The 288,358-nt window shown below is 34.9% G+C and overlaps 3 protein-coding genes across 6 annotated transcripts; 1 reads left to right on the forward strand and 2 right to left on the reverse strand.

Moving 5' to 3' along the window:
* Positions 1-1,163: 1,163 nt before the first annotated feature.
* TBCK (TBC1 domain containing kinase) lies at positions 1,164-166,175 on the reverse strand. Of its 4 annotated transcripts, XR_013999264.1 has the most exons (27): positions 165,877-166,174; positions 158,922-159,142; positions 150,780-150,852; positions 129,540-129,654; positions 127,983-128,056; positions 119,653-119,794; positions 115,845-115,905; positions 114,638-114,699; positions 114,196-114,257; positions 113,105-113,253; positions 111,886-112,024; positions 110,906-111,005; positions 108,762-108,811; positions 108,463-108,592; positions 107,379-107,477; positions 105,419-105,481; positions 104,809-104,935; positions 103,378-103,428; positions 101,751-101,834; positions 93,726-93,811; positions 80,248-80,284; positions 79,097-79,258; positions 60,398-60,570; positions 32,077-32,252; positions 24,958-25,117; positions 2,727-3,199; positions 1,172-2,287 (listed from the first exon to the last, which is right to left on the reverse strand). XR_013999264.1 is itself a non-coding variant. In XM_081143832.1 (26 exons), exons 2-26 carry the CDS (start codon positions 159,112-159,114, stop codon positions 3,089-3,091), a joined length of 2,679 nt encoding a protein of 892 aa, XP_080999958.1. In that variant the 5' UTR covers positions 159,115-159,142; positions 165,877-166,175; the 3' UTR covers positions 1,164-3,088. The 4 variants fall into 4 exon arrangements, 3 of the variants coding, with proteins under 3 accessions (XP_080999958.1, XP_080999959.1, XP_080999960.1); XM_081143832.1 differs by having other exon boundaries at positions 1,164-3,199; positions 165,877-166,175; XM_081143833.1 differs by lacking the exons at positions 150,780-150,852; positions 158,922-159,142; positions 165,877-166,174 and adding an exon at positions 144,621-144,701 and having other exon boundaries at positions 1,164-3,199.
* On the forward strand, positions 166,158-195,169 carry AIMP1 (aminoacyl tRNA synthetase complex interacting multifunctional protein 1). The gene is made up of 7 exons (XM_081143863.1): positions 166,158-166,489; positions 174,255-174,388; positions 175,857-175,970; positions 177,852-178,019; positions 181,337-181,548; positions 185,446-185,614; positions 193,694-195,169. Coding segments are annotated over exons 1-7 (966 nt in total). The 5' UTR covers positions 166,158-166,487; the 3' UTR covers positions 193,861-195,169.
* Positions 195,170-203,623: 8,454 nt separating this feature from the next.
* Positions 203,624-215,387, reverse strand: GIMD1 (GIMAP family P-loop NTPase domain containing 1; the record flags this gene model as incomplete). The annotated part of the gene is made up of 3 exons (XM_081141082.1): positions 215,354-215,387; positions 213,520-213,914; positions 203,624-203,884 (listed from the first exon to the last, which is right to left on the reverse strand). The coding sequence occupies exons 2-3, from the start codon at positions 213,910-213,912 to the stop codon at positions 203,624-203,626; spliced, it is 654 nt and encodes a 217-aa protein (XP_080997208.1). The 5' UTR covers positions 213,913-213,914; positions 215,354-215,387.
* Positions 215,388-288,358: the final 72,971 nt, after the last annotated feature.

Consider the following 288,358-nt stretch of genomic DNA (forward strand, 5'->3'; position numbering starts at 1 on the left):
TTCTGTGTTTTGGAAAAGGGATGCAACTAGCTTAGCTTACCCTGTTGTTCGAAGTTATCTGTTCCAGCTTCTAGGATCATAACATTTTAGAGATGGGTGTACATTAGAGATCCTTTCTTCACTCAGTGGATTGAGATTTTAATTATCTTCATCAGGTACCAGAGAAGTTCGGTACTTGAAAAAATTACCTGGTTGTTTTAAATTTTTTTCCATTCATAGAGATCCTAAAATCCCTAAGCTAGAGATTCTATTCAATCCAATTTTACATTTATCAAGCTTCTCCAGTGCCGTGGATTGCTGAAGATAACAAGAAATATAAATTATGGTCTCTGACCTTAAAGGAGCTCATTTTAATATTGGGCCCAAATGTGAACAGATAATTGCAAAATGATGTAATAAGTCTGTTATTACAAGTATAAATGAAATGCTTTGATAGATTTGAGGTTCTTAACGCAGCACGGGGAAGTCAGAGACTGGAGGAGATGCTACTGATGTTGGATTATGAAGAATTTGTGTGTGTGTGTGTGTGTGTCTACAGGGTCAGAGGTAGTGGTCATAAGGGCATTCTAAGCAGAAGGCAGAGACTGCTGATGCCAGAAGAAAACATTGCTGATAGTGATAGTGCAGAATAACATAATGACAAGGACCTCTATAAATCATGGCGTATATAGGTTTAACTCAATAAATAGCTGTTGAGGTCAACTTTGTTGAAACCTCTGTCATCAAATAACATGCTCTGCATGTGCACCTAGCAGTGACTGTATGCTATTTCTGATTTTACTGTTGAGAATATTAAATGTTATTCATAATTTGAATGTTTAATAACCTTGCATTTTTTCAAAAGCCTACATGTATCAAGTTTTAAGAAAGATCAAATGCAAAATTGTGATGAAGGCTAGCTACTATCTTCTCACACAGCTGTCCTCAGGACACTCAGGTCTTTATCCTGTCCCACTGCCCACAGCCACATTCAATCCAAACCGCCCTCCACCCTCCTCTGCTTTCCCAGTAGGGCTACGTTGGCACTCACTCTTTCTAATGAGCGCCAGCGCTGCGCTATGACTGGGAAGCCAGAGAAGTCATCAGCGGCTGCAGGAAAGGGTAGGAGGACTCGCCGCTTCCCTAACCAGGGGAGATGACGGTCCAACAAAGATGTCAGAGAAACTGTGGCAACATTGTTTTCTCATTTATTCTCACAATTTTCTTTGCATATTACGTAGGGGATCACAGAATAATGTAATTATTGATTATGTTAGCGTCTTGCACAGTAGGTATTAAAACATATTTGGTGAATTACTATAATTGAGAAAAACAAACAAAAGGATGTGGCCCATAGGACAACTTGATACCCATATGCAAGAATAAAGTTGGATACACATCAAATTCTATATACAAAAATTAAATCAAAGACCTTGGGAGGGGTGAGGGGGAATGACTGCTAACAGATACAGGATTTCTTTTTTGGGGTGATGAACGTGTTTTGGAATTAGAGTGATGATTGCACAGTTCTGTGAACATATGAAAAAACACTAAATTATACATTTTAAAAGGTGAATTTTATGGTATGTAAATTATATCTCAATAAAAAAAATAGATGCAAAAACCCAAAACAAGCACCAATAATAAAACCATAGCCCAGAAAGTTGAATTGAGGCTCTTATTAAAATGTTCTGCCTAAGTAGTCCTAAGACTGACAAGGAATATAAGTTAAAGATGAAAGAACGTGTTTTAGTTAAAATAAAATTGAAAATAGTCAAAGATGTACTCTGTATCAATAATTCTAAGATGCACATTTTTAAAATGGGATGCATCTTATAATTGATGTTGTGCCACAGTTTATTTGGCTGCATTTTTTCCTTCATGGTAAATAAAATTGTGATATTTATGATTCAGTGTAGTACTTAATTTTTAGAATAATGTGGCAGAGGCTGCTAGCTGTCCTTCAATATGTGTTCTCCTCTTATCACTCATTTTTTTTTTTTCTTTTAAGCTGGGTAAATGGCCACCCAGCCAAAGACTATATTCCTGGTTTCCCAATAGCTGGGGGTGGCCACATGTCTCAATTCTGGCCAGTGGTATGTAAGCAGAAGTAATATGTGCAACTTCTGGTTTTTGCCCTCAGAGAAGCAGCACGTCGTAACTTTTCTTTCACCTTTCTTCCTTTCTTCTTTCTCCTCTCATTTCTTTCCTTCCTTCCTTCCCAACTCCCTCCTCCTTCATTCCTTCCTCCTGAATTGCAGCTGTGATGGCGAGAGTTGAGCAGCCATCTTGATCCATGAGGAAAAAGCTACATGTTGGGGGTGGTAAAGCAATGAGAAAAGACACCTGAGTTCTTGGTGAAAATGAAACAAATACACTAGCCCTACACTGACTAAGTGAGAGAGAAATAAAGTTCTACTTTGTCTACGTCACTCTTATTTTGGATTTCTCCGCTACAGAAGCTGAATAAATATTCTATCTAATATGAATGGTTTCACACTTTCATTTTTCTGGAAGTAGACTATTATTACTTTCTTCAATGGGATAAATTTTTCTCCCTCTAAACAGGTACACACACACACGCACACACGCACACACACGCACACACACAGAACTTGTCTGGGCCAAAAATGAGTTACCAAATATAGCACTTACTTATAAGGAATGCATTATGAAAAGCCTTTCACTTCTCATTATCATGGAACATTGAGTTCAGCCCACATTCACTCTATATTTCTAAATAATACCTTTGCTAGGACTGTTCAGCGTGACGGAAGACAGCTTTTTCAGTGCAAGTGAGATTTCTTGATAATGCTAAATCTGCCTTGTCAGCTGAATTCCTCTGGCTTTGTGTCACAATGTGCTAAAAATACATGATAGGATTTCACTGTTAAGAAAATTCTTTCAGCAATACATGTACAGTCAAGTTTGTTGCCTGGGTAGTTGAACATTTGGGTCTGGAGATTTTTTAAAAAAGTCTCATGACAGAATTCATGACAGAAATGTGACACTCTGGAAGCCTAGTTCTCTTAGGATGGCAAGGCTGTGAAGAGCTGCGCTGTTGGAGCTGATGGCCCTCTGTCCTTCTGACAGTCATCCTCTTGGCTCTTCATATCTGAGGAGATGGGACAGTGAGGAGGCCTGTTGGCTTGATCTTATTAATGCCACCATCTAGAATACAGATTCTTGGATATTTCATCTTCACAAGATGTGCTGCAAACTGAAAGAAAGAAAAAAAAGAGGCCAATTTTATAGAGGACATACAAAATTTGTATTCATCCAATCCTATTTTCCTCAAAAGTATCAAAACTAATGATACTGTTGCTATCACTGTGGTAGCACTAATTTGGTTTTAAATTACTCATGTTGACAACTTCTTTATGCTATGAAATAAATGTGTCTCTTTAGTTCCCATTTAAACTTGTTTGAATAGGCAGTAAACATAGGCATAAACAATTCAAGCAGCATAAAAGGGTATAGAGTGAGAAGTAAACTTCTCCCACCTCTGTCCTCAGTCTTCCTCTCAAGATCTCGAGAAGTCATTAATATTCCTATTTTTCATGTATGCTTTTAACAATAGTCAAAACATTCTCAAATCTACATTGAACATTTTTTCAATCCTCACCCAAGGACATGTTTTTATTAATTTTTAGAGAGACAGGAAGGGGAGAGAGAGAGAGAGAGGAAGAGAGAGACAGAAACTTCGATTGGTTGCCTCCTGTCTCCCATAGATGCCCCAACCAGGGATCGAACCCACAACCTAGGTATGTGCCCTGAGAATCGAACCCACAACCTTTTGGTGTACGGGATGACGTTCTAACCTGCTGAGCCACCTGGGCAGGACTATATTGAACAACTTTTGATATTACTGTCAACTTGTTAGTTATTATAATCCCATGCACAATAACCCAGAGAGGGTGGCCTGTAAACTGGTTGTAATATGTTTTTGGAGCAACCACAATAAACAGTTTGAGACCATAAGGTTAGAATGAATTTGTAGGGCTGATCCAAGAAGTCTTCTAGATGTCTAGCAAAAAGGACTTTGAAGTTATCAAGACATACACGTCTCCCTGACCTGGCCTGTGTCTACCTATCCAGGATCACTGATTACCTTTCTCCATTCCTTGTACCTTTGGTTGTGCAGGTTACCCTTTGTTGGGAACAGGCTCTATTTCCCATCAGCTCCTGGCCCCCCTTTATTTGCTCCCCAAAAACATCCCCCCCATCTGCGTAATTCCTTGGCTATTTGTGTCCTCACGTTCCTTTCAATTACTTCATCATAACCTGATCTCAGATCTTTCCAGAAATACAACCACTATCTGCTCACAGTGCTATTGCTTCTTGGGAGTATTTGAAACTTAATTGTTGGTAAAAATCTCAAGCCAGTAGTTTAGACTTCATGGTTCCAAAGCATGAGCTGAGCGGTTTGGTGAAGATAAGTCCAAGACCTCACCCCAGAGATTCTGCTGTATTGATCTGGGGCTCAGGCATGTGGTGTTTGTTTTAAGGAAATACCACTAGATGATTCTGAAGCAGGTATAGCCCATGGACAGTATTTTGAAAAACACTATCTTAAACCAAAAGGATAAAGGTATCAGTATGTAGGTGGAATAGATACTGCTGGACTGGGATCTCAGCAGTCTTCAAAACAACTCGCATAAGTGGATCTCAATACTGCGGACCCCATTGATCTCTATCTTTCTCACAGTGCCTGCAGAGATTCATACGGCTGTTCACATCTCAGATCCTACACTCTTTAGAGCCACAGAGAGAATCCTTAATGGTAATTAATGTTGGAGAGAAACAATGCACCTGTATTTCAAAAGGTACCAAGTGATGTCCAGCGCGAGCGCGAGCTGATCTTCCCGTATTTCTCTGAGCCCCGTCCGTAACGGGGGCCGAGTCGGCCAGCCGAGCCACGTGCCGCAGCGCGGTCTCTGCTGCCACGGGGCTGTCGGATCCTCTCGCTTCCCTCTCCCACACGCGGCAAAACAAGCACCCTTTAGGCCGGAATTCTAAGGTAAACAAACCATCTCTCCAAAGGCCTTGTGGATAAGCAGTCGTAGTGTTCAGTGCTTTCAAAACACCGCAGAGCAAGGAAGGGCTTCCTGCACATTTCGCTAATCTCCCTCAAACTATGCTGTGGAGCTGGGAAGAGTCCCCACTGTTACTGTGAGGAGGGACAGAGCGGCGAGGCTGCCGTGGAACCGGAACGCGGCAAAGGCAAAGCTGGCAGCACAGGGCACTTGGGAACAAGCAGGGTGCTGCAGTGTGGAGGTCTGAGAAAGGCAGACACCGAGCAGAAGGACGTAAGAAAAGTTCAGGTGCCTTGAAAAAAAGCAAGGTTGTGCGTAAGTAGAGAAAGAGAACAGATGCTGAGTTTTCAGGTGAAAATTACAAGTTCTGCTCCTCCGATCCCCTGCTTGTGGTCCCATTGACCCGTGTTACATACATCATTTCTTTTCCACTATCATGGAAACAGCTCCTCCTCTCCACCTACCTATTCATTTGTTCATTCATTTATCAACCATTTCACTGAGCGCCTACTAAGCACCAGGTGCTGTTCCAGTGTTTGCAGAACTTGTGGGTCAGTAGGGGAAGGAGTAACGAGCAACACCAGGGGGTCTGAATGGCTATTACCAAAGCTGCACAGGGAGCTGAACTGAGCAGGAATTAGGACAGATATTCCCACTCTCCATCCACTTTCATCATTGACACCTGAAGGGAATGGGGACCTAGGTGTGGCCAGGTGCATTGTTCGGGTCGCGTTCTCTGTGGCTATAGCTTGACAGGCCTGGGAGGAAGAAAGGGCTGTGAATGCACAGGGGTGGTTCCCACCTTGTGGAAAAGCCATGTTGTTCATGGAAAGATGTGGCGGGACAGAGGGGAATTCAGGCTTTCGTCATCTTTTGCTCTCTGTCTGGCCGGGCCTTAGCAGCTTCAGGGAGTAAACATACAGGGTGCTGGACCTGGCTGGTTAGGGTCCTAGTGTAGACTGCAAGCTGCAGCTTTGGGAGAGGCCTGGTGTCAAATGGAAATGACAAACCTAGACGTTCTGAGCAATACTCCTGGTGGAAGTGGCAGGATATCGCATTGGACCAGTGGTTATGGAGTCATCAGAATCTTCAGGGTGCTTTTAGTAAGCAGTGATACTCAGGCCCTCTCCAGACAAGTAATAAATAGAGTTTCTTAGGATGGAGCTCCAGGTTTTTGTTTGTTTGTTTGTTTGTTTAAAGCCTGCCATAGGATTCTATTGTGTAGCCAGAATTGAAAATCATTTTATTAGATAATGGGATTCATTTGCTGGTCAGGTATATCTGGGACCTCAAACTGCAATTTTTACAGGTACAGTCTTGTGTGGACAGTAAGTTACTTTGCACTAAAGAGGCTAACGTATTCATAGGGCTGGAATTGGTTAGACCAATCCTAGGTGGGGAGAATGGGGTTCCTCAAATGGCACAAATGAGACAGGTGGCAACATCCCATGTGGAGTTGGCAGGATCTGGTGTTTGCTGGCATAGCATTTGGGGACTCACAGATTGCAGGGGCACTGCAAGTCTGTGGGCTGTACTCCCATGTGGAGAGGGTAAACTCTTGCATTTCTGTCACTCCTCTGGTTAGTGGGCTGTGGGGGTGGTATTCATTGCTAGGGCTGGGGTTGGCATACCTCCAAATGGCACTGTCTGGAAGTGGCTGGCTACCATGGTGCCACTCCATCTGCTTTCTCTCTTTATCTTGCATCTTAGCTTGGCTAAGAGGCTGGCATGTTGCCCAGAGGAAGTCAAGTTCTGCGGCAGGGGGAGAATGAGTGAGGGAAGGGATTTTTGACTTGCCACGGAGTAGTGCAGGTTAACTAAGGCTAAGAACTGAGAAGCTGAGAATAGGAGAGGTCTGAGAGGAGCACACTGGGTGTCCTAGGACACGGGTTTTGGTAGAAGCAGGAAGTTAAGAAAATCGGGCTTCTGCAAGATTCTGCAAGGAGCACACTGCAGGACAGTTAATTTTCTTGATGTGAAACTTTGGCCTTGTGAGTTTTAAGATCACATTGGAGACTGAACAACTGGCATGAGTGGGCTAACACCCTGGTGGAGCTCAATCTAAGAAGGCTTTTTCTCTCTTCCATTTTATTTGGCCACTCTTTTCCCCCCAAATAATGCTAAATTTTGGGTATGAAAATATGCATCACTTGTGGTTGGGCATGAAACTGAATAAGGGAACCGGCAATTATCCTGTAAAGAGCAGCTGTAGTGATTTCATCTTTTTGGTTTTATGGATGTGAGGCTGATGCTATATTAGTCTATGTGTCCTCCTGACCCTCTGGAATACTAAAAATATGTGTACATTTACTATTTCTCACACTGTGTGGTTGGGGCTAGGTTGATACCTTATGCAAATCATGTATCTATTTCTAAGAGTTGGCCAGCCAACTCCGATAAACATATTTGAGATAAGAGACAGACTATGGGGTGATTTCTCCATCTAAAGTACAGTGTGACCTTGAGTTAATATAACTCAAATGCTGTCTTGTCCTGACTTAAGAGATTTAAGAGATTTCTGGGGTCATTAATAAAGGTCTTGATCATCTGAACTGCCCATCTCAGGGATTCCAATTAGAAACATAAGCGCTATGGCAAAGATCAGTAGGAAAGAGGAAGGGATGATTTATCTAATACTCTAGTGATCTCTTCCTTCAATTATATAATCAAGTACAATTTTGTGGGTTTTTTTAAGAGTACTACATAAGTTTATTTTTTTTAAATAAACTACATAAAGGAGCCCCTCTGTGCTATTGGTGGAAAAGTAAACTGGTTCAGCCACTGGCGGTTGCTCAAAAAATTAAAAATAGCCCTAGCCAGCTTGGCTCAGTGGTTAGAGTGTCGGCCCGTGCACAGAAAGGTTGCAGGTCCGATTCCCGGTCAAGGGTAAGTACCTGGGTGGCAGGTTCAATCCCTGGGCCTGGTCGGGGCGTGTGTAGGAGGCAACCAATTGATGTGACTCACATCTATGTTTCTCTCTCTCTCCCCTTTCCCTCCCTCCCTTGTACTCTCTCTAAAAATCAATGAAAAAAATATCCTCAGGTGAGGATTAACAAAAAGAAATAAAAAATAGAGCTACCATATGATCCAGCAATCCTACTTCGGGTAACTATCCAAAGGAAATAAATCTGGATCTCATAGGGGTACCTGCACTCCAATGTTCACTGTGTTCATAATTGCCAACATAGGGAAACAACCGAAGTGTCCACTGATGGATAACGGAAAAAGAAAATGTAATACACACATATGCACCACACACAATGGAATATTACCATGCACCACACACAATGGAATATTACCAACTTAAAAAAAGAAATCCTGCCATTTTTCACAACATGGGTAAACCTGGAAGACGTGATGCTAAGTGAAATAAGCCAGACACATAAAGACAAATGCTGCATGATTTCACTAATATGTGGAATCAAATATAGTCCAACTCACAGAAGTGAGTAGAATGGTGCCAGGATCAAGAGGGCAGGGAGAGGAGATGGGTAGAGTTGCTGCGCGTGCACTGAAAGGTTCAGGTCCGATTCCCAGTCAAGGGCAAGTACCTGGGTGGCAGGTTCAATCCCTGGGCCTGGGCGGGGCGTGTGCGGGAGGCAGCCGATCGATGTGTCTCACATCTATGTTGGTCAAAGGGTACAAATTTCAGTTGTTCAGGATGAAAAAGTTCTGGAGACCTAATGTAAAGTTCTGGTGACTACACTTATTATGTACAGCAAGTATAAGAATATTGTATTGTATACTTGAAATTTGTTAAGAAAAAAGGAAAGAAAATGGTAACTGTGAGGTGATGAATATGTTAATTAGCTTGATTGTGGTGATCATTACATAATATATACATATATCAAAAAAAAGTTGTACACCTTGAATATATACAATTCCTAAGTGTCAATTATACCTCATTAACACTGAAAAGAATACTCTATAAGGTGTGAAACCAGTTTTATAGTAATAAAACAGTGGCTGCCTTACTTTCTTATTTCACTCACAGAAGTTAAACCAGCAGCAGGGCTAAACCAAGAAGGTGAACACAAGGTCAGAAATCATCTTACACACTACTGTGGACACTTGTGACAAGTAAGGAGCAGAACAGGTAATTCCAGGAAGTTATATACTGGAAATGGTTAATTATGTGATAATAAAAAAATGGGAGTTTATAAAACAGCCATTATGTGGTCCAGGCTTTCAACCCATGTTTATTTTAAGGATAGCTATTCTAATGGTGCCTGGGATAGTCAGAATCCATGCTATGGTGTATCTATAGTCTGCTATTCTTGGAACCAATCTTTGAGATTAGGTAATTTGATAGTGTTAAGATATTATCTTAAAATTTTAAAAATAGTTTGTTATATAAAGGAATATATAAATAATTGTAGTGCACTAATTCAATGTGTTCTCTTGTTTTAATTTTCTGTTGCCTATAGTTTCCATCTCCATTTCATCTCTCCCCGGTCTCTTTAATTATTTATTAAGAAAAATATAAAAAATATATAAAAACACAGGCAATTAGGTGCTAGCACTGCATGTGCTGTGCATATTCTGATTTTATTAAAATAAAAAAGTTGCCTGTCTGGGCATGGCTCAGCGGTTGAGCATCGACCTAGGATCCAGGCGATCGGGGTTCGATTCCCGGTCCAGGCACATGCCCGGGTTGCGGGCTCGATCAATGACTCTCTCATCGTTGATGTTTGTATCTCTCCCTCTCCTTTCCTCTCTCTGAAATCAATAAAGATTATTTAAAAATAAATAAATAAAATAAAATAAAAAGTTGAACTGCACAGTCAAAGAAACCAGACAAGGATGGTAACTAATACCCAGTTTCAATAATTATAAAACACAGCCAATTAATTTATTTCCTTTATTCCTCCCACCACTCCTCTCAGTCACACTTATTGTTTTGATGTAAACCCCATATATCATTTAATACATAAATATGTCTTTGAAACAGACTTTAAAAATATATCCACAGTACCATTATCACACCTAGAAAAAATTAACAATAAACCCTTAATATAATTAAATATTCAGTAAGTGTTCACATTTCCAATTACTTCACAAATATCTATTCATTCACTGATTATCCACTTATTTATATTTACAATCTGTTTATCTGCATCAGGATCCAAACAAGGTCCACACACTGTGATTAATCAATGTCTTTTAAGTCTCCTTTAATCTATAGGCTTGTGCTCTCTCTGTTTATTTCTTTGCAGGAAGCCTATTCCCTCTCAAACCCATTCCAATCAGACATTTGTCTCCATCACTCCCCCAAAATACACGTATAAAGCTCCACTATGTCACTTTGCCAAATAAAATTTTAAGACTGAATGTGAATCTGACTTGACCCATCAGCATCATCTGACACATTTGACCATACTCTTCCCTTTTCAGAACTCTCTTCCCTCAGGCTTCCATTGCCACTCTCTCCTACTTCTGCCTCTCTCGCTGGTCTTTCCTCTCCTTTGGTGGATTTTCCTTACCTTTCTGACTTCTGCCCCATGATGTCTTCTGACTTTTTCTTTTCTCTCTCTACATTCACTCCCTAAGTGATTTACTCTAGTCCCATCTATACATTGGTGACTTTAAATTTATGGCTTTTGCCTCTTCCTTGAATTCTATGCTCATGAATCTATCTGCTTCCTCAATATCTCCCCTTAGATATCAAATAAGCTTCTTAAACGTAACAGTTTCAAAAGAGAACACTTGATTCCTACCCTGTCTCTACCGCCAAACCTCTCCTGAAGTCTTCCCCATCACCTTTTACTCAGGAAATGGCAACTCCATTCTTCCAGTTGTTTAGGCAATAAACCTGGATTTCTTTTTTACTCTACTAATGTATCATATCCTTTCTAACTTTCAAAACATACTTAGAATCTGATCACTTCTCACCACCTCTGCTACTGCCATACTAGTCCAAGCGACCATTATTTCTTACCTAGATTACTCCACGTATTATCCTAACTGGTCTCTCCTGCTTTCCATCCTTGCCTCAGTTCACCAGGTCATATAACCTCTCTTTTCAAAGCACTTCGGCAGCCTCTCATTTTATTGAGAATAAAATGTGAAGATTTTACCATGGTCTTACATAATTTGCAAATCTGCAAATCCCTCCCCTACTCTCAATCTCTCTAATCTCATCTCCTAGTCTACGCTACCATCACCTCTTACTTAGATTACTGCAAAAACTTCTTGTCTGATTGCTTCTGTCCTTGAGCCCCTACCGTATTTCTCTACATGGCAACTAGAGGATTCTCTTAAAATAAAAGTCAGATGATATAAAGCTTGTTATTTCCCATATTCTAGTAGCTTTTTCCATCTCACTCAGAATAAGGGCTTCTCTGATGACCTTATACATAAAATAAACTCTTTCCCCCATCCTACCATCCTACCTTATTTTCCACTTCAGCATTTATAACTGCTAGATATGTGTGTTTATTGGTCACCTCTCCCAATATTTCATAAGCTCCATGAGAGTAAGAACTTTAACTTACTACTGTTTCTACAATGCCAACAACAGTGCCCAATACATACTATTTGCTGAATAACTGATTAATTCATCCAACAAATAGTTTTTGAGCATTTACTGTGTGGCAGGCACTAGGCATTGGTTAAGCTGCCCTACTGCCACTGGAGGAGGTAGAAAGGATTTTAAGGCAAATGATAAGGAAACTACCTGATTGCTTTTGGTAAAAGTCAAATGATATTTTCTTTTGTCCCTTACTAATGCCTTCACTTGACTCTTCTGTGAGTTGAAAGAGTTATGATGATTTTAAAAAATGGTGTCTTCTGCCCTGGCTGGTGTGGCAGGTTTGATCCCTGGCCCCTGGTCAGGGCACGTGTGGGTGGCAACCTTAATTGATGTGTCCCTCTCGCCTCTCTCTCTCCCCCTCTCCCTCCCTCCCTTTCTTTCTCTCTCTCTCCCCCCCTTCCTCCCAACCTTCCACTCTCTCTAAAAATCAGTGGGAAAAATGTCCTCGTGTGAGGATTCACAACAACAAAATGATGTCTTTTAAAAGTCCTCTATACAAAAACACACGTATACAAAAAAGTATTGATGATGAAGTTTATAAATATAGAAGTAATCAAATAAGAAGAATACAGGTGGTAACTTCAATGAGGAAGTCCGCAGAGCAGCGAGATGAGCGACAACGTGCTCAGCTCATTCCCACAGCTGAGGGACTGAAGGGGCGGCCCTGCAAGTCCCACTGGCTACTCTTGGGTTCCACGCCTACTTCTCAGCCTCTGTTCTCTCAGTGAGCTTGGCAATTTTTAGCAGTATGGGGACCACTCAGGAGGTATGTGAAAAAAAGGTAAGTTAATATTTTCATGTGCAATTAGAAATATTTCTCCTTTGCTTCTTTTATTTCACTCTGTTATGTGTAATTCTAACAAATCTCATGAGAATTAAAGAAAAGTAAGAGGTTTTAAAACTTTTAAAATGTATTTATGCAATAGAAATGGCCAGAAAAATAAATATTTCTCAAAGGCACATGCTGGCTCAGCATAAGTGAATACAACTTCTATCCATCTTTTGCTTTGTTGATGTCCCAACAGCAGAATTTTTTCCTCACGTCAAAATAGTGTTTTCCTTTCCTTCCTTTTCCATTTTCCTTTGATCTCTTGTTTTCTCTGTCGATCTTCTCTACCCTTCACTTGCACTAAAGCAAATTTTTCTTATTTATTAGCTAGGTTATTATGGAGACAATGGATTTTTATAATTTATTGAAACAAATATGTTATATTTTTTAATGGTTTTTCACCAATCTCTTCTTGAGGCTGTCATCTGGAATTTGTCTTCCTTTCAGGAACAATACATTTATAAGCTTTTAAATTTCATTATAAGAAAGACCCTCCATTTTTTTTGTATTATATGATACTAAGTGTTTATTTCATAAGTGAAGGATTCTATATATACACATCTAGTCTTAACTCTCCTTTGAATTCTAGTCTGAACCTCTAAATGCCTGACGGACATTAGCACTTCAGACTCAGAATGTCCAAAATTCATCGCATTCCCTACAAATTTACTTTCTTTTCCTTATCTCTGTTAGAGGTATCAGCCACATCCCCCAAATCCCAACCTGGAACCCTTTAGGGTATTTTTGATTTTTTTAAACCTCAGCCGAGGATATGTTTTTATTGCTTTTAGAGAGAGAGGAAGAAAGAGAGAAACATCGATGTGAGAGGGAAACATTGATCAGCTGCCTCCTGCACACGCCCCAACTGGGGACTGAACCCAAACCTGGATATGTGCCCCAACCGGAATTGAACCTGCAGCCTTTTTGATGCCTGGGATGCCGCTCCAACCAACTGGGCCACCTGGCCGGGGCTATTTTTGATTTTATTGTTTTTAAAGAAACAACCTCTTGTGGCTCCATGTTCAACAGGCACAATGCTGTGTCGGTTATCTGTGATTTGTCTAGGTCCATTCCTGCTTTCCATTCCTCGGCTCCTACTCCATTTTAGACCCTAATTACTCTTGAACTACTTAAGTGGCTCTTGGCTTTTAGTTTTTCCCTTTCCAGCTTACCTCCCAATTTGCTGCCTACACGGTAACATTCTAAAGGACCCTCAGGAGAGCCTGAGGCCCCAGTCCCTGTTGTATACAGATGTTTTCCTTATTAGGGCTATTGTCTTTGAGCAAGGTGAGTCAAGACCTGTGGATGCCTTCCAAGGAATAGCTTGCTTATCTACAGTCAGAAAGTACAATATGTGGTACCTAAAAGCTCTTACTGAAAGTTTCTGTAAGAGAAATTCTTTATTTTAGACTTATATTTGCCTATTCCTTATATAAATGCATGCACTTATTTATCTTTAAATGAGTGGTTAATGAGAAGGTTGTCCTTTAGTGTCAAATAAGGTTAGAGAAGGTGGTCATGGGATGTGATCAATAATAAAGCAGTGAGGCCATTTCCCCAAGCTCCTTTTGAAAGTTGCAGAGCTTGGTTATTGGTCCCAGACAAACCCCCTCTGTTGTCTTTTCCCTGAAGCCACCTGAGTTTGCTAACACTGAGAGCTTAGAAACGATTTTGATAGTGGGAAACTGCAAGCTTGTGACAGAAGGTCAACGTAAAGGTAGTATCTGGGAAGAACCTGGCATCGAGATAGACTGGAAATATAGGGAGAGTGAAATTCTTAAACTGGTCTCTAGTTTTTGGTGTTTTAAATTTTCTATTTTACTGTGATCAAGGGCAAAAGGGAGAGAAGACACTTTAAAAGTAATTTTCCAAATGACTTTCTAAAATAAAGCTGATTGTGTCACTTTCCTTCTTAGAAACCTCTAATAGCTCCCCGCTGCTAAACTGTAAACTCCTTAGCACTGCATTCAAGGCCAACTATAACCTGACTCTCCACCTATCTGGAAACAGCCTTATCTGCAGCTACAATGTTCCTCAAAGAAGCCCTTGCTTTCCAATCAGCCTGTGCTAGTTCCTTAGCCTGAGTGTTTCCTCCTCACTTTGGCCCTTGTCCCAACATTTCCCTTATTGAAATTCTACCTGTAATTCAAAGTTTAGGTCTCTCATCACCTTCTTTCTCTATGAAGCTTTAGGAATCCCTCATTTAACTGGAAGAAATTTCTTCCTCAATAATTTTCTATAACTTGAATTAATTATAAATAGCGAATGTCACATCCTGCTTTGAGTTTTAATCAGTTGCATACATGTCTTATTAATTAGATGGAAAGTTTTCTGAGGGCAAGGGCCTATGTCCTCATTTCTGTTTCCTCATAACAGTTTCCACCACGTAGGCACTTAGTGTTTGTTGTCTTGAATTTAACAGTTGATATTAGTATTTTTTTTTTTTGCCTTCCTCTTTTTACCAATTTCTGCAAATGCATAGTTGACAGCAAACTATTTTCAAGTGTTTATTCATTAACTTAGTCATGAATTTAGACATCAAATATTTATTGAGTGCTTACTATTTGAAGGGCACTATTTTAGGGGCTGGGACACAACAATGAATACAATACAATCCCTGTTCTTAGTGAGCTTGGTGTTTAGTTGGAGATGCAAATGAGTGGACAGGCAATTACAATGCCATTTGATGAATAACACACAGAACCATCACATGGCTGTGCAAACTGTGCTTTGCATGAGAGAACCTGGAAAAGGGGTAAGTGCAGCATGAAATGTAGCCCATCCTCTCTCCAAGCATTGTGTCCTTACATGGAGCTGTGGCCTCCTAAAGGAAGGATGGGTTTTTATCTAATGTACAAAGGAGCTCTATATATGACAGTGGTCCCAATGACACTATAAGAGTAAGTAAAAGATCTGCTATGAGCACTTGGGAAGGGTACTTGGTCCCAGACCTGAGGAGTTAAGAAAGAGTTCCAGAAGAAATGCTCTGTAAATAGCTTTTCAACACAAACAGGAGTTACCCAGATGAACAGAAGTGGGAAGAATGCTCCAAATAGAGAGAAGTACAAAAAAGCTATATATAGGGAATTGTAAGTAGTTTATTATGGCTGGAATCTAAGAGGGTGAGGGAAGCAGTGAGGGGTGAGCCTGGAAAACAAAGCAGAATCCGGATCAGGAAGAGCCCAGAAACCATGATTAGGGTTTGAGTTTTATTTTGGAGGCAATGGGAAGTCAGAGGCATTTTGACAATGATTAGATTTACATTTTAAAATGTTCGTTCTTGTCATAGGGAGCAATTGGAGGAAGGAAGGGGAGTTCAGGCAGGGACAATGTAAAGCTGCAGCAAGTCAGGTGAGATCCTGGTGACTTGGGTGAAGACAGTTGGGTGGAGGGAATGAGAGAATTTCAGACTTAACTAACAGGGTGAGAAGACAAACAATAATTTTCCATACCATTTGTTGCCACTAGCCAAGAAGGTGTGAGAATTCACTATTTCAAATCAAACAGCCTGGGTGAAATGAAGGAAAGTGCAGGAACTTTGTAGTTAGCACAGGTTTGATCAGGGCCCTGTCACTGGTTGACTGTGGGTAAGTCACTTAACCTTTGGGCCTTAGTTTCTTCACCTGTTAAATGTGCAGTAATAGTACACTTGAATGGTACACTTAAAACATTTTTGGGAGGACTAAATTAGATATAATATGTTTAAGTGCTTGACTCAGAGTAAATACTTGCTGAAAATTAGTTTCCTTCTTTCTGTCCCCCAATCAATTCTTGAATAGAAAAGCCATTGACAAAACCTTGCAATTGTACAGATTCAAACTTAAGAGGCAGATTTTTCTGCAAAGGGGACAAATCAGTGTTCATGTGAACTGTTTCTAATGGAATAGTAATTTATATGTGACTTCTACCATTTACTGAATCACATATACTTTTGGCAATCGGATGAAAGCTATAGATCTGTTCCCTCTCAATAAAAGGCAAATATGTACAATAGTACACATAATTTCAATTAGTTCAAAGACCTTCTAAAACTCATGATGGACTCTGGGTTAAAAAAGTTTTCCTTTATACTAATTCATTTCATTTTAAAATTTGTGATAGTTGACTGTGACCTATTGTTTATGCATATGGCAGCTGGAATCTTCCCGTAGATTTACAAATTAGTGGTTAACAATAGCTTATACTGTCAAACAGTCCTCCCAGGAATGGCTACTTTGAAATATTTTGAAGTTCACATTAAAAAAATAAGAGAAAACATTTTTAGATATGACACAATTTGTTTGAAAACAGTTCTTATTCTAATAAAAAAAGTGAACTGGCTCATATTAGAGGATAGGCCTCTTCTGATAAAATTCCATTGTCTAATACCACCATGTATCAGGAGCTTTAAAGAGTCTCCTGTACATTTTCCTTTGATCTGCGATATTTGGGACTAGAATTCCAGCAACAATCATTCATTAACTTGTATACACGAGACAACAGAGAATAGTAAACTCATACCACACCCAAGACACCAGTCATATTCCATACAGTATACTATGCTCTGAAAAGAATGTATACGATAAAAACTCAGACTCAAAATGGTTACGGCTATGATGGATCACAGCCAAGTTCCAACCTCTGTAAGGTCAAGTGGGAGGGCGACTATGGTTAGTTTTTCTTCAGCCACAAACATTCCTGTGGCTGTGATTAATGAAATGGTGGGTTGTGCCGGGCAGGGTGGGTATGTAGAATGACACATAATGAGACAAAATAACTTTCATCCTATGATGGGTCATGAATATAGGTGCCAGAGAGCACAGGATTCAGATGATGACTTGGCAGTTTTTCCAGGGAATTGGAAATGAGCTCCCTCTGTCTTTTTAAAAACTGCTCATACACAAAATAAATCTAATAAACATGTTAAAAAACAGACAACCAAAGTCTGGATTAGATGTTTGAAAGTCCCCTTTACTACAACTCCTACCTTGCTTTTTATTCACATAACTTTTGAAAACTGATGAGAATAGGGACTCGAAAGGACAGGTTTTATTTTAGTTCGTGGGTTTTTTAAAAGCTGTCCTCCATCACTTAACAAATGCAGGTATCTAGGAGAATTTTTACTGTTAAGCCTCATTTGATGTCTAGTATGCTCAAATTGCATTAGCATGTAAAATGTTTCCTTATAATCTGACATAAACCCACAGACCAAAACATTTGCTGACAAGACAAGGAAAAAGTCAGGAAGAAAGCCAAGTTTAACCACAGTCAGTGATTATAGGTCTAACAAGACCGAGAAAGAATTCCTTGCATATTTGGAACTCATAATGGAGATTCACTTCCCATGCTTTATCAAAATGCTGAAGGTACAGTTATAAAGACGCCTAGTATGTTTTTTTTGACAGGTAAAAGATCTCACACAAAGTGGCTTAAACATATCATATTAATCTGAAGAACTAGGTAGATACTATCTGGAGCCAGAGAAGCTTACTATAGAGAAAACATATATGCTTGACTGGTTTAAAGTGTTTTCAGAGTCACTTGGTCCCCTTTGAGCACATACTGGAGTAGGATGATGTCCGATGCCTGAGACCAAAGGCCAGAGGAAGAGAGGAAGGAGACAGGGCTAGAGAAAGAAAAAGTGACTGGCAGTAGGTAAGGGCTGTCAGTGATCATCACAATATCATAAGGCTTGGTTAGCTTGGTTAAGGGATTCAGGAAGTAACGGGGTGGGAAGAGAGGGTGGGAGCCGCATATTACTAAGTACAAATAACATCCAACCTAAAAGCCAAAGACCAAATAACCTTGGCCTCTAGGGGAGTGTAAATGAACACAATTGGACTATCATCTTATTTTTAAAAACAGCTTCAATGGCAGGCTTTACTTATTATAAATCTGATTATTTTCAGTTGAAAAGGATGCCACATTTTTTTTTTAACGGTACTAGAATTTAATACTTACAAGGGTGTGCTATAGTTTTTATAAAAAAAATCTTTATTGTTGAGAGTATTACAAATGTCTCCCTGTTTCTCCCCCCACCCTGCCAAGACTTGTTAGTCTGTTCCATGTTTTCATGCCTCTGGTCATATTTTACTCAAATTTAATCCTTACATGACACATGTAGAAAGCACCAGCCACTCACGCTGTTTAGTCACAGAATCTCCACAAAAACTGTCTTTTGTCTAAGTTTTTGAATCAAACGTTAATCAGAAATATGTTTTGTTCTATTTTTTTTATTTTTTGGGGGGCATTCCTTTGTTTTATTTTCAAGGAAAGAATAATGGCACACATGACTTATTACTTGCCATTGGCTTTTATGTTCAGATGAATATTTCTTTTGATGACAAAAAAGTACTGATTTAATGCCAAGAATATAACATTTTAAGGGTAAAATCAGCTGTTTCCTAATATGTTCCAAAGGATTGACAAGACAAACAATAGCATGGAAGAAATCTTAGTGGTCAGAAAAGCACAAAACATAATCTTAGATAGAGAGCAGTTATTTTTAAAGTCTTGTGAGTTTCTGTGACTAACAGCAATATGATGTTTACAGTTTTTCTCACTAAAAGTAGAGAAACACCAATTGGAGTTTCATTCTGATCTGGTCCACACTGCCAGTCATTTTCCAGTTTGAGACCTATCACTAGATCTAGAGATGGATCCCACTGGGGAGAAAACAATAGCCCAATAACACATTAAAGCATGCTGTCGTGCTACGTCGTCATTCTTGCTAAACACCGCAATTTACTTCTAGGAAAGAGGTGATGCATGATGGTGTTTTGTCAAGCTGAGATATATGAGACTTTGACCTTAGGTTGGAAGTAGGGTAGTGGGAGTAATAGTTGTTAGGAGTATCAAAACAAACCACACATTTCCCCTAGATAATATTTGATTAATGTTAAAAGTAAAAATGTCCTTTAAATCTGAGTAATTGGCTCAAGGAACCCCTTCCTGTGGGTTCATTTAATCCATTATATGGATAGTGGACTATGTCTGCCTCTCCCATTGATGTGACTAGTTATTACCTTACTTCTCAGATTTATATACTTGCTCTCTGAGATTAATTCAGCACATTTCAGTTTTGCAAGAGGTATCTTTTATGGGGCTTTCTGTACATATCTTATTGGCATGTTTTCCCTCTATGCCCAGGGAATCTAATGCTGATTTAGCAATCGAAGATAGTTTGTCATGTGAGTTTTAAAAAGATGATTGTCTGCAATGAGGCAAGAGTGAAACCTTGCCATGTTTTTCATTTAAAATGTGACATAAAGATTGAATTGACTTTACCGTTGTTATGACACAGAGGTCTTTCTACACCCAGCAGCCCTAACAGATGCAGTCTATATTTGTTTGCCTTGTCAAATTAAACTTGGCCATACAACAGCAAGGATCAGCACAAAATGTGATCCACCCTTGGAGCAGCAGTATACATTTCAGTCTCAGGACTCCACCTCACTTGCTTGGGACTATCTGACTTTCCTTGATGCTGACATAACTTTGTTCATAAAATATCTGAATATGCTTGATTATATAACACACTGCTTTATTTAACCTGTTGGGTAGTGTGATTAAAGCGACAGGTGACCTTTAGTAGGATTTAATTCTGGCATGGAGAAGAATCTACATGGGACCCTAATTAAACTAAGATCTTTGTATTCCTCCTTTTTTGCCCTCTTCTGGAGAAAAACAATGTTTTCTCTTGATAAGAAATGGCAGATTCTAAAGGTTTCCTGATATATTTAATGTGGAAGCTAGGCCAAATATAGACTTATGAAGTGGTAATTATAAAGAGACCATCTCATAGAAATAAATTACTCATCAATTGTAATTACAGGAGATAGCTAATGAATACATAATTAAAATGGTTTCATTTATCTTTTGATTATAGTCATTCAGGTACATGAATAAGCGGTATTTCTCAGATTTGTTTTGTCTTCTACGTGATTTTAGACAACATATTCAATACATCTGGTCATTGTAGAGCAATTCCTTCACATTTGTATCACAAAGCACACTGGTCCTAATTTGTATGTCAAATGGGTGATTTTAATAACCTCATATACTAGACAAGTCGTTCATTCCTTCTTGCAGCTATTCAATGATATTTTTGCTACTTGTTAAATTCAATATTGAGAGCGTTTTCTTTTGTTGAGTTATACTATAATTTCTTTAATATTTTCTTTGTTGGATTTTCAGTCTAGCTCTTTTATCATGTCTTCACAAAAGATGTAAAACTAGAAAAATTACAATCAGTGCCTACTGTGTGCAAACAAAAAATTCCCAAATCCAAATATGAGTTTGACATGAAATCATAAACATTTGCAAAGATAATTTGTAACTATGCTGACTAGAACTGGCACCTCTGCTCCTTCCACAGCATTCAACTGGGGCTCCTTTAGTCTTCTCAAAGCTAGACTCTGCCTGCTGCCGGCTGCAGCACACTGATTTTAACTAAGAAGAAAAGCTGCTACTTGTTTGGAAATCACTGCCTTTTTGTTTGTTTGGTTTTGCTTTTAAAAAAAATACCCACAGAGAAAAAAGTTGAACCTGATCAGAACAGCTCTAATAAAAGATTTTCCACTACTGTTTGACCAAAAATTGTAAGTCTGAGATGAACTGGAGACAGCTTGGTGGCCTGAACACATCAAATCCTAGTATTTTTTTTCTCTCTTTACATTGAGGTACAACACATACAACATAGAATTTACCACTTTAACAATTTTTAGGTATACAAGTCAGTGGCATTAAGTACAACCATCACCACTAATTATTTTCAAAATTTATCATCCCATTAAGAAACTCTGTACCCACTAAGCAAAACTCACATGCTGCCCTCCCCCAGCCCCTAGTAGCACTAACTCACTTTCTGTTCCCATGAATTTGCCTAGTCTAGATATTTTCTATAAGTGGAATCACAGAATATTTGCCCTTTGTGTTTAGCTTACTTCAAGTTAGAATAACGTTTTCAAGGTTCATCCAGGTTGCAGCATATATCAGAACTTCATTCCTTTTTATGGCCAAATAATACAATGTTTGGCAAGTAGGTTTACAGTTGTTCATATGAAAAATAATGCAATAGTTAATACATAATAATACAAGAATAAACTGTGTAATGTACTCACAACTGTAAACCTACTTTTGCCCCACCCTGTATATGGTATGTACTTGCGATATTTTGCTTATTTATTCACCTGTGTCCACCTTTCAACTATGGTAAATAATGCTGCTATGAACAATGGTGTAAAAGTATCTGTTTGCGCTCTTGTGTTCAATTTTTTGGGGTATTTACCTAGCAGTGAAATTGCTGGAATATGATAATTCTGTGCTTGCATTTTGAAGGAATTGACAAACTGTTAATCTATTTTCTATAGAGGTTGCATCATTTCACACTCCCCCCAGCCATGCACAGGGAAGGGGGGCAGTTATAATTTCTCTACATCCTTGCCAACACGTGGGTGTGAAGTGGTATCTCAATGTGGTTCTGATTTGCATTTCCCTAATGACTAATGATGTTAAGTATCTTTTCATGTGCTTTTTGGCCATTTGTGTATCTTCTTCAGAGAAATGTCTAAAATGTGTAAATATATGCCCATTTTAAAATGTGTTGTCTTTCTGCTGTTGAGTTGTAGGAGTTGTAAGTGAATAGATATATAACTGATCTTTGTGTGTTGATTTGTATTCTGATATTAAATGCTTATCAGTTATATATTTTACAAATATTTTCTCCCACTTTGTGGGTGACAAGGATTGCTGGCCACCACCAGAAGTTAGAAACAGTCTAATAAAGATTGCAACCAGAGTCACAGAGGGCTCATGGTCCTACTGACACCTTGATTTCAGACTTAGAGCCTCCAGAACTATGAGACAATAAATTTCTGTTGTTTTAAGTTTGTGTTATCTTTTACCACAGTCCTGAGAAATTAACACATGTTCCAATTTTTATACCTTTTATTTCTTTTTCTTGCCTAATTGCTTTGGTTAGAATTAACACCAATCCTCTTCAAACTCTTCCAACAAACTTAAGAGGCAGGAACACTTCATAACTCATGCTATGAGGCCAGCATTATGGTTATATCAGAACCAGACACAGACACAAGTAAGCTACAGACAAATACTCCTGATGAATATTGATGCAAAAATCTTCAACAAAATACTAGCAGTCTGAACTTAGGAGCATATTAAATGGATTATACACCAAGACTAAGTGGAATTTACGCTAGGAATGCAAGGGTAGTTAAACATCTGAAAATCATTCAATATAATATACCACATTCATTCAAAGAAGGGAACAAAAACTCATAATCATCTCAACTGATGCCAAAAAGGCATCTGACAAAATTCAGCACCACTCCTTGATCAAAACATTCAAAAAACCAAGAAGAGAAAAAAAACTTTCCTCCACATGACAAAAGCTATATATGAAAAAGTCTGAATAACAATACTCAATGGAGACAAGCTGAAAGTTTTCCCCCTAAGATCAGGAACAGGGCAAGGATGCCTGCTTTTGCAACTTTTATGCAACATTGTATAGTTTCTACTTATTGCTGATGCTTCTGTAGATAGAAGAACGGGATATGAGAGCTGCCTACTCTGCCATTTTGCTGATGTTACTCTCAAACTCTAGAACTTTTATACTATCATCATACATAAAATAGTACTTAAAATTCACACATATGCAAATAGTAGTACTGGAAAATAAAATTATTATTTAACAAGGCACATCAAAATAATTTAGATCCCATGGCTTTAGTTCTAAGATGTTTTCATTTACTTAAAATTGCACATTAGTTATTAACTATACTGACTTTCTCTGAAATGAGTGTATTTAGATTGATCCCTGTCAGATACTAGACATAGTCATATAAAAGAGGGGTGAGAGACTTACGACTTATAATTAAGTCAATGAAACTTCATCATCCAGGATGACCTTCACTTAGTGTCAAAACCCAATGTTACCATTAGCCCTGTACTTGTGAGACAAAAACGGTTTATGACTAAAAATATTAAAGTTCTCATCTGATTACATTTCCAGTGATCACATTTCTAGATTATTCTGTTTATATAGACATAAAGGAACAGACATATTAGAGGGGAATATCTCCACTGCTAATTTCTTTGAGGAGGAAATTTTTCTAAGTATATTACTAACCTTTCTTTTTTTTTTTTTTTAAATATATCTTTATTGATTTCAGAGAGAGGAAAGGAGAGGGAGAGAGAGAGACAGAAACATCAATGATGAGAGTCATTGATCGAGCCCACAACCCGGGAATGTGCCCTGACCCGGAATCGAACCCCGACTGCCTAGATCCTAGGTCGACGCTCAATCGCTGAACCACGACCGGCCGGGCTACTAACCTTTCTTTTTGTCCCTCTATTTACTGTGCCCTGGGAAGTGAAGTGATTGGTAAATCTGGGAAGGCTCAGTCCTGCCCTCCTTTCTCTTGGGAATAAGCTGCCTGCAGGGAGAAAACCACCTCTACTGCTTTTCCAGGAGCAGATTCTTCCTTCCCTTTTGAAAAAGGGCCTGTTCTGGGTCATGTTGCCTATGCCTACATATGTTCTCTAGTTCTGGAGGCTTTGTGAGGAAGCCCATTTGGCTCTCATACTAAATTATATTCTCTGACTTGTCTTTTATAAAGGTTTTTTTTTCTTTTGGATTACCACCCAAAATCAAATCACCCTCTGTCACCATGTATTTGACCCCCTTTACCCTTTACTAGCACCATGTAATATACAATGACGTAGTATGATAGAATTGTACACATGAAACCTATATAATTTTATTAACCAATGTCACCTCAATAAATTAATTAAAAAAATGAAGGCAGCCCGGCTGGGCGTGGCTCAGCGGTTGAGCGTTGACCTAGGATCCAGGCAATCGGGGTTCGATTCCCGGTCAGGGCACATGCCCGGGTTGCGGGCTCCATCCCCAATGACTCTCTCATCATTGGTGTTTCTATCTCTTTCTCCCCCTGCTGCCCTCTCTCTGAAATCAATAAAGATATATAAAAAATAAAAATAAAAAAAAAAAGAAGGTGATATCTATGACCTTCATATTCCTTGCTCTAATTTTCAATTTGCTTAGAACATAGCCGGGAAGAGGAAAGTCGTTTTATTGTTTCATGTACTCCTCCTATCTAAACTTGATATCCTTCCTGAATTCTCTATCATCAAAAAGCTTTGAGCCTATATAGTGCACAAAACCCCAAATCCAACAAAGTCCATCATGAGCTTTCAGAATCTCTAATCAAGCCCCTATGTTTCTGTCCAATGAAAGGAATTGAAGTTACTTCTTTGCAATTTCAGAAAGCAGTTTTTTTTTTGTTTTTTTTTTAAAAGAACACCTTAGGCTATTAGGCTATCATTTGGATCTCTCTAAACTTATTATTGAACCCGATGCTGCACACTGAGGAAGAAAGCTTGAATCCTTTTACTGGAAAAACGTAGACAAACTCTTCTATGTAAGAATATAGGTAGACCTTCAAAGTTCATTTGATATGTGACCAACTCCTGAAGAAACAAACTTTTAGACAATCTATTCTAGTAGTCAGGTAAATAATAACTCATCATTATGCACGTATGACATTTCTGAGTACACTTACCTCTGCTGTGTGCTTTGCCAAATTCCCCACGATGACAATGACCTTCCCTTTGAAGCTTTGGAGCATAGCAGTGTGAGGGCCCTGGGTCAGCTCCCCTTCTGCGGTGAATGCAGCGCTGAATGGAATGTTGATGCTGCCTGAAATGTGACCCCGAATAAAACTGAGAGGGAAAGTTTAAGGAAAACATTTATTTGTGTGCAGACTTGAGTTTGAGAGAGAGGTAATTGATTTCCGGGAGATGTTAATGTTAAAATCAAACACAAACAGAGACCAGAACTGAAAATTCCCTGAGCAGACAAAACCAGTTTAGTTGTACAAGTAAAGCTTAGTTTAGCCTATTTTCCAAGATAAGCGAGGCTGATTGACCTGAATCACTTCTTGCTTATGCCTCTGAAAATCATAAGTGAAACTTAAATTGTTCCCCTAATTGATATGAAGTAACCACTAACCAATTCCCTTTTATTTAAGAAAATCCTAATACTCTGACCAATAGACAGTCTCTGCCTCCATACTGTATAAGCTACTTTCTAACAATATGCCTCTGAGCCTCATTTGATGTTTTGGTTTGAGTGCTTTAGTTTGCAAACTGTCTTTTTGGTGTGTGCACAATAAACTGTTACTAATTACTACTTTGGTGATTCATTGGCTTTATTTATGAACTTCTGACAGTTCTAAACATCTTCCATGCTCACTTGAGTATTTTATCTAAATGAAATAAGGCACCTTTAAGGAAAAAAGAAGTTAAATGTGAAAGTATAATGGAACAGATAAAGAAAGATGACTGGACAAAGATGTAAAGAATTTCCTTATTAAATGAAGGACTGAGAAAGTGGACAGGAGGCAGCAAATCAACAGCAATCGCAGGGGCCGCATAATAATCATGCCTTTAAGTTCATTACTACTCCTATGATTATTTTGAAGCTCTGAAAGTAATACAGCCAAGTAGATATTCTCAGATATAATTTGATACTGCAAACGCCTATCTACTTTGGGCAAGCGACTGCTAAGTGGAACTCTATTTAAAAATTGTTAGAGGTCAACAGCACTGGTTGGAAACGCTTCTGTTGTAGGTTTATTTCTCCAGTAAATTTAGCTGATATTTCCACTCTTTAATTTATGGTCTCTAAAGGAAGTGCTGTTTATTATATTTGCATTTTAGAAGGGTTCTGATGGTTTCATTGACTGTAACTTTTAATTTTGGAATGAAAAGCATATATTAGCTTAAAATATTTAGAAATATCTTAAGTTCTTAAAGAAAAAAATATATGACCTCTCCAAGTAATTAAAAAGTACAATTAAAAAGATGATTATTCATATAGAGCAAGACTTTCTTAAATATTATTATTTATCAAATAACTATGCAAATAAAAAAATAACAACTGTAAAAACTGGTCTAAAGGGAGACATATATGATGTTTTGATAGGACATATCCATTTGAGGAGGACCGGGAAGGTTTTCACTGAGAAAGTAAGTGATGGCTGAGTTAAAATTTGAAGAATTAATCAAAGTTAATTAGGTGAAGGGATGGAATGAAGACAGGAGAAATCTGAGGCTCCTATTCTCAAGAATGATGGTGCAGGATGACCATACATTTTACATTTAAAATTTTTTAGTCAGCTGCTTCTTCCACTTTTCTTTAGAGAAGAGCATTTTGCACTAATAAAGGACTATAAAAAGTTCTGAGAATGAAAAGAGAGATAGAATAAACATTAGCATCTCAGTGTACATTGTTTTAGAGTCTCCTAGAATGGACACAGAATTTATGATCATGGGTAGATCTTCCTTGGATTTCATCAGCACTAGTTTCTCAAATGTTAACAATTATTCAATATTCTCAACTTCAGTTTTCATGACCAGTAATGACTTTGTTCTCAGCATGTAATTACTCTGATAATACTTTTATTTTCAGTAAGAACATACCTTAAAATAAAAATTTTTGATACCACAAAGAACCTAACAACTCAAATATTCTCCGTAAATGTATATGCACCTGCCAGTCTGAATCAGTTGCAACAAAGTTTTTGTTTATCAAACAACCCTTATCAACTGTGAACACTTTTTTTTTGTTTGTTAGTGTTTTTATAGTAGCAAAAGCAATACAAACCTATCTTGGTCAAATACTGTAGCAGACATGTTTGAGCTGCCTGCCCACCCCCCACTTTCTTGCTGAAAGGGCCTCAAACACTGACTCTGATGAAAGGGGGAGCCTCGGCTGTCATGCTTGTATCAGATGATCCTGCCACAGTCATGACTGACAGCATAGGAGGGGGAGGAAGGGTGACGGGATATCTGATGCAGGCCGGTCAATCAGGTTCTCTCCTTTGAAAATCAAACAACCAAGTGTATGTGTTTTTCAAATAAAAAAATTAAGCCTGAGATTGACTGAAGCTTTAACAGAATTTCAGGTGATGGGGTTCAGAACATGCTACCCCCAAATATAGCACCTTGGCTTACTGAATATTTTAAACAGAAGAAATTTGAGAAACATGTGCAGAAAGGACTTTCTGACCTTCCCCTGACTCAGGTCATAAAACCTGCAACTGAGAAGTGCCTTTCCTATCCCAGAGGATAGGAACATCCTTGTCACAGGGTGGAGGGACACAGAGAACCTGAACGCACTGGCCTTGTTCAGTTTCCCCTAGCTCACCACACGTGGCTCAGGCCCCTTTTGCCCTATCACATTTTCCCAGGACTCTCCACACTTCATCAAACCTAACATAAAACCGCTCAGATTTAACCACTTCTTCAGGTCTTCACTTCCTTGTGACAGCTCCCATGTCACGTTAAAGTTATATTAAACACATCTGTACACTTTGCTCTTGTTAATTTGTCTTCTGTTATAGGGGCCCCAACCAGGAACTTAGAAGAGGACAGGAAAAAGATTTTCCTCCCCTACATATAAAGGAAAGGTCAGGGGGTAGTAAGACTGTCCTTTAAGTTCACTGGTAGACAGCAGCTTATTTTGCTGAAGGAGAAAATTGCCTTCATCCGTTCATAAACAATAGTTTCAATTATTTTACATAGGTAAAAAAGATGAGATGAAATTTAATTTTAGACATTTAACCTCCTGGGAGCGTAAATTAGAAAAGCAAAATTTTCACCTTTATGAAAATGTAAGAATTCTCTTAGACAAAGTTTTCCTGTGTAAAAATATATAAAAGCAAAACAGATCTTTCCTTCCCCACACGGGGAAGAAAAAGGTGTTATAGAGTTCCTTCTTTTTTTCTTCTACTGTATAATGCTACATTTTGTTGGCAAGGGAGATATAAAATTATTTTAAAAATATGCTAGTATTAAATATCTATTCATTATTTAAACAGAGAGGTAAAGTCACAGAGTTTAATTGCAAAGATTTACCCTGGTCAGAATTAAGAGTTAGCCTATAAAAATATTTCCTTTAAAAAATATTATGAGGATTTCATCAGGCTTTAATTTGTTAAGTTTTAAAACATCAGCATCTTGGTGAATGACAGTTTTGGGGAAAATTTAATACAGTTTGTGAATGGATTAAATATTACAAGTTGTCATTACATAGGAAAAAAACATTTCTAACTTGCTTCCTCCCTCACAGTATTCCAACTTTGCTTTCCAGAATTTAAAATGCTTCAGTTTTCCTTGAATCTGTGGCTGTGTCTGGTAAGATTTGTTCACCTGGGATTAGGTGCCCTATATATTCAGGCACTGAGAGTAATAGCTGTTTGTGTGTAAGATCCGAAGGAATGTGTATAGCATCTGATCACATGGTTTTGAATCAATACATGTCTCATTCAGTCATTAATTTATATTAATTCATTTGCCTCAATCTTGTTTGTGCTTAACAGCCCTATGCAGAGACCAAACAGACACTTGCATAAAGCTGAGGAGCATGAACTTGGATCTACCAATTGCCACTTATATGGTCTTGGGCATGTTGCTTAGCCTTGTTAAACCTCAGATTCTTTGTCAGTAAAATAGAGATATTAACAGTATCTACACTGTAGGGCTAGCACCATGCTTGGCACAGTGGGAGCTTAATGATAGCTATAATTAGAAGTCAATTCAGGTAAGGCATAATATTGTACCATACAAATTTGCATTTTATTAAAAAATCTTAAGCCAACAGCATAAATCCCTAATTGTGGATTGTCAGAAATTAGTGATTATAGGTATCAAGGAATTAATGGCATGATAGTAACTCTAAAATCACACTGCAGAGATTTCTGACCATACCACACATTCTCTAGGCTTCAGTGATTTTATCGCCTCTGACTTCATCTATTTCCTCACTGGTCTTGATGCTTCAAAATAGCCAAGCATGTTCATGCGCCAGGGTCTTTGCTCTCGCTTCTTCTGCCTGGAATGCTCCTCCCCTCTCATTTATAGCCTGCCTCTTTACATCATTCAGCTCAGCTGAAATACCACCTTTCCTCACAGGCTTTCTTTGAGTACTTTATAAAGCTACCATTCTCTGTCCTTTGCCTTGCTTTATTTTTATGTATAGCACTTATTGCTATTAAAGATCATACAATTGATATATTTATCTGTCTCCCCAATTAAAATGTAGTTTCCATGACAGCAAGGAATTTGTCATTTTGTTCACCAACAAATCATCAAAATCTAGTGCGCTAACTACGGATTAGCACATACTAAGACAGCCAGGAAATAGCTGCTGAATGAATGAATGTTAGGTTAGATGAATGCTTCTAGCTCTAAATTTTGATTCCCCTGACTTCTTGTAAGTACTGTCTTGCATTTGGGTTTAAAGGAAGAAAGGCCTCAGGATGCAAAAGGGTTGACATATTGCCAACCATCTCTTTCTGTTATAACTTTGAAGGGTACAGGTAAGAGAGTGTGGTGCACTGTGTCTGGCATCCTGCTTTTTTCCTTATATCAATATTTTCTGGGTACCTTCTAAGTGCCAATCTGGTGCTGGGACTACAAAGATTAAAAGGACGTGAACCCTATCCCTTCCTTGCTTCTTTTAAAGAGAAATCACTTCCTTGCTGATGTGCTGTTTGTACCATTCATTTGGCACTTAATACATATTGTTTTCACTGTTCATTTACTTTCCAGATAAAATATTTTAATGTTTCACATTCTTCATACTAAAAGCAATCTAGTGAATAAGAACTATTTATACCTTCTTCTGAAAAAATTAGCACTGTAGAGAGTAATATTTATTGGTGGCTATTAATGATGATACCATCTAAGGAAATCAAATATCACATTCTAACATATTAACTTGAATCACTAAATTTACAAATCTCTTCATTACTAGGTACAACTTTCCCCCTGTCTCTAATTCCTTGAGAATAGAATTTAAGATTAATGGAGTAAGAAAGAAATATTACTTATTTCCTCATAATATAATCTGTTGGTATGCAATGTAAGAGATTGTGAGAGGTCTATGAGTTTTCCAGCCTTGGAAGGCCATTGGTAGGCAGTTTAGATCCCTCAGTCAAAGGGGGCCTTAGAACCCACAGCTCTCCACTCTTCACGGTGTTTTGTTTTTGTTTTTTTAAATCTTCACCCAAGGATATTTTTTCCATTGCTTTTCAGAGAGAGTGGAAGTGGGGGAGAGAGAGAGAGGGAGAGATACTGATGTAAGAGAGAACATTGATTGGTTGCCTCCCGTGCCCTGACCGGGGCCGGGGATCAAGCCTGCAACCGAGGTACATGCCCTTGGCCAGAATTGAACCTGGGACGCTTCAGTCTGTGGGCCGATGCTCCAACCACTGAGCCAAATAGGCTAGGGCTTCACTGTGTTCTTGATACTAGACAAGACCAAATGATAACTAATGACTCTTGCAAAAGAGTTTAAGCTTGTGGATTCTTTCAAAGGACTATGATTGATACACAAGTACCAACATTTGGCATTTAGAGGTAGAAAAGAAGTAGGTATGTGGTAAAATAAGTGGATACCAGAGAGAAAAAGTTAGCAGTGTTGTGAGGATAAATGGCCCAACTTTAAGAATACTTGGTTTTAAAGCAGGCTTTCGAAAGGGGGTTTAAAAAATGTCACAAGTTGGTCCTTTGGGAGGGCCATGAAAGATAGGTGACTTTATTTTCTTCATTCCCTTGGACCTACCCTCCTCTAAAATCCACTCGCCTACTCTGCTAAGGAACTTACAACATCCCTGAAGGCCTAACAACTGGGGACATGAACATTTATACTCTCTCCAAATTCAGGTGTCTCACAGTTTAGGGATAAAAGATAGTAACTTTTCACAAAGAGATGGGGATATATCATTTGAATTAGTGACCTCTCAAATTGTATTCTCAGTGATCAAAGATTCTGTGAATTGCCTCAGGAGTTCTGTAAATGTATGGTCTGAATTTCATTTCACAAATTGTGATTAAAAATATGCACATGAAAATTTACATGGCAATTTTAGCATATAAGAAAAACCACCAACTTGCTAACCTTCGCTTACCTAGTATCCTCATTTATAGTTAGTAAATTCTATAAATGTTAACTTATGAAGGAAATTAATTATAAAAAGTCTTCATTTATAGTTTATATATTGAGTTTCAAAGAAAAACTTTACTTTAAAAGGGAGTTGCTCTGTTCAAAAATAAGTTTGAAAATCTAACAGATGATGCAAAAATACAGAGAAAGATTGAACTGTTACTATTTTGTACTTGTTTATAGTTTAATTTCAGGCAAAATCACCAGAAATTATGGCATATTTAATGTCAGCGGAAAATACTTTAACATGTTCTCTATAAGCCAATATTTTGAAAATTATAATAAATATAAGTTTAATGTTGAGATCTGGCAAAGTCTCTCTGGTCTATGGCAGACCAGGTAAGTACTTCTCATCTTTGCTGAACTTTTATCTAGAATAGGGGAATTCAAATCCCCCAAGGACAGCAATGTACACCAGAGAAACACAAAAACCAAGAAAAAATCCCCAACATTCTGGTTTTGTTTGGAAAACATTTTAAGGTTTCTGGTATGTAATATTATCTTATAAAACATTATGCAAGTCTATTCTGGCATCCGTTTTGAGATTTACTTAGCTATTTGAATTCAGAGGAATTTCAGACATGTTCATTGTTTTTACCACATGCCCTGTAAATGGAAACAATATAAATAAGGCAGGACCATCCTTTAAAGTTGCATTTGAAAAGGATACTCTTCACTATTCCGGATGTCAACTACCAGGAGCTTCGGTTTGCTGGACTTTGTCTTCTTGGTGGGTGTTTTGAAGTGGCCTGTCACTGTGAGCTCACACAAGTCAATCAGGTCCTCTGCTGAAATCCGGGGTGAAACTTCTGACTTTAGGTCATTTAATGGGATAGATTCTCTTGACTGTAAGAAATGCACAAATAACACAAATATTGAGAATATCACAGAGAGACAAATTATTGCCAGTAAAAATATCTTTGGGCTCTTCATATCAATCACTATAGCCTATGAAAGAACAGGAAACTATCTTACAGTCTACTGTGTAACTGTATTACTTACTATGGAGGTTTACTTTTTTATTAGTAACACACATAGGAAAACATTACTCTTTTGCCTACTAAAAGCTTAGTTCAAGTGTGATAGAAAAGAGATGAGAAAGATTTTTCCTTATGAGAGTACTGTGTATCTTTAAAAGCAGCTCTTTTAAGCACATTCACTTTTCTTTTAGTATAATTACTGTTGTTATGCATTGCATTAATTACAGCCCTGGTAATATGAGAAATTGCATTGCGACTCAGTATACATACCAAAGAAACTAGTTCTAATATATGTATTGGACTTTTATAACCTAATTTATATTATATATGAATGGTTGAGTGAAAATTAGATCATCAGAGATGAATGATGTTTTCTTGGATAGTAAACTAAGTTGACAATTGTGGACAAAAAAGGCACCGCATACAAAACCTGACGATCACAGGGGAGGCCTGCATGGTGGGCCCTACAAACTCAGAGACCTAAAGTAACCACATAGGATGGTCAAAACATAAAAAGTCCTAACTAAAAGTGACTCATGCTGGGTAGTCATGTGTTAGGCCAGTATCTTCCTTGAGAAAGGTCAGCCTTTACCTTAACTGATCCTGTCTATTTCTTTTTGCATACCTTTGGAATGTCAGTGTAATCTCCCCTTCTCCAGACCCCTCAGGGTACAATCTCCAGAGCAGGAGGCCATGGGACCCCTCACTGTTATTTTGTTCTGCGGCATACCATCTCTATGTGCTGCACATGTTAACTATCCTGTACCCACCAATGTAAAGTATTTGTCTCTGTTTTACTCTTTATCCAACCTTACAGATTTCCCAGCTTTGCTTTCTCCCACCTCCCTAACCGACCACCAACGAATTTCATGTAACCCTTCTTAGGCCGCCTCCTTTGATTCTAATGTATAAAATATGGTGCAAAACTGCCATTCTCTCAATCAGCTGAGATTTTACGTCTCAACAATTGTTGTCAACTGGCTCAAATGAACTCATAAAAATTCTTTACAGGTTTAAAAATTCTTTACAGGTTTGGATGTTTCCTATGTCGAGACATGTATCTTAAATTGTGAAGGAGGTAAAATCAGACTCCAGACTTATCAAACCAGTTCAATGGTCTAATGCAGTGATTTTCAACCTTTTTCATCTCATGGCTCACTTAATCTAAATACTAAAATTCTGTGGCACACATACACAAATATATTTTTTGCCAATCTGGTAAAAAAAAAAAAAAATAGGTACAATTTTAATTCATTCATACTGGATGGCTATTGTTCTATTGGCTGTTGTCTTTTATTTATTTATTTATTTATTGACAATCTAAGGAAAAAGTCAGTAACCCTGACTAAATAGTCAGGTATTGCATGTTTTAAATATTCTTGTGTTACACCAGTGGCACATGAGTTGAAAATCGCTGGTCTAATGTGTCTGTTATATGGCCCAAGACTGATTCAGACTAAGGGCTAGTTACAATTTTTCTCCATGTTCCTTAGCAGGGAGAAAGGTCTCCCCCATAAAAAACAATGTAATACTACTCAACTGAGTTCAACATAAATTTATTGAGCACTAGTACTCACTCTTGAAAACTTATTTAATGTAACTTAAGATTTTAAAATCTTTCAAAACTCACTTAATTGAAAACATGGGGATTCAAAAAAGAACTGTATTTATATACTTAATATGTTTTCAAAATTGAGTCTAATTATTATCTCATTTACACATTTTGTCTCTGAATTCCACTGTGGGATTTCACATTTAGAATGTTCAATTTAGAATTTCTAGGCAGGAGAGAATAAAGCATATGAAACAATTTTGAAAAAGAATTATTTTCAATTGGAGTTTGAATGTCGGCTCTCATCCCTTGGGTTGCCTATATCATAAATTCTTTAGTGGTAAACTACTTGTTCTCTCACTTCATTACATTTAAATAGAAATGGAAATTGCTAAGCTTTCTGGGTTTTTGGCTTTTAATAAAAAATAGTCATTAGGAATTTTAATGTTTTAATACTAGGAATTAAACATTCTGAAATTAAAAGGGCTTCAGAAAGATTAAACAGCTTTAAAATCAGCAAGCCATACAATCAATGCTTCCATCTCCTTTTTCATTAGATTGCCATCTCTATAGGTATTTTTCCCAGACTTCACACAAAGCCATACATTTATGAAGATAAAATAAAGAATTTTTGATTACCCAAGTTCTGCTTTTAGTCATTTAGTGATGAATATGGCATTTCAAACACAGGTTTTATTTGAATGAAAGGTGCACCTTGGCTGATGAAGGATTTGACCAAAGTATTCTCTATGAAGAACTGACTGATTTAAAAAAGATTTGACCTTGGCATTGGTTTCAATCAAAAGCATCATATATGAAGACTTTTTCAAAGGAAAGAGCAATTGCTATGTAAAAATGGTAAGGACAGAAGGAGGGAAGAATCACTGACAAATCCATAGATGTCCAAATTTTTAGCTATGTGTATCAGTAAAGAAATTTAACATAATGCATACAAGTTTCCCTGAAAATTAATTTTAGATTAGTAAATTGTATTTAGGATAAATTATACTACTTTGCTTTAAGATGTATAAGAAAATATTAGCCCAGCCAGGTGTGGCTCAGTGGTTGAGCACTGACCATGATCCGGGAGATCGCGGTTCAATTCCGGGTCAGGGCATGTGCTGGAGTTGCAGGTTCAATCCCCAGTCGGGGGCATGCAGGAGGCAGCTGATCAATGACTCTCATCATTGATGTTTCAACTCTCTCTCCCTCTCCCTTCTTCTCTCTGAAATCAATAAAGATATATTAAAAAAAAGAAAAGAATATTAAAAATACAGAATGTTGCCCTGTCCAGTACGGCTCAGTTGATCGGAGCATTGTCCCATACACTGAAAGGCTGAGAGTTCTATTCCTGGTCAGGGCACATACCTAGGTCTCGGGTTCGATCCCTGGTTGGGGATATATGGGAAGGCAACCAATCGATGTTTCTCCCTCACATTGATGTTTCTCTCTCTCTCTGTCTGAGTCTCTCTCTCCCTTCCCTTCTCTCTAAAATCAATAAGCATGTCCTCAGATGAGAATTTAAAAAAAAGAATGTAGTTTTTTCTTTTATTAGACAGTCTTATATGCAGTTTTACTATTCATTGTATAATTTCCACTTACAGGCATAAAAATAAAACTTCCTTTGTACAATTTTTGTCTCATTTAGTATCACAGATATTGGTACTGTCCTGTGTGAGGATGATTTCAAATTTATGGGACTTTGCTTATAAACAATGTAGAAGAATTTAGGATAACTATACAGCAACCCTAGAAACATCTATTAATTATCAGTTCTGTCCAAGAACCTGTATATACAATGCATATTAAGTGCAGTTGCCCAAATATTAGAAATCAGTTTGTCTGAATAAAAAAAAATCATCTTTCAGCACAGTGGGTTCTCTAAATGGCTATCTAGATATATTAGCGATACTACTAACCAAATAAGCACATTTTGGTAATAAGACAGGCCTTTTTGCTGTGTCCATTAAACTTTTGGGAGAATGACTCTGTCATGATTGCTAAGAGTCTGAAATTGTAGACTTTTAATGACAGTATACCTGCATACACTTACGTTGCATATGCAGTCAGCAACCATAAGGGTAGAACTGTATACACTTGTGTTTCATATGTAAAAGCTCCTAAATAACTACAGAGGCATTTAAACATGAGAATGCAGGGCTGGCATCCAGAACTTTTTTCCATATTTTCTGCCATGGGTCCTGGGACTCACTTCAACCTAGTTACCCAAGATGGAAATCTAGAACATCACTGACTCTTCATATTTCCTTATTCCTGTTCCCATCTAACATGTCCCCAAGTTCCACCAAAGTACCTCTTGAATCTATTCCAACTCATAGCCCTATCTCAGGGCTTCATTGTCTCTTGCATGGACTACAGAAGTTGTCTACCTCTCTCTTCTTCCCTTTTTTCTCTGCTTCCCTCTTTACCAAAAGTCATCCCTTCTAATCCATCTTCCCAATGCCATTTGAGTTAAAAATAATTGATCATGTAACTTTTTCTTTTGTTTGTTTTAAATATGTCTTTATTGATTTCAGAGAGAGAAAGGGGAGGGAGGGGGAGATAGAAACATCAAAGATGAGAGTCATTGATCAACTGCCTCCTGCACGCCCTCTCCTGGGAATCGAGCCCACAACCCAGGCATGTGCCCTGAGCGGGAATGGAACCTCGATGTCCTGCATCGTAGGTAGATGCTCAATCACTGAGCCACGCTGGCCGGGCTCATGTAACTTTTATAATTAAAAACATCTCAATGGCTTCTAGACAATGAGATAATTAAATCCAAATTCCACAGTATAGTACATAAATCCCTTTATGAAGTCATCTCTGTCTATAGTAGACAGGAGACCATAGGCTCTAGGCTTAGGAGTCAGATACCTGGACCCAAATTTGGGCCAGTTATCAGTATGTGACTTTGGGTATTATATTTAACCTCTCTACACAATTTCTTCACCTACATAAAGTATTTTAGAATGATGTCTCACACACTGTAGGAGTTCAACAAATATTTGCTATGTTTTACGTTTCCTTACCCCTCATTACTTTGAATTTTATGCTCAGCATTAGCAGACTATTGCCTTTTCATACCACTGCAACTTTGTACACACTGTTTCCTCTGCTTGGAATGCCACACCTTGTCCATCTAATGAACCCTGCTCACCTTTCAAGCATCAGCTCACACATTACTCTCTCTGTGAAGAGAGCCTTTACTTTTAACTCCTGATAGACTAATTCAGTTTCTCTTCTGTGTCCCCACAGGTATCTGGTGAACATGTTTATCATAACAGGATTATTCACTTCCCATTAGACTGAAAGCGCCTCAAGGATAGGGAAAATGGGTTTTACTCCTATTTCTTTCCCAGGACCCAGCATATTACCTGACATGTAAAAGGTATTAAAATATATTTGTTGAATATAAATAAATAATATTTATAAATTTTTTATTACTTTTCCTCTGTATTATAGTGCTATGGGATATGTATATATTCCCAAACAATATGTATATACTTCCAACATAGTAATTATTATATTTGTAACATATTGTCTGTTTCCACTTGAGTTACAATATCCTTGAATGCAGGTTCCATGTCTTTTCATATATTTATCTCTAAGAGCTAGCACAAGGTATGGCACAAAGAAACTCAAAAGCTATTTAAATAAATGAGTAAATAAAATAAAATCAGCGAATGAGGGAATCAAATGTGATTAAGTAATGCTACAGAGTAGAATCTATTCTCATGTCTGGATTATTAGATGAAGACTTCTGGGATGGCAAATCATCACATTGTCTCTAGCCTGTAGGCACTGTGACGGTTAATCGAGAACACTAAACTCTGTATCTTCCTCAATAATTTCTCACAGCCATCTTCCTTTTCCTTACCTGAAAGACTGAAAAGGACAGTTGCTACTATTATTCAACATTTGCAAAATGTACTCTAATTAATTGAAAGGAGTTAGGTGAATATTAAAAAAGCAAAAAATAAACACAGGAACAAACCATCCTTAGGAAAATAGGCAAAACAATTTGGTGATAATAAAAATATTAATAAAGGGTAACATAGGTCACAGGTACACACTATGAGAATTCAGGGAAAGGAAGAAGCACAATATGGGCAGAGTACTTAGCAAACTACTAGAGTAAGTGGAACTTGAGACAGGAAAAATCAGTAGGGTTTAGAAAAGTAGAAAAGAGAAGAGTGTGAATAAGTGGGTAATTGTAAGAGTTCTAAAGTGTAAATGAGCAAGGAAACATTCTGCAAAAATTTATTGAGTACCTATTAGGAACTAGGCATCATACTTGGGATACAGTAATGAACAAAACAAAGATACTTGTTCCTGTAGATCTCACAGTCAGTGGGTGTGAGAAAGCTGATGAAGAGACTAGTCTTACTGAGCAGAGAGTCTGTCCCAGGAATCAGAGGGAAACAGCACTGGATAGGTAGAGGGGACAGATCATGAGGGTTCTGAAAGACATGGAGGTTTGAGGATACAAGAAACAGAGAAGTACTGCAGGATTTTTGGAGGACTGTGTTACATGTTTGCAGTAGTATCTTAGAAATAATACTTTGGCTATATTCTGAAGGAAGAAATAGAGATGGGAAAATTGAGCGGGAGAAAGACTTGTTAGAAAGTGAATTTTATCAGGATCTAGATTAAGTGACAACAGTGAAAATGGAAAGCTTTGTTCTATTTATTGTCCTCTTTTTTCCTTCAATCTTTCCCTTTCCACTATTTTTCCTTGGCTTACAAATACATCCACTATTTTCCTATCCACAGTGAAAAATAAATTAAAACACTAAATAGTAAATAATAAAAGTTCTTTCCAAGGGGTGGGTCTTTCTGCAGCTACTATCCCTCTATTTCTCATCTCTACTTTGTTCTTCCCACTCACTCCTGGATCACTGCAACCTGGTTTCTGTCATGATATAGTAGTGGGTCATTGTCTAGGAGGAAGTGGAGAATTTGGGAACACTTCTTTGAAAAGGTAACATTTGAGTTGAGAATAAAAGAATGAGTAGGAGTTTGCCAAGTAAAGATCTGGGGGTTTTCATTGAATATTACTCTCTGGGAAGCAATAATATCAAACACACTGGAAAGGTGTTTTGATTCTACTTCGAGGGCTTTAGTATGCTGAATAAAGCCTCTCTCTTTTAAAATCCTTTCATATTTTTCAATTCACCCTGACCGGTTTCTCAGGTTTATAGCCCTTGACCCATACTGATACTGGTCTCTTCCAGTGAGCCATGAACGCCTTGGAAACAGGCACTAGGACTTGTTTGTCTAGACACTTCACCTGCCTAGCAGAGAGCCTAGAGCTCAGCAGCGCATCAGTAAAATTGGGTGTATTCATGAAAGGGGAAAGGAAGCAAAAAAGACCTGAAAGGCACTATAAGAAAACAGAAGATAAAGGATAGGGTTGAGTAAATGGTGGCTCTTATGCTTTGAACATGGATGATTTGGGAAAAAGAAGACAGTAACAGTGACAGACAGTAGATAGGGGAAGACAAGTTCAGAGTTAGATATATAAAATTGAGGTTGCATAAGGTCTACCAAATTGAAGTGTTGAGAATGTAGCTAGAGACAGAAACTGGTGTTTGGGAGAAGTCATGGCTAGCGGATCATGTTTTTGGAATTATCAGCATAGACACTGAAGTTTAAGTTATGAGAAAGAAAGAGTAAACAATTTGAAGAAAAAGGAAAAATGGCAAGAAGAAACCCTAATTTTAGCAGGCATATCTATATATTGTGACCGGCTTTTGGGAATGGCACAGGCAGACATTAACTATCATCTCAAAGGAATTTTAACAACGAAAAACTACCTTCAAAAATTACCAATCTACAAAGATGTAGGTATCCATATATTTAAAACAATAAGTTGTTTCAGTGGTATTTAGGTGTTTTTATTTCTCCCTCTTGTTTTTAGAGGAAACGGAGAGGGTGCTATTTCTGATTTAGAAATATAGCATCTGAAATGGAGTTGGAAATAAAACCGTCATGCTCTGGGAGCTGCATAATGTAGCTCTCACACTAGAGAGATATTTTTTCCCTCAAATAAGAGAGAGAGATAATATACATGAATATGAAACACAAAGAACAGTGGAGATAAAAGTTTTTTCCGTGATTATGGATTTTATGCTAAAATCTTCACAGGTGTGCCCCTAAAAATTGTGTGTAACCTAAATTTCTGTAAAGAGAGTAAGTTTCCCTTTGAGATACAATAACATTTTGGAGATATTTCATCTCTCTAGCCTTCAATTATCTCATGTATAAAAGGAAGGGGTAGGGGTAGATATCTTATGTTTTCATTAGCTCTAGAATTCTACGACCTTATTTCTGATTGATTTTTCCACTGGTAACAGGTCCCAAAATCCTTGCTTACCTGCAGGGACAAAAATCAGAAACCTGTACATAATACTTAACATCACCAGAGGAGTTTCTACTGAAGGGATTCAGGAGCAATTCAAATTCTGAGGCTCAGCAAAGTGTTGTTTGTAGAGCACGGCATGCTTATGTAAACTTAGATTAATAAGAACTTAGGCATTTCAAGACAAGTAGCTGGGAAATATTTCATAGTTTAAATTGGTTGAAGTGAGAGCAGAAGAGGTAGCGGTTACAGTAAGTGAATCACTCTTTTAAATCAATCAAAACACAGTGAATTTCTTGGTGTTTTAAATTTAACTAAAAATTATTTAACTTTGGCTGGTAAATTTTCAATGAAGTTTCACTGCTCTTCAAGTCTAGTCATTTTTTTTTCTTCTAACTCCTTCCCAAAACCACAGGATTGCCCATTCTATGAATTCTTGTGATATTTCCACTCAATGGCTAGGATAGGCCTTAAATATAACTGTGGCTTAACCTAAAAGTTTGGCAGTTTCTGATAGGAATGATGCTCTCCGCATAAAGAGCCTAGATTTAGAGCTGGTTCCAAAAACTGACACATAATTAAAAAACAAAGCTCAGGAGTCATGGCTCATCTTAACTTCCTACTGAATATTAGAACAATGTGTTGAAAGACATTAAATAAAACTCTTAAGAAATCAGAATGCATGTTACTTTCATAACAGGAGGAAATTTCTCTCTTAAGACAAAAAAAACAACAAAACATTACAAACTATCTAAGTGGAATATAAAGAAATCCACCATTACCACTGTTATTTAACACTGTTATGGAGAATTGGGTGAAGCAATTAATAATAGAAAGATATAAAATGTATAAAATTGGAAAAGAGGAAACATTATCAATAATTTGCAGATGATATGTAACTGGAAAGTCTGAATCAGCTGGAAAACTATTACAAACAATGAGAGAAAAAGAATGTGGCTGGTAAATGACGATGATGATAGTGATCATGAAAACTTACAGTGTCCAGCAGGCGCCAGCAGTGCCCTACATACATTAACTATTTAATTCTCTCAATAATCCTATGAAGTATTTAATGTTATTATCTCCATTTTATGGACAACAAGGAAACTGATGACATAGCTGATGTGACAGGGCTGAGATTCAAAAAATCACATTTGCATTCTCAATCACTACACCAAACTTCTTGTAAAATCAACAGTCTTTCTATACGTTAAAAAACTAAAAAATAAAATAAAATATCCCAATAATAATAGCAACAGAAAGGCTAAAATATGAATAATATTAACAAGAAACATGCAAGAAAACTATAAAATGCCACTGAGGAACTTCAAAAGATGATGAATAAGTAGAAAGACATACCCTTTTTTTGAAAAAAATAAAACAATGTCATATGTCCATTTTCCCTACTTATATATAAATCTAATTCAATCACAATATATATACCAAAATGATCTTTTCCCCAGGGGAAGAAGGAAAAAGACATTCTACAATTCATGTAAAAACACAGTGCCAAATGTGTGATATTACTTTAATAACCTCTTGGTACTGGAAAGGAAATAAACTGAAAGAAATAAATATAAATGAAAAAAGAATTCAGAAATGAATATAAATACATGTGGGAATCTAATTTATCATAAGGGGTATTTAGAACCAATGGAAAACATTTAGTTTATTAAAGAAAACAAACATTTTATTAATCTTAAACTAATTCAAATATCTATTTGACAAGTATAAAAGTTTTAAATCTATTAACTAAGTCTATATGACTCAACTACTCTTTGCTAAGTGTTTGTTTTACTTAATTTCTGTAGGTTTTCTGAACTATAATCTATAATTCATACTGATATAATTTGGAAGGATTCCAGTTTAACAAGGCTTTTTTATTTGCTCATTTTGACTTTGGAGGAAATGAAGAAAGAAATAATCTTTAGCAATGATTCCCTGGAAGATGTGAGACTGCTGCAGATAAAAGCTGTCTTTTCATTTTTCATTATACACCTTTGTTTGTTAAATCTTGTGTTAGCACAGTACAAGTCAGGTTAACAATTTGAAATTTTAGTAGTAGGTTTATTTCTCACTTAACATTTTTTATTTATTTACTTTGCATATTTTATAGGATACCTTGGGAGAAGGGCTGGAATAAACAGGACATTTATACCCTGGGATTGTGAAAGTCATTAGACTGCTGACTCCTGTATATATCAATTATGTCTGCTGTTGCTAGCCTTTCTGTAGAATTGTGCCAGAATCCATTTCTTTTTAAATGCCATGGAATGTCATTGGTACATGAACTGTACTTTGAGGCTGCAAAAGGAAGTTTTCAGTGCAAGGCCCCAGATATTCATTAGAAGTTGGAATTATCCTATCTGTGCCCATCACTCTTCATGAAGAAAATATATTCTATAGACTTACTGGTGGAAAAACATTGCTAGAGGAGCTGTCTCACATCAATAGTGAATTAAATTGGGCTGCAAAGGAATAAAAAATGTCACAATGTAACAGCTGCAATGTAGATATGCTAATGCCGGGTCAAAGCGTCCTCTGAGGTCTGCAGGGAAGTGTGAGCTGCCTCAGATCAGTGCAGCTGCTAGCTTGGGCCAGTCCTAAATAGGATATTCTATGGAATATCATGACGATTATTATTTTCACCAAAGATGACAATAATATTTATTTTCTTCTTTTGTGTTTCCCATCAAGAACTTCATGCCCAACATCCTCCTACCCCAAACTTCTAAACATCTCTTTTCCTTCCCAGGACAACACCCCTTCTGCTCCCCCCCCCCCCCCCCCCGAAAGATCTTCCTCAATACAATACTCAAGAAATTTTCTAGTGCTCATTCAGTCATAATTCTATTTTTGGGCATTTTTTTCTGCCCTTGTTTACAGGGCACTGTTCCATTCAGAACAGACTTGTGCACAACTGAAATGTCCACATTCAGAAAAGTGGCATTTACTAATTTGATGAGTTAGGATGAGAAGACCTCAGAGATTGCTATAACTCAGAGGAAGAAAACATTTTTAATATGCAACTATGAAATTTACCAGGATAACTTTACCAAAAAAAAAAAGGGATAATAGTAAATGTTTAAAAATACAGTGACATGGTATTTAACATATAAATGTTTCAAGTTTCATGCAATTGCAGTTAAATAATTAGATTTTTTAAATGAGGAAAATATGAAGGGTCACTGAGGAAAAGCAATGATAACCATGTATCACTAATTTACAGTTTCTTGACCTAGAAATAAAGAATGACCCTTGAGCCCGGCAGAGCGTGGCTAAGCTGTTGAGCATCGACCTAGGATCCAGGCGATAGGGGTTCAATTCTCGGTCAGGGCACATGCCCGGCTTGTGGACTCGATCAATGACTCTCATCGTTGATGTTTCTATCTCTCTCTCTCCCTCTCCTTTCCTATCTCTGAAATCAATAAAGATATATTTTTTAAAAAAAGTCCTTATTAATATGTTTCAGAATGTATGCATGTAACCATATCATCATACCATGTTAATAAATGAAAAATTAAAAAAAAAAAAAAAAAGAATGACCCTTGAGTTATTTTGGTTATTTTATTTATTTTTAATTGTTTCATTCTACAAAGAATTTGAAATTTTGGTCTAGTTTATCATTTCAAACAATCTAAAACATGTTTTTATCCCTTCCTGATACAATATTTCCATCTGCCAAATAGTTTTCTGGTGTGTTGAATTAAATTATAACTCAAGTTTGGAACTTATATACTGCGGAAAAGAAAGTTTATATAAAATGATGACAATTTCACTAACTCTAGACTTGAAAGGCTGTTTTAGACAACATTTGAAACTGGAAAATGAACATCATGGTGCTCATGGGGGTAAGGCTGGGCATTGCTGATTTTCCTGAATTGAAGAATGTTCCCAACCACCTTTCTTCAAGTACCCTCAGTTAGCAAGATACTGTGACAAGATGCAGTCCACACTACTATGAAATGAGGCTCTCTGTAACTATAAAGTCTTAACAAATTAAATTATCAAATGCTTGAGAAGGTGCTCAATAAATGTTTGCTGAATGAATAAAACTTATTCAAAATTCTCTTAAAATGGTGGGAAAAAAAGTAAAACTAAAGACTTTAAAAAAAAAATCATTATCCTTCTTCTGTTTTTCTTAATCCCTACTAACATTTCTCTGGCTTCTTTACATTTCTTCTCTTGAAGCAAAATTGTTCATATTATTACGTTTTCAGGAGGGAGAACAGTTTGTCACTTTCAGTTACTGATGCTTTACATGTTATATGAAAACTTTGTTTATACTCATATGTACTCATATATTAACACCCTGTACTTATTACTGAGATCACTATATTCATTCTGAGTTGATTTAACTGGGTTGCCTTTTACTGATTTCAAGAGAGAAAACATCATAAAGTGTAGTAGGAAACTTAAGTCTTTGAGTTCTGGGTGAATTTCTCACTCTAATTTATTTCCACATGAATAGCTTTTGAAATACTCATGTTATAGGTCAGTACCTCTGACTGCAGAACAAGGAGGGGTGGGGGAGCCAGGAAGAGAGAGGTTTATAAGAGGGCTTGTCCTTGGCAGTAAAAACAAAAGGAGAGGCTCAGAGAGCCTGCAGGCTGAGCTTGCTGAGTTGTGAAACAGGTGGTTGTTTTGGTTCATGAAAGGGAAGTTAACTTGCCAAAAAAGGCTAGCCATAAATAACTATAAAACAAGTAGATTAGTATAAAATATATACAAAGAATCAATACAAAAATAAGATAAGCATAAATATGAATGTCTTATCATTGAGCCCCTCCCCCATGAATAAACATTTGTTTAGCAAAGTCATGAGAAAATTGTAAGCACATATGTTATGAATTGCCCTAGGACCTTAGTAAAAACATAGATTCCATGAGTCAACCCTCAGAGATTGATTTAGTAGATATGGGATGTTTGTGGATCTTCAAACATGCATTTTTAACAAGTATTATAGAACATCTTGAAGACCATCTTTCAGATACATTGTCTTATAGGAAATAGAACTTTAAGAGGCAAAGGAGGATTCTCACCTCCAGCCATCAGAAATTCCGTGGCTCCGCCAGCACCTTGATTTTGAACTTTTAACCTCCAGAAATATGAAGCAATGAAACTTCTGTTGTTTTAAGTAAAAAAATTTTTAAAAAGATTATGTTAGTTACAGTCTGAAGAATGGATTAGAGAGGAAGAAGGGATGGATGCAGGAAACTGTTGTAGGAAAGCAGGTAAGAGATGATGATGAACTTGACTAAAATGACGGCATCAGAGATAACAGTAGGGAGATTCATGAAAAGGGCTTTTTGATTGATTGAATATGGAAGGAGAAGCAGGAGCCAAGATAAATCGAGAGACTGACTGAAGTTGGGAAAGGATAATGGTGATTATTGACAGAGGGAATGCTGAAGGAGCGGTGGCTTTAAGGGGAAAAGAAAATAAGTTCAGTTTTGGACACGCTGAAGTGGAGGTCGCTTGTGTTGAGTAGGCACTGGCTACATGGGTTTCCCAGAGCTAACAGGAGAGGCCAGAGCTGGAGTTAATAAAAGGCGCCGTGGCAAATGCACGAGGTGAGTACGTAGGGCTGTCTGGGATCTGCCTTGTGAGAGCACAGAAGGCGGCCTACACACAACCCCGAGGATACTATATGTAATGACATGGACAGACAGATGAAGACAGTGACAGTACTGAGTGGCGGTAACAGAAGAAAGGAAATCGGGGTGTACCACAATCCCCGGAAAAGTGATGTTCGAAAAAGAGAAAACAGTTAACTGTTCTGAAGGTTCCAGAGAGACCAACTGGAAACACAGTTGAAAAGAATCATATGTGACTTTTGTCAGGAGAATGGAGAAAGTAGAATATAAAGTGAGGTGAGCATAAAAATAAGGTGTTTTTGTTTGTTCATTTGTTGCGTTCAGTTTTATATCCTACATATGAGTGAAATCAGGTGGTTCTTAACTTTTTCTGACTTATTTCACTTAGCATGAAATCTGTATAATCTTATTAACCAATGTCACCCTAATAAATTTTTAAAAAAGAAAAAGTCAAAGCTGCAACCTCGTTAGTGGATGATGCTGGAGAAAAATTACTTTTTCAATAAAGTTTATTCTAAGATAAAAAAATAAAATAAGGTGCCCTAGAGGGTAGGTGCTCTGTGTGTATGTGTACACATAATAGAATAATTTAGTCATGTAAATGTAGACCTATTGCAGAATGGTGATATGCTCTGTCTTTAGATTCACGTGTAATTGAGACAATGTGATATTCTTGCAATCATTTATTCCTTCTTCACAGATATAGGGATATTTGTCACCAACAATTTGTCTGGGGAGTTTAATGCAACTTTCAGGTGTGAATAGCTAACTAATAATTAGATAATCTGGTAACCTCATTTTCATGCAAAAAGGATGAAAATATAATGACAGGCTATTATAAATAATAAATAGAAGACAAGTTATATGTAAAGAAAACAATTGGCTAAATTATTAAACACTAAAGAATAACAAGTAGTATAAGTTTCAAAAGAACGAAGCATATTTCTTTTAAACTTCATTTTCCTTAATATAATGTTAAGAGATATAGCTTTCCCACATACTTTTAAACCAGCAGGTCCTTGATGAAGTGTCTGATTCTGACAGACTACTCAACACAGGCTGTTTGCTTCCTTAACTTGAGAAACAGGTTACCACTAGCTCTACTCAGGTTGGAAGAGTTCTCTCTTTGACTAACAGAAATAAACCCTGACTTAGCTTAGCGACAGGTCAACGATATTCTCCTCTGAGGATCAGCTCTGCTTCGAAATGACTGTTCATAGCAATATTCCCTTTTTAACATTAGATGGACTTCAGAAATCTTGATGGTGTGTTGTCCCCTCAACCAGCCAAGGTAATTTCTGCCAAAGACTCAGTTTCCACTAAGACTGTTCTTCTCAGTATTTGGGCTCATAATTAATTGAAATACAGGACACTAAAATCAATGTAAGTTCTTTTGATCACCTTTTCCTCTCTCTTCCTTCAGCTACTTAAGTAGCCTCATTTTATATATGGAGTCATACATTTTCCCCCATGATATTTACTATAGAGTGGAATATATTTATACAACTGCTAAACTCACTTAAATAAAATGTAAGAAAAATTAGGTACAACTTGCACTTACAATATGGTGATACCACTAATAAGAAAGGACCTCTGGTAGGCTTAGACTGTAAAACTCAAGAAAGGTAAATTCAAAGATGATTACATGCATGATTAGAGTAACTACATTAAGCTATTTAAAATATAACTTCAGGTCTGTGTATTTAAGAACTCCTTTATTTTAATTACAGTTGCTCAGCTTCTTTCAATGCTTTAAGTACTTAATATTCAAAGTCACGAGCTGAGTGTTATCATAAAATCTTGGCCCTTGCATACTTAATACACCAGAACATTAACAGTAGAACTCCATAGTGTTGCAAGTTCCCTCGTTTGCAGAGGAAATGTGACCTAGTCCAGTGAATGGGCTCTTTACCAAAGCACAGTATAGTATGCACAGGAAAGAGTAAGTAAAACAAAATCAGATGAATATGCATGATTACTTTAATATTCTCTAAATCTTTAATTAGAGTGGTGTTGAGATTGCTCATGGTGATGAAAAACAAATGCTTGATCCCCTTTACTTATATAAATCCTATCTATCTTTCAAAAGCTAGTTGAAGTAAAAACCTTTACAAAGACAATAAATATCTTGTACCTATAAGGCATTATAAAAGTGATAAGAGAAATATCTATTTTAGCTGTATCCTATAGGTTCTGATGTGTAGTGTTCTCATATTATTTTCTAGATATTATAGAAATTTTATTTGGAATTTTCAAAGGAAAATATTTTCCTTTTCTGAAGAGTTAAAAAAGAGGGCATTTATTTTACTTTTACTACTTCTAATTTGATTAAATAATGATCTGAGAAATATTGCATTATGTCCTCTTTTTAATATTTGTTTTGTGAAGCTCCATCATCACTTGAAAAGGTTTATATCTGAGTACAGATGTATAACAATATCTTAAAAATAACATCTGCCCAAGAAGTATTTTACACATAGAGCAACGGTAATATCTTTTCACCACATGTAGGTGGTAGTATTATGAAGACTTAATAAGAACAGAAGGACTGAATTGGTTCTGTAAAGACTGCTAAATGATTATAAGATGTTTTGAATCTCAAAATAAAAATGTAACACTATAGCAAAGGTACAATGGAGTAACTTTCTGTTATAATACTATGTACTCTCAAAAACAGTCTAAATCTGACAAAAAGCTTATGTAACCAAACAGAAAACAGCACATTTAATAATAAAAATGTCCTCTGGAAAACCACAGGCACCCACATTCACAACAGTTCGATTGGGTTCAAAGACCTTATGTCTCCAACATACTTTTTCTTTAGTATGTCTATAAATTTCCTGAAATTGAAAATTACACATGTAATTCTATTGCTACTAAAGCTAAAGCTGAGACTGAATCAGTAGCAGTTAATTTGTCAATAATTCAGTGGTGTTGATAAGGAACTGCCAGGCATCTCACCTGAAGAATTCTAAGAATTTCTCTCCTTTTCACAAATCTAATGGTCACAGAATTAAGTTATAACGCCCAGTCCCCTTCTAATAGTTCCACTTAATGTTTAAACATGTATCTAAGTAAACAGGAATATATATATTTAAATGAACACAGCAGAACCTTGGTAAATAATCTCAGAATGAGAACAAGGAAAAACACCACTCAGCTTGGCTTAACCATGCTTCACTCTCACTTTGGTATACATCTGCACGTATGGACATACTGAAAATAAAGGCTAAAGAATAACTAAAGAATGAAGTTTGCTCTTTTAAAATGTAGATTGACAGGAAGAAGTTGGTAAAAGATACTGAAGATTACACAGATTATCCATATGCCCTAGGGAGACTTTGGTGGTGAGAGACAGAGGTTTTGTTACAAATTGAAAATTACTTTGTACTTCTACCAGCAGAGAAAATAATTGAAATTAACTTTCATAGCTTGTATCACAAAAATTACCCCCAGTTTAGAAAATTATTAATCTAATGCTAAGTATGTTTTTTCCCCAACATTAATGTTCCCTTGAGTGTGTGACTTTTTCCATTCCTCTCCCCATCCCAATTATCTTATAGTCTAAGCTAATTTTCAACATAACACATGTCGCTGATCCATCTATTCTCAACCTAGTGGTTTATTTACTTAACTAGGAATTCTTTGCCACATATAACCAGCAACAGTTTATTAGTGAAGATGGTTGCCACCTGTACAGAGAACAAAACAAAACGTAAAGTACCAGGGTCAGCCTAAGTTATTGGGTAACTAATTTATTGACTCCTAGTTTATCCTGCAATCAACTATTATGTTTAAGACTATAGAAACTTCTTCTTATTGCTGACAAATTTTGTTCACTATCATTTTAAGAGGTGATACCTTGCGCCATTAAAAATTTGATTGCTTTTTGTGATCAAAAAAGCAATTGTCTTCTATTGCTCTCCATGAAGAAAATCCTCTGCTTCCACTGAACATGTTCAAGATGATAAATTTCCAAATGATTTCCTGAATTCTCTTTCATATATTATAAATTTAGCAGTACTTTGAATATGTAGTAAAATAAATAAAAAGTTCCATGGAGAAATGGAATCAGCTGCTGTTTGTTTCTTCTTGAATCAAGTATTTAACAATGCTTTCTTTCTTCCACTGTTAAAAAAGTAAATTCTCTAAAGACTATCTATCTGTATTTTATTAGTAGGCCTATATACAGAGTATATAAAATATATTCTAAAGTAAAATAAAAATTTCTTTTAGATTTCATTTCAGATTATGTTTGTCTAATACCTTTTTCTCCCACTATGCATATAATTCAATGTTGATATTACATATGCTTAATCCTTTGTATGTTTATGTTGACATTTAAAATGTGAAAAATATATTATGCAAAAAATAATTTTTTATGTTATTTGGCATTATTTTATAGTTTAAAATAAAAAAAAATACAATATTATGTAACAGTATATTGCCATGTGGCTAACTCAGCTGATTGTTCCAGAGTCTAATTTGTAAACGCAACTTTTGATAGGATGTTTAGAATTCTTAATGAACTCCTTAAGATGTCAGTCTAGGAATTTGTTTGCCTTTCTCCTTTAAACTTGAACTATAAGAGAAAAATTTATGTTTTACTCAAGCAAGTCAAGTTCTTTTGATATCTTATCACTAAATCCAACTACCCCTATTTTCTTATGCTGGCTTTTTTTCAGCTTACTTTTGGACTAAGGGTAGGTGCTAAGAATACATTATACACATTATGGAAAACAATTTTAAATGATACTGTTTTCTATCAAACTTCTTTATTTTACTTACCTTCTATAGGGCTGACCACTTTTATCCTATATTTAGCTACAAGGATTTCCAGTCTTTGTCTTTTACTAAAATTGTATCTGCTCTAGTGCCCTAAAGTTCCAGATTGCTTAAGGAGAGATCATTTGATGCTGATATTACAATATACACAATAAAGAAAATAGATGCAAGGCTAAACTTTTTATTCTTGAATCATCTATTGCGCTGAATAACTTTAGGAGATGGTGTTTAGCTCTCCTTTAGATGTACATCCTACTCTCAACATAATCTGTGAGCAAAACATAACTGTCTTCCCTTCTACCTTACTGTAAAAACATTTCAATTTATTTAAGAGCAGGAATGTAGGCGATTGCATGAGTATAGCAAACATGTGCATTAGGAAAATAGAAGAAAATTACAAAAAATGCTTAAAAATCTATGACTGTAGTAAATGTAGTGCAAGATATGATGTATATTGATGTACACATTTCATGAATACAAGGGAAAAACACAACATTTACGTGACTGATAAAATGACAATTTAAAAGTTATATCATCTGAATTTCCTCAACTCTAAAATGGGGGTAAAAATACTTTAAAAATTTGTTTAGGGACAAATAAAATCATGTAGCTGAGTACCTGAAAATTATTTTAAACTATCCAGACTATAGAAGGCAGTGGTGCTATTATAGAGATAAAACTCTGTAGACTGGCATTTATATTAGGCTTTTGGAAGCTAGTCCAACTTAAAGTATACAAATAACTTCTAAAGACTGTATCTATAGTAAACTCATATTTAATCCACATGAAAAGTATAGCTGTAAACTGAGGATAATTCAATTACTGTTTTGCTTACTTTATGACAGTATACTCAAGCAGTTAACATTATATAAATAAAATAAAATTTACTTTATTTAATAAAATTCCAGGCTAGTGTTCATAATCAAGAACTGAGTAATTCTTGCTTATTCACAGTGTACATGTAACTTATACCAGTCCTCAAAACATTAATAGGGTGATTATACTGTAACAAAGAAACATATTAAAGAATTCCAGTGTTTACCACAGTCTTTTCCAAAATATATTCAGTTTAAAAAATCCATTTCATTGTATTCATCAGTGATACAACTGTATGTGTGTGTGTGTATTATAATTAATAAGCAGTGGTAGGACTGTGAAGCAGAGTCTTAGCTATTTAAGGAAAAGGAGATGGGAAAGATATTGGCACTAGATAAAATAATTCTCTTGGCAATTCTTTAGTCCTTTCAAGATCAAAATAGGATTAAAACTAAGACATAAAGGTCAAAGCGAAACCTTAAACTAAAATTACTGAGGTAAAACTGCCAGAAAGATTCCTTCTTGGAGGGCCAGCCTCCCTCTCCCTTACTCCCGGTACTGTCCGTAGTGATTTCTAACGTAAAGGGACAGTAATAAAGCCAGCACAGCTGAGGGGGGTAGAAGAGACCAGCGCATCTCTTCTTTTGTACAAAGTCTCTAGATACAAAAGACTGTCATAAAATTTTTGGGTAGTTTTCAAAGTTGATACATTTAACCTTTAGCTACTAAAAAAGGAATAATGATTATTACCATTTTTGAGTGCTTATTATGTATCAGACACTGAATTAAGTGCTTTACATATGTCATTCTTAAAACAACCCTGCAAGGTAGGAATTAGGATAATTAGGCTCACTTTTACAAACGGAAATTGGTTACATAAATTATTCAAGATGATAAAACCAAAATGGAGTAGTGCTGAAATTTGAAACCAAGTCCACCTAATTCAAAGCTCATGCTTTTTCTATTTCTGCTTCAGGGAATAAATATGATAGATGCACGTATAAAGTTAACCAAACTTTTCTTCTCGTAGTTTTCGAACTTCCATCCTACCAGTCACAGAGTGCAGTTTATGTTTCAATTTACAAAAGCCATTTTTATCTATTATAGAACCTGGCATAGAATATATAATATATAAATCTAAATTGTGATTAACCTAAATTTAATGAATATACTTTTATAGGGCATGCATGAATTCATTTTTTCATATCTACTTTCTATTATACCAATATTTAAATCTGAAACAGAAGACTTCAAATAAACAGTGTTAGGAGGAAAAAGGCGGACAAAATTTCAGATAAAATGTAAAAAAAGTAAAAATATTTTGTGTAAAGAATTATAAGAATATAAAAATTGGACAACTAAGTACTTTAACATAGGATTTTGATAAAAATAAGCATAGTAATTAAATGGATATTAAAAAAATCCATAAACATAAAAATTTACTCAAGAAGAATAGATAATCAAATATCTCTCTGATTAAAAGACATTGGACACAGATAATTTTATAGATAAGTTTTACTCTATAAGAAACAGATCATTCCTTTTATACAAACTGATTACACAACAGAAAAAGGGAGAAAAATATAATTTTATGATCAAAGACTGACAAGGACAGGGGAAAAGAAAATTATAGATTTATCTCATCTATCAACATAGATGAAAAAATTCAATACCAGAAATACTAGCAAATCAAATACAGTCAGTATTTTTTCTTCTAGTAACCTAGTAGAGTTTATCTCAGGAATGTAAGGACCATTTGATATCAAAAACTTTAATAATGTAATATATTACCAAAGAAGGAAAAAGATGATCCTAATCAATCCTTATCAAAGGAATAAGCATTTGATAAAATTTTAAAAAAACCATTTACGATAAACACTCTTAGTAATAAAGAAACAGAAGGGACATTCATTACCCAAGTAAAGAGTATTTATCAAAAACATCAAACTTAATGGTGAAATTAGAAGCATTTTCATTATATTTAGACATAAACAAATCTACCCACTCTCATGGCTTCTAATTTTACTTTATATTACTTTTGTAATAAGACAAAAAAAAGTGAGATGTAATAATAAAAGTAGCAACTAGAAAGAAAGAGATAAACTCATTCATTTATATGTAGTTGACTGAATCAGCTACATAAACATCCAAGAGAACCTACAATTGATTTAAAGAGAGAAACAATTCCAAAATACTTGTTATTTACTCAAAGTAGTTGAAAACTTATGTCCACACAAAAACTGCAAGTGGATGTTAATAGCAGCTTTATTTATAATTTCTAAAACTTAGCAACCAAAATGATCTTCAGTAGGTGAGTGGTTAAATAAACTGTGGTACACTCAGATAATAGATTATTAGTTATTGCTAAAAAGGAGCTATCATGAAATGAAAAGACATGGGGGAAACTTAAATGCATAGTACTAAGTAAAATAAATTAATCTGAAAAGTCTACATATTGCATGATTCCAACTATATGACATTCTGGAGAAGTCAAAACTATGGCATCAATAAAAAGATCAGTGTTTGCATCCTAGTGTTTGAGGGGAAGGAAGAGATGAATAGATAGAGCATAGTGGATTTTTAGGGCAGTGAAATGACTATATACTATAATGTTACATACATAATGTACAACACCAAGAGTGAACCCTAATGTAAGTAAATTGTGGATTTTGGATTATAACAATGTGTCAGTGTTGGTTCATTGGTTTTAGCAAATGTACTACTCTGTGGGAAATATTGATAGTGTGGAAGGCTATCCACCTGTGGGGGAGGGAAGTACATAGGAAATCTCTGCATTTTCTGCTCAGTTTTGCTGTAAACCTAAAACTGCTTTGAAAAATAAAGTCTAAAAAAATCTAAAATAAACAATAATCTTAATCTTTCTATTATAACAGTAGTAATCAAATAGGAAACATAATAGCATAAAATTATTATTCATAAAACTTAACAAAATAATGTATTTATTCTCATATGGACATCTAATAGGAATCTCTAAATCCACATGTTCAAAACTGAACACTTAATTTCCACCTTCCTAATTACTCCTCCTACGGTCTTCTATCATCAGTAAATGAAAATACCAAAACACCATCCTTCTCAGCCTGGGCCAAACACTTTGGATTCATCCTTGATTCCTCTCTCTTTTATACCTCATGTTCCGTTAGTCAGTAAAATCTGTTGGTTCTGCTTTCAAAACAGATCAGCCTACGTCTCATCACGCTCGCTGCTACCCCTTGGCTTCAAGCCCCTGTAGCTCCCCCTCGGTCTCCCTGTTTTGCCTTTGCCCTCCTAGTCCCTATTTCCCACACAGGAGCCACAGTAACCCTTCTACACGTAAGTCAGATCATGTCACCACTCTGCTCAAAACCTTCCAATGGCTTCATATACCATTTGGTATGAAGTCGCAGTCTTTACGGTTACCCAATACCTGTCTCACTGATACCTCTCTAACTTTCCTTCCCTCTTCTTCCTCTTCACTCATTCCATTCTGTACACAGTCTCCCCACTGCTACCCTAACATACAAAGCACACTACCATCTTTGCACTTGCAAGATGGAGCATTTTTCCTCAAGAAAGCTATAAAACTCAACCTCTCGCTTCTGTTAGATTCGCTTCCCAAACGTCTCCTTATCAGCTAGACCTTCTTTGAGTCTCTCATGTAAAACAGCAACTCTTCTCTGATGTTCTCCTGATCCTCTTTTGTGGCATTCTCTGTCTCCCTTACAATTCTTTACTCCCTCAATGGCACCTACCTCCAGCTAACACAACAAATTATTACTTCTTTTGCTATAGTCTGTATATCTTCCACTAAATGCAAATTACGTGAGGGCAAGTACTCTTTTTTTCACTATTATGTCCCCTCAACTAGAATAGTGAACAGTGTCTTTCTTTACAGTATGTATTCAAACATATTGTTGAAAAAATAATGCATTGCTCTTCATGCTATTCATTATATTTTTTATTATGGCTGAAATATATCATAAAAAGAAATAAAATAAACTCTAAAGAAAAGTGAACTAAAACTTGAATATTCTTCCGATAGCAACATATAAATATAAATAATATAAATATATGTTTTTCATATAAATAATATATTTTTCTCTTCCATTCTTAGTGTTGTTGTTAATGGGGATAATATACATAATTAAGAGTACACAAAAAAGTTTGATTTGAATCATAAAGCTTTAGCAAGTTGGCCTGTAGTTCTTAGATTTATCATAATTAGGAATATATAAAGGGATTTTGGGTTTAGTGATATTCAAACTACTACACTTAAAAAAAATATTATTTTAGATGAGGGTGTAAAGTAAAAGATTTAAAACCATTTATTCAAATTTAAAATAAGCAGCAACTTTTCTTAGTAAAACTTTATCACAAAATTAAAGTCTCATATTATTTGAACTGTTAATATTCCTTTCTGACTGTTTAAAATCAACTACTTCTCAACTTTTTTGTTTCACTCAAGAGTTAAAATTAGTGGATAAAAAGTGCAGAATATGGGTGACATTTGTGAGAATGGAAGAGTAAGGATATCAGAAAAGTTCTCCCTCCCTCCTTCCTTCCCTCCCTTCCTCCCTCCAAACAAACAAACAAACAAACAAACAAACAAACAAACACAGTGAGAACACTGGCAAAGATAATCAAAGCCAACTCTTTTTGGAACTCTGAAAATTAAACAAAGGTCTGCAGCAATCCGAGGAGTGCATATTTGAGAGAAACAACTGAATTTCAGTAAGAATGGGAGCTTTGTGTGGTTTTAATCTGCCCTAATTTCATTTCCCTCTCCTCAGCTCCACAGTCACTTTGAAAACCAACAGTCTGACAACCCAGCAGTCTACCAACCGTCGGATGGGGCAGAATGACTAGAGCTCCCAAAAAGCACCATCTCAGGGAAGTGTGATTATTTGACTCGTCTTCCAGTCCCGTGGAAACCTCTCCTCACAGTGCTTGTCTTTATTTGACTTAGAGATCACTCAATGCAGACAGCCTTTTCTCTGAAGGTTTTGTTAAAAAGAGTCAGCAGCAATTGTTTAATATTGCTGCTGCCTGAGGTAGCCATAACAGCCGAGGCAAACAAGAAGGTGACAATAAAAATTAAACATTAAAAGCTGGGAAATTCAATGTCCACAGGGGCTTCAAAAGCTCTGACATGTTCCTGGGAATCTAGAAGGCTATCCATGCATATGTAGTACTGTTTGCATGACCAAGAAAGACCTGAGATCTTAAGCTCTCACCTTTAGTTGACCTTGAGACTCTGAGCAAATAGAAAGTGAAGGCTAAGGCAGAGGTACAGACTGCATGCTTCTGATGAAAATGTGCCCCAACATGCACATAGAGCCCCTCATCAAAGGATGGGAGAATTACTGAGTACAGAATCTTAAGGAAATCTCTGCCCAATAATTCTCTGATCATAAGCTAACTAAACAGTGGTAATAATACTTGACAAAGAATACAAATTATACAGGTTTAGTTCAGAAAAGTCACTAAATAAATAAATATTATCAACCACTACCACCACCAAAAACCCTGAGGAAGTGGGTAGAATCTGGATTCCAGAGTTGCCATATTTTATTATTTTTAAAAGTTCAGTTTCAACAACAACAAAACTATGAGATGTTGGACTTGCTAGACAAAGACTTTAAATTAGCTTGTTTAAATATGTTCAAAGAACTAAAGGAAACCATGTCCCAAGAAATAAAGAAAAGTGTCTAAAGAACTAAATGAATGATGTCTCACCAAATATAGAATATCATTGGAGAGACAGAAATTATAAAAATGAATAAAATAGAAATTCTGAACTTGAACTGTATAATAATTGAAATAAAAAGTTTACTGGAGGGGCTCAACAGAAGACATAAACTGGCAAAAGAAAGATCATCACCTATAAAGATGAATCAATTTAAATTATTCTGTTTGAGAAGCAGAAATAAATAAGAATGTATAAAAATGAACAGACCCTAAAAACCCTTGGGGACACATCAACCTTAGCAAATACAGCTAGTGCAAATCCCAGGAGAGGAGAGAGAGAAAGGGGCAGAAAGACTATTTGAAGAAATAATGGGTGAAGACTCCTGAAATTTGATGAAAAATATTAATCTAAATATCCAAGAAGCTTAATTAACTCCAAGTATGAAAAACTAAGAGAAATCCACATTTAGGCATACCATAATCAAACTTTCAAAAGTCAAAGACAGAGAACCTTAATAGCTGCAAGACAAAAGCAACCTATAAATTGGACATGAAAAAATTAAAAACTTATGTACTTCAAAGGACATTTTCAAGAAAGTGAAAAGATAGTGCATAGAATGGGAGAAAATATGTGCAAATATTACATCTAATAAGGGACTTGTATTGAGAATATATAAAGAATTCTGTAGTTCAACAATTAAAACCAACTCAATTAAAAAATGGGCAAAGGATTTAAATAGACATTTCTCCAAAGAAGACATACAAGTGATTAACAGACAAATAAAAACATGTGCAACATCATTAGGGAAATGTTAATCAAAATCACAATGAGATACCACTTCACACTCACTAAGAAGGCTATGATCAAAGAGTAACAACTACTGTTTCCAAGGATATGGAGAAACTGGGACCTTCCTACATTGCTGAAGGAATGTAAAATGGTGCAGATGCTTTGTAGAAAACTTTTGCAGCTCCCTAAAATGTTAAACATAGAGTTACCACATAAGCCAGAAAATCTACTCTGAAGTATATATCCAAAAGAACTGAACACAGGTACTCAATCAAATACTTGCATATGAATGTTTGCAGCAGCATTATTTATAATAGCAAAAAATATGTAAATAACCCAAATGTCCATTAACTGAGAAATGAGAAAATTTAATATATCCATAAAATGGAATACTATTCAGCCATAAAAAGGAATGGAGTACTGACACATGCTACAACATGAGTGAACTGTGAAAATATCTTACTAAATGAGAGAAGCCAAAAGAAAAAAAAAAGGAAGAAAGGAAGGAAGGAAGGAAAAAAGGAAGGAGGGAAAAACACACACAACACAAGCCAGTCACAGAGGCCACGGGCCATGTATTATATGATTCCATTTTTTTATGACATGTTTAGAATAAGTACATCCATAGAGATGTAAAGTATATTAAGGTTTGTAGGGGCTGGGGAAAGGTGGGGAGTGACATAACACATACGGAGTTTTTTTGGGGGGAGGCTGATAAAATATTCTACAATCAGATAGTGGTGATATTCACAACTTTGATTTTTATAGTTTAAGAGGGTGAAATTTGTGGTTTGTGAATTACATTTCAATTTTTAAAAAAATCCTATGTAATGACATAAAGACCCGGGGTTCAATTTTGTTAGCTGTATAAATTATTAATTCCTTTCTGGGTTTAGTTTCATGCTCCTGTTATAAAATAAAGATAATCATACTTCATTAGACGTTCTTCTGAGGATTAAATGACATATCTATATTTAAAAAATCCATATATTTTCAAGCAGAAACCAAGTACTCATATATTATTATTTTATAACTTTATTTTTAGTCCATTTTTCAAACTCCAAACTCAGCCTTATCTTATTAATTTCTATGCTTATTCACCTCTCCCTTCATTATATGCCATTACAGTTTTCTAAAAACTGCCCATCTGCCAAAGGCTATTTTTCTAGTATGAAGAAGAGCACTAATGTTTTTCTGTTAGGGAGAGAACACATTTGAAAAGAAGAAAACTACGAAATATGTTTTCATATAGAACTATTGAATTTAAAGTTTCAAGCTATCATTTAGAACAACTCTTAGCTCATGAGTTCTTTTACCAAAATCCATTAAATGGTAGTAATATTGTCTGCTGGAATACTGCTGGTGTTTGAGAACTTACCTCTCCTAGGGAGGCCTAGTCCACTTTTGGAAAACTGCAATGCAAATATTTATTTACTACTATAGGTTCTAATTCTAGTTATATCTCTTAGGATGCTTTGAAATGTTATAATTTTTCACATATATATTCATGTAGATTTTTTTTATCATTTATATTCTGGAGGCAGAGACTCCAACTACTAAAACTGTTTCCAGTTCAACCACAATCCGAGTCATGTTTATATGTGTCTCTAATAAATATAATATGATCATGATGGTAAAATGTGAAAATCTGGATTCCCTCATATATTTGGAAACATGAAAAATCTCAGAAAATGCAAAAGGGAGGAAATTGTGAATTCTTGCAAAAATACCTAGTTACAAAAATACCTAGCTGCAAAATCTATTGTTTAAAACACATGAAAAAATTGAAAATGTTTTATCATTAAAATGTTACTTTTTACAAGTTAGAACCTAGCCTACTTATTAAGGTATCTAAAATCTCTCTATATTAATTGAAATTCAATTTCTTGGAAATAATTAAGATATTATAGTCATATCAAAATGTTTGAAATATATGAATTATCATAGTTGAAAGTTTAGTTGAACATATTTATAAAGCCATCTGTTTAGAAAGAATAATGATGTTGAAAAACCTGAATGGCATAATTTTTCAAAATGCTATTTCTTTTGTCAATCAACAATCAGTGAGTGTACGCTCTTATTCTATTAACAACTCTCAGTCTTTCTTTATTTTTATGTTCCTTCTTTGCTTCTGTAATTCTCTCAGTATATAACAAATTGATATATAAACAGATACTATGATTGCATAGAAAAAAGTGAAACTTGTTACTTGAAGGAATGTGTCAAAATAATCTTCCTAACTGTATAACCAAATAGACACAAAGGTTTTATGAAACAGTTGCATCAATAAGATAATATATTAGAAAATAGCTATGTTAAAAGGATCTAAGTGATATTATTAGGAGCAGTAATGATACTGGAGTACATTAATTTTAACATAGATTTTTAAGAGTTCATAAATTAATCTTCAAATACATACCAGATCTGTTTTTGGAGTATCTGGACAGTCAGAGAAATAAGGTGCTGAACTTCTGACCCCACTGTTATCAGAAGCTGGCTTTGGAGGTTGAGCATGCTGTCTGTAAGTAGCACTTTTAGGAGTCCAACAAAACAGGTTGATTGATTCTCGCACACAACGTTCAATGTCAATTTCTAGAGAGAAAATTGAAAAAATATATACAGAATTTGGAATGCTATGTTTATGAAAAACACACAACCTTTCCTAACTGCATATATTGACACATGGCTAGGATGATAGCTAATTAGAAAAGATTTCAGTAAAAAAAAGTACATATTAATTAGCATATTCATGACTGGAGTGGTAGGGGGTATTTTGTATTATTATACATATACATATTCACATACATTTACATATGTAAATACATGCATATACGTGTGTTTGGTATTATCAATATATATACATATATGTATATTCCAGTATATAATTATTTAAACATCATGGATATAACACAGCTTCTATTTAAGAATCTATCTCATTTATTCTGATAATATTTTCACTTTTTCAAAGTAAAATAGAGGTTGGGGTGGGGAAAAGGCTGGAATTTGGGAGTGGGCAGGCAAAAGATTCAGAAGCTGATTCATCATGACTTCTAGTATAATGTACTAGAAGTTTCATTTCTATTTATTAAAGATCTAAAACCATCAGGGCAAAATTTATTGAAATCGTAATTCAGCATTTCTCTTTTTAAAAAATAATTTCCTGAGTTAAATGCAGAAAGGTTTAAGTGGAAAAGATTAAATGAGCTTGATTAAAATAAAAAAAAGTGTCAGAGAAGATTTCCTTTTCTTTTTCAGATTTGAAATGCAAGCATCTTTGAAAGAGGTAATACATACAGGAAAGTTGTTACAATGTCAGATTTTGCTTGTATGTTATGATGGTGCTGTAGCCCTTTAGATCACTATTCCTGATGAAGAATAAAAGAAAGTGTAGAGATCACAGAACGGCAGTGGAAATTCAGTAAGTTGACTAGGATGAAGAAGTTTAGCATGGACTAGCTTTCCCCTTTCTATAATCCTGCCATTAGCAAATGGCAGGTATCTCAATTCCTCTGCAAAAGTCCAAGTGTGTCAGTTCAGTTAGGCAATTTTAAATTACAAAGAGATAAGTTCCCAATTTCTCTTTCTGAAGTGAGAAGCTTATATATAAAGGTGAGGAGGAAATAAGCATTGAAGTTGATTCTGTGGATGATGCATGAGCCATGCATTTAGAGCTGTCTACTTTTTGTAAGGTGGAAAACCCTTGGAGAAAAGAAGGGAAACGCACACTTACTGAGCATCTGGTATGTGTCAGGCAGTGTATACTTTCACTTAGCTCATTTAATTCTTACAATGAGTCTTGTAGACAGGTATGGTAACCCTCCTCATTTCTGCTGGAGACGAAGAAACTAAGACATAAGCTAAGTGATTTAACATGTTAAATGTGTTATTATAAGTAGAAAATGTCTGGAGTTATTAAAGGGTTATAAGACATCTTTTACTTCCTAATTCACTTAGGTTTTGCATGTGGCCAGCAGGTCTGGAAAGAACAGTTACTCAATTAAGCATTCCTGTACCTGCTCTTAGTGATGCTCGCCACCTTCACAGCTGGTTACTTCCATGGCTACACAAAGGTCAGATTTCATCACCCCTATGCTATTCCTAACATAATATCTAAAAAAAAACCCCACAGTTAACATGCTTTTAGGAATGGGTCTATTTATTTGAACAGTGGCCAATGTAGTTAAATGTACTTAAAAAAAATCTCTATAATATCATCCACTTGATATTCCACAGAAAGAAGAGCACAGACATCAACTAGAAGAAAAATCAAAGTTTGAGATAGGTTCCTCTATTCCATTTAAGCACAGATATGCTCACTTCAGTTTAGAAAATTTTCAATTAATATGGCTAAGATAAAAATTTGCAGCTAAAGAGAGAAAACTTTGTCATCTTAAAAAAGTTTACCCATTTAACACTGTTTAATCTCCAAAGGGAAATAATTTCCTACGACAGGTTTTCCATGGGCAGTGCTCAAATCGGTTTGACACATCTGTGACTAAGTAAAAGCTCAAGTCAAGGGCCCAGATCAGAGGTTGTAGTTCAGTCCTTAAGTCACTGGCAAAGGAAAAGTCATTTGTACCTGCCTCCAAAACACCCTGTCAACACCATGAAAGGTTTATGGTGACTCTTGAGCATTTACTGGCGCCCATAGCAAGTCCACCCTGATTATTAGCACTGGCAGATATCCCATTCTCCATTCACTTAGCCCAATGCCACTTCTCTATCTCAAAATCCTTCCAAAGCACTTTATCATAATCAAAATATTATGCAAAAAGTACTTTGTGAACTATACATTGAATAGGCAATTATTCCTAAAAAGGAATCTCTCATCCTAGGGCACTACTGTTCTCTCTCTTGCATGGTAATTTTGATACAACACATTGTGAGTAAGCATGTGCCCTGTATGATGGTTTCCCAGGGTTAATTCCAAGCTCTGTGAAGTACTTCGTGACTGGTGGGAATAATGCCTCAGAATCTGTTTCTTTATCTTATCCATTACTATCCTACTTCTCAGAAACGGTGACCTATTTTCCGTGATAAAGCACGTCGTGTTTCACTTGGGCGAGAACAGGTGGAAAAGGCATCTCTCCTGAAGCCCTCTGTTCTCCTTTGAATGGCTATGAATTGCTTCCTAGCTCTAGTGGACAGCTGTTGCCGCCTCTCTTTACCACTATGTGATTCCCTCTGGCTCTCCCCTATAGCTGAACCCTAATTTTGTTAAGATATTATTTACTTTTGCGGAATTCACTCCATCATTTTGGTGGGACACATTTTCCAGCAGCTTTTGAGAAAGGGAGCAAGATATGTTTATTCTGCCCTGGCTCGGCACAGCCTTCCAGGGTTGAATGTGAGTTAGGAAAGGCAGCACTCCATTCCCGCCTTCTGAGGAGTCTGATATGATTCTGATTTGAGGTTTTATGCGTGTGATTTCCCCCTTGTCTGTATACCTTTAGGATGCCTGGTGTTCTGAAATTTCATAGTGACATACATAAGCGTGTACAACTTCACTGTGCTAGGCATTTGATGGTCCTTTTGAAATCCTTCAGTTACAGAAAGATTCTTGTTTGATGTCTGATAATTTCTTTCTCACTGTTCTCTCTTCTTCTACTAGAAGAATCTTGAACATACTTAATTGAATTTCTAATAATTTTGCCTTTTCCTTTAACTTTCCATATGTATTTTTGTTCTATTTTCTGAGAAATTCCCTAAACTTTATCATCCAATTCTTTTATTACAAAGGCCATTGAATTTCCATATCATTTTTATTTCCAGAAAACCTTTTTAATTCTATGTTATTTAAAAAAATTCTGATTTTTCATAGTTGTTATACCTTCTCATAATTATGTTTTTGAGGATATTCCTTAGTCAGTTTGTGCAGGTCTATGCCTTTTAATGGAAGGCTTTCCTTACAGGTTTGGTGATCAATGACTCTACATATTTAGAAGAACAACACTAAAAACCATATTGGGAGTTTTGTATATGTGGGCTGGGCTTGGTGATGGTGGATTCACTATAGAGTAAATTGGGGACATGGTGATTTGTTAGAGGACTTTTAAGTAAGGTATTTTCCCTAGAGGCATTCCATCTCTCCAGAGAGTAATTCTGTGATCTGCCTAAATGAGTCCTTGCCAGCATTCTGGGATTGACCATGGATGGGCTGGGGGTTGAAACTATACATTCCCTCACTCCTGCTCTAGGCTGTGCTCTTGATCCTCGGTGTCAAGCCTCTCTGATTCTACTACCCCAAAGAACACCCCACCAAATTTACCATTATCTTTGGCCATGTTTTTGTAAAATTTGCAGAAGTAAAGATATCTAAACCATAATCAGTGAAGACTGCTATCTTTTTTATACGAATTTTCCCTCCATTATACTTTCCTTTATGTGGGCAAACCCAGATGGGTTTCCCATGGACCAATGGCCCTCTTCAATCTTTTGTAATTTTTCACTTCACTGAATCTTTTGAGCCCTTAGTCACTACCCTCCCCACTCCCTCACTCTCCCTTTAAAATGTCCAGTCACCTCTGTACAAACTGAAGTTGAGTCCAGTACATGGTGAACTCTTCCTTATTGCAACAGTATATTGCTTACTAAAACATGTCCTTTCCACTTTAACCAGTATCTTGCTTTGTTTGTTTTTGACAGTATTATAAAGTTACTGCTAGCTCTCGGAATGACTCCCTGGAATACTTCCACCACCCACGATACAGAGGCAGAGTTTGTAGTTCATTGAGAATGTGTTCCCGCAGCAGAAGTTTATGGGTAGGACAAACATAGTTGCCATGTACACAGCCAAAAATCAAACAGAAATTCTTTCAAACATGAAACATGTAAAATTATAAGCAGGGAATTTGGTTTTCATTGCTGCCTGATCCAAAGAGAGATACGTTCCTTCTGGAAGTATACTTGATAATGTTACATACACAGTTACATGTACACCATTGACTTATTTTTTTAAATTTTTTAATAGAAATTTCACAAAATAGCATATCTGTGTTCATAGGAAACAAACCTGTAGCATTACAAGAAACAGAGACGATGCCTGTGTTATGTTTTATGTATTCCTACCATCAATAATAATAATTTTTAAAAAAAGAACAAATTTCAACTAACCCTGCCAGTGGAAATACTGATTATCAATTTTCTCTATAAAAAATATAGCATAACTGTTGTTATATGAAGAGATGATCAATGAATATGAAGTAAAAAATACTTAGAGGTACATCAGACATTTAATAAATAAACTGTTATTTTCTGTTTTACAATTTGTTGTAATCTCTTTGCTCATTCTAAATATTTTTTCAATGACCTAATTTTGTATTGTAATTGATATCATTGTCTTAAAAAGGGCAGCCTCCCCACATGGCATAAGCTTCAGGCCACAATATCCATTTGCTCCCATCTTTAAGTCTCCTTCTGGGAGCCAGAGGAGTAGACTCTTGGCTAACAGGGTGAGAGCAAAGATCTGCAGGGGTGGGAGAAATGAAACTATTCCTATGCAGATCTTCCACTGATTCTTCTGCAGCTTCCTGCCTGCTTTTCCACTCACTTTCAATTCCTGAGACTCGCTGGTGCTTGGCATCAAGAACAGGCTTGCCCCTTACTGGGACCCTCCTTTGCAGGAAGGTTTCAGTTTTCTTTGCTTTATTAAGTGCGTGACTACTGATGTAATTGCTTCCTATCTGCCAAATGTTTGTTGACATTTCTTGTCTACTAGTGCTGTTCTTATACTCTCTTTGCTCTTAGAATTATCTCTTTTTTTCATTCTCTTACTGTCGTTTCAGTGATATTTCAGAAGGGAGCAGAGATAATCATATGTGTATAATTTGTCATCTTAACTAGAAAAGTTTCAAACTTTAAAGACTGGTTCAAAAGGGTCGGGAATAAAGTTAGGTTATGGGTGTGGCAGGCTTGAAGCCTCACCCCCTTGATCTAGCTCTTGGCCTGCAAAGTGGCAGTTAATATATTTTCTCAGAAAGCAAAATAAAAATGGCATACTGTAAACAGCAATAACATGGGAGGCAGCATGGTCTGGGCTGCAATCTCAATTCAGTTACTACAAGTTGTATAGCTTTGGCCAACTCATTTTTCTGCATCTCTTTTCTCAATCATAGGGTTGATATTACTTAATTACTACGAGTGTTATGAAGTAGAAATAAAACTATTTCAGCACACAGTAGTAATCACAGGTTTTATATATAAACTTACATATATATAAAACACATGATAAATTTTAGTACTTCAATTAAAATAAAAAGTAAAAAAAAGCATAAGGTCTTAGATCCCAGGTAGTCTGCTTTCTTGTTTTAAAAACACTTGGAATATAGGTTCATTTTCTATTTTGAACTTGATAAATTTCTCTTTAAATGAGATTATCTTTTAAAAATATTCTTTTCTACCTTTCAAAATACAAGGATTTGTAATATTATTCAGCAATAAAAAGAAATGAGCTATAAAGCTCTGAGCAGAGATGAAGGTGAAAGCCTGAAAAGACTACATACTCTATTCTATGATTTACCTATATGACATTCTGGAAAAGGCAAAACTATAAAGACTGAAAAGATCACTGGTTGCCAGGAGTTTGGAGGGTAAGGGGAAAGTAAAAGGGGGAATGAAGAGTTCAATACAGGGGATTTTTAGGGTGGTAAAACTGTTTTATATAATACTGTAGGAGTGAATAAAAGCTTAATGTAAACTATGGATCTTAGTTACGTTAAGATTTCAACAACTATAACAAATATAACACATTAAGGCAAGATTTTAAACATAGGGGAAATTATGAGCAGGGAAGAGGGGAAATATGGGAACTCTCTGCACTACCTGCTCAATTTTTCTGTGAACTTAAAACTGCCCTAAAAATAAAGTCTATTGATTAAAGAAACAAAAAACAAGGACAGGAATGACATCAGGAAAAATGGCAAGGTAAATAGCTCCAAGGGCACTTCTTTTTAAAGAAGTTTTATTCTTAAAGAACTAATGAAGAAGTTAAAAACCTGTAATCATGCCATCCCTCTATTATACTTCATTTACCTCTTGACTGGAGTAATAAATTAGGGCTTTTAATCCACGTGCAAAACAAACTCCATTGTCAAAAAATACAACCATTTAAAAAATACCCTTGCATTTTACTGGACATAAAACAGAAACTGGATTTGAAAAATTAAAATATTAATAATTTTATCCTAATCTGTAATCACAGGACAAGAAGGCCATTGCAGCCATTCTGGAATATCTTAGTTTACACAGGACGTTTAACTTACTGGGCAATTTGACTGAAACCTTTCTTTCCCATCTAAAACTCTCCTCTGCAGTTAACAGTAGTATGATTGTTATTCCATATCACCCTCTGTTTGAGATCATAAGCTCATGACTGTTTCTGTGAGGCAGTTAAGGGATAAGTAGCTAGGAGAATTGCTGAGGATGGGAGAGAAATGATTTTGCATATCCAAACCACAGCCATAAAACATGACTTGCTTAAATAAGAGAAGATAAGTTGTGGAGATATGTGTTATACTCAAGCTGGGTTAAAATTTATTTATTACTTTATTTTTTCCATCACCATTTATCCCTCTATGCGCTCTCCCACCTCCACCCACCCCCTTGCCCCGCAGTCACCACACCGCTGTCCTTGCCTATGAGTTCTCTCTCTCTCTTTTCCTTTTTTGCTCAACCCCCCCACCCCATTCCGAGCTGCTGTTCACTGAGAAAGGGCTCACACAAGTAGAAAGAAAAGAGATGGCTAGTATTTTACTTGAGGGTTTTATCTAACATCAAGTATTGTCACTTTTATAGTTAAAAATGAGCTTCCTAGGAAGTCAGAACTGAACTGAAGAAGCAACTAGGTCGAACCATTTGAAACCTTTCACATGGAACTGTTCTGAGCTACAAAAACCTACTTTTGTAAAGAACTAACATGTTACCTTGTATAGTGAAAAATATTGCATTCGGACTCCAAATGCCAGTTACTAACTTACATAGTAAGGAGCATTCTGCAAGACCACACAGTGTCTCAGTTACTTCAAGAGCAAAATGGAGATAAGAAAGTCAACTTAACACAGTTGTGATATTGATACAAGATAAAAAATTTAAAAATTTTTGTAAACTCTAAAAGTGATTCAAAGTTGTTACAACTAGAGATTATCTACATTGCCCAAATTTTCTACTCAAATCTAGCTTTTGAAATGAAGCTCACTACATGAGTCAAAATGTACAAACTTAGGTTTAGAGCTAAATGACATTTCTCCATGCCAATGGGCCCATAAATACCACCCTACTGTTTAATTTAATTCAACTAAAATTGAACTTGCTGTATTAACAAATGGTATTAAGTGCTGAGGGATCATAAAGATGAGTAATTGTTGAGAGATGTTGGAACTGGGTCCAATGAGTGAGAGTTCTCATTGATCACCTTGGTATTTAATTAAAGACCTCGACATGCCACATTCATGAATTAAGTAAAAAATTAAAAGAGACTAAAACCAAATTAACATATATAAAAGGACCCACCAGTTATTTATCTAGCAAGAACAAAATTTAACACTCTTTAAAAGAAGATGATAAAACCCAGGCTCCTTGCAATGTATCTTTATCAATATCCACTATATAAGAAACAATAACTAGATATGCAAAGCAGAAAAATGTGACCTATAATGAAGAAAAACAGAAGTTGATAGAAATAGACCCACAAGATGATCCAGAATTGAAACTAGCAGACAGGACTTAAAAGTAACTACTATCAATACATTCAAGGATCTAAAGAAAAATATAGTCAAAGTGAATAGACAGAGAAATACAAACAATAGAAGAGAGCCAAACTGAAATACTAGAACAGAAAAGTATATTATTTGAAGTAGTTATTTACTGAAAGGGCTTAATAGCAAGCATAAATATGAAGAGAATTACACTGGAGCACAACCTGCTACAAACCAAAAATAAAGAAGAAACACAAATCTACAGGAAGAAATAAAGAGGACTAATTACAGAAAAATATGGTGGTAAATATAAAATATTAAATTTTTGCTTCTCTTCATATGTTTAAAAGACAATTAGCCAAAATAATAGCATTATGTTGTGGAATTTATTACAAATATGGACATAAAATATATAGCAGCAATGTTACATGGAAGGTAAATGGAATCACACTTTTGCAGTTTTAACATTTTCTATAAAATTGTACAATATTGATCCTATTTAAATGGTGATAAATTAAGAATGTAGATTACAGTCCCTAGAGCAATAAACAAAATAATTCAAAAGGTAAAATGAAAAGTAAAAAATTAAAATGAAATGTTAAAAATATTTAACCCAAAGAAGTCAGAAAACACAGAAGAGAGACACAGAGCAGATAGGACAACTAGAAATACACCCAACCATATGAACAATCATATTAAAGGCAAATGGACTAAACACTATTTAAGAGGGAGTAAACATCAGATTGAATAAACAGAACAGGAAATAGCTATGTTCCTAAATTAACTATATGTCTAGACAACTATATATGTCAACTACATATCTGAAAGTGATACATTTTAAATATATATTTAATTTTAAAGTAACTATAAATAAATATTTAAAATACTTTAGTTAAATAATTTTCTGCTTTTAAAAAATTTATTTTTCAATTGCAGTCAACATACAATGTTATATTAATTTCAGTTGTACAACATAGTGATTAAACATTTATATACCTTATGAAGTGGTCACCTTGATAAGTCTAGTATCCATCCGACACCACACAGTTATTACAATATTATTGACTATATTCCCTATGCTATATTTTACATCCCATGACTATTTTTATAACTGGCAATTTGCACATCTTAATCCCTTTCATCTTTTTCACCCATAGCCCCTAGGCCCCTCCTATCTGGTGACCACCAATTTGTTCTCTGTACCGATATGAATTTGTTTCTGTTTTGTTTGTCTCACCAGTTTTTATCACCATCATCAGTGCTATTCCCCCAGCCAATCCACTTTAGGTATCTCTCATTCTCCCCTCTAGTCATCCTATTAGCATCCTTCTTACATTAAGATGATCATGCAGTTGCACACCTCTGAGTCACCCTTATGCTATTTTCTAAGCATCCAGTGCTTTCTCTCCATGCTCCTTCAGGACTAGTACTATGTCTTATCTTTATGGCCCAGTAATAGTATTGTGTTTATTAAACATGTTGAATGAATATACTTACCCTAAGGTCTCATAGAAAGTGACCAAATTTATTGACAAAGAGTTCATCTACTTTAGTGCTTCACAGCTTAAAAACATTAACTCAAAGTTGGTGAATCTTATTGACAAATATTATTAAATGTTTTCCCCAAATAAACCTACTATTGTTTTGCATTTTTGTTCTAAATGTGGTATTTTTCATAAATTTGCATTTCTTGGGGTTTAGACTTACTGACACTATTATTTATCTATATAATACTTTTTGAATACTTTGTCCTTGTTATATGCTCCTTTTCATGTTCTTAGCTCCATTCGTGCTTCAAACATCAAAAAGGTCACAAAAAAATCTGCTTCCAGCAGGGAAAGTGGAAAAATAGTAATTTAAAAATATGCCCAGATCATTCTGTTCTCCTTATGACCCGAACTCATGGGAAACTATTTTACCAGAGCCTAAGTGACCTGGGGGAAGGGAAATATCCAACTCCAGGCCCCTCTAGCCTCCCTGTCTCACCTAAGAGGGGCAGGCACTGAGAAGCACTTGTGAAGGTCACAACCCAGGGACAGAGGCTTGATAAAAGACTGAGACATAATCATAGGATTACAGAATACTTTCCCTTCCCTACAGTTTACCTACATATCAATAGGGCTCCTGTATAACAACAGGGTAATACAACTGAAAAAAATTTACTTAAGAAGGAATCTCTAGGGAAACCCAAAGATAACAGGATACCAGAGGAAATTTTAGTCTCTGACAAATCTTCAAATTATATTTGTCATGTTGTCACTCAAAACCTCCAATAGTGCCTTAGCCTCTCAATCTAGATTCCATAAACATCTTAAGCACATATCTCAAACTTTACTTACTATCCTTCTTGGTATCATGCCCACTCCCCCATTCCCTAACTTGCTCTCACTCAGTATGTTAGTTAGGGTATGGGAATATAGCCATATCTAACATTCCACTGGGTTCCAAATCCTATTGATTCTACAGAGCAATTCTGAGAGGGAAGTTGAATTCCCTCACTGAAAAATTAAGGAACTAATGCATAAGCTAGTCAAGTAACTTACTGAAACTAGAAGGTAATACCACATGTAATTAAGATAACACAAGTTAGAAGTGTCAGCCACAGTTACAGTACACCATTGGATCACCTTTAAACAATTGTGCATGAATGCTCTGGGCCAATAAAAAAATAAAACCAGAAAAAAAGATTAATTATTAATTATAGACTTACATACATATACACTTATGATACACACTCATTCCTAGTAGGAAATCGGTAAGTATTTGTTGAATAAATGAAGGGACATATTTAAAAAACACAATCTTGGTTATGCAGTCTAAAGGGGAAATAAAAGGATGACACAATATGTTCCTGGCTCCTACTTTAATTCACTCAGCCTTTCAAATCCATGGTATGTACTTGCCATTATCAGCACATTTTGCTATGCATCTATCCTCTCTGCTGCTTAATGCCTACAATGAAGTGAGAAATAAATAGGAAATGCAATGAGCATTACTGATATATGGACACTTAAACTGTTTTCTGTTCTAAACATAATGGTCATCATTTAGCAGCTGAGTGGGTAGATACTATGATGCAAAGCATCTGGTGTTGATAATGGCACCCAGAACACTTAGGGAAAAAGAACAATGTAGCAGCATGCGAGGGCAGCAGCAGCCATCATTTCTCTTTTTCTTTTACACTTAATGGTGAATCACAGCAAAGCAGGAGTCTGATTTTTTTTAGAACACTGTGATCAAGCTGAATAAGCATTTTTCATATGACTGATCAATGTTTGTATTCAAGAATTTAAATGGTTTGAAACCGTAGAATTAAATATAATTTCTTATAATAAAAAGAAAATTCTAGTTATTTGCTTTATGTTACATAATATTAAATAACTAGCCTGTGAGCACACTGGTGTATTATTCCTCTTCTTTCCTCTAGTCTAGTCCATTAGCTTGTTTTCATTTTATTTGTTTTGACTCACACTTAGAAGGGACATGTAGTAAGAAGTTATTTTTCATTCTATTTAAGGTCACCATTTAAGACAGGTAGCACATCAGATTACTTTCATTTTTGTGTGAACATATAGGGCTAGGGAGAAGGGAAAAGAAACAGGACCCATGAGTATTATATATTACTACAATACGAACCATATATGAGCATTATGTGTTAAATGTCACTTTAAGCATGCTCATTTTGATATTTATAGTGTTACCTGCACTATCCATCAGCAGTATAGAAAGGAAAATTTTAAAGTTTCTAACTTTTAAAGGTTTTTGAGGTTGATTAGTTTAATATATACTGAAGTAATACACACACACACACACATACATACATATATATATATATAAAGTGTTTTACAAACCCAAGGCACATATAAATACTCAATAAATATAAAATAAATATAAAAAATTCTATATTGGTGTCTTGAAACAAAATGTTTAATAACTGATCTATAATAACTATAAGGTAATTTTTGAACTGCTCAAAACAATTCAGAAAGCAGAAACTCTTGTCAATCATAAAGCAAGCATCTCTCCTGTAGAGAAGAGCTTTTGTATTAGATTCTTGAAGCCTTGGGACCAGTTTTAAATAACCTAGTCTCAATTTTCAAGGTAAGTAGAAAATTCTGATCAACCCTGACCTTATTTTTCATTATAGTTCCCAGTACATAAGAAATCTTTCTTTTAACTTTATAAACTATGTCCATATTGTAGAATTAGTGGTATTCTTCAAGATCAACGGCTAGATCAGAGAATTCTCCCAGCTTTTTAGAATCATCTCACAACCTGAGTCTTTAACAGTCATTCTAGCATGTTTTCCATGAACATTTATTTTCAGCTTGGAAGTCATGTATTATAACATACATCTGTTTGCAAAATTTGCCCTTTTCCATAAAATAATGCAGTATCTCCGCCCCAAAGAAGGCTGATGTAATCTAATGAGATTTTGAAAATACATTTTCACAGTTTTTATTTCAGTGACTATACAATCACGTTAATAAAAACAAATTACTCTCTCATCTATCCTTAGCCAACTTTAAACTATTTGGTATTTACTATTCCATCTAAATCTTAATATGTAATTTAATGGGCGTGGTGGGGGGAGTGGAGGACCACAGCTAAAATCTCCATATTTAATTTCCATAATGACTGTCCTTTGGCGATTCCATGAAGATACACTTAGAAACAGACACGCATTAGCATCATGTAGGTACAAGTAGGGAACAGGAATAATTAATGGATTCTCCGCTTCAGGAAAAATGGTATCAAATCTCATGGGGCTGAAAATATAAAACCTTCACTGAATAACTGTGCTGCTGTTGCTCTACTTTTTCACCAAATCAGCTCTCCACTATAACTGGCTAAGGCAGAAAAAAGGAATTGTGAATAACTACTGGGGGCACTTATGTGAAGAATCCTTTGCTGTGCACGATAGGACTCCTTGAAAGGAGTGTGCAGAGACCAGGATGCTCAACAAGTACCAACACCTCATTTGTATTTTGGTTCCTGATGTTATTTTCAGTGATACTTGTCATTCTTTCAAAAAAAAACTGAAGAGAAAGAAAACACCTCCTCTACAAACATACTCTTTAATACCCCTAACGTGGCCTACAAGATCCTGCATGGTCGTCCTTCGCCCACTTCTCCATTCTCTTCTAGTCATGCTCCCTTTTGCTCTAGGACTCCATCCCCATTTCTTGAGTTGTTTTGGGGGTTTTGGAAGATTTTCTTCCCTCTCTCTAGAAGATTCTCCCCCTCCACTTTCTTCTCCCCATTGTCAATTAAGTTTAGATATGACCTTGAACATCACTTACTTCGGGAAGGTTCTCTCACTCCCCCAGACTTGGCAGTGTCCCTGTTATAAATTCCTATTGCTTTCATATTCTTCGTCATTACTATTTATTTAACAAAAGGGTCACATATTAATAGTCTACTGGCTACAGTCAGTTATACTTGGTTGAAGTTTTATAGTTTTAAAAACTTGAGCCACTGTTTACAACTGGGAGATTACATGTACATATTATGGTAGCCCCATTTCTTTTATATTTGCCCCTAAACGAAAGCAAGAAGCTGTTAACTGAATACTCAGATTACTTCTCATTGCCCTTCCTCCCCCTCTGCCACCCCAGAGATAACCAAGAGTACCTTAAAGATATGCAGCATTTCACAAATTGAATTAACTTACTCCTAACTTTCACATTGATTTCCAATTCCATCTCAGCGATAAACAGGAAAATAATGAGCCGTAGGTTTAAAGAGTTTGAATATTTTAGCACCATGCTCTAGTTCTTAGTTTTTATGCCTTGATTCGTTTTGTTTCAGTACCAACACACTTGTATGCTACTTGAAAAAAATCACCTGGATTTTTTCTAGATTTCAGGCAACTTGGTATATAACTGTGTTACTCAAAGAGTATATTGCTTTCATGAAATATTCCATGCTATGCTAAATCATGAGAAAGGCTGCACTATAAAAGTGCTTTAAGTCAGAACAGATAAGTAAGTACCTTTTCTTAGCTACTTAGGGCACTAATACAATATTTTTGTGGAACCAGGGAAGTGCTACATAATAGAGAGGTGCTACCAGTATTTTTCACACATGTTGAAAATAAAACCTATTGTAAAAGTATACAGGTAACACTGAAATGAAATCTAAAATTGTATTGGAACCATTTCCTTTCAATTAAGCTTCTGTAATAAAACATATATCACGCAACTAAGATTTTTCAGCAGAATGCTAATTTCCTCCCACAAACAGGATTTGTAAGTTTTCACATGCTGAAGTCCCTTCAGTATATTCAGGATTTCCTTCTAAAATAGTTTATATATACATATTTCTTTATCTTGATGTTAAAGTATAACTGTTTTAATCTCTGATAGTAAATCAAGTGTTCTTCCACACAGATTTCTCCGTTTGCTTCTACAGGTTCTCTAAGAAAAACTTCTTTCCTGGTTCAAATATTCTTATCTTTGAAGATGCTCAGGGGTACAGATATGCATTCTAAGAATTTATTTCAACCATATATAATGACATAAATGTTGAATTATTTTTCAACTGTATAGGGAAATGCACCAACAAAACAAAAAAGCATTTAAACATCTCAGCTATTACAAGTCAACTCTAAAATTATTACCATTTTGGTTTTATCCAGATTATCATACTCATCTTGAAAACTGCTTGAATGTAGCATTGAAAAATTTTTTAAAAATCAGCCTCATGGACACTGAAGCAGAACAATATCAGAGAGAGCAGGCTGAAGGCTGACAGGCTTCACCCTGTAATTGGGCTTAAATGGTGGTAACCTTGGAAACTGTTCTCTTAACACCAGTGGCCAATATCCAGTATTGGATGGTGCTATGAAAAACTCAGTATTTCTTCCAAAACACCCTGCCACTATTTTTAGATTGACAAATACCAAATGCACTGCTCTCATAGTTATTTTCTCTAAGTATTAAAATGACACACATACCAATACATGGCAAGAACTTTTAGCAAAATTTTCTAGCACCACTTGTACTTCCTTGGAATGTAACATCACACTATATCATCTGTAATGGCACAGAAACTGGGAACAATTGTTGGCAATGATAATTTCTTTGTGTGTTCTTTCTTCAAGAATTAAAGGGTTAGTATAAAGTGCAGAAAAGGAAGAAGAGGAATTTATAAAGACAGAATGTTGCACATTCTTTACATATTTAAAATATTAAATACTACATGTACTTTAAAAGGAGTTATGCACACCTGGTATGAGGTTTTGTGTTAGGTTCATCATTTATATACTATCTTTAGTGCTCATCTTAACGCTAAAGCAGATATTATTATCTCTATCTTACTGGAACTTTCAGAATGTATAGGATTCACTTTCCAGTGAGATTAAAAACTTGTCCAAGTTCACAAAGCCACTATGTGCCATGGCTGGAATGTGAACACATATTTATCTCACTGCACAGACCACTCTTTTAGCAGCAGACCCACAGTGAACGTTTCCCAATTCAAACAGGTAGTGAGTGGTGGAACTAGGACTCAAACCCACATCTGTCTTGACTCCCTACCCACTATACTATGTGCTCTGAGCAATGAAAAGAGATTCTTTTTAGTCATAATACAGACTTAAAATTGAAGGCTTATTTGACATCGTAGGTAATTCCTCAGTTGCTTTGGCTTTTTGAGATTTTGTAACAACAAAATCTACGTGATTGATATCTATCTGCTTCAATAATTTACAGAAAAAGCCAAATGGGGTGATTGCTGCATTTATACTACCAACAGGAAAGCATGTCATGATAGAATAGAAAAAGTGAGGAAAATCATCATAATAATAATGATAATAACATTACTAGTAGTAACTTACATAGCACTTGCTCGTTACCAGGCACTGCTCTAAGCTGTGTAATATATTGATTCGTTTAATACAACAACCCTATGAAGTAGGTACAATTATCATTCTCCAGAGTTAAGGCAGTAGACACAGACGCCAAGCCGTATCTCTAAGGTCACACCACTGTAAGTGGTACAGCCAGGATCTGAAACCCAGATGATCTGGTTCTACAGTCCATGGTCTTCACCTCTGGGCTATTGGGCCTCTCTTTGTAGAAAGAAACAACTAAAAGGGATAATTTTTTAAAAAGTAGGCCAAGGTTACCAACAGGGTGTTGTTTCCCTCATTTTACTGGCAAGAGATGCTTTGAACAGTGAATTTACCAATCTGCTTCGGCAAAGAATTCAGTTAAATTTGTTCTGACTGCTTACTTAGGCTTTTAAACTCAGTTAAGTGGGGATTTCAGTAAGGTACAACACATTTAGTGACTTCAAATCAATGATTAATTCTAACCTATTTTTATCTACAAAGACCATCTCAAGGGTTAAGTGAAATACAGAGTTAGCCTATCAATGCTTTTTTGTAGACTTTAAAAAACAGTGTATTTATTTCAAATTATGTTGCAAGCTTATTTCACATAATGCTTTGCTTAGAAAAGGCACCTTCAGTGTGTTTGGGAGTGCTAATCCGAATTCACTTGTCGGGACTTCCCATGACCACTTCCCTATCCTTTGAGCATCAGGCACCATTATGGGACTCAACATATTTTAAAAAGACATATCTTTAGATCTAGTATTTAGTAGAGACATTCTAATTAAGTCCACTTTGATTAAAAATAAAACAAAACTTAAGGGCAAAACTTGCATTTAAACTCTTTCTGTTTTAAGTCACATTTTTCTTACATACTTTTTTCTTCCCCAGCAGGAATCAATTATAGTGACCAAGTAAGTGATGAGCCAGAATAATGGCATGGAGCGTCAAGGCAATTCACATCAATAGAGGGCATCCTATTTTCTAAAGGAAATAGAGCTTACCTTTTTAATGAGGCAGTGCTAACAAACATATATCTTACTTTCTGAATTGAGAAATAATGGTTTTATTTTAATGAACAAGCAGAGTTACTACTTATCTGTCTATACAATATGAAAACAGATTCCTTCACCAGTGCTTAACTGGAGTATTTACATACAAAATTGAAAAAGTATTAATTTTTCTTGACTTGAAAATATACAGTCAGCATTCCTAGTATATATATGTTGAGAACTGACCAGAAAAATTCTTTTAATCCTAATAAATTATCCTCTGTTTACTTTGGCAAATTGGAAATGGCAGGAAAACATCTGCAGGGTATAGGGAGTATTTCTAGTTTGGAAAACTAGCTTCTTTGTTACTGTTCCACACCGAGAGGGGAGGGGAGGGGAGGGGTGGAGAGGGGAGAAGGAGGAAGGAAGTATACTTGATTTTCATAAAGACTCTCCTAGGGAAAAAAAGAAAAGAACTAAACTGTCTGTTCATATAAGAAGTAATTTACTTTAATTAAAATTTGATAAGTTAGAAAGCTGATGGTGATACTTTTAACTTTGGGGGAAGAGGGAAGAAGTTTTAAACAATTTAAGGATTTTTGTTATTTCTGACAACAGAAAATAGATGGAGTATTAGGTACAGATAATCTACTAAAAAAGAAAAATCAGGGTAGACAGCAGGTTTATTATTCCTCTTGAGAGTGCTTAATAAATATATAATCTTAATGTACCTTTTCTTTGTTTTTTTGGTTTTTAGGCAAATTTATGTCTTAGATAATTTCAAATGTTTATAAGCAGCAGTCAATGTGTACCTGCCTAAAAATACAGAGACCAGCAATAGACTCAGCAGAAGGACTGGAGTCAATGAAATGCTGTTTGAAGAAAGTAGACTTCTTCTACCTGAAAAACATTTTGGTTTCATTTCTTCTTCCACAGATTTTTATATCCTAGGTAACCATGTTACTTTCATCTTTCAACCATAGTATCAAAGCTTTGACCACAGTTGCATTCCATACTTCCACACTTAAGCATACAACTCCTAGATTTACAAAGGCCTTATTTGTGAATACAATGTATAGCTTAACTTACTATCCTGCACTGTGATGTGGAGTTTCCCTGGAATGTGATTTGCCCTGCCAAGAGGACAGTGTTTCCTTTCTTAAAATCCATCAAATTGTTAGCAAGAAGCTATGAATAGGAGAGAGCAAGTTTCATGTGATTTACATCTTTGTATAAACAGAGATTCTTAAACACCTTCCCATGTGATCTTTATTTACTCTCTACCAGCTGAAGGTAAACAGGTCTGTCCTGAGCAAAAAGGAAAATATGGCACTGCTCTTGGCCCTTGTACCATTTTGGTGGCATCACTGACATGAAAGTAAACCAGAGTGCACTAGAATGACCCAGTTTTGTATCTGCAAGGCTGGGCAGCAGAAGAGGCAGTGTTTAGGGGAGACACTCCCGAGAGAGATGATGAGGCTCAAGGGGGAGAGATCCATTCGGAGGCTCAAAGGATGATTTGTGCAAATTGGTATAAGAATGCCTCGTCATCTTATCATTAAATTTCAGTTAGTGATTCCATTTATTTATATCTGTACCTGGTAAATCAGAGAAGAGAAGAATGCACTCATTAAAGCCATTGGCCAAGAGCCGGTCCCGCAGCTGCTGAAGAATCGCCACTCCGATACAGAACGGGAAGGAGGAGTTCCCAAGGAGCAAGGTATCCCAGAGGTGAAAAATTTTGTGCAGTGGAAATACATCTGTAAAATGACAAAATATAAATAAATTAATTACAATAAAAAAAACAACAACAACAAAAATTAAAACAGTAACAAGCTGCTTTACTAGACATGGCCATTCTCTCATGACCAAAACTATTATATAAGAACATGTACTACCAAACTGTTTTATAAAATGTTTATCTGGCTTTGTAAATGTACTGCTTCCTAAGGAATCTTAAAACATTTATAATTAGATGGGTCAAACAGATGACGTTTTCTAATGTTCATTATGCATGTTGGTATAGTTGATCCATACAATATATTTCCTCCTAGATTTTTCCAGTTAGTTATATTATTCTCATAAGTTTATTCACCTAGGTTAACTTTAGTATTGTTGCATTTCTATTATGCACTCTAAATACTTGCTTTATTAAATTCACACCAAAATATCCAATTAGAAATTTTCTGTTTTTAGCAAATTTTTTCATTTAACAATACTGATGATATTTTCCCAGGCCAATGCATACATATTTACTTCAAATATTGCATTTCATTTATCATGTGTGTATATTTAAGCAGGATGAGCACTGTATTAATACTTGCAGTTGGTTAGAGTGTTACATATTCACATAATCTGTTTAATTTCTAGAGGAGTTCTAGTTTAGGAAATAGCAAAAGTATTAGTTATTAGAGAATCTCTAAAATTAAGCCTGATTTGGTTGTAAAAGTTGCCTTCCAAAACTGTATGTAAATACTAGAGTTAATATTAATTTCTTTTTCAACAGAGGGCAGAAATTTTATGAATGTCACAACATGTAAAACAGGTTTTCATCCAATACAATATTCTTTTTATATTCAGCCATCAGAACAATTGATAGTCTTTTCTACCCAACTCTATTACATTAGAACTACATAAGAATGCTTATGTAATTAAATCAGCTGATACTACTGTAAATATAATATTCTGGGCAAGAATGGAGCTGTCCTTTTGCTAACAATATCAAAAGGAAAGGGAAAATAATACTTACGAGTAAACATGGTGAGAAACCAAGGGATGGCATAGAGCTACAAGTGGAGAAAGAAAGGGGTAATGGGGAGAGATGGATAAAGAGGAGACAAAAGAAGATAATTAAAATGATTACCAATAAACTGAATGGTAAATAAAGTTCTATGTTTTGGTCTATTCCATTAATTAAAATATAACAGAGTGTGGACAATTATAATTATTATCGCACATATGCTATTAAATAACAGTATCTATTACAAATGCTCCATAACGCTTATGCCAAGGATTATTCAACAGAATGTCTTCACTTCATCAAAGGATATACTCAAGACCATGCCTAATCCAAACAGAATGCTAGCAGGATAATTTCAAGGGTGTACTTTTCAGATTGTACAAAAATATTCCTGAGATTTATGTGGTCCTCATTATTATTGAGTTACCCTTACTATCTTTGAGAATAGGTGAGCTATTTAATAAATGTCCAAAATGTCTCATAAAAAGGTCTTATAAAGCATATGCTTTCTGTTACCATTTTTTAAATTAATAGGAAGCTTCATAAGATCTAGGAATGAAATAATTTGACTCTTTAGCTGAGTAGCAAATTTATGTTCCTAAGTTTACTGTCTAAGAATAAAAACACACACACAGATATACATTTTCAATTAATTTTGTGAGATTATGGAAGTGAGAAATCATTCTTAATTTCTAAAAGTAGAGTACAATCTTCTTTGTCAATACCAAGTATCAAAAATCAAAAATAATTTATTTTAAAAATCTGAAAAAGCTCTAATTTCATTTTACTTTCTGTGTCAATATATGCTTCTATTAAACAAAGATTTCTATATAGCATATAGGCTTTAAATAAATATTCTTTCACTACCTATAAATTGTGAATTTATAAGAACAGTTGCATATACCTTTGCATTGCACATTATTGAGTACTTATGGTACCAAAATGCTAGTCAAGAACCATAAGTAAAATGACATACTACACTGAAATCTAAGTACTGTATGTGGAATAAAGTCCACTGCACTCCACAAGATAATCATTTATATATGTTGACATATAGAGAGTCCTTTCAAGTAACATTACAAATGGGAGAACTAAGGAGTACAAAGATATGTGACTTCAGTGTAAAGAGTATGGACTATAGAAAACAATAAAATATAACAAAATTCAAAATCTTTAGCCTAATTTAAATTTTAAAAAAGTCAGAAATTAGTTACATCACTAATATTCAACTTACATTTATTTTAAGGACATGATATCAATTATATTTCCCTCTACCCTTCTGATCAAAGCCAACTTTACTATTAGGAATCTTTCTGAATTACTTTAGCAACTAGCTAACAACTCCCTTTCCTACATACTGAAGAGAGCATGCATATGAAGGAACTACACAAAGCAGGGAAAGAACCACTTGAAAGAATCAGAGGGAAAACTTGCTGGGCTCACACAAAGCCAGGAATAGTTCATTTTATCACCAGCCAGGATAAAAAAGTAAAAAAATTAAAACAAAACAACAAAACCTTGCAATAAACAAGGTATCAGGGTATTGACTTAGTAATGGGGAAAATTATGTTTCCGAATTATGCTACCCTGGTCTCACTTAATAAACGTTAAAAGCAAGTCTTGAAAGAACCATACTGTTTGAATGTTGCTTAACTGCATACCAAAATAAAGCTCAAGATCATTTATAATAATATAACAATACCCAATACCCAACAAGGCAAAATTCACAATGACTAGACTCCAATAAAAAATGCCAGTAATGCAAGGCAGGAGGAAAAATATGACCCATAATGAGGACCAAAATCGTTCAATCAAAATGAACATAGAATTGACATATGTATATGTAATTCTAGCCAACATTAAAATATTTTTTACATCTGTATTCCATATATTAAAAAAGCTAAAGAATGATTGAACATGTTAAGTAGAAACAGCAGATACAAAAAAAGAGAAAGTAAAAATTTTAGAGATAAAATAAAATGTTTGAGATAAAAAAATACACTGAATGGGATTAACAGCAGATCAGACATCTCAGAAGAAAAGCTAGATGAACTTGAAAACAAAGCAATAGAATGTATCCAAAATAAAACAAAGACAGGAAAAAAAGAAAAAAAAACAAATGTTGTGTGCATCAATGAGTAACTTTAAGCAGCTGAATATCTGTTATTGGAAACTACAAAGGAGAGGAGATGGGAGAGGGAACAGAATAAATATTTAAAGAAATAATAGCTGAACATTTTCCAAATTTGATGGAAAAAAATATACACTAATAGATCTCAAAATTTCAAAAACTTGAAGCACAAGAAACATGAACAAAAAACTACACCAAGGCTTGTAATACTCCAGTTTCTTAAAATCAGTAGTAAAGAGAAAAACCGTACAATTTAGCCAAAGGGAAAATACATCAATGAGAAGAATGTTTTTTCATTGTTTTTGAAAACAGTGCACAACAGACAGTGGAGCAAAAATTTTAAAGTATTAAAAAAACTAAAAAATCTACCAACTTATAGTTGTATGCCCAACAAAAGTATCTTTCAGAGACAAAGGTAAAATAAAGACTCCTGCACACACAGAAGCTGAAAGAATTCATCACCAGCAGTTCCACACTACTAGAAATGCTGAAGACAGTCATTTAGGCAGAAAGAAATAGTATGAGATGAAAATTTGGATCTACATAGACGAATGAAGAGACTCAGGAATTATAAATATGTAGTTAAATAAGAAAGACTTTTATTTAAAAATATTTAAAAATAGTTGATTCTTTAAAGCAAAACCAATTTATTGTGGGGTTTATAACATATGTAGAAATAACATGTAGGACACCACCACAAATGCCATGACAAGGAAATAAAGGTATACTGTTGTAAAGTATTTACACTATATGTGAAGTGGTATAATATTACTTGAAAGCAGACTGCTATAAGTTGAAGAAGTGGAGTACAGACTAGGATTTCTTAACCTCAGCACTATTTACATTTGGGGTTAGATAACTCTTTCTGGGCAGAAGGGGGGTGGTCATTGTACTCTGCATTTTAAGATTTTTGCAGCAACCCAGCCTCTACCCACTAGATGCCAATAGCACTTGCTCAGTGTTGTCAAAAATGTCTCCAGACATTGCCAAAAGTTCCTGGAGAGTCAAAATTGCCCATTTGCAGACCACTGTATAAGTCCGAAATAAATCAGTAAGAAAACACAACAAAGGGTTATAGCTAATATGCCAACAAAAGAGATAAAATACAATCACAGAAAAAAATACACAATTAATTCAAAGAAGGCAGATAAAATGGAAAACAAGAACAAAGAATTGATGGGACAAATAAAATAAAAATAGCCAAATGGTGGATTTAAAGACAACCACATCGATAATCACATGGTTCTGTGATGGTTAATTTTATGTCAACCTGACTGAGCCACCAAATGTCCAGATATTAGTTAAACATTACTCTGGGTGTGTCTGTGAAGGTGTTTCTGGATAAAATCAACACGTGAGTCAGCAGACTGAGTAAAGCAGATTGCCCTTTCTAATGTGAGCAGGTCTCATGAAATCTGCTGGAGACCTATGTAGAACAAAAGTCAGGGTAAGGGAGAATTCACACTCTCTGCCTGACTGATAGGACGCAGCAGTGAACAAAGCATAATTCAAGCCTGCAAGGTGCTTGCACTTCATTAAGAGCAGTAGATGTTCATTAAATATTATCTCAATCAACTCCAATTAGGTTCTTGCCTCCACCTCACCACCAAAACTACTCTTATTTTGTACATCAAGGATCTGCTAAATCTAATGGCCAATTCTCAATCTTTCTTTAACAATCAGCAGTCTGACAGAGTTGACTACTCTCGCTTCCTCAAAACACTTTTTCCCCCAAGTCTGCTTCTAAGACATCACATTCATCTAGTTTTTTTTCTTTCCTTTCTGACTGCTCCTTCTCCATCTCCTTTGTTGGTTCCTCTTCATCTCCCTGACAAATATTGGTTTGGCCATGTTGTGCTCTGACCTTTCCTCTTTTTCTCCAAATGATTACATACAGTGTGAGAACTCCTTTATTTATAGCTCCATCCCAATCTCTCCCCTGAATTCCAAACTCATATGCCCAAATGCCTACTTGACATCTCTACTTGTATGTCCAACAGAACAGAACATGCCCCATGTTGAGCTCCTTAGACTTCTTCTATAATCTGTGTCTTCAAGTAGAGTCTTCTAAATCTCCATTAAGAACAATTATATTCTTTCAATCGATCAGTCAAAAAATTCTGGAATCATTCTTGACTATTCTTTCTCCTACATTGTACATTTGTCACCAGCAGTCCTGTGGGTTCTACTTTCAAAATAAATCCAGAATATGAAAACTGACTTCCAATTTCCTGATCCAAGCCACCATCACCTCTTGCTTAGATTATTTTACAACAGCCTGTGAGCAGTCTTCTAGATTCCACCCTTGCCCTACTTGGGTTTCTCTTAGCATAGCAGCCTGAACGATCTTATTAAAGTGCTTAGATCAGAACATGCCACTCCTCTGCTCAATGGCATCTACTGGCTTTCTGCCACTGACAATAAAAGCAAAAGTCCTAACTCTGACATGTAAGATTCTGTAATCTGGGCCTCCAAGTATCTCCTTAACCTCACCTCCTTGTTCGCTGGGCTCCACTCACACAGTCTCCTGCTGCCCCTCCCACATCCCTGGCACGCCTCCACCCCAGGGCTGTGGCACTTGTTGCTTCTGCTTGCACTACTCTTTCTCTCAGTTTCTTAAGGCACTTACTTAAAAGTCACCTTTCCTGTGAGACTTTCCTAGGCTAATTTATTTAAAATTCAATTCATCCTTCACCTGAGCACTTAATATCCATGTCACTGCTTTAGTGTTTTTTTTCCTCTTTGGACTTACCACTACCTAACATATCACATAGCATATTTATCTTCTTTATTGCCTGTCCCCCACTAGATTATAAATTCAATGAGGGTAGAGATTATGTCTGTTTTTTTCACTGATGTACCCAGGGTCTGGGGAAAATGCCTGGCACATAACAGGCACTCAAATATTTGTTGAAAGAATGAATGAAATATATAATAAAGATAATCAAAAGGGATAAATTAAAATATCCAAATAATCATGAAATCAAACATTTTCCTGAGGAGTTTTTAATAAGTATCAAATAATGAGAAAAGTAGTAAATATCCCTTGGCTAACACATTTAAAAAATCCTTTATATTAAACAGTAAAAAGTATTGGAAAAAACAAACTTGAAATTTTAAATTATATACCTATGCTTTGACAACAATTATGAAAATAACTATTAAAAATAAGTGAAATGAGGTCCTGGCTGGGTAGTTTATTTGGTTGGAGCATCATCCTGATACATCAAGGTTGCAAGTTTGATCCCTGATCAGGGCACATACAAGAATCAACCAATGAATGCATAAATAAGTGGAACAAATCCATGTTCCTCTCTCTCATCAATAAATAATAAAAAATAAGTAAAATGAAGCACACTTAATGATATCTGAAAAGTGATAATTCAAATTGAATTAATTTCTTATATATAATATATAACAACTCCTAGATGCTCAACAACAGTCACTTCTTAACAACTAAATTAAAGTCAGATAAATACATAGGTAATATAGTGTGAGGTTATAATACTTGTTATTTATTCTTTCTATATTTCTCCTTTTAAGATTTAAACAATCTTAACTGATATTTCATTGTAAATGATTTCTTAAAATATTAGTATATATTCATAATACAGTCTGATACACACAAAAACCCCAGCAAAACAAGGTAATATTGAATATTAGGCTGGTTCAGGTTTTAATTTTTAAAATAACAATTAAATAATAAAATATTTTATTGCAAATACAAACATATAAAATTAGTCTTATCAAGTTAGAGACATTATTAGCAATTTCGGATTTCAAGTTGGAAACTGAAACACAATGAAAAGAAATCATACATGCAGTCACTATTTTCTCTAGATTATGAAATTGTGTACGCTTGATTTGGCACAGTGCTAGTCTGCTAAAAGAGTCAGATGAGTAAATACTGCCCCCTAGCAATATCAAGAAAGAATAATGATATTTAGCACTTCATGGTATCTTCTCCATATAGGCTGGTGATGTCAAAATCTTAAATATCAATAGGAAAAATCAAGGCAGGGGACTCATTAATTTGATTTTGAAGAGAAGAAAATTGTGGCTCAAAAACTTATAAATCTATAAAAATGAAAAAGATTTAAAAATAAAATATTTCTTATAAACTCCAGATAACTTTTTTGTGAACTGAATTATTACTCACTAACATATTGTGTGCTCTCTCTATATATACAATTATAAAATTATTACAAAATGGGAAGGTCCTTCTAATTTACTTTCTTAATCTATCTTCTTATGAGCATACTATATTTTCTGTTTACTTCGTCAGAAGTATTTTTATATTTAAATTACTGTAAGCCACATATTGACCATTAGTTTGATGCCTTGCAATAATTCCCTGCATTAGGGAAATGTGCATCCAGCTATTCAAGAAAAGTATGCCTAAAAACTGGTAAGTTTTCAAAGCAGTAGAAACCAACATACAGTTTCTTGAAACTTTGTAGCTCTGGAATTGTGATCTAGTAGTTAATATATCTCTTTGAGCATTTAGGATAGTTGTGAAGATTAGCTAATGGATCTAAAACACCTGGCAGAGGATGTGACCTATATCAGACATCAGTATAGAAATTACAATGATCAATCTTAATGACAATCCAGAAGTTTCTGTAATTGGAAAGTATTTTAACACACCAAAGTTCTGAGATAGCCTCATATAGTCATCTCACAAAAGATAAACAAGTTTTGTTAGAAGAGGAGGATAGGATTAGAAAGTCAAAAAAAGAGAATCCTAAGCACTGGGAACTGTAGATGTTATTTTACAGGTTGAGGTAAACTCATTTAAAGCTAGGCATAGCCTAAGGAGGCTAAATTATTCACAGTCCTGCTGGCTCTCTGAATCAACGTCCCTCAATTCCATTTCAGCTACTGTGAGTTCACAAAATTCCAAATATTCTTACACAATTTTTTTTTCTTCTTTATAAATTCCCTAAGATCCTTTATTTTGTGCATATCTGAATTATTATTGTTCTCTTAATTACATATTCAATTATTCCCAACTGTGCTAAAGAAAACTAAAATAATTTTAAAAAAGAGAAGAATGATGGAATTGCATCGAGGGATGGTCAGTATTAAAATAAATCATCACTATTATATCACCTTTCATTTTTTTACTGTGTTATTCAAAATATTACATCATCTTTCAAAAAGATATAAAATTCCCCATTCTTATCTATTTTTTTAAAAAAAGTTTTTAATAAACACAGTTGAGAATTTAGAATTTTTCATTTTCCACCATTACTAGCAAAGAGAAGAAAATTGATAGAGGATGATTCACAATTATTAGACCAATCAGAAGATTGGTAATAGTTTTCTAGACTCTAGGGAAATGGTAATGTTGGTCATATAAGTGACATTTCAAAGCGTGAGTGCTCAGATGACTATATCTTAGACGAATTTCCCCCAAACATAAGAATCAAAGAATCAGAGTAAATTAGTTAGACATTCAATTGGAAAGACCTCGTCACACAATATTTTTCAAGATAAATCCAACCATCCTATTTTGCTAAAAAGATGTGTGAGAGTAATTTTAAAATTACATTTCAGCAAAAAATTTGATACAATTTAAGTGGACAAATGTCAAAGGTAGGTGTATTTATTTACAAAGTGACTGGAAGGAAACAGATGATTAAAAAGAAAAACAAATAATTAGATCTATCATTATAATTTGTGTTCATAAATTTAAAAATGAAAATATTTTAAAGTTATGGGATAAAAAAGATAGCTGCTTTATGCTAAGTGAAATAAGCCAGTCAGAGAAAGAGAAGTACCACATGATCTCACTCATATGTGGAATGTAATAAACAAAATAAACTGATGAACAAAGTAGATCCAGAGACATAGAAGCATGGAACAGACTGAGGGATCTCAGAGGGAAGGTGGAGATGGGGAAGTGGGTGGGGAGAGATTAATAAAAGAACTTACATGTTTATAAGCATAACCCATGGACACAGACATTGCTATGGGGAAGGCCTGAGGGTGGAGTGGATCCGGGGTAGAGGGGAATCAATGGGGGAAAAAGGGGACATTTGTAATGCTTTCAACAATAAAGATTAAAAAAAAAAAAGAAGTAAGAAATAAGCCACTGACATGGATAAAGGAAAAGGAGAATATACATTTATATAAAATAAAGATGAATCACCTCAAAGAACATGGGGGGGAAAAAGATAGCTGTTTTCCAACAAAGTTCAAGCCCTGTAACCATTTTGTTTTGATAACTGTGTTTTGACCTTATAAGTATAGGAAGAACCAGAAATGAGCCAGACCCTATTAGGGATGTATTTGAAATCTGGATCAGGCTTTACAAGATAGATATGCTCCAGGTTTATGCATGAGAGATGAGCAGTAAGTTCAAAGGACATTGTACATTTCAAATATGTATATTTTCAAAAATAGGAATATATGGAATAAAATTTTGGGTTTGCTATAGTTGAAATTCCTATTAAAATTTTTAATTACATTATTTTTACTATGCCTTTATTCTACTTCTGCAAATTATCCAAAAAATAATTTAAATATGTAAAAATAATTTAAAAGGTACACTGGACCCAGATGGTAAACAGTTAATTGTCTTTACCTTTTACATCAAAAGTTATATTAGATACATCTTTTGCAAGTAATTATTTCCTTAATATTAAAAAAGAAATAAATTAAATAAAAAATAGTTAACTGCATAAACATATCTTTCTCTTTTATTCTTACTTGACTTACAATATTGAACCAAAAAACTGTAAAGTAGAAATTAATAATAAAATCACATGGACCATTTCATTGGTCCACATTTCTGAGAAGGATTTGGTTACAATTCCAGAGTACCTTTGAATTATCTCATAGAGTAAAACAAAAACTTCCCAAAATTTCAAACAAAATTAACTTTGTGTAAAAGACTATAAAACATGCTATGTAGCACTTTCTAGGATAGAGAAAAGTACCTAAAAAAAAAAACAAGCAAATAAAAAAGTTTAAAATTTAAAGTGGTGAGGGGCAATGTCACCAACTCAGACAAACAAGAAAGTCTTTATTATTGTTAGTATCATGTCTCCTCTGGCAAAGTAGTCATTAATTGAGGTAGCAAAATAAAATATCCATTATAGCTTATAATGCTTTTCTAAATGTAAATCATACTAATGTAACCAAAGAAATAGTGCAACATTATCAGATGCTAATAAGTAAAACACCACCAATAATGGTTAGACCTTAACACTATTGTGTACCTGGAAATGTATTGAACAGGTTATATGTATTATCTTACTTAATCATCACAATAATCCTGTGTAACAATAACATGAAGGCCAGGAATGAATGAGCAAATGGATAATCAAACAAACACTAAATAAATATTTTTGAGCAATCCTTTCACATTTTCTGTTAGCACAAACTCAGCCGAATATAATTTTGAAAATGACAGTGGTTAGCTTTGAAGGAAAGAGAAAATCAGTAGTAGTATAGATATCCATTAAGACTGTAGTTAAATGAAAATGAGCCCAGCCGGGCATGGCTCAGCGGTTAAGCATGGACCTAGGATCCAGGCAATTCAGGTTCGATTCCCGGTCAGGGCACATGCCTGGGTTGCGGGTTCGATCAATGACTCTCTCATCATTCATGTTTCTATCTCTCTCTCTCCCTCTCCTTTCCTCTCTCTGAAATCAATAAAGATATATATATATTTTTTAAATGGTTAAGTTGGTAAATTTTAAAAAAAAAAAGAAGAAAGAAAATGATTTTGCCAGCCTACTTGGTTATTACTGAATTTGCTTTATCTTTAGCAGCGACAGCAGGTTCAAAAAGCACATCGAGTACTGAGATACAGCCTTATCATTTCTCTTAAGGGCTACCTGACAACTTTTCAAAATGTACAAGTTTAATGCTATTCATAGCATTCCAGGAAAACAATTTCTTTAAGAATGAAGAAATGTACTTTCCTTTTCTCATCTCAAAGTCCTGGTATAGTTTCAGAGGCAGAAACCTACACCAAAACAAAAATGATAAAAAATCTCCCTGGCCTCAATTTTGCCAAATATAGATTACTCACTCTATTTATATGTAAATCACATAACTATGATGGCATATGTAATCTAAGCATCACATCAGTGCACAATATCCCTAACTATTCAAGCTTCAGCAGTGCTCAGCATTCAGAGCTCTGTGAAATGGAAAGAAGCCAGAAATCATAGTCTTTCCAGCAATGGAGCCTGCTTTCCAATGATGGAAGGCTAATGAAGGTTTACTTTGAGAGGATTAGACATTGAGCAAGAAACCAGTGTGGGATCTTATTACCCATCCCCTTGATGAATCATCATTTGTATTGTTAGAGGTACAGAGAGGTCGCTGAACCAATTATTTTAAATGTAAAACAATGAAGGTGATAATTAAGGGAAAAAAGAAGAAACACTGCACATATAAACTAACAAAATGCAACTAAAAATAAGTGATTACAGAGTAAGAAAAATGTTAGAAAAACTCACCATTTCATCAAACACCTCACACTACTCTAAATGTCAACAATCTTTATATTTAAAAATACTAAATCCAAAAAATCCAACATCAAGTCTGTTTTCAAAATTAAATTTAAAAATAGGTTCAACATTTTCATATTATCTACAGGTGAGAATCACTACAATAAACACAATAAAACAAACAAAAAATAGGGTAAAATACTTCAAAAAACAATCTTCCTATTACCAATTTAACTTTCTTTGTTAAATACCTTTCATTTGCCCATTTTCTCTGACAAGAGAATAGGTGCAGAAAAGAGAATTTTCTCCAACTTAAGATATTCTTTCTGTCCCTTCACTTCTCTTGGTTTATTCCAGAATTCTCAATAATGACAGAACGATTCCCTATAATGTGTTTGGAAATATTTGTAGAGTAATTTTTCAGAAATATGTGTAAGCATTTCCTTAGTGCAATGATTAGGGACTACTACAGATAATCAGTGGCTGGGGGCCAGGGAAGCACAGCATTTGGCATGTACTGGTCATTGTGTCCCACGTGACTTATTAATGTCTCATAAGACTAATCACAGTACATATTAAAATCAGATTACTTTCATAATAATACTGGTATTTAAGCATTTTTACAAGAAGCTACACAAATATGTCCCAGTAATTATAGGAGGGGATCATAGCAGAAAGGGAAGCATAAATAGAATAATGATATTCTATCAAAGTTATTAAATTATTGAATAATTAACTCACTCTGTGCGGCAGCACATTTAATAAACACCAATGTACTCATCCACCCAGATTTAAGAAACTTTTTGCCACAACTGCTTCAAAAAATTTTAAATCAAAGTAACATATTATCAGTAGAATGGAAGGCTCCTTTGTACCACTCTTCAATATAAATTCTTTTTAAAATTTGTGTTGTGCTTTTTATGAATTCTGCAAGAATTCCTTCCTAGATGAAAATTATAAATATGACATTCCACGTCCAGGTCTTTAAATCAATCTACAATTTATTTTTAGTATGGTTCAGGGTTGAGCTTTGATTCTCACCTCCTCTCCATATAGCTGTTTAATTGTATAAGGGCTATTTATTCAATAATTCTTTGTTTTCTAATTGATTTATACACTCGTCTCTGTCACATACCAAATTCCATATATGAGAGGATCTGTTTTGTGTTTTCTTTCCTGTTTTGCTGGTTTATATTAATATCATTATATTAATTTTCTTTTGGTTAACATTTTTAAAAAAATATCTTTATTGATTTCAGAGAGAGGAAAGGAGAGGAAGAGAGGGGGATAGAAACATCAATGATGAGAGTCATTGATCAAGCCCACAACCTGGGCATGTGCCCTGACCGGGAATCGAACCCCAATCGCCTGGATCCCAGGTTGATGCTCAACCACTGAGCCACACCCGGCCAGGCTCTTTTGGTTAACATTTGCCTGACATATTTCTTATCTTTCTGGCCAATATCTTTAGGCCTATAGCCCATGCACACAGATACATACATGGTGAAGGCCAGGGAGTTGGGGGAAGTGCTGAGTGGAGGGGGAAGGGTGGGGAAATGGGAGACATCTATAATAGTGTCAACAATAACGTGGTAACATTCTCTTTCTATTCTTTTGGTGATTACCATTAAAATTTTAATATGCATTCTTGTACTTCTGCATTTTTTGTGAGCAGAGACACTGACTGCCATTTGTTCTGGATTATCTTTTCAAATATGATTATACAAGAACAGCCTTGGAAAACAGAAATAGAATCCCCCTTTACAGCAGAGGACAGGTTTACTTATAGCCTTGGAAGAAAGATAGTGTTTTTCTCTCTCTAGAGCAAAGGGAAGGCATGCTTATTGTTAATTTTTTAAAAATTCAAATTCCCTAAGCTCAGGGTTCCTCTTCTCTAATGTAATTCAGGGCATATGCAAGTATCATCTGGACCCTTTACTTTGTCTCAATGGGATTTGGGGGTGAGGGCAGCCAACGCAAATATGCGAATGTTCAGGCTGCTTGCTCTGCTGTGAGTGACAGTCCTTGGTCTCTGACTCAGGAGTCTTGTGTTTTCTGCCAATATCTATTAAACAGTAACAGGCTCATTTATTAGCTTTTAGGGTAAAATCAAATTGCTTGAAAAAATGCATTAATGTTAGTGTTATGTTAAACTATGCTGTGAAGGGTTTTCACTTGGATTTTATGATACTTGGGCCTATTTTTGTAGAAGTAGGAAATCTGAACTTAGTGATTCTTAAGTAGCTTCTGTGTTTTGCTTGATATGTTACCTTGGGAGCTTTGCCAGATTTTGGCATACTTCATTAGCTTCTCGCTAGTCTGTATTAAGTTAAAAGTCAGAGTTGATTTGCAAAGGGTAGCAAGGGTGTGGTTTAGCCTGCTATACACCTGTAATATTTGACAGAGAGTCAAGGCTCTTTTATGTAGAAGTTAGACTAGAGTATCATAGGTTTTTGTAAACCTCAAAAATTCCTTTTCTGATAGAGATCTCAAGTTCCTGGAAGGTAATCACACAGACTTTATAATAAAAGACCATAATTAGTAGCAGGAACTTGTTCAGATTGGACTTCTTATGACAACCAAAACTTTAAAAACAGCAGTCTTGCATGGCTGGGAGTGGCTCAGAGGTTGAGCATCGACCTAGGATCCAGGCGATCGGGGTTCGATTCCTGGTCAGGGCACATGCCTGGGTTGCGGGCTCGATCAGTGACTCTCTCATCATTGATGTTTCTATCTCTCTCTCTCCCTCTCCTTTCCTCTCTCTGAAATCAATAAAGATATATTTAAAAAATAAACAAACAAACAAACAAAAAAAAACAGCAGTCTTTCATGCTGCCAATTTCTGCTTTATTTTTTACCTCATGTTAATTAATGCACTAGGTACTTACATCTGGAATAAATCCAATCTCATTGAGATGATTACTCAGCTCTGGATCGTGGAATGCAATCATCTGAGAGAACACAGTTAAATACTCTGAAATGACAATAAAGTTTAAGACAATTGTCATCTTTACCCAGTTACTCAAATAAATACATTACATTGATATAAATTACAGTTTTATTTACATTTTGAATGAAATCTAATTTCTCCATGAATAAAACATGCTTTAATAGGTAATTTTGTTTTGTTACTACTTTAATCACTTACTGCTATTTATCAAACAAATATACCAACACACTATGCTTCAATTTATTTTCCACCTCCAGAGCTATTCCTTTCTTTAATCACAAATTATACACATGATGAAAGATGTTTTTCTATTAATTTCTACAAATAGTTTATTTAGTAATATTAAATTGCATTTATTTTATATTCAGAAAGTATAACTGATAAATAAGCAGTCACAAGTAGAATAATTATGCCTCAAATTTCCTTATATATACAGATATAGGCATCTATTCCAGGTCTAACTTATTTCCATCTGAGACTCTGCATTTGGCATATTTAGAAATAAGAATTAATATCATGTTAATTAGAAAACAGGAATACAGTAGGTAATTAAATGTTGATTCTAATCTTACACTAATTCATAGGGTTTGATTGCAATATGAGGAATATTTTCTTATTTTTTCCAACAATTTACTGTTATTGCCACTTTACTCACTATGTACTAATCTAAACAATATACTTGTGACAATCTACTCAAGGACAAGTAACCATCATTTTTTTACATATTAAAAAAACAAAATTAAACTATATTTCAAAAATGACAGTAACTCAATGAAAGTTTCCTCTTAATTAATAATCTCAATTCCTTTCAATAAAGTTATAGATCCATTTTTCAAACCAATTACTTGGTAAAAATAACCTATAAATATAACAGCTACCATTCTTTTTTAGTTTTTAAAGTTCTTTACTTTTAATGTTTCCAGAACCAGTATAAAATTTTTGATAATCTGTTAGTACGAGTAGCCTTCCCCTATTTTCCACAATTAAAACTTTGCTTCTAGTGACCACAATTATTTTATAATTATTTACCTATAAGCAATGTCACATATTTTACAAAGAGAAGCATAAAGGCCAAAAAGAAAAGATGAGGAGGTACTGTATTCAATACCACAACAAAGCTAAATTCCATATCTAATGTGAAATTTTACCCATGGGTGCTAAATAAAAAATGGGTTAATACTTTTGATTAATGCTTTTCCATGATTTGATGTTTATTCTACTGCAACAAAATTCTTTCTGTCTATCCACTGTTTCATCTTTAACAACAACAAAGAAAGTACAATTATATCAGGTTCAAGAGTTACAGATTAAAGACCCAAGACAGAGCCCAAGGTCCCAGCCAAATTTGGGTTTTAACTTTTCTTTAACTATTTTTTTCTCCCTCCAATTAGTAATAGTATATGTACAGTCCTAATTTGGCCAAAAGCCAGAGGTATGTAACATCAACAATCATAAGAATTCAACTGCATGTTGCAGAAACCACATAATTATTAACCTTTTCAAATGCAGGCTTGATTTTAAACCAGAAAAGCATGGCCCAGGCAGTTTTTCACAACTATTCTTATTTACTAAATACCATTCTTATTTGAGCCTGATAAAAGATAATTACTACATAGGATTATATGGCCAATTAAGGATCTAATGAAGAAACCTAGTTTATCATGAAAACATTTTCCTTGTGTTCTACCAAACATTGATGGCTACATTTATATATAACATATTTGTTATAAGTAATCTATACACTATATGTATACATTTATTTTATATATTATATATCATTTATTATTTAATCTATGTAAATATAAGTCATATATAAATATAAGTTACACGTTTTGGTTGCTCAGGACAGGCTTTATTATCATTTATAGTGTGGCTCGTTATATTCCGAAAAACGTCTTCAAAGCGGGGATAAGACAGTCACATGATGCAAGACATTCTTGAAAATGTCAAGGCTGTAAACTAATGTATTTACTACCATTTCCCAATATCCCCAACATTCTATCATTAAATCATTCATGATGAAGACATGCATTAAACTGGAAATATACAGTGCACTGCTTGCTTTTAAAAATACATAACCTTGATAGTAAAATTGCTATTTTCCCTCTCTGTTATTGTTTGATGAGAAAGAAGTTTTATATTATATTCATATTTGACAACTGGACTTTAGACTTTGAAATCTGTCCTCCTTCTTCCCACTCCCTCAAAGACTCACTGAATGTCTATGTGTAGTGTGACCATACATTCTATTTTACCTGGTAAAGTCTCAACTGCCACCTGTAGATTCAGTGTCTAGAGCAAAAACTCTCAAAAACATCAGTTTAGTTTTACAGTCATCCTAGCTATAGGTGACACTACATTAAATGGAAAATCACCACGAAGAAGATGCTGCCCTTGCCCTCAAAGGATTTAAAAAGATATGAGGGAAACAAAAAATCTGGGAAATTTTTACCCAATTTTCTCTCCCAGGTTTATATCGTGTCTCCCTCCATCTTTCCTTTTTTGACTTATAGCTACCACATCCTACAATGGCCCAAATTTGAATATGCCTTGGTTTTATAAACAGTACAAGAATATGTTTAATGTTGTGCCAAAATTCCAATGATTGTTTTGGGGAACAAAACACAGTAGAATGACTTCAAAGAACAGTGTAAAAGTTTTTTGTGTTTTTTAAAAAATTTATCTTTATTGTTGAAAGTATTACAGATGTCCTCGTTTTTCCCCCCATTGACCCTCTCTACCCGACACCCACCCCCCGCCCCAGGCCTTCACCACACTATTGTCTGTGTCCATGGGTTCTGCATACATGTATATAAATTCTTATAGGTCAGTTTTCTGGGTTGCTCCTTTCTTAAGTGCAAAATTACATTAAAGTGGAGTTCGGTTTTACACAAAGGATTCGTTCCCATTATTAATAGCTAAATGGCTGCCTCTTTCTTCACTTGCCTAAAGCTGCCTTTTCTTTCTTCAACGGCATAAAGTACATCTGTCCTGCATCAATCTTATTTACCTTTTCAAAGAACCAGCTCTTGGTTTCATTGATCTTTGCATTGTTTTTTTAGTCTCTGTGTCATTAATTTCTGCTCTTATCTTTATTATTTCCTTTCTTCTACTTCCTCGGGGCTTTTCTTGGTGTTCTCTTTCTAATTATTTTAGTTGTTGTGTTAGATGCTTTATTAGAGCTTTTTCTTGTTTCTTGAGGTATGCCTGTAATGCTATGACCTTTCTTCTCAGAAAATGCTTTTGCTGTGTTCCATAGATTTTGGGTTGTAGTCTGTTCATTTTCGTTTTTTTCCAGGAAGTTTTTGATTTCTTCCTTGATCTCATTAGTAACCCATTCATTGTTTAATAATATGCTATTTAGCCTCCATGTGTTTGAATATTTTTGAGCTTTTTATAGTGGTTGATTTCTAGTTTCATGCCACTGCGATCTAAGAAGATGCTTGACATGATTTCAATCTTCTTGAGCTTGTAGAGACTTGCTTTGTGCCCTAATATGTCTATTTTTGAGAATGTTCCTTGTGCACTTGAGAGGAATGTGTATTCTGCTGCTTTGGGATGAAATGTTCAGTAAATGTCAATTAAATCCATTAGATCTAGTGTGTCATTTAAGATTTCTGTTTCCCTGTTGATTTTTTTGTCTTGATGATCCGTCCAATGATAACAGTAGGGTGTTAAAGTCCCCCACTATGATTGTGTTGTTGTCAATCTCCCCCTTAAAGTCCACAAAGAAATTTTTTATATATTTAGGTGCTCCTTTATTGAGTGCATATATATTTATAAGGGTTATTTCCTCCTGTTGGATCAATCCCTCTAGTATTATGTAGTGATCTTCTTTGTCCCTTGTTATGGTCTTTATTTTGAAGTCTATTTTGTCAGAAATAAGTATCACTACTCCAGCTTTTTTTCCATTTCCATTTCCATTTGCATGGAATATCTTTTTCCATCCCTTCACTTTCAGCCTGTGTGACTCTTTTGCTCTCGGGTGGGTCTCTTGTAGACAGCATATATATGGGTCCTATGTCAGCTACCCTATGTCTTTTGATTAGAGCATTTATTATGTTTACATTTAAGGTTACTATTAATATATACTTATTTCATTCCATTTTTTCCCTTTTGCCAATGTACCCTTCTCTTGATATTTCTTCTTCTTCTTAAAGCAGTCCTTTTAGCATTTCTTGCAATGCTGGTTTGGTAGTATTGAACTCCTTTAGTCTTCTTTTTTCACGAAAGCTCTTTGGCTTCAAGATTAAATGATAGCCTTGCTGGATAAAGCAGTCTTGGTTGCAGGTACTTGCTTTTCATTACTTTGAGAACTTCATGCCAACTCCTTCTGGCCTGAAGTGTTTCTGTTGAGAAATCTGCTGTCAGCCTTATGGGGGCTTCCTTGAAGGTCACTGCTTGTTTCTCTCTTGCAGCCCTTAATATTCTCTCTTTGTCTTAACATTTGCCATTTTAATTATGATGTGTTTTGGAGTGGGTCTCTTTGGGTTCCTCTTGTTTAGAACCCTCTGTGTTTCCAGGACTTGTGTGGCTTTCTCCTTCACCAGCTTAGGTAAATTTTCTGTCATTATTTCCTCTACCAAGTTCTCTATCCCTTGCTCACTTTCCTCCCCCACTGGTACCTCTGTGATGAAAATGTTGTTTTGCTTCATGTTGTCCCAAAGTTCCTTTAAACTGTCCTCTTGCTTTTTAAGTGATTTTTCTTTTTGCTGCTCTGATTGTTTTTTTCTACCTTATCTTCTAATTCACTTATTCTATCTTCTGCTTCATTGAGCCTTCTTTTAATTCCTCTCAGAGTATTCTTGATATCAGATACAGTATTCTTCATTTCCACCTGGTTCTTATTTATCATATCTATATCCTTTTTCATGCTGATGACGCTTTCACTAAGTTCCTGGACCTTTCCATTAAGTGTCATGTGGTTCTCATTAATTTCCTTGAGCATCTTTATAACCATTACTCTAAACTCTATTTCTGTGCTGACTTATGTTTAACTGAGGATTAAGGAATCACATTTTGTGTTTCACAACTACTAATGTGATTATTTTCTACTTTTAATGCTTTCACTTTGTCTTTGGTCACTATTTGATAAGTTACTTACATGGCATATATCCTCTGAAATCTCCTAGTATCATCCAAGGTGTTTTAAATCCACTCATTTATTTATTTTACCAGCATAAATAATTTATTGCAGACTCTCTAATATTGAACAATAGTGGGCCTGACAGTTCCCTCAAGAGTATTCTGGGAAGGCAGGAGTAGGAGGTAGGGAATGCAGTAAGAGTGTAGCATGTGAAGACAGATTGCTGAGGGGCAGACTTCATGCAATAGTCTCTTGGTGACCAATTTTAATTAACTAAGCTACCTTGGGAGGGAAGGAACTGGCCTAGGACATGAATCTTCAGTTCTCTTCTGGCCAGTGCACCTCAGGTTTCTGGCCCTCCCCCATGTTTCCTCATTCATAGTCATATGGGGGAGTTGATGAGATCTCTAACTGCCAGGCTTGTGGGTGCTACCAACTGACCATGGGGTCCCAAGTCTAGTCCTTGGCTGGGGAAAGCCTACAAGAACTTAGGCCTTCATTGCAGTTTCTTTGGACAGGAATCAATGGAATCTTAAAGAGTACATCCTCAATTCTATAATAAACATCACTAATAGGCAGAATAAGGAAACTATAAGTGTGGAACACATCCCACTTAGCAAGATGCAAGACACGCTCTTATAGGACATCACTTTATGAATTCTTAAAAGATAACACTGCATGACTCTTGAAGCTGGATGGCTTTACTTAATTAACCTACATGGAAAAAACAACTTTCTCCCTATAAAACATAATGTTTGAATATAGAAAAATCAAAGAAAAATACTGTTGCTCTCTAAAAAAAATTCTTAAATTAATCCCAACTTTATACAAGTTCACTTTCTAGGAGCATGCAGGGTATTAGGTAGGCATATCTATTTCAAATAATTTCTAAATACAAGTATAAATCAACAGAATTTACATTTCAAAATTAACATAGAGACACTGGATTATTATATCAATTTCTAGCACCTTATCTATGTTGCAAACACAGAGTGGTAAACATGCCTTGGTGTGCTTGTAAAAATAAACACAAAATATTTTAAAAGTTTAAATTATTTTTCTCTATACTTCAGTGTAAAATGATGGTGGAAAACAAATATTTTTATGTGCTGAGCTATTTATCCATATTCTTGTCCTCCTCCTATTTTTAACCTATTTATCTTTTTAATTTACATTTCCATTTCTACTTCTTTTCTAGTTATTTTCTCATATTGACTTCTGATACTCTAATTTTATACTCATTTCTAACTAAGTCAAAATATTGCTAATTGAGGTCCCACTTATTCAGAATGTTTAATAAGTTGCACATAGCCTGTAGTTTTCCTGCTTCATGTATTCAAACTGAGTGAAGTATATCAAGCCATAATTATATAAATATAAATAAAACAAAGTACTAGTTCCAAATTGTTGAAAATTTAGTAGAATAAGACATATTATATATAAAAAGTCTAAATGAAGGCAGTATTTGAAAAGTATACAAAAGTATAAGAAAATTCTCTGCCCTTAAAACATTTATTTTTTATATATATTTTTAAATTGATTCTTTAGAGAGAGGAAGAGAGAGAGGGAGAGAGAGACGGAAACATCAATGAGAGAGACATCAACATCGATTAGCTGCCTCCTGCACGCCCCCCACAGGGGATTCAGCCCGCAACTCAGGCATGTGCCCTGACCAGGAATCAAATCAGTGACTCTTGTTGAATGGGCTGATGCTCAATCACTGAGCAACACTGGCCAGGCTGCCCTTAAAACATTTAGATTCTTGTTGAAAAGATAAGGCATAATATGTATTATCATGATAATAACATTAGCAAAATAATTATAATAACAATAGCAATAAAATAATAATAATAGTAACAATAATAAAAACAAAATAAAAGCCTTTAGTGTTATCTAATGTTTTATGCACCATGCATTAACATATTTTAGAATGTTTAACCTTTACAAAAACCTTAATTTTAGATATGAGGTAAATTAGACAAAGAAAACTTATTTGCCCAAAATTACAAAATAAGTAACCCAGTTTAAATTTGAAACAAGATTTGCCTGATTCAAAAGTGTATATTAATAACTTCTGTTACACTACTTCCAAAAAGGAGCTCTGAAAATTATATTAAAAGTTTGACTGTAGCTAGAATAGTCCTATAAGAATTCACAAATGGGTTATGCTATGACTTGAACTCTGAAGAAGGTGTGTATTTTAGAAAAGTAAAATACAGAGGGAGAATATTTTGGGTGTGTAAGCATGGGGAATGAGGTGAATGAGAAGGGTTTTAATATTCTCTTTATTTACATAATGGAGTACTGTTTAAACTTTTTGCTAATTGACAATAGGCTTGTTCCACCATGAAACTTTTTGTGGGTAATTTTACTTTATTTTTCAATTTTTGTACATATTTTTATTGGTTTCAGAAAGAGGACAGGAGAGGGAGAGAGAGATAGAAACATCAATGATGAGAGAGTCATTTATTGGCTGCCTCCTGCATGCCCCTGCTGGGGATTGAGCCCACAACCCTGGCATGTGCCCTGACCAGGAATTGAATCTGGATCTCCTGGATCATAGGTTGATTGATACTCAACAGCTGAGCCATGCTGGCTGGGCTTGCGGGCAATTTTAATTGTGAGAGAGAAAAATAGCAGGACTTTTATTTTCTAAAACTAGCATGCCTAAATTTGAACTGAACTGAGAACAAATATTGAGCAGTCATTGGAAAAAAACCATAATTCGTTCGGGACTTGGAGTAAAAACTAAACTTGATCTCTTCACTGGTTGTAGTGAGCATTATCACCCTATTTTATTGGGTAAAATTCATAAATTTAATAGTTAATTGACATAAGTACATTACCTTAAAAAGACAAGGGAAGACATTTGCTTACCTTGTATTACATGTGAGTTGTCTTTCAAGAAGAAGTTATACAGGTATTTGGGAATAAAAGCAGACATACACGCATAAGCCAAAGCTAAGAAAGAATAAGGCAGAGGCATATAACACATTATTATTGGGGTAAATGTTCAGCAGTCATTCACTTATTTACTACACATTACTTGAATCTACTATTAAGTAAGAATTTTGCTAATAACTGATAAAAACACAAACTTAAAGAAAATAAATCCTCTGCTCTTTCAAACAATTTGGACAACAAAAGATAACCACCTAGTAACTTTTAAGTTTCAAACTACTATAGAAATTGTTATCCCACAATAATGAAAATCTTTATTGTCTGAACTTTACAAATTTTAAAAAATCTTTAAACATAATCATTATTAATGAGCTATATAAATCTCAAGGTCCTTAATTTTTGTTGATGCAAACAAAAAAGCCTCAGAACGTGGATTTAGGAACCCTAGTCATAAATTGTTCTTTCAGACATAGATTGCTTACTATTCTTGGATCAATATGTGTGATAATGGGCTATACCTAATGAAACAAAGCAAATTTGTAGTCTAGATAACAAGAAATATCATAGAATAGTGCATTTTTAAACCAATTCAAATTGTGAAATTTTAGTTCTCTAGGATTATGCTATCTCTACTCATTTCCAGAAATCTACACAAAATTTGACATGAAATTGATAGAATTTGAAAAAATGGGGATCCTGAGATGGAGGCTTCTAGAGATTCATGTTATATACATTCATGGGATTTATATATTCATGATATATATATATCCTAGAGATTCATGTTATATATAGAGATTTGAGTCAGTTAAGTGTAGCAAATATTTACTAAAAAAATCTACTATAATAAAGATATTATAACAGGGGGAAAAAGAAGAAAAAAATCAATCACTAAAGAAAGCTGTTGCCCTGGCAGGGTAGCTCAGTTGGTTGCAGCGTCATCCCGATATGCCAAGGTTGCGCGTTTGATTCCTAGTCAGGGTACATAAAGGAAGCAACCAATGAATATATAAATAAATGGAACATGAAATTGATGTCTTTCTATCTCTCTCTCTCTTTCTCTCTCAAATCAATAAACACAAAGTTTTTTAAAAGCTGCTAACCAAAAAGGATTGTGATATTAGTATATAAATAACTAGAATACAAAACATACACAAATGCTTTCCTGAAATACGAAGTGCTGGGTTTAGGAGGAAGAATGAGAAAAGTTTCATTCAGGAGGTAGTGGTTGAAATGATAGGCTTTGGAGATATGAAATTAATATGAATTTCTTTATAAATTCATTAGGAAGTATACACAGACTAAAATTAATCTCTAAAGAAGTCAAAATTGTCTCCAATGTTCATAAAAATGGTCACCAAAGTAGGTGAATGTATTAGAATTATCAAAGTCTCCCTAGATCTCTAGTCACTGCCTGATCATAACCTAAATGCTCCAATAATAAATTCTTCAAATCCCCTAAAATTATATAATAGATTATTTCACAGATATTTATAGTATCTCCTAGAAAGAAAGCAAGAATCTTACAGCAAAAACAAAACCTTTCATGTTTGAATAAAATCTTTTAGACTAATATGCACCACAATTATTTGATAAATAGGCTTACCTTCATTATTGAAATTTAAATACAGGAATGGAGCACAAAGTGAGTCAAGACCTGATGGAGAAGGGTTGAAGAAAATAATTGAAATAAACATAATTAAGTAGAATTGTAGATATATACCTTATTAAATTCTCTGCATTACCTCTATATAGGTTAAACATTATAAGTACTACTCATCCAGAAATATATTACCTATGAGTTACTGTGGGGAGTAACTGATAGTGACTGACACATAGTATGTGCCCAACACAAATCAGCTATTATTATTATCAATATTATTATGTGTTGAAGAGAGAAATATACTAATTGAAAAATGTAAAAATGATAGAAGGCTTGGGATATAGTCCCATTTCTGACCCTGTGCGCACCTGGCAATCACTTAATATCTCCAGGCATGTTTCCTCATCTGAGAGATTTGTCCTACATGTTTCTTTGATATGACAAAAGGTCCTTTAAAAACTGTGAAGTGATATACAAATATATGCCATATTCCTTTTATTGATAATAACAATGTTTATATGTGTCATGCTGAAAGAATGTACCTAAATCTACCATTGTTCGGAAGATACAGAACTCTAAAATGGACAGATATAGGAAAAATAATAGCTTCATTTTAAATTCAGCAAGAAATAGAGAATTGAAATATTAAAAAACAAACACAAAACCACAAAAACACTGTTCATTACAACAAATTCAAATATAGGACTGGGTGGAATAGGTTTCTCATTCATGAATTTATCAATGACCATAAAAATAATAATGAGAAAGGTAAAAGTCAAGGATATGGAACATTAAAGATATTTCTTAAAAAGATAATAAATTTTGTGGGTACATAGAGCAATATATAGATCTTGTAACACAGAAATCCACACCTGAAACCTATATGTCCATATTAACCACCGTCACTCCAATACAATTAATAAAAAATAAAATGAAATAAAATAAAATAAAAACTGGTTGAATGTGGGCAAAATAAATAAATAAATAAATTAATTAATTAAATAAACAGTTTAGGGTGGTATCCTATTCCCCAATTCCTAATAAACAGGCTAAGCATAAATTGTAAATAATTAAATGATAAAATATCAACTAGCCCCAAATTATTTATGCTACAAAATTATTTTATTATTTTCATAAGCACTGACACCATGTATCCACAAAGATTCCAACTGCACAAAATGTTCTTTCTACTTTCCTAATTAAGGTGATGGCAAATTGTCTCATTAAATATCATGCCTTTAAATATCTACTTGGCATTTAGGCAAAGTTTTTTTAAAAAGTTCTCATATAAACCATTCAATAAATGGATCACAGCTTTAGCATTGATTTTTCTCAAAGCCAAGGATATTTTGATACTTAAATTTTTAAAACTGTCAGTCATGCAACATGCTTCCAATGCTTTAAAAGGAGTCTTAATGATTGGGAGGAAGTTACCTTGCCAGTACACAAGATCAGGATGGGATACTACCCAGGCTTTTAACACACGTCTAAATTTTGCATGACCTTCTGGTGATGATAACAGTTCATCATACTGATGGCAACGAGGAATATCCACTTCAATCTGTAAAATAGCAAAACAATAAGATGAAACTGTGATTTCCAATAAACCCCAAGGAAAGGAAAATAAAAAAAGGTTGTATTATACATTTCAGAATAGACCACCTACATAATCCTGGTGTCTAAAGTTTTTGAATTTTATATTAACAAAAAGGTTGCATACTTAAGGAAAACAGACCATTTCTTTTGAAAAGGTATGTATCAATATAGTTTCCAAAAAAATCTTCCTTTATCACCTGTTCTAAATAAAGGGCAAGTTCTACAGATAAAAAAGTACAATTACTAAGAAAAGTTACTTGGCCTAAACTCCTTTGAGGGACAGTTCTAACTCACTAACTTCAGCGTACAAAAGTTATGCTTATTTTAACAGCATATGAGTATGATGGCTGCTGAGCATAATGAAAGGAAGAAAATTTCCCCTTGCCTTTTTCTAATTGAAAGATTTGGCAAAATTATCTTAGGTTGTTTAAGAAAATCTAAATCATACTTGTCTATCTGTAGGAATTGGAGTATCTTTATCAATTGCATCATACTTGGCATGAATAGCCCCCTGAAAAAAAAAAAAAGACAATAGTATTAATTCATCATGTCCTTGATAAATTATTAATTTAGGTAAATATACTTCTTATAAACATCTGTCTTTGAAAGCCCACCCAATTATAAATAGGCACATTAAAAACCAAAGTATACCTCTCAGAAAAACTCCACAGTTCTGATAATCTGTGATAAAAGTCCGTGACAATTTGCCATTTTGTCCCAGAAGACCAAAGTGTTGGATGAATCATATAGCTAATGAGTATGCTTAGCCAGACTGCCTAGCCTCCACAACACAATACAGCCTTGTTGTTCTCTACTCATTGTTATTCAGTTTCATGAAAAAAAATTAAAATTAAAATTAAAATTTGGGTGGGGGGTGCATGGGAGGCCATCCCACAAAAAATTTTCCTGTTAAAGTTTGTAATGAAAGGAAAAATAAAAAGGAACTGTTTAAAGGAGCGCTAGTTCAGCACCAGGAAGCAGAAGTTTGAAATATATTGAAGAGTAGAATATCACATAGGCATGAAGTCATTAAGGGACTAATGGATCATTTATACTTTTTAGTTATGCCAGTACAGAAGAAATAATTGAATAAACCACTTCCAATTTTAGTCATGTGGAATAGGACCAAGCATGGAACAAGTCTTATAACTTTGGTTTACTGTAATGGTGTAGGGAGTCACTAATTTGGGGTTCAAAAGTTATGACATTACTTGCCGTATCAACTTCTATGCTCCTTCTATTTCATGACAGACTTAGACAACCTGACCTCAGAAGTCCTCTTGAACTTTAGCATTATATGGTTCTACAGTTCTAACTACTAATGTATGGTATGGAACAACAGTCATCCTTGTAAAGCAACCACCTAAACTCAAAGATGTTTGTACAATCTCAGGAAGCAAGAATCAGGAATAAATAAATAAAAATTCTTTTAACAGGGAGTTGAAAAGAATTAAAAATAGTTGAGGGAATTCAGGAAAAAAATGCATGATGGGTATCCAAAAGATATTGATAAGAGAATATCTGAATTCTGTTAGGATGACAAAGAAACTGATTGGAAATAAAAATAAAAATGGGGCGAGAATCTGGGCCGTTATCATGACTACTATTACCAGAGTTCTCTGTTAGTACTGCAAGTCATCCTAATAATTTTGAGACTTTCCTCACTGGTATAAATTAGGGGTTGTATAAGACAAAGTAGCTATTTGTCTTGGCAGCGTGGTTCTTGTGGGATAGATGTGCCAAAAAAGGCACTAAATTATGTTAAAGATTTTTGATAAGGTTCAAAGTAGAGTAAAAGATTTCTCCCAACATGGTTAGAGCCACTTATAAATAGGCAATCCTATTTGTAAATAAACATACTTTATAGGCAGGATAATAAACTTATAACTGGTATATATATTCTTAAAATAATCTGATTTGAAAATTAATAATCAAGATAATTCCTATGAACTTCATTAAATGAAATATTAAATACTATAAATCTAACAAGCCTTCAATTATATTTTGCTATTCTATTCTTTTCCTCTATTCCTTTCACTTAAAATTTCCATTCTTTTTTTTTTTTTTAATATATCTTTATTGATTTCAGAGAGAGGAAGGGAGAAGGAGAGAGAGACAGATAGAAACATCAATGATCGGCTGCCTCCTGCATGGCCCCCACCGGGGATCGAGCCCACAACCTGGCCATATGCCCTGACCTGGAATTGAACAGCCATCTCCTGGATCATAAGTTGATGCTCAACTGCTGAGCCACGCCCAGCCAGGCTCCAAACATTCTTAATGCTTATATTTTACTACATAACTTTCTAACAGCTTGAAAAATAAATATTTGGAAAGTACTTTCCTACTTCTTCCTTCTTTCTTAGCACTATTATAATCAACTTCTAAACTTCTCTTTTGTTTCTTACCTCAACTCCCAGAAGAGCAGCCCAGGTTAAACCTCGCATAAGTGGAGGAATGTCAACTCTTGCTTCTTTCCAGATTTGATTTTTTTTATATGGATAAGCCTACAGATGAAAAAAAAGATATGAAAAATGTCTCAAATTATCAAAGTAACATATTTTAGTCTAGAAAGTCCTGAATATATAACAGTGATAAATTTGAAAGAGATCTTCAATAAATTTCCAAGTACCCTTTGGTGTTACTACTTTGAAGCTGGCTGTAGAATGGTTCCCTATATTCTGTAAATCTTGTATAATACAACCGAAGAGGTGAGTTGATTCTACTGTTTTTAATCATTCCTCTCTAATTTGAGATCTGAGAGAATTATCAAGGAGTCATGTGGAACTAATACTACCAAACTCATATGGGTTAAATAATTTACACATAGCACTTTGTAAAATATCTGGTCATATAGAAAGTATTCAATAAATATGTTATTATTATGGCTACTTCTATATCCTTGCATATAAATTTGCCCCTTTATAAATTTGTACTTTAGGAGAGAGTTATAGAAAAGAATTATTAGGACAAAGGGTATGGATGCTGTTAAGGCTCTCCCTATGTACTTTCAAATTGCTATACACACTGTTTCAATGAATTTACACTTACTCCAATGAATGAGAGTTCCAATCTTAATATGCCTTTGTTCACTTTACTAATTTGGTAATCAAAAAAACCTATTAAAATTTTTTTCATTCCTAGTGAGGATAAATATTTTGAATAGATTTATTGACTAGTTGCATTTCTATTATGTTCTTTATCCATTTCTCTTTCAATATTAGTGCTTTTTCCTGTTGATTTTTAAGTGTTCTTTAAACAATACGGATAGTAATCTGTTGTCTAAGACGATTTTGCATATATCCCTGCATCTTGTTTTTACTTTGATTTACTATGAACATGTATCATTTTTATAATTAAATGTTAACCAGAAAAGACAGATCATAAGAATTAGTCTTCTCATGACATCAAGATAATTACCTATTACCATTGAAATAAAACATAAAGATTGTATATGGGCTCTTATAACAGTTTGCACTTTAGAATCCCTACCTTTAGCAGCCTGTCAAAGAGGATGATTCTGTTTAGTTGGTACTCCGTGTCTCTCTCTCGGATGATTAAAGGAAGAGTGGCAGCAGCAGATAATTCATTATTGCTGTTTGAATGAGGTAAATTAGACTGGCTATAAAAGAGAAACAAAAGCAGGAAGAAAGGTACAAAATTTAAAAAGAACCCACAATATATTAAGTGTTCTATTTAGGGAATAGTTTTCATTGAACATATGTGTTTCTTACCAACCCAACATAAACAGTAAAGAAAAATAAGTATAAATGAAGACTATATATACTCACTCATCTTCAAGTAATGGGTAAAATGCTTCTCCACCAACATCTTTTAATCGCTGTAAAGATAAAAGAGAAAATATTTATGTATGAGAATCTGAAACAGAAACACTGAACTGCACTTAAAAGGAAAAATAAGGTAAGAGTTATGAATTTATAAAGGTACCAAGAAGTATATAATACAATTTAAAATATGGGAATACAATTCATTCCCATCATAAATATGCAAATATACTACCCCTCTAGTGATTAAGTTTAGCCCTGAAGAATAGTTTTTGTATGTTGATTATTTTTACCATCAGGTGTCTCTTGTAAATGTTAGACACCTACTATGATATTTTCCAAACACAATTCAGAATTATTAAAATTAGTATAAAATTTAATAAATTATATGAAGGTTATTTAAAAGTACCTTTTAAAATACATATACCTTAATTTAAAGCTCAATTAAACTTACTTTTGCTTTGTAATTAACAGAAACTAAGACAAAAGGGGGCTAATAAAAAAATTCAAAAGAATTTCTCACAACACATTTTGAACATGTATGATTCAAATACTGAATAAATCAACCGATGAAGTTCAACTCTCTTAACTATCTTTTTACAAAGTCATTATAATAAATGTTGCTCCAATAACATTGAAGGCTTATAGTAGTAGGTGAAAGTCTTAGACACAGCCTAAACAGGGTGATTAAAGCTGATGCCATCTTGCCTGCTGCTCTGCTCTTCAGTTCAACTGCCAACTTGAAGGCAGAGTGTCTGCTCCTGTGGGGACGGACACAGAGGTTCAAGCTCTGTGTGCAGCCAGCACTGATCTTCAGCATTATGCACTCATCCATCAGCATTAGTCCCAGAATTTTTAAAAGCCAGAGAAGAATCTTTTACCCAACACTGAGAATTTGGCAAATACTGGTTTTATGCTTGGTTTCTCTCTAAAATTTGATATGCTATGAACTTATCCTATTGTGCCTTTAAACCTTTAGGTATTTCTTTCATAGATTAAAATTGTAGGTAGAAAATCAAGATTTCCCCAAGTTTCACTGCATTATTAATATATAATTTTTAAAGTTTGGGTTTTACTGTCCTTTATGTCATAAATATTACTTTTAAATATATTTTCTGGTCTTTTCATTAATTAAAATTTTAGCATATCAAAGACAAAAAAGGGCAAAAATACTTGTACAGAAAAGTATAAGGTAAAAATTATTTTCTGGTTTCCAGATTATTTTAAAAATCAGCAATGTTAACATTTTTTCTTAATATTTAGAGAAAAAGTACTTTAAAGTTCAAAAGAGAAAATGTAAGAAAATTGAGGAAGTTAAAATTAAAGCCTTGGATTAATTTAACTTGTAGTCATATAATTTGGATTATATTTAAGTTAAACAAATTGAGTAAAATCAAATCAGATGGAGAGAATTGTATAGTGTACAAAACAAATAGCAACGTAAGGAAGCAAACAATAACCTTGGTATAACTTTAAATAAGTAACAATACGTAAAATATAACAAATAAAACATAGTTAACTATAAAAAAACAATGATAAAAGTAAGAATTCTATTCATTAAAATACACTGTTCAAAAAGTTAAAGGAAAAGCCACAGATTAGAAAAAATTTGTGACACATATAGCCAACAAAGACTGTATTTGGAATACATTTTTTAAAGCCCTGAAATCAGTAAAAGATGACTCAATAAAAAAATAAAAAATTGAATTGGCAAAAGAAGAACTAATCACACACAGAAGAGGTAAGCAAACAAGCCAAAAAATATGAATGGACTAATACCTACACTATAATCAGGGAGCTAAACATTAGTATTATAGCAAAATACCATTCCGCTCCTTTTGGAGCAATAATCAAAAAAAATTTTTGATGATACCATGTGTTACCAAGTATGTGGAGAAATGCGAACTCTTATGCAATGACAAGAAAAAGATAAACACATAAAACCACTTTTGTGAACGATCAGACAATATATATACTAAAACTGAAGATGTATAGATACATTTCCAATAATGCTATAACTGGGCTCATACATTAAAGAAACTCTCTTATGTTTTGAAATCAGGAAGGAATTCAAGGCTTCATGTGTATCTGTAAGGTTTCATTAAAAAAAAAAAGGCTCTGAAGCAAATTTGCCAAGATACCATTCTTACATTTCTTAGCTGGCATAATGACAATGTCACAGTGGTATCATCTAATAGTGAGCTTCTATCTCGACCTTGTCCAAAGCTTTCACCATCTTCAAAGAGAAAACTAAAAGAAAATTTGAAAAATTATTATTTTAATGAGTACACAAACTCCAATTTAGTGTTTCGTCTACAAAGGAAATTTTATTCTAAATCATGAATCCTTTCATTAAAGAAAGAAATTTTAGATTGAATAGGTTAATAAAAATATAACTGCTGCTTGAAAATTCTCTATGCAATTCTCATTTTTAAATATATGTTGAGTAGGTATGAATACAGTATATAAACGTAAAGTATTTTAGGAATACAATAGTGTGATTTACTCTTTGTTAAGGCAGGTTCAATGCTAAAATTACTTTCCTGATACTATTCCAATGCGATCCCGAGAAAGTTTATATGAGTGAAGAATACCTTACATAATGATGGTAACTACTCAGGGGGAAAGAATGTTGAATAATAAATGCATGACATTTGTTTAGAATTTCAGAAAATTACTTTTGAGAATTTACAAATCCTTTAAAGCATTTATACTTAGAATTTCTATAATTTTATTTCTTGATTTTCTACTTCATTCAATGTGAGCAGTATAACTGAAGTTAAGTATTTAAAAATTAATTTAAGGGAGAAAAAAGTAGAGAACCAATGGTCTATTCAAGTAATTAACCCCAAAATAATTAACATGTGAGAGGAAAAAACGATCAGCAGATGATTTCTATAGTTACCTACAATGATCAAATCTAGTCTGAAAATCTAAAATGAAAATTAATAGCATTGGTGGAAACTCAAAAGATTCAGGTTCACATCTATGTGAATAAATATCAAGAGCAAGGGAACAGCGCTACCTTTGGCCAGCAGAGTGGTATTGTTATTTAAATTCCAGTCTATCCAAAAATGTTTTTAATGTTATTCCTGCGTTTTTTTCATTTCCAACATTTTTCTTTTCTTACTTGGGGAGTGTGCAGATAGGTGGTTTGGATCGAATGATTTCCTTGTTGACAAGCTCTTTCTCCAAGTCGCCTCCAGCTAAACACCAAAGGTAATACACTTCTTCAATTGATCGTTCTGCCAGGTAATCACTGTTTATATCTATTAAAGGCAAATTAAAGAGAATCATAGCTATCTCACCTTTTCTTTTTATCAAAGAGCAACAGACAATAACAGCTGATATTCTAAAAAAGTAAAAACTGAAAAGCATAGTAAGATAGCCTTAACAACATTCATACTATAAAATGCACAGAGAATGAAATGTACATATAGTTTCCTGAGAAAAAGTAGAATTTTTACCCTCTAGGTCCAGAGGTATATAGAATATATCGTAGATATACTAGACTCTGTGGAAAAGGAATAGGGCAGAAAACCCACATGACTAGGCCATCAACACAAACGGCCCTGTCTTCATGTCTTGAGTCAACTGCTGCCTCTTCTGAGAAGTCCTTCTTGATGTCTCAGGCAGGCTAGGATTCCACTGTGCTAAGTCATACTGAGTCACTTGTAATTTCGTGACTCAATGTCAGCCTGCCTCCCAATTTGGTATGACTGTTACTTGAAAGTACAGTGTGTGAAACAAAGGAGGAACTCAATAGATATTTAATTGAATGATTGTTTAGTAACTATTTCCTGCCATGACTTATTTCATAACTTCAGTGTAAGAGTAACTTACTGGTGTCACTAAAGCATAACTTCTGAGAGTTGTAATTATCACAGAGAGATAAAAAGACAAAAGTTGATATTCTCTTAAAATGTGAAATATAATATAAATGTCCTATCAATAATACAACTTTTAAAGATTATTTATAATAAATTATATGATATATAAATGTTGATGTAGTGAAAATCCCATTGGGAATTAGAAGATCTGATTTTAGTATAAAGATCTGAGATGAAAACAGAACTTTGTTTTGCATAGTAAATTTTTTGTGGTGCCACTTCCTCTCCTTGATTCTTAAAGTTCTTGCTCTAAGTAATTTACATTGAAAGGATTAAAAGTTAGTTATATAAAATGTTAGGTTAAGCTTATGCAGAATTACCTCTTAATTCCTCCAAGATAAGTGTCCATAAAGTCTCAATAATGTATTATATATAGTGTTGATACATTCAAAACTAGGATAAGGGTACTCCCTTTAAAAGCAAGGCTTAGGTTATTGCCTTATGTCTCACTTACATTACCTTTATGCAACTGACTGATATCCTCAGGCAGAGTTAAATCAGCACATCTCAGAGAAGATGAAAACAAGCTGGCAGGTTTTGTAAATGGGGTGTATAAAGGTGACACTTCACTGAACACCTTGTCCTGTATTAATTCATCTGGGGTTGGCCTTGAGAAACAGATTTATAATACAGAGCATAAATGAAAGTCATTAAAAACTTCCTAGAATAATGGTAAGCACTCAAAGGAACAGTTAGAAGTCTTAAATACCTCATCAGCACAGAACAGAATAAAGCCCTCCTTGGCAGATTCAAGAAGTACACCTTTAGATAACAATCAAGTGACTGTGAGTAATAAATGCTGATTTTTTTTACCTCAGTTATGCTTTTTGCACCTTATGATCTATCAAAATTATTACATATGAATGTCTCAATTTTTTACTTTTAGCTTGACTACCATGTACCTGCTTTACTGAATATATTAAATAAAAATGTACACTAATGAAACTTCTTAGCTTTCTTCCTACCCTTAATGTGGCACATTTACCCCAAACTATGCTTTTAATATCATCCCTCTCTTCCTAAAATGTCTTGACAAAAATGTTTGTCTACAGACAGATTAGAATACATTATTATTATTTTTAAATATTATATACCTAAGGGAGTTTAGGGACAACTGTATGGTAACAGTGACATCATCAAACAAAAAGAAATAATAAAACTTCTAAGAAATCCTTTTTAATCAACAGTTGTTAGCTTACCTCACCATTTATCCACGTTCTTTGCTATAATACATATTTCCAATAAACTTTTGTTCTCATTTCTCTTCTATCATTTGAGACTAGGAATATGTATATCCCATAGCTTAGCTGATTTTGTAACTGGAGGCTAGGAAATGAACTAGTAACTTCTTTGGTATATTCCTGTTTTCTGATCAAGGTTTAATATTTTTCTTCTTCTTTTATTAACATACATTATAGCCATAACTACAAGTTATTACTATATGTATAAATATACTTATTTAATCTATTGGCATTATAACTAAAAAGAAAAAAAAATCAACTATTCATATGTTAAGGATCTCAGTGTAATCCCAAACTCTTAATACCAACCTCTTGGAAGGGTGGAAGGTGAGACATTTCTTCAAAAGATCTATCACATTTTCAGGAAGCTCCTAGTAAATAAAGAGAAAAAAGAACTATTTAAAATAGATCCATTAAAAAATATATTTTACACGAATGTTTGCTAATCTAGTATATTTTGATTTCTTTTTTTGTTCCAAAGATTTATGTTTACTTGGAAAACTCAAACCCTCTGTCCTTTAATCCTTATTTTTCCTTTTTAATTAAATTTATTGGGATGATATTGGTAAATAAGATTGCATAGGTTTCAAGTGTACATTTCTATGATACATCATCTTCATATTGCACTTTGTTTTGATTTTTTAAAAAGTCTCGATTAGGACTTTTTCCAAGTAAAAGCCTTACAATAGCTTTCTGTTGTATCCCAAACATGTAAAATAAACAAATTTTCAATAACAGATTAATCACAAACCTTTATAATGTCCAGACAACCATGTTCTTCAGCCAAAACTATTATAGTGTCATCCACGCAGTCTATAAAACAAAAATTATAATAATTAATGCTGCTCTTCTATTTATCAGACATACTGGGTACAGAACTCTGATAATTTTGTAAAATATTCTGTAATGCAGTTTTGGAACTTGGAATATTAAAAAACTTGTGACTTTTTAAACTTTCCTTATGTATTCTGGTAAAAATAAAGATTTCAAACACTAAACAGTAATTGAATCACAGATACTTAAAGATAGTAGCTTAAATGTAAGTGAAGTAAAACAGTGATCAAAGGAGATAAAGATTCTTGCCTGTGCTTTTTCTCTCTATGTATGTACTTAAAAAGGCTTTATTATTTTTCATGATTATGACTAATTTATTTTTATTATATACAATTTTGAGAATGTACACATTTCTCTGAGGACTTAAATTATACGTTTAGCCTGTAGATGACATTTAGAAATATCCAAGATTCCTTAATAGCTATATTATCCATCTTTAAAATTAAATGTGGTAAATACAGTAACATTCTATGCAATTTTATTTATAATTCATTATTATTTAATACTTATTAATAATATTCTGTACATATTATTTGTATACCCTATTAACCTGTACACAATCTGTCACTCTTTTACATAAAGTGCTCTACTACTGTTTTTCCCTTCTTTCTTACCATACCTGCTTAATTTATTCCACTCTAAAATAGATTACACAAATTTTTATAAATTTGAATTGCAAATACTTGTATCTAATATACATGCAAAATATATGAGCTTGTTATAAGGAAAAATAAACATTATTCTTGAGTCATCATTCACACACGTGTCATCAAATAGAAAGCTCAAAAGTGACATATTATCTGACAGTAAACTGCTACAGAAAGTATAATTTTACATTCTCACATTTTGATTTCACAAGTTAGTTTACTTTACTAGATCTTGAAGCTAATTTTATATTCATCCATGTTATAATGCCTTAGTGAATAAGGAAAGCTCTATTATAATTCTTCAGAAGGCATTTCTTAAGTTGTCCTGTTAATGCTTACCACTAATCATTAGAAAATTAAAGTGAGGATATTTCAGAGTATTCACTATTTCAGACAAACACATCCTCAATGTGTTTGATTACTAAGAGTCAATAAAGATTATATTTATATTTGAAAGATAAATTGCATGACACTTACCCAATGTAAGCAAAAATTTTAGTCTTTCAGAAATATCCAAGCTTTGAAATAATTTTCTTCCCTAAATAAAATGGGAGAAGAATTCATGTAAACATTTGCATATTTTTTCTAAGGAGGTCTTTTTTTTTCAGAGTTGAAGATAATTTTATCAAATACTACTATTTCTCTTCAGAAGTTTTATTCAATTTTTAAAGTTAGTTCCATTACAGAAAAAAATTGTTCACATGTTTTTTAAAATACTGCATAATATTTAACATTTAAACATTTCATATATCTAAGTATCATTACATTTTAGATGATCTCAAGCATGTTCCTTTTGAGACCCACACATACCTGAATGTATAGATGGATTCCAGGCTACCCGGAATATTATTAAGAGTCCAAGATTTCTCCTGTGAAAGGTTCAGATTACCCTTCATCCACCCAACTTATATACTATGATTCAGGCAGTGTGTTGTCTCTGTTAAGAAACAACCTATGACACTCCCTTCTCCCACAATGACTTGAATAGCCATGCTTTGTGCTCCCAGAGTACCTGGTATATTTCTTTATTTTAAGACGCATATATTATATTTTAATTGTTTCATTATTAGTCAGCTTCAGAGGGATCCTTGTAATGAAGTCTGGGATCAAACACTTATAATTTCAATGATTATGTGCTGAACAACTATTGTGTGTCAAATTTGACATTCTACCACCAGTTACACAACTTGGGCAAATTACTTAACCACCTTAAGCCTCACTTTTCTTATCTATTAAAATGGCATATTTACTGTACTTGCACTAAGGGTTATAAAATGCATAAAAAAATGTTTCTATGTGCTTTTTTTGCACATAGAAAATGCTTCATACATGTTAACTATTATTATGTTTCTCTTATTATAAACAAATTAAACTTATATGATCCTTTAAAAATGAGACACTGATTTTTTTTAAAAAGGAAAGTTAAAACTTTCTCACAGACTTATGAAATTAGCAATACAGGTGGAGAGATGATTGAAAAAAGTCACCATTCCTCTCTCTTCTCAATCTCTTACATATATTAACCATCTAAAAATTGTAATCTTCTAAAACATTAATATATTACTTTCTAAAATTATTTATTTCATCAATATCTTGTTTAAAAACTTTAAATGGCCCCCATATCTTATATAACTAAATATAAACGTCTCAATTTAGCATTCAAAGTCTCCTAGAATATGGCCCCCAATACATCTTTACAGTCTAAATGCTTACTATTTATCTGCCTTGTGATGAACATGGCACACACAGTGCAGTTAAATTTGATTATTTGCAATACAATGAACACACTGCCTATATTCAGGCTTATAGGCTTTACTCATTTATTTCCCTACCAGTAAATTTTTCTTCGGGTCTATCAAAATTCTATATATCCATCATTTCATTTTTACTCCTGAATGTTAATTTTGTGCATTAAAGAATCAAAATTACTTTCTCTCAGCACTTTGATGGCACTGTCCCACTGTTCTCTTGCTTATTCAATGCTAAGAAGTTAAGTGCCTATATAATTCTCACTCTTTATATATGTCTTTTTTCTCTGCCTGTTTTTATTTTCTCATTAACACTGATAAACTTCTGGGTGGCAGAGTGGCTACAGTAACTTTCTGGTGATATGGTGAGAGATTTCTAGTAAAATGATCTTGGTATATAGCTTCTCATCTATTTCCTTAGAATTTCTAGTGTACCAAAAGCTCCGTTAGTAGTTGCTATGCTATTAACTTATATCTTAGTATTGTAAATCAAATATAAGTGTTTGATGAGGCAGAGGAAGTTTTAAGCTTTGAGGATGTTCAGTTTGCCATCCTTAAACTGTCTAAACTTTGAGTAACACTTAATATGTCATAAAGTCCATATAATGAAATTAATATTTTCTTTCTCGATATTCACATAGCTCTCTGAGTTTATCTTCAAAGTTTACGGATTTGAATTTACAAGCTCCTTCGTATTGTGTCTTAATCACAGTTTATTCCTTGTTGCATTTGTCATGATGCTACACATACAGTAAATGCTCTTTAACATTTGTTGAATTGAATTACTCACATAAGACATACACAGATCAGTAGTAAAGAGTTTAGATACAGGTGATGGTAATAAAAAGAAAAAGCTGTATACTTTATATTTACACTTATGTATACTTCACTTTAAAAAACAATAAATTTTACTATTATTTTATACCAATTAAAAAAGTAAGATAGTCTACACAAAGGATAGCAAAGAATCAGAAAATCTGACATTTTCCCTTAGAAAAAGCAGTGCCAATATGTAAACTACAAATATTATTATGCATATTTTAATATTAATAATAAAGTCTAGCATTTATGGGCTGTTTACTATGTAACACTCTATACTAAGTACTTCATATACATTATCTCATTTAGTTTTTCTAACAACTTTACAATATAGACACTACTGTTACTAATAGAAGTTGAACCTAGGCCTTGAGAAGTTAGGTTAGCTACTCTAAGTCACACAACTATACTTTGCAACATCAGAATTTAAACCCAGTTCTCTCTGACTACAGAAGCTTATCTCTTAACTATTATGCTTTACTATCTCTGCTGTTGAATTAATTCTTAAATACATAAAATGAGAAAAATAATGTCAATCTAATTCTTAAATATGGTAAAAATTGATGACTTAATTTTTTCAAAATATTTTGAAAATCCCTTGGAGGACAGAAATAATAGATAAATAATACAAATGTCTGCCTCAAAAGACTTCATAGTCTAAGTAAAGTAGACAAATTTGACAAGTACTATAATAGAAGAGGAGAGCAAAGAAGATAGGAACCTAAGGCTGGCAGATATTTGAAGGTAGAATCAACAGATTGTTGTTCCTTCAAAATTATTCCCATCTTGGACATGACAGATTGTTAGTTGTCCCTCCAAATCCATTCTCAACTTCTTTCTCGATACTTAGTTGTCCAGCTGAAGACATTTCCTAGTCTCCCTTGAACCTATATGTGGCAACATCAGTAAATTATCACTAGTGAAAAGTAGAGTTGATAACTGCAACTTTTAGGTCATATCTTTAAAGACAGCTACCAGGAAATCACTCCTCGCCTTTCCTTCTGGCTAAAAACAAAGGTGATAAAGAGAACTTTGAAAACCAGATGTTGAGAATGGTGGAACCATTCCTGATAGCCTAGGTTTCTGTGTGACATTTGGCATAAAGCCCACCCTGCCCTCACTGGACTGTTATATAAGGGAGAAAAACACCTATGTTCTTTAAACTACTGCATTTTAAATTCTTTTGTTTTTAATAGCAGTTTTCTCTTTACCCTAATAAATACAGAGGATATCTGGTAAAGGCCTCATAAAAAGCCAACATACAAAGTGAGTCTTACAGGAAAGATAAGAGGACAGGAGAGCAGATGGTATTTGAGAAAAAAGACTACCAGAAGGGATAGAGCATAAACATATCAAAGAATGTAAGCTGTTTTAGTGTAAACATTTCTAAAAGTGTTTAATTTTTAACTTAGTATGCTATAAATTTTTTATACTTAATACAAGTGTAAAAATTTCTAGAGATATCAAAATAATATTTACACTTAGTGAAATTTACTTAGTAAAAGTGGAAACATTTCTAGAGCTACCAAAATAATAGGCAAATTAACTGTAAAACAGGATTTTTTAAAAAGTGAAATTGAGAATTAAGCCATTTCTCCTCACATGTAGTCAATCTGCAAAGCAAAAACATATTATTACCAAATAGTTTTCCTATTCAAAAAATTATTCTAATAAACACACAATTTCTGTTCATTAGTTTAATGTTTCTTCATACATACCACACAGAGCTCAAATAAAATGATTCCTAGAGACCATACATCTGATTTGGGGCCAGAAGGCAATGGTTTTTCACTTGACATATGATCAGTGGTTTTGGAAATTCCTTGTGCAATGACCTCAGGTGCCAAGTACGATGGATACCTATAATGATATATTAAAAAATGAATAATTACTATGAACTACAAAGGGGGAAAGAAGTAGAAGAACATTTTATATTTGAAAACAGTATTAATTATTTTGAATAGTCAGAATGTCAAAATATTATAATAATATATAAATTAGAAACTAAGACTCTCCCATCTCTGTACTCCAGTCACTCATACATATTTATGTATATGTAAACTTGAGCACTCATCACCACTGCCCCACAAGGCAGCATACTATACACATTACTCTGTACTCCTTTTTATTCAAAGTATATTTTAGAGATCATTCTACAACAGTAAGTATAGATTTGCCTCATTCATTTTGAAAATTATTAATAATTTTATTGTATCGATGTATTTATTTTGAACAAACTCTGATTAAGAACATTTTGGAAGTTCCATTCTTTTACTACTATAAACAATGCTAAAATTATTATAAATATTTCATATCCCACAAAAGTATGTAGAGATGACAGACAAATTTCTAGATGTGGCACTGCAAAGTCATAAGGCATATACATTTTAAATTTTAATATATATATTACCAGGTTGTTGTTTCAATTGTATCAATTTATATTCTCATAAGCAATACATGAGAGTGACTATTTCCCCTTACCTTGACCAACATAACAAATTTTCTTGAAAACTGCTTTAGTCAATATTGAGTAAATATTTACTAAAGAAAGACTATTAAATATGAATAAGGCATAAAGAATAAAACTACAATAAGCACCGATGTACTTATCAAGCCGTTTAAATAAAGAACATCTTATCATACTAAAGGTCCATTTCTGCTTCTCCCTAATTGTGTCCCCCTGGTATCCCCCAAAAGGAACACATAGCTGATATTTGTGTTCATAATTCTCATCCATTTATAGTTTTACCATGTATTTGTACCCCTAAAAAGTACACTGTTTAATCAAACATATTTCTGAACTTTATACTACTGGACAGTATTCTTTTGTGGTTTGCTTTTTTAATCAACATCATTTATTTGAGTCACCCATATTGTTGCATATACCTATGTCATTAATTTTTACTTCTATTCTATGAATATCATAATTTATGCATTCTAATGTCAATGGTTGTTAAAGTTGTTTGCTGTTTTTAAAGTATTACAAACAGTGTTGTTTAGAATACCATGAACAGTGCACAACTGCAAAAATTTCCCCAAGGGTATAAACCTAGGATTGAATTTCTAAGCCATAGAATGTGTGCACTTACAACTTTATGATATCGTGACAAAGGTGTTTTGAAAGGCTTTTACCAATTTATATTTCCAATAGCAGTGTATGAACAGTTTCTATTCTTTAATTCTTCTCCAACATTTGATAGTGACAGACTTTCTAATCTTTGACAATTTGGTAGATGAGACCTATATGCCATTGTGGTTTTAATTTGTATTTCCTTGACAATTAAAAAGACTGAGGCATGTTTTCATGTTTATTAGACATTCAGGTTTGCTATTGTGTGGCATGCCTGTTCAAGTATTTTTTCTTTCTCTATTTTTTATCTTGAATATTATTTTGCATTAGTTTCAGGGGTACAGCATAATGGTTAGACAATCATATACTTAACAAAGTATTCCTCCTGATATTTCCAGTACTCAGTTGGCACCATACATAATTATTACAATTTCATTGACTATATTTCCTATACTGTACTTTATATCCCTGTGACTATTTTTTAACTACCAATTTGTATTTCTTAATCCCTTCACCCAGTCGCCCAAGCTCCCTCTACTCTGGCAACCAGCCTGTTCTCTGTGACTATGAGTCTGTTTCAGTTTCGTTTCATTATTTTTTTCTTTATTAGATTCCACATGTAAGTGAAAGCATATGGTATTTGTCTTCCTTTGACTGACATTTCACTTAGCAAAATACCCTCTAGGTCTTTTATCCATTTCTCTGGTAAGTTGTGTTGGGGTCCCCAAGACCACCCAAACATTTAGAGATTCACTAGGACTCATGTAATTTGGCATATAGATGTACTCACAACCAAGATTTATTACAGTGACAGAGTGAGGATATATAGCTAAGTTGTCAGGAAAAAAGACATCCAGGGAATCTGGAGGAATCTACATGTCAGCTTCCTTATGCTCTCTTCCTCCTATCAGGGGCCAAATAGAACAAACTTTTCCCCAGCAACAAAATGTAGAAACATGTATGCAATGTGGCCAGGGAAGCTCATAAAAGACTCAGTGCCCAAGGTTTTTATTGTTAACTGGTCATAAAGGCATCTTCAGCTTAGCATATATCAAAATGCAGGACGCCCAGAAGGAAAGCCAGTGTTCTGCATAAACCATGTTCTTTAAACAAGCACAGCCTTATAAGTTAGGAAACCATGGGATCAAATGCTTTTGAAATCCAAGTTCCTAGGTGCTAGCCAAGGGCCAACTATGCAAGGAGGACTTCGTTTCTAAGGAGAGCCACCTCATGCCTGCTATGTTAACCCTGTTCTGCACAATTGTTGATATTTCTATTGCTGTTTGGAAAAAGTTCTTTGTAATTCTGGACACTAATTCCTTTTTCAGTAATTTTGACTTAAAATACTTTCTACTATTTTCTGGCTTGTCTTTCCATTCTCTTTCTGGCATTTGTTTATGAACGAGAAGTCCTTAATCTTTCAAAGTAATTCATCTTTTCTCTCATACTTAGAATTTTATCTTGACAAAAGGATCTCCTGTGGTATTTTCTGAAAGTTTGATAGTTTACCTTTCATATTTAAGTTTCTTAGTCTGAGTAGAATTGTGTTTTCATATTATGAAAGGTATAATTTTATCTTTATTCCTACATAAATAAGCAACTGTGCCATTTCAATTATTGAACATTATTATACTATTTTAAATCTATAACATTATATAATAATTACTGATAAATGCTAAGACGAGCCCCCACCCCAACACACACATATCCTTTAATTTATCTTCAGGAGTGTCTAGGCCCTTTTCAGATATTTGTTTTCTATATACAGTGGTACCTTGACTTTCGAACATCTCCATTGATAAACATTTTGGTTTACGAACACCATAAACCCAGAAGGAAATGCTTTGGTTTTCGAACATGACTAGGAAGTCGAACATGCCACATGGCTTCCGCTGAGTGCAAGATCCTGAGGCCTAGCTGTTGGCTGTTGATCCCTTGGTTTTCGAACATTTTAGAACTCGAATGGTCTTCCAGAACGGAATACATTAGAAAACTGAGGTACCACTGTATTGAAAGATTTTCCTTAAAAATATCCTGAAATGTATAGCATTATAACTTAAACAGCAATGAATTTAATCATTCTTTACAGGTTTGGTAGAATTTGCCTGTGAGTCTGGTCCAGGTATCTCTCTTGGGAAAAGTAACTTTTACTACACTTCTGTAATTGGTGGTTTCAGATTTTAAAATACTCTTTGGGAATATTGGCAATTTGTATTTCCTTTGCAATCAATCATTTCATCCTAGGTTTCAAATTTGCAGAGTTAAGCAAATATTCTATTGAAGTCTTCTAATGTTCTCTAATTCTCTATGACCATATCTTATTTTGTGCACTTGAGTTCTCCGCCTTTTTCCTGATTAGGTTAACTAATAACTGCTTATCATAAAAACATTGTTTTTAATCCACTCTCCTCTTAATACTTTACTATATTTTGGGTATAGCCTTCTTGAGAATTTGATATAGTTTCATTTTGGTGAATTTCACTGAAGAGATAAATGTTCGTATTTATCAAGTACAGGGAAATTATTAGTAGGAAATGCAATGGTAGGAATTAGTAAGAAATTAGTAGGAAATTAGTAAGAAAATCTTATTACATTAAAAATCTTCCTATCAACCCAGCAGGTGTGACTCAGTCATTGGGTGTTGACCTAAGAACCAGGCCGTCATGGTTTATTTTCCGGTCAGGGCACATGCCCCGGTTGTGGGCTCCATCCCCAGTAGGGGGTGTGCAGGAGGAAACCAATCAAATCTTCCTATCAGACTAAAACTTTTTCTCTTTTTCTGGTAAGTTCATTTCATGAATAATTCCATGAAACCTGAAGTGAATCTGCTGAGATGGAAATTCTTTCTCCTCTCAGTGATCCCTATAGTATTTGATTGGTATCTTTCTTATGGTTTTCTAACGACTGTCAGCTACTTATTTTACTCGTTCTATACTTTATGTAATAGGCAATCACATTATATAATATTACACATTTTTATGTTTATAATATTTAATATACAAAAATTTATCCTCCCATCTAGATGAACTCCTTGGGGACACTGGTGTGTCATTCATTTTTATAAATCCTCAGCAACTACCAATGAAACAAATATAAAATATGTTCAATATATTTTTGTTAAAAAATGAATATTTATTTATATTATTTTTCTTATTGAATTTATTGGGGTGCCATTGGTTCACAAAACCATGGAGGTTTCAAGTGTACAAGTCAACAAAACATCTACACACTGCTCTGTGCACCCATTGCCCAAAGCAAAGTCTTTTTACATCCCCACTTATACCCCGTTTGTCCACTTCCATGTACTCCCACCCCCTTTTCCCTCTGGCTATCACCACACTGCTGTTTGTGTCTATGTGTTTTATATATATGTGTCTGTTTTTTGCTTAACCCCTTATCAAAATGCCAGTTAGGTCTGCCTTACAGATAACAATTTAACAAGCATAATACATAAGAATCGGACCTATTGGCAACTGCTAAATTTGAATCCTGCTGCCTGGACACCAAAACAACAAAAATAGGTTCCGAATATAAATGATAAATGTGTGAAATTCTGCTTTGTTGGTTGCATATATGCATACCCTTTCTTCATTTATTGTCTGATTTAGTCATGAGCGCAACCATCTATATTTTTTGATTCAATGAGATTAGATTATTATGCCACCCTGCAATAATGACATTAATCAAAATATACTTATGTATATGTAACATCTATGTAATGTAGGCACTCAGTTATTACTTCCATTTCTCTTCCTGTGGTTTTCTACAGCCACCTGCTCACACTATGATTGTCAACACTTCTTACTTGTAAAATACAAGTCAAGTAAGTCATGGAGTATAACAAATTCAAATGCGCAAATTAGGTTTTTAAATTCCTTTTCATTTTAATATAATGGTGAGGGTGATATTAATATATTCTTTTAATTTGTCCATGTATTTTTCTCATACACAAATTTGTATTATGGCATTTTACCCTAAGATATCATACTGCTCTTCTAAATGAATGTGGGATATCTCTTGAAACAGCTGAAGTCTAGTGGAAATAGTACTGGACTTGATATTATACCTATGTTCTAATTTCAGTCCTAGCGCATATTCTATATACAATCTGGGTTTCTTAATCTGTAAAACACAAATAAGAATGCCTGCCTAACAAAACTGTTATAAATATTAGTGAATATATGTTTAATAAAAATGGAAAATGTGACACAAATGCAATGTTGTACTTTTATTATCACCATACTATGTCCAAAAGGTAAACTGGTCATTTTTAATCCTGATTTCCAGCACATCTAAGCCCAAAAATAATAGCGTGGGTAGTAAAAAGTCAAGCAACAATATAGGTAAATTAATAAACCTAAAACTCTCACTGGTGATCTCTAGAATCATAGAGGTGGCCCTTGCTCCAATCAAGGATGGTTAATTTAATTAATAAAAACAATAAGCCCTAAGATTGTTCTTTAATGTAGATTATCTCCTTTTTACAAGTAGCTCTTATTTAACATAGCATTTTAACACTCAGAGAAAATTACCAGAACCTTGCTGTATGACTGGTGAGGTAAATATAGTGGCTTTCGTCATCTGTCATCTGTTTGAAGTTTTAACAAGGTATTAAGCTACTGGCCTGCTAAAATAAATGTCCATTTTCTAACTCTTTATAATATTTTGAAATAGATGTTAACATTTTACTTTGTTGTTCCTTAATATTTGTCTTTCAAATCAACTGCAAGCTTCTTCTGGTGTAAATATTTTCTTTCATGCCTTGGCTTTTTGATCACTTTATTTTTCCTGGCTAAAGTTTCACATTTTGCTCTTCGGTACTTTTTGTTCAGACCCCTTGGGTCTAAGACTTCAAAGTAAGCAAGATCAAATGGCAACATAAGACCAATTCTATCCAAGCATTTTAAATTCAAATGTAGTTAAAAAATGCTTGATATGCTTTAAGAAAAATCACTTCTTTTTTCCTATTCATCATTGTAACCTAAAGCACCTTTAAGTAAAAGGTAAAAAATTGAAGTAACCCTTGTTTATGTTTTTGGAGTTCTCTCTCACACAAACTGAGTTAGACAAAATGAAGCAGCAGTAGGAATCGCATTTACTACAACTCCTTAAATGCTACTTCAAAAAGTAATTATCACATATGATGAAGACACTAGAGCTTCACTGTGGACTTATTTTGTATTATATTCAAACCTTTAAGAAAACCCAAATAGTGTAGGTTATTTTTACAAAATAGTTTGAGTGCTTGTAACAACAATTATTTGTTGTCTATGACCACAAGTTTTGAAACGCAAAACTTCAAAATTATGAATTTATGCAACTTAAGAAGGTCAGCAAAATGACAACAAAAAATTCCCAATAAATCATGAGCCTCTTGAGGATAGGAAACTACTTTATTGACTTTTGTATATCCAGCAGCCAGAAGAGAAGGTGCTCAATAAATATTTTCTTAATAAATAATGGAAAGAATGACTGAACAGTTTATTTCAGATTAGCTATGTCCTGACAAATGAGAAGTTGAGATAAGAAGCCCACAATTTAACTTTTAAAGATATAAGGGTAATTTAAAAATGAGACCTTTTTTTAAACATCTAATTAATTTTTTAAGTAGAAACACACTCCAGGATTCCAATCCACAATTCTCAACACTGGAGTGACAGAATCGATTTTAGGGAGTCCAAACAGCAAAACACAAATGGATACTTTTAAAGACAACAACTGAAAAATATGATAAAGGTCCCTAGACTATATAATGGTATTATATCAATTTTAATTTCCTGGTTTTCATAATTGGTTTGTGGTTATGTACAAAAATAATTTACTTTAGAAAATACAAGCTAAAATATTGAGGGATAAAGGCCTTTTTATGTACTAATTAATTTTTTAAAAAATATATCTTTATTGATTTCAGAGAGAGGAAAGGAGAAGGAGAGAGAGAGAGGGAAACATCAATGATGAGAGAGTCATTGATCTTAATCAGCTGCCTCCTGCATGCCCCCCGCTAGGGATGTAGCCCGCAACCCGGGCATGTGCCCTGACCAGGAATCGAACCCCTATCGCCTGGATCCTAGGTCGACTCTCAACCGCTGAGCCATGCCCGGCTGGGCTGTACTAATTAATCTTAAATGATTAAAATATATTTATACACACATACATAAATATGTATAAGAAAAAAGAAAGAGATAAAGCAAATGTAAAATGTTAATATTTGTGAAATCTGAGTGAAGGGTATATAGGAATTCTTTGTACTAGTTTATAACTTCCATGTATTTGAAATGATATCAATTTTAAACACTCAAAAACTAAAAAATATTATATTATTAAAATATTGAAACAGCAATCGCACACTAAATATAAAACAAAGATCTATATCAAAAGCATACATTTGAGTACAGGATGAAAAAAACTTTCATTCTTTTCTTGGAGGTCAATATAAACCTGGATTTCTATATCAGAAGGGATCATTAATAAACCTCTGAAACTTAAACACAGACTTTCAGGTATGAGATCTATCCCATCACCTGTGAAATTTACAATGACTCAGCTTCAGTCTTAATATACAATCATACCTCAAAAAATAGGGAATTAAACTCAGAAACAAAGAAAAATAATATGAGAGTGATTTTTCTCAGTCTTTTGAGGAACACACACTATCATTAAGTGAGGATCTGGTCAGGATTCTTGCCTCACTTTTATCTAATTGTGAATGAAATAAAATTAATTAGTAAAAATATAAGGTAAACAAGGCCAATAATCTGTTAGCCTCTCTGCCAATTCAATGAAAGATCAACATCAGGGAACTTCTGGATACTGGAAAAATTGTCTACTTTTATAAAATTATTTGAAAAACATAAGGTATGTTAATAAAGGAAAGCTAGTTATATGTCAAAAAGTAGTATCACCAATAATTAACAAAACATACATTTTAACAAAGATTACAAATTTTAAGATAGAACTTCAAAAACAAAATATTCTTACCCAATTGGAAAATCAACATCAACACCATGAGCTGTCATGTGATAAAGTCCAAATTTAGCCAATTTAACATGTCCCTACAAAAATGAAGGGAAAAAAATCACTATGAAATATTTTAATACTAGCAAGAAAAATTATCATTATATATTTTATAAGTAAATGAGCCATCATATAGTCAGGTACATTAAAATATATATATTAATTTACCATAATTTTATTAAAAAGTATTTGCCAGTGTTTGACGTCTGCTTTATACTTATTACAAATATAATGTGTGTATGTACACATACATTTATATGTATGTATATGCACATATACATGTATGTATGTAAGTGTATATATACACACACACAAAAATTTTTTGCTTTTTTATATTTTCCAGGCTTTTTGACAAAGCAAAAAAAAAGCAAAAGTCTTCTCATCTGCCTTGAATCCTTAGAATATTTTGTGGTAATTTTCACGAAATACTTTTTTTCAGACTGTTGCAAGTCCATTCATAATGTTATGATTTAACCCTGACATAGGAGTTCTTAACTTGAAAATATCGGGTCCGAAATCATCAAAATATTAGTGAATCTGCCAGGTTTCCAACAATTTTTGATATTGCTTGAGAATAATCATAATTATCACAAAGCTGAGGTTCTTAATAAAAGGCTAATATATTTTATAAGTATCTTAAAATTTTCCCCTTTTAGATGTTTAACACTAAAAACTTAAGCTGATTTTAAAATTGGTTTGTTTTCTTTTTCTCAGGACTTTATTTTTCAGCATTACAACACATTAATATTTTTTAAAAAGTCAGATTGATTAGATACTTTACTGCTTTAAGTATTAAATTAATAAGCACCATTTTCTCTTTCGTGATTTTTAATATCATAGAATAACTGTACTGAATGAACATCTGGAAGAGACTCAGACAAAAAGAGTAATCCTACTAACAGAAAATCATTCCCCAGAAAATATTCCCTCAAAACTATTTTCACATGCTTATGAAAAATAATGAAATTATGATTATTCCTGATAATATATCACCTTGCTACCTATAATTCTCTTAGAAGGGTTGACTAGCTTCTTATTAATTGCCCATTAGAATTCCAGGTTAAGAAGTAATACTTCCAAAAAAAAAAAAAGGGCCTAGGTATGAACAGCTGGTAAATGGAGAATAAAATAAAGAAGAGAAAATAGGGGGGAAAAATGAGGAGAAAATGCAATGCAGTTGTGCTATGAGAAAAATATTCTGTGTAAATCGAGAAGCTTTCTCAAGATAAATGCATATGTTTTAGAAAACAAATGGAAGAGAAAACAAACACGATGTTAGAAACTGTCTCTTGGGGAAAAAAAGAATAACACATTTGAAAAAAATATGGATTTATGTAATTTAATTATACTTGTTTTTTTCTAACACCACAAGTCTATCAATAACTTTCATACAGTCTTTTTGTTATAAAAGAATCTTAAAACATATTCTTATCCTACCCTCTGATTAACTGAGTGGGCCTGATTCAGTAGCTTTCAACCTCAAATAACAAACAAATATTTAATGTATTATTTGGCAATTACCTTTCGGTCCAAAAGGATATTATGAGGAGACAGTGCCCGATGTACTATATCATGTTTGTTCATATACTGCAAGCCCTGGAGTACCTCAAATGCTATGCACAACACCTTTGACGAGCTGCAAAGGAAGCAAAAAGTCACAGATCAATTACAACGCAGATATAGAACCTATTTTAATAAATGAGATAAGGTTTTGTGACAAAGTTCAAAATTGTATTTTATTGTTCCTCTTCTATACACAGAAAATAGAGTATACACATGTTCTAAAATGTCCACTTGTACGTATTTTGGTTTTTATGACTACAATAGGATTCATCCTAGTTTCCTAAAGGCTACACTAATATGGGGATGTGCATTTGAGTTATAGGTTTGGCTGTGCCAAATTGTCAGGAAAGTTTCAGATATATGGCAGAACTCAGTCATCTTCCACAAAGATACCCAGTTTCTTTCTTTCTCTCTCTCTCCCCCTCTCCATCTCTTTCTATTAAAAAACATAATAAAACATCATTCATGTAGGGAGTTTGAAATAATATACAGAAAAGTAGAAGAGATTCACCCCACCCAACAATAGTAACATTTTCGTATAGATTTCCTTTCTACCCATTTTTTGACATTTTAAATTAGGACTTTAAAAAATTAAATTAACATTGGCAGGTGGTAACCATTAAAATAATTTTTAAAAGGTAAGTCAAATAACAAAAGACAAAATAGAATTACTAAAAAATAGTCAATTGAAAAGCAAGCAGAATTAAAGGAAAAAAGAACAAAAAACAAATGGAACAATTGGAAAACAACTAATAGATTTTAATTCAGATGTATCAATCATTATATTAAATGTAAATTATGTAAACTCACCAATTAAAAGATAAGGATTATCAGAATGTATAAGAATTAAGACTCACGTATATCCACGCAACAAGAAACTCACACTGAATAAAAGACATAAATAAAAAAAAGATGAAATAACAGATCACTAATTGTCCTGTGCTTGGGTAGGGGGATGGGTTGACTACAAAGGAGTTCGAGGAAATTGTGCTTGATGGAACTGTTCTATTCTTAATTTTCATGATGGGTACATGACTGCATTGTACCACTGATCTTCTGTAGGTTTGAACTGTATATTAAAAGGGTAAATTTTAAGGTATGTAAATTACACCTCAATAAACTGATGTTTTTTAAAAATAGGCCAAATAACATTTTTTTTTAAAGTTGCAAAATCCTTCCTCTAAAAAATCCTAAGAATCAGAGATGAAAAAGTAAAATCCTTCTCTCCTCTCATCCTACGGTGACTTTCCAGAGGTAACCACCTTTAGCAATTTCTGTTTCAAGTTTTCTGATGGTCAGACTTTTATTTAATAGGAGAATGTAAGGTAGCAGGTTGCTACTGTGATCCAACAAGGTCTCACTAAGAAGGTAATATTTATGCAGGCATCTAAAGGAAGTATAAAAGACATGCAGCTCTCTCAGAAATGTGTGATTCAGGCACAGGGCAGAGTAAGCAAGTCCTCAAGGGGGAGAATGCACAACAATCCATAAGGGAAATAAGTAGGACATTTTGAAACATGGTATGTCTTCAAATATCTTATTCTTGCCCTTAAACTTGGAATTTCTCCACTGTCTGATTGTTCTTCATCAATGGCGAGAAGTCTAATGTCAGTCTGATTCTAATTTTGTTGCAGATACCATGTTCTTTCTCTCTGGAGACTTTCAGGATTGTTTTTTACTATATTCTTAGACAAAATTTTAGCCCATATGTCTATAGTGTGGGCACTTGTGCTAGTAAGCATCAGGTGTGCCCTTTTAAGACTCATGTTCCATTAACACAGAAACATTAATAAGGAAGTGTTGACATGTCTTTCATTATTTTCACCTTCCACTGTATCTTTTAGTTGGAACTCTTGGTGGGCAGATGAAAACAGGATCTATTTTCTATATCAATTCTCTGTTTTATTTCCCATGGCATGGCCTTTAGTCCTCTGTACTCTATTATTTAATTTCGGATATCTCTTATGTTCTCTAGTTGTTCCTTTACATTGGACCATGTTCTTTGGTTATGGATATGTTATTCTTTCAAGTCTCTCTAAGGCTAGTTATTAGAACTCTTTTAATTCAGGAAGCAAAAAAAGTGTGTTATCTTTATTTCCTCTAAGTTGGGTTTTTGTTTTCCCCCCCTCCCTTAGGCTCTCTTTCTCACAAACTATTTTTTTTTTTCATCAATAGTCTGTTAATTTCTGGTTGTCAGCCATATTTTAAAGCAATAAACTGATATTCTTTATAAAGTGTGTAAAAGAGCAACAAAGAAGTTACTATTCATAAAGCTTATTTAAACTGACCTGTGAACTATTCCTCTTTATTCCTCTTTATCAATAGTTTCTCCCATATTAAAGTGCCACCACAGCCAATCCTAAGCAGATAGGGAATGTGTGAAACAAGAGCAATTTGGAATTAACGAAGTTTTCATTAATATTTTCAAAAAATAAATCAACTATGTAAAGAAAAAGATTCCCAACTTAAAAATGATAATTACATTGATAAGATGTGAATATGAAAGAATGCAAATCCCTTCCCTCTTAAAAACAAAGAAATATTTTCTTAAGAATGATTAACAAATAAAACATAAGCACCTAGTTTTTGTTTTTAGGTCATTTGGTTCTATGCTATGAGTCAACCCTAAAGTAGTAATCCCTCTTGTCCCTGTTGTGTCTCTCTGACACAAACTTCACAAAACCTTAAAAGCTGGTGTTATATTCAGTTGTGACACTAGAGGACCTCAGTTGCACACTACTTTAATACAGACATCTTTCTCATGAAAATTAAACACAAATCTTTAAAGTGGTGTTTCCATTAAACCACTTCAGAAACAGCTAAACACAGAAGATGATGTGTTCTACTTCCTCTGTTTGCTTGTGCTAATTGATTATTAGATATAACTGGAAAAATACCTGCAGGTCAAAAAGCACATTCATGCTATTTTCGAGCTGATGAGCATATACACTGCAGTAATTACATAAAATTCAAACATAAAGCTCATGGCATACCTTTTCTTAGCTATTACTTGAGACTACATATGTATTATAGTTAATAGACTCAGCACTCTTCAGTTCTGATAGAAAATCAGATTTGCTTTCTGCCCTTTTGTATTTTTAATATTTAATTTTATTTTAAAATATAAGGTATAAAGAAGAAACATATGTTGTTTTATATAATTAGAAGAAATCAGTATTTGTTGAATTTTACATACTTATTTGTCTTCAAAGATTTATTCTTAAATACTTCAAAGAGCTTGTATCATAAAATCATTAAAAATATTATTTTGAAGTAGCTAATGCAATTTTAATGCAACAACAAGGTTAAAAAAATCATATGCCCAGTAATAATTAGTATATTACAATTTCACTGAAAAAGGACTCTGGAAAGAGAGTTAAGTTAAAAGAATGTGATTCACACAATTTAAAAAAATGTTATCAGGGCAGAACAGGGCTTTATCCTACACAATTCCCAAGTCAGAGTCTCATTAATAGAGAAATCCATCACTAACCTAGAAATGTAAATTAAACTTCGGGTCATAAAATATTCTCCTCTTTTTGAAACTTGCAGTTACTATCATCATTCCCAGAGACAAAGAGGGTAGTATTTACTTTGCTAATATTGTCCCTAACAGTTTGAAAAGTTTAATGAGCATTAAAACCTTTAATTTACAATTAAATACAAAGATATGACCAAAAGGCAGCTTTTGAAATAATATGATTAATAATTTACAATAAAGCAAGATCACATTTTAAAACACTTTCATTTATACTCAAACGCATCAATTACATGGCTATCAGTTGCTTAGTACTGTGTTTTTGGGCTCCTGCATTTTTGGGCTCCATGGATACAAAGAGAAAGAATTGGTTCTCCACAATCACAAAGTCTATGGTATAGTTGGAAAGGCAGATTTATAAATTCATAATTTTAATACAATGAAATTCAATAGAATTTCAATACAATGATAATTCAATAATTAATTTAGCAGATGACAATCATCTTTTCCTCTGTCTTATGAGGAACAGAACACGTGAACATTTATTTATGTAATGAATAACAGACCTACAAAAATCAAAAATCTTTAGAAAGTAAGATTAAAAAGTAAAATAGAATACCAAGTATATTTTGTTTACCCCTTTCCATATGCATTTCAGAGGAAATGTACAGTGTGCTTTTGATTCAGTCATTCCTAAATTATCTGTGGCTATTTAGCTTGGTTGCTTAAAACACACTGAGATCAAGATCATGGGTTTAATATCTATAAGAATTGGTTGGCCTCACATCTTCCCAGTCACAGATTTTCATCTAACTCCAGCAAATATCTCCAAATATAGTTTGTCACAGTAAGACATTGCTCAATCTCTCTTTACTTAAAACATCCTGATTTTCAACTATAATCTATACTTCTGTTCCTCATTCCTGAGAGTTGCTCTTTATCTCATCAAGACCTTGAAAACCCTGTTCTGTAAGCCTCCTCTGTATTTCAACCAGCCCTTTTTTGACATCTTTTTTAATTCTAGAACTACTTGATCATTTCCATAATTTTTTTGGCAAGATCCTTAATGGCTTCTCATTCATTGGCTCCACCCTGGTAGAATTACACTTCTCTGTATTCTGACAGTTAATAGTTGTTGGGCTTATTTACTTTATGGTATTAATTTCGGCAAAGCTTTTTCTCTCACTGTGCCTATCAAAGTGCTTATAAGGTAGGCATTCAATAAATATATATCAAATATTTCAGTAAATGCATACAATGGCACTATATGATGGTGCAGGAGGGTTCAGATAACATTAAATCCTTCACCACTAATGAAATAAAAGCTCAGAAAAGTATATTATACTAGCAATGAATCAAAGTGTTAACTTCAATTATAAGAGAGTGTGCAATTCTTCAGTAAGTGAAAAACAAACACAAGACACTTAAATTGCTCAAGTTTACACAATGGTTACCCCCCAAAAGTACTACTTACTTGCTGAAAATACACCTCTCCTTCTAGTCTCTTTTTTATATCAAATGAAGAATGAACCACTGCATATGGGTAATATCATTAATCTCATTAATACCTGGCTTAAAGCTGTGAATTAGACTAAGTTAAGAGAGGTTCCTGCAATCAGTTTCTCTAGCTCAAAAATACCAGTCCTTGTTGGTATTTGGTCCTGGAATTGGGTCCCCTTATCTGTATATCATCCAGGGTCCCCTTATCTGTATATCATTTCTTTTATAAATTTGAATTAGTCTATCCAAGAAAAAGAGATGTGCTTTATCTGTTCAAATCCCTTTCAGGGTCTTAGGAGTTTTTATTATTTTTAAAACAGTTTTACTGAAGCATAACTGATACACAAAAAACTATGCTACATAATGCATACAATTTGATGAGTTTGGACATATGCATACACTCATGAAACCAGCACCACAATCAAGGCAGTAGACACATCCATCACCTCCAAAAGTTTCCTTGTGTCCCTTTGCTTTGTGTGTGTGGTAAGAACAGTGTAAATATACATAAGAAAACACAAGGAAAAAAAATCAATGAGGGGAAGTAATTTTGTCAGATTTAAAACATGCCATGTAGATTCTCTTCTACATTTCAAATGTCAATTGACAGATGGATGAAGAAAATGTGTTATATACATACCATTAAATATTATTTGGCCTTAAAGAAAAAAGAAAATCTTGTCATTCGAGATGACACGGATGAACCTGGAGGACATTATGCAAAGTGAAATAAGCTAGACACATAAGGACAAATGCTGCATAATTCCACTTGTGTGAGGTATCTCAAATAGTCAAACTTATAGAAACAGGATAGAATGGTAGTTACCACGTGCTGTGGAGAGAAGAAAATGTGAGTTATTCAATTGGTATAAAGTTTCAGTTATGCAAGATGAGTAAGTTCTAGAGATCTGCTGTACAACACAGTGCCTGTAGTTAACAATAGTGTAGTGTGCACTTAACATTTTGCTGAGAGGGTGGGTTTCATATTAAATATTATTACATGCAAGAATTTAAAAAAAAGGACACAAGGAAACTTTGGGAGGTGATGGATATATCTCTTATCTTGACTGTGATTATGTTTTCATAGGCATATGCATATGTCCAAACTCAACAAATATATACATTAAATATTTGCAATTTTCTTTTATACCAATTATACCTCAATAAAGATGTTTAAAAAACAAACAAACACAAGAAATTCCTATCAGCCTCAAACCATCAGGGTTTTTTTGGTATTTACAATGTTTCCAAGAAGAGATGCTATTCAATTTGCAAGAAATACAGGCGAAGAAAGAGAAAGAGAGGTCAGGGTCGCCGAGATAGATTTGGAAGTAATTCCTGTATAGGTGGTAACTAAAACCACACATGCTATTTCCTCAGATGTATAAGCCATGATATTTCTAAGGGCCACTCCACAAGCCAAAATACCCATACTGTCAGCAAACCAAGGAAGGAAACACACTTCTGGATTCTATGAGTTCAAGATGTTCTTTTACCATATAAAACCTGATCATTCCCACAGAAAGTTTCCTTTTGGCCTAAAACTTTCCTTACTTGGTATCAGCCCAAGACAAAATGTTAAGGCAGAAGAAACACAGACAAAATATAGTTAGCTACCACATGATTTAAGAAATAGAGAGAAAAAAATAAAATACTAATGATTGATGTTCAGATAATAATATAACTATATAACTGTGTTATCTTTAACCTAAATTCTCCTCTATAACTTCAAGACAAAGGGCTCAACCAGCATATACCTTTTAATGATTCATTGGTTTATAGTTACAAAATTTGGAAAAGCGGGTATTTTCAGTGATGCACTAATATCTTTGAGGCTCTTAATTTGCCACTGATCACTTACTAAATATTGTTTAAAACATTGCAATATTTAACAGAGCAATTTTTTTCCTAAAGAAAAAGAGAAGCAAGAAAGTTTTTGGAATTGGAAAAGGAAATAATTCATCTCACTCCTAGGCACACATTTTTTTGGCCTGAAAGGACACCCATCCATGCTAAATTCAAGAATTTATTTGCCTCAGATGCAGACGGTTTAAAATGGGAGTTGCACTGATTAACTGCTTACCTAAAGATTATTTTGCAATAAGTCTAAAAAAAGTCAGTCTATTGCCCTTAAGTTGTGAAACTGGGCATATTTTTACAATTCAATTCTCATTCCAAAACAACTGAAATTGAAAGCTATAAGTCTGGAATATGACTAATTCTCAATGGGATACAATAAATTGGGTAATTAACTTTCCATCTTGAATACTAGATAACTCTCCTTTCTCAGCAGAAAATTAATTTGATAAGATCGAAACACATATGGAAAGCATAGTCTAGTGGTTGAGGTTCAGACATAGAACAGGAGACTCACTGATTTGCTATGCTTGAAGAATGTTCCAACTTCATCCTGCCTCAGTTTGCAAACTTATAGAGTGGGAACTACAGCACCAAACAGAGGCTAAATAGAGATCAATGAGCGACTGGCTGTAGACAGAATCCTGATCATCTTAAAAGCATAACAAAACAATCAAATAAAAAGTCTAATTCTCCCTCAAAAAACCCAGGGTCTTTTAATAAACTATATAATACAGTAAGTCCTCACTTAACACTATCAACAGGTTAATTGAAACTGTGACTTTATTTTTTTTTAATTTATATTTATTGTTGAAAGTATTACAGATGTCCCTTTTCCCCCTCCATTGGTCCCTTCCACCCCACAGTGTTAACTGAGTCTATGACTTTAAGCAAAACAACATAACAAAACCAATTTTGTATAAATAAGCATTAAGTTCTTATAGAATATTTCTGGTCACAAAAACATCACCAAACTTCTAAACAAAGACCCAAAACACATCTAATATTAAGCATTTAAATAAATGTGAGCTATGTATCCATTTAAGAAAGATTAATAAAAGCAGGTAAGCTAATTATTTTCCAATCCCCTTATTCCACTTCAAGGTGACAGGTGGCCTGAGCCTATCCCAGCAGCTCAGGGCACAAGACGGGAACCCACCCTGAACAGGACCCCATTCCATTTTCTAATTTCTCTATGAGAATAAAAATCACCATTTGATAAGCAGGACTGGAGGATCCTGGAGTGGGGTATTTCTGCCCAATCAATGTTTTCTTTTCCCAAGTAGCTTTACTATCCTGGCACAGAAACTCCAGGCATTCCTTTCACCATAACTACTGATACTGGCAGTGTAAATGCACTGGGTAATAAGTCCCACTTCCCATTTTCTGGCAGCGTTTGGATAACACATGGTTATAACTTGTTATACCTCTTGCACATACTTATCAAAAAATGCTATATTGTAATTGCTTGTTATAACTCTTATCTACTCACTAGTCAGCAATCTCTCTAAAGGTTGGAACTTTATATTTTCATCTCCAGACTCACTGAGATCTAGCCCAGTGTCTGAAACACATATGTACTTAACATAGAAGTAGAGAATAGTCATAATTTAAGTCCAATTGGTCATCATAAAAAGGCTGTAGCTATTCCACAGACAATATTTATTGATAATATAAAATAATTACTTAGTACATTATAATAGTTATAATAATAACTAATGCTAATAGAAACATTTGTATTAATATCATGCTGTTATAAATAATTCATATCTATTAGTTCACTAATTCTTCCCACTATCTCAGAAGGTAAGAAGTTGAAATAAAGAGGGGTAAAGTAACTTACCCAAGTGAGTAAAGAGTAGAGTTGAGATTCAAACCCAGTAGATTGGTCTTAGAGACCATGTCCTTAACTGCTATGCTATACTGCCTCTCAGTGTTTAACAGAATGGAAGGTGAAGTCAAGGGAGATCTGAGCTCCAGGTATAGCGCTGTGACAGACAGGTAGTACAAAGTAACTGCTCTATGCCTCAGTTACCAGACCTTTAAAATGCAGTAGAAATTTATTGTTTCCCTTCCCAATATCCATGCCTCATTCTTCCAATGATAACTTAACAATATTCATTTCAGATTTCATCTCTCTCCTATACATCTCAGTTCACATGTTCTGCCTTTAGCAGTGGAAATGTGACTCAGGCTTGTCAATCACTTTCCTCTGGCCACAGTAATTGTTCTTAAGTTGGTCTGATTGAAAATCTCAGGACTTGCATAGCAATCAATAAAAATGGCTTGCTCCTTTCTGGAAAAGTAAGAGGATATGAAGTTAGAGTTATGTCCATTTTGTTGTCAATAGGGGAGAATCTGGAACTCTTACAACTTATTAGTTGTATGACCAGGGAAAAATTACTTAACACCTTAGAATCCTCATAGGAGCGCAAGTTTCCTCACATATCAAATGGAAGTAATGGTAGTAAACTGAATCATAGAACTCTTATAAGAAAGAAATAATCATTGTAGAGTGCTTAGAACAAAGTTATTGCATAAAATTTTGGCAATTATGTTGTTACCATCATCATTATTTTTGTTCAGTCCTCCCCCTTCGAGGTCCTGTATAATTTAGAATAAAGAAATCATTTCTAATTTAAATTTTGCATTTACATAAATAATTGAATAGGTGGCTGAGAAGGTCAAGATGAAACAAGAACTCATAAACCCCCCATGTATATTGTTTTATACTACATGCAGTTTTCTTTCCTCCACTCCAACGATCTACAAGAGAACCCACTCTGCCATAAGTATACCAACAGATTTTGGTGATACTAAAATCAGTTTTGCTTGTTTCCTTGTCTGCCAAAGTGAAAGGACTGGGTTCTCTGATTTCTAGTTTGACCAAGATGCCAGGAAACAAAGAAATCCTCACAAAGGCAGCAAGACAGCCTGATGATTAATGACAGGGTTCACTGTACTTGGAAATTTAAAGCAGCTCATTCTCTCAAAAGAAATTGTGCTTTTGAACAGCACCTACCATAATGGCAGGTTCTGGAGTGCTGTTGCTCAAAGAACGGCCACAGTGAGAAGAGGCCTATTAGAGGCACAGTTTACCGTTTATGCTACACTGTGCTCATGGCTCCTGACATTAGAAGGCATTTGATATTCTGTAAACCTTAGCTCACTCCCTAACTAGGGCCAATAACCTTAAAATTACCTATGAAAAACATGTAGCAAAGTAACTAGAACATAGTATATGTTTAATAAGCAGTGTCCCTTCCTTTTTCTATCCCTTCTGTTTACGAATTATATGATTAAATTTTTAAAATTTAAAAGTGCTCATTTAAAGAATGTCTCAACAAGAAAAATAAACAAACAAAAACTCACAGACACAGACAAAGATAAGGAGGTTACCAGAGGGAAGGGAGGTGGAGGGATAGTAAAGGGTGAAGGAGGTCAAATATATGGTGATGGAAGATTTGACTTTGGATGGTGGGCACAAAATGCAATATACAGATGATGCATCATAGAATTGTATACCCGAGACCTATATAATTTTATTAACCAATGTTACCCCAATATATTTAATTCTTTAAAAATGTAGAGAGAGCTCATTTAGATAGAAGAGCTCCTAAAATTTTGCCACTTAATTATAAACACTGTTTTTTAAGGCTAACATTTAGCAAGAGAAAAGGAAGTTACAGGTAAAATTACCATACCACTGACCATGGTCTTGATTAGTTTCTGTTACATTCAGTCAGTTTCTGTTAATGAATCTTTTGAAAGAATTTTTGACATGTCATCTGCTTTTGACACCATAGCCAATAATTACTTATGTGCTAAACTATACAACATAAATATTATCTCAAGGCTTTTTAATATTCCTCAACAAGCCTTTAAGGAAATATTATTATAAGATTAAGAATAAGCAAAAATGGCCCTCTATGTCAAGGCAAATAACTATTTGAGAGGAAGAGACAAAAATCCAGGGATAGTCCTCCCTTCTAAGCTTGAATGCTTTTAGGTTAACTAGATAAATCCCTCCTGACATTGCAGAGAGAGGTAGGTCCTTTTACATACTAATGACATGACCTTCCATCCAGAAATAGCTACAAGATATTTTGGGTAGTTATTGTTAGAAAGAATTTATAACCTTTAATTATGCCAAAACTAAAATCGTTTTGGAGAGCACAGTGAAATCCAGGCAAATAATTGCGAAGAACACCTTTTGACAAGTTAACTCATTTAGGTATCCAGGGGATAGTTTTGCTGTTCTGATTAGTTCACTGAGCAAACTTGCTCAAATTTTAAAATTTTAAAATTTTATGGGAGATACATTTGGCTTATTCTATGACAGAGAAGGACATTTGACAATTTCCACTCTCAGTTCTGTTTTCAAACAAAAATAATTTCTCCAATGTTTTATTTTGCTCTCCACCGGGACTCTAATCAAGTACTTGTTAAAGCAATTGATCAGATATAATCTTGCTCTCTTAGGAAAGTTCTGACCTTGCTAGCAATTATGACTGTAGCCCACATCCACGCAGAGATAGGATCACCCTCCATTAAGTCAAAAATCTCTTTGATTACAACACTAAAGAAGTATCATGCTCAAAAGCACCGGCTGTATCAGTTTTCTGACTATCTCATCTCAGATGACCACTGGACAGAAATTGTCAAGTTACCTTTTCTGTAGCACACGCCCCCAAATGGGTGATTTCTGTTACCCTATCTACCTAAAACAATTTAACATCTAAGTCTTGGGAACAACAAGCTGGTGAATCTACTCTGGGCCTTAATATTGTTCAAAGACTATATTATATGATCATTTTCTATCTCATTGGCTCACTTGATATTGCAAGAGGGAGATTTAATCTAATACACTTAAGAAGGAAGATGCTAAGCAGTTTGTGTAATTTACTGCTAAATGAGCAACAGATTCTAATATTTTATGGCTGATATATTTATGACCTTGTTTCCTGTGGCCTTACTAAAGTCATTTATTAATTCAAAGAGTTCTTTAATAGATTCCTTGGGATTTCCTACATAAACAACCATATAATCACTGAACAGAAACAGATTTACAACTCCTCCTCACCCTCTTCTTAGCCTTCCTCTCCTCCCTCCTTCCCTTCCCTTCCCTTCCTTCTTATGATCTTCATGTCTTATACTTCTTTTTCTTGATCTATTTCATGCTTGTATTCTTATATGCTACATGCCTATGCTTCATGCATTTTTATATATTAGCAGCAAAATGTTGGAAAATAAAACAGAATTTTATTTACTATTGTATCAAAACAAAATACTTTGGAACAAACTTAACAAAAGAGCAAGAACTCTACATTGTAAACTAGAAAATATTGCTGAGAGAAATTAAAGACTTAAAAATTTGAAGAGAAACAACATGGTCATTCACTGGATGACTCAATATTGTTAAGATGTCAGTTGTTCCTAAATTGGTCCATAGATACAATGCAATCCCAATCAAGATGCTAAAAGACATCTTTAGAAAACTGAGATTATAAAATTTATAAGTAAATGCAAACAACCAAGGATAGCTAAAGCAATCTTGAAACAAATGAACAACATTGGAAAATGTGTATTTCCTGACTTCAAGATTTACTATAAAACTAGAGTAATTAAGACAGTATGGTATAGCTGGCGTGGCTCAGCAGTGGGAGCATTGACCTAGGATCTAGGAGATTGTGGTTCGATTCCTGGTCAGGGCATATGCCTGGGTTTTGGGCTCAATCCCCAGAACGGGGCATGCAGGAGGCAGCCAATCAATGACTCTCATCAGATGTGTGTCTCTCTCTCTCCCTCTCCCTTCCTTTCTCTGAAATCAATAAAGATATATATATTAAAAAAAGCTGCATTAAAAAAAAAAGTATGGTGCTGGCATAAGGATAGAAAAATAGATAAATAAAACAAATAGAAGGTCAGAAACAGACCTACATGTACATGGCCATTTAATTTTCTTTTTTCTTTATTATTTTTTAAATTTATCTTTGTTGTTTAAAGTATTACAGATGCCCCCCCTTTTTCTCCCCCCCCCAGGTCTTCCCCACACCAATGTCTGTGTCCATAGGTTATGCTTATAAACATAAAAGTTCTTTGATTAATCTCTCCCCACCCACTCCCCCACTCCTGCCTTCCCTCTGAGATCCCTCAGTCTGTTCCATGTTTCTATGTTTCTGGATCTATTTTGTTCATCAGTTTATTTTGTTCTGTATATTCCACATAGGAGCACTAAAGTAATCAAATAGGAAAAGGAAAATCTTTTAAACAAATAAAGCTGGAACTACTGGATATTTATATGGCAAAAAATGAACATGAGGACCAAATACAAATATTAAATTGATGAAGAGAAAAGATCCAATATTAAATATAAAACTATACTACTTCTAGAGGAAAACATGAGAATATCTTCATGACTTGGGAGGAGACAAAGGTTTCTCAGAAGGGATACAAAAAGCAATAACCATAAAAGAAAACCACTGATACAATAAACTTCATCATAAATAATAACTCTTGCTTATCAAGATACACCTTGAAAAATGAATAGACAAGCCAGACTGACAGAAAATATTTGCAAAATATATTTAGCAAAGTATATGTATGGAAAATGTACAAAGAATGCCTATAAATCAATAATAAAAAGACATAAAAAAACACTTAAAACTGGGACCAAAAACTGAACAGATACATATATCATGATATGGATGCCCAATTAATTACATGAAAGAACATCTTCAGTCATCATGGAAATGAAAATTAAATCTATAATGACATATCACTATATACTCACCAACTGCTGGTGAGAATATGGCGGAACCAAAACTCTCACACATTGTTTGTAGTAACATGAAAGGTACAATACTTTGGAAAAGGGTCTGGTAGTTTCTAATATTAATCATATACCTACCCTAAAAGTCATCAGTTCAACTGCTACACATTTACCCAAGGATATGAAAACATCTTCCCACACAAAATAAAAACTTACAAAAACATTCCCAAAAACTTTAGCTATAATAGCCAAAAACCTGGAAATAGCCCAGGAGTCTATAAAGAGAAAATTGATAAACAAACTGGCACATTCATAAGATGGAATACACTTCAGCAATAAAAAGGAATGAGCTATAATACATGAAACTACATAGATGACTTCTAGAGACATCAGGGTGAGTGAAAGAAGCCTTACACAAAAAGAGCATATACTGTATAATTCTAATTCTTTAAAGTACTAGAATAAACAAACAAATCTAAGGTGAAAAAATAAGAAAAGTGGTTACTTCTGGGAGATGGGAATGGAATGAAGGGCAGAGATTTACTGGGACAGGGTATGAGGGAAATTTCTCAGATGATGGTAGTGATCAAATTTTGATGTGTGTGGGTTATACTGGTGTATACATTTGTCAAAATTCATCAAGTTCAATTTTGAACTTTCCTGTATGTGCCAAAATTCTGCTGAATATCTATGAACTACACTTGCTGGCACTTTTATAGATTAAGCAAAAGTACATGCTCTGAATTCACCATTTTTGTACTTCACTGAATGTAAATTTTGCCTAAAAAGAAAACATCAACATATATTGAATTCTAGTTAATGATATACAGGTTGAAAGATTTAGGAATGATATATCTGCAATTACTTTGAAATGCATAAAAATAACAGTATGAGTTAATGTCCAGTGAGATGAACAGATATGTGATAAAGCAAAGTAGGTAAAATGTTCATTGTAGAATATTGGTATATTGCACAATTCTTTCAACTTTGCTTTGTTTGAAATTTTTGTATAACAAAATGCTAACCAAGAAAAAATTAACAATAACTGACAAATAGGATATAGGGTACAAAAGAGGGAGAAAGCAAAAGATAGCTGCCTGAGTGAAGAGCATCTTTTGGTATTTTGTCTTTAAACAAAACAGGTAAAATAGGAAGAAAAATATACATCAGTTATACAAATCCCTAAGTTACCTGACTAAACTGCAATAATTTCAAAGCATTTTGAAACTAGGGCCCTTGAAGGCAGAAAATGTGTCTCAATTTCCACCACCAGGTTATATCCTAAAATATGAATACTACTATCTGTTTCTGATGACTACGACATGTGGTTCATTATCCAACTCTGGACTACATGCTACAATGTGTCCAAAATTCTTTAGAATATCTAATTCAGTGAGTAGGCAATCTTTTGATAGTGGCAAATAAAACTTACTCATCCGAGTTAAGTCAGATCATGTTTTCCATCAAGCTAGTGAACATCTGCAGGCATCACCTGCTTCCCATCAAAGTCTCCATGCACAGCCTCTGCAATGCTGAGCAGAAGTTCTCTGGTAAATTTTCAAAACTATAACCGTAAAAGCATATGACAAACTACATTTTATTAAAGAAACATACCTGCACTACTCATCCCGTCTTCGCTTGCAAATTTAAGGACAATGCGGAAACTTTCCTGTATGTGCCAAAATTCTGCTGAATGTCTATGAACTACACTTGCTGGCACTTTTATACATTAAGGAAAAGTACATGCTCTGAATAACACTAACACTAAGCAAAATACCTTCCAAACAGCACCTAGACCTAAAAGTCCAACCATTTCCTCATGCTTGCTTTAATAGGAACAATGAAGATGTATCTCTTTCCTAACATTCTCTTGAAAACCTTTCAGAAAGAAGTTGAGATTTAAATTTCTCCACTTTTCAATATCTTGAGTCTGGCTTTAGGACAGCAGTTAAGCACATATTCACAGGCATCAGATATGAGATGACTTCAAACAAATCTTCTAAACACTTTACTTTTTTCCCTTGAAACCTACTGGTTATAAGAGTTTAATTTAATTCCACGCCTCTATGCTTCCAATAAATAATTTTGATCATTCAACTAAAACTGGGGAGAAATATTGGCAAAACTGAACTCTGGCACAAGTAACATAAAAAACAACATTAAAAGGAGAACAGTATTCTCCAAAAATTAATTCTTCATATTCAAGCCGGAATAGACTCTTTTAAAGAATGAGGAGAAGTTTTTTTCTTTCAAACCAAGTTATCAAACTATCTACACAAATAACATTGCTTTATAAAAGACTGACTCAATAATACCTCCAGATCAAACAAAATAATTATTTTGTTTGGATAACATGAATTCTCAAAAGGGTTTTACAGCCACTAAAACTATAAAAAGAGAGAATGCTTAATTTTCTAGTAGAATCTGAAACCTTCAGATAGTCTTACGTTATAATATTTTGTAATGCAAATCACTACTATAATGTTTTAGGACATTACTGTTTAGTCCAATGATACTAAATTTGTTATGAAAAACGTTAGTGAGTAAATTGACACAAGACTCTTCTCTAAGTTTCTAGGTTTTGTTCCTCTACTCCCCATCTAATCAATTTTACAAGACTTAAAATTTTCTTCAAAATATAAATCCAGTAAGGTATACATCTTGATGATGTTTAAGTTTAGACAATCAACTGTAAATAACTACCAGCCAACTAGCAGCTTATAGTTTTACAACAGTTAGAGACAGATGGACAAGTAAAATTCATGGGTCTCAAATTGCAGCCCCATCTAAATATATTTCCTGTTTACTTTGCATCAGCCTTTTTTACAGGTGCAGGGTGTTTACTTTTGGCAGTAGGGGAAAGAACTGATTTATAAGCCATAAGAACATCTTTTCAGTTTCCATAAACAAGTTACAGAATTAATTAAAATCACAGCACATCAGCTCTGCACATGAAACCTGCTCTGTTATTGGAGACTAATGTAATCCAAATATGTGGAAAGTCAAATAGTTTTCCGCAAAGCTAATTTAGATGGATGGATCAGATAACAACTTGGAACTGACCCTGACAGATACATTTCTACTCAAAGACAGTAAGTGCTGAATGTTGCATTCCAAAATGTACAAGAAAAATACTGAATTTTAGTCTATGACTAGAATGGTGAAAAAATAGTAAATAAAGTAATTTACAAATATATATATTACTTAAAGATATACATTATATATATTACTTGAGTCCATACATTATATATACATAAAAGCTACTGTATATTCTATTTTATTTTTTAAAAATATTTTAAATTTATTTTTATAGAGAGACGGAGAGGGAGAAAGAGAAACAACTATGCGAGAGCAGAACATTGATCAGATGTCTCCCTCAGGCCCCCCACTGGGGACTAAGCCCACAACCTGGGCATGTGCTCTGACTGGGAATTAAACCAGCAACCCCTGGTGCACAAGACAGAGCCAACCAACTGAGCCACATTGGCTAGGGCTGCATGTCCTATTTTAAATAAATGAAAAAAACTATTGGAAAATATAAATGGCATAAAAGACAATGTGAAATGTGCATTTAATCCTGTTCATGTTCATCTCCTTGTTCAAAGCATATGCTTCCACCTATATCGTTTTATTCTCAGGAAGACTCATACAAAGGCATTGCAGACAGGTGGCTTCTCTATACCATCCATCACACTACTGAAACTACTGGTGCTCACTGCTATGAGGTTTATCATCTTTAAAAAAAGGATAACGGCTGATGAGCACAGAAAAATAAAGCATTTCATAAGCTAATGGACTCACTCTTATTGGCAAAACAATATCAACTGTATCCTTTTGTAGTACAATTGAAAGTAAAAAAATAAAGTGATAGAGTTGAGTTAAAATAATGAAAGTGGAAATTTGTCTCCTGAGTAACCAGTTTCTCTTTTCTGCCTCAGTTCTTTTAGTAAGGAAAGGAAGAACATATATATGCAGAGAGGAAAATGTGGAGATCAGAAGGAACATTCTAACAGTTTACCATCCTGAGAACCAGAAAACTATTCTAGTTGTGGCTTACAGAGTCCTTTGGAATGGCTGAGAAAACAAGACCCTGGGTAACATCAATTCGGATATAGAGCATTTGGGACAGGAGCAAAGCTGTATCTGTGAAGACCTTATTCCACCTCTAGTACTTCTGGATATTCTCTAATGCTAGAGCATAGATAAACCCCTCTCTCTTCATAGATAAACTACTTCCTTTCTTCTGCCCCAAATGCCCTAAATGAATACTGAATAATTTTAAGAGCGTATTTCTTATCCACCACGCAATGAGGATAGACAAGAGGTTGTGGAAAGGCCGTCAAGGCAGGGAGGAACTAAAGCCTCCTATCAACAACTGGCACAAAATGAGTGAGCTATCTTAGAAACAGATCATCTGTATCTTAGAAACAGTCAAGCTTTCAGATGACTACAGTTACAGCTGATATATTGAAGGCAACCTCATAAGGTCCTGAGCGACAATAACACAGTTAAGCCATTTCTGAATTCCTGACCCAGAGAAACTGTATGAAATAATAAATGCTTATTGTTGTTTTAAGCCACTAAGTGTTGAGGTAATTTGTTAAGAAGCAATAACTAATTCACATTATTTCTTCTTATAGAAACAAAGAAATACAAAGAAGTATGCCACTGTATCAAGCACCTTCATTAATAACACAATACGGTAGCTATATAAGGGATTCACAACTCAAGTCCAAAAATAACTCAACAGGCTTTTTAAAAAAAGGTATAATTTACATAGGTGAGTTGCACATATCTTAAGTGTATATTTCAGTGGGTTTTGACAAGTTTTGAAAGAACATGTACCTTGTAATACCCTGATCAAAATTTCCACTACCTGATACCAGTCCCTTAAGGCTATTTTTTAAAAATATATTTTTGAAACTATGTCTAATACTGATTTCAAAGAGAGGAAGGGAAAGGGAGAGAGAATGATAGAAACATCAATGATGAGAGTCATTGATCGGCTCCCTCCTGCACGCCCCCTACTGGGGATCGAGCCTGCAACCCAGGCATGTGCCCTGATGGGGAAATCGAACCATGATCTCCTGGATCCTAGGTCGATGCTCAACCGCTGAGCCACGCTGGCTGGGCTCAAGGCTATTTTGAATCAGTTCTTCTATTACCCCTAACCCCAACCAGAGTCAAGCACTGTTTTTATATCTAGCACTGTGGATGAGTTTTGATTTTTCTAGAACATCACATACACAGAATAATATCATCTTTCGTGACTGGCTTCTTTTGCTCAGCATAATAGTTTTGAGGTTCATCACATTGTTGCATGTGTCAGTACTTTTGGTTCATGTGCCCCATTTGTGTACCCTTTCCCCCACTATGGACACTGAGTTCTTCCCAGGTTGGGGCTACTACGAATAATGTTCCTGGCACTATTCTTGTGCAAATATTTTGGTAGACATGTATTTTTCCATTCTCTTGGTTAAATACTAAGGCAGGGCAGAGGCTAGAGTGAAGCAAATGAGGTACATAGGGCAGAAAATTTGAGCAGGTCCTCACCTAGGAGTAGGGTTGTGAGATCATAAAATAGATGTTTCTATCAATTAGCCTTTTAAATGATAGCACTGTAATTTTACACTTAGATTTATTACAGATTATTCTGTCAGGAAATCTACCATTTAAAGGCCAATAGTAGTTAATATGTATATTGGTATAAGAAAACATAAAAATATATACTTGTAAGGGCAATTGGTCAATATTATATCAAATACAATGCATATTAAAAACAATATAAAGTTGAGAATAACTTCCTTTAGAATAATCCCTATATCAAGTAAAACTCCTTGTTTTACAGATAAGAAAAACAATTAGGGGAACTGTCCAAGGCTGCCTAGCTAGTTAAAGGTTCCTTCATCATATATACTGAATTATAAGTCTTTAACCCAGCCTGAATTAAAACAAAATGTCTTTTCCATAAAGATGTGGATACAACTGGTTTTCTTTTCTTTTCTCCTTCTTTTCCTTCCTTCCTTCCTTCCCCCCTTCCTTCCTTCCTTCCTTCCTTCCTTCCTTCCTTCCTTCCTTCCTTCCTTCCTTCCTTCCTTCCTTCCTTCCTTTCCCTCCCCTCCCCTCCCCTCCCCTCCCCTCCCCTCCCCTCCCCTCCCCTCCCCTCCCCTCCCCTCCCCTCCCCTCCCCTCCCCTCCCCTCCCCTCCCCTCCCCTTCCCTTCCGTTTTTTGTTTTCAATTTTAACATGAAATAGCTTTCACAGCATCCGTAGCCTATAAAGTATAAATTTAAATGAAGAGTAATATGTTCTTAAAAAATAAAATCAAAGATTTGTGACATGTGAAAATTATAATTATAAAACATATTTAAGTAAGCTCAAGCTATTTCTTTTTTTTATGTGACTTCCAGTTTTTAAAAAAATATGTTTTTATTATTTCAGAGAGAGGAAGGGAGAGGGAGAGAAAGACAGACACATTGAAGAGAAACATCAATTGGCTGCCTCCTGCAAGCCCTGCCTACTGGGGATCAGATCGAGCCCACAACCCAACCTGGGCATGTGCCCTTACTGGGAATCAAACAGGCGACCTCCTGGTGCAAAAGCCAATGCTCACCAATGAGCCACACCAGCCGAGCAAGTTATTTCTAAATATATAGAAAAGTCACTTTTAATACCTATGGTCAGATTAGAAGCAAGTACATCGATGATATACTTGCATCTGCATCTTTCATTCCAGAGACTGCTTAAAACCAAATCATTTAAAGTAGCAATGAAAGTCCTTTTATTCAATTTATTTGTTTTGCTTCTATTAAATTACTATCATTTAGTAAGATACACATTTTTCTCCCTTAAAAAAGATTTATTTTTATCTAGAATAGAGCAGTAATTAAAAAGTTCTGACCAACAAGAATATTTCTTTAAGCTAGAATAATTATAATCTATAAAGACTCCTGGAAAGCACTTTTCATTGGTTTGGTACAACTTTCTTTATTCATTAAAGAAATATTTTTATAATTTTAATAAATTTTCAAAAAAATCTGTGAAGCTCATTTAATAGAATATTTATAATAAAATTTAGACCATCTGCTCTTCTTGCCAAGAATACCTAAAATAGAAAATAAATTTACTGAGTCATTGAAATAACTGAATTTAAACTGTAGCATTAGATTCCACCCAAGCGACGATATTATTTTTATATACTCTTCAAAGGGGCCTGTAATTAAGGAATTGTGTCCCTAGGAATCCCAGCATCCTGTATAAGTTACCAAGTACCTCTTTCAGGAAAATACTCTTAATCTCAGCTAGAGAACTGCTTAGCACTAAAACGATTTCGAATTGTCATATATATATACTCCATAGGAATGCTTTTGTCAAGTACTTTGGAGAAATTTCACAAAAGCTGGATATTGGATAATGTCAACGATGAATTTCTATGAGGTCTGTGAATTAAATTTCTCCAAGTGAAAATTTGCACCTGGATTTTATCATTAAACAAGTAACAGAAGAAACGAAATCCTGCAATTTCTCATTAAAATGCCTTTCTGTTTGCCAGCTTCTGCTTTTCATTTAATTTCCCTGATATTATGCAGTACCTCACAGGTTTCCTTTCTCGAAGTAAGTCTTCTAGACTCTGTTCACAGTGCTCAGCCACCACCACCAGTCTCTCTGAATAAAACAAAACAAATTTGCTTTATATATTATGAACACGGTGTTTTAACAGCAAAGTAACATACCACAGTAAAGATATTAACATATACTGCAAATGGTATTTTAAGAGCTTTTCAAACTCTCTATTAACTACACAATTAATAAATATATAGAATAACAGGATCAATGTGTAATAAAATAAGACATCACATAACAATTTCTTTTTATCTTGTGTTTTTCTCTCATGGACATCAGGAAAAATAGATAGAAAGGCTTACCTTTGAGGAAAAAATGGCCCGGCCGGTGTGGCTCAGTGGCTGAGCACAACCCATGCATCAAGAGGTCTCGGGTTTAATTCCCAGTCAGGGCACATGCCTGGGTTAGGGGCTCGTTCCCCAGGAGGGAGCATGCAGGAGGCAGCTGATTGATGTCTCTCTCTCATGAATGTTTCTCTCTCTCTCTCTGTCTCCCTTCCTCTCTCTCTCTCTAATATCAATAAAAGCATACTTTTTAAAAAAAATTTATCTTTATTGTTGAAAGTATTACAGATATCCCCCTTTCCCCCCCATTGATCCCCTCCACCCCTCATCTGCGCCCCCCTTCATCACACTATTGTCTGTGTCCATGGGTTATGCATGTATCTTTGATTAATCTCTCCCCATCCCTCCACCCCCCCCCCACTTCCCACTGAGATTCATCAAACTGTTCCAAAAATATCCCCCAAAAAACAAAAAAATTACTTTAAAAAAAAGATCCTTCCTCTAACATAGGCTAGGAGAAGGAAAAGCTTAGATGAAGATATAAAGAAATTTTGAAGGGAAGGGAAAATTGGGAGCTAGGGACAGGTTATCTTTTCAGCCTGGGTCCAACACAAGTCCGTGAACCTGAGTTCAGAAACCTGAGAAAAGTAGAAATGTTCCGAATCATGACTGTGCAGAAAGAACAGAAAATTGACTTGGGATTGTTATAAACATCCTGAGGCCTTCTAAGACTAAGTAACAAAATTTTGTTTGCACAATCAACAGTATGATGTACTTTTTATTTTCTAACAGATCTATGAATAAGACAGCACAGTTCTGAGGGTCAATGTATACTTTTTCCCTCATCAGTAACCCTAGTGACTAACACACTGGCACAGCAGCAAGGACGTATAAGGAAGAGCAAGAGAAAAGTACAACTGGGCTTACAAGTGGCTGGGATTTGATAAGGTTATTTCAGAAGAGATCAAGGGCTTAAAAGACAGTGGAATACTGTGAATATCCATGCAAAGAGGGTTCTAGGCTAGATAAGAAACAAGGTCAACACGAAATCTAGACGGCAGACAATGTAAAGAAGTGAAGGTGCAATGAGATCGGGAATATTGCATAGTGGTGTGGTGAAAATCAAAAGTAGCAAAGATAGAAAAATGTGATAGCAGGGGATGGGAAAGGAGAATTTCAGAGTAGGCGATCCAGTAAAAGGAATAACTCAGTAATGACTAGTCCAAGGTCTGGTCTTACATGGGGGAGCAGAGATGAAGGACAATGGTATACATGCAGGCAGGCATGTGAGGTGTGAGGATATTTTATGGGTCACATCTTTGAAGTTGAAACTGTCAGAGGTGGTGGCATTATGTAGAATGGACTGAAACACTAAAATTAAAAATGCTCTAAATAAAAGCTATCACCTTCAGATGAAAGACTCCAAGTGATCTAAAAAGAAACTTAAAGAGAATTAAATTTGAAAGAACACTAAATGAGAAAAAAAGAAAAGATAAAATAGGAAAGGAAATCATGAAATAAAAGGTGTAGTTCTTTAATTCAATAAAGGAAAGAGCATACAAAGTTGAACTCCAAGCAATTTAGTATAACTACGAAGTTCCAGAAGGAAAAAGGTAATACCATCAGGAAACCAAAAGAAGTTGCATTCCTTTGCTTTCTATCTAACCACATTTTCTAAGTCTTCCTTACAGCTATCTAGCTATCTCTCCTCAGTCTACTCTGTAGACTGGCATCTCTTCTACTCAAATTTAAAATGTTTCTAGTTGCCCTACCTTTGATTCTGGGTCTTCACATTGTGTTTCTCCTCATTTATTACCAAGGCCGGAAAACTCTCAAATTTTATTTCAAGCCCAGAACTCTATTCTGAATTCCAGACTTGTACAGACAATTTCTCACTTTAATATAAAAATCACCTCAAACTCAACAGAACCCAAAATGATCCTCTAGTTCCCTTTAGTACTATTTCAGTAAACAGTACCACTATCCTGGCAGCTGCTCCAGCCAGAAACTTTGGAGCCATCTCCTTTTCTCAAATCCAAACAAAATGTTCTGGTATTTCTGTCTCCCAATGGTTTCCAGAATCTGTACAGTTTGCTCCATCTGCCACAATCTGGGTCCAAGCTAGCATCATCTCTTACAGATGACCACAACAGTCTCTTAATTGGTCTTCTCACATTAATTCTTATTCCTTTCCAATATATTTTCATATTAAAGTCTAAATGATAAAATAATAATTAATAAATCTGAATATGTAACTTCTTCTCTAGCTTTATTTTTTGTTATTTTATCTCTTGTTCAGCAACTTTCATGCACACTGGCTTTCCTCCCTTTTTGCCTTAAGGTACTAGCACATGGATCCCCCAAATTTAAAATGATCCTCCCCATTCCCTTCTCCCAGTTAACTCCTATCATGAAACATAGTGGTTAAGAGCATAGACTATTCTGTCTGGGTTCAAATCTTAGGTTTAATACTCATTAACTCTGTCACCTTGGGGAAGTCTACCCTACAGTTTCCTCCTCTGTAAAATGAGGTAAACAATAATACCAACCTCACAGAGTTATTCTGAGGTTAAAATGAATTAATATATAGTAAGTACTTAGAATAGTGCCTGACACGTAGTAATCACGATCTAAATGTTAGCTATTAATATTATCCATTCCTCAGTTAAATGCGACTTCAAGAAACCCTTTCCTGGTCCCCCCAAATCAGTTTGCTCCTCCTATAATATAATCCATTCTACATTATACTTATCTTTTGTAGCACTTATCTCAACTCTAAAGATCTGCATTTATTTGTATTTAATGTCTTTGTTCTCCACTAGATAATAATGACAGGAACAATGTTGGTCTTGTTCAAAATGCGTCACCAGTGTCTAGAATGGCACCTCAAAAACATAAGCATCTAATATAAAAATACTTGTTAAATGAGTTATCTTGAGCTAAGGCATGATGCGGTCATTAGAAATGAGTAAGAGTCTCATATGATGACAGTTACTCTCTAAACAGAAATCTGTCCTGTGGGGAAAAGTACATGCTTATGTTGTAAACCAGGCACAATAATACCCCAACAGCACTGATTTTAATACAAAACAAAAACAATAGGATTTATTAAAACATGCACATTCCATTAACTAATATTTTTCTTTTGGATATTCATAAGTCTTCATCTCTATGAGAGATTTCCAAAGTGTTTGGTATTATCCTAAAATTTGTCAGGCTTCTTCTGGAAACTCCTTCAAAATATCATAAACCAGAGTTTGCCAAAGCTTTAGGATTCTATGTAATTTCAAAGCATTATTTTAATGCAGCAGAGTCGTGATCCCCGGTAGAATACCAAAGTTTCTCCCTGAGGTAATGAAGTGTATACCAAAACACTGTTTCTAATACAAACCAGTTTTTTCAAGAAATCATTAGAGAGTTTTCATCCTGTAACTCTGGATTGCTGTTTGAAAATAACTTTTGTTTGTTATAAAAACAGCATAGTTTCACAGAATAAAATATGACAAAATATTTAGGAATCATGTGCCAAATATAAATCAGCAATGTAGCGGATTATTTATAAAAAACAAATGTGACACGAAGATGAACTTTAAAGAGTAGAACATATAAGAACTGTGAAGTAATCTTTGTTCTAATATCTGATGAGTGCCAAGTATCACTATGTTGTGCATAGAGCCTGAATTTTATGTTTTAAATCAATTATAAGAAATTGAAGATAGTATAACATTAAGCAAGAAAGATAATAAAGGAGTTGAGTAAGAGAGGACTAAAAGAAAAATCAGGTTTTTTTTTAACAAAAAGAGGTAATTTGTAAATGTGTTAAGGTAATCTGAAAGGTTATTAGAATACAATTACTGCATCATTCTTTTGTTATTCACAGTAATGACTGAGACTAGCTCAATTTAAATAAATATTTATACAGTACAACTGACAAAAAAATTCTATACTTAAGATACAATATTGTTACTAGATCACTGTGATGGTCAGTTTTACGAGTCAAGATGACTAGGCTATAGCCTCCAGTTATTAAAATTCAGGTGTTACTGTGAAAGTATTATATAAGTGATTAAAATCTATAATAAGTTTACTTTAAGTAAGGAAGATTATCCTAGATAATCTGGGTGAGCTGGATTCAATCAGTTGTAAGGCCTTAAGAGCAGAGGAGAAGCTTTTCTGAAGAAGAAATTTCATTTATGGACTGCAGCTCAGCCCTTGCCTGAGGGTTCAGCTTCTTTCTGGATTTCAGATTTGCCTACCCAAACTCTACAGTCACATAAGCCAATTCCTACCAATTAATATCTTCGTATATATATCCTACTGGTTCTGTTTCTCTGAAGAAACTCTGAACTAATATAGACACTTAGGTTGAAATTATATGCAGCTAGAAATACAGAATAAGTTATCTTATATGTCCTTAACAATTCTATTATTCTCTACCTGAATTTCAAATCTATTAGTTAAAATAATTTTGTTACTAATTTCACTAGCAATGACCAAAAGATTTCTGGGTAACAAATACCAAATAAAATGGGATGCATTATAATTTACAACCTTCACTCTGCTTCTAAACACTGCTGAGACTTCAACTTCAAAAGAAAACGATTAAATTTGTTAATTTTAGTATTTTCATGCTATATTTGCCTTTTTTATTTTAAGGATATTTTCCTCAACTTTACTTTTATAAGCAAAGATCTCAAATTCTAATAAAATGCCCACTATTCTTGAGATTACATATCTCATCCTGTTGAGTTAGCAAGAAACTAACATCATCTTGAATCAGTTTTGAATGATCTACAGAAAACAGTGAAAGTCTGATTTCTGAGCTAACCCAACATGTGAAAACATAATGTTACTAAAACAGACCATATGTCACATGTAACTCCAAACACAAAGGGGAAGGTGGGGGGCAGGGGAGTAACAATAACAAGATGTAAGATATCTGCATAACAAGAAGAGAATAAAGAGGAAAAGGAAACCCAAATCAAAATTCTTTGAGAAGGCAATTTAGTGGAGTCCAAACCAAAATCATGTATTGTTACATCACTGAAAAGTGTATTTGTTGGGTAAGAAGACTGTTAAGTAGAAACTTTCAAATTTTCCAATAAAACGCAACTGAAATGAATGGGATGCTTTGCAACAAACAGACCCTCACTTAATAATGTATTCTAACTCAGTTATTCACCCCTTATGCATACAACTTTTCAAGACAATGAGCACTGCCAATATAAACAAGATAATCAAATTCCCTGATTTTTTGACAATCACTGATATTTCCATTCCAGGCAGCCAAACTTAAACTGTATGAATTTTATACATATCCATGACTTATGTTAACCTAGAAGAGAGGGCTGCCGAGATCTAGGAGCAGAGCAAGCAGGGGAAGCAGAGTAACTAGCAACACGGTGGACAGGTCTGAAGGGACAACCCAGATTGTTGAGCTGGCTTCAGCACTAACAGAGATTAAGGGGATCCGTTCCTACCTGACATTGATAACTAAAAAGGTTTCTGTGCAAAGTCAACAACAGTATTCCCCAGGGGGAGCATGTCATAAGACTTTTCCTGGTTCAGTGTTTACAAGGGCTCATTTAGGTAAAGGAAGGAAAAGAAGGAGCTCAAGAACTATCTAGAGCTATTGAGTCAAGTATCCCAAGAAAGAAAGCCTAGGGAAAACTGGACAGAGGGTAAGGCTCCGGTTATACGAACTGAAGCTCTGAGCTGAGTTCCAGACATAATGGAAAGAAATAAAGGGCACTTGAGAATACGGGAATGAAAAGTCCTAAGAACTGAGCAAAGTGGCAAGAGTTTGGGAAGGCAGGTGAAGACAAGCATACTTCAAATTTGCAGGTGTAAAATAGCTGGCAAGGTTAATTATGGTCACAGTTACAGGGGATAATGAGGATATACTATATTGCCAAGCTTTGTCTAGAATGACTTTGGAACTGGACCAACCTGACAATTAAAAATTCTTTAGAATTTGTAATTGGATTGGGGGGAGTGGGGGTGTTTAAGGCATTCAGGGATTGGCAATATCAATTTTGCAATGATGGAAAAAGCCCCAAATGATATCTATCATTTTTAAACATTTAGTTAATGTCATCAAAGACATTTATCAAATAAAAACTTTAGCAAAAAGTTTTATCTTTTTTTGCCAAAAGTTCCTGAATTAGTTACTTAATTGTTCTATGCCTCAATATTATAATCTGTAAAATGAGAATAATAATAGTTCCTATTTACTTTATGGTTATGTTATGAAGATTAAATTAAAATACGTAAAGCAGTTAGAATACAACCTAATACATAATAAGTACTCAATAAATATTAGCCATTAATAATATTTATTACAAAAAACTTTTTCTACTCAAAGTCCATAAAACTTTCAAAGTAAGTATTTTTAAGACATAGTCCAGACTACATGAAAGTCTTATCACCTATTTTTCAGCAAAACAATGAAGAAAATGTAGTTAGCATTTGTGAGAGCCTTTAATATTAGGTGAAACACATGAAAATGTCATTTTTATATGAAAAAAAGTTCAGTATCAGCAAGTATATTAGATTAACTTTAACAAGTTATTTTATGTTAGAAAAATTAAATTACATTTGACTGAGATGCATCTAAAATAATTTTTAAAAATGTAACCTAGGCATGAAGTTAAGTTTCCAAAAATAATTATAAAATAATTACAATATTGCCACCATAGCCTGGCTGGGTAGCTCAGTTGGTTAGAGCATAGTCCTGATATGCCAAGGTTGCAGGTTTGATCCCAGGTCAGGGCACATACAAGAATCAACCAATGAATAAGTGAACGACAAACTGATGTTTCTCTCTCTCTCTCTCCCCCTCCCTCCCTCTCTCTCAAATCAATTACAAAAATATTGCTACTATCAACATCTTTAGGTGTTCTGTAGACTGAACATTTGTGTCCCACCCAAAACCACAGGTTGACACTTAATCCCCAATGGATGGTGTTTAGGAGTGGAGCCTTTGGGAGGTGATTAGGTTATGAGTGCCAAGCCTTCATGAATTGGATTAGTGGTTCTATAAAAGAGGCCTGAGAGAACTCTCTTGTTCCTCCTTCCATGTGAGGTTAGTGAAAAGACGGCTATCAATGAAGAAGTGGGCCTCACTATACAAGGGATCTGTTGGTGCCTTGATCTTGGACTTCACAGCCTCCAGAACTGTGAAAAATAAATGTTTGTTGTTTATAAGCTACTCAATTTATGGTGTTTTGTTACAGCAGCCTGAATGGACTAAGATATAGGATATGAAGAACCTGATTATACTATTAAAAAGGCAGTAAACATCTTCTTGGTAAAACATTAACTTTTTAACTTATAGGGTTGAACTTTTCTACTTCAGTTCTCTAAATGGAATCCTATATGAAAAGCTTACTGCAGCTCCAAATAAATAAATGAATAAATAAATAAATAAATAAATATAAAATAAAATAAGTGTCTCCCTTACATTCAAAGAGACAGTCCAAATTATTACTTCCAATCATAAAATATATTCCAATAAATTCTAAAGTTTCTAGCATTAAAACTTTAATTTCCTTCTTACAGAGGTGAAGAAATACATTTAAAGATAGGTGGCTTCCCTGAAAGAGAAAATAAAAAATTCTGATTCTGAGATCTGAGAAATATAAATCATTCAAATGGAGTCAGGAAGCCTCAAACGACTAGAGCTTTGACTGGAGTTTTGGCTGGAGTGAAGGGTAAGGGCACGCATGGACACACATATTGACTGCTTCATATATTCGCTGTGTATTTACAACCTAACCAAGGTAACAGAGCAGAGAACACAAAATGGAGAAAACAATAACAACTCACCATGCTTTCCCCTAGAAATATCCACATACTGGCACAGTCTAGGATGGGTGATGGTCTTAAGGATTTGAAAGCGCCCTAAAATTTTGATGGAATTTGGTGTGAGAGGAAGCCCATTGCTTCCACAAACATCATGTGGTAGAGCTGAGGCAAAGAAGGTAAAGGCACCCATTTCAGCATCCTTCAAAGGAAACATCTCGGAGTCCTAGATCTTCCAAGATAATCTGGAAAAGGAAATATTTTTTTTTGCAGATCAACCAAACATTAAGTCAGTGTTTTCTCACGCTAAACATTATTAACAATAAATATATAACTTGGAGGAAATGCCAATATATAACTTGGAGGAAATACCAATCTGAACACTTCAAAGTAAAAAAATATCAAGATTAAAAATTGCAAGATAATATCAAAGAGGAAAAACCACCCAATCATAGATTTACATTGCAGCTCCAAATCTAAACCAAAGACTTTCAATGGCATATAAAGGAAAAGATAGAACATTTCCTCTTCAATGATGCTTGACAGTTTTAAGAGTTTAGAGGAAGTTCATTATTATATACTAGTTTCAATAAGGCTCTTCTCCTTACCTAAAGCTTGAATAACCCACACACTATCAAGAACTTTTCCTTTTTACAAAGGAGGAAAGTCAAGAAAGAGGAAACAGAGATGCCAACCAGATACTTTAAATAATCAGGGACTCTTAATAGTAGTAAAGCTTCAACTGAATAACAGAAGGCATCATAATGTTACTTAAATGACTAATAAATTTTATTTTTGTGCTAGGTGTTTTACATGTGATTTGTTTTAATCCCCTCAAGAATCTTGACAAATGTTATTGCCTCCAAGTTAGAGATAGACGTTCCATGTGTAGATCCCGAGGGGTCCAAATAGCATGGACTCTAAAGCAAATGGTGCCTCAGAGTTGTGTAACAGAGCAGCCTGGAGATTTAAAAACCTGCTCCAAAATCAATCTGACTCACATTAAGGCAACCACAACAAAAAAGGTTCCAAACAAAAAATCCCTCTCATCCAGGTGTATCACTAAAAAGACATTCCATTGATCAAGCACTGCAACCATCCCTTCTCAGCTTTCACAATAATAACCTAGAATTAAATAGGCCACTTTTCATATGTCTGCCCAGAAACCTCATCAAAAGAATTAAAACGTTTTAAAATCTATGAACTTGTAACAAGGAAGAGAACAGAAAAGGGCCATGAGCTGATGAAAGATTTCAAGAAACTGCCGTAAAGCATTTTACATATGGAAGAGTGCTGACACAAGAAACAGGCAGAAGCTATAATCTGTAATACAGTCAAGAAGTTTGCCCAGGTTCTTAAGATTCAGAGGCTTCAGATTCAGAGAATGCAGAAACAATGGTGAACAGCGGTCAGAAGAGGGTTTGAAATAAGAAAGATAATTTGAAGAGCTGGTGATAGCAGAGTCAACTCTGCCATCATTCCCCCACTAGGCAGTTATATATCCTCCAAGGAAAAAATGATAAGATTCTTCCTTAAAGAAATTTAAAAAGTGTGTGAAAATTACAATCAATAGCTGCTATGGTCCCTGGTGACAAAAGTGAACTCCTCTTAATTCTGGAATTTGTAGGACCCCAGTTAAGATCTGGCTGTCTACTCAACCATCCTAAAACAGAGTATGCTAATCAAAAGGCCTGTCCATATGTGCAAAGCTTCTAGACAGTCTTCCTTAAATCTTAAATAACAAACTGTTTAGGAATCATCAGATAGTTGAGAAAAAAACTATAGCACAAAGGGCAAAGAATAAAATAAATCAAGAAAAAAATCTGCCCTGGAGGCAACCGAAATAATTTATTAAAAAAAAATCCAAAAGCCAACTCTAATATATTTAGAAAGATTTGAGAAGATATTATATCCATTATATAAAACAGGGGGTATGGAAAAACATATTGCACAAAAGAGTAAAAAGTAATTGCCAAGCCCAGCCAGGCGTGGTTCAGTGGTTGAGCAACGACCTAGGATCCAGGGGATCGTGGTTCGATTCCCGGTCAGGGCACATGCCTGAGTTGCGGGCTAGATCCCTGGTTGGGGGCGTGCAGGAGGCAGCTGATCAATGACTCTCATCATTGATGTTTCTCTTTCTCTCTCTCCCTTCCTCTCTCTCAAATCAATAAAGATATTTTAAAAAAAAGTAATTGCCAATATATATGAGAAGATAAATAACCTCAATATTCAAGAAATTGGTCATTACAACAACATGAGAATTTATATCTGCCAGATAGTAACAATTAAGAAATCTGATAATACATATTAGGAGGATATGAAGAAAAAGAATGCAGATTGGTACAATTACTATGGACAACAGTTTGACACTATTTTCCTATTCCATTCCTCCAGAAACTCCTACACACATACACAAGGGGATACATACAAGAAAGATCAGGATAGTATTGTTTCTATTATACTCAAGCTGGAAAAAACTTAAATATCCAAAGACAAGAGAATGGTTAAATAAATTATGGTGCATTTATTTGATGGAAAAGCATACAGGATGGAAAATAAGCAAATTATAGAAACATTTTTTTTTTTAACAGCATAGATGAATCTTAAAAATATAATGTAAAATAGGAAAGTCACACAAAACTTATGACAATAAAACCATAAAATTCAAACCAAGAAAAGCTAAATAATAAATAACTCAGGAATACCTACCTGTAAGGTAAGAATTTATTCAAAAAGTAAAGAAATAATAATAATAAAAAAACTCTCTTGAGGATAGGGTTACTACTGTATGAAAAGCAGGGGTGAGATTAGGAAAGAACCCATAAAAAGCTTCAAAAATCTTGAGTAATATACTAGTTCTTAATTGATAAATTAGTAGATATTCATATTGTAATTATGCTCCATAATTTCTATATTATCTATCTCTATAAATGTATGTGAGCTATATACCATATGTTTCTAAATTTTTAAAAATTATTTTCAAATTTTAAAATGAAAAAAAATGTTTTTAATACAATAAATTGCTTTTTAACAAAGGCCAAGATATTCAATAGGGAAAGGACAGTCTTATTTAACAAATGGTGCTGGAAGAACAAGATATACATAAGGAAAAAAATTAACCTCAACTCCTACTTTATATCTACAAAAATTTGAGATGGATTATAGACACAAATTTAAAAGCTAAAACTATAAGTCTTCTACAAGAAAACATAAAAGAATACCTTTGCAAACTTAGGCTAGGCAAAAAATTCTTAGGCATAATAAAAAAAGCACGAATCATAAAAGATTAACTTGATAAAGTGGACATCATCAAAATTAAAAACATCTACTCATCAATAGGCACCCTTGAGAAAATGAAGGTCCAAGCCAAAAATAAAGAAAATATTATATACATGACATTTTAATCAAATATATTCATATGCATGTGTATATATGATAATAGATTTGAATCAAGAATATATACAGAATGCATACAACTTAATAAAAACAAGTCAATAAAAAATAGGCAAAAGTCTGAAACATATACTTTAACAAAGGAGAGCATACATGTAGACAATAAGCACAGGAAGAAGTTCTAAAGAGCATTAAACAGGGAAATGCAAATTAAAAGCACAACATACCATTTCATACCTCCCAGAATGGCTAAAATTTGAAAGTCTGGCAATACAAGTGTTGAGGAAATGTGGAACTGGAGCTGATATACTGCTGCTGCTGAGTGTAAAATGGCACAAGAACTCTGGAAAATTGTTCTAAAGTTAAAAATATCCCAAGTTTATGACTCTGAAATCTGACTCCTACTAAGGAGAAAAATGAAAATATTTGTCCATAAAAATACTTGTATAACAATGTTCATAGTGGTTTTACTTATAACAGCTCAAAATTGGGAGCAATGCAAGTGTCACACAAGTGAAGAAATAAACAAGTTGTGGCATATCCATCCAATGGAATTATATTCAATGACAAAAAAAGAACAAGCCAAAATATGGATGTATCTCAGAAACATTATGTTGATGAAAGAAGGAGACACAGAAGAGTTTATAATCTACGACTCCATTTAAATGTAGTTCCAAAACTTCTAAACTACAGTGATAAATATAAGAACATAATGCCCTGAGCCAGAAGGATGTGATTGGACAGGGAAACATAGGAACCTTTGAAGTAGTGCAAATGTTCTACATTTTGATTGGGGTGGTGCTTGTCACATGGATGTTTATGTCTATAAAAATGCATTAAACTAGTTATTTAAAATCAGTAAATTTTAATACATATAAATTTCATCTGATAAAAAATAAAATATAAAACAAATAAAATTAAGAGTATATGAGAAAGGAATTATTATAAAATGAGTGCTTGATGTGATTACCAAATTAGATAGAAGTGTTGGAAAATAAAATTGAGACAATTGTTTAGAACACAGAGCAAAAAAGGCAAATATATAAAAGCATACATGAAGGCAATAGACACAGTGAATCAGTCAAGAATCACCTTAATGAGTTTCAAAAAAAGAGAAGAGAGAAAAACTAAAGAGAATATATTAGGGAAACATATACCTTCAAATTAAAAAATCTTATAATTTCAAGGAGGATAAATGAAAAAATACTCATACTGAGACATTTATTCTAGTGCCTTTGAATGAGTTCATTGCCAGGAGAATAAACTCACACCAAGACATATCATAATAAATTTTCAATGGATCGCATGTAACCAAAAACTTTAATAATTTCTGAGAGCAAACAAATAGTTCTGGCACCAACACATTAAGATCAGACTGGCATTCTCATCTTCTCATGAGCAACACTGGAGGTTAGAAGATGGTGACGTCTTGGAAGATTTGGTTTCTATACCCAGTGAAACTATCAACCATAACAGCAACATGATAATGTACAGCTGTGCAAACACTAACAAATAAAATTACCACCCACATACCTTTTATAAATAAGTTTCTTTAGCATGTATTCTACCAAAACAGAGGAGAAAACCAAATAATAGATGTTGAGTTAAAAAACACTGCATCTTGCCTGGCAGGCGTGGCTCAGTGGCTGAGCTTGGACCTGTGATCCAGGAGATCGAAGCTCGTTTCCGTGTCAGGGCATATGCTCAGGTTGTAGGCTCAATCCCCAGTGGGGGGGCGTGCAGAGGCAGCCCATCAATGACTCTCTCATAACTGATGTTTCTCTCTCTCTCTTTCCCCCCTCCCTTCCTTTCTCTGAAATCAATAAAGATATATTAAAAATAAAACAAAACAAAAACACACAAAAAACTGCAACTTACCCAAGTGTTCAATGAATGTAACCCAGGATAGAAGCTGTACAAAAAAACTATAATAGGATCTAGTCAAATTAAACAGAAAGTGATTTGGATCCAAAGGGGACATCTTTTAACAGAGAAATGAAATGGAAGCTTCTCACACAAAGAATGAGAAGAGTGGTGAAGAAAGGACAAGCTGGGAGGACCAGGTGAAGATAGCGTATGCTCCTCTTCATCAAAAGAAATCAGAAAGTCCCTTGTGAAAGTGAGGAGGGGTTAAAAACCATATAAGTAGTACACAGTCCAAAAAATAAAGCTTACTGAACTATGGAATAATTTTTTGTGACTGTAGAGGAAGAAAAAAAGAATCATTTTGATGTTAATATTATAATTCTGTAAGTATAGGTCCAGCTAAGGGAAGGTAGGAGTGGATTTGTTTTCTGAAGTGGTAAAGAAAATGCTAGTCATTACTTTCCTCGTTTTACTAAATAAGGAACCAAAATATATTTTTGAAAATTGATGTGAAAAAAATTGAGCTTACATTTATTTAGAATTACAAAACAACCAATATGAAAATTAAGCACTGTGATAACTATTCACAAATTTGCAGAGGAAACTTTGGAATGATATGGTATATCTTAAGAAGTGAATTTTTAAAAGAATTAGTAGTTTAACTAAGTATTCAACACACAGACCTAAAATTAGGTAAGGTTAAAAGTGGTTATCTCTGAAGAATAGGACTGAGGGGAGAAAGGGAGACACTAAACTGTTGTATTTTATTATGCAATCCTTCTATAATACTTGATTACAATTAGATGCCTCTATCACTTAGATACCTAAAAATCAAATAACCAAATGAAGAAAATTCAAATGATTCTGAAAGATACATTTGTTAGCATAAAACATTTCATCAGTGTTCTGCTTTAAATACCTCATAGATGGGTGCACACAAAAAAAGGCTCATGCATAAAAAATACACACACATAGATTTACTCACTTGGCAAGTGGAAAAAACTAGTAGGGGGAAAAAACAGCTGAGATGAGAGGTTAGGTGAGAAATAACAACAGTGAGCAACTAGGTTTGAAAATCCATTCACAGTATCTTAAGGATCTTATTTTAAGACAGGTGTTTTTCCAGTTGCCAGGCTAATGATTGGAAACAAGCCACAATCTGTGTCCTCAAAGAACTTGGAGTTGAAATGACTCAAATTGGGGGAAAAGGTTTAAAATGGGCAAAAGATGGTTTTATCATGAATAAAACAGTTTACACATTTCTTCTAGGACGAATAAAACTAGTTCATTTATTTTACATACTTCCCCTCAAGAAGCTGCTTTTCTGTCCCAAACAAAAACAGGGACAATGGGACCTTGAAAAAGCAACCAGTGACAATTCTAAATTAACTTCCACTTGTTCACTTTCCTCCACTCCACAAGGAAATGACATCTGGATAAATGATTAAACTTTTGCAAACCAGAAACAAAGCAAAGCAATCGTTCCCAACCTCCTTTTTAAATCTTGCTTTGACTAGTGGTTACTTTCAGAGGACTCGGATAAAGGCGTGCAGGAGGAAGGCGGGCTGCAGCTCGGAATGGGCACCGCGCTGAGCAGCCAGCAGCTTTCCAGGTGGGCTCGACCTATCACTGCCGACAGGCGGGGCCACTCGCTGCACCTGCCATTCCTCTACAGCCCCACCCACTACGACAAACACGAGTGGGAAACCCAAATACCTGCCTCAAAGTCTGGGGACGCAGGCGGACACAAAGGTAAGGGGAAGGAGCTTCTACACAGGGCCCCAGGGCTGTCGCTGGGGCTGGTGTCGCCGCTACTGCTTAGTGCACCCGGCCCTGCATTTCAGGCGCTGCTACGAAAGAGGCAGCTCCAGGAGCGCCCCAAGCTCAGACAGCCCTTGGCCTGCGAGCAGTCGGCGGAGGTTCCCAGCTCGGGCCCCGGCGGGGAGCGCGAGCCGGTCGCTCCACACTGACAGCTCCCAGCTCTCCCCGCAGCCTCCACTCAGCCCGGCTGTTTCCTCTGACCTCACAGCCTCCGCGCCTCGACGTTAACGAAAGACCCCGACGTCCGGCATCTTGCCCCTTGCCCAACGTGGCGACAAAATGTCTCGATCAAGGAAGAGGCACGGGAAGGTGGCGTTACTGCAGTGGACTACTGGAAGCGTGGCGTGGCTGCGCGCGGGAAGGGGACCACAGATGTGAAGGCGAATCGGTGGAACGCTCAGGCGTTTAGTCTGGACACCTCGATGGGTCCTTCGTCACTGCCGTCGAGTGCGGGAGGCAGTTCCTACCTGCTTCCCGCTGAGGCTGCCCCGGCGCTCTCTCCGCCGATTCATGTGAGTGACGTCTTCCGAGGGTCCCGGCGTTGGCAGATTGGGGCGGTAGGAGTCCCCCTTCCCTTACTTGGCCTGAGGGTGCTAGCGGGAAGTCCGCTCACACTGGCACCCGCCTGGGCATGGGGAAGCCGGGAAGAGCTTGGGACATTTTGAAGGAGCCAAGTTTGAGAAAGGCGATGCGGGGCCCAGGGAAACGATGCTTCTGTATATTCACAAAGATGTTCATTTTAGGGCGCGCGCGTGTGTGTCAAAGGACTGAGCAGTGGTGGTCGTGGGGTGGGGGGCAGACAGGAATTCATTCGGTTATTAAGCGCCCGAAGTATGTTCCCGGCGCTGTTCCAGGCATTGGGAAAAGAGCAATGGACAAAACAGACCAAAATTCATGCCTCCCTGTAGTTAACATTTTATTGAGGACAAATGCTAAACTAAATTACGAAAAACACACCATGTTTTAAGTTGTAGTGGTTGCTGAAGAGCAAAATAAAGCAGGGAAGGAAGATACCGATTGAAATTTTAGTGTGGCCAGGGAAGGTCTCACTAAAAAGGTGACTATCCATTAGAGAGCTCACAGAAGTGAGAGAATTAACCATACAGAAATCTTGGTGAAGTGCAGTCAGGCAGAGCGACCATCCTTTGCAGAAGCTGTGAAGCAGAAACTCGCCTGCACAGCAAGAATCTTGTGGATCAGAGTTGAGTCAAGTCGTTAAAGCTGGAGACAAAAATCGGAGAAAGTAGGAACAGGTCATGAAGGATCTAGAGGGCATCTAAGCCACTGCAAGGCTTGGAGCAGTGGAGTGCTAGAATCTTTTTTTTTTTTTTTTTTTTTGAAAGACAAGGCTAATATTTGAGCTCAACATTTTCAAGTTGATAATCCCATTTGTCACTAACAGTTCCGTACAGGTTGTCCCATCTGGACCACCTCCACCATCCCTAATGGCATAATAAAATTTAAAAGATCTTGTTTCTAGATTTTAAGAAATTGAAGCTTAAGTATCTCTCTGGCTGCTATCAGACTGAAGGAGACAGGATAGGAGAAAGATCGTTGGGAGGCTTTTGCAGTAGTCCAGAGGAGACATGATAGTGGCTTGACTCGGGCTGGTAAGAAATAGACAATCATAGTCTTAGTGTTTTTAATTTTGATATCCAAGAGTATTTATGAATGGTGAATTAATTTTTTTAATTAGGTTTGGGAAAGACTTTAGAAATGAATTGTAGTGTGAGTTTTGGAGTGACAAATACAAGTTAAAATCATGGCTTTGCCATTTAATATTTGAATGAATTTAGACAAATCAGAATTTCTCTAAGTTTATCTGTTAAATGGAAATATCTCACCACATTATAAAGGTTAAATGACGATGTATGCACTGTGCCCGTCTCATTAAAGTAGTCGCTATTAACAAGCTCTTGAGAGGCTGCTCAGGGGGTCTAAACTGCCTGACCAGCTATATGCTGGGGGAGGATAGGTTACCCTGGGGCCAAGGTTCTTGTTTTCCCAGTTTTGCCTCTTGCTAGGCATCTGGGGCATCCTGTCCTGGTGAGTTTCTGTCCCTAGTTTCAGTACCTGCCCCACCTAACACAAACCATTTACTCTCAAGTGTCATTAGTTTAGGGAAGATAGGATTTACTAGGAGGCTTCAAACTGCTGTTTAACAAACTGTCTCAGTTTCCCTATTCTGCTTGTCCTGGAGTTTTCCTAGCTTTTACTCTGCTATAACAATTACTGTGCATGTGATTAAGTATATGTATTTTAATTTCATAGTCTTTTTCTTTTATTTTAGCATAGACTAAGCCAGCATTCCCAAACAGTTTTAGAGAATACTAGTTCCAATAAATATTATTAATGGGTGTTCTTTGGTTAGGATTCTGTGGATAAATGCATTGAGAAATACTTCACAGTTATATTCTTTTTTTTTTTTTTTTTTTTTAAATATATCTTTATTGCTTTCAGAGAGAGGAAAGGAGGAGAGAGAGAGAAACATCAATGATGAGAGGGTCATTGGTCGAGCCCACAACCCGGGCATGTGCCCTGACTGGGAATCGAACCCCGATCGCCTGGATCCTAGGTCGACGCTCAGCCGCTGAGCCACTCCCGGCCGGGCCACAGTTATATTCTTTAGAGAAATTATAACTTGGGCATTAAAAAAGGTAATTCAAGAATCAGACACACCCAAGTTTCAGTTCTCATTTACTAACTAGCCACATGACCTGGGGCAAATTAATTTTAATTCAAGTTTTCTTCTCTGTATAATGGAGATAATTACAGTATTTATAGGTGATCCATGTAAAACATTTAGCCAGCTCATAATAAATACTTTACAAATGTTACCTGTTATTATTAACATTATCATCTGTTAATATTATTATTAACATTATCATAATATGCTAGTATGCATATTAAAAGCTGTGAGGAGACTAAGGAAACAGAGTTTTGAAATTCAGTGAGTATGCAATGTAAAATTTGAAATTTTTCATGCATCAGTTAGCACAAAATAGTGAAATAAGCACTGGGTTGAAGATAAAAGATTTGTCTGAGCTTAATCAATGTTGTTAAACTAGTGTGGTTGCCCTGAACATAACTTCATTTAAAGAAAATTCTACATTAAAAAAAAAATTCCCCCAGTTTACTGTGTTTCCTCCAGTTGTCTGAAAGCTTAGTGGGTGCAAAGAACATGTTAAATTTTCTGTCTATAAACTCAGCACATGGCTCAAAGTCAGGGACTATAAGCAAAATTGAGGTCATGAACTTTATTTATGGGGACCTGGCAGGTAACATAAATGAAATACAACAGGGAATGGCGAAATCTGTTTGTCTTGCTTAAAGGCATTTGCATTCACTTACAAGCACTGTTAACCCTGGAAAACAAAGGTATCCCCTGATCTGTGTGGCGATAGTTGTAATCCCAACGGGTGAGAGATCAGGAACAAACCCTAAAGAACATCTACATAAAGTACATGTCAAGAATGAGGATCCCTAAAAGATGCCAAGGAAGTAGAAATCAGGTGATAAGTATCTTCATTTTATAAATTAAGAAGATTAAGCAACTTTACTAAGATAACACAGCCTGTTAAGTATGTGGTTCAACCAAGATTTGTTGGCTGTGAATACTTTTTAAAAAAGCTACACTCTTCTGCCAGCGCTAGTGATTATTATCTGTATATTACTAGAAAACATTGGCATAATCTTACACATTCTACTTATATTTTTGAAAAATCTAAATGACAGTTATTCAACGAGTACTAGAAAACTTTTCAGAGCTTCTAATTCTAAAAACAGTAATAGCTCTTAGCATTTGACAAAAGTTATGTCAACACATAGACCTGACTAGAAACTAATCCAAAATATCTCACTAGAATTTTTTTTAAATATTGGATCATAAATAATATTGTCAAGATAACTAGTTAGGAGTAGAGAAAAAGTAGACACTGGTTAGCAGCTAGTGTGCTTTATAGTCATTCCTAAGTTTTATTTTGCCACAAAAACTTGATTATTGCCAGAAAAATGACTGTCCTAAGAAAAGATATTTACTCTAATGATGATTCTTTTGTAGTAGTATTGTTGATATTGTGGCAGTTAAAAGTAGCCTAATATATCACTATGATATATAGCATAATGATTTATGGAAACTTGGAAAATTATTAATTATTGCATAACCAAATGAGGACTTTTTTCATTAGTAATCAGAATGCAGAGCATTCTCAAATTTCAAATTCACATGCTCTTAACTTTATGGTTTGATGATTTTTTTTTTAATGTACTTTATTTTTTAGAGCAGTTTTAGGTTCATAGCAAAATTGAATAGAAAGCATTCAGTGATTTTTTTTTTTCCTTTTCTTTCTCTTAAGCCAAAACAATATACATCATTCTTATAAAACAAATTTTTTCTTAGTATTCTTGGCCAGTTGTGTGCTTTTGGCAAATTGATATGTGTGGGTTTATCCTGGATTGCTTTGCCTTCAGAGCTAGAGCTGAGAACTGTTATGTAACAGTTCTTAGAGATGACCTGCATACGGCATTCAAACTGAAATCTGTTATATCCCTTTGGGTGTTCTTTCTTTGTATAACATTTGTTTAAATAAACTCAAGTCTGTTATCTTCAGTTTCTACAGTTATGATGACAGTATTTGTTTGTAGGGAAAAGTTGCAGAGATTTTCAATTGACTGTTGTCTTATTGTATTCTCCTGGACAGGAGTCCTTAGATATAGTTTGCATATTATTATTATAAACACAAAATTTAGAATTAATGTAAATATATTAATGTTTATCATCTCCGTGGACTATCCCAAAGAAATTTACTTGTGGAGTAGCCAAGTTAAGTACATTTTCAATGTCAGTCTCTATAATTTATATTTTATTACTTTTTATGTTCTTAACCTGTAAAAAAACAAAAAAATCATACCTAGTGATCTAGAAATTATCATAACATAGATAATCTACTATATACCTCACTTGAGCTTGAAGGTGGTGAGGATTATGTAAGCATCCTATCTTCTTTGTGTTCCCCAAATTTTGCTTAGTGCCTGACAGATACTAGCTATGTGGCAAAAATGTTAAGTATTACTCATGGTATCTCATTTAGTGCCACTCTGAGATATATAAAATCATCTCCATTTTACAAATGAGAAAATTGGCTCAGATAGATTAAGGAAGTTGTTGAAGTTTACACAGCTGTTAAGTCACAGAGGGGCAAAGGGTTTCATCCAAGGTCTGTGTGATTTCCAAGTCCATGTTCTTTTTATTAAATTTTATATTATTTCTCTTGTAATAAGTTCTTAAGATTCAAAATAAAGAGAAGTGATAATAGTATGTATCTCATGGTGTTGTGATGATGAAATAAGTTAATACCATAAAATGCTTAGAAAAGGAGCTGGCAGATACTAAAGACAAAGTAATCACTAGGTGTTATTATTACCTAATAATACCTATCAGGGAACTTGAAATGGCTTCTAATATTATCCATAATTATTTTATATATGGATATTGAATAGCATCACTCATCCCTCTCTAGTCTCAATATTTTAAAACTTTACGGCCTAAATATGTGTTTTCCACTAACATTTCTGTTACGAAAATGTTACCTATTTTTTTCTCTATTTCTCATGTTTTATCTAATTATATGGTTAAAAATAAATCCATTTTTACTGAATATTTTAGGTGATATACATTTCTCAGTGCTGGTTTTATTCACCAGTTTGCAATTTAAACTAGACCTTAATCTACGTAAGTATTTGTAAACTTATAGCCACATATATAAATTATACTTATTTTATAATATATTTACATGTATAATAATTAAATATATAAAATATACGTATACATAGCATATTAGTGTCCTTCAGTATTTAAAGTTAAAGCATAAGAATTATCTAAAAGTTGGATGATGTTTTATATGCCTTTTTGTCTTTGTGTGAGAGACAGAGACAGTAAATACATTTGACTCAGTCTTCATTAACCTGTTATTTCCTTTTATATGTGGGTGAGATATGTTTCTTATTCAACATTTTATTGAAAAAAATTTTCATATAGTGTCTTTATAAAGATGTTCAAACTAAATTTATTAGCTGGTTGTTTGTTAAACCATCTCTTGCCAAACCGGAATTATTACCTAGTCTTAACTAGCTGTAATCCTTTTTGTGTTTTCAGTTTATGATAAAAATATTTTGGTTTCACAAAAAATGAGATGGCAAGTCTTTTCATTTTATATTCCCTAATCTTTTAACACCTTTAGATAACTGTGATTTTGAGGATTTTTCTGATTTTCTCTCATATTTTTTGTCAGTGTCATTTAGTTTTCTCACTTTCCTTTATTACATCGTTTCCTCTTAGTTGATGTGTATGTGTTTAATATAGTCAGCTCATTCTTGTTTCTGTGTTTGGAAACATGGTATTATTTCTTCCTAAACTATGCCAGTGCTTCAGTGTGTATTATAAAAGTCGTATTTCATTTAACTCACTTTTATAACTTTATTTTTCAGGTAGTTGATAGATTTATCAACTCAGTAAAATTATATCTTTTCTTCTTTTAGTCTAGGATTTATGATCTCTATTTTGCAGATTATTGTCTTAGTTTTGAAACAGTTTTTGTGAGTCGGCATGAGTTTTATGTTATGCTTTATCAACAGTTTGGCAGTATTTGTGAGATGACTTTCTGGAACGGTTCGTGAATTCATGTAAACTATTTTACATTTAAATCTATTTGTTTATGATCAGTTTAGATACTAGTTTACTATGTTTTTTCCTAAAGTGTGTCATTAATTTCATATTTATCTTAGTATTACTCATCAAATTTTTCTTTGCCAGGGAAATAAAGTTACAAATTATTCCAAATAAAATAGTCATCAGTTTACTTGTTTGTGATAGCTATATTTCACCTATTGAATGTATTTGATGGTTACTTATCTTACACAAAACTAGAAAGACCTTAAACTAAAAGAATGCTGTAGTGCTATAGCTTGGATATTAAGTTCACAAGAATGTAGCTTTTTTACTTTTACTTTTTTCATACGTATATTAATATTTTTGTCTAAAATTCTGCCTTTGCAAACATTTAAGGAACAACAACAGGGTATGCTGTGTTCATTTTGTTAATATTTGGAAGAATTTAAAGGTGCTATCTTTATTTTCAATTTTGAACCTTTTTTTTTTTGCTCTGTATTTTTTTAAACTGTTAAGTAATGTCCGTGTAGAAAATGATCCGTTTACTATGTTTTTTCCAGTTTAACCCTCATTTATATTCTTCATTTATTAGCGACTTTATTTTTATAGGTCTTTTTACTGCTTCTATATCATTAATTTTCAACTTTAGCATAAAGTTTTTTGAGGATTGGTTTTCCTTTTATAAAAAAAAGATAAACATTTCAGAAAGTTCTTTTATTGGATGGATACTGCATAATTTGAAAATTTAAAATAGTCTTGTATTATTTGTTCATTATTAGTGATTTTTAAATAAAAATTTTATTATGTATTGAGTGTGCATCATTTATTTAAAATGAGAATTACTTCAACAATGCTTGTGTCATTGTTATACTTCATATTATAAATTATAAATTGAATTATAAGTTGTTATGCTTTGAATTATATAATCAAGTAAAACAGTTTACTTTTGTAAATTGGGACTTTTCGTGATTAACCCTGTTTTAATGTGAACTGTTCGGCAGTTTAAAGTAGCATGATAATTAATATCAGAATTTTTGCTTATATGCACTTTTCTGTACATGACAGTATGTTTTCTAATTTCTATGAAGAATTATAAAATTAAAATTCTAATAATTTTCTTTTACAAGGACACAGAATATATGTTGATATTACTTCTGAGTAGGCATATGGTTAATATTGTTTTCCTAATTGTTGATATTTTTCTTTTAATATTTGTCTTTCCTAATCACATTTCTTCTTCAAATTGTACATAATTAAATAAACAGTAGAAAAGAAATATACAATATGCAAAAATAACATATAAGAAGGAATTTAGCAATTCTTTGGAATACAGGTGTGTTACTCAGTTACAGTTTAGTTAAGGTTATTGCTATTCTTTTCCCTGTTTCTGTCTTGTGTGATATTGTTCTGCAGTATTTTAAAGCTTTCTTTAAAACCTTATAACCTTAAAATTCTGCCTTTGGTTTGGTTTGTAGGAAAAGTGTTTTTCTAACATATTGATCTGATACAATAGAAAATATTTTTATTTTTAGACTACTTGTTTACAGTGTCCTGTAAAATAAATGTATTTCTTCTACAGTATAAGTTATCACTTGTATTTTTTCACTTAGGATTTTCTTCCGTTTCTTGGCAAAAATGGCAACCAATGATGCTGTTCTGAAGAGACTGGAACAGAAAGGTGCAGAGGCAGATCAAATTATTGAATATCTGAAACAGCAAGTTGCTCTTCTTAAGGAAAAAGCAAGTAAGAAAAATTTAAATTTTCTAAGGAGATACTTCAAATGAATTCATATATTGACAGGCCAAAAAAAAAGTGTTTATGACATAAATTATTTATCTCGATCATAACTTTTATATTCCTTTAATATTTTAATTTGGAGTGAAATGATAGTCTAGAATTAAGATGAATTAGACTTGGCATATAGTGAATATATGATATGTAGAGAAAACAATGTATTATTTCCAGAATGCTGAGGGAAAATTAATGTTTAAAATTATTTGGTATAGAATTAGAGATTAAAAATAAAAGAAATTGGGCGAAATCAAATATGTACTGAAATACCTCTTCTAACCTTGTATAGGAGAGATGTATACTTTTTAAAATTTTTTAATTGATTTTAGAGAGAGAGGAAGGGGGAGAGAGAGAGAGAAACGCTGATTTGTTGTTCTACTTGTTTATGCATTCATTGGTTGTTTCTTGTATGTGCCCTGACTGGGAATCGAACCTGCAACCTTTGTGTATGGGAATGACACTAACCAACTGACCTACACAGCCAGGGCCAAAAATATATACTTATATATTACTCCCTACTAAGGCATTTTCTGAAATGATTTTTAATTTTTTTTACAATACTTCTTTAAATTTTACCTAGAAATTACTATGATATGTATAAAAATATCAAATCTAAATTTTTGCTTTTAGGATTTTGGTTGATTTTTGTTTTGTTTGTTTAAGTATATTTTTCAATAGACAATGTTAATTTTGTAATGAAAATTCCAAAATCTTTATCTAGTATATGTCAGAGCATCTGGCATTCCTGGCCCTTGCCTAGTAAATGCCAGTAAATGACTCCATTATTTGTGAAAACTATTCCCTCAGATTTTCAAAATCCCACCATCAGAGTACTTCCAACCCCACTGAGAATCATTGTTTTTCTTTTATATTTTTGCATACCCAGTTGCTCACCTTTAACACACATATCTTGAGCACATCTTTGAAGTTATTTCATTCATTAAATGTTTATCCAGCTCACCTTCTGAGTATAAAGGATTATTCAGCTAATTTTACAAGGTAATGACTAAAAAAATGAGAATAATTTTTGATGTTTGATTATTAGGTCTCAAGTTTTTTAAAAAAAATAATTTGTTAATATCTAATACTTATCTCTCTTCCTTATAGTTTTATCTGTTATTCACATTTTAAGCCAGATTCTTAAGTTGTCATAGGCATCTTTACAGAAGCTAAGAAAGTGATTCATAAACAAAGCCTTTTCTTTCTATATTTTCATAGATTGTCTCCCTTTTCTCTCTTTTAATTATCATGTTGTTTTAATAATACTAAACTCTGATGCAAAGAAACTGGCCAAGAAAACATTTGGTTATAAGTATTATCCTACCTATGTTTTTACTGGCTATGCTCTCTTTTCAAGTAGTATTCATAAGAAACCTTTTAGAAAACACCGCTATACTGAACTGGATTTTCTTGATCTTAGTTTTGCAGACAACTTTGAGAGAAGAGAAGAAACTTCGAGTGGAAAATGCTAAACTGAAGAAAGAAATTGAAGAATTGAAGCAAGAGCTAATTCAGGCAGAAATTAAAAATGGAGGTGATTAATATAGAAATGACACCTTTTTATTTATAATAATAATTATTTCTTTTATTGTTTATTAATTTCGATATTGTGCTTGGTTTTTTATCTTACCCTCATAGCATCCCTTCTTGTGTATTTGTTCTCCTCTACAGACGGAAAAATGGTCATACAGAAAAGGCACATGATCTTGCCTGAGATTATGCAAAACATAGCAAAGCTGGGATTCAAAACCTATGCTTTTAATTTCTGTACTGTGCTTCAACTTGCTCATCACTTTCCCTATTGAATAATTATTGAAAATAAGCCATAATAATACTCAGTTAACATTTATTAAGTTTTACTACCTTATTGGCACTGTGTTGCCAAGTGTTGCACATATATTATGTATTTTATCCCTAAAATAATGTGTACACATATACCCTTGTTTTTACATGAGGAAATTGGAGCTTAGAAATATAAAGTAATTTATATGAAATTATACAGTTTTTTAATTGTCAAAGATCAGTAGATAATTATTTCAACTAGTATGTTATAAATAAAATAAATTTTATTAAGTTATTTTAAAGGAGTCTAGATAAATTTACATTATTATAAAACACTAATGATAGTTCTGTTACAATTTCAAAATATCATGGAGAAAGCCATTTGACTGTGTTGTAAAAATTCCTTCCTAGGTGAGTTAAGGAGGTCCAAGGTGCAAGTATACTTACTACTTTCTTTTGACCGTTATTCTGTCAGTGAATTATTTTGAATTCTGTGATATGACCTCTACCCTTAGTAAGCTAAATAAAAGTAAGGAAAAACTAATAACGTATGCTTAAAACTATCAACTGGAGAGAAGATTGTTTATCAATGGCAAATTTGAGGCTAGTTGATGTTTTCCAAGAATAGGAGATTTGGAATACAGGTTAACAGTTAAAATATAATCAATATAAAACTGCTTTATATTTCTTCCAGTTCTAGAAGATTGCCCTGAAACATTAAATTTTTCAATTCTGATCTTACTGAGATTCTAAAACAAATCAACAGTTTAAATCAAAGTATTAAATTCTAATGCTAAAACACAAAATAGGGATAAATGGAGCTTTACATTACTAAAAGAAGCAACAGCTTCCAGGGAAATTAAAGAAAATACCTCAGAAAAGTGGTCTGAGTATTGCCAGAAACTAAGCCACATCAAAATCCCTCAAAAGATTACATTTTTCCATGTTCACTAGGCTATGAGAAAGTTTTTAATATTGCTGAAGAAACTTTCTTTGCTTCTTTAAAAAAGATTTTTGAAATATAATTATGAACAACAAATGCATTCTTTCTATTCTGACATGGAAATGACTATTATTAATACACCTTCCCTGTTGATTGTTCAATATAAAGGACCATGTGCATGATAAACATGCTATCTTGCCAAACCATGGGAGTATAGTCCCTGGAGACACTTCCTGAGTATAAATTCTATTTCCCTACTCAGTGTGTATGATGGGCCAGTTTTTTAACTTCTATATGACTCAGGATGATTATCTGTTAATGGGGGTATGAATCCAAATTGCTGCTTAAGGTATTTATGACAGTTACATGAATTGATTCGTATAAAGTATTTTGAAAATTGTCTGGGACATAGTAAATCCATAATAAATATTAGCTATTATTGTTATCTGTAATTTTCTCAGTTTAGTCAGTGATTAAAGGAGAAACATGGGTCTATTCGTTTATCATATTTAAAATTTAGTTAATTTTTTGGCAGCCTTTTTACAGTCTTGGACAATAGAGACTTGATAATCATATACAGTGAATTTCTCTTTTAAAAAGAGTTCATATTTGTGATTCACAGTTGCATGGTTTTCATCTTTTTTATTGGTTTAATATAAATGACATTACCTATTTCATTTTCTGTATTAGTGAAACAAATACCATTTCCGTCTGGTACTCCACTGCAAGCTAATTCCGCGGATTCTGAAAGTGTAATACAGTTTATACCAGTCACACCCATATCTTCTGGTGCCAAAGAACAGGTAAAAGGAGAAGGAGGAGAAGAAAAGAAGGTGAAAGAGAAACTTGAAAAGAAAGGTATTTTACTTTAAGGTTATTTGGCTCTGGACTGATTTATCAGATCTCAACATTTTGGATAATAATAATGATGTCAGAAAGAAAGTTCAAACTTTTATGAACTAGAATGAAGTTAGGAATAGTATGATATTGGAACATACAAGCTGGACCCTAAAGGATGTGTGAAGGTTGATCAGATCAGCGGTAAGAGTGTGGCATTTGAGGTAGAGGGATCAGCATAACTGAAGACATAGAATGTAGAGATTAAATATAGAGGCCCATAGGTCATTTGGTGTGACTGAATTTTAGGGTATATTTGTGGGGATCATTTCAGAAAAGTCACAGGTGGGAAGTTAGCTTAGGGCCAGTTGTGAAGACAGGAAAAGGATGTTCCAGTCAAAGCAGAATGTCTGAACCAAGGCGCAGGGATGTTCAAATTTTAGGAACTCGTAAGAACTAAAGTAGAAAGTATATCACCATCCACTTAGCCAGCTAGGTCAGAAATCTTACAGCCAACCTTAACCTGTACCACTCCCTCAATTTTCATATCTAATTGGCCACTGAGGCCTGTAATTCCTACCCCCAAAACATATCTGGAACCCAGCTCTGTGCTACCTTAGTTTAAGTTCTTATAATCACAATCTCTCATCTGAATTAATGTTAAAGCCTCATCTTTTCTAGTTATTTACCTTGCTGCTAAAGCTGTTTTTCTAATCATAAATCTGACTTTTTTTTTTACCTGTCTACTTTCTGCCTTTCTAGAATTCATTTTCCCAGATTTATCTAAAAATGTGCTTTTATAATTTATTATACCTACCTCTCATATTACTTATACGTATTTAAAAATTTTTGGAAAATATAAAATAGCTTAGGTGAAGTCACCTAAGCTAATTTGGCATCTAACATTTATTAATTCCTTTTGGTAAACATAAGAAGTAGCCTCTATTAGTTAGAAGTAAATAGGGCCTGTACATCCTCTCTACATAACTTCATCAGTAGATGGTATGGTTATAATGAAAGCAAGTCAGACTAATTCTTCCACTTCATAAAATTTATTAAGAAGTAAGCATAAAACAGTTATACAGCTTGTTCGAAGTTTGATGAAGTCCATACTCAAAGAAGATGTATGGTTATTGTTCACTGCAGGATCAGTTACTCTTCCAGTCTAATGAGACAACACAGTCCTTGTTTGTGGCAGGAGAGCGCGTGCAAGACCAAATGGAGCTCTAGGTCTAGAAGACCTCTGTTCATTGGAACTTTATGTGATGATAGGAATGCTATATAGCTCTATTTTCCAACACAGTAGTAGTCAGTGGCCACATGTAGCTACCAAATGTTTGAAATGTATCTACTGTGACTAAAGGACTGAATTTTTAATTACTTTAATAATTGTAAATAGCCATATGTGGTTGGCAGCTACCATATTGAACAGTGCTGGAATAGAGGGCTGTTTCATAGGTGTTTGGTTGCTCCGGTTGCCATATTTCAAAATCTTGCTCAGGCAAGGGCTGTGGTACTCATACAGTCTTTCTATACTGCCACATACAAGCATCACTCATATGTCAATGAAAGATTTCTAAAATCCCCTATGATGACTAACAAAGCTCTTGGCATAGATTTTAATATTTATAATCACCTTTTGGAATGTGGAATTGAAAGGTATTTCAAATCCTAGGATATGAAGTTAAAAAATATATGTGGGTACAGATATACTGTTATACTGCAGTATTTCAGAGTAATTAGTTTGCCAGTCAAAGATTACTATTTAGGTTTTTGGTATATATTTTTTCTAGTAATATATTTCTATAACATTTGGGTTTTTAACCATTAAAAAAATCATTGCTAATATGTTACATGGAAAGTGGTATTTTTAATAATTGGCTAATAAGATTAAAAACTGTCCATTATTTTGAACTAGCCCTGTATCCTCTTTTGTAAACTATTTTTGTATAAATTGTGAATATCATTTACACAAAATCTTCTTTTCCTATTCTAGGCAGAATTTTTCTTCTCTGCTTCTATATTTCCTTGTGTATGTAATGCTTATCACATATTCATTAATACATTTGTCTTCCTTAAAGGAGATGTTCAGTGCTTCGATAGCATAGGCTACTCATTGTAATAGGTCTGGTGCCTTAGATCTCAGTAAATATTTGTTCAAAGATTAAACAAAGGTATAGTTGAAAGAAAATGCTTCCACGCCACAGTAGCTTCTCTCTACCCTGCAGATTGAAGGTAAATGTGTTTTAATTTTGTTTTACATTTTTTTCTGCCAGAGAAGCAGAAACTTAAGCAATATGAACACTACAGGTTCCATTTTGACTCAGTGGCTAAAGTAATCATATGCTAATAAGAGTTAAATTATCAGCATATAAAGAAAAGTAGGATTTAAAAAATATAATCAGGCCTGGCCAGTGTGGCTCAGCAGTTGAGCATTGACCTAGGATCTAGGAGATCTCCATTTAATTCCCGGTCAGGGCACATGCCTGGGATGCAAGCTCAATCCCTAGTCAGGGGCATGCAGGAGGCAGCCGATCAATGATGACTCATGATTGATGTTTCTGTCTCTCTCCCTTCCTCTCTCTGAAATCAGTAAAGATATATTTAAAAAATAATAATAAAATAGATATATATATCAGAATAAAACATTCTCTTTTCAAATAGTTGCTATGGATAAACATAAAGCTTTAATCTTTAGGGAGATATAAGAAGTGGAGAAATTCATAGTATACTTATCAGTGTGTTTAACTGATGTGAGAAACATTTTGTCAGGGAAATTATACATGATTGTAGTTCATTCCATCAGTTGGCTACATAATGTGGCATTCTTTATAAATATAGGATTTTTCACTTTATAAAGAGTCACAGTAAAAATTGTAAAGGATTTTCTATATCTCTGTTTCAGGGAAACACACACTTTTTCTGTAAAGGGCCATTAGTTAATATTTAAGCTTTATAGGCCATCAGGCTCTGTGACAACTATTCAACTCTTTAAAAGCAGCCATAGACAATATGTAAATGAACAAACATGGTTGTGTTCTAATAAAACTTTGACAGAAACAGTCAGCATGCTGAATTTGGCTCCTGAGCCATAGCTTGCCAACCTCTTGTCTATGTCTACAACTAGCAATAAAGGCAGTTATTCAACAGAGAAATAGCTAAAATAGGGTTCAAGATGCAATCGGTTGAATAAGTAATTCTTTCCTTTGTTATTTAAGTGAAGGTAGGATATAAACACTTTTTTTCTTTTAACCTCATCAGTATCAATGCTATGGAGTGTTTCATAGTGTGTTTTTGTTTTACTTCTGATGTTTACCCATTTATAAATATCTTTTTAGGAGAGAAAAAGGAAAAAAAACAACAATCAGTAGCAGGAAGTGCTGACTCTAAGCCAATAGATGTTTCCCGTCTGGATCTTCGAATTGGTTGTATCATCACTGCTAAAAAACATCCTGATGCAGATTCTCTGTATGTAGAAGAAGTAGATGTTGGAGAAGCAGTCCCAAGAACAGTTGTCAGTGGCCTTGTGAATCATGTTCCTCTTGATCAGGTAATTTGTAAAACAAAAAGTACTTCTGTATACACATGACACTTTCATTTCCTCTTTCTTTGATGTTTTCCCATATAATTTGTATTAGATGACCAAACAACATGAGCCAGTATTGATTAGTTCATTTGTTTAGTTTGAATGTGGTGAATTCTACCCAGAAAGTAGACAAAACTTCTAAAACCTTGCAAAAGATCTATACATTGGGATCAGATTCATAAGGATGAAAAGATGCGATATATTTTTCTCAATTAAAAAATGTTTTTTTAGTTTGGTATTTTATATAAAGTTCTTTATGTGTGTGTGTGTGTATCATTATATTTCATGGAATTTTATTCCTTGATTTTTTTAAATCACTTATATAAACCTAGAAAACACCAATCTAAAAGTAAAAGAACAAGTTTTATTTCTTTATAACTTAAAGAAATAGTTTCATACTTTAAGAAAAAACAAGAGAGAAAATCATGGAGATTAATTGCAAATTTTAATGTTATTCCTTTAGTTGTTAAAAATTGGATGTTTTATATTTTGTTGTTACTTAGGTATTTAAAAGTATAAAAAATAAGTATTTTTTACATATATATGTATATGGTATATGTATGGAGATACATATATATGTATCTTTCCAATGACAGTGGCATGAATTAAAGACAGTAATAGTTTGTAATTTGCCCTCTTAAGATATCTTTTATAGTAATTTAAGTCATCTACCTATTTCCTCTGCCCCATAGTATATTTCAGAGATATTGCAAAGACCGTAGACTTCAATATTAAGATAATTTTGCCACTCTCTCCATTGCCAGCTCTGTTGCTTATTGGCTCTGTGAATTTGGACAAATCTTTACATTTTTTTCATTCACATTTCTAGATGCACATATTTATTGAGATCCTGCAATGTACCAGAAACTATTCTAGACAAGGGGTACAGCAGTTGAATTAAGGTGATAGATTTGTGGGGTTTTTTTAGTTTTTGTAAAGTCTTGCTTTTGTGAGGCTCACATTCCTATGGGGAAGTCAGAAAACCATAATATATTCTGTTAAATAGTGATAAATATCAAGAAAAAAATAAAGTAGGGAAGAATCTAGAAAGTATTGAGGCTAGGATGATGATGTCATTTTATATAAGGTAGTTCAGGAAGGCCTTCTAAAGAAGTCACATTTAAGTAAAAGATCTGAGAAAATGAAGAAAGCAAGTCATGTGTCTGTCTGGTGGAAGAGCATTTTATGTTGCTGAATCAAATGTATGCCTGAGATGTTCACAAAATAGCAGAAAGCAGTGTCACTATAGCAGAGTAAGTAAGGGGCAATACCATGTGAAATTGAAATCAGAGATAAGTTTGGCAAATAACAGGATCTTGTAGATTATTGTAAAGATTGGCTTTTTTCTGAGATGAAAACCACTGGAGTGTTTTTGAGCTAAGGGGTAACGTGTTCTGCCTCATATTAATAGAATCGCCTAGCTGCTCTGTTGAAGGGATGAGTGAAGAAGATTCTTTTATCTATGAAAAATGTATGGATTTGGCACATGTATGGGGTTTTTTTTCTTTATATTCATCTTCTGTATGGCAAGGACTCCTTCATAACTACTTAGGAAGGTATGTTCATAAGAAGCCTTGGAGAAAAGAACCAACTAATCTTAAGCCACTTAAATTGGAAAAACTCCTTATTGGGGCTTTATCTTTTTTGTTCTCACAAGTTGCAGACTGTTTCTATTCCAAAAGCTGTCATTAACAGCCACAGGCGAATCTCTTTATATACATCTGTATGTAGCCCATTAAGGCAGTGCTAGTAAACATTTATAAAGCAGGGACACTTAATTCCCCCCAAATTACATAACAGAATTTTGTAGATTTGTGTATTTTTCAAAGGAAAGGTCCACAGATACCATCTAAACTAACCCTGTTGTTTTTCTTATATATAATTGCTATAACATTTTTTTAAGTTCTCATATATGTGACATTTTCAAATTATTTGTTGAAGAAGTCTTATTCATGAAGACCCCCCAAAAGGGGGCCTTTGGAATTTGAAATTTAGGCCTTTTTTTTTTTTTAATTAAAATATAGTTGACATACAATATTATATTGGTTTCAGGTGTACAACATATTTATTCTACATTTATATACCTTACCATGTGATCACAATAAATCTAGTAATCACCTGTTATCTTTATAACATAATACCCTCTAAGTTCAGCCATATTGTCACAAATGTCAGTATTTCATTTTTTATTGCTAAATAATATTCTGTAAATACCACATCTTCTTAATCCATTCATGTATTGATATACACCTAGGTTGCTTCCATATCTTGGCTATCATAAATAATGCTGCAGTAAACATGGGGGTGCATATGTCTTTTCTAGTTAGTTTTTTTTTTCTTTTCCTTGTAAATACCCAGAAGTGGAATTTCTGGGTCATATGATAGTTATATTTTTAATTTTTTGAAGAACTTCCATACTGTTTTCCATACGTGGCTGCACCATTTTACACTCCCACCAACAGTGCACAGGGGTTCCCCTTTCTCCACATTCTGGCCAACACTTGTTATTTGTTGACTTTTTGATAATAGCCATTCTGACAGGTGTGAGGTGGTATGTTATGTGGTTTTGATTTGCATTTCCCTGATGATTAGTGATGTTGAGCATTTTTTCATGTCTGTTGTCCATCTATATGTATGTCTGTTTTGGAGAAATTTCTATTCAGGTCATCTACCTATTTTTTAATTGAATTTATTTTTTGTTTTTTTTATGTTGAGTTGTATGAGTTCTTTATTTGTTTTGGATATTAACCCCCTATCAGATACTAATGTCATTGCAGATATCTTCTCCCATTTGTTAAGTTGTCTTTTCATTTTGTTGATGGTTTCCTTTGCTATTTTTGATGTCATATTTTAGATCTTTTTTCGTGTGTATCCTTAACTGCTTATTGTATGTATATTTCATTTTGCTACTTTTGTCTTTTCACCTTTGTATTAGCCATTTAAGTGACTGATTCACTGCTTTTATCATATATTTGCTTTTATGTGTGAGATTTTTTCTTTAATATATAGATTTTATATCTAGCTATGGTCTATTTTTTCTTTAAGAAGACCATTTAATATATCTTGTAAAGTTGGTTTAGTTGGGATGAAATCCTTTCTTGTTTTGCTTGTCTGGGGAATTCTTTATCCTTCAATTCTGAATGATAACATTTTGGGGTAGAATATTCTGGGTTGTAGGTTCCTTCCTTTCAGCACTTTAAACATATCCTTTTATTCCCTTCTGGCCTGCAAAGTTTCTGCTGAGAATTCTGCTGATAGCCTTATGGGATCATCCCTGTATGTGACTAGTTATTTTCCTCTTGCTGCTTTCAAGACTTTCTATTTTTAACTTTAGCCATTTTAATTACAATGTTTTGGTGTGGGCCTCTTTGTGTTCAACTTGTTGGGAATTCTGTGTGCTTCCTGGACCTGGATATCTGTTTCCTACTCCATATTAACAAAGATTTTCAGCCATTATTTCTTCAAATAAGCTTTCTAAACATTTTTTTTCTCTTCTCTTTCTGGGATCCCTGTAATGAGAATGTTACTGTGTTTGACATTGTCTCAGAGGTCCCTTAAACTATCCTCTTTTTTTGTTTTTATTTTAACTTTTTCTTTACTTAGTCATTTCTTTAAATATTTATCTGAAAAGCCTTGTCTCTGGGCTTTCAACTATAATGCACTGTCAGGTCGTAGAATTCTTTTTTCGTGTTTACATAAGGCTTTATAACAGCAATAAAAGATTTGAAATACTCAGAGATAAAGATACATCCACAAAAATAGAACATTTGATACTTAGCATATTACACATACCTGATTATATTCTAGGTATAATCAGTCCAAATTCTATACATCTTAATCACCTATTTATTTTTCACACAGATGCAAAATCGGATGGTGATTTTACTTTGTAACCTAAAACCTGCAAAGATGAGGGGAGTACTATCTCAAGCAATGGTGATGTGTGCTAGTTCACCAGAGAAAGTTGAAATCTTGGCGCCTCCCACTGGGTCTGTTCCTGGAGACAGAATTACTTTTGATGCTTTTCCTGGTAAGTATTGATTAGTCATTATTTTAAATCATTTGGGAATTATTGTTCACAAAGTGATGCTTGTAATGTTTAAGTTTAAAATTAATTCTGTGTGTGATTCGCTATGCTTTACATTAAAACCATTATATTTGAGGTCATTGCTATTGGCTCAGGGTGACATATTAAGCACATACAGCTAACCGTCCTCCTCCCCGTAAATGTACAAATTACATAAAACACCGGAGAGTGTTTTTGCTTTAAAGGTAAAATACTAAATACATTACCTGCTTAGCCAAGGAGTGTGGTATGGATATAAAACAAATTAATGTGCTGCAAAATTATTTAAGCTATAGATTATCGCAGAATGCAACACAAAAATATGAAGAGATGAAAAGTTCAGACATGGGGAAAAGTGAATAATTCTCAAAGTTCATCTAATATACTTACTTATGCTTTAACTTTACTTTAGGATATAGAGAAAATCTCTTAAGTTAAAATTCATACTTACTTTAGTAATCTAAAAGGAAGTGTCATTTCATGTTGCTTTTCTCCAGTAAAATGCTCCTGAGACAGATGAAGCTTTATAATGCATGAAAAAATTGTTTCAAACAGGCCTTTGAAGCAAAAGAGAAAGGATGCTTGGTAGATGTAGAATAAATTTTTCTTTCATTAAAAAGGGAGGACCTCATCAGAGGATAAAAAGAAACGAAAAGACTGCATTTATTTAAAGAACATTCATTTGACTAGAATAATAGGCAAAGCAGAAATAAATTAGGGTAACAAGTAGAATTAGGTTATGATTTCACTCTTATATGGAATCTAATAAAATAAGATAACAAATAAAATAGAAACAGACTTATAGATAGAGAACAGATTGACAGCTGTCAGAGGCGAGGAGGTTTGCAGGGCTGGGTGAAAATAGTGAAGGGATTAAACAAACCCAAAAAAAACACCCAAAACTCTGAGACACAGACAATAGTATGGTAATTACCAGAGGGAAAGTGGGGTCAGGGGAGGTAAAAGAGGGTAAAGGGGGGATAAATGTTGATGGACAGAAACTTAACTTGGGGTGGTGAACACACAATACATTATACAGATGAAGTATTATAGAATTGTACACCTTAACCCTATATAATTTTTTAACCAGTACCACCCCAGTAAACTAAATAAAAGAAGGGAAAAAAAAGTCCAATTTACCACATCCATACCAAACATTGGTTACTACCAATGTTTTTCAAACTTGGTAATTTTATAGGTGAATAATAATATCTCATTATTTTAATATACCATTCTTTGATTACTAGTGTGATCTCACATCTTTTTTGCTAATGGTTTACAAGAATGCTTTTAAATTAAAAATATGAGCACTGTCATATATTACTACTGCAGTTTAGACTTTAGATTAACTCAGATGCTGTATAATAAATATATTTCAACTTAAAAAAAAACATTGAATTAGATTTATAAGTCAGAATTTATTTGGAGACATATTTGTAGAAAGAGCTGAGTTTTAATGTAATAGCCAGGCTGATGTTATTATGTAGGCCTGTTTTTTTATCCTATGTCAATTGTGTTTGATGAAATATCAGGATATGAAGAATTTTAACATTGGAATAAGGTAGAAAATGTGTATGAAAGCATAGGTTAATTTCTTTGAAACTAAGCTCCGCCCTTCTAATCAAAAGTAGACTAATCTAAAAAATGCAGGATTGTTTAACAAGTACCCGTGACTTTGAATGCCTCTGTATGTCTTGAACCTTGGTAGATTCAAAACCATAATGTTCTGTGCTTTTTTTGGTAAATTGGGTTTGGGGAAAATCCCAGCCTGAATCATTTCTCAAAGCAGCACAATGACTTTAGATTCTAGCAGCATATTGTCACTATTCTTCTACCACAATATCAAAACATTTAACCAAACCTCATGTTTTGGAGTGTGAGCATGTGTATTCCTGACACCTGAAATTCTATTTATAAGTTTCATTCACTAAGTTGGAATCAAAGAACAATAAAGGTGAACTTTTCCTTTAAGATTCAACATGCATTGGAAAAAAACCAAATATTGGTTTACCTTTCCAGATTAACATTTGCCTTCCCTATTATTTAAATACTTAAGATGTAGTATATTTTTTTAAGTTTTTGTTTTTAATGTAAATTGTGAAGTCTCATGTTTTAGAAATGGAATAAATCATCTACTTTAACTCTCTATTTTTTAGGTTTGGAAACTGAGGCCTGGCACGCTTTAGTTACTTGTTTAAGGTTATGCAGTTAGTAGAAGGATCAAACAGATGTGCCTGAATCTCTAATACTATAGCATTTTTGTTTGTTGATTGTTGCTTGCTGTGAATTAATATGGACTATTTCATTATTGAAGATTTTTTTTAAATTTTTAAATTTTTTTTAAATTTCTGTGACATCTTTCATTCCCTTACCTCATAGAATTGATAGGTAAATATTTCAGCAGTTGAGTCAGTTATTATCTGGATGTTTGTGTTGAGTAAATTGCAAATTTTACTCAGTGACAGCATCAGAGACAATAATAGCCTCATGTGGATTTCTTGCCTTTACTATATTCTTCAGTCTCTGAGTTTGGCTTTTTGTGTGTTTATATATACATTGTTCTAAAGTCTGATATTTCTTCTAAATTCATAGTTTCCCCGTGTGCTTTTTTGTTAAGAAGGTACAAAAAAGTATTTGTAAAGTGAAAGAAGGGAAAAGCTAACTTTAAAATGGCTCGTGAGGTTGCTTGAATTATTTTCTTATCACTTATAATAGGCTTAACCAAGCCAAACAGCATTGAAGAATTGATAAATTTTGGGACGTGAGATCTGTTATTGTTGATCTTGCTTATGGTTCCACATCAGTTACTGCTTCTGTAGCAGTTAATCTGAAAGGAAATAACAGTTAATACTGCGTAACACACCATTAGTCTTATTTTTTTTCTTTTTTCAGGGAGAGCCATGATTTATCAGTGCTTTTTTTCAGCATCTGTTTTGCATTTTAAAGCTTAAGGTGTCTGCTGGTACATTTTGATGTTCACTTGATGTACTTAGTGTCTAGAGATTTACATTTCATGATATATATGTTGTGTGGTATAGAAATTGCAAGTTGGCCTTGGAAAGGCTCTTATACTTAACAACTTTTTCCTCTAACTATAGAACCGAAAATGTCCATAGAGTTTAGAAGATGACAAGTAGTATTTTTTTAACAATTGCTAAAAATGTTCCCCACTCAATACTTTTAAAAATCCTAAATGTGTGAAGCTATAAATTTTAATATTTAAATGCGGTAACTGGTCCCTAAAGCACCAAGCAAAAATAACTTGAGAATAATATTATAGCTAGGAGACAAAGGCAACGACAGCCCTTTTTTGGAAAATGCACTGATTTTACTCTAAAAATAAGTGAAAATATGCATTTAGACTTTAAACTTTCAAGACCGTGCTTATTTCTATTGCTATTGAGTCTTATTAATAAATATAAGTTAATGGTTAATTGTAAAGCCTATATGATATGCAAGGGTGTTTCACTTTTGGATTTATTTATTCTTTAAAGGACAAAAAATCTTGTCTATATTTGATTCTTCTGTCTAAAACCTATTACAATCAGGTTTCTCTCTTCCCTGTTCCACCAGAACTGCTCTGGTCAAGGTCACTAGTTACTCTCTGTAGCTAAATACCCATGACTAGTTCTCAGTCCTTTTTTAAATTTACTTGGCACCTGGCATCACTCTTTGCTGGTGGTGCTCCTGCGTCACTGGCTGCCCTTCTCATCTCCTCTGCTGATTCTTCCTTAGCTGCATGACTTCTTAACACTGGAGTGCCCCAGACCTTGGTCTTTTACTTCTCTCTTTTTTTCCACACTTGACGTCTTCTCTCTCCCTCCCTCTCCCTCCCGCATTATTCCCTTGGCTATCTTATCCAGTCATTTATCTAGCTGCCTACTAGACTTCACTAACATGTCCGAAGGGAGAATACTTATCCCAGTCTTCCCCCTAGAATTCCCATTTCCCATATCATCTGACCAGAACTCTGTTCTCTCAGCTGCTATTTATTTTCTCATGCAGCTTCTCCTTCAGAAAATAATAGTGGGTGTACCCCCTGAACATATCCAGAATCAGTCTCATCATCTCCACAACCACCGCTTTGGTCTTGGTGCCAACATCCCTTATCCAGATAACTGCCAAAGCCTTTTGACCCATCGCCCTGCTTTGCCCTTGACCTTTTTCTGTTTTCAATTGTAGTGGGCAGAGTGATGGATTTAGGTCAGATTATATTACTCCTTTGCTCAAAAACTTTCATTTGACCCAGAGTCCAAGTCCAAGTCCAAATCCTTATGGTCGCCTTTCATTATCTCCAATTTCTGCCTCAGTCACTTGAATTGACCCATTGGCTGTTTCCTGAGAGAGCTCCATTGCTTGGTCCCTCATCCTGTTCAGATTTTTCAAATGTTGTCTTTGTTTTATTTTCCTCCAAAATACTTGTCATCCTCTAGCATACTGTACATTGTTTAATGTCTGTCCGCACAAATATATAAGCTTCATGAAATCAAGATTTTTTTTGTTCTTATTCACTGCTATATTCCTATCACCTAGAAAAATACCTGGCATAGAGTAGGAGCTTGATAAATTGGTTAATGAATAAATAAAAAGAAATGTGCTAGCAAAACATTAAAAACAAGCAAACAACAAAACAGTATTTGAGAACAGGCCTGAATATCTGCCTTCATTATTGCAAGATCCTTCCTTTCAAACCACCATACCACTTTCCCCTGTTGATTAGCTTTGTAAAAGCTAATTTAATTGACCACTACTTTGCCAAGTTATACTTTAGTTTTTGTGCAACAGTTACAATTATTAGAGTTCAAAAGCTTAATCAGACATAAATTAATTAAGTTAGTGCTAGACTTTTAATGGCCATGGTAGAGATATCAAGGAGAAGCTGATGATTCCTGAGCATTTTATGCAAAAGAATGGCCCAATTAAAATGAAGCCTCTGGTTCTTATTCCAGACTAGTGAATGCCTGGGACTCTGGAATGTGTATTTATTGCTTTTTGTAGGTTTTAAATGCTGAGAAGGTGGTCACAGCTTTTTACATCTGTGCAAACTCATCTTGAACTAGTTCCTATTCCCTGTGTGTTTTGTTTAGAATGAGTTGGCCTAAAATAATCTCTGAATGATTAGTTCTCTTACAATATATGTAACCATTTCCAAATGGTGATTATTGGCATGTGTTTAGCAATTTCAGAGGCTCTGTAGTTTTTAGCTTGAAGAATTTTTATTGATATCATCACTTACCTTCTTTGCATAGCCATGCCAAAAGAGGGGGGTGGGGTGGGGTAAGAAAGGAAAGAAAATGAGGAAAATAAGATTTAGGAGGAGGCTGTAACACACAGGAATGATGGGAGACTTATCTGGAAAATACAGGTCATCAAAAAAATTGTTTAGAATATTAGGAATGTTTTCCGTGGGAGGTTATTTAAACTTTCCAACAAGCTTTGTACCCTACCAAATAGTATAATGTTCAAAAACATACTCAGCCAGAAGGTTCACACTGCATCCAAGATTTTCAACTCTGATTTATATTCAGTGATCATAATGTGACAGGTTTTAATAATAATCTCAATTTTTTGTTTCATTTATTGATTTTTTTAAAGTCTAGCAACTACATTCATTGTATTTGGGTATTGAATCTTGTTTGTTAAAAGACAGCAGTTAAGCTTTGGAGGTTCCTCTTATTAGTTTCTAGTTTATTTTTAGTTTAAATCTTTATTCCTTGAAAATTTTTGTTGTCTTATATAAGAAGTTTAAAACTTTCAGATCTTGGCTCCACAAGTGCTCAGTGACTTGGGTACGTTTCTGAGCCCCAGCTTTTTCATCTAAAAGGTTTTGTTGTTGTTTAAGAAGGGGTTTTTAATGCTATCTATTTCATACGTGTTTTGTGAGGTTTAACTTTTGAAATACTGTGCTACCTGCCTGTTTTTTTTAAGTTTTTAGCTGTAACTTTTGTGCCTTAATTTTCTCATCTATAAATTGGGTATAATTAATCATTTTTATATAGTGTACTGAGAGTTAAGTAAGTAAATATGTATAAAACAGTGCAGTGACTGCCACATAGTAAGCACTGTGTGTTATGTATTATTATGAATATTATTTTCTGTAATTTCAATATCTTCCTAGATCTGAGAAACTTAATTTTCTGCTGCACCACAGCTTTTTTTACTTAGGGTTTATGTCTGCATTCAGCAAGAATTTACTACACAGTCTGCACTCTTTACAGGAAGCTTCTACACAAATCTGGGACTCTCTGCTTCTTAAATTAATTCATTATCAGTTAGGGAACATCTCTTTTTGAGTGGGGGGAGTTCAGTGTTAGTACTCAGGCCTCCCTGAACAGTATGTGTGCCTCAAGCTTTTCAGAATCCTGGAATGCTCACTTCTCCACGTGATTTGTGCACAAACAAAGTAGGATTATGCTCTTAGACTAGGAATGATTTAGAAACAAAAAATAAAAATATTGTAGATACTTTATATATTGACATTTTTCCCCCATTCTGTTTGTTAATTAATAATTAATTAATGTCCTAGTGCTCTTAAAGGAGTAAGAGAAACCCTCACTTTTATAGTCAGTCTTTCAGTTCTAGTGTCATTGCATGTTCTTCTACTATAAATCCATCATTCTATTAACTCTCTGTCATCTCTGATAGCCTGCATATCAGAGGACAGTTTTGTATGTTCTTGCCAGTTTCATGGCATTTTATGAAGAGCTAATAAAAAACAAAGCTACCATGGCCAACCAATTTACTCAGTTTTGTTTTTCCTGTGTATGTATGGACAGAGAATAAACACTAGATAATAAGATGTAGTCAGAACATAGAATATAATTAGTTCCAGTAATGTTTAAAATATTCTTTTTAAAGTAATTCCAAGAGATTTCAATTTGGGAGTCAGTTAAAAAAAGATCTAGAAAGCTATATTTCTATCATTACTGAGTTATACTTCAGTAATATTTTTTATTACCTCCAGGAAAATCATTTTTTATTTGAAGCTAATGCTTAAGAGATACATTCATTACCTTTTTTTTTTATGATTGTTTCTTGAACTGAGTCTTTATTCCAAATGTTATTAAATACCGCCAGGTATTAAAATGCTGTTATATTAAACTTTGCTCTCTATTTCCTTATTCATTAAATAGAGGGTTTGCTTGGCATATTGGTTGTCTTTAAGCCTAGACAGACATATTGTATAGCTCATTTGTCTCTTACTGATTGTAAACTTTATAGTGAGTTACTATAAAGAGAGGAGAATGGGGCATTATCCATATGTCAGAATGTTGTTCCTTTTCTAAAGCATAGTTTATTAGGAAGCAGAGTGCTGTACTTTTGGAGCAAGGATTTTGATGTCAAAACCTGACTTCACTTGTTGATTGTGTGACTTTGAACAACTTAACCTTCTCTGAGCCCCAGTTTCTTTTTATTTGAAATTAAAGTCAGTGTTGTGTGAATTGCATGCAACAACATATATTCCTGATTTTTAGAAAATGCTAGTCCTTGTCTCCTTACTACCTCTTTTATGTCTCCACTCACCAAATGGAAAGGGCAGCAGATGAAACCCAAAGTAGTTATATTTAGCTAGATAATCCCAACAGTTAAGCCATTCTCTGGTTTTTATAAGAAACCTTTAAGCACTATAGCAGCAATCTAGTCATTTTTTTGTATGATGAAACATATAGTAAAGTATACGCTGCTTCTGCCACATGTAAAAATATAACAGAAATTATGCTCACATTGCTTCACAGTTTTTTAAGAATATCTTATATTTTTAAATTTGTGGAATACATTGAGCTACATTACTTGCAAAAATATTTGTTATGAGATTGAAAAATAATATCTTTAATATTTGTAAGGAAGTGACAAAATATATTTTATTAATTAAGAACAATATAAACTGCTAACATCACGAAAATAAAGTAAACGTTAACATTAAATGCTAAAATTCTGATCAGGTCTAAAGATCAGAAAGTACTGCCAAGCCAGTTCACTAGAAATGTCTGTGGACAATTTATTTAATATGTTAGCTACATAATTTTATTTTTTCCCCAACAGGAGAACCTGACAAGGAGTTGAATCCCAAGAAGAAGATTTGGGAGCAGATCCAGCCAGATCTTTACACCAATGATGAGTGTGTGGCTACATACAAAGGAGCTCCCTTTGAGGTGAAAGGGAAGGGAGTGTGTAGGGCTCAAACTATGGCCAAGAGTGCAATAAAATAAAATTAAAATGTTTCAGTTACTGAAATGCATTGGAAAAACTTTAATAACAATAAAAAGAAATACATATGTCGCTTATGCCTAAAGTATAACTGGCTCATTTTTGTGTTATTTCTCTTCTAGTAGACAGGTCTAGTCTTTTACCTGGTATATATTGTTTTTAATTAATTTGAGAAACACTGTATTTTTACCTATGACTTTTGACCCTTTATAATGTAGGGAGGAAATGCTCTATGTTTTGTGGTGATTTATTTTTTAGCAGGGATGTTGGTTAGCAGATTATTTTTTCTTTATGCATTTTTAGATAGCTTGAACTAGATTAACATTTAGTTTCTTATTTATAGGCACATGATACGTGAACTTTCAAGCCTTTGGATTTTTAGTATATTGTGTATCTGTGTTATAAATGTCCTCTCCTTCAAAAATGACAAGTTAGAATTTGTGTAAGGTTTTCAACTAGTCATATTGTAATATTGAAAATGAACAACTGTCGATAGTAGAGATCCAAACATCATAAAAGGTAGGAAACATATGAAATTTTCAACTGTCGAACTTTTCTTTCCATTGAGCAAAGTAATTAGTAATAAATTTTGACTGTGAAGCATAAACATGTTGCAAAGTGGTGCCAATGTAGTTTCCAATAATTGACTGTAAAAGCAGCAGTCCATTTTTAACTCTAGCTGACTCTAAAGATTCCTTGGGTACCTAACAAAACATTATTTATAGCTTATTATCTTCAGAAGAACATTTAAGATTGATATATTTTGCTTTTTCATGAACCACCATACTGTCCATATATTAAAAGAAATGGCAGCCAAAAACAATATAAATTAAGGTGTCAAATGCCTATTTTCACTTACCTTCTAGATATTCTAGGAACCGTGAAAATTAACTTAAGGTTGAATTATTAGCTTCAAGTTCATCAGTCTTGAGATGATGACTGGTGATTTGGGCTGCCAAAAAAGAAATGCATCTATGGAGGTAGGAGTGTATATATATTTCAAAGAAAAGTCTATTCTAGCACTGTAGCTATTTATGCGTCCAGTAAGGAGAAGCAAAAGAAAAAAATTTCAACAACCCTGCATGCTGAGTTATAAAAGGTGTAAGTAAAGTTTATTTATTTAAATCCATGGAGTTCTGGTAGGCCAGGACACAATATCATAATAGAAATGTGATCTTCTTTCTGAAAAACTGAATATTTATTAACAGAGCATCGTTAACATATGTTGATAACTAAACACAAATGAATTTTCAAAGTTATTTTGTACTCCAGATCCATTATTATTTTTGGAATAAAGAATGTGGCAAAGTCTTTTGTGATTCTGTATTTTCTACTTTTCCCTAATTATAACAAATTTATTTAAATCTGATGTAAAAAGGATATTTCAACTGCTTAGTTGAAATATTTATTCCTAATTCTTCAAGTTACATAAAAGCATTACTCAATCAAGTTACCAATTTAGCCCCATTCAGTCATTATTTTTAAAGAAAACTTCTGTTTTATTTGTATTGCTGGGATGAGAGAGCTCTTTATAGAATCAACAACAAGAAATGGCATTGTTGGTGAACTGGGCATAACTCTTCTGGCTTTTAATGGTAGCCAGCTCTTTAAGGATTTTTAACCGTAGGAGATAGTGTCAGGTCAGGCTGACAGTTGGCACCTCTTGACATCTATTTATATATTGCAAACAAAATGAGATCAAAAACCTGATTTTACTCCAAGATACTTTCTCATTCAGGTTGGCCCACTATCATACATGAATATTAGGAGTACTAACTTTTCTTGTATTTAGAAATTACATGAATAGTATTTGAGATGAGTCATTTTCAGGACATTGTTGATTTTAATATAAAAATTGGAAAAAAAATTTCTGCCTTGCTTCTACCAAGAACATTAAGTACTCTACAATTATAAGAACTTTAAGTGCCCACCAAACAGATAATTTGTTGTTGCTTTTTAAAGGTAATGTAAATTCTGCCCAGCTGATGTGGCGCAGTAGTAGAGCATCAACCCACTGAACCAGGAGATCATGGGGGGGGGGGGTGCTGGGTGCATGCAGGAGACAGCTGATCTATGATTCTCTCTCATCATTGATGTTTCCATCTCTCCCTCTCCCTTCCTCTCTCTGAAATCAATTAAAACATTTAAAATAGTGTAAATCCCGTTCAGACTATTTACAAAGTATTCAAAGTAATTCGTTGAAGTTTAATAGGAAGCATGTCATAAATTATCAAGATAAAAGGTATGGATAGGGCCTCATAGAGCAACATTAATGAGCTTAACCAGGTCCTGGTGCCTGGGCTTTAGTTTTCAGGCCCAAAAATCTGCATTTGTAGATAAGAAATCAGTGGAACCTAGTATTGCTGGTTTTGAGGCCAGATTACCTAGTTTTGATTCCTAGCTTTACAACTTAACTGCCTGTGTGAGTGACCTTGTGCAGTTGTTTAGCCTGTATATACTTCCCTCATCTGTAACATGGGTATAAATAATAACAATATTTATCTCATAGAGTTTTGAAGATTGTGTGAGTTAGTACCCATAGAGCACCAAAAAAAATGCCCATAATATAATAGATGTGTATTATGTTGATAATGAGTTTATGATATGGATGTTCCTTTCCAGAAATGTGTTTCTGAAAACATTTCCTGAGAAGTTGAATTCTTGTTGAGAAGATCACTTGGTGTAAATTAATTGAACAGAGTATGTTAAGAAATATTACATATAGGCTGTAACCCTGTCCTTCAAAAGACACGATGGTTTCTCTACACCAGATGTAATCTCTTCTTTGCTAGAAATATTCATTTCTGGAACTTTCTGCACTCCTACTGAAATTGACTTTTTAGACATTTAGATGCTGACCAGCCCTATTCATTGATGCTCTTTCACTGGTTTAATGTTGATAAAGTCTAAAATAGATCTGTTCAATTTTTTTAGACGAGCAAGACAATATTTTCAACTACTGTGTTAGTTTAACACAAATAGAAGCAATCATATTTTCAAGTTTTGGTGGGTGAGGGAGCACCTCACTATTGATTATAATAGGGGCATTAAAGGAGTATAAGTATACCTCCTCAATTTTCCAGGGAAATTATATGTTGTACCTTTAAAAATGTAAAAATATCAGAAATGCACAATATGAACTGTGTGCTTTAGCTACATAAATTGTAACACAAGTCCTGGTTTTAAGTGCTGTGCAATGGTGAAACAAACTTTATTAGCATGGTACAAAATAAAAGCTAGTGAGGCAAGTCAAAGTAACTCAACTAAATACTTTTGCAAATTGCTTTTTTGTGGAGAGAGCTTTTCCCTTCAAATTTTTAGTTAAGGAATAGCTAACTATGCTCTTTTCTTACAAAAGTTAGGGGGATATATTAATATCTGTCTAGAGTCATGAATTTTATTATATAATTGTTATTAAGCTATTTAATGCTTTATAGCTAACAAGGTACTTTCATAAGCCTTACCAGTTTCTTAACACCAGCCATTTTACCCCAAGAATCAAGGGAAAAGTGAATAAATGCCTGTGCTAAGATAGGACTAGCTGAAACCTAGATCTTCCAGTTCTTACTAATTCTGTGCTCTTCCCCATGACAATACATTTTGTTCCAGGTCAGTTAAATAGTCACGTGATTTCTTTTATATGAATGAGAAGTTAAACTTTTGTTTAAACTTCAGTGAAAGATAGTGATAAATAAAAAAACAAACCTAAGCTCTAGTAATTCATGTAAGGAGATTAGGGTAACTTCTATAGTGGAATAGTTAAGAGATTCTAAGGGAAGTCATGAGATCATTAAGCACTTCTTTGGAAGGCATTACAAAGAGAATTAATCAGATTTTTTTTCCTTTTTTTTCTTTTCTTTAGGATTTCTTAATCCTTCCTGAAGTTCTCAGGAAGAATTACTTGGCAAAACCAGGCTGTTGCTGCTGGCAGCAGTTGCCTCTCTAAACAGCCATGTGCCTTGATTCTTTGAATTGTATACTGTTGTTGTGGGCACTGTTCCTGTAATGACAATTCATCCCAAATGCCTACCTATGAGGGAATTCACTAGGTTTTAGATGATAGGTGGATGATAGATGATGATAGGTAGGTAGGTAGGTAGGTAGGTAGGTAGGTAGATGATAGATAGATAGATAGATAGATAGATAGATAGATAGATAGATAGATAGATAATGATAGATAGGTGATAGAAGATAGATGATAGATAGATAGATAGATAGATAGATAGATAGATAGATAGATAGATAGATAGATGATAGATAGATAGATAATGATAGATAGGTGATAGATAGGTGATAGATAGATGATAGATAGATGATAGATAGATAGATAGATAGATAGATAGATAGATAGATAGATAGATAGATGATAGATAGATAGATAGATAATGATAGATAGGTGATAGATAGGGGATAGATAGGTGATAGATAGATGATGATGATAGATAGATAGATGATAGATAGATAGATAGATAGATAGATAGATAGATGATAGATAGATAGATAGATAGATAGATAGATAGATAATGATAGATAGGTGATAGATAGGGGATAGATAGGTGATAGATGATGATGATAGATAGATGATAGATAGATAGATAGATAGATGATAGATAGATAGATAGATAGATAGATAGATAGATAGATGATAGATAGATGATAGATAGGTGATAGATGATAGATAGATAGATAGATGATAGATAGATAGATGATAGATAGATAGCTAGATAGATAGATAGATAGATAGATAGATGATAGATAGATAGATGATAGATAGATAGATGATAGATAGGTGATAGATGATAGATAGATAGATGATAGATAGATAGATGATAGATAGATAGATAGATAGATAGATAGATGATAGATAGATAGATAGATAGATAGATAGATAGATAGATAGATAGATAGATAGATGATAGATAGATAGATAGATAGATAGATGATAGATAGATAGATAGATAGATAGATAGATAGATAGATAGATAGATAGATAGATGATAGATAGATGATAGATAGATAGGCAGGCAGGCAGGCAGGCAGGCAGATGGACGTTTCAACCAGGAAGAATTCTTTACAGTTAATACTTGATTTGCAGTACTAGTTGGAATAACAAACCTGAAATTTGTAATAATAATGAAACGAAGGGTAGTTGCTGATGGCTAGTATCCTCTATACAAAACTGTATCTTCAGATACCAACTTGGGGAATGGAAAAGTTAGTAACTAACACATTCTTGCTTATTGCACTTTTTACAGTTGCAGTTTTCCTCCAGATAAGTCTTAGCAGAGATAGTTCATAGGAGTATAACTCCAAAAAATTTGGGAGAAAGGACCTAAAACAATGAAATAATTGTTAGTTTGAAAGTGAGCCATCTGGAATTTCAAAGTGTGAATTACTATATGTTGTATTTTTTTACCCGTATATATTCCCTTGTTTTTCCCCCCTTGTGCCTTACTCCCACCCCCCTCCTAACACACACTATTCCCAATTCTCTGGATTTTGAGTAAAATAGTGTGTGTTATTTTATGTCTTCATCAACATTATTTCCTATCTGGCAGGCTGTTACGCTAACAACAGCAGCAGAAACAAGCCAGGGGCTCAATAATTGCAAGAAAAAAGAATAATCCTTTCTAATGAAAGGGCTAACTACTCTCCTTTCCCATTGTTACATGATGCCTATGGAATTGTTCAAATAGCAATTATTAAATCTCATTTCTACCGTGGCATTTATGTGATGACTTTTCCTATCAAGGCTGCTCTAACAAGTTTTACATTTGTTTTTGTAAATTGTTTCATTAGAATATCACATATCCCAGTAGGGAAATGCTCTCAATATATGCATCCACTTAACTTTTCAGCTCTAAGATTACATATTTGGCTGATACGTGTTAATTTAAAACCCACTCAACTTTTCACACCTGGAGAATTTGGAAAGAAGGGTGCATGAATCATTCAGAATCAACACCACAATTTGATTTCTCTTTGAAAAAGATTAATGAAAAATACAAACTAAAAGCCACTTTCAATAAGTTTAGCAAAAGAGTGATTTTGATAGAAATAACTTTTTAATAACCTTCAGTTTTCATATGAAAGGATAGCACTTTCTCTTAAAACTGGACATGCACTGAAGACAAAAACTTCAGATGCTTGTGAAAAGAGACTTATTTTTTATTTTTTTAAATTTTTTTAAAAAATATGTTTTTATTGGTTTCAGAGAGAGAAAGGGAGAGGGAGAGAGAAATATTGATGAGACAGAACCATCTATCGGCTGCCTCTTGCCACCCCCTACTGGGGATTGAGCCCACAACCCGGGCATGTGCCTGGCCAAGAATTGAACTGCGACCTCTTGGTGCATAGGTTGATGCTCAACCGCTGAGCCACACCAGCTGGGCCAGACTTATTTTTAAAATAAAGTTTGAGTGAGAATCTCGGAAATAGCAGTGCCACTATTAACTTTAAATAACACTAGCCTTTTGTAAAAGAATTTTGATATTTCTGAAAATCAATAGAACAGAAAATCTAAGCAAATTCTTTGTTGTTGTTAATCCCCACCCAAGGATATTTTTTCCATTGATTTTTAGAGAAAGAGGAAGGGAGGGAAAAGAGAGAGATAGAAACATTGATATGAGAGAGACACATAGATTGGTTGCCTCCCTCACCCCACCCCCCTCGAGCATACCTGCAACCCAGGTACATGCCCTTGACCAGGAATTAAACCCACCACCCTTCAGTGCACAGGCTGATGCTCTATTACTGATCTATACCGCCCTGGGCAGCAAATTCTTTATTGAAATAGGGCAGAGTATAGATAAACATAACTAAAAAAAGAAAGTCTGAGATTATTAATTGAGGTAATATATCTAGAAGAATAAACCTGGTAAGGGTCAGACCTGGTAAGTATTGGGAGTGAATTAATAATGCCCTAAGATGATATATACGTAATGAGATTCTAACCCCAGCTCCACAAAAATGTCAAGTGTACTATCTTCCAATTCTCTAAAATATTCAAAACACTTTCAAATATAAAATGTATTTTGTTATTTTAATGTTTTTTCTTTTTTTATTAAATTTATTGGATGACATTGGTTAATAAGAGTATATAGATTTCAAGGATACATTTCTGTGATACTTGATCTGTATATTGCATTGTATACCCACCGCCCAAAGTCACATATAAAATTCAGTAGAGGTTTTTGTCTTCCAGTTAAAAATAGCATACAGATTGGACATCTGGAGGGACATGAGGAAAGATTGCAAATTGTAAACTCTAAAGGCAGGATACCAAAGGTGAACTTTCTGAACATTTATTTTACCTAGAGCTAATTCTGGTCACATGGGTCTATTGTTGCAAATTGTAATTACCTCGAATAATAGTGAGCTTATTCAGTGGATATGCTGTCGTCCAGATAAAGCTGAACAACCCAGCTTCAGGTGGAGCACAGCACAGATGTTCACTTCATTGACTCACCATTCTTATGATTCAACTATTCCATTACCAACTAACAAATTATCTCCCTACATCCACTCTGCTGATTATTTTGAGGAGCTAGGATTGCTATTGCGCAATGGTGCAGTGAAGAGTGTATCTGGAATTTAATGCCTTTTGGATACTATACTAGAATTCAGAGGATATTAGGAAAATACATTAACCAAAAAGATTAAAAAAAAAAATGAGGGGAGGTGAAGAGAAAACTGGACTTTCTAATATTTGTATATTAAGTTAAAAAAGAGAATGATAAACTACCAGGCATGCTCAATGTGAATGGTAAAAGGACTTTTGAAACAGAAGGGGCAATCTGTAAGGGGAAGTCTTGAATTATTTAATTAACTATCTTAGCAAAATCTGGTCATACGGGGAAAGGAAAAGCATTCCAAAGACCTCTTCACTAGGGGGGACGGGATGGAGAAAATGATAGGAAGGAGATAACAGTGTTTTAAGGGTCTCATTTCCATAGTTGAGGGGATGATGCAGTGAGGAATGAAAGTTCTTTGTTAAGGAAATACTAGTCACCTTGTTATCAAACAGTAGTGGAGCAAGGAAATAATCTTTACAGGGTATGAGTTAGAACTTCCAAATTATCAAGAAGAAAAATTAATAGAAACTTTATCAAATCAAAACTGAGAAAAAGAAATGCAAGACCTACAGTAATGTAAAATAAAGGATAAAGTAAGAAGAAGAAACATCCTGTATGCTTGCATGGGGGGATTTAATATCCCAAAGTGTCATTTGTCATGAAAACACACTGCAAAAGAATTTTTTTTTTAATTAGAAAAAAAGATCTGAAAATATACATATAAATGAATGCTTAAGAGTAACCAGAAAATATTTTCAAAAAATAAAAACAAGGGAACCTTGTTTTTAGACATCAAGCATGATATAAAGTCATTTTAATTAAATTAGTCTGGTATTGACTGTACTATAAATAAAATTGATAATGGAAAAGAATTAAGAATCCAGAATAGTTCCAGAAATAAAGGAGATGTATCTCAATATACCTATTTCAGTGTATCTACTTTTCATAAGTAGGAAAGTGAATTATTTAATAAATAGAGCAAATACAATTGATTACACATCTGAAAGGAAATGAAACTAAAATCCTACCTCATACCATGTACAGAGAAATAAATGACTAGAAGAAAATTTACAAATTTAATTTGGCGAAACATACTATAAACAAAGTTAAAGGATAAATAATAGAATTGGAAAAATTGCATCATGAAGGACAAGGCTATTCCCTGTAATATAGAGCTCTTCCAATTTGCTAGGCAGGAAGTATTGAAGAACAAAATATTCAATGACACTGTAAAAGTTGGTAACCAGATCTGATGGTAATATCAAAAAAGGTATAGGAACCACAATGGGCTTTTACAGTGGGGAGAGAGATTGGGCCCAGCTCTGAATGGGCAAGAGGTGATTTATAGCCAAGTCGCAAGGTGGGATCTGTGGATGGACAGTTACCAAGAGGAAGCGTCAAGGATCAGGGGGAATCTGGCCAAACCGGCCTAACAGGATCTTCCCTGCAGACTGGCCAGGGTGATCAGACATCACCTGGGGGATGAGAGCGAATGAGGAACCCTATCAGAAAAAAAGAAGGTAGAGGATTCTGGTTAAACTGATTTAGCGGGGTTCTTGCTAAAACTAGATTTTACAAAGCACAGATGGGCCTGGAGAAGGTTCAGGAACATATCTTAAATTTTGGTTAAGCAAAGAATCTTTGTGAGAAGTAATCTAATAGAAAAATGACAAAAAATATGAAGAGACAATTCATAGAAGAGCAAATCTAAATGACCAACATACTTATAAAAAGATATTCCAATTTAGTAGTAGCCTGCAAAATGCACATTAAGGTAAAAGTAAGATATGACTTTACATTGAACAAACTGTTAGCAATAGATGTGTAAGATGAAAACACCAACTGACGACAAGAATATATGAACTGGGTACTCAAATGTTGAAAATCAAGTTTGTGACAACATTGATGGAGTATGTTAGGCGTCTTTCAGGATTATGTTTGGGCAATTCATTGATATTGTTACATGCAGTTTGTTCATTCCCATTACCACATAACATGTCATTGTGTGCAATGCCACAATTTGCTATCCATGCCACTGTTGATGAACGTTTGGATAATTTCCATAGTGTTTATATCATTATGCACTCTCGCTGACAGGATTCGGGGATTCTCACATCCTTTCTAACAAAGGAGCTCCTGAAACCAGCTTTCTGACATTAAAACCCAATGCTCTTTTCCTTTTATCTAAGTTTTATTTAAAGGTAAGAACTTGGTAACTATTTTCTCTTATAAACTCCATGATTTTTTCTAAGATGTTTATTCTTTGTTTATTAAGCAAGTTTCCTTTTTTATACTGGAAAATATATCTGTGCTGAACAGAGTTTAGTAGGGTTAGCAGCGTATCAGAGGCCTCGTGTAGGTATTCAGCTTCGCTAAACCCAGCCTCTTCTAGTTTATCTGCATGGGTGAAAAGAATGGCCGTATAATTCTTCCAAGCATGTCCCAGAAGTTCCTGAAAGAGAAGAGAAGTTAAATGTCTATTTTCCTTGGACTGTCTTTCTCAAAAAGGAACAAAGGAGTTGTTACGGTCCAACCTATGTTGGACAGTCAACAAATGTCTGTGTATGTCATTATGTTTCTGAAAGCTGATATATGTGATGGGACATGAGATGGGGTCATATAATGTAAGCAAATGGAGAGAGAGGTGTGGGCTTTCTAAAAAAGGCTTTAGGTCTTCATTTTATTTTACTATTATAATTTATGTATACACATCCTCAAAACTGTGTATTATCAGTGCTGCATATGATATACAGCTGTCCCCTCTTATGTGGGGTTTCACTTTCCATAGTTTCAGTTACCCCCAGTCAACCCTGGTCCAAAAAGATCCAGTGGTGTAGACCGTTCCCTTCACTTCATGTCATCATGTAGGCATTGTGTCATGTCACATCATGTTGGGGGCAGAGATGCTGACCATGCTCTGTTAACTGCGATTGTGAAAGGGGGGAGGGCACCTAATAGGAATAGGACCATAGTTGTTTAATGATTATTCACCTTACTAACTTTAGATAAGTTTTCCTACAGACCTTGGGAAACTGGAGCATGTGCTGCAAGAAGAAAAACAGCTGTAAAAAGATGGGGCACCTTGAGGCCTGGATGGTTCCATTGCTCAGAAAAGAAAATGCATTTCGAGAACAAAGGACAGGATGCACTTCAATTTGGTTACTATGCCTGGAGTCTTACACACACACACCGAATTCTGACCATTTTCTCAGGTCCTAGGAACTGGCAGAACTGGGTTTTAACACCATTAAAAATTAACTACAGTGGTACCTCGGTTTTCAAATGTAATCCTTCCAAAAAACCCTTAGAGTTCTGAAACGTTCTAAAACAGAGGCACCACTGTACCTTATCAGACTTCAAGTTCCTGGATGGAGACACACAGTCCCCAGACCCCGCTGCCATCCTGCTGCCCCTCACCCTTTCCCCCTTGCATGGCAGAGCTGATTGTATGTGGACAAATCCCACTGCTCTCCCATTTTGCTGGAAATCATGGAATAAATGCTCACATGTGATTCAACCTTGTCTCTGCTTCATTGGCTGAAGTAGCCGACAGGCAGGCTGGACCCATTGTGTCTGGTTTCCATCACAAGAAGAAGGTCAAGTACAGTACAATATGATATTCTAAGAGAGAGGGACCACATTCACATTAACTTTTATTACAGAATATTGTTATAATTGTTCCATTTTATTATTATTGTTAACTTCTTACTGTGCCTAACATACAAATTAAACTTTATCATAGATAGGTATGTATGTAAAGGAAAAAAACAGTATGTATAGGGTTTGGTACTGTAATCTGTGGTTCCAGGCATCCACTGGGGGGCTTGGAACATATCCCTCATGGGTAAGGGAGGACTACTGTATTTGCACTTACAACATTCAGTAATTTATATTTGTCTGTCTACCTAAATCTGTTGGACCCATTGAATTCCTTTAAGTCAAAGTATCTTGGCTAAGGGAATTATTGTATTTTTGTGTGTATGTAGTAATGTTGTGTTATTATTATAGCTACAAGCATTTTCTAAAGATTTATAATTACATAATCTGGTTATATGTAATGGAAAAGCTAAGATTAAAATACATTTGGTGATCTGGAACAACTACAAAATGTTACTGTGATTCTCACCCCCTTCACTTCACATGCCTAGAATCAAACACAATTTATCAGATGATTTCCTCTAATGTGGTTGAAAAACACTGAGGACTGGTGTTCCTTTGTTTAGTAATCTGTGGAAGTTGGTTATGTAATAAATTCTTGTTTGATTAGTGAAAATAAGCAGAAGTAATAGCATGTGGCAAATTGTTCATGCAATATGAAAGGCATCTAGAAATAACTATTGAACTTCTTTGAATATTTCCAGTTATATGAAATCATGACAATATGACAATAAAATAGCATTCCCTCCATTCCAGACACTCCCATTACCAAAATATTTCCAAAGCTGCTATAGTTCATAATAGCCAGAAAAATATAAAATGCTTAGGAATAAAACCAGAACCTCTAATAATCAGAAGAAAAAGGGGAGATTGACTAATAGTCAGTGCCAGATATTATGCTAAGCACTTGACATCTTTATCTCTTTTGAAGCTCAACATAATGCTTTCTTTGTAGGAGATACTTTTATCTCCATCATGACATGGAGAAACTGATGCTTAGAGAACACAAACCCATAGAAAAGTATTAGTACAAGCTCTAGTTTTAAAAAATCTTAAAAAATCGAAAGACAATTTGGGAAACTATTTTCAATGTATATAACAAATATAATATTTAAAAATGAAAATAGTGAAAGAATAAAAGGAGAGAGGGAGGAAGGGAAGAAGGAAGGAAGTAGGAAGGAAGAATCAGGACATGCAAATTTAATAGGAAAATACAGGAATTATGAGACAATATATTTAAAATTAGAAACATCTTGAGATCATGGTTACTCCCAATACAGCCTGGCTTTTAGCAGAGCTATTTATTTACACATCCATCTCTATTACTTGACTGTGAGCTCTTTGATTTAAATCAAAGCCTCTAGCACATTGTAAACTCTTAATATATTTTGAATTAATCTGGAATTTGGACCCTCACCATCATCTCAAATAGAAGGTTTAGAGTTTTATTTTGGGGGAGTTTTGTTTTTGTTTTATTTTTGTCTATACTTTTGAAGCTTAATCTTTGGTACACAAAATTACACTTTCCTGTAAAACCTCTCTTTTGTTCTGTAGTTCATTATCATGGATTTGCCTATAGTCTGCACTTTCTATTTGTTATTCAGAGGGACTTTCTCAGGGAATAGGTCCAAAATTTTTCCTCATATCTGTGCAAAATTTGTCTGTCTTCACCATAGAATAATTGTTTACTTCTAGTTTAAAAATGACCTGCTTTCAAGAAAATCTGAATTGAAGTTTCACGATCAGTACAAGAAAATAATTATTTTAACAGATTCTGAACTTTACACAAGAATTTTTCAAAGAGATACTTTAATTGAAATATTCTTATGTGCTTTTGAAGACATAAATTAGCAACACTTTAACCTAACTTTTAAAGAACATAGCTCTTGTGTAAATCTAAGTATGTATGCACTGCCACATTTTAGCTAACAATGACATGACAAAATTAACAGATCTCTTCAGAGTTTGTCATATATTCAGTATATTGTATCATATCTCCCATGGGAGAAGAGTCATAGCTGCAAAATAAATAAAAGGTGATGTTATGGGTTGAACTGTACCTCTTATGTTGAAGTTCTAACCTCCAGTATCTCAGAATGTGACTATTTGGAGGTAGGGTTATTGCAGATGTAAATTAGTTAAGATATGGTTGGAGGGTGGGCCTCTTCTCCATTTTGATTGGTGTCCTTATAAACCAGAGAAATTTGGGCAAAGACACGAATACAGGGAGAACGCCATGTGAACATAAAGATGGTGATCCATAAGCCAAGGAGAGAATCCTTGGACAGGTCTTTTACTCACAGCCCTTAGAAAGAGCTAACCCTGCTAATATCTATTTCAGATTCCCAGCCTCCAGAACTGAGAGACACATTTCTGTGGCTTAAGCCACTCAGTTAGTGCTACTTTGTTATGGCAGCCCTGGCAGATTAATACAAGTAGTTGAAAAAAATTAATGAAATGCTAAATATATGAGGTCTAGATTCTAGGAATAAAAAGATTTCTGGGTCATTTACATGAGAACCACTTTTGGTGATTGCTAAAAATGCATCAGAATCTTTAGGTTTGAAACCTGGAAATGTGAACTTTTAAAAGCACTCGAGGTGATTTATTCCTTCTGCAAATATTTATTGAGGGCCTACTTTGTTCCAGAGACACAGAACAAGACAGACGCATGTCCTGCTTCTAAGTAGTGGAGATTCTTGTGTATTAACTAAACTTAGAGCTGAGGAAGTGGGGCAGACGGGGAAAAATACAGTTAATTTTAATTTCAAGTGTTGTAATAGAAAATATATTGGTGCTATAGGGGCAGACATTTAGCCCAGTTTGGGGTGGGGATGGAAAGGGGGAGTAAAGGACAGGATGAGAAAAGCTTCTGACATGTGATGATGCCTTGAGCACAGGAATTAATGTGGGAGTTACCAGGCAGTAAAGACATACCAAGTAAAGAGAGGGACTGAGCATTATTGGGGATTATAAAGTATTGGGATTTTATTTCTATACAAATACAACTATTGATCCTTCATCATTCTTGTCTCTGGAAGTTTCTCAAACTTAGAGCTAGATGTGATATTCACTCAGTACATTGTAAATGTGTTTATACTGATAGTCATAATATTGAAATGTGAAATACAAGTTAGTAAATAGCTACTGCCCTTAACCCCTTGATCCACTACCCCAAGACCCACCCCTCAATATTGGTTGATGTATAGGCCATATTTGTCAGTAAGTATTTTAAAAACATCATTATATTAAAAACTTGTACAGTCCTGGCCGGTGTGGCTCAGTTGGTTGGGCATAGCCCATGCACCAGAAGGTTGCCAGTTCAATTCCTGATAAGGGGCATGCAGCAGGCAGCTGATAGTAACGCATTCCCTATTTATCTCAAACATATACTTTAAAGCATATTATGATTCAGGAAAAATGAACAAAGGCACCTAAGGAAAATAGAATTGTGAGTTCATTATCACTTAGGAGTCCATGTGTTCAGCCACTGAGAAGTTTTTACATGTAGATAATTATTTACGAAAAGATATTCATATCCTGAACTGTGAGAGAAATTGTACTTTTGAATAACTGCCAAAAATAGAAGAGAATGGTTGATTTAGCTTATAATTTTTAGATTGATTTTTGGCCGGAAAATAGTTGAAAAATATTTGAAAGTAGTGTCGCTTGGTGTATAGTCATCATGTCAGTGGCCAAACGTGCTCTCTGTGGACCCAGGGGAAGAATAATCACGGTTGACTGATACCTCACATGAAAATCCAAGAGCAAGATAAGTTAATGTAAGTTATCTGGTGTTAATAATTTAAATATAGTACTAAGCTAGATGGAAAATTTGCCATCAATCATGAATTTGTTTGGTTTCAGAGTGCTAATGGGTGTGAGAGTCCATCTAGTCCTTTTGGGACAACTAGTTAGGATGTAGACTTCATTTTCCCAGGACCTCACCAGCCCTGCCCCATTTGTTTGTGGTTGATGAAATCATAGCATCTGGACATTTTAGGGGGAAACTTTTAAAAAAGCCAAGTATTACATCAACTGAGAAAAAAAATTATCATGAACAAGGAGGGCAATAAGGACCCTTCTTTATATATTATGCTATTCCCTTACTCTCATTCCACTTAAAGCACTACATTTTCCTTTTCAGAGAGCCAAGGCTGAATGATAAGACCTCGTTAGGTTGGATCAGAGGATTTTCAACTTTAGAGATCATCTGTCCAAATTGCCTTATTTTACAGATGATGATATTGAGGCTGCGATGTTAATGGCTTGGCCACAGCAACATAGCTGATTGTTGGCAGGCCTGGGCCTGTAACAGAGGTCTCTGGACTGCCAGGCCCATGTCCTTCCCACTAAACTGGGGCTTCTCAGTTTATCCTTAATAAGCCGGTGAATTTTCTTCTCATATTTTTTTCTAAATTAATAAGAAAGTTCTTATAGTTATAAATCAGGGCTATGTAAGTTTGATTTCACTCTTACTTTCTTTTGAAACCTAGCAAGATAATCCCAAAATAAGGCTACAAATTATATGTCCTAATTTTAGAATAAGACAAATTCCTACAGTAAAATCATAATGACTGTAGCCAATGTCGATTGTATATTTGCCATGTGCCGGTGCCTGAGTTAATTTGCTATTGTGTGGATATGACATTATCCCCAAAGTAATGCAGTAAAGTGAACATTATTATCTTTCCCAATTTATCAATGAAGAGACTGAAGGTTAGGGAAGTTGTACGTGCCCAGGGTCACAAAGCAAGTAAATAACTGAGTAAGAACTTGAACACAGCTATAACTTATTCCAGAACCCATGCTCTTTACCTCTAGAATGTGTTACTCATATCTAGTAGATTATTTGAATGGCACCCATCACAATCTGAATAGTGATGATGACAATAAAAACAATGACAATAATAGTAATGTTCTGTGAACCTACTCTAAGGCACAATGCCAAGCACATCCCATTTATTAAACATAACCCACAGGTAAAATCATCTCTATTTTATAAGTGAGGAACTGAAGCCAAGAAAGTCTTAGTAACATTAGAGTCATATACCCAGAATTATAACAAGGCTTATTTTTCAACTAAATTCTATCAAAAAACCAAGCAGATGATCTTTATTTAGTATTTTCAAGCCTTGTGTTGGCCTTTCTCAGCCTTTTGTATACATATCCACCTATAACATCAGTAGTCATGTTCATTCTAAATAAAAAATAAGTGTGTAAAGCCTGATTGTATACAGTAATAATAGCATGATAGTGGAAAGAATGTACTTGTAGTCAATTCATGCATCCAGTTCTTAGTGTTTGGCTACATGCTAGCACTTTCCTGATCCATTATTTGTGGATTTATTTATTTATTTATTTTTATTTTTTAAAATATATATCTTTATTGATTTCAGAGAGAGGAAAGGAGAGGGAGAGAGAGAGATAGAAACATCAATGATGAGAGAGTCATTGATCGAGCCCACAACCCGGGCATGTGTCCTGACCGGGAATCGAACCCGGATCGCCTAGATCCTAGGTCGACGCTCAACCGCTGAGCCACGCCCAGCCAGACTGTGGATTTTTTTAAACATTCAAATAATATTCAGATACTATTAAAAAGAATCACTCCTTTTATTTCCCAATTTTGGGGAGATGACTCGCTGGCATCGCTACAGTTTTACTGTAAATTAGGAAAGGCCTAACAAAAATTAAGCAAAAGGGACCATTTATGGAAATGTCTCAGTTGTCACAGCTGGAAGACTCTAATGCATCTGTAAAATATTGCAGCACAGATTGAGAGAGACATTTAAAGAGACAACAGGGAGTTCCAGGAAAGGAAGGGGCACTTCTCTGGCATTGGCCTTACAGACTCCTCCCAGGGCGGGAAGCAGTGCCCTCAGAAACGGGGAAAGGAAAATGGTGAAGGCAGATGTTCTGCTCCCCATTTTGCATCGGTCTGGGGGGGAAAAGCCAGGGTGTGTCTGCAACAAGAGGACCTTCACAACTCCCTGCCCCTTCCTAACAGCTGCTGGGCCTGTTGCAGATTCAGACATTCTGCAGCTGCTCCCAATGTGTGAGCACTTCCAGATGGCTGCCACCAGTATCAGGGAGAGGGTCCTAACAGCCAGCCTGTGCTCAGGTGACCTTCCACAGAAGATAATGCTGGAAGCCCAAAGTAGGACTGCGGTGCCTCCCAGGGGTTGTGGGCCCCTCGGGATTACCAAGTCTCCACTGCTGAGTTCTCCTGGGAGAGAACTTATTTATTCTGGGAAAAACTATTATGGATCCAAGTTTGGCCCTAGCCCATCTCTTCCCTGCCTTCAACTCCTGAATTGGACACTAACTTATGGAAAACAGCCATATGAGAAGGCTGTATGCCAGGTACCATTTAAAAAGATCAGAGACATGTGTGAATCAACTTACTTCTATAAAAAAAATTAGGGGATTGTAACATTGTTCCATATCCTAAAACTGGGAAAAAAATCTACTTTCAAAATGTATGTCTTCTAAATACCCTTTTTAGCTCAGAATAGGACCAGCATAGACAAAAATTTGGAGACATATTAAGAGAGTCAGGTTAGTTTTGAGAAATAATTTGTTTATGTGTTTACTGAATTTACTGAATTACATCCATCTATAGCTTAAGCTAAATGTTTATTTAATAGCAGCTTTTAATGAACGTTAAAAACTGCTATAAAATTACACTGATGGGAAGCCGCAGGTTTTCTCCATTTGATTTCTCCCCAGAAATGGTGTTTTCAGTGTGGGCATTTGATTTCTCCCCAGAAATGGTGTTTTCAGTGTGGGCTTTATTAGTTTGGGAGAGGTTGATGGGCTTCCTTAGAGGCCACTTTGTTTCTTAATTGCAATCATCATCTCTTGCTCTTTGGTTTTGTACAGCATGCCCTTGATTTTTCAGGAGTTGAATGATGAGGATCTTTTTTTTATACTCTAGTCACCCTAATGTTTTCCTCTTGTTTCTTGTGATTGCACATACGGACTTTTTTTTTTTTTAGAAACATGCTCAGTTACTGAAAAATAAAATGTGTGTCTGCCATTTAAAACTGTCTTATGCCTTTACTAGTTAAAGGAGAAGTCTTTCTTTAAAGCAAAGTGTACTATCTTTCTAAGTGTAACAGATCCTATATCAGTATGATCAGAGCTGGACCAAAAGGAAAGTAGTGTTTATACAAATTTTCCCTGAATGAAAAATACCTGCTCTCTATTCTCCATGGACATAACAAAGCTACCAAGTAATATTAGTGAAGTCCAGCAGTTAAATTCGGGTGGCCCCAGATCAGAGAAACAAGAAATGGGATAGAATGGAGCAGCCCAATGAGCAGTTTCCAGGAATTGTTGGTTGTCCAGGGGCCTTGCTGATATATGTATGTATACTGTATGCAGGAATTACTCCCTCCAGCTCCTGGGTGTAACTATACCCAGGACCTCTCCCCTCCCCCAGACTGGCGGAATGAGCCTTCAACTTAGCGACTTAAATAAATGAACGAACAACAGGGATGGACCACAGGACAAAGGTGGCATGTGTCATTTATGGTCGAGGTCCCCGTGGTCTTCTCACAGCTGGAATGGAACAGTTTCTGACTGGCCCTACAGATTATGAGGCAAGCAAAACATGTGATTCATGGTTTCTGTCCCACAGATGGAACATAGATCTCTCCTGAATGTTCACCTCCATGGAAGTCTCAGTGGAGTCTCCTTTCGCCCTAGTCGTACGTTACACTACTTTGGCCCTTGATGCATTGTCTTATACTTGTTTGTCTACTTGTCTCTGCCAGACCCTAAGCTTTTTGATGGCCAGGCTCATATATTATTCACCGATCATTGAGCTCTGAGCAGGTACTCGGTACTGTTCAATGACTGAGTGAGTGAATGAACATCCACTTGTTGGTCAACTAGAAGAGATAGTCTCCTTGATGTTAGATGGATATCACTCAGTATTTTAGTTCAGTGATTCTGAAACTTAACTGTAAGAAATATATGGAAAGTTCATGCAAGTGCAGATACGCAGGCTCCACTTTTGAGATTCTGTTTCAGTGGGGCTTGGATGAATCTGCACTTTCAACAAGGATCCCAGTTGATTCGGGCACAGATAATCTGAGGGCCACATTTACAAACTTATTCAGGTTTACAGTTTTTACGGGTTTGAGACTTAGTTAACCTCTAAATTTTAATATCTCATTTTTTAAATGACCCTGTTGTCAAATGACTGACTAAATTCCTCTAAAGAGAATTGTAAAAATGACTCAGTGGGAAAATCAAAGCATTTTTACTGACTCGCTCTATGTGACCAGCACTTGTTTTAAATGACTTGTTTGAAACTTGCTTTAAATTACTCTTTTAACCAGTTTTTCTAGCTCTTTTCTGTTAGGATAACGTCCTCCAAGTGGAAACAGTGACACTAGTGTAACTGCCTCTCTGTATTACCTGGATCATCTGGACCGGGGGAGATGCCTCCTGTCCGCAGAGGGGCGTGTCTGCTCTCTGGACCAGCAGTGCAAGATGGAGACCCTCTTGCCCAAAGTGATGTTCCAGGGCCTCTTTGATCTCCTGCTTCACATGCTCCTTGCTCAGCCTGCTGTGAGGATAACCTGGAGTGTCCAACACCCGGACCTGCAGGGTTATCTCTTGCCCCCCTCGACGCATGAAGCCATGGAGGTGACAACTGCGACCCAGACTACAATCTTTGGTCACAGAACATGGAGCAAAGCTGCTGTGGAAGTCAGTGCTTCCCAGAAGAATGTTTCCAGCAGAACTCTTTCCACTCTGGGTCATGCCAAAGAGGGCCAAGTTGATGGTCATCTCTTTGGAGTCCGTCATGGCTGTGAGTAAACAAGAGCTCAGCGTGAGCAGGTAGGCTTCTAGGCTCACCCCATGCAAAGCTTCTTCCCTGGCCTGGAGCACTCCAGCTATTACCTTCAATTTGCTCTCCCCTCAATTCATAGTGATGAAAGCGTGCAGGGGTGATTCACCAAAGTGGAACATCCCAGTGAGGAGGGAAGATTGAAATGATGTCAGTAGTTTGCAATGGGAGAGAGAGAGGAGTCACATACAGACAGGGAAGGGAGGAGGGAGCAAGAATGACAGGACTATGAGAAACACCCACCAAGCGCATACCCGTGATGGAAACCATATTAGCTCGTCAGTGTGGTAGGTACGTTGGTTTAGGAATGGGTGCTAACCTTCCTAAGTTCAAAGCTAGCAGCAGTATTTGAAAATTATTCACTCTTGGAGAAGCAGAAACAAAAGAGTGGAAGAAATAGCCCCCTTTGCATTTAAACAATGTCCCCCACCTTCCCACCTCCCACCTTCCCACTGCTTGAATACACAAGCGGCATCTGCAAAAATCGTCTTTCCTGGCCTCCTGAATGCTTCTCTCTTATGAAGCATGAATAATGTTAAAGAAGACTTCTGTTTCTGTTCTAACACAAACACCTTGAAGGAACCTCACACCCCTATACAAAAAAAGTCATTTCTGGGACCCCCTCAAAGTGACCCCAGGTCACCCAGCTCATTCAGCAGTGTTGGCTGCAGTTTAATCACTCTAATTTTTTTTTTTACTAATGAATCCGATGCATGATTTAAAAAAAAGAAGACTTCCCCCCCCCCCCCCCAACCAGGCAACATTCTGATGAAAATGAGAACTACTTGTAATTTCTGTTAGGAAATAATTAATGAATCATTTCCATAGCTCTCCACGGTAAAGTATTGACTCCTTAATATAGAAAGTAAAGTCCAGCGCATTGTGCAGCTCAGTTAGGAGGGAGGAGAACCTTGGGAGACTCTACTCCATTTACAACATCCCTAAGTTGTAGTTTAATTTTACGCAGAACAGAAGCCCCCCGATAGCATTATAAAGTCATCTTTCATTTTCATTAGATCAATGAGGAAGGGCCACTGGCCAAGTACTAAGGCTGCTCCACTACTGATTCAGAAATAAGGACATTTCATATTGCATATTTATTATTTTTGTTTATGACTTACATTTCTGTTATATGGTTTCTATGTCCTCTATATACCCCTCACCCCAGTCTACCCAGACCCTAACACGAACACCTTGAAGGAACCTCACACCCCTATACAAAAAAAGTCATTTCTAGGGCCCCACAAAGTGACCCCAGCTCACCCAGCTCATTCAGCAGTGTTGACTGCAATTTAATCACTCTAATTTTTTTTACTACTGAATCTGATGCATGATTTTTAAAAAAATTAATTAAGGAATCCCAATCCTCTTGCTGTATGGTCACCCACTCCCACATACCTTTTCCAATGTTGAAAATGCTTTTTCCACAAAAACTTCCCTCGAGCTGGTACAGGTGTTCTTCAGTATGAACTTTAGCCTTTTGACATCATTATTGTACCACTCTGGGACTGATACTATGTTTATTTTATTTAGTTAATCTGTTACCAGTATCCTCTCTATAAATGATTAATTGTGTCTCTCTAATCAGCACTGACTCTTTCATGTACCTGACAGACCTGTAATTTCAGCAGGTACTTCCTGAAACTTCTGCAGCCAGGATTGAATTCTTTGTTTTAGGACATTGCTAATATAAATAACTTACCTATAGCCTAAAGTACTGCAATATTGCTACGTGTTAAACAGAACTAGACATTCAAAAGCAATGGTTGTGTTTTTTCCTATTGTGATTGATGAATAATAATACTTTATGAAAATTTCAACAATTTGACATGTAATATATGTGAAATAAATAGATATTGACTTCATAACACTGTCAAGTTCATAAATTCAAAAATTCTTTAAGAAAACTCTCTTGGCTATTTCCATATAATGGACATTTATTATTTTATCCTAATTGATGCAATCACTAGAATAATTATATCAGCACATGCATTTTTCATACCAATTAATGATATTCAATAAGTACAATTTACTATAATTTGAAGGCAAAATTTTTTTATTAAAATGGGGGTTTTATTTTGTTATTGAAAGCTTAAATTTGATTTTTCCACTTAGTAGATAACCCATACTTTTCCAAAATACTTTCTTGTGTGTAAGATGTAAAAAACCTTCATATGATTATATTCTGGTTCATCTCCTGAACCCCTCAAACAGTCTCTGAAATATATATTTTCTGTGGAGGAATCACGGAGACATCTGGAATGCCTTATAATTTCATGGGCACAAAGTTAAAGTCTTTTTCCTATGTGACTATGACAAGGAAAACGCGAGCTGGATTCATTCATCTGACAAGCACATTTGGTTTCTTGAATGAAGCAGAAAGAACGTCCCCCAGGTGGCAGTAGCAGCCTGTTTCCTAAGAATTTATTTTCACTTTCTTGCTGAAACCCCAAACTGGCATTCTTCAGCCAGGCAATCTACATCAACACATAACAAGGCCTTTTGAATAAAGGCAAAACGAAGCCTTCTTTCCTACGTTCCTTATAAAAAGTGGCACATGTACAAGATTCTTAGTTTTTAAACCTTCCACTTCGAAAACATAGTTTGAATCATTTGCTAAATGCAACATTTGACTGTTTAAAAAATAATATTCAGAGTTCAGATGTGTGGTCAAAACTCCAATGAGTCTGTAAAATTTTAAGATAATTTTCAAGAGGTTTAAGGGAGATTTCATATTTGAATCAACTCAGAGGTCATATAGAAGAGTAATGCATTAATATTAGGTGATGAGAAAGGATTGGTGTTAATTATTTTTGAATTAGGGTGAAAAACAACTTGAAAAATCACCTCACTCTTTTCAGTAACTTGGCTGAATATAATGTAGCAGGGATAAAACTGTATCATTTTAACAGCTGGCTCCAGGATTTCTCTGAGAAGGGGAACCACCTCTGTTTGAGGATAGTTTGATCAGCTGTTTAAGGTAGAATGGGGCCCTGAAAACATGAGCCAAGCTCATGTAAAGGGATGGCCAAACTGTTGGGGATGGGGGAAGGGTCAAGAAAGGGGTAGTAAAGGTCACCTTAGTGTGAAAGTGAATTTTAATTTTTGTTTTGTTTTTAAATATTGTGAGCATTTTACTTTTATTTTATTTTATTATTTTATTTTATTTATTTTATTTATTATTTTATTATTTTATTTTATTTTATTATTTTATATTATTATTTTATTTTAATTTTGACAGAAATTAATGGGAAGGCCTGAGGTCCACTCTAGGTTAGCACAGGACAGGGACTACAAAAGGTGGAGGTTATGAAAGGGCTTCTGAACTGAAATAATTCAGAACAGGCAAGAGGTTGAAGCTAGAAGGACAATAGTCCCTAGGAACTTGCAAGAATCTTTGGGAGGACATTAGACTTCATAATACATGAAATGGGATATTATGTGTTAAGGTGACTCTAGGTGACATTAGTAAAAACTGTACCTCAAATTATGTGTGCGCAAGCACGCACACACACACACACACACACACACACACACACACACACACACACTATATTAGGTTGCTAGGAGCCATAACAGAGTATCATAGACTGAAAGGCTCAAACAACAGAAATTAATTTTCTTAGAGTTCTGGAGGCTAGAAGTCTGAAATCAGATGGAAGTGGATTGGTTTCTCCTGAGGCCTTTCTCCTTGGCTTGTCAATGGCCATCTTCTGTCTATGTCCTCACGTGGTCTTCACTCTGTATGTCTGAGTCCACATTTCCTTTTCTTACAAAGACGCCAGTCATATTGGATTAGGGCCCACCCTAATGACCTAATCATCTTAATTATCTTAATTACCTCTTTAAAGGCCCTATCTCCCAATACAGTCACATTCTGAGGTACTGGGGAGCTAGAGCTTCAACATATGAATTATGGAGAGATACATTTCAGTCCATAAAACACATATTCTGTGTGTGTGTATAAAATTATATAAATTATATGTCACAATACTCATTAAAATTCTTACTCTATACTTCATAATATTGAGTTTTAGTATAAATAGTTCTTGATTTATAGCAATTTTTTAATGTTTTTATTGATTTCAGAGAGAGAAAGGAGAGGGGGAGAGAGGTAGAAATATCAGTGTTGAGAGAGAATCATTGAATGGCTGCCTCCTGCAGGCTGGAACCCAGGAACGTGCCCTGACAGGGGATCTAACCACGGCTTCCTGGTTCATAGGCCGACTCTCAACCACTGAGCCACACCAACGGGGCACTAACTTATAGCAATTTGATTTAAAGATACTCTTGACCAGCCAGGCGTGGCTCAGTGGTTGAGCGTCAGCCTCAGATCCAAGAGATCTCGGTTCAATTCCCTGTCAAGGCACATGCCCGGGTTGCGGGCCTGATCCCCAGCTGGGGGCGTGAGGGAGGCAGCTGATCAATGACTCTCTCATCATTGATGTTTCTCTCTCTCTCCCTCTCTCTGAAATCAATAAAGATATATTTTTTAAAAAAAGATACTCTCATGGTTTTAGACAAATTCCAATTTGCATTGGCTTGAGCTGTGAACCCCTTGCTCATGTGTTATCTTTTCATATAATAAAGAAGCCACTTAGAGTAAGACACGGAATCTTTACTTATGATGTCTAAATGACCTTAACCTTCGCCAACACTGCTCCAAGTCAAGGGGAACACTAATAAGCAGGTTAAAGTTGGTGGTGATTTGATTGATTCAGTTTGAGGTGGTCTTAGAGTAAGACATCAGATCTCACCTTTCAAAAAATTTTAGAGAACAGTGGTCAGCAGATTAAACTTAGGGGACAGATGGTCCTAATTTGAACATAGTATAAAAGTTCCTGGAACAATGAAGAATGCCCATGTCTGGGCAGAAATATTGATGGGAATAGTAGGCTTGAATCCAGACTTGGTTGGTTTATATTTTAAAGACTCTACCCCTCCCATCCCCACACAGGAACACTTATGTTTTTTGTTGATGTTGTGGCTGCTGTTTTTTGTTTGTTTGCTTTTTTGTTTTCCTTCTGAGTATTTGTAATTAATTTTTTAGAATTATAAAAAAATAAGTGCTCTTCAAAGCATTTAGGAAATTCAGAAAAGAACAGAGAGAGAAATAGAATCACTTTTAAATCTTTAATACCTGGGGCCCATGAGGCAATGGCTCCTCTTGGGGACAAAGTAAGTACATTTCTCTTTCCAAACTACCCACTTCCTCCCCTTATTTACTGCCCTTCTTTAAGAACCACTACAGTAATGAGAGGCATTACTAATGGGATTATGTTTAGCATGTGGACTGTGTGGAGTCAAGAGTAATTGTTGGCAACCAGGATACAGTATTTTGCTATGCTACTGCATTTAATTTTCTAAGATTTATTTACAATTTTAGCAACTTTATTAACAGTGAGATTTGTTTATGGTTTTCTGTTTTTATCTTATAAATTATCAGGTTTTCAGACCAGGAATATGCTAACCTCTTAAAATGAATTAGAAACATTTCTTTCTTTTATGGTGCTCTGCAATTACACATCCCTAGAAGGTTTGAAGAAACTGTCACAAAAACAGCAAGGCCCAGATACCTTCTAGAAGTCATTCTTGGACAACTTAAAAAAATTTCTGTCATAGTAATTTGACTCCTTTGTGCCAACTTTGGTGACTTACAGTATAATCAATACATTTTTTTACCCATATTTAAAATTTTTTAAAGTATAATCACCTCTATTTCTGGCATTAGATTCCATTTCTTGTTCTGACATGCTTATATATAAGGTCCGGCTTTACAGACTTAATAAATGTTTGCATGTGCATGTGTGTGTATGTAATTAACTTTTGCACTTTTATAGTTTGAAATGTTTCCATGAACATAAACAAAATTTATAACCTGATGCCTCTAGGACATAATGATTTGACATACAAAACTAAACTTTTGGCCACCAAATCTGAGCCATTATTGAAAAGATAAATTCAGTCTTGAAAGCAAGAGAAAAAATCAATAAAGTTTTAATTCTATACTTACTAAAGGAAAATTAAGTGTTGAGAAATAAATTTCAGGACAATAAACATTCTCACTTCAGATTCTCAAAGTTGGTCAAATGATCTCAAAGCTCTCAAGCTTTATTCTTGAAAATTGTATGTTAAATTTTATTACCCTAATTTATAACCTCTTTGGAAAAAAAATTTTATTCATTTTTAAGAAATAAGATAGAGTATAATGTAAAATGCCACAGAAGATACATTAAAATAATTTTATATGTCAAAGATTTTATATGTTTCAGTCCACTTACCTAAAAAATAACATGCACTCAACCTACATGAATAGATGTATTTTATTACCCAAAGGCACAGAAGCTGAAGGTCTCATTATAATTACTAAAGCTGTTAACCCCTTGGCCTCTGAGACAAGACACTAGGCTGGCTTCACTGTCTTTGAGATTCTAGGTATGTCACGCATATTATTCAATTTCAAAAATTCATGACGTATACATTATAATAATGTGCTGGGAAGTACTAGAAACTTCTCTTGTCATGATATAAAGCAGTGATTTTCAACCTTTTTCATCTCATGGCACACATAAACTAATTACTAAAATTCCATGGCACACCAATAGATATAATTTTTGCCAATCTGACAAAAATATGGGTAAAATTTTGATTCATTCACATTGGATGGCTACTGTGTTGGTTGTTGTCATTTTTAAAATCTGACAATCTAAGGGAAAAGAGGTCAGTGCCCCTGACTAAATAGTCAAATATTGCAGGTTTGAAAAATTCTTATGGAACACTGTTGTGCTATCGACACAGGTTGAAGATCGCTCATATAAAGCATCATGAATGCCATGAGTAGCAGTTAAGAGATGCCACACCTAATTCTTCCTAGACTTGATGCCACAAAATCTCCCATTTTTACTGGAAATATCTTTTTTCTTTTTTTTTTTGCAAAATAGTTTAGAACCTCAAGCTAATAAAATAGATGGTACATGATAATGACTATAACTTTTCTAATATATTTACAATCTTCCTAGGAACCTAGATTTTGACTTTTTTGTTTTGTTTTGTTTTTTCAAAAAAATGTAAATTTGTTTCCTTAGCAATAGTTGTGGTATGGAGCTAACTTGCCAGATACTGTCCCTAGAGTTTGCTGATACCAAAGTGTCGGAGATCCTAGACCAATAAAAAATACTACTGATTACAGCAAGACCAAAAAATCCTCTAAGTTCCTTAGTATCTTCCCATCCAATATTGAGTTTATGTAGGATGTGTGTGTGAGGGGGGTGTTTGTGTGTTTGTGTGTATATGTGCGTGTTGCTTGTCTAATGATGGACTGCAAGCACCAGCTAAGCGATGTAAAAGATGTCATTCAGAACAATAGGACTATCTTATCAGGCTCCTATCAAAGAGTGGCAGCTACATGGGTGCTATAGTCGCTAGCATTACATGCAGGTCTTGAGTGCTTCCAGGGGATAAAATATTGGATGGCAAAGCTCTACTATATAGCAGCCTTTTATTTAACCTTAAAAGATAAAACAACATAAGAGTACTAAATGCACTTTTTGTGTCCTGAAGAATGAATTTGAGATTTCTAAATTTCTAACTACAGTGGTACCTCGATTTTCGAATGTACTCTGTTCCAGGAGCCTGTTCAAGCTCTGAAACGTTGGAAAACCAAGGGATCAGCAGCCGACAGCTGGGACTCAGGATCTTGCCCTCTGTGGAATCCACGTGGCATGTTCGACTTCCGAGGCGGGTTCGAAAACCGAAGCATTGCCTTCCCAGTTTACTGTGTTCGGAAACCAAAATGTTCGCTAGCAGAGACTTTGGAAACCGAGGTACCACTGTATACTGAGGGGTGACAGAAAAACTAAGAAGAATCAGAGGAAGAGTGACGTCCATTGCAGGTTTCTAGACAATGCAGATTCCTAAGAACACACTGTAGAAAGGGAAGTAGAGTGGTGCAGAAAAGGAACTGTCAGTTTCGTGTTTGCGTGTACGTGTACGTGCAACGTTATACAAGCTCAGCAGAATATAATAGAAAGCTGAGACTTTTGTAGCACATGTACCAGGCATTGTTTTAGACACTTTAATCTATGAACTCAAACAACCTGCTGAAGGCTTTTGAAAAAATATTAATGTATCTTTGATGACATTTTAAAGGACTTCCAGGCATAGAGAGGGTGAGTGATTTGTTCATGGTCATAAAGTTGGTAAATGGCAGAGCTGAGGTTGCTCTTTTTTCAGAGTGGAGTTGTTGATACCAATCTGCTCAACTAGTTGCTATTTTCATTTCAGCTGCAGCACTGGGCCAGAACAATAGGGTTGTTCGCCAGAGTGCAGAGATGGGGAGAAGAGACACGGGAAGAAGGCAGAGGAACGTGAGGAGTTGGATTTATCAATATATATAAACTGGTACTCTGTTTTTATGCTTCTTTCCCTAAAAATGTTTTGGGAAAACACTTAAAATATAAAATCAAGAAATGCTGGGTTTTCTAAAGGAAAAGTTAAAGTTATCCAAAGTTAGTTAAAGTTGGCAATAATGTGCTTTGCTTCTGTTTTGGGACTAATCTTGTTGATCTAGGCCACTTTAGTCACAAAGACTCCCCCCAAATCCCAACTGTGACAGAAACAATAGTAATAGTAATGATAACAGCTGTACTTTATGGCCAATTATTGAGAAACAGGCATGTGCTAAGTGCTTTATGGGAATTTTTTTTATGTACTCCTCATAACAAGTCTGTGTTGTAGACACAATTATTATCACTTTCCCAATGAGGAAACTGAGGTTCAGGAGAATTCTCCCAAGGCCACACACCTTAGAAATTGCAGTGAGGGAAACCCAACCCAGGTCTACCTGAGTCCAGAGATCTTATGTTTATTTATTGTAGCATAACATGAATATATATACAAAAGGAAAATGTTCAGTGCTTTGCACAAGTCTTTTGCTTTTGCTCCACTTAATTTTGGTCATACCCAATAACTATCATAAATAATCATGTTGTTCAAGTCTTATACTGACCTGGTAGTGTACCTCTGTGATCGTGGTCCTGCACAGTACATCACATCCTGCTTGTCAGCCACGTCTCCACAGAAATTAACAGGCATGATTTAAAAGTCAGAGGCAGAGCTGGTGAGAGAGTGGGTGGTAAGTTCTAAGAATGGTTTTCAGGTGCTCACCACATGAGCTAAGTGCAAAAAAGACAAATGCTAAGGTCCATACGTTGTGTGGTCTATGAGAGATGAGGTCAGTAATGTAACACTGTAGTGGTAAATTTCGAAAAGAGACATATGATATTTACATAATTCCTAAAAGGTGAAATTAAATAGGTCTGGATAAGAGCCATTATCTGTGCCAAGCATGATTATATGAAATTGAAGTCATTGCTTTACAGTATTGCTATAAAATTGCTGGGCTCAAAAACAAACTGTAGGCCCGCAGTATTTGGAGACATTTATCTGAAACATATTGTTGTAAGCTTAGATGTGGTGGAAGAGTTGAATTTGTTCTTCTGGCCAATTTGGGAAGTTATGCAGGATATTACAAAATAAAATAAAGATCATGTTTACATACTCCAATAGTAAACTTAATTTGGCAAAAGAAATGGCAAGAAGTATATTGCATATCTAAGTGGCTTTATGGCCCAAGGTGATCCTTTGTATGACACTAATTTTATTATCAGTCCTGATTTATAATACTTTATTTTTAAGGGCTGAGCCAGATATTCCTTAAAGCAATTTCTGAATTCTGTAGTGTGCACAAATTTACATTATAATCAAAAGACAAATGATAACATTTAGAGAAGATGTTATGCTAAATAAATGCATAGATGAGACCACAGCCTGGTGTAAGGACAAGGTTTCAGAAGTGGTGTTTCCTTTTTTGTGAAATGGAATCAATATAACCTTGTGGGGCTGGTGAGATAATGCATATAAATTGAATGAAAGACTAAATGTAAAACGACCAGTGAACTGCTTGACACATAGAAAGTATTCATGAATATTCAACATGCCCCAAATGGAAATGATTATACTTGCTCTAACCCTCTCATGTTCTCTAGCTTGGTGAGTAGCACTCTTCAGTAGAAACCTGGAAGTCATGAATAATTTTTTCCTTTATTTCAACCTAAACTCTTCCAACTGGTTAAGAAACATTACTGATTTTTCCCTTTAAACATTTGTCCAATGCATCCATTCCTCTTCTCTGGCCCCGTTGTATGGTCTTACTTCAGGCTTCTTTGGTTGACTGCTTGAATATAATGAGATAATTTCTGAAATGATGCCTCTACCTTCCAGTCTTCCACTTTATTCTTCATATTTGTGCTACAAAGACCTTTCCAGGGTCAAATATGATCATGTGTAAAAGTCTTCACGAGCCCCACATTTTTCTATAGGTTAAAAGTGAAACTGCTTAGTCCTAGACCTTACCTCTCTCTCCATCCCTACTATGATCTGCAGCTGTTAATACTCTAGCCAAAGCCCATTCCTGTTCTTCCCCAATGTGGTCACGGTGTTCCTCCTACACACGTCTACTCATTCTACTAAGTCTGTCTGGAATGCCCACCGCCCCCCTTCTCATCTCACTTGAACCCTTTGTCTGGCAAATACTCATTCATCTTCTAAGACTTAAAAAATATTTATGATATAAGGATAAAAATATAAAAACATAGAATATAATTCAGAGTGCCAAAATAAATTCTTACATTTACAGTAGTTTCCTACAAAGTGCAAAGACAATTCAAAGGGGAAAGAATAGTCTTTTTAACAAATGGTGCTGGGACAACTAGATCCACATGAAAAAAATGAAGTTGGACCCCTACCTCATATCATATAAAAAAATTAACTCAAAGTGGATCATATATTAAATAAAATAGATAAAACTATATAAATCTTACAAAAAAAGATAGCTGTAATTCTTCATGATTTTGGCTTAGGCTTGATTGTTTTAGATATGACATCAAAAGCATAAGTGACAAGGAAAAGAGAGATAAGTTGGACTTCATAAAAATGAAAAAGTTTGTGCTTCAAAGAACACCACAAGAAAGTGATAAGGCAACCCATAGAATGGGGAAAAAAACACACAAAAAAATTTGCAAGTCATATATCTGACAAGAGACTCAACCAGGGGGTAAAATTACATATATATTTATCTTACAACTCAGTAATAATGAAAGGGCAATGGAACGATGGACAAAATATTTCAATAAACATTTCTCCAAAGAAAATATGCAAATGGCCAATAAACACATGAAAAGATGCTGGATACCAGTAGTTATTAGGGAAATTCGAATTAAATCCAAAATGAGATACCACTTCAAATCCACCTTGGCAGCTAAAACTAAAGGATAGACAATAACAAGTGTTACTGAGGATATGGAAAAATTGGAACCCTCATAAATTGCTGGTAATGCAGCCACTTTCACAATTCCTTAAAATGTTAAACATACAGAGTTACTATATGACCCTGAATTCCACTTTTTGAGAGGTTAGTTAAGCTACTCCATGGTACTTCTGCCTTGGTATCCATTGTTTTTGGCTAAGTGGCCTGTAGGAGTCTTAATCTGACACTTGGCCCCTCATGCAAGTGTGTATCCTAGATAACAGCCCACAGAGTCACAAGTAAATGTAAGTCCTTGATATGACTTTCCCAAAGCCCTCATTTTTGTCTCCCATGCCTGTCAGTGCCTTTCCCTTGTGCATCTCTTAGGTAAGACCTCTGTGGAAATTACCAAAATTTTGCTCTTTAGGTTTGAATTGACAAATCTGGCCTTAGACCAAGGGTCCCAAGGCACTCCACCCATGGACCCTAATAAAGGCATGCGCCCCACATCTTCTCTCTCTCTTTCTCTCTGCACTCTGCCTTGATCTCTCCTTGTAGCCCCTTGAGGTACGCCAGGTACTTCTTCAAGGACTGTGAATAACAAACTTCTGTCTTTCAATTTTTCATGTAGTTTGTTACTGAACCAAAACTCATTATCTGGCACCCTGTGATCCACCTAACAAGTGTAAATTTGACAGATTCATAGCACCATTCCAAGATATATACTCATGAGTAAGGAAAACATATGTCCACACGAAAACTTGTACATGGCTATTTACAGTAACATTATTCATTATAGCTCAAAAGTGTAAACAACCCAAATGATATCAACTTATAAATGGATAAATAAAATGTGGTATGTTTATACAATGGAATACTATTCAGAAATAAAAACACATGAAGTATGGATACATGTTACAACAGGAATCAGCCTTGAAAACATGCTAAGTAAAAGAAGCCAGTAACACAGGATCATATATTGTATGATTCCCATTACATGAAATGTCCAGAGTAAGCAAACCCACAGAGATAGAAAGTAGATTAGCAATTTCTAGGAGGTGGGGTTAGTGTGGAAATGGGGAGTGACTGCTAGTGAGTATGGGGTATCTTTTGGCATGATGAAAATGTTTTATAATTAGATAGTGGCAATGGTTATACAATTCTGTGAGTATACTAAAAATGTGCAATTGCGTACTTTAAAAAGTGGATTTAATGGTATATAAATTATATCTCGATCTGTTATTATTGAAAATATAAGCTTAGAAAAAAATTATTTATTTTTTCCTATTTACTTCAGTAGACAACTCTAGTCAAGTCCTCATGAAACCTTTCCCACCTCCCTCACAACCTTTTCCAGGATGTGTTAATGACAATTATCTTTTCCACATGCACTTACTATGCCTGGTGAAATTTTAATTTCCATGGGAATAACATTATAGTTATTTATACATCTGCATCTCTCTGTTTGACTTTACACTCTTTCAAGGTAGGGCTATTTTGTTATGGATTTTTATACTCCTATTGTTGAGCATGGGGCTTAGCATCTAGTGGGGGGACTTGATAAATGTTTGCTAAATAAATGGAAATATTAAACATTAATTCCCACCCTTCCTTTTTCTTTCCATTTCAGTATTAATAATTTTTTCATTGTGTACTTGGTTATAGTTGATCATTTGTTGTTGACCTTTATTACATTAAATATTTTAACTTACTATTTTTTCTATGCAATGAGTATTTATTGGTTTTCCTTTTGTAATTATCAGTGATGGTACATACATGAGAGAGTGTAATGAATCTTAAAGAGCATTGACTTTGAAATATAAACTTTGTGGTTGAGGTTTGATTCTACCACTTACAAGCTCTAGCACTTTGGACAATTTACATGACATTTTTTGAACCTTGACTTTTTTCATTTATAAAATGGGGATAATAACAAACAATATATATTTTACTTTGTTATGTTATGACAATTGAGTTAGTATATTATGGAAAGCACTTAGCTCAGTGCCTTTATGTATGTGTTCATAAATGTTATAAAGTATTCTGTTGGATATACTACATACCATTTCTGATAATATTCCTTGAAGGCAAGTGGACATATACACCAAAAGACACACATATAGACATGCTTGTCAAACACACTAGCCATTTATATTACTTTTTCAGTTACAAGCGAGGAAATACTTTGAAGTTCTATATGATACCTCAAAATGTTAACATTTTGAAATCATTTTAATTAATTTACAAGCTGCATTAAAAAATATTATCCACAACAATATCTCTTTGGTTTTATTTCCTCATAAAGGGCACTTGGGGAAACTGAGGATGTAGGTCCTATGGTTATATTACTTGTGTATCACAAACAATAATTCAGTGAGTGGAATGAATGCAGTGCAGCAATGTTTCATACAGAAGTCAGCTTTTTTTTTTTTTTTTTTTTTTAATCAAAGAGATGTGTTGCCTTCCTATTTAAATGCAGGTGCTGCTACTAGAAATTTTCCTAAAAATCAATATTGCCAACTGCTGATTAGTCCTTAAACAAGACCATCAAAGCCTGGACAACGTACATAGGGAGCCCATTCTGCAATGTAATGGACTATAACCAGATCTCCCACTGTGTGGATCTCCCACTATGTCATTTCCATCTCTCACCCTGTGATCCGAAGATGTAAATGGATCATGTAACCTGCTCTGTGTGAGAAAGAACTCAGGCTTCTTGTTTCTTTCTTTTATTTGTTCATTTATTTCAAGTTGTACCCAGGATGGTAGAATGATGCCAGGAGCTCAATGTACAATTCATTGTTCAGCCACTGAAAAAAAAATCGTGCTCCAAATCTTAGCTTCTGTAGAATATCAGAGATAATTCTAAAAATGTGGACTTCCATCTGTTACTGTAAGCACCTCACAACCTAGTTTGAAACTTTCATGTTCCTGGAATGATTAGAAACAAAGATGTCCAAGGAAGAGGAGAGGAAAAAGTGGCTTTGAAGGAAGCTTTCTTTTGAGAAGGATTCTGAGATTACATCAGAGCTCAGTGAGAACAAGTACCGCAATCAATTACTGAGATTTACAATGATTGTGATGAAGAGAGGGCAGAGGTACCTGAGCCATTTCTTTCTTTTTTATGTTAAAGACTTAGGTCTTCTATGTAAAATTGGTGCCTTTAGAATTAATGGGTTCTTTATTCAGTAATTGAAGGAAGAGCTGGAGTTAAGGTGACAGGAAAGGAACTTGCACTTATTAAACATCTAATCATATTTGATCCTCACAATAACCCTTTGGAGTAGGTATTATTAACCCACTTTAAAAAGTTTAGCACTCTTGTGTAACTTGCCTTAGCATAGTTAGTAAGTTATATTTATTTATTTGTTGATTGATTGATTGATTTTTTTTCTTTTTCTTAAAATATTTTTTATTGATTTTTAGAGAGAGAGGAAGGGAGAAGGAAGAGAGATAGAAACACTGACAAGAGAGAAACACTGATTGGCTGCCTACTGCATGCTCCCTACTGGGGATTGAGCCCACCACCCAGGCATATGCCCTGACTCAGAATCCAACTGGTGACCTCTTGGTTCATGGGTGGACACTCAGCCACTGAGCCACACTGGCTGGGTGACTGATTTTTGAGAGAGAAAAACATGAATTTGTTGTTCCACTTATGCATTCATTGGTTGATTATTGTATGTGCTCTGACCAGGAATGGAACCTACAACTTTGGCGTATTGGGAAAATGGTCTAACCAACTGAACTACCTGGCCAGGGCTAGTAAGAGGTTTTTTTTTTGTACCCTTGGTTTATATTCAAAATACCATGTTCTTTCTACTTAATTAGGTCAGAATTCAGCAGGAAATAGATGACATATACAAATGGGACAACTGAAGAGAATTAATAAGGGGCCTATTTATAAAGGTGTGGGCTGCTGAAGGAAACCAACAAAGGTGAGACAGTACCCGGGGCTAGAGTGTGGAAGAGAAGTGGTCATTGGAGAGTAGGTGTTACCTGATAGGAACTGTGAAATCCCGACCTACCATGACTCACGGGGCAGGGAGAGGAGTACGTATCCATCCTCACTGTCTTTTCACCTGCTTCTGTCTTGCTGGTGACTTCCATTGGCTGAAGCAAACCAGAAGCCTGAGGACAAGGAAGTCTATTGAGGAAGTCCAAAAAGGCCAGTCTCTTTGCAAATATAGAGGGATGAAGTAGAAGGGTCAGAGGACCTAGAGGGCAAACAAACTATCCAGCACACTATCCCATTATTCAAGAGATAAAGAGTGTTAGATGGTAGTTGTAGGTACTTTTTTTGGACTTTTAAATTGGCAAAATAACTTATCCACAAAGCCTAATGTGATTCATTAAAAAAAAAAAAAAAAGGGGAAACTCAACCATTGAAGACACTTGTTTATCTTGCATTTGCCGAAGTCCGGATGTGAGGAGTTGGGGGATGATTCAGCAGCTCAGTGATGCCATCAAAAAGATCATCTCTCTTTCCATCTGCTCTCTCTGCAGTTCCCTGTGTGTTGGTTCTTCCTATTTGTGGCTTATCACTGCCAGGTTATAATGTGCCCCACCATATCCCCAGGTCACAAAAATGTACTTAAAGAATTCCAGAGCCAAAAGGCAAAGGCTTTCTCTTTATGAAGCTTTGTCTCTCGTGCATGAAACAAAATCTTGACCAGAACTCTCAGGAAGACATATCCTTACATCTTTGGTCAAAATTGGCTCCTATGCACAGTCCTACTGCAATAGGATTTGAGAAAGCAAGTATACAACAAAGGGGAATTGGAGCATTTATTATCAGCCTTGGGCCTCAGCAATTCATGGATAGTAGAAACTATTCTTCTCACCATTCTCTCGTATGCATTTCATAAATTAAAAAAAAAAAATAGACTCAGAGATGTGAAGCAACTTATTCAGAGTCACATGACTGGTAATTGAAAGAACTAGGTTTCAGTCCTATGCTGTCTGACTTAAAGCCTATGTCTGAACCTCAATATTATATTGGTATTCCAAGGAGATGAGTTTCCTCAGTGAGAATGTAAAGAAAGAAGAGCAGGACTAAGGGCTATGTTATATCCAACATGTACTCAATATTCCTTCTCTCCATTTTGTCCTGTTCCATTAGCTGAACTATTCATTTAGATTACCTTGACCTCAAGACACTGAAAACTACGCACAATGGGAGTTAGAGAGTGAAGTGTCTCAACCTTTTCATGGGAATTTCTTTACAAAATGTTTAGTAATTCACTTTCCAATAAATCTGAAAAGGGCATGGAAAGTTTCCATTTTCCCACAGAAGAAACTGAGATATAGAGTAATGCTGAAATTGGCAATGCAGAACAGAAGTCACAATGCCTCGGGAGAACTGAACTTCTTAAAAAATCTCTAATGCTAGGGCCCCAAGAGCCACCTTTTACATTTTTAATGCATTGCCTCTGGATAGTCTATATGTATTTATCAATTTTATATATTTCCAGAAGCCCACTTTTTTCTAAAACCAGCGAGAATTCTAATATCTAATATCACATAGTTCTTTTCTCTAGCTTTTGAGAGTAAAGTATATTTTCTTTTTCTTGAGAAAAATATTCTTTCTTCTTCTAGATGCACTCACATCTGACTTTCTGGAAATCATGTTTTGTATGACCTAATTTGAAGAACTCATTGAGAAGAAAAGAAGCTATAAGAGTAATTGATTACAGTCAACTTTTCATAATTTGTAATGTCTTAATGTTTAATCCCACTGTGGAGGAAAACAGTACTTTCTGTTTCAAATTTGGATGATTGAATAGTGACTTAATGTGCAAATTGACAGTGATTGTCAAAAAAATTTCCATCATATTGATGATTAAAGTAACAAGGGCTGACTTTTAATTTAATGTCTCCTTTGCAAACCCTACCAATCACACTAGCTTTTCTGATTTCCCCAGGAATAGGTAGGAAAGCTTTTGTTACCCATAAGCCCATTATTTTTGTTTGTTTGTTTTGCTTTGTTTTTAAAGTAAGTTTTTATTATGGCAACAGTTCTAAAAGATTTTTAAAAATAAAAGATTTTTAGAGAGAGAAGGAGGGAAACGGCGACAGAGAGAAACGTCAGTGAGAAACTTTGATTGGCTGCCTCCTGAATGCCCCCTACTGGGGATCAAGCCAGCAACCCCCTGGCATTTACCCTGACCAGTAATTCAATCAACAACCTTTTTATTGCACAGGATGATTCCCAACCCACTGAGCCCCATGGGCCAGGGCTCTAAGAGGATAAGCTTTGTATGGTGCCCTAAAATTATTTGAACCATGATTAATATTTGTGCATGCTTATCATTCCCTCTATTTTAGTTATATCACCACTTAATAGATCTTATTAAAGCGATATGATAACTAAGTTCTGTTGGTATAGCCACTAGTTAGTATTCTAAGCCTTGTTCTTTGTCTTTTTATTTTTTATTTACTTTTTTTATTGTTCAAAATATTACAGATGTCCCTGCCTTGTTCTTGATCTAATTATTCAAGGCCAAAGTGTGCATTTTCTTTAATTTTATAGTGTAGCAGATGCCAGAAGTCCTGATTGTAGCCCTGGTGTTGCTGATACTCCCATGTCCTGTGAGATAAGGCAAATCAACTAACTTTTCTGAATTTGACTTTCCCTGATAAAGAACTTGGGAAATATGGACTAGATATTTTTAAAGTTACTTCAAGCTTTACAATTATAATTTCAGTATTGTAGAAAGACAGTGATTATCCAAATTCAGGCTCAGAAATTACCAGAGTTTGGCTGGTTTTAGCTGTAATAAGATTAATGAGCATGTATCTAGAGTAGGTATAAGAAGGAAATCCTGATTCTTACAGGAATGTAACTTAGACTCTAAATCGATACCAATGCCTATTAAATACAGGGAAAAGAGAGATGTCTTTCTCAGTATTGGAACGTGATGGAGGGGAAAGAACCTATACGTTCTTTCTTGGGTTTTCTCCCCCCTCCTCCATTTGGCCTCCCCTTTCCCACCCACCTCCCATCAGCACCTTGCTGATGCAGAAGAACTGTCAGCTGCGGGGAGTTAGTGGTAAGGCTGGGGTTTTGCAAATGACCTCACCTTGTTTTGAATTTCTGTTTCCCATCTACTTTTGGCAAACATTGCTGCATTTTAAATAAGTCAATCTACTTTTAATATAATTGATGAGCATTCCATTTCTCTCCAGTGCAATGCTGAGATTGTTTTATATTGAGGAACAAGGAAGCCCGGTTTCCTTTCCCCAGGGTCCCCCTGGCCTTTGCTGCCATTCTTAAAGTAACTCTGTAATTTACTCTCTCCTTTATCCCTCCACTTAGGTGACATAAACCTTTTCCTGCGGCCCTTTTCTCTGGTGTGCAGAATACCTCTTCGCTCTGCTCCGCTCTATTCCTCTCCCTTCCTCACTCTGTTCTCCATTTCTGGACTTTGTTATCAAATCAAAGATGTGTGTGAGCCACGGAGCCCTCACCAGTTCTGTTCGAGAGGACAGATTGTACAGGGGGCTGGCATGGGCCAAGTGCGCCCCCCCCTCTCATTTGAGGATCTTCCTGGCCCCTCTGCTTCTCTCTATAGTTAGGAGAGAACCAGTTTCAGTCATTATCTCAGGGATTCCCCCTGGAGGGGTGTGTGTGTGTGTGTGTGCATTGCGGGGGATGCAGGGGGTGGTGGGGAGCGTACTGAAAGTTCCAACCCTCAAATAACATGGTTGGTTCTTTGGCAATCAGCCCTAATCTTTAGGTGAGATCCAAAAGTCACCTCATAATATAACAAAAATTAATTTTACCTCCCTCACCGCTTAAGAAATCCCAAGGGTTTTAGGACCCCTATGCCAGAAACGGATGAAGACCAAATATATATTTCTTATTATAAATCACAACATCACTGGGAAAGATCTTTCCTTCTTTTCTCCAGAGAGCATGCAATGAGTGACGTTATACCATTCTGATAAACTTACAGTTTATGTGGGAAAAATTCTAGTTAGACATTCAAGAAGCCCAAACCAAGAATTTCATAACCCACAGGGATAAAATTTCTCTGAGAGAATAGGGTAGATTTCTGTGTATTAATTTTCCCACTCCGAAGAAAACTGTTTGCTCTGAGTGGTGAACATTTTCTGTAAAATTATTTGCATAGGAATAAAAAGGAAAAGTAAGAAAAGTAAAGAAGACCTGAGAAGCACTTCCTCTTCTCTCTATTTTAATCAATGTCCCCATTAAAGTTTTGCTTTACAAATTATCTTATTTTGAGTATGTTAGAAATTACTTAGTTGAATGATGTGAATATTTAAAGGCAAAGCATATGCTGAAGAAACATAAAAATAATTTTCTATATGTGTTCTCACTTTTAGTTTCTCTCTTTTCTAAAGTGAACAATTGAAACAAGTTGGAGAAAATTTATATATATATATATATAGTGTGTCTTTGCTATGGTTCATAGAGTGTTCCTATTTATTTAAAAAAAAAATTTAATCTTTATTGTAGAAAGTATTACATATGTCCCCTTTTTTACCTCCCATTGGCCCCCTCCACCCAGCTCCTGCCCCTTCCCCACACTATCCTTTGTCTGTGGGCCATGCATATATGCATATAAACTCTTTGATTAATCTCTTCCTGCAATTGGGTTTAGATTTGAAACAAACTGCTTTCAAAATCCAAACAACACACACACACAAATCACTTACATGTGCTTGCAATATTTTTATTTTCCCATGTTTTCTCTATAAGAAATAAAAATAACTAGATTGCTAATTTATATTTTACATACTAAAAATTTGGCTTTTAATCTCAAATATAATCTCATGTGAAGTTATGTTAAATGTCTTCTTAGATTCTCTTTTGCCATACCCTCCTATGAAAACTAAGATGACACATTCTTGATTGTAGTTTGAGTTTTAGTTCTGCTTAAATTCAGAGCTCATTAACCATAAAAAAAATTATTGATGTTCAAAATCCTTGAGAGAAAAATCTTTTGATTTTTTAATTTTTAAAGTTGTGGTAAAAAACACTTAAAATGGTTAAGATGGTAAATTTTAAGTATACATTTCAGTCATATAAATTGTATTTGTATTGTGCAGCCATCACCGCCATCCATCTTCAGAATTCTTTTTATCTTGCAAAACTCAAGCTCTACAGCCATTAAACAATAACTCCCATTCCCCTTTCACCATCCCTGGCACCACCATTCTACTTTCTGTCTCTATGATTTTGACTACTCTAGGGACCTCAAATAAGTGGAATCATACAGTATTTGTCATTTTGTGATGGGCTTATTTCCCTTAGGATAATGTCTTCAAGGTTCATCCATCTTATAGCATGCGTCAGATTTTCCTTCTTTTGTAAGAATAAATAATATCCCATTGTAAATATACACCACACTTTGCTTATCCACTCATCTGTGAATGAGCACTTGGGTTGCTTCCACATTTTAGCTGTTGTTAATAATGGTGCTGTGAACATGGCTGTACAATATGTCTTTGACCCACTTTACTTTTGTTTTTGTATTTATGTTTTGAGTGAAATGTTTTAATTGCCTTCTCATTTTCTTTTGTGTTGTATATTCTACAACTATTTTCTTTGCTATTACCTTGGGGATTACATCCTAAAGTTGTAAGACTTTAATTTGAATTTATACCAATTTAACTTCAAGAGTATACAAACACTGCACTCATTGTCATCTCTGTCCCCACCCTTTCAGCTACTGATGTTACAAAATTATGTGTTTGTACATTGTGTGTCCAAAATCATAAACTAATAATTGCTTTTTAACGCATTTGTCTCTTAAACTGTGTAGAAACAAAAAGTGGGGTCACAAACAATTACTATAACTATTTGTAATAATTACATTATAATATTTTACAGTTTCCCACATATTTACCTTTACTCCAATCTTTATTTCTTTATACTACTTCTACTGTCCTTCCATTTCAACCTGCAGAACATCTTTCAGGAGTTCTTGCAGGGCAGGTCTAGTTGTATCTAATTCCTTTAGCTTTTGTTTACCTGGAAATATCTTAATTTCTACCTTTCTTTTGAAGAAAAGTTTTGGTGGATATAGAATTCTTAGTGGACAATTTTTTATTTTAGCATTTTGAGTATGTCAACCTAATGCCTTCCTGACTTCAAAGTTTCGATGAAAAATGTGTTGATTTTCTCATCAGGGATCCCTCATGTGGGATGAGTTATTTTTCTCTTGATATTTCAGAATTTTCTTTGTCTTTTTCTTTTGGCAGCTTGATTATAATGTGTCTCTGTGTCAGCCTATTTGAGTTCATTGTCTTCAGAATTTGTTGAGCTTTCTGGATGTTTACACTCATGTCTTTCACAGATTTGATATGTTTTCTGCCATTATTTTTTCAAATAATTTCTCTTTCTCTCTCTCCTCCCTCAATGCATATGTTGATTTGATTGATGGTGTTTCACAGGTCCCTTAGACTATGTTCTCTTTTCTTTCTTTAAAAATTTTTTTTTTGCTTCCATTTCTTCTGTTGATCTTAAAAAAAATCAAAAGAGTCAGTTATTTAACCAGCACAATTACTCTATTTGGGATTACCAGAGGAACTGCAATTTGGAACAAGCAATATACGGTAAACCAAAGAACAGAAGAGAAGGGCTTGCTTTTTTATGAAAAACAGAGAAAGTTGGGCGGAGCTGTTTCAAAGAATTCAGGGTGGTAATGGTTCTCATTGGCTGACTATGGCAGTTTTTTGTTGGCTGAGTTGTAACCAAGAGCCCAAACCTGAAGGCAACCATCTAGGAAGGTTCGAGATGATTGTTAAAGGTGGCGATATTTTGCTGGGCAAGGAGAAAATTTTTCTTTTTTCTGCTGTGGTATATCCTTTTGTTTGGAATCTGGGTGGCAGTGCATGGGAGCCTCTCCTTCAGGGCTTCCCAACTCCATTTTAAATGAAGTTTTCTTTATTTATTTAGCATTCCCACCTTTTGATTAAGATCTTTCCTCTAAAGCATCACTAGTCAAGAATCATATGTTTTTTATATTTAGTTGTTTCATCCCTCAGTGACAAGAAATACCTTTCCTAGTTTTCATGTCCAACATTGAAGGGAAAGTGAAAGATTGAAAATGAGAGGTCTCATTTGGGTAACAAGGAAGGGTAGAAAGGAGAACTTTGAAGTATTTCCCATCTGAGGTAAGTGTTGGCGATCATCTTGGGACGCTGAGCTAACATTGCCCTATTGGTTGCATCACTTCTTCAGAGATTTGAAAGACAAAGTTTAGCAGAACAATGACCCCAGTTTGGATCTCTTATTATAGTGAAATATTTGTGGAATAATTTTGTAAATAAGAGGTATATATCTCTTATTCTTAATAGAAAATAAATAAATTAATGAGCTGAATATATACATAAAATTCAATGTACATTACTAATTTTATTTTATAAAATTTCAATTAGTTCAAACTCTATTATGTGGAAAATAAGACATATGTCTGGAAGAACTAATTAGGGTTTAGATACAAAGTTAATATTTTTGAGAATACATGAAATTCTGAAGATAATTGTCATTTAGATTAAGCCAATAAGTTTGATCACATTGATAATTCCTGCCATTTAGAATGATATTTGTGAAGATACATATTTTTACAAAATTTTGGTTTATTAGGTTTGAAACCCAAAACTTTGAAAATAGGCTGCTGCTTTGGTACTTTCTGGAATATTGAAAGGCAGACTGATGTTGGATCAACACATTTCCCTCGAGCTCTGAAGTCAATATATTTTACCAGTGTCTTTAAAATAAAGGAACATTTTTAATTCATAGTTGTGAAAAAATATATACCTTGATTGTATTAAATCAATTAAATCAATTAAAACTATGCTTTGGTGGAGGGTAAGATAATGGAGAACACTCAGAACCATTTATGCAAATTATAGCATATTTTGTAAAACCATGGAGAGATTAATAAAAAGGATGAGTAGATTTTCTGGGGTTCAGAGCCAGAATTACTCTCTGAGTGTAAGAGAGTTGATAAATATGTTAAAAGGTTTATTGATAGGTTCCTAAAGCACTGTAAGGTAAACTTAGTTGGATTAGTCATTCAGCCAGTAATCACTTAGACAATATCCTTAACAGAAGATTATCCATCATGGCCCTCTTTCTCTTACATTGATCCAAAACTGCTACTATAGAATTTTAACTGATATGGAATTTCATGAGTTTGGAAGAGTTTGAAACGAACATTATTTACTTTCTTCCTGGTACAAACAATGTAAAATTAACATCTGTAATCTATCATTAATTTACCTTCTTCCAAAATGAGGAACTACGACTCAACAATCTATAGTATTATGGGTCTCTGGTGACTGCCCATATTAAACCCATGACACAGGAGAAATGTTTCCCTGAGACCCAGGGTTGTGCTGGTACAAAATTCAAATACAAGTACTTGACTGTCCTGAGATGGGAAAAGGAGATATATGAGAAGGTCCTAGGATGTTTTGCAGCCCTCCTGATCCCAACCCTTGCCTGTCATCTTGTGTCCCACTGTTAACATGCATGCTGTAGGCTAATTAACCGAATCCAGTTCCATTTTTATTCTCACCATTAAAACAGTCTTTCATATTGCTATCTTATATCCCTCCTACTGTAATTTAAGAACATTTTAAACCCATTTCCTCTTGTTTGGTTCTCATCAGAGAAGAATAGCTCATTAAAAGTTTCTTTGTAGCAATTCATTAAATTTTATTTTCCATGGTAAATAATAGAGTGTGACTTTGTTTTCATTCATGTCTTGACCAACTGGGATTTCCTGCCTATTTCACAAGGATGTTGAAAGGATTCACCAATTAGTGTACATAAGTTTCTTTAAGCTCCATAGAAGAAAGTTATTACACATAAAGATAAAATTTCACTAGGGATAGAAAGTAAAGAGAGAATATCTCTTTTTACCATGCTTTCATTATCAATTTTAGATGTCAAAGTTATGGACTCTACTTTTATCTTTCTGAATAGGTCTCTTTAGAAAATAGAAATGGATTCATCAAGAGTGAGATAAAGCTTGTAGTTTTCTGTGCCTTCAATAGGTAACATTCATATAGATTTCAATGATATTTTAAATGACACACAATTTTTTCCCCCTCTCAGGCATAATTCAGTCTCATTTCTTGATTATTATAAGAAATGTTATCTTAGATACACAAAATCGGAAACATGTGCTTTAGGGCTAATAGTACATATTGCTGTTCTATAAGGTCAGCCCCAAAGACTCTATGTAAAGCTTGGTTAATTTAAAGTGAAATAGAAGCAGCTGTTGTAAGGAATGCAATATATAAGCTCTCATTTAAGGTTATATTTTATTTCCTTTATTAATTTTAATTGTGTATTTTGAAAGAATTTATTCAAGAAATAAAATAAAACCTGGTTTTGCAAATGTTCTGTAATGATGCTAAAATAGACAGTGCATGACATCATAAAACAATTGTAGTGTTTTCTCTCTCCCATTTACAAAAAAAAAGAGAGCATGGAGTGTGTGTGGGTTTTTTTCTGAAATAGGCTTTATTATAAAATGCATTCTTTTCTTTACAATAGATTACAAAAAGAATGAAAGACTAAGAATTATATTTCAAACCTTAACACTTCAAGATTGCTTTGGCAAACAGGATGCTAAATTAATTTTTTATAGGTTTTGCACACTGTTTTCCACTACTCTCAACTCAGCTAAATTACAAACACAATAAAGCCATGCACTAGTGACACTTTATTTAGACAATTCTTCAATCAGATATTGAAAGTGGATTGGTATTAACATTTTCTTGACTTCAAGTTAAGATTTTTCTCAGGTCTTTCCATTTTCTGTTTTTTTCTTTGTTCTTATTTCTTTAAAAAAATTACCTTGATGTACTGCTTTTGTGTGATTCTGATGTACTATATGAAGCCTAGTTATTCATCTCAAAATACTTTTTAGAATTTTTTATAATGAGAAGGTATTCCTTTTATAACTATAAAAAGTAAACAATATAAATTCTATACAGATATAGAAAATCCAATTTAAATTTGTGTGTGTGTGTGTGTGAATCATGTAATTATCATGGAAGGACCTGAGAATTGGCCTAGCTATATACATATAATTAATTTTAGTGTTTTGAAGAATGTTTACTGGGATATGAGTAATGATATAACTCACAATACCATTATTATATTCTTCACATATTACTTTATTATCTGTGATTAACTTAACTTGTGTTAATAACTGATTCCTTCTAGAGTAGTATTTTGAAGATTGTAAACTCAAAACAGTGAATCAACAACAAATAGGGGATGGACACTTGATCATTCCACTTAACATGTTTTGTGTAGAAATACAATCCAACTCTGTGGTTCACCCTAGATTGCTCAAATGCTCATGAGATTACACTGTGTTCTAATCTAGAAAAAAATCAAAGACACGAGTTAGAATATATTACGGTGATTATGTAGAGTATGAGACAAATCAAGGTAAGCAGACAGATAAGGTTACTCAAATAATGTTTCAATAGATCCAGGATGCATTGTTAATTATAATTATTGAAGCTACAGTTAAGTACATTAGTTTCCACCATCTTATTCCATTTTCGTATTTATGACTCCCACATTCTTAGGATGCAGTGCTGAGGTGTAGTCAAGATAGCAGTAGTCGGCACCATCTCTCCTAATTCACCTCTTTCTGATTTTGAGAGCAAAGTTGCCATTCACTCTGCTCTTGATTACATTGAGTGCTTGTAATCAGTCCATTTTCAGTGCCCTTTTGGTTTTTACAGTTGTAGTAAACTCTTTCCTAAAAAGAAACAAATAAAAATGGCATTAAACAGAGTCATTGAATATAGGTTAAGCCTATTTGGCAGGAGTTTGGACTTTAAGGGTGTTTGAATTGATTTTCTGAAATAAGGTGGTAACTTTAGTTTAATATATTCATAAGAAAAATATATTTAAAATACTTTATTTTAAATCATTAAAATATAAACATATAGTATTTAATTATTATATGTCATGCATTATTCTGGGTACTAGGACATTTAACAGTGAATAAAATTGCCAAAAACCTCTAACCTAGTGGAGATTGCATACTAGTAGGAGATAAATGAGTCTGGAGTTTCAGTCAATAAACAAGACACTTAATATAGAAATATGTAAAGTGTATTAAAGAGGAGGGATTATCCAGTGAAGTCAAATGCTGCTGATAGGTTCAGGAAAAAGATGAGCAATGACCATTGGATTCAGTATCATGCAGGTTGTATTAAGATTTTCTAGAGGAACAAAGCCAATAGGATCTATCTATCATCTATCTATCTATCATCTATCTATCTATCATCTATCTATCTATCTATCTATCTATCTATCTATCTATCTATCTATCTATCATCTATCTATCATCTATCTATCTATCATCTATCATCTATCTATCATCTATCTATCTATCTATCATCATCTATCTATCTATCTATATCATCTATCTATCTATCATCTATCTATCTATCTATCATCTATCTATCTATCTATCTATCTATCTATCTATCTATCTATCTATCTATCTATCATCTATCATCTATCTATCTATTATCTATCTATCTATCTATCATCATCTATCTATCTATCTATCTATCTATCTATCTATCTATCTATCATCTATCTATCTATCTATCTATCTATCATCATCTATCATCTATCTATCATCTATCTATCTATCTATCTATCTATCTATCTATCTATCTATCTATCTATCATCTATCTATCTATCTATATCATCTATCTATCATCTATTATCTATCTATCTATCTATCTATCTATCTATCTATCATCTATCTATCTATATCTATCTATATCTATCTATCATCTATCTATCTATCATCTATCTATCTATCTATCATCTATCTATCTATCTATCTATCTATCTATCTATCTATCATCTATCTATCATCTATCTATCATCTATATCTATCTATCTATCTATCTATCTATCTATCTATCATCTATCTATCATCTATATCTATCTATCATCTATCTATCATCTATCTATCTATCTATCTATCTATCTATCTATCTATCTATCTATCATCTATCTATCATCTATCTATCATCTATATCTATCTATCTATCATCTATCTATCATCTATCTATCATCTATCTATCTATCATCTATCTATCTATCTATCATCTATCTATCTATCTATCTATCTATCTATCTATCTATCTATCATCTATCATCATCTATCATCTATCTATCTATCATCTATCTATCTATCATCTATCTATCTATCTATCTATCTATCTATCTATCTATCTATCTATCATCTATCATCTATCTATCTATCTATCTATCTATCTATCTATCTATCTATCTATCTATCATCTATCTATCATCTATCTATCTATCATCTATCATCTATCTATCATCTATCTATCTATCTATCATCATCTATCTATCTATCTATATCATCTATCTATCTATCATCTATCTATCTATCTATCATCTATCTATCTATCTATCTATCTATCTATCATCTATCATCTATCTATCTATTATCTATCTATCTATCTATCATCATCTATCTATCTATCTATCTATCTATCTATCTATCTATCTATCTATCTATCATCTATCTATCTATCTATCTATCTATCTATCTATCATCATCTATCATCTATCTATCATCTATCTATCTATCTATCTATCTATCTATCTATCTATCTATCATCTATCTATCTATCTATATCATCTATCTATCATCTATTATCTATCTATCTATCTATCTATCTATCTATCTATCATCTATCTATCTATATCTATCTATATCTATCTATCATCTATCTATCTATCATCTATCTATCTATCTATCATCTATCTATCTATCTATCTATCTATCTATCTATCTATCTATCTATCATCTATCTATCATCTATCTATCATCTATATCTATCTATCTATCTATCTATCTATCTATCTATCATCTATCTATCATCTATATCTATCTATCATCTATCTATCATCTATCTATCTATCTATCTATCTATCTATCTATCTATCTATCTATCTATCATCTATCTATCATCTATCTATCATCTATATCTATCTATCTATCATCTATCTATCATCTATCTATCATCTATCTATCTATCATCTATCTATCTATCTATCATCTATCTATCTATCTATCTATCTATCTATCTATCTATCTATCATCTATCATCATCTATCATCTATCTATCTATCATCTATCTATCTATCTATCATCTATCTATCTATCTATCTATCTATCTATCTATCTATCTATCTATCTATCTATCTATCTATCATCTATCATCTATCTATCTATCTATCTATCTATCTATCTATCTATCTATCTATCTATCATCTATCTATCATCTATCATCTATCTATCTATCTATCTATCTATCTATCTATCTATCTATCTATCTATCTATCATCTATCTATCTATCATCTATCTATCTATCTATCTATCTATCTATCTATCTATCTATCTATCATCTATCTATCATCTATCTATCTATCATCTATCTATCTATCATCTATCTATCATCTATCTATCTATCTATCTATCTATCTATCTATCTATCTATCTATCTATCATCTATCATCATCATCATCATCTATCTATCATCTATCATCTGTCATCTATCTATCAGCTACCTATCACCTATTTACCTATGGAGAGATTTATTTTAAATAATTGGCTCCCACAACTGAGGTGTCTGGCAAGTTAAAAATCTGAAGGTTAGGACAAAAGGCTGGAGACCCAGGAAAGAATTGATGTTGTAGTCTTGAGTCTACAGGCAGTTTGAAGGCAGAATTCTTTCTTCTCAGGCGACCTCAGTTTTTCCCTTAAGTGCTTCAATTGGTTAGATGAGGCAAACCCACATTATAGAGGATAATTTACTTTACTCAAAATTTAATTTAATTTACTGATATAAATTTAATTGCAATTAAAATTTACTTTCACATCAACATCTCATAGCAACTGTTGTTAACCAAACAACTGGGTACCAAGCCTAACTAAGTTGACACATAAAATTAACCATCACAGAAGTCATTGATAAAATTGAGGAGTTTCTATGAAGTATTATTTACAACTCTATCCCAGTATCTTAACATTGTATTTAGCTCAATAAATATTTGTTGAATAAATATGTATTTCTACTTATTTTCCCTTAAATATTATAACCTCACTTGAACCAAATTAGAGAAAACATGCCACACAAGAAATACTTCAAGAAACATTTAAAAATTTTGGTTTGTAAAAACATATAGAGGTTGAGGAATAACTGAAATTATTAAAAAAATGGTCAATCAAAGACCAGAAAGATAATCCTATAGTCAAATATGATGGAAAAATACCTAATACAAATGATCAAATAATTCTAAAATATTAAAAAAAACAAATTTTATATTTTTTGGCTGTGCTCTTGTACTGCCAATAATTACAATTATAAGACTGCCTGCTACACATCCTCTATCTGAAAAGCTTAAAAATAATGATGGTAACTACTGATACATTCCCAAATCCTGGAGAAATGGCTCCAAGTAACATCCACAGATAATTAAATATTTTCACTGGTGACATCTGGCAGATTTAATTTTGTTTCCCATTAAGGTTTTGCTAGTGTTTCCAAGTTACTAGATGGAGAAATTTCACTTTTTTACCCCCTCTGAGTAATTACCATCTGGTATCATCTGAATCCCCAAAGTCTGACTCTTTCTCATTGAGTGACTAGCTTCCTGATACCATTGGGCTTTTTATATTCTAAGAGCTGGACCTTCCACAATGTTCATATTCTTAAAAGGTCTTAAAATCCATATGACTCTGTTTATTTGCTTTCTTAATCTAATTATGTTTGGTTGAATTGCCTGGTTTATTGGTACATTGGTTGTTTTACCATATCATAGATCAAAAGAGTATTTATGGATAAGCATTAAAATTTCTAAATTAGCTAGACTAAAGGTATGTGGTGAGGTAAAAATAAAGCACTTCAAACACTATGGCTCTCATTACAGCTTATTTTTATGATATAATTTGTCAGAGTATGTAAGCATAGGTGTTTTTTTTTTCCTATGCAATGTTGCTCAACAAATTATAATATTTGTTTCAACTAAACAATGATTTTTATATGCTTTGATTTTTATATACATAGATTAGTTATTTCCACAATTTAAAAATGATTCAAAATAAAATTCTACTTACAAATAATCAATTCAAAAGACAATCACAGTTCATCAATTGGTCATTTCTGAAGAAGAATAATTTTGACTCTAAAATCTATGTGTTATTGATGTTAGGTTAACCATTTTGTATTGAGATAATACATAGCATTTTCCCAAAATTTTAATTTGTCACTTAATGTCTATTAGTAATATAGTTTTAAGATTTTAAACAAAATAAACCAAAACCAAAATGCCTCTTGAAGATTATGTATATCTTCCGGAAAAAAAAAATTACAGATTTATTTTTTCCCTTGTTGTCTTTCGCAAGATTTTCAATACATAGGACTATGTCTTATTGCACAATATTTAGCATATGTTAGCCATAAAATAGATGGTTGTTGATTGAATGTATAAGTGAATGAATAAGTACATTAATGAATAATTACATTAAGCATTAAAATTGGCTTTGAGCTTCTTGATAGTCAAGACAAAATGAAAACATGGTAGGCTCTAAACTTTTCAGTGTCTAGTAGAAGAAAGAATATCAAGTGAAATTTTCTCCACGTTTTGCCCCTGCCGCATTTTGTTTCCATTTGCTTAGATTTTCCCCTTCCCTCCCAAGTCAGTAGAACATGAAAATCTCTTCTTCTGTAAGTTAATTCTACTAAAGACTTAGATCATGTTCACTTGTGCTTTTGCTATAGTTGCCTAACTGTTCTCCTTGTTTTCACTCTTGCGCTCCTATGGTGCAATTTCAACAGAGTAAGGATTCTGTTAAAATGTAAGCTGGATAATAGCATTTCTCTGATTGAAATCTTTAAATGGCTTTCTTTTCACCAGAAAACAAAAACCAAAAAGAAAAACATAGACTTTGCAATGGGATACAATCTATGCCCCTTTCCTTACCTCTGTCCCTCAGGTTTCCTCTTTATCTTATTTCTTTCCATTCTGCACTTGCCTCATTCTGCTTTAATAGCATTGGTCTCCTTCCTTGAACATGTTAAAGCCAATAATTCCATAAGTTATGCCATTTCTACAGGTATCCATAGACTTATTTCCCAGATTTCTTTGGGTTTCTACTTACATTTAACTTTAGTTGTGCATTTCTCTACTGACAGCCTTATGTAAAATACCAGCCCCCTCTCTTATCAATCCCTATTCTATTCATCTCTTTTATTTTTCCACAGCAGTAACCACTCCGTAAGAATAAATGAGTCTCTACTTTTCAACCAGTTGGCCCTCTCCATCTGTATCTTTAGTTTATTCCCCTTTTCTTAAGAATATAAAAACACTAAGATCTTTCTCATCTCTTTCTGAGGAGTCTATGAGCTCATTCAAGTAGTAGATCTCTTGTAGTTGTTGTTGTCCTAGATGTGGTACATTGCTAGAGAACATTAAGGTTTCAAGTATGTGGTATATGGTTATTTATTTGGCACATGCATTGTTTTATATTTTCATTATAGAAGAGAATTAGAAGTTTTCACTGATGTAGAATTGATAAAATATTTATTTGCAATCTTTCCTAAAACGAACTGTCATAAAATATTCCAAAGAGATCTGGATTACCAGGATATCTCATAGAATACTGATATACTACAATGATAATAACTTGCAGATTTGATAGGATGAGGAAGAAGTGAAAAGTATGTTAGAGGAAGATATATATATTCCAAAGGGTGGATTTAAGTTTCAGGGACCTGCCACTTCAGTGATTATAAGGGCCCCATAGTCTGAAGCATGCTAATATACTCTCCAAATTAAGAAAAATTGTTGTATCTTGAATTTCCTATAACAAGAAAGGAGCAAAGTGTCTACTTGACCTCTTTGCATTCTGGAGGCAACACACTTCACACATAGAAATACTGTTTGGGCCATATATCAGGTAGCATAGGCTGTTGCCAGCTTTAAGTGGGACCAGGAGCAGTATAGGAATCTGCAGTATTCCAGGCTATGATTCAGGTAGACCTCTTGCCTGGACCATATGATCCGATGGACTCTCTGATGTTGGACATGTTAATATTAAAAAAAGAGGCTGTTTGGAGATTATGGCCAGCCTTAGTTGAAGAATCACAATACAGGTAAGTGGGATTCTGGAGCAAAAGAGACATATGTCTTTTGAAAAATAACTTCTGGCATATTACTTGGCCCTGGCAGAAATAAAATGCTTGACCATGAGGTGCTAAGTGACCATGTGTCCAAAACTACCTATTATGAGCTGGATGGTGTCAGATTTACAAATTCATAAAGTTGGGTGGGTCCAGCAGCATAGATAGATCCATCCAGATAGATGCTTACTCTGTAAGATGGAAATGGCACATCTGGGATCAAGACAAAGTAGGACCAGATGTCAAAAGGACATTGCTTGGGTAGGTAGTCCAGATCCTTATGTCACACATTATAGTGGCTTTACTGACTCTCTCTCAGATCACATTCATTTAGAAAGTCCTGTGTGACCAATGAGAAGGAGAAGAAAAAAAAACCCTGAGCTTTGTAAATGGATGAATCAGCTCAATATATGGATGCCAGCTGAAAACAAATAGTGGCTGCATCACAGCCACATTCACTGGGAGGTCTTGAAAGAGCGTGAAGAGAGAAAATCTTTCTGATGTATGGAACTGTGAGTGGGTCATTCACTTTGTGTGAAAGGGCACATGTCCTGAGGGTCTTGGCCAATGGCCTGACCAGCTGGCCAAGAACCTAGTAATATAATGACTGGAAGATTGGAGTTAAGAAGAGGCAGGCAGATGGAGATATGGGAGTAGGCTAGAACTGGGAAGATTTTTCTATCACAAGTTAATATCTAGAGGAGAACATTCACAACAAAGGATGCTCTAAACAACCAGTAGACAAAATGCCTGAGCACTTTTACATTAGCCAGCCTTTGTCATAGGCTAGCAAGAACTTGCATTAAGGACATATGAATGGAGTGACCACAATGGCAGAGATGGAGGCTATGTTTGGTCCCAAAAGCCTGGACTCCCAGTAAGGTTGATCTAGTTACTGCTGACTTTGAATGTCTAAACTACCAGGAATGGAGATGAAAACTGAGTATTTAATATACTACTATTCCTAGAGAGGACAAAAATGCCCGTTTTGGGCAAGTAAACTATATTGGATCTCCTCAGTCCAGGAAGAGCCAGTACTTCAGCCTCACTGAGATAGATGCTTATTCTGGATATGAGTTTGCTTTTTCCGTTTGCAGAGCCTCACCCAACACCACTATCCAAGGCCTATGGAATGTCTAATCAACAAGACAATATCAGTTGACTGTTTCTTGTCCTCAGCCAGGTTTCTTGATTGACAGGAATTCCATGCAACATAACATCAGACCAGGGAACTCACTTCATATTGCAGAAAGTGTAGGAGTCCATGACCATGAAATCAACTGGTCATTTCATAGTCCACAAATTCCAGAAGCAGCAAGTCTCCTAGAACAGTGGAGTGCCTTTCTGAAACCACTGCTGAAGTGCCAGCATGGAGGTAATACAATACATGCTTTAAATAAGAGACCTCCATAAGATGCTGTTTCCCCAATAATAATACATGAATCTGAGAACCAAAGCAGTGAAGACAAGGGTGACCCACTGGGGTACTTTGTGTTTTCCATTCTTACAACTCTGGGATGAAGATCCTTGTCTCCAAAGGGGTTGCAGTCTTATGGAACACAGTATGAGTCTCTGAATTATAAGCTATTGCTGCTGCCAGAGTACTTTGGATTTCTTGTATTTAGAGATTAACAGGCAAGAAGAGGAGTCACCATCTTGGCAGGGATAATTGAACCTGATTGGCAAAGCAACACCCAGGTCCTTTTAGGATCTAACTATACTTTCCCTCCTAGCTATAACTACAATTAAGTCACAACTGATGTGATAGGCTTGATAAAGAATAGAAAGGGTTACACACTGAATCAGTTGCAGGACCAGCCAACATGTATTGGCAGGAGAAAGGAAGAGTGGTACTAGACATATGGTAATTGGCATACTAAATATATTACATATATTAAATATGTGATGTTAGATCCTGTGGGTGTTGGATCAAGGGGTAGGAAACATAAAGTTGAGTAAGAGTTTGTTGATATGGGAGCACTCTTACATGATGAAATATTTATCACCCTGGCAAGGGCTCCACAAAATGGTACAAACATGCAGTAAGAATGGTACTTGGGAAAATGATGGCCTACTTTAGGTGAAACAGAAATGGCAGAACTCCATGGCAGATGGTAGAAAGGATCAAAAGTCTTAGAAAAGTGAACACGTTGTAGTGGATATACAACGTAAGAGTGGAAAATCCACTAGCCTCTCTCAGTTCTGTGAGAGAGAGCCCAGAAGACAATCCATACAGCAAAGTGGTAAGGATAGTGCTGGTGAGGGTGGTAGGGTAGCTGTCCTCTGTAGGCCAAGGTTGATGATAGTAGATGATGTTACTGAACTGGGCTCCCAGATACCCATGAGATCATACGGTTCTGAAATTAGAGAGGCCACATGGCAGCATTTAACTGCTGGAAGCAAAGTCTGGACAATAATTATAAAAGGTGGCCATGTCAGAATAACAGCTAGGGGAACTGATCCACAGAGAGCCATGAAGATGGTTAATAGAATAAGACATCTCTAGGGGAAAAATAGATAGGCAGCCAACAAGGATGTTTCTCAGTATATACAACCAAACAAAGTTGAGGATAGATGAGGCTAAAGAGAGCCACTCAATAAAATAAAAAAACCCCACAATCCTACATTTATTTATTGAATTCAGCCGGGTTTCACATCTGACTCACTGACTGAAGAGAGGTCTCATTCTATTCAGAAGAATTCTAAAACAATAAGATGAGTGAATGTGGTAGTCAGTCATTCCCTAAGACCTTCCCCAAAAGGATGTTCCTGGGGTAAGGGCTGTGGCACAGGATCCAAGTTAACACTGATACCTGGGAACCTGGAAGATCTGAAAGGGGATAACAAGTAGTATGAACTATTTTTCCTCTAGCTGTTTGAGGATTTCTTTTCTCTTTGTCTTTGGTTCTTAAGATTTTTTTTTTTCTATAATACACCTAGTTGTGATTGTGTATGTGTGTGTTTATCTTGCTTATGTTTTACAGACATTTTACAATTAATTTATAAGTTTTGGATAATTCCTGACATTGACATTTATCTTTCAAATGTTAATTCTGTCTCATTCTCTCCCTTTTTGCAATTATAATTGTATATTAGACTTTACAGTTTTTTCCATGTATCTCTTTATACTCTCATGTATTTTCTATCCTTTTATTTTCCAGTGCTCCATTATGCATATTTTTTGTCCTGTCAGTTTAGTTGACAAAATACTTCATTTATAATTATCTTAAAACACTTATATAGGAACTCAATTGAATGAATGAAAAAAGAAAAGAGTTTGAGTAATAGAATTCTGTTTTCCCCCATGTGATAGTGGTCATACTATCACATTGTTGTTACTACTACATTTTTATATTAAAAATCATATCTCAAATTGTGCTCTAAGTCTCAAATTTCAGAATCCTTTACTAGAAGCCTAGTTGCTGTGCTCTTAGCAATAAAAACACCCTAATTTTAAACAAACGATCTTGGGCACTCAAAACCTGAGTCTGAATAGAATTTTAATTCAACAAAATGAACAAGGCTCCCCCTAAAAAAGCTTAGACTGATAATTGAAAAGTAACTTTAGAGAGTCATGAATAAACCACTCTTCAGAGTAAAAAGTAAATTTGTGAACATAGAAAGTAGATTATGTGATATCTGTGTTAATGGCTAGTTTTCATGGTAGGCAGAACACCAGGAATTAAATTTATTGGGAGGCCAATGGTTAATATGAACATATAGGTTTCAGGTGTGGGTTTCTATGTTACAAGATCTGTATATTACACTGTGTGCCCACCACCCAAAGTCATATTTATGCAATAGAACTAAAAAGGAAAAATAGGCCTACAATATTTCATCCATTCTAAGATGCCCATTTTTCACATTTTAGCATAACTGAAACTGAAATGCCTCTTATGCTCAATGTACTGAGAAAGCATTATGTCACAATTCAATTGGCAGCAATTTTCTTTTCTTATTTGTACTTCAAATACAGTTTTGCAATGAATTGAAAGCTTTTTTCCCTTCCTCAGTTTGTCTTACAATTGACAATGCCTTTGATTTGATGAAATAGTTATCACTGCATATTTTCTAGATCAATGATCTGTCATTTAACTTTACATATTAAAGAAATTTGCTGGGCTATTTTTTGTTTTAAAATATGCAAGTCATATTATTTAACATTATGTATTGTTTCAATATTGAGTTTACTTCTACATATTTGAAGTTCTAGTGTCTTTCCTACAATACTGCAACCACTCCATTGATTATGAAAATAGAATCAATAGTATGGAGGGTGCTTTTGGCTTCCAAATCCGTCATATTTATTCAAAAAATGGTTCACTCAACTCCTCACCCAGATCATTTAATTATTTTCTCACCATCCCCGAGAAAACTAGTTTTTGCTTTTGACAATGTGATGATGTGACAAAAAAAGATAGCAGTATTCCTAATGAGATGAGACATGTGAAGTTGCTCAGTCAGATTTAAAACCATTATTTCAAACTTTATGATAAAATCAGGTAGGATATTTCCTTTTTTATTCCATTAAAGTGATAAAGTTCCATTATCACTACTGGGTCCATCTGTTATGGTGGGGAGCTCTCCATGTCCCCACCTGTTGCCAGTGGAAGTGGGCTTCTTGCGATGTCACCAGAAAAAAATTTTCTGAGACTAGCATAGGAGAATTGGTGATATTTATTTGCATGCAATTAAATTCCTGAGTTTCCAAGGTCCCCTCTCCCTCCATCTGGCCATGGAAAAAGTCCAGCTGTGTCTTCACCAGAGCTAGGATTAAAGCCAATGCCCAGAATTTTAATTCCATGTTGGAGCACAGTCCAGTCCTGTATCAGGCTAGATTAGTTTGTGTTCCCAGCTGCAGTTCTTTGTGTGTGGGGTCCACATGGCCGTGGGTCATGTGGCTCCTAGGGCCACATGGCTATGGAGGGAACACAGGCAAGTGCAAAGCTAGAGGAAGAGGAGAGAAACAAGAGAGTCAAGAGAGAATATCTTTGAGGATTTTGTCTTCCCAAATTTTAGCACATTTGCAGTGGCTCTAGCTAATTATTTCTGTTCCCAGGTTTGACTGACAGGCAAGCATCTTCCCTATGTCACCCTAACTTCACTGTGCATTCATGTCTATCTTCCCCTTTTCCCAATGACCTGCAGGAAATGGACCTGGGGAGTGTAAATTTGCAGCTTCCTGATGAAGTTGCCCAGATGACCATGCTTATAATGCCTGGTCTTCTCTTTGCTTTCTTCCTATTATTAATAATTAGCTAATTACAATGGTAATGCACATGTTATTTGACCCAGTGTAGGGAAAGGCGTTTTATCTCAGAATAACTCTTTCATGCTTCAGTATTTAGATCTGAGATGAAGACGAACTATTCTAACCTACACAAAAGGTACATTCACAGTTTGGTTATTATAAATGGTGGGCTTTTGATATTTGTATCATTCCTATTTCGAACATAAATCAGCCCATTGAAAGAATCAGATTTCCCAAAGCAGTACACCAAACCAGTGACAAAGCAGAATGCATGAAACTCATTTTTTAATTTTTTATTTTTACTTTCTCCCAGCTCAGAATTTGCATTTATAAACTAAGGTCATCTTCTACCTAGAGTTGAACACATACCATAACCTATGATGCCCATTATTAGCTTAAGTCTTTTAGAAAGGTCAAACAAAAACTGGTTACAATAGAACAAACAAATGTGGAAATTCAAATATATCAAGAAATCTCTGACAACACAAGTTTGTTTTTTTTTAAAATAATTTTGTTGATTTCAGAGAGAGGAAGAAAGAGGAAGAGAGAGGTAGAAACATCAATGATGAGAGAGAATCATTGATCAGTCATTGATCAGCTGCCTTCTACGGGCTCCCTACTGGCGATCAAACCTGAAACCAGGGCCTGTGTCCTGACTGGGAATAGAATGGTGACCTCTTGGTCCATAGGTGGATGCTCAACCACTGAGCCACGATACAAAAATAACATTTTGTATAACAAGTGCTTCTTACTTGAAGGATGAAAATGACAGCATAGCAAGATGTTTAAAATACTCATTAGAAAGAGGAGGTATTAATCCAAATTATTCAAGGTTAGAAAAAGTAGATCCACTTTCAGCCTATGTAGTGACTGGAGAAAAAAACACCTATATGCTTTATATTAGTTATGGTTTCTTTAGTGTTTTAGAATTTTGGCAGATTAATTTTTTTAAAAGTCCACAAGTTCTTAAAATTTAGTAAAACCAGTAATGAGGAGGGGTACAGAGAGCAGAGACAGGAAAAGGAAGAAGCAGTATACAGAACTGGAACACGTGTCTGAGCTGTAAGCCTTAGAGGCAATCAGCAATCTTAAAGACAACAGGGCACAGCAAAGGAAACTGCTTTGTGCCAAAACTTTGCAAGTTTAGTTCCAGATTAAAGAGTTTAAATGTGTATCGACATAAAAATGGAATTTTGCATGAAAAGGACAATACACTGCTGGCTGAGAGGGAAACATAATTTTACTTTTTCTGAAATATTCAGAGTAATTCTTGAAGAACTCTGTCACTCTGAAATTTAACACAATGAAACAAATATTTTTGTTCACAGGGCTCAGTGAATGATTTCTCATCGCTATTCAGTCAAACACATTTTCCCCTTTCAATAGACAAGGTGGAAGTGCACATATTTAGGGCATATGCTAGAGCACTGGTGACATTTCAGTCCAGATATCCCTTTGTTGTGGGAGCTGTCTTGTGCCATGTGGACATTCAGCAGTATCCCTGGTTTCTACCCTCTAGATGCCAGGAACAGCCTTTCACAATTGTGACAACCAAAAAGTCTCCATGTACTGCCTGGGAGGTTGAGGGGACAAGTCACCCCTGAATGAGAATCACTATGCTGGAGGTGAGTCTAACAAAATGAGTGTATTCATTGACTTTAAAATATTTTCCATCATATCCAATTCTACACATTTTCTTCTGTAATTGGAAACATACAAAGGCCCCATGTGGTCATTATTGTGTAGCGGCCCACGCACGGGATCGAAGCTCCCTAAGTTCATGCAGAAGGGAACTGGAGAATCCTGAAATGACCTCTCAGTAGGGACTGAGGAGGTAAAGTAGGAGTTGGGTCATGCTCTCTCTGAAGGCTCTAGGAGGGAAGCTATTTCATGCAATTTCTTAGCTTTTGGTGTTGCTGGCAATCCTTGGTGCTCCTTGGCTTACAGATGCATCACTCCATTGTCTGCCTCCATTTTTTGCGGTATTTTCTCTCTCCCCTTCCCCCTCTCCCTCCTCCTCTTTGGACAAGACCCGTATTTGATTAGGGTCCACTCTAATTGAATATGACCTCACCTTAACTTGATTACATCTGCAAAGACTATTTCCAAGTAAGGTCACATTTACAAATACTGGGGGTTAGAACTTCAACATCTTTTGAGGGGATAGAATTCAGTCTATATAACAGGATCCAAAGGAGAGAGAATTGTTCTCAATTGGTTCCAAGAGAAACAGTCACTGGGGAGGCTTCAAAAGCATTAGTCAGCCCAGCTGGAGTAGCTCAGTGGTTGAGCATTGATCTATAAAACAGGAGATCACGGTTCAATTCCCAAGCAGGGCACATGACCAAGTTTCAAGCTCGACACCCAGTAGGGGGCCTGCAGGAGACAGTCTATCAGTGACTCTCTCTCATCATTGATGTTTCTATCTCTCTCTCCCTTTCCCTTCCTCTCTCTAAAGTCAATATATATATATATATTTTAAAGCATTAGTCAAAGGCTCAGGCCCATTGAGGAAAGAGTAGGTAATGAAGAGGGTAAAAAAGGCAATACTGAAGCCTCATCTCATTGTAGGATCTCTAGGGTTTGAAAGATACAAGTCAAATCTGACATAAAGGAGTATTTTATACTTTATGACTTTTGTGTATGTGTGAGCAGCTAATGTGAAGTTGTTTAAATGGGCAATATCTCTGTCCTGTTTACTATTGAGGATGGCAGATTGAGGATACATAGGTAACAGATAGACATTTAAGTTGGGGTCATTTGAGGACACTTTTTAAAAAAAGCCTATAATGAGAAAGGAAAGAGGCAGGGGGAGACTTTGATCAAGTAAGGGACACAGTCATCCCATGGATACCCCGCATGGAGGCAGCTGAGCTAATAAGTACCTTGATCTCTCCTCCCCATCCCTCCTGCCAGTGTTACTCAAATGGTCAAACCCAACCAAAAGCCTGAGGGCAACTTGTTGATAAGTGTATACAGATCAGACCTCTGCTATTAGCTCTCCCCACCCCCACACTCCCATCAAGCCAGTACATAAGCAAGTTTAAGAGGGTGAAGAGTGTATCTGAGTCCAAATAAAACCTATCAGGCACACATAGGAAATTTTAGCAAATATATATTTTACTCTATATTGTTTTTTCCTATTAAAAAGTAAAATTCAATTTTTATTAATCTGCCCATATTTTGACCTTTTGTTTGAAGGGAATCTCCTACTTGGTTGCTTTATTTATTATTCTCTAAATAAAAGCAAGCAAAAAAATTCCACAGTGGATCAGACCAGTGGTCAATATGTAACAATGTCTGTCTCTGATTTTGGACATTTTATAGAAAAACATCATGGCATTTCATTACGCTACTGCATTATTTGGGGGCTGTATCCCAAACAAGGATAAGACAATGTCTAGGAGTCAGGAGACTTTGGTTCTAGTCCTAGCTTTGCAGGTACCTTGAGGAGTGATATTCATGCAAGTCACATTTTTTTGTAAAATCAGGGAGTTGGGCATCTTTTTTAGCTACACAATTTTATTGCCTCTAACTTCCTTTATTTGAGGTTTATTATTCATGATCATATCACATCCATTAACATACTTGCCTTGATTATATATTTTCCAAAAAAAAAAAGAGAGAGAGAAACAGCAATGAACAAATCCTTATCAATTTGCGAGTCTATAAAGAATGTATACAGATGTAGACAGATGTAGTTAGTAGTTTTAGCAAAAAATTTAGATGATTCAAGACAAAGGCACAAACATATTCCAAAATCTCAGCTTTCTAAATGACTTAAGCTTTTCCTGACCTTAGAAACCTGCCACATGCTTTTTCCTGTTCTGCAAAAGTCCCTTTTCCAGCTAACTCTTGCTCTTCCCTCTGGCCACAGCTTAGCCCTAAGTCAGAGAGGCAAGAGTTCCTTGACCCTTCTCACCTTTTAAATAAGGTCTCTTCAGTTATTTTCATTCTTAGAATTTATCTCATTTCATTTATTGCACTTTTTATAACTTGTAGTTATGTATTTCTTTGAATTGTTTTTTTGGTTTACCTCCTGTTTTTTCTATTTGACTGTAATTCCTGGTGGCAGAGATCATATTTGGATTTATTTTAATTCTGTCTCCTCAGTGCTTATCACAGTGCCTTACCAAAATTAATTAATCAATTTTCAAATGGTCAAATGAGTAAACTGAGCTATGTTGTCACTGGACCTGTAAATACTCTATCATGAGGGGGGAATTTGGGCTTGTGAATCATTGTACAACTTAATATAGTCTGTTATATTTACTGCCCAGGGGCTTGTCAAAGGAACAGAGTTTAGGAGCTGCTTGGCCAAAGGCTGGGAGATAGCTGACTTCCCTCGCCTTAGGGCCTGAGTGCCAAGAAATAAAATATGTAAAGTACATTGATAGAAAAAGCATGTTAAAAGTAATATAATAATGAAAATAAAATGCTGATACAATAATAACATAAATAAGACTACTCTAAAAAGTTTATCATTCTAAACCAGTGCTTCTCAACTTCCACACCAATGGCATTATTTTGGACCAGAAAATTCTTTGATGTGGTGAGTGCCCTGTGCCTTGCAGGATGTTTAGCAGCATCCTTGGCTTCTGTCCAGTCTATTCCAGTAATGCCCTCCAGTGTGACAACCACAATTGTCTCCAGACATTGCTAAATGTCTCTTGGGAGATAAAATTGCCTCAGTTGAGAACCACCGCACCTCAGAATTAATAAACAAAATATCAAACAAGACCAAACAAAACTCAATAACCCTTACACTCCTCATTATCATTTCACTGTTCCAGAACCTTAAGAAAATCTTGTAAGGCACATTAGTGTCCTTGTCACTTTATATAAAGAAAAGGAAAGAATAAATTAAGCTGTAACTTCAATGCCACACAGGATGAGGCAGAGAGAGGACTGTGAACCTAAGCCTTTTAATTCCAAAGTTTATGCTGTGTCTACAAATCTATTTTGCTAGAAATACCCCCTGGGAGGAAGGACTCCAGAGCAGAGGTGAGCACCAGCCCTGGAGACAGCAAGGGCCCTGGGAGGTGAGTGCCTGGGGCCACGCTGCCCACCCTCACTCCCCGGCTGAGTGTCACCTCTAGCAAGCTGGGCAGAGGTTGAATTTGGGATGCTTGGTGGCTGTCATCTGAGTCTTCCCAACATCACATTTCCTAGCCTGAAAAGGGAATTTCCAGATCTTCCCTGACTATGTCCTTTACTGGACATATTTGGAAGAAAGTGATTCTATTTTCCTTTTCAATATACATTTAAAAAATTTTTAAATTAAATGTATTGGGGTGACATTGGTTAACACAATTTTATAGTGTATAATTCTATAATATATTATTTATATATTGCATTGTGTATTTACCACCCAAAGTCAAATCACCTTCTGTCATCATCAATATACATTTGTATGGACACAGTAACCTTTAAGAGCGGAATTGCAAATACTAGTGGACGATGTGTTTTTAAAAACATTAAATTCGTTTTATTTTCTACTTGATCAGGAATGGTTTGGAGAAGAGGCAGGCAGGTCGAAACAGAGTCACAGAAAGAGACACACACATAGTCACAGACCAAGAGAGATTGAAAGAAAGAAAGGCGAGAGACAAAGAAAGGCAGTCAGAAAGAGACACACTTAGACACACATCTGGAGTCGGGGAGAGGCACACAGGCAGAGAAGCGCTTACAGACACACACTCCACGTCTGAGGGAGATGAGAAATGAGAAATGGGGGCTTTGGGGGTGAGAGGGAGCCTGAGGGTTGAGACCGGCCCTGGAATGTAGCTGTGAAAGAGGAGGAGACTGGACAGCCAGGAACGCTGCAGGCTTCCCTGTTAAACACACTGGGCATCATGTCGCTCATCCGAGAAACAGAGTCTATAGGGTGCACTGACAGAACTCTCATACTACCCAGATAATAACCCTTGAGGACACGGGCTGTGAAGACCCCTGTTCCCTCTTTCTCACTTTTCTGTCCCTTTCTCTATTTCCCTCTGGCCTTGCAAATCCAAGAGCCGCAGATTTAGGGATATCTCAGGAAAGGTCAGCACAGGCTAGGCCGCCTGCCAGCAGCTGCGTGCAGCCTGGGTGGGGCGGGGGAGGCTCTGAGCTCCATGTCGGGGAGAGCCTCAAACCCCTGCTCCCCCAGGACCGCTCACACCATTCTAGACCTCTAGATTGAAGCACACAGCACCGAGGCGGCTACTATCCAGTTTATAGCATCACGATTACAGTGGAAACCTGACGAGGCTGGGAAGGGCTTTAGTGCCTGAGCCACATAATATCTGATACCTCCCTCCGGATCAGAAAGCCCCAAAGTCAACATTCAGGATCCAAATGTGTTTTAACTGGCTTCTCAGCTGACAGCCAGAGCCAGCCTTCAGAGGTTCCACCGGACGGCATGCAGCTGACAGACCGCAGAACAGTTAACCTTCAGGTGAGAAACTGAGTTGACACTGAACATGGAAGAAGTAGTTGTTTGTCATAGTTTATGATAAAAATATTTTTGAGTCTGTGGCTATGGCCTTCTCCCTAAGTGTGGGAATTGTGAAGAGCATAATTGCCATTTGAGACAGAGATTTCAGACTAAATCATGACAGTTCACTGTTCTATGAAGTCCTAGAACCCGAAGTACCTGAGTGATTTTCTAGTCCAATTGCTTACTTTACTCAGGTGGACACCCAGGACCACAGAGGTTAAGGGACTTGTCTGAGATCATGTAGTAACAAGCTTCTTACTCTGCACCTTGTGTTACTTCAAGGTAGGGTATGTAAATAAATAACAATATTTTAAATAGAAATTGATGGTCTTTTTGAGAAATGTCAATGCAGAGGGTGAATGAATGTTTAAAATAGGAGGAATTAGAGGGAGAACTGAGAAGTACCCAGCATCTAGCCTTACACGTGTGCAATAAGTGTTTATTGAATGAAACGAAGGGGGTCAAAGTATTAACACTCACCTCAGAAGGGTCCCAGTATATGAAACAGCTACAAAATGATTTACCTTAGTGAGTGACTCAATAAGTGCCATTTTGGAAAAGTATTTTTCTTATATAATTAAAACTAATGGAAAATTTATTAAATAATGAAATGCTAAAAATATAGGGTGCTCAGGAGATGAACAGGTGGGAACCACATGTCAGTGCTTAATAGAGCCCACTCTCAGGAAATAGGAAACTCTTCTGCTGTCCTATTCCCCAAGTCTCTTTATCTTGGATTTTCTTCCCATGTGAAAAATCCTTCTTCCCTGTGAAATTTCATAGAAATGTTAGGTTATTTAACAGAACTATCTTCCCCTCAGCACATTGTTTAAATAGAACTTTTCATTGAATATTGCCACCAGCAAAATCAAGCAGGGGCTGTGTTCCTCCTAGAAAATGAAATACCATTGAAAGGTTGAATGAACCAGATCATGTGTCACATTTTTCAGATACCTAGATTCTCTGGGGGCTAAAGAGTGGTGAAGGTTAAATAGGACCTCAATGAATCTCTCAGGTCTCCTTGTGTTTCATCCTATTCTGACCATGAATCATGCAAAAGTTCATGAAATCAACGTATTTCTCAGCTGTATCTGTATCCTAAGACCTTCACTCTTGCTTGGCAAATCGGTGTGTGACGACCTGCCTGTGGTTCCAGGTCACCTGGGCATTGAGGCTGCTGTTCTGTTAAACAGCTCTCAAAATGTCATCTTTTCTTTGAGGCAACATCATCCTGGCCTTTTGACATATTGGAAGGACAAAAATATTGTAACACAGCTCTTTGAGCATCTCAATTTTGGGCTAAAATTTGCCAAGTGAACGTAGAAGGCCAAGGATTTCCCTTTACATTTGCTCCCTATATTAGCACAAGCCAAAATAATGCTTATCGGGGTCATTTTTGGCTAGTCATAATAAGTGACAATTTCAATCCAATAGGCTTAACATGTAAAAAATAGTTTTTAAGGTAGTTCAGAAGAAACTAATTTAGCCATATATTAAATACAGTGAACATTTTAACTTACTGATAAAAAAAATTACAGATTCCTCAAGGGATATTGTATAGGTTGACAATATATATTTTAAAGATTCTTATGTTAAATGATTCTAAAAAAACACATCTTTAAAGCATATGAATGTTCTAGATTTTTAAAAGCCTTACCTTTTGTTTATATAGCACACAAACTAAACATTACCAAGACGTTAACATGCATTATCCCATCTAAGCTCATAACCTTTCCAGAAAGATCTGACTACATGCACATTAAAAATAAGAAATGTATCTCAGAAAGGTTAAGACACAAGCTAGGAAGAAACAGGTAAGACTTAATTAAATCTTTTAATGTAAGAATTTAAGACACTAAAACTATTTATAAAGGTATATTCTAGCATATTTTCTCTTAAATGCTTGATCCCTCAGCAACTAGCTAATGCTTTTTAGGTTCACATTGGAAGGAAGATATGTATTTGTAAAATTATATAGGGCTGGTAAGTATATATTTTTATAAAAATTGTATTTATGAACTCATAGGCTGATCAGAAGATAAATTTGAAAGTACAGTAATATATCCTTTGCCTCTTAAACATGTTGCTTGTAAATTACCCTAAAAGATAAAAATTGATTAAGACCTCAAAAAAAAGACTATGCACCTTATTGATGTCAATCATCCCACTGCAGAATAACTCTACATAACTAAAATTCTTTGTCATAATTTAGAACTACTCTGAATTAGTGAAGGAGGATTATCGATAAATTCAAAAAATATTGAATGCAATAAGGTTAAGTTGAATACATATTTAAGGGTTATTGTTTTAAAATATTATGTGTTTAGTCAGTCCACTGTCTGCAGCTATCCTCTATACTCTTTCATCATTTTGCTATTGCCATTTTCTCAAACCTTTGTCATCTGGCAGGCATTTTTTCCCTCCAGTTACCTCTTCTCTGCCTTTCTCATCAGTCCACAGTCAAATATTAACAAGTTTTAGAATCATCTAGAGGGCTTCAAAAAACACATGTTGCTTGGATCCACCTGTGGAGTTTTTGATTCAGTAGGTTTGGAAAAGGCCCAAGAACCTGAATTTGGAGCTGGTTTCCTGGTGCTGCTGGTGGTGCGGATCCAGGGCCTGCATTTTGAGACCACTTATTCTGTGCGTTTCGGGTTATTTCCATTTCTTCAGTTTGTCTTTTGGTACATAGAAAAAAACTTTTGTAAACAACTATTTTCTCTCAGTTTCAATTATCCAAATGAACAGAGTTTCATTCATTTGTTTGCCCTCAAGCAACATCATGATCTAATGGGTATACACAGAGGAAAGAGATTTTCCCTTAGGCCGCTTATAACATCAGCTGCCTCCTACCAAGGCTTGTGCCTTGTCTTCTGGGACCAAGAAAAACAAGGAGGAAAGCTCCTCCTTCTTTGAAGAACAGTTTTGAAACAAAATCAGGTGAGATAGCCAGAAATGTACAGGATCTTTGGGGTCCTGCATGACTTTTACCTTTTGTGCATTCAGAGATATGTGATTGTTTTTTGTTTCCAATATGGCCAGATGAGGTGTTAATGCAGGCAGAAAGTTGTTGGAATTATTGGAGTGATTCCTCCTAGTGCCCATACCCACAACCTCTTTGGAAATAAAGTGACAATTTCAAGTCATTAGGCTCCCCATTAAAGTGATGGAAAAAATAAATAAGGCAAGTCAGGCTTGGACTGACATTGGTGGAGCTGGAGTTAGTTTTTAATGTAATATCTAAACATCTAGCTTTTTTTTCTTTGGTCATAGAAAGTCTTTTTGATTTTTGTATTGAAAAGACTCTTGGCTTCTGATTTTTATATGCTTTCTCTTGAATTGTATAAAAGCAAAGTGTAATAAAGGGTATTTTATTTGGTTCTACTAACTGAGCATCAATTATATGCCAGGTAATAGAGTCAATGTTTAAAAGACATAGTTTCTGCCCTTGGGAACTTACATAAAATGTAGACATGGCAGGGCAACGTTAGAGATTTTTCTACATAATAGAGCTACCTAGGGAAAGTGTATTTCATCACACACTCTATAGAAGATTCTTTGGCTGAGGTCCTTTCATAAGGGATTAACCTTCAGATGCATTCTCCTTCCTCCCACCAGATGTGTGTTTCTCTTAAAAACACTCCCAAATAATTCAATAGTTTATACAGTGAAGTAAGTTCATAGGAGTAGAGAATCCTTTCTCTGCCCCAAGGATTGATTTTTCTATGAAAGACCTAGACACAGGAGGTCAATATCCATATGTTTCTGTGGATGGTCAGAGCACTGTGAAAGAGGCAAATGGGGACCATAATGCAGGGCAGGGCAGCAGTTCTGGTAAAAATAAACAAAAATATAGACAAAATAATTCCTTCATCCAGGCCGTGCATTTGTCGAACTGTCAGCTGTATTCGCCATATACTGGTCTTGAGCTCATTAATCTTGAAACACGTTAATTATCACTGCTTTGACAGGCTCCCCGGGATATTTACATGCTGTAAACAGTTCTGGTATTCTTTGCAAACACATACTGTGAAGGACCCCTTGGGTTCCAGCGCATTGCTTTTCCTTACCTAACATTTGTTCTTTTGCAAACTGCGAGCATGACCGTTTTCCTTATACCACTCTCCTGTGTATGACAACAATAAAGATACATACCCATGGGGAGAATAAATTAAAGTGTCTTCCCTCCATTCAGCATTGTTACACTCTAATAGGTAAACCATGGGCCTTTTTGCATACTAGCAGGAGAGTCTTATTACCCCTCTGGAAGACAGACCCTTTGGACTTATTTACTCCCTAATTAATATTGCATCTGTAAGGCAAAGGTCTGCTTTTTGCCTCTATTGCAACCACATTAGTCCTAAACATATTAAAAACCAACTCTACCACCTGTGGCCACATTGAGGAGGTTTCTTCCATCTCAAGCTCACAGTGCATACTTACGGGCAAGCAGCCTGAAAGGAGAAGTGTGGGGGATGCTAACATGGTCCACATTTGTTAACAGGAACCTCCTTCTGGTAAATGAGGGAAGCTTAATCCCATGGAAGTATGGTTTCAATTTTTCATTGAAATTACAATCAAACAAGTTGCCAGCACACATTTTTCTGTGTCAGATGTTTCCCTTATGGTAGATTTGGAGTACCCTTGGGCCAGCTTATAAACCTTATCCTCTGCCAGTGTTGCTACAGACTCTTCTCTTTGTTTTCAAATTAATTTAGTCTTTTGCTCCAAGAGGTGGATACATTTGATACACAGTAGTACCTGACAGGAAAATGTCTCTTCAACACTGACTTTTTTCAGGACTCTGATGGAAAGGATGACACATTACTGGCTCTTCTTCCACTCTCCATAGGGAACCCGGTATGATAAAAATCACAAGAGCCAAGGGCCTGCAATTTCCTGATTTTCCAGCACTTATTAAAATCCTATTTATCAAGGATGACTCTTGGCTGCTGGTTGCACTGGCTCTCCTGGAAGGCTGCTGGTTTTCGAGCTCTGCTTTGGGAGCAGGGGATCCTGCGAACACTATTGGACGGAGTAGTCTTGGGAATGACTGTACTGCTTTCAGATTCATGAAACCACAGACTTCTCAGGAGAGCTAAACCCAAGTTGGAAATCATTCACCTCCTTTTCTTTGAGCAAGCAGTGTCAGAGGGGATAAGCAAAGGATAATAAAGACCAGTTGTTTTGATCTCTGGTTCCAGAACTATGTCCCTAATGGGTGCGAATCTACATCAAAGGAACTGTAATGACACTGGGAATGGATCACATTTTTGTCTTCAGCCTATCTTCAAGCAAAGGTGTGATGGAATTGATTTGGCTTAAAGCTCTGGCCATGTGGATCTTTTGGCAACTGCCAGATGTTACCATCTGGACCAAATAATTTCTTTCTATATCTTTGCAGGTGTTATTTTCTAAGGTGGCTGCCTCTGCTTTAACTGGAGAGGAGGTGAGTCCTAAAAACAGAAACAGCGTAATTACTATTAATTTTATGTCTTACTGGAGGAAGGTTGTTCTAGTAAGTCCTTAATACCACATTTAAAAAAGGACCCATAAGAAAAAAAATAAACTAGGTATAAGTTGACATGATTTTGTGTTGGGAGAACTAAACGTAGTAACAAGGCCTGGGCTCAGCTCCTGAGATAAATGTGAGCTTGAAGCAGGGCATCTTTGCATTTCAGTATTCCTTCTTACATATAATTATGCCTTGCTAGCATCATAACACCATTGAATCTTTGGAATGGAAGGGACCTTGGGGTTTTAATATCTCTACCTATTTCTGTGTTGGTTGGTGGGTCAAATGAATAGTAAAGCTATCTTTTGAATTTATTTTTCCTTCACTATTACAAAACACCCACTATGTAAAAAACACTGGGAGATGAACAGAAAAACTACTAAGATAGAAAAGACATGATTCATTCCTTCAAAGAAATCCATCATCTTCTAGGAAACATACATTCTTTCTTGCAAGTATTCAACAAACACTTATTTCACACTCTGTGCTAGATGTTAGGAACACAGAGATGAAAGAGTGTAGTTTTTGCCCATCTTCTAGGATTTTTTTATTTCCTGGAGAGATAGGTAAGTAAGTAGTTTAAAACTGTGATAAATACTTATCAAGTGGGAAGTCTTTGGAAATATTGTGGAACTAGTGTCAGGAGAGATTTCTCAGAGGAAATGACATGTAGTTTGAGATCTCTACATAAATAATGAAAGGGGTAAATGTTTGTGATATTTATGGTCTGAGGGTTGGGAGTGAGGGGCAGATGCCAGAAGGCATTTGGGTAGAATTGATTTTAAAGGCACATTTCTGGGCACCATATCACCTAAGTGTAAATGGAAGACTTTTCCTTAATATTAATTGATTACTCAGTTTCTCTTGGATGTTCACGAAGAAGAGTTGCCAGAGGCTTCTTCAAAAGTCACCCCTCTTAGTCTTGTGCTGAGTCTCCAAAACACTAAACATGAGGAGTATTGCCACCACCATTACTGTCACCCCTAGAAACAACCCCATATACCATTGCCACCATCACCACCACCACCATCACTGTTGAGTGCAAATACCACCACTGTTACCATTACTATCACCACCCAAAATGACCACTAAAACCATAGCACTATCACTATTACCACTGCCACCAGCAACAACAACTAACACTGTCCCATTACTACCATCACCACTGTCACTACAGTGACCTCAGCCACCAGTGTCATCAAGGCCACCACCACCACCACCACCACCACCACTTCTACTTCTAGCACTAAGACCACCTCCACCTCCAGTACCTCCACCATTGCTGCCACCACCACGCCCATTCTCATTCCTGATATAATTTTTCTAGAGCTTGTCAAGCATCTTAATGGCTGTATGTGCCCTAGGTTGACTGCACTACATGCGTGATATTGAGAGCCACTGTTAATGTCAACTGAAGGAGCACTTTAATAAAAGCCCTTTCCATAAGGGCTAAAGAGAATCCTCCAGGCTCACACAGGAAAACTGAATTTTAAGTAAATTATTCCCCAAAAGAACAAACAGCAATAACACACAAAAAAGTATTGTACATACTTTTTTGAAGGTGTATTGCCACTGAGATCCTCAATAGGCAGACTGTTATTGGGCATTTTCCCCTAGAGGAGTAGATGGGATGGCATACTACTCACCCATGAAATTGATCTTATAGGTCTGCAATCCTTAGTTTTACCCTAGAAGCCTGTTCTTTCTAAAGACTTTGCAGCTGAGGCTGCAAATAAGAATAAGTCTTCTTATAAGAAGGTAAGAGTTTCATTGTTAAAGTTCTTATATATTAAAAGGTTACAGATGAAGCTCAAGTCAGAAAGAAGTAAGCTCAGGACAGAGTTGATGATGGAGGTAAAATAAAGAATGGAAGAGGGTACTGGTTTTCAAAACATGTTTATGTGGTTGAATTCCAGGCAATTATTTTAAATTAAATTTGGAGCAATTTTTCTCCAAGACAAAATATGGGAAAAATAATTATACAAAATGTTTGCAAGATAAATAACACAATCACAGGCAACTATGGAGGGAAAAGCTGTTGAACTAGCACAATAATTATTTCCAATGTTTTCTTTAAGATTTGTCTGCACTTTCAGTTGTTTTGTCATTTGATAGCACTTGTTCACGTCACTCAATAAAGATCTATCTCTTCAGACAACCATGCCACACTACTGAATGAATGCTCTTTTTTTTTTTTTCTTTTTTTTTTTTAAACCATCACCCAAGACTATTTTTTCCATTGCTTTTCAGAGAGAGTGGAAGGGGGAGAGAGAAACATTGATTGCCTCCCCCATGTACCCCCTCTGGGGCCAGGGACTGAGCCTGCAACTGAGGCAAGTGCTCTTGGCCAAATCAAACCCGGGACCCTTTAGTCTGTGGGCCCAAGGTCTAACCACTGACACAAATGGGCTAGGGCTGAATGCTAGCTTTTGAGGCTACCATGAAGTCTGTGCTTCAGTATCTGCCTTGGAGTTTGTCACCTACTGAAAACAATAATAAGGTGGTGATATCACAATAACAGGTAGTGACATTACAGAGGGATCCAACTACAATGGATGTGTGCAACTGGCCCAATGAAAACACCTGAAATAGATATCAAAACCACATTTGGCCTCATAAAAGGGATTGTAAGAAAGAGAGGCCTGCTTGATATATCTATTCTGTCACTTGAAGGGTAGGAAGGATTTTGCTAGAACAAGAGAGGTGGGAAGATAAGAAAGAAGAAAAGGATGTTTTTGGCAAAGGGAATAGTGTGTGCAAAGTCAAAGGAGTATAAAAGTTTCTAGAAACTGCTAAAGAGATCATTGTGAAGATATCATAGTAGATAAATAAATCAAGAATATGAAATTTCAAAAGTCTCTGCCTGGGATCTTGCTAGTAGGATTTTAATAGCATTTCATTTTTAAAAGAATGATTTCATAGGATTAAGAAAAAACACTAGCCATTCATCCTAACCTGATTCAGAGGGCACAGAATGCAAGCCCCAAAGGAATAATTTTTTTTTGCATATAGAATTTGATTATAAGGAATTCTTAAGTCGTATTCAACTTCTAAAAGAATGATATATATTTTTTCATTTTCCTTTTGTTCTTTCTAATTAAAACCATACTTTTTAGTTTTTAAGAATAAGGAATTTGGAAAGTGATTAATTCATATTATGGTCTAATTATTTTAAGGTATGTGGAAGGAAAATGTAGATAAAAAGAGAAGGTATACATCACAGTTTTTGTCACAGGATGTGGGGAGGAGAGATGGGAAGAGTCCAGTTTGCTCATTCAGCTGTGTCCAGGCGTGCAATGCTTTGTGAGATGCGTCTTGGAAAATTCCCCCTGAGAGCCACAGAACTAATCTTACTTGTGATGGAAGCTTCAACAGAGGATTTAAGAACAATTGTTATATTTAAAGATAGATGCAGAGAAATCTTTTTGAAGGCAATTTCACTCATCTTTACTTGTTTGGCTCCAAATTCCCTCTTGAATTCATATATTCATTTGCTCAATGATCAATTTTTGAGCCAGGAGTAAAAATATAAATAAGAAAAATCTTCTCTGTGTAAGAGTTTATAGTCTGGTGGAAGAATCTATCTATATCTATCTATCATCTATCATCTATCTATATCTATCTATCTATCATCTATCTATCATCTATCTATCTATCTATGTATCTATCTATCATCTATCTATCTATCATCTATCTATCATCTATCTATCTATCTATCTATGTATCTATCTATCATCTATCTATCTATCTATATCTATCTATCTATCTATCTATCTATCTATCTATCATCTATCTATCTATCTATCTATCTATCTATCTATCTATCTATCTATCTATCTATCTATCATCTATCTATCTATCTATATCTATCTATCATCTATCTATTTATCTATCTATCTAATCTATCTATCATCTATCTATCTATCTATCTATCTATCTATCTATCTATCTATCTATCTATCTATATCTATCTATCATCTATCTATTTATCTATCTATCTAATCTATCTATCATCTATCTATCTATCTATCTATCTATCATCTATCTATCATCTATCTATCTATCTATCTATCTATCATCTATCAATCTATCTATCTATCTATCTATCTATCTATCTATCTATCTATCATCTATCATCTATCTATCTATCTATCTATCTATCTATCTATCTATCATCTATCTATCTATCTATCTATCTATCTATCTATCTATCTATCATCTATCTATCTATCTATATCTATCTATCATCTATCTATTTATCTATCTATCTAATCTATCTATCATCTATCTATCTATCTATCTATCTATCTATCTATCTATCTATCTATCATCTATCTATCTATCTATCTATCTATCTATCTATCTATCTATCTATCTATCTATCTATATCTATCTATCATCTATCTATTTATCTATCTATCTAATCTATCTATCATCTATCTATCTATCTATCTATCATCTATCTATCATCTATCTATCTATCTATCTATCATCTATCAATCTATCTATCTATCTATCTATCTATCTATCTATCTATCTATCATCTATCATCTATCTATCTATCTATCTATCTATCTATCTATCTATCTATCTATCTATCTATCTATCTATCTAATCTATCATCTATCTATCTATCTATCATCATCTATCTATCTATCATCTATCTATCTATCTATCTATCTATCTATCTATCTATCTATCTATCTATCTATCTATTATCTATCTATCTATCTATCTATCTCTCTATCTATCATCTATCTATCCTCTCTATCATCTATCTATCATCTATCTATATCTATCTATATCTATCTATCTATCTATCTATCATCTATCTATCTATCTATCTATCTATCTATCTATCTATCTATCTATCTATAATCTATCTATCTATCATCTATCTATCTATCATCTATCTATCTATCTATCTATCTATCTATCTATCATCTATCTATCTATCTATCTATCTATCTATCTATCTATCTATCTATCATCTATCTATCATCTATCATCATCTATCATCTATCATCTATCTATTCTATCTATCTATCTATCTATCTATCTATCTATCATCTATCTATCTATCTATCATCTATCTATCTATCATCTATCTATCTATCATCTATCAATCATCTATCTACCTATCATCAACATCTATCTTTTAAAAAAAAAAAATTACCTTATGAAAAAGTGCAGAGAGCAAAGAGGAAGGAGTACCTACCTAGATCTGCCTGGATAAGGGTGGGGGCCAAAGAAAGTTAAAAAAAAAAATGAAGCCTCCATTAAACTTCAAAGGGAATATTTGTCAGGTAGGCGAGACAGAGGATTCAATCATTGAAGAGCCATGAATGGCTGTGGAGTGAGACCCTCAACATGGGAAGGGGTGTTTGGCTTTCACAATTTTGCCCCCAGGATTTACCTTTAAATTGAGCAATCATTCAACACTGTCCTGAGAACTCTTTTTCTCTTTTTAAGCTCAGACCCAAGTGTGGGCACACCAACTAACTCTTTTTTTTCTTTTTTTTAATCCTCACTTGAGGATGTGCTTAGAGGAAGAGAGAGGGAGATAGAGAGAGAGGGGGAGAGAAACACTGATAGAGGAGAGAAACATCAACCCATTTCCCTCCGTATCCACCCCTGGGGTTGAGCCCCTGAAGCCCAGGTATGTGCCCTGACCAGGAACCCAACCGGCAAACTCTCAGTGCACACCCAGCTGAGCCTCTTGGGCAGGGCACACCAATTGACTCTTAATTCCTCACATCCCTGTACACACAAGACAGCAATAATTGGACTTTCCTAAATATATGGCAATGATGGCTTTTCAGAGAAGTGCGTAACCAGTAATTAAAAATGAAATAGTCTGTCTCATCAGTCACCTCGCTCCATGGAGACCACCCAGTCTGTCCTATCTTTATGTATTCTAAGGAGAAAGCATATACAGAGTCTCAGTCTTTTTACGCTAAGCATCAGTAAAGTCTCCCTTAATCTTTCTTAATTGTGTCCTGGGGACTACGGAAAGTGTGCTGTGTTCAAGTTTGTGAGAGAGCAGTATCCTCTGAGCCTAAGAAGCAGGAGGGTTCGTATCTCCCAATATGAAATTACAACATAATATTTGTTTTGCTGAGTGTGATGGTGCTGGGTGACTAACTTGTTCCAGTTTCCCTGAGACTCTCAGGTTTTTGTTTTGCTTTGTTTAATTGTGATAGAAAAGGCTTAACACAAAATTTAACATCTTAACCATTTTTAAGTTTACAGTTCAGTAGTATTAAGAATATTTACATTGTTGTGAAACAAATCTCCAGAACCTTTTCACCTTTCAAATTTGAAAATCTATGTACATGAAACTCTGTATCCCCTTTCCCCCCTCTCCCCAAACCCTATATCCAATATGATATTTTCTGTTTCTATGAATGTGATAAGTGGAATCACATGGTATTTTTCTTTTTATAACTGGCTTATTTCACTTAGCATGTCCTCCAGGTTTTTCCATGTTGTGATATGTGAAAGGATTTTCTTCCTTTTTAAGGCTGAATAATATTCCACTGTGTGTATAGTACACATTTGGTCTAATCCATTCATCCTTAGTTAGACATGTGTGTTACTCCCACCTCTTGGCTTATTGCGAATAGTGCTGTTAGAAATATGGATATGCGAACTTTTCCTCAGGACCCTGCCTTCAACGCTTTAGGATATATACCCAGAAGTAGGGTTGCTGGGCAATATGGTAGATCTGTTTTTAACTTTCAAGGAACTTCCATATTGTTTTCCATAGCAGTTGTGCCATTTTACGGTTCTGTTGACAGGTTCCCAATTAGGTCTGTTTTATGTCAATGAGGTATCGAGACTGAGCAATTCTGATTGGAGGGGAAGGTCTCAGTCCCTCGGTAGAAAGACAAACCGAGATTTCCCTGCAGTGGTTGGTTGGGTGTAAAGGAGCAGGGAATGGTGCTGGAGCGCGAGTTCAGGCTGAGGTTCTTCCTGGCCTAGGAGTGCAGGCGTCCCTGTCAGTAATGGTTGCTAAGCTCTTACTGTTTATAAACGTTGGGCCATCCGTTGACCATAGGGAGTCCATCTCAGCAGATCAATCCCTTCCTGTGGTTCACATCAAATGAATCTTCTTTCTGGGGTCCACACATGGTACATGTGGTAATGGTTACCGCAGCTTAACCATTCACAAATAGAACGATAGCTTTTTTTTTTTTTTAGTTTTTGGCTATTATATATAAAGCTGCTACAGACTTCATGTATAGGTTTTTTATGTGAACATAAGTTTTCATTTCTCTGGGATAAATGCTCAAGAGTGACATTGCTAGGTCATATGGAAATTGCATGTTTCATTTTATAAGAAACTGCCTTTTTCAGGGTGGTTAGGCCATTGTACATTCTCACCAACACTGTAGGAGTGGCCCAGTTTCCCCACATCCTTGCCAGCATTTGATGTCCTTATTTTTTTCCTTTAGCCATTCTGATAGGTGTGTAGTGATATTTCATTGTGGTTTTGGTTTGAAATTTTCCTAATCACACACATCATGTTGAACATCTCTTCATGTGCTTATTTATCATTTATACATACTCTTTGGTGAAATATCTGTGCATATTTTTTCCCATTTTCCAATTAAAGTGTTAATTTTAAAAATAATTTTATAATTGACTTTTCATAGTTCTATGTATATTCTAGATACTAGTTCTTTGTCAGGTATGTGGTTTGCAGATATTTTCACCCAGTTTGTAGCTTGTCTTTTCATTGTCTTTATAAGGTCTTTTACATGCAAATATTTTTATTTTGTAAGGTCTAAGTTCACAAGATATGTTGGTCAGTAATTTTCTTTTTCTTAAAATTTGGTATCATAATTTTTTAAATACTACCTCATAAAATGGGTTGGAAAATGTTCTCTCCTCTTCTATTTTCTAGAAAAAATTGTGTAAAATTGGTGTTTTTTAAATCTTTGGTAGAATTCTCTAGTAGGATCATGTGGGCTAGAAATTACACTCTCGAGAACTTTTTAAATTAAAAATTAAGTTTATTTATCTAATGGTTATACGACTACTCAGATTATGTACTTCATCTTGGATGACTTTTGGTAGTTTGTGGTTTTTAAAGAATGGGTCTATTTATTCTAAGTTGTCAAATTTATGAGCACAAGTCTTTCCTAGTGCTCAGTTATTATTCTTTGGTAGCTGCTGGCTCTGTAGCGATGCCCTCTTTCATTTTTTATAGTGGTGAATTATACCTTTTCTCTTTAATTTTGTCAGTCCTGCTAAAGGTATATTCATTTTCTTGATTTTTTATTTTATTTTAAGAAACAGCTTTTTGTTTCACCAATGATCTCTACTATTTTTCTTATTTTCAATTTCATTGATTTCTTCTTTTATCTTAATACTTCATTCCCTCTGCTTGTTTCAGCTTTATTTTTCTTTCTTTTCTAGTTTTTTGAGTGATGAACTTAGCTTATTGACGTGCAACGTTTGCTTGTTCTAATGTAAGTATTTAATGCTGGAAATATCTTTCTTGGTGCTGTTGCTTTAGATGCATTCCACATATTTTTATATGTTGTATTTTCATTTTTATTCAATCTTATACATTTTTTTAAAAACTTCCTTTGATCCTTTATCTTTGACCCATGGATTATTTAGATGTGTTGTTTAGAGATTTTCCTTTTAATCTTCAGTTATTGATGTCTAGTTTGATTCTATTTTGGTCAGAAAACATATTCTGCATTTTTAAAATTTTCTAAAACTTTGTTGTGGTTTGTTTTACAGCCCAGAGTATGGTCTATCTTGGTAACAGAAAGCCTGGACTTGAATCCTGGTATTATATTTTGAAGTTGCATCCTAACTGGGTGCTAGAAACATGCTCACACCTTAGTTGAGGGGACCTGTTCTGGATGTGACTGAACCAGACTTGGAGCTAGATGAAGTAGATGGTGGGGGGCCATAAAGGAGTTTCCTTTCAACCAGTCATTTGAAAGAGAAAGTTAAAGGGAGAAAACTAATTGCCTAATGGAGTGATGTTGTCATAACTCCTAACTGTGAAGAGAACAGCAGAATAAAGAAAGACAAGCCTAGGCCAAGAGCAAGAGAAGATGCATCAGGAGATGGTGTGTGCATGGGGGGGGGGGGGGGTAGAGAGAAGGCTCTGCTGCCTCAGAAAACGGCAGCAAAGAGTCAAAGGTGATTCAGACAGTTCAGTGAAAGCGACACACTCGAAACCAGTGACTAGTAAGTAGCTAAGGTTAAAGGCAGGCTTTCTGATACTACCTGTGTTGTTTTTTTCTCACTGTTTCTCCAAATCTAAGGGGGAAAAATAAACAAGATGCGGAGCACCTTGAAAAAAAGAAGCCCCTGAATACTGCTACAAAATTTTAAAAGAAATTTGGTTAAGTTTAGCGAGGCTGCTGTTTGGTTGCAAATAGCCCTGTGTCCTCTTTTGGTAGTTAAAGTAGTGCTAGATGCTATACATAGAATGAACTCGAAATCTTGGTGACTTAATGCAATTCTTTCTTGTTCAGGTAAAGTCAGTCAGAGGTGGGGGTGGTAGAAGGTGGCCTATATTCCATGCAGGTATTCAGGGACCCAGGCAGAGCAAGACTAGTTTTAAATCCTTGGCTTCCAACTGGGGAAAAGAGAGTGTTGTATGATCTTGTAGGAGGTGTCTATAGGGCAAGCCTGGAAGTTATGTACATTTTTTCATCCTCATTGCATTGGTTGAAATTAGTCAGATAGCAACACTGAAATGTAAAGAGACCAGAAAAATGTACCTTAGCTTTGTGAGTAGGAGGAAAGTGAAATATTTTGGTGAACAGCTATCCAATTTGTGCCACACATTAGTTACCCACCAGGATCTCCTTGTACAGTGAAGCTATGTTACCTGTGGTCATTTAATCAACAATTATTGTTATATTCCTTGATTTTGTACGTTGTTTTAGAAAAAGACTTTTTCAACACTCCTAAATGTTATGAATGAGATTATTAGTCCACTACTACAAATAAGGGTTTTAAAAGAAGTCAGTGGTTCTGTTGGCAGCATTAAGTGATGTCCAACTAGTAATTAATAGTGCAATTTCTCATTTAGAGTTACAACTCTTCCTTAGTTATGTGTATACATTCCTTTTGAAATAACATATCCAGGTAGAGCAAGTAAGAAAGAATGCTGAGATACTTCTTCAATTACAATGATTTGAAACTCTTGAATAAGCAATGTTTCCCAAAATGTTCTTTTAGAGCACTCATACATGGATATACTCCAGAGGAAAAGAAATGTTTCTTTACCTATAAAAGTTTAGAAAATGATGAAACTCAAATCTATCTCTCGAATATTAACAATGAATATGAACATATGAAAGGTTCTACATAATCCTGCCATAAACACATCTTTGGTTTTAACTTAGCTTTCCTAACACTGGTCACAAATCGTTGTGTTTTAGTACCATGTACCACTGTGATACGCCTGTAGGCAAATCTCACTGACTTCTACCTCAATCAAACATCATAGTTTTGAATGCCACTCTCTATACAGAAATATTTCATATATGTACTAGCAGGAAAGTACTTTCCTTATTAGTAATATTGTTTTGCAGCATTTTAAAAATAGGTAGAATAAAATAGGGTTAGCCTTATTATCTCTTTTAATTCTTAATCTTGTCTTCGTTTATCAGGAAACTTAGTACCAGGAGGGTAACATTATTATTTTGTGTATTTTTTTCTTCTTTTCCTTTAAAAAGATCTTCATTATGTAGACTTTTGTTTATTTTCTTCTTAGTTTGTTAACTTTACTGTATGGATTTTGAAAGGCTTTCACATATTACTAATATTTCTTTATTTTCCATAGAAGTATTTTTCTCTCTGTTGTTCACTTCTCTTCAGATATATAATCTCAGGCCCTTATTTCTACCTCCAATTCTTCAATTTTATTTTTATTTTCTATACTCTGAAGCTGAACCAGAAACCAAATATGAGAAAGTGCCTGAAGTTGAGGTCAGAAGCATTTCTAATGTGGATGGAGAAGCCTCTTTTGGGAGGTGGGGGCAATTTGCAGTATCATGTCAGAGTAGCAGATGCTCCCACAATGTGGCACCCATTTGTTTTCAGTTTCTAACTTCAAGAAAAATTTGTGATTTTTTTTTAATATAACAAACCTAGAGCTTTGACTATATTTAAAAAATGTCCTTGCTTACTTTATATGCTATCATTTTTATTATGTTTTGCACACAATCAAAAGTAATTTCTACTGGAATTGGGTGACATAATATCATGAAGGTATGTCAGCCAAATGTTATAATATTTGAAGTAAGTTGAAATTTATTATCCATTTAATTAGATACTTTTATGAGATAAGTGATTGCTCTTGTTTTTTATCCCTTATCTTTCTTCCAGCATAGTTACCAGTAAGCTCCATAGATATGTGAACTTATATTTAAACATTGAGATTCACTGATGGGTTTTGCACCGGCCCCTGCTTGCTCTTATAGATCGGCAGGTGCTTCCTTTTCCCAAAGGCTATGAATCACTACCAATGTGCAGATGAACTACTGCCAAACCCCAGGCACTAGGTTATTTTTATTTTTTTAATCATTTAAAAAAAATATATCTTTATTGATTTCAGAGAAAGAAAAGGAGAGGGAGAGAGAGATGGAAACATCAGTGATGAGAGAGTCATTGATCTGCTGCCTCCTGCAGGCCCCCGACTGGGGATCAAGCCCGCAACTCGGGCATGTGCCCTGACCAGGAATCGAACCCCGATCGCCTGGATCCTACTCCGACGCTCAACCACTGAGCCACGCCCTGCCAAGCACTAGGTCATTTTTAAAATGACTCTTAATAACAACAACAACAACAACACAACAATCCAGTCAGTGTTCTTGGAATATTCTTTATTCTGGTAAAACCTTATAATTTTGGATTAAAACCACAAGAAATCAAGATATTTGGGGTTCCATATGGTGATATTGGTTTGGTCCTCAGGAAATATAAAGGAAACACTGGTGTTTCAGCGACTGGTCTATAAATTTCACTATAGTTTGCTTTAATAAAGTGAGTCTTAAATTTTCTGAGGCTGTGCTTCCAACATATAGCTACTAGTCACATGAGGCTATTTAAAATAAAATTAATGAAAGCTAAACAAAATTTAATACCTAGTACTTTAGTCACACTAACCACATTTCAAGTGTTCAATAGTCAGATGTCAGTAGGGGCTACTGTGCTGGACAGAACAGATTATAGATTTCCACAGTTCTGAAGTTACCTTGGACAGTGCTAATCTAGGGCCGTTATTATTTCCAGTTCATATATGGAGGGCAAAACGCTATAACTGCGTCATTGATTATTAGTCACTTCAATTTGTTTCAATCAGTCTTAGTTGCTTGTTATCAGATGCTTTTCTGAACAGCTGTGTAATCAACTGGAAAGAGTATTGGATAGGGAGCTTGAATAACTGGGGTTTGGCCCAACTAGAAACTCATGATAATGAGAAAAGAATTTGACTTCTTTAAGTTATTTTTATCTCTGGAAAATCAAGTTCTGAAATATACAGAAAGGAGCAAGCCTGACTGCTATCATTAGAAAGGTCTGCTTACAAGATTGGCCCGTGGCTGGCATCTGGGAACTTGGATTTCAGGAGAGTCCCTCCATTCCCTCAGAAGAGTGGCCTACTGTGCCAGAAATGCTAGGACTATACGGCTTATGCTGAGCACCTGCTTTCCTTCTGGGATCCTGGAGTTTGTGTACATGCCAGGCAAAGGGTGCCTACATGACTAGCCCCAAATGAAAGTCTGCTGCTGAGCCTAACAAGTTTTCCTGGTAGACAGTGTTTTGCATTTGTTGTCACAACTCGTTTCTGGGGGACTTAAGCATATTCTTGTGATTCTACCAGAGAAGATGACTTTGGAAGCTCAGGCCTGTTTTTGCCAGACTTTACCTCATATGCCTTTCCTTTTGTTGATACTGCTTGGTATTCCTTTGTTGTAATATATCATATCCATAAAGAAGACTATATGCGGAGTTCTGTGAGCCCTTCTAGCAAATCACCAAACCTGAGGATGATCTTGGATACCTCATAATTATGTTGAAAGGGTAATATGAAGTAAAAAGCTTAAAAATGAGTTTGAATTCCAAGGAAGTTTTCATGTACTTGCATATTATTACTAGTTATTATAATGAATCTGGCAAAGAAAAAATTACAAAAAAATTCAAAAATATAAATAATAAAATTGTTTAAAATGAAACAAAACTATAAACACCCAAATAAATTATGTATAAAACGTTTAAGACATAATTGTGATTTTTGCTGATATTAATTGGGAACACTCTGAATTCCAGTGAATCTCTCTGTATTGAGATTAGGGAAGAAATAACCTGGTGAAAAACAGAGGACTTCATGCCTTTCTTGGACTTTTGAATATCCTTGGGGAAAACTTCCAAAGCTGTCTAGAAATTTGAGCTGAAATAGCAAAGGTAAGAATTTCAGTGAAACAGAATAGCAACCATTCTTCCTAGAATCCAGTTGAAAGAAGCTGAAGAGTCCTCTAACACAAGTCCCTGGACGTGAATCTGTCTTTCCACTACGGGGTCAGTGACTAAAGTTCTCAGGCCTGGCACTTTTGGTTGGATCTCCATAGCAGCTGAGAAATACGGCCTCGGCTTTATCATCTTTACACAAACATGAAAATCTATCTTCCTCTTTGTCATGCAATTCAGTCATCTCCAAATTCCAAATGTCAACTCGCCCATTATTCTCATTTCCACCACTCATTTTCGATAGCAGGGTCCCGGGAAGAATATATGCTCGGTTTCCTACAAAGGTGTCTTATAATAGTGCTTGGGCCTTCTTTCTTCCTCTCCCATTTCTTTCCTCCATCAGACTCCTTACTTGGACAACCAATTCTGGAAGCTTTGCCTCAGAACACCCCTGCATATCAAAGCATTCGAGGGCCTAAATTCCTGTGGAAATTGTTTCTAGGGAGTGCTCAAAGGTTATCCTCCTGACTGCAGGGTCATTTAAAAGTATAACTAAGACGGAAAAGAAAAATAACTATCAAACTTAATGGAGTATGAAATAGCATAGAAGTTAAGAACTTAGGAGTATGGAACCAGACTGCTTGGGTCCAAATTTCATATTCTCCATGTATTTCTGTTCGGCCCTGGGTGGTTTTCTTAACCACTCTGCTATGATTCCCTCATCTAGAAAATGGGATAACAACACCTACCTTATTGAGATGTTATGAAGATTAAACGAGTTAATACATAAAAGTTGCATAGGAACCCTGGTAAGTTTTATATAAACATAGTGATTATCTAATTGAAAACCCACAAACTGGGGTGCATTTGAGGATAAAAGGGGGAATTATAAATATTTTAGAACAACAGGTTAAACATAACTCAAGTGTTTGGTATTATTATTCTTAAATTTTACTGAAAGCAAACTTTGATTTTCAAGAAACCGGGTCTTGTACAAATGGCATACTCAATGATACAAACTTTCCTGCTTATAAAAGTGTAGAATATGCTTTTAAAAATATAAACTATAACCCTGTGTGATAAGACTCCAAAAAGATGATTCAGTGGGTCACAGAAGCACACACCAAACTGTCAGTCTCCAACTGAGATCTGGGAGGCAGAGCTTTTGAGGACAGGAAGACCTCTTCACACTTTTATGTAGGTACATGTTTCAAAGCATGGCATGTGAGAGCCTACAAAACCTTAGGTGAAGGTTTCACATTAGATTTGCGGTGCACCAGCCAGTTATCAAAGCCACGAATGACAGCAAAGCAGGCTCAGGTGGCTCACACAACTTGCCAAGCATTCTGACTTTGCTTCCTTTTGGGTGGGTGGTTATGCTTTCTCCAAAATTATTTTATAGCCATCAAGTGTACATGGTAACTCAAACAATCTGCCATGTTACTTAATAAATATTATTTCCTTCTGGAGTAGTCCAGCCCCAGATGCCATTTATATGTACTTCATTCTATTATTTAACAGTAACAGCAAATATTTCTGCTTTCTCCTTAGCTGTCCTATCTAACTACAAACCCTTTCTTTGGCACATGACAGAGAGAGAGAGAGAACTTTTTCTTAGGTTGCATAATTCTTCAGAATGTGGTCACTTTCTGGAACAAGGATGACAGATGACAATGAAACAGGCAGGAAATAACAGTCCCAGAACTGAAGGAAGAATTGACGAGTGTATCAAGGCTGCTTAATGAACCATATGCCATGCTCTGCTAAGTAAGATCTAGTTGAGCAGAGTCAAACAAGTATCTATTTTTCTAGGTTTTCTTCTTGTTTTAATTTTTTTGTTTCTAATATAAGAGATAACCTACAAAAGGAAACAAACAAAACTTATGACAAAGAAGGGGTTTAAATGTTGCTAATGTTTGAAAATGAGAAAGTAGCAAATGGGGAAGTTGAGTACCAGAAAAGAGTAGAGAAACAATATCTTTATGAGATTTCCAAAACCAAGGATTAACAAAAATGTTAATTCAAAAAAATAGAAAGTTTAATGATCATTTGTTAATATTTCTTAAATTAAAAATTCTCATGTTAATTGAATAATCTAGGCCATTTGTTTCTGTAAACTAAAACTCATTATAGCACGGATTCAGTTATATTGCAGGTCAAATTGTTATTGGAGAATTATATGGGTGGGATTTTGTCAATGCTAGCAGGAGTGGGGTTCCTACAATATCTTGAGAAAAAAAATTTTCTAAAACTCATACCAGAGAATGAGTGATTTTTATTTGTGTGACATTACATCCCTTGATTTCCAAAGTCCCATTTCCCTGAAACCAGTCCTGGAAAAGGTGCAAGCTGGGGCTTTAGCAGAGCTAGAAGCAGAACCAGTATCCAGAGTTTCCATCCCATGGTGGAGTTAAGTCTGAAATAGCAGCAGGCTAATCACAGTCCATAGTTCATTGTGTGGGGTCCACATGGCTGTGAGCCCTGTGGGTGAGAGGAGTGCTCCCCCTGCAACCAGAGAGCCTGGAGCATAAGAGGGCCAAGAGAGAGGGAACTCCCTTTGTTCAGGAGCCTCTGTATCTCAGATTTCACAGCGACCATGCCTTTTCAGGCCAACGCCCTGTTCCCAGGGATGACTGACAGACAGGTACCTTCCCTATTTCACTCGGGCCTTACTGAGCATGTGCTTATTGCCCAGTCTCTTCCTGCAGCGATCTGTAAGGAACAGACCTGGAGAGTGTTAACTGAAGCTTTCTGGCAAAGCTGTACAAATAGCATGCCCATATTATCTGGCCTTCCTTTGTTCCTTTCCTGTTAATTAATAACTGGGTTATTTACAACGGTATCAGAATCATGCTCCACTCTTGGCAAACAGAAACTATAGAAATAAATGTGATATAGTACAATTTATAACATTAGTTATGTACAATAATTTGATGCTGATTGAGCTTTTACTGTATTCAAGGTATATGATCAGCGCTTTCCCTCATGGTTCATGTGTATTTTTTCATTTGATCACCACAATAGCTCCAGGAAACAGGTATCATTAGCTCTGAGGTATAGGGAAGTTCATTTGCTTACCACACTCTCACAGCGAGTAAGTGGAGGGGCAAAGGTTGAAACTCCAGAGCTTATGTCCACAACTCTTGGTCAATTCTGACCTCAGCATCATTACCAGAAAGAGGTACGACTCTGAACACATAAGTTAGATGAATGCTAAATACATTGATTGCATGGCACAGCAAAAGCTTGTAAAGGCAAATGCCATAAAATCCAGCTTTTGTTGGACTGATTTACAGGTCTGATGTGAATTTAAGATAATTTTTGCATTTATGAGTGTTTATGTATTGTTTGTGTCAGCCAGAAATAGAACAGAGTATTAAGTGTCAGGACCAAAGCCAACGAAATCGAAGATGCCAGAAATAACTAAAAGCTCAGAATGAATTACACCAGTTCTTTAGGGCACTCTGGGGTATTTATAGAGGATGTTTCCAGTCCAGCTCTCAAGGCACTAAATGCTATGTAATTCATCAAATAAATAAATGTAGCACTGCATAATCTTTATTTAGTGCGGTCTGAGAAATGGTTTTCTTTCAGAGAAGCAAGCCTTTTACATTTGACATCAGATTGTAATCTGTTGCTTCATAACCGACTTGTACTATGCAGGCTTATAGTAAAAGGTGTACAGTCAGATAAGCAGATATTTTAGTTGATTAGATGATCTGAAACAGTGGATTTAGAACTGTTTCTTTAATGCAGTCTTATCCCTCTCCCCAGTGTACATGACAGATAAAAGCAGAGCTATTCAGGATGAAGAGAGGAAAGGGTAGGGACCTGGAGCTCCCCCAGTCCGGTCTCGATTGACCTGTGCACTTAGGTACACAGCTTGGAGGGCACCTGCATTACAGGGCTAGGGCTCTCCACAACCCAGTTTGAAAGTAAAACCCATAATAATATATGTAAACAAAAACGTCCACTAAGAAAATTATAAAATTTAAGGAGATAAAAATTTTAGCTTACTTTAGGGCTCAATTTCATTGGATTTCCACATATTCCCAAATTGAATCGTTGTGTTTCTGTATAGGGTATCAAATTATGCCCATTAAAAAAACACACCTTTGTTAGTTTAACTTCATTTTGAAGAAATGTTATTACCATACCTAACTTGATGAACATTATTTAAGCTAATCTTCAATATCACTGAGGTGTCAGGTCTTCATCTGCATTTAATGGAAGGTCAGAAAAGGAGCTCAGCTAGAAGCCCTGTGGCAATGCTACTGCACCTCGGACTCTCCAGGCGACTTTGAACTGTGGGACTTTTACAGCCTCCTAGGACTTTGGTTTCCTAGTATAAGCATAGAAGATCCTATATAATCTTCACTTAAAAGTTAATAAGAGTTGTTTCATTTTCAAAGAAAGCAATTACTGAAGATGAATTTTAATCAACTAGAGTATCAAGTTTTTAAAAGGCTTATAAGTGAATCCAATTGTGATTATGTATTTTAATATCTATGAGGAGCATGTGGAGATGGTGCAAATTTAGGGGGAAAGGAAGTTTTGTTTTTTTTTAGTTGTAATAACTTGCAGTGATGACCACAGATATGATAAGATCAGTGTAAGTAAAATTAATATAGCAAGGTGGTGCTAGGAACCCAGGGGGTTGTTCTATTTTCTCAAAATTGTGGTTAAACATCTGCTGCTAAGAAAAGAAGACCAATACTCCACATTTTGAGCTCATAGAAAATCATAAGTGCTGCCATTTTCCAAAAATGTGCTGGAACAAACTAACCTTTGCTCAGCTTTGTCATGTTACTGTGAGGATTAAATTAGTCAAGTGCTGAGAGCAGTATTATCCACATAGTAAGAGCTCAATAAAATTCAGTCATTATTTTTATTGTCAATATTAGTTTTCCTGAGGTTATTATGGGCTGCTTAGAAGACAACTGTGTTATAAACTTGGTGACAGCAGGGACTTGTGTTATATTTTTAACATTTTCCTTAGTAATTAATACCATGGTTTTAAAAAGTGTTGGCTCAATACATTTTCTCACAAACAAGACAATTTTGGTATTTAATAATCTGAGTTTTAAGATGTAAAATCCATTCTCTTAAACTGTGTTTCATACAACTGAACAGTTATGACAATCTTGATGATACATATATATGACATATCTATGAAATATGTTTAAAAATACACACATATACACAAAGGTTATACATACATTCAATCACACAAAAAAAGAGTGAATTCACTCTTTTTAGTCATACATGACACATTTACAAAAGTTGATCTTATGTCAGGCTAAAATAAATTCTGAATGACTCCCAAATAATATATAAAATAAAATTCTCATGCTAAGCATAACGCAATAAGACTGAAACCAATAAGAAAGCAACAGGAAAAACTTCTGTATGTTTAGAAAATAAAAACTATTTATCTAAATAATTAGTCAGTTAAAGAAGAAGTCAAGGAAATTAAAAAAAAAAAAGTGCACTACAAATTGGAACTTGTGATATGTACTTAAAGCATTTCTTTGGAGAAAGAAGTGAATTTATGTATATGTAATAAAATGAAAAGATTGAAAGTTAATGAGCCAAGTTTCTCCATAGGACCCCATTAAAAAACAGCAACAGTCTAAACACAATATAAGTAGAAAGAAGGAAAAATAATAAAAGGGCATTAATTAAGTAAATAGGAAACAGTTACAATGATCAACAAGGCCAATGACTAATTTAAAGAGGAAAAAGCACTAATAATTAGATTAACATCTGGAAAACTGATCAGTGAAGGAAACGGAGGGCAAAAACAAAGATGAGGAAAATGAAGGCAATCCTATAGATACCATCCTTTCTACCTCCCAAGTCCAAAGAGAACATTATGAACACACAATCATCTCAATTAATGAAAGAAAAGCATTTAGTAAAATTCACTATTCTTTAATAACAAAAGCCATTAGTAAAAAAGTAATAGAAAGGAAATCTGATTCAAAATCACTCCTCAAAATCACTGCTATTGCCAATTCTATTTGTGTTGTGTTAGTGGTTTTAATAATTACAACAAGAAAAGGAAAGGACATAAGAGATGTATGAGTTAAATATAAAAAGACAAAACTATAATTTTCAGGCAATATGGTTTCTATTAAACATATGCAAAAGAATCTCCACACAAATTATTAAAAATAATAAGACAGACAACAGCCCGGTGGTTATCAGAGGGAGGGAGATTGGAGCCTAGTAAAGGGTAAAGGAGGTCAAATGTATGGTGACAGAAGACGATTCGACTTTGGGTGGTGGGCACACAATGTGATATACAAATCATGTGTCATAGAAACCTGCACTTGAAACCTATAAAATCTTATTAACCAATGTCACCACAATAGATTTAATAAAAAATAATAAGGTAGTTCAGCTGGGATGACAGGGGTAATATTTAAAGTTTATAATGTTTCATGATGGCAGTAAATCTCTTTAAAAATGTTATAGAAATTTGTAAAGAGTATTTTCAATACAATAAAACATATAAGATACCTAGGAATACATTGAAAACATGTAGTCAAGTTTTATACTAATAAAATTATAAAATAGTTTTGAAGCATTTAAAAGGAGACGATTAAATGGAACTGTGTACTATGTTCATAGGTAGGAAGATTCAACATCACGAAGATTTCAACTCACCCAAATTTATTTTTAAATTTAATGTGAGTTCAATAAAAAAAATCCAACAGTGTTTTTAATGGGATTTGAGAAATTGATTCTAAAATTAATATGAAAGAGTATAAGTCCAAAAGAGCTGAGGTAACTCTGAATAGGAAGGAGAACACTCTTGCCATACTAACTATGAGGACTTATTTATGTACTTTTAGAGTGTAAACTTATTTATGGTGGTGTTAGCTCGGGAAAAGACAACTGAATTAAAAGGATAAAGGAGAAAGCTAAAGCAAACAAACAAGCCAAAAGCACATAGACCTTACCTGTGTGGGGTTTCAGTTCATGAGAGAAGTGTCGTTACAATCTGTCAAACTATAATAAATTGTGTTGGTACAACGGTATAGCCAACCGTAAAAATGAAGATATATGAATATTCAATTCTACTTAGTTAAAGACTTTATACTATTTTGAAGAATATGAGGAATATCTTCATTGTATTGCATTTCATATATATTAAATGTATACAGCTATACATTTAACTATATTGAAATTATAAATTATAATGCTATAAATTATAATACTATTTCAAACAAGAAAAGATGTGACAAACAAGAGTGAGAGAAAATGTTTATGACACAGAGAACACAGGATTAATATCTAGAATATATATATATAATATATATAAAATTATATATATATAATTACAACAAGAAAAGGAAAGGACATAAGAGATATATGAGTCATATATATATATGTATATATAAAACTCCTACCAATCAATAGGGAAACAACAATCAAATAAAAAAAAGGAGAATTGTGGCTGTGTCCCTGCTTACTTTTTTGGATTGAATACAAATAATTCAGCTCATGTATTACTGTGAACAAATAAATGTTTTATGTTGCTTTCAGATTAGGGTTACAGACGCTATCATTCGAAGACATGGAATGGATACTGAATATCTGAATTCCCCTTTTTAAACCCCAGTCTCAGGATCCTACAAATATATTTTGTGAAGGAGTCAGAGAAGTCCATGTGAAGGACAAAAGAGAATTTGAGTGTCATTCTTTTGGATGGTACAGCTATCTTTACATCTCCTCTGGGTGTGTGAGGCACAGGTGATGCTAAATGAAGTCATGAGTCATTGGATGACACTGAGCCTAAGAATACGCACGTTAAGATTTAACAGATACATCTGAGCATGTTTAACTTATTTATAACAACTGATCACTGCCAATAGTCCCAGCCAGTTCTCCACATAAATTTCTCTCAACCTCACGATAATGGGCAAAGGACACGAAGATGCAGTCCAGGGAAGAGGAAACTAAAACGGCAGTCAAGTTTGAAAAGATAAGTAATAAGTAAAATTCAAGTAAAATAATAATAAAGTACAATTTTATAGCCATTTATTAGCAACAATTTTAGCAGCTAGAAACACACATTAAAATGAAATGACCAGATCTAACAAATTAATACAAAAGTTTTCCTATCTCTGAGTCTCTATTTAGTTTTTCAAGTCTAAGTAAAATCCAGAATAAAATATTAAAAACGTATGGTGTCTTAGAGTGAGTCTTGACAAAAAAAAAACAATTGTCAGTTTATTTTAAAATAAATTAAAAAGAACTGAAACAAAATCAATTTGCAATGCATTAATGATCTTATAATTAAATTGTTCCATGTTTCACAGAAAAAACCCCCACAAGCATTTGATGTACTGAGTAATTCATTGTGTAATAGAAAGTACTTTCCAAATATCACATTTTTTAAATTAAGACTTTCTGTGCTTTTTCCTTTGTACACATTAGAGAGAATTTTATGTCCCCTTATTCTCTCTTAGACAGGGCTCTGTGTGTTTAGTGGTTATTTTCAGTAGTACTGAGAGTAACATGATTTGATGAGCCAAAATCTCAAAAGCCTAGTCCTTGAGAGTTGCCTTCAAAATGAGGATTTTTTAACCTTGAATAATGGCCAACAATCTCAACTTCGGAGAGCTGCTCATGGGATTCCCCTAACACTTGTTGTTGTGTCATTGACAAGACATTGGTCCTCTTGGGATAGCCCAGCTGTGTCTTATGCACTGACTCACAGGAGGGGCACTTCCAACATGAATTGCCCCATCTTAAAGGATGACCTTATTAGATATCAGAGGCTAACTTAAACCTCAGAAGGTGATGACCTTCCTCTGCTAAAATTTTAATGTCTTTAACTGCTTCCTAATTGTTCAACTTTTATCTTTCTTTAGTGATCCTTGTTGGGAAATGGACCTTCACAGAATTAGTGATTTATCACTCTTTGAGGGACTCTGGCCAAACATTCATAGTCAAAGGCACTCAGAGGTGAAGAGAGGTGAAGAATACGGATGGCTGCCAAGAGGATAATGTTATATTGTAAATTTTAGGACAACCCTGATGTTGTTACTGTAAAGATTTAGATAGTGTTAAGTGTTACAGGGAGGCTTGCCCTATCTTACTATGCTGGGACCTGCTGTATTCTCTGGGATGCTCCTTCTCTATCAACTCTTTTGGCCAAAATCAAATTGTTTCTTCTTATGCAGGATGAACTAGTTCACTGACTCATCTCAATCCAAGAAGACAAGTGTATCTATTTCTTTTCAGTCTTTCTTAGATTCTGGTGTTCAGTGAGATGAGAAGAAAGTAATGCTAATAAAAAATGCATATTTCATGATTCTGAATATTTGCTGATTCTAAGAGAGAGATAGGATATGTAGGGAGATAAACACACAAAGAGACAAGAGAGTAGATCTTAAAATCTCTATCACAAGAAAAATAATTTGTAGCTATGTATGGTGATGAATGTTAACTAGATTTACTGTGGTGACTGTTTCACAAAATATACAAATAACCAATCATGACATTGTATACCTGAATTTAATATGTTATGTGTAAATTATATCTAAATAAAAAAGAGTCAAAGATTGAGGCAGAGAAACATGAGAAATGTGAGGGAGAGCAGAGGGTGAGATCCAGAGAGGGAGAGTGGAGGGGAAAGGAGAGGAGGAGAGACTGAGAACCTGAGAGACGCTCTTTGTGCTTGTGCGCACATGTGGACACATCTAAAACATCCCACAACTGTTTGCTTTCCAGTTAAATTGGTTGTTTTAGTCTTCATCATGGCATTTTAAGTCTAAGTAGTCAGACCACTTCAGTTGTTTTAACACCCCAAATCCAAATGATTGGACAGCTAAAACTACACAATTGGGTCAACCATTTAGCAATCCCAGGGACTGAACAAGTGATTGATGTGGTATCTGAGGCAGACTCGAACTGTAATTTGTTCCTTCAGAGAAAGAAAGCTAAAAAATTCTTTTGGGAAATTCAAGAAGGATTGGATAAACTTGTGTTAAATGATAGGATAATAATATTACATTACTGAGTTGTTAGTCCTAAGAAGATTCTTCCACCCATGGAAGGAAAAAAAGACACAAAAGTTAGTCTACCTAAATATGTTCCCAGCTCTGTCTTCTGAAATAGGCTAACAGCCTCCATATGTTGGACTTGAGGAATTAATCACATCCTTTGTCCCTCAAAATGACAGAGGAATCAGAAAATTGTAATGTCAGCTTTATTGAAGGTACAGCTAGATTGGCATAGTAGCTTGAATGTGACCTATCTGGCCTTCTAATATTTTTTCCCAGAACCCTATGTGAATTCACTTGAGCTGCAAAGCCTCCAGAGAAGTAACTTATCCAACGAGCAGTGCCTCACCATGTCCAATCGATAAACACAGTTGGGGTCAAGAAAGGAGGCCTTCTGTGTGTGTGCAGTGACTGACAGTGCTAACTCTGATTGCTACAGAAATAGGGATCAATGAATATTAGACTCTTCAACATTTCAGACAGTGAATATTAGACTCTTCAACATTTCAGACACTGCTCCTCCTGTGGAGAGGAACAAATGAGATTGGAAGAAAATGTAGACTTTTCTAACCAAAGCTTCTGAGAGAAGCAGAAACTCTTATTTTATGGACCAGTAGGAAAAGAGTGAGGGAGAAAAAACGCCTTCCTCCAAACTACACACTGAACGTGCGTTTCTTTTACTTACAGTCTTGGTAAAACACTCCATGTGCATATGGGAAGTTTTGGCTCAGTATCTGGGGGTGCTGATAAGAGGACCTGAATTTATTACAAAGAAGAATGTGAAACATTGGGGGTAGGACAATAGAATGGGGATTTGTATTTGTGGAACATCTACTTAGTCAAATAGCATTTTAGGCTCTTAATACCAGCATGTGTGAGGTTGTTTTCTAAGATGAGTTAATTCAAAAAAGAGAGAAGTAAGATATAAGCCTAAGTCATTTTGGTATAGAAAATAGTATGATGATATTTTCACTATATCACTCTGTCACTATAAATACCACTACTACCTTTGGACAAAGCCTCCAAAAAGAAGGCATTTAGCTACCTTTGGAAGGATAGGGAGCCCTGCTAAAATTATTCACAATAGCCAAATACTGGAAACAGTTCAATGCTCAGCAGTTGATAAATGGAT

The sequence above is a fragment of the Miniopterus schreibersii genome, assembly GCF_964146895.1.
Source record: "Miniopterus schreibersii genome assembly, chromosome: 1".
Classification (NCBI taxonomy): domain Eukaryota; kingdom Metazoa; phylum Chordata; class Mammalia; order Chiroptera; family Miniopteridae; genus Miniopterus; species Miniopterus schreibersii.

Coding starts and splice junctions, on each gene's coding strand:
- TBCK (XM_081143832.1), bottom strand. CDS start 159,114: ATGTTTCCTTTGAAGGATGCTGAAATGGGTGCCTTTACCTTCTTTGCC. Junction 115,906..119,652: donor TTTTATTTGAGCTCTGTGTG/GTATGTATGAAG, acceptor CATTTTATTTAG/GGAAGAAAATTATTTCAAAG. Junction 101,835..103,377: donor TTTAAATTTCAATAATGAAG/GTAAGCCTATTT, acceptor ATTCTTTCTTAG/CTTTGGCTTATGCGTGTATG.
- AIMP1 (XM_081143863.1), top strand. Junction 178,020..181,336: donor AGAGAAACTTGAAAAGAAAG/GTATTTTACTTT, acceptor ATATCTTTTTAG/GAGAGAAAAAGGAAAAAAAA. Junction 181,549..185,445: donor ATCATGTTCCTCTTGATCAG/GTAATTTGTAAA, acceptor TTTTTCACACAG/ATGCAAAATCGGATGGTGAT.